At 35.5% G+C, this 288,358-nt stretch overlaps 13 protein-coding genes and 1 long non-coding RNA gene across 23 annotated transcripts; 8 read left to right on the forward strand and 6 right to left on the reverse strand.

Moving 5' to 3' along the window:
• Positions 1-1,213: 1,213 nt before the first annotated feature.
• LOC102806671 (uncharacterized) lies at positions 1,214-45,879 on the reverse strand. Of its 7 annotated transcripts, none has more exons than XM_085497825.1 (14): positions 45,651-45,879; positions 38,022-38,083; positions 16,718-16,930; positions 15,558-15,729; positions 14,925-15,066; positions 14,559-14,726; positions 12,347-12,382; positions 10,679-10,751; positions 8,133-8,260; positions 7,605-7,752; positions 7,301-7,402; positions 6,994-7,095; positions 5,889-6,808; positions 1,214-5,027 (listed from the first exon to the last, which is right to left on the reverse strand). In XM_085497825.1, the coding sequence occupies exons 3-14, from the start codon at positions 16,809-16,811 to the stop codon at positions 4,692-4,694; spliced, it is 2,421 nt and encodes an 806-aa protein (XP_085353951.1). In that variant the 5' UTR covers positions 16,812-16,930; positions 38,022-38,083; positions 45,651-45,879; the 3' UTR covers positions 1,214-4,691. The 7 variants fall into 7 exon arrangements, with proteins under 7 accessions (XP_085353951.1, XP_085353947.1, XP_006818788.3 ...); XM_085497821.1 differs by lacking the exons at positions 38,022-38,083; positions 45,651-45,879 and adding an exon at positions 34,570-34,788 and having other exon boundaries at positions 1,214-2,913; positions 4,649-5,027; XM_006818725.3 differs by lacking the exons at positions 38,022-38,083; positions 45,651-45,879 and adding an exon at positions 34,570-34,788.
• On the forward strand, positions 34,780-49,492 carry LOC100374324 (UPF0462 protein C4orf33 homolog). 4 transcript variants are annotated; one of them, XM_002736555.4, is made up of 8 exons: positions 34,780-35,063; positions 38,780-38,853; positions 46,140-46,235; positions 46,811-47,043; positions 48,277-48,334; positions 48,628-48,679; positions 48,766-48,956; positions 49,233-49,492. In XM_002736555.4, the coding sequence occupies exons 4-8, from the start codon at positions 46,845-46,847 to the stop codon at positions 49,309-49,311; spliced, it is 579 nt and encodes a 192-aa protein (XP_002736601.3). In that variant the 5' UTR covers positions 34,780-35,063; positions 38,780-38,853; positions 46,140-46,235; positions 46,811-46,844; the 3' UTR covers positions 49,312-49,492. The 4 variants fall into 4 exon arrangements, with proteins under 4 accessions (XP_002736601.3, XP_085353956.1, XP_085353954.1 ...); XM_085497830.1 differs by lacking the exons at positions 34,780-35,063; positions 38,780-38,853 and adding an exon at positions 45,401-45,472; XM_085497828.1 differs by lacking the exons at positions 34,780-35,063; positions 38,780-38,853 and adding an exon at positions 45,864-46,014.
• LOC100374176 (uncharacterized) lies at positions 49,142-61,447 on the reverse strand. Its single transcript, XM_085497827.1, has 8 exons — positions 61,301-61,447; positions 59,453-59,513; positions 58,661-58,801; positions 55,698-56,138; positions 54,593-54,851; positions 53,542-53,715; positions 52,486-52,892; positions 49,142-50,656 (listed from the first exon to the last, which is right to left on the reverse strand). The coding sequence occupies exons 1-8, from the start codon at positions 61,356-61,358 to the stop codon at positions 50,416-50,418; spliced, it is 1,782 nt and encodes a 593-aa protein (XP_085353953.1). The 5' UTR covers positions 61,359-61,447; the 3' UTR covers positions 49,142-50,415.
• A 417-nt stretch (positions 61,448-61,864) lies between these two features.
• Positions 61,865-75,427, forward strand: LOC100374024 (HHIP-like protein 2). Its single transcript, XM_085498255.1, has 7 exons — positions 61,865-62,734; positions 64,894-65,039; positions 67,274-67,452; positions 70,582-70,737; positions 71,512-71,665; positions 72,475-72,620; positions 73,534-75,427. The coding sequence occupies exons 1-7, from the start codon at positions 61,865-61,867 to the stop codon at positions 73,761-73,763; spliced, it is 1,881 nt and encodes a 626-aa protein (XP_085354381.1). The 3' UTR covers positions 73,764-75,427.
• A 7,900-nt stretch (positions 75,428-83,327) lies between these two features.
• On the forward strand, positions 83,328-84,823 carry LOC146746637 (uncharacterized). The gene is made up of 2 exons (XM_085498256.1): positions 83,328-83,379; positions 83,538-84,823. Exons 1-2 carry the CDS (start codon positions 83,328-83,330, stop codon positions 84,821-84,823), a joined length of 1,338 nt encoding a protein of 445 aa, XP_085354382.1.
• A 1,632-nt stretch (positions 84,824-86,455) lies between these two features.
• LOC102808568 (protein diaphanous homolog 2-like) lies at positions 86,456-149,420 on the reverse strand. The gene is made up of 22 exons (XM_085497831.1): positions 149,042-149,420; positions 140,385-140,537; positions 116,030-116,143; positions 109,093-109,286; positions 106,220-106,423; positions 105,256-105,368; positions 104,862-104,968; positions 101,984-102,102; positions 101,274-101,390; positions 100,416-100,704; positions 99,642-100,058; positions 99,165-99,276; positions 98,680-98,778; positions 98,274-98,464; positions 96,763-96,849; positions 95,499-95,651; positions 94,703-94,832; positions 94,213-94,337; positions 93,037-93,201; positions 91,569-91,701; positions 91,133-91,237; positions 86,456-87,992 (listed from the first exon to the last, which is right to left on the reverse strand). Exons 1-22 carry the CDS (start codon positions 149,084-149,086, stop codon positions 87,784-87,786), a joined length of 3,381 nt encoding a protein of 1,126 aa, XP_085353957.1. The 5' UTR covers positions 149,087-149,420; the 3' UTR covers positions 86,456-87,783.
• Positions 117,484-118,480, reverse strand: LOC146746638 (uncharacterized). The gene is made up of 2 exons (XR_014929164.1): positions 118,162-118,480; positions 117,484-117,668 (listed from the first exon to the last, which is right to left on the reverse strand). It is a non-coding gene; the product is annotated as an uncharacterized LOC146746638 (long non-coding RNA).
• A 255-nt stretch (positions 149,421-149,675) lies between the features above and the next one.
• On the forward strand, positions 149,676-175,251 carry LOC100373723 (tudor domain-containing protein 3-like). Its single transcript, XM_085497832.1, has 12 exons — positions 149,676-149,738; positions 152,345-152,429; positions 152,907-152,972; positions 162,296-162,456; positions 163,009-163,150; positions 163,826-163,928; positions 167,438-167,733; positions 170,129-170,276; positions 171,197-171,379; positions 172,478-173,259; positions 174,172-174,294; positions 174,701-175,251. The coding sequence occupies exons 1-12, from the start codon at positions 149,707-149,709 to the stop codon at positions 174,911-174,913; spliced, it is 2,334 nt and encodes a 777-aa protein (XP_085353958.1). The 5' UTR covers positions 149,676-149,706; the 3' UTR covers positions 174,914-175,251.
• Positions 175,252-179,907: 4,656 nt separating this feature from the next.
• LOC144355819 (sodium/glucose cotransporter 4-like) lies at positions 179,908-191,429 on the forward strand. The gene is made up of 15 exons (XM_085498501.1): positions 179,908-180,003; positions 181,024-181,095; positions 181,947-182,051; positions 182,348-182,407; positions 182,718-182,822; positions 183,636-183,741; positions 184,298-184,378; positions 184,527-184,732; positions 185,893-186,028; positions 186,535-186,642; positions 187,036-187,186; positions 188,642-188,810; positions 189,868-190,083; positions 190,766-190,982; positions 191,145-191,429. Exons 1-15 carry the CDS (start codon positions 179,908-179,910, stop codon positions 191,360-191,362), a joined length of 2,046 nt encoding a protein of 681 aa, XP_085354627.1. The 3' UTR covers positions 191,363-191,429.
• A 1,174-nt stretch (positions 191,430-192,603) lies between these two features.
• Positions 192,604-213,600, forward strand: LOC100373422 (sodium/glucose cotransporter 4-like). The gene is made up of 15 exons (XM_085498257.1): positions 192,604-192,696; positions 194,726-194,797; positions 195,253-195,357; positions 196,295-196,354; positions 196,642-196,746; positions 197,204-197,309; positions 198,605-198,685; positions 199,086-199,291; positions 199,591-199,726; positions 200,900-201,007; positions 201,558-201,708; positions 209,876-210,044; positions 211,312-211,527; positions 212,295-212,535; positions 212,797-213,600. The coding sequence occupies exons 1-15, from the start codon at positions 192,604-192,606 to the stop codon at positions 213,015-213,017; spliced, it is 2,070 nt and encodes a 689-aa protein (XP_085354383.1). The 3' UTR covers positions 213,018-213,600.
• LOC144355816 (putative defense protein Hdd11) lies at positions 213,106-222,784 on the reverse strand. The gene is made up of 4 exons (XM_078010829.2): positions 222,455-222,784; positions 220,887-221,106; positions 215,056-215,258; positions 213,106-214,294 (listed from the first exon to the last, which is right to left on the reverse strand). Exons 1-4 carry the CDS (start codon positions 222,660-222,662, stop codon positions 214,212-214,214), a joined length of 714 nt encoding a protein of 237 aa, XP_077866955.1. The 5' UTR covers positions 222,663-222,784; the 3' UTR covers positions 213,106-214,211.
• Positions 222,785-226,162: 3,378 nt separating this feature from the next.
• LOC144355815 (uncharacterized) lies at positions 226,163-232,262 on the reverse strand. Its single transcript, XM_085498502.1, has 4 exons — positions 231,984-232,262; positions 229,083-229,302; positions 227,876-228,591; positions 226,163-226,657 (listed from the first exon to the last, which is right to left on the reverse strand). Exons 1-4 carry the CDS (start codon positions 232,189-232,191, stop codon positions 226,566-226,568), a joined length of 1,236 nt encoding a protein of 411 aa, XP_085354628.1. The 5' UTR covers positions 232,192-232,262; the 3' UTR covers positions 226,163-226,565.
• Positions 232,263-238,973: 6,711 nt separating this feature from the next.
• LOC102808099 (sialate:O-sulfotransferase 1-like) lies at positions 238,974-250,018 on the forward strand. The gene is made up of 4 exons (XM_006818736.1): positions 238,974-239,052; positions 246,294-246,473; positions 249,421-249,606; positions 249,759-250,018. Exons 1-4 carry the CDS (start codon positions 238,974-238,976, stop codon positions 250,016-250,018), a joined length of 705 nt encoding a protein of 234 aa, XP_006818799.1.
• Positions 250,019-270,447: 20,429 nt separating this feature from the next.
• Positions 270,448-272,801, forward strand: LOC102807972 (sialate:O-sulfotransferase 1-like). Its single transcript, XM_006818735.2, has 2 exons — positions 270,448-270,515; positions 272,386-272,801. Exons 1-2 carry the CDS (start codon positions 270,482-270,484, stop codon positions 272,748-272,750), a joined length of 399 nt encoding a protein of 132 aa, XP_006818798.2. The 5' UTR covers positions 270,448-270,481; the 3' UTR covers positions 272,751-272,801.
• The last annotated feature ends 15,557 nt before the right edge of the window (positions 272,802-288,358 follow it).

The following is a 288,358-nucleotide window of genomic DNA, read 5'->3' on the forward strand; positions in this document are numbered from 1 at the left end:
TAACTAGATATTTTCTAAGATGATCACGTCAAAGTCTGTATTTAGTGCACATTAAAGCTTGCATTCATGTTTGCCGCTGTTATATATATTGTATTTTAATGATTCTTGAGTATACAACAAATGCAATTTATTTGTTTGTGCTGTGCACTTGTATTGATGATGTGCTTCTAATAGAGCAAATACGATACAAGTTCATATACATGTTCAATTGTCTAATTTGCATATTTAATGGTTTTAGCTCTTTTTTACCTTTTTAAAAAGAATGAGTATTAGACTGGGATTTATAGTTAACAAAATCTAATTTGAATAATTCATACTGTTATAATTTTGCGAGAGATGACTTCCGTTCAATGATAAAAATCTCACTGGGTTCACAAAATTTCATTCTCACAAATCATGAAATTGTGAAGATTGTTAGCTGCCAAAATTACTAATACCCAGTAAGTGGTTTACAGTATTTTCACCTCAAATGCTTTGCTTTTTAGATCAAAGCTTTTAGTTAGATCTATGCAGCAATCTTTACAATAAAATCCAGCACAATAACAGCATTGTACCTTTAGTTATGCGAGGAATTCTGATTATTATGTCATGGTTTAACCTCTGCACCTCTATATCCCCATGTACACCTGTCCTATATCACTGAATTTAATTTATAGATAGGGTTCTCCCAGGGCAAGGTGTAAAAAAAAAATGTACAATACAGAGCATGGCAGGGCAGGGTGCACACTGCCCAGACTTTTTATAGTTTGTAAAGAATGCAGAATTTTGTTAAAAATCAATGGGTGCACTTATGTGATCTATTCAATCTGCTACCAAGAATGAGGTGTTCATACCAAATGAGAGGGTCTATCTCATTTGTTATCAAGTCACCATTGTGTACATCACTATTTAACAAATGGAGAGAAAAATCAATAAATTGGTTGTTTTGTGCTAACCCGGTTTCACCATTTGTACACTGGTAGCAAAGTGGTTAATGATTAGTACACTCAAGTTCAAATCTTACCTTTAGGCTGAACACCAAAACGACTGCAGAATACCCTGCATCACTCGTGAAAATAACTTCCTTTCGCAACGGAAGCCACAAGGAGGGTGTGGGGTTCGGTCATATTGTTACTATCGTGCAGCAAGCTAACACATTACTGTGACAACAGTCTTTCCAGCCAAATTATATTGAACTACCGTAACAATCACACATAAACTTTGCATACAAACATTTTTGCTATTAAATGTCATTTTATTGACAAATTCCAAGCACTAACTTGCACAAAAATGCCACAATGATATTGCAATATACAAAACAGAGTACCTTTAAACTTAGAAAAACTATCCCCATTGCCAGTACTTCCTTGAAATAAATGTGTAGTGCGCCCTCTGTATACAGCAAAATCATTTATTTTCACAGACATTTAATTTCACAATTTTGAACATATTCATTCGTATATTGTTTTTTACATGTTCACACGAGTTTTTTTTATAATGCAAGTAGCAAAATTAAAGCCCAGTGAATAATTAATGTATTTACAGTATACCAAATATTGAAGGGCGCACATGATTGGCTTGAAAAGATACCGAGATTCTGCTTCCAAAATTTCCAAAATGAAAATATCACATTCTGAGTACGGAGACAAAAATATAGAATAACAGACGTAAGTATAAACTTCATAAAATATTCCCATCAGAAAAAACTTTGCCTTTAGCACCTTTTAAATGTTAGCAATCCTTTTTTATTTATTTGTTTCCCCTATTAAATTTGAAATTACTAAAAATTATCATTCCGAAAATTCTAAACAAGTAATAAGGGGACTTGTCATCACACAAATATATATTACAATTTATAATTCCAGTAAGTTTTTGGTTGCTTGGCAACTAGGCTACTGAAGCAGTGTTGATTTTGTATGCAAACATGTATCAGAAAAAAAAATACCCCCCCCCCACATTTTTATTGTTCCTCAGTGGTAATTCAACCAGGTAACTCAAAACTGATTATTCAGAAATATAGACCTTAGAAATACTGTGAAATACTTTATTTTAGCTGGAATTAATTTTCGCTGAAAAGGCATTTTGGGTGTTTTGTATGGAATTTATTTTCACTGATTTTGGATGAGTTGAATGGGAAATATAGGAAAAAAAGGATATTATTTTCACAGAATCATCCCTTCAGCGAAATAGCGAAAATAAATTCCAAGCGAAAATAAAGTATTCTACAGTATATCATATTTGTTTTACTAGATGCACACGAAAACCAAATATTACATTAATCGTACACTGGATTATTGGTGTGAACTGAATACTGCAGAATGTTATTACAGAAAGGTGAAAGTGATGAGAACACGTATATATCACAGATGTTCATATGATACTGTTAATCGGTGTACATTTCTAAACAGAGCAAATATAACATGTCAGATGCTAAAACAAGATTCTACACTCTGCATGTGTCTCGCATGTGCTCTATTAATTATCTTCATTAAAATTAAGCATCATTACATTCCAAAAATATCTAAAGATCTTTTCGTTTCACTAATGGTTCTTGTGCTATATATATAAATTTACCAAACTCAGCACTCTGATGTATTCAGTCGTATAATTAAGTTATTATTATCAGAAAATTACATTTGTTGTATCATTAAAATATTTTGATATTAAAATCATCTCATGTATGCATTTCTAATAGAGCAAATACGGTATATAACACTATAGTCCTACACTGGAATAGCACATATGCTAAAAATGTTGAAACTGGGTGAATCACCAGTACATCAGAAAATAGAAAAATACACAAATCATTTTGAAATAAAAACATTTTTTTAGTTGTCAATGATAATTTTATACTCTCCCCAGTATATTGTAGAAACCATCTTTGTAGTAGAATTGCTTCTCCCATCTCAAAATGACCAAAAAACCAAAGGTTGACTGAATAATACAAACAATACAAACATTAAAATGTGGTGAAGAAAACTGAGCCTGTGGAATACAGTATTTGGTCTTACACTTGCACAAAAACAAGATCAATAGATGATGAGAAAGATTTTACTTATAATGATCTCAGAAGGTGGCATTCAACTTAATTGTCGTGTTTTGTTGACATTTGACACGTGTACACCTCAATAACAAAAATAACTCCTTTTAAGACAAAAATATCAATATTTCTCACAGTACTGAAATATTTATAATCCCCCCTGAATAAACAGTTATCTCACTTATAAATTTAGATATAAATTTGAAAGAACCAATCGTTATTGGATTTACAAAAACTTAATCAACCAATCACATCCACCAATACAAAGTAGAATACTGAGAAGCAATCTGTATGGCTATTAGTCAAGTCAATCTGCAAAACCAGATAAAACTTTAGAAATATGATCGGTTATATTTTGGCAGCATTACTATTAAACATCAGAACCCTGTCATCCTTACTTTTGCACAAATATCATTTTGATGGGAAATGTTACACTTAAGTACAATTATTAATGCGTAGATTCATGTTTGTAATTTCCGACAAATTAATTTATTTTAAAAATGTTATGCTACGTATTATAGAATTAAATATATATTTTGTATAGAAGGAAATTTCATAATTTTTTTTTTAAAGATTATTTCAAATTATGCTTTTAGCAATGTGAGTAACTTTAGAAAAAAACAGAAAGTTGCCCGAGTGTATGTTATTTTATTTTTATTTTATTTTAAAAATATTTAAAAGTGAGCTGAAGGAGCTGCATGAGCTGAAGGAAAAGCAACAGCATTTGGCACACCAAATGTACAATATTTTGGCAAATAACGATAAGAACTAAAAATTTAAAAATAAATTAAGATATCCAACAACATTTTGCTGACTGATTACCAAAACCTATGACATGATGATGTGATTTCTTCCACCTTTAATACCTATATAATACCGGTAATTATAAAAAAAATTCCAGTTATATTTACAGAGATCTGTACCATGTATGGACTAATACAACTTATATTATGAATTTCATTATATGGCAATATACATGTTACATTCACAATTTGGCAACCATTAATTGTAGATGACACACTTGAAATAACGCCCTCTATAGGGGAATAAAGAGAAATAAATGAGGGCGCTCTTTAAATATCAGACATATGAAGTACCAGTATACTGCATGATGGAAGACCATCAAACAGTCGAGTATGTGAAGTGTACTTTGTGATGAGTTAGAATACACTAATCTTTGTGTGATCTGTTTTTTTGTGCGTCTTGATTAAAAAAAAAAAGTTTTACTTAGAATAATTTAGCAAATGTCTACAGAGACAGAAATTACATGACACGATTAAAATGGTTAACGGCTCATCTCATTTACCAAACATGACTACTTAGTACATTTAAGTGTCCAAGCACATGTGTTTTACATTATTCACATTTTAGGTCCAAATTACATGTGACACACTATGTATATTCATAGTTAGGGCCCCAAACTAATAATACATTATTCATGTAGTCAAGGCCCCCAATTACACATTTGCATCACAATTATTGGTTGTCAAGCAAACAGGTATAAACACAAGCTTGCTAAACTGATGTCCAAAACACCATACTGAATTTACACTATTGCATTTATTTAAGCATGTACAAATTTTGTAGTAAAAAAAAAATATATATATATTACAGATTAAAAGGTCTGACCTTTGACTTTACATGGTTACTTTGACCTTTGACACCTGTTCATTCATTCTATTTCTGATCTGATATCTAACTGTTTTGCTTTGATCTCTGCACCATGCATCCTACAGTATATTGAGTTCTGTATCAGAATAAGATTACCTATCATCAGTGTACGATTACATACAGTGCATTTCTGGCAAGATTTGTGGAAAACACGACCCTCTGCTTTCACCATTTCCGTCATGTAAACGCGATTCCCACAAATGATACAGTTTTCAGTCTTTGGTGCAACCCATGTTTTTCGGCCAGCAGTTGGTTTCTTGTTGATTTCATTCTTTTGCTGTTCATGTGTAGATTCCGGTTTGAAAATCTGTAGTCTGTTTGCAACCGTATCTTTAGGCTACAAAATACAAAATTATATTTTAGTTTATTTTAATTAGTAAACGACAATACTTTAATTTATGGTATTTTACATTGTTGTGGCGTGTTTAATGATGGTGGTGGGTAATTCACTTTTCTAAAAATAAAATTCTGAAATTTTACTAAATTATTTCCTGAAATGAACTATTTGAGAATAAATATTTTTTTAAATTGTATTTATTTTATGCAATGCAAAATGGCTGGCCGAGTAAATCTTATGGGGAAATCACTTTTCATGGAAACAAGATTGGTTACCTCAATTGATTTACTTGCTTTTGGTAAGGTACCAGTATCTGCTGTCCCAATGCTGTTTTGTCCCAACAACATGCTGTCTCAACAGCATTTTATTCCAGTGACATTTCGTTCGTTTAAAAACATGTTCAAAATTATTGAGATAAAACGGAATTTAAACGAAATATTACTGGAAAGAAATGTCATTGGAACAAAAAAAACATGAGGACGAAATGGCATAGAGATGAAACGGCAATAGGAAAAAATAGCATTGGGATGAAATCGCATTGAGATGAGAAGAAATATCATTGAAGAGAAATGTCATTAGGAGAAAAACAACGAAATAGCATTGGGAGAAAATGGCAATGGGAGTAAATGGCATTGAAGTGAGTTGAGATGAAACAGTGTAGAGACAAAACAGCTGGGATGAAACAACACCAATTTTGTATAGAAATGACATTGAATAACCACAACTAGATTGTCTTAATCAAACTAATACTGTTCTTTTGTTACTGTGAAAGTTCAAAACTTGTAATGATTAACAAAGCTAACAGCTGCGAAACACTATGACTTACGCAAACTAGCTGAACATTAATTAGCGAAAGCTTACCACTGATTTGTCTGCTTTTATTTCATCTTCTTCTTTAGGTTCATCATCGCCATCTTTTTTACTCTCCTGCGACTGCTCTGTCTCATCCTTACTCTCTCTTTCTTGCTGTTTTTGTTTCGCCATGACAACCCAAGTGGGCACCTTATCTGAAGCCTCTTCAGACGCACGTCTCTCACTGAATGTCCGAATCTTTAGATGTCCCAAATCCCTCTCCCTTTCACTGAATGTTCGAATCTTAATACGAGACTCCACTACAGGAGTGACAATATGTGGCGAAACTGATGTTTTATCAACTTTATTTTCTTTATCTTCACTCACATCAAGAGGTTCAAGGGGTTTTATTTTCGGTGCCCAGACTATCTCCCGCTTTCTTGGAGTCACTACCTCATCATTATCTCCTTTCGAGCTATCATTGGCAGACACAATAATAACTTCTCTTGTCTTTTGTTTTTCCGGATCAACTCTCTCAATTTTCACTTGGTGTTCTTCAACACTGACAAACTTGCTTGTCTCTTGTGTAGCATTATTCAGATTTGAACTATCTTCCATCGAGGTAGAGGACACTGGTTCCAGAGTTAGTGAGCGATTTCTCAGTTCTGGTTTCTCAAAATTTGCAGTTCTGTTTTTAATTTCCTTGGGTTCAAAACTTGCTGAACGGTTTCTTTGTTCGTGCTTCTGGAATAAACTTTCAAGTTCTGATTTCTCTGCTGTTTTAGTTCCCTTGACAACCGTTTCAGTTCTCTTCTCTACTGTTATTTCACGGATGAATGTTTGTCTTTCTTCTTTCTCAGTTTCCTCCTTGATATCTTTAGATTTAGTTTTCGCCAGAAACTCGGATAAAAATTCCTTATCTGGTGAAGCTCTGATTTTCTCTTCCTTATTTTCCTCAGTTGATGAAACTGATTTCAATTCTTTTATTTCTGACAAAAACAAACAATACATTATTGTCTTTTGTGAATCTGTTTATCGTGCAACTCAAATCCCTAACCAATGAGGTAATTTGTTACAACTGCTGAACACATCTAAGTAATATTTTCTGATTGGTCCACATTGCACAACTCCCAGAGTACCCAACCAATTATTTGTTAATTGTAAATGTTTTTACCTTTAGAAATCTCTACTGATGAAGGTCTTTCCATCTTCACTATTTTCTCATTTTCCTTCTTCTGTGTTGATGAAATACTGATTGATTTCACTTCTTTTATTTCTGACAAAAACAAAGAATACGTTATTGTCTTTTGTGAATCTGTTTATCGTGCAAACTCAAATCCCTAACCAATGAGGTAATTTCTTACAACTGCTGAACACATCTAAGTCAGTTACACAAGTAAGTAAAATATTTTTTGATTGGTCTACATTGCACAACTCCCAGAGTACCCAACCAATTATTTGTTAATTGTAAATGTTTATACCTTTAGAAATCTCCACTGACGAAGGTCTTTCCATCTTCACTATTTTCTCATTTTCCTTCTCCTGTGTTGATGAAATACTAATTGATTTCACTTCTTTTATTTCTGACAAAAAAAAAACAATACATCATTGTCTTTCAATAGTGAATCTGTTTATTGTGCAACTCAAAGCAATAACCAATGAGATAATTTGTTACAACCGAACACATGTATATAAGTAACACAAGTATGTAAAATATTTTCTGATTGGTCCACATTGCCCAACTCCCATAGTACCCAACCAATTAAATTGCTTGTTATTCATTACCTCTAGAAATCTCCACTGAAGGAGGTCTGTCCTTTTTCGCTATGTGTTCAGTGCTAACATGAGGTGGTGTTCTTGACTTGGGATTCTCTGCAATATCTTCCAACTTTTCAGAAGTAATTGATAGCCCTGACTGGGACACTACAGATCTCTGTAAAAATAACATATTACTGAGGCATGATGGGCCACACGGGTCACATGGGCCTAGTCAGCCAATGATATGATCTTATTTGTGGTTCATAACATTTATGGTACATAAGGTACATAAGCTGTGTAAGAAGAGGCTGCTGGTTTGTATATTGGCAAAAGCGAAATAATGTTTGTGTGTGGATTTGGCCTGTCAAATCACTCTTTTTTAGTTAATTAAATATACAAAAATGTGTTCCTTTCATTCAATTGGTGGCATTCACCCAAACATTAACTCAGTCACTCTAATGAAAAACTATTCAGAGATTTATGTACTTTTGCCCTCTAGTGTTCAACTAACTCATTTACTTTGTTTTCATAGCGGGTACAATCCCTTATGCTTACCTGTGATAGCCGGCTTCTACTTGATGCGCGACGTGCCTTTGGTGCAACCGATCGTTTATGCAGTGCAGCAGCATTGCTGAGTTGACTGCTGCTTACAATGAGATCTAGATCCAAGTCAGTACTACTTGCTATTAAAAATGAGAGGTGCATATCAGTAACATTGAAAGCTAGGGAGGTGGAAATTTATTAAACAAGCAGCCTGTCGGCTGAGATAGCTCTGCTGTTAGCAATGCACATGACAATTAAAGAACAGAAGATATCATTAGAAAATGAACAAATCTGAGAGAGGTCCATATGTAGTACCTATATATGTAATACATGTATCAAAACAATTGGACTTGCGGTTTTCAACAAGAAGTCAAAACAAGCAGCCTATCGGCTGAGATAGCTCCGCTGTTAGCAATGCACATGGCAATTAAAGAACTGAAGACATCATTAGAAAATGAACAATATGAATAGTATCAAAGCAATCGGACTTACAGTTTTTAACAAGAAGTCGAAAATATCACTTTTTACCAAAAATGACAACAAGCAGCCTATCGGCTGAGATAGCTCCGCTGTTAGCAATGCACATTTCAATTAAAGAACTGAAGACATCATTAGAAAATGAACAATATGAATAGTATCAAAGCAATCGGACTTACAGTTTTTAACAAGAAGTCGAAAATATCACTTTTTACCAAAAATTACAAAAATATTCACCAAAATAAATTAATTAGAGAAATGAAGATATCATCACAAAATGAACAAATCTGAGAGAGTTCCACATGTAGTACCTATATATGTAATATCAAAGCAATCGGACTTACAGTTTTCAACAAGAAGTCGAAAATATCACTTTTTACCAAAAATGGCAAAAATATTCACCAAAATTAGAGAACTGAAGATATCATCACAAAATGAACAAATCTGAGAAAGGTCTACATGTAGTATCTATATATGTAATATCAAAGCAATTGAACTATTGATTTTTAACAATAAGTCGAAAATATCACTTTTTACCAAAAATTACAAAAATATTCACCAAAATTAGAGAATTGAAGATATCATCACAAAATGAACAAATCTGAGAAAGGTCCACGTGTAGTACCTATATATGTAATATCAAAGCAATCGGACTTGCGGTTTTTAACAAGAAGTCGAAAATATCACTTTTTACCAAAAATGACAAAAATATTCACCAAAATTAGAGAATTGAAGATATCATCACGAAATGAACAAATCTGAGAGAGGTCCACATGTAGTACCTATATATGTAGTATCAAAGCAATTGGACTTGCGGTTTTTAACAAGAAGTCGAAAATATCACTTTTTACCAAAAATGATAAAAATATTCACCAAAATTAGAGAATTGAAGATATCAACATGAAATGAACAAACCTAAGAGAGGTCTACCCAAGGTACATATACACCAAGTATCAAAGCATTCAGGCTTGTAGTTTTCAAGAAGAAGTCGAAAAAGTAAAACATTGACACGGACGACGATGACGGACAATCACTCATATGATAAGCTCCGCTCGACAAAGTCGACAGCAGAGCTAAAAATATTCACCAAAATTAGAGAATTAAAGATATCCTTACAAAATGAACAAATCTGAGAGAGGTCCACATGTAGTACCTATATATGTAATATCAAAGCAATCGGACTTACAGTTTTCAACAAGAAGTATCACTTTTTACCAAAAATGACAAAAATATTCACCAAAATTAGAGAATTGAAGATATCATCACAAAATGAACAAATCTGAGAGAGGTCCACATGTAGTACCTATATATGTAATATCAAAGCAATCGGACTTGCGGTTTTTAACAAGAAGTCGAAAATATCACTTTTTACCAAAAATGACAAAAAGATTCACCAAAATTAGAGAATTGAAGATATCATCACAAAATGAACAAATCTGAGAGAGGTCCACATGTAGTACTTATATATGTAATATCAAAGCAATCGGACTTGCGGTTTTTAACAAGAAGTCGAAAATATCACTTTTTACCAAAAATGACAAAAATATTCACCAAAATTAGAGAATTGAAGATATCATCACGAAATAAACAAATCTGAGAGAGGTCCACATGTAGTACCTATATATGTAGTATCAAAGCAATTGGACTTGCGGTTTTTAACAAGAAGTCGAAAATATCACTTTTCACCAAAAAATGACAAAAATATTCACCAAAATTAGAGAATTAAAGATATCCTTACAAAATGAACAAATCTGAGAGAGGTCCACATGTAGTACCTATATATGTAATATCAAAGCAATCGGACTTACAGTTTTCAACAAGAAGTATCACTTTTTACCAAAAATGACAAAAATATTCACCAAAATTAGAGAATTGAAGATATCATCACGAAATGAACAAATCTGAGAGAGGTCCACATGTAGTACCTATATATGTAGTATCAAAGCAATTGGACATGCGGTTTTTAACAAGAAGTCGAAAATATCACTTTTTACCAAAAATGACAAAAATATTCACCAAAATTAGAGAATTAAAGATATCATTACAAAATGAACAAATCTATACAATTTAAGGACACCTACTTGTACTCCTGGATTTCTTCGTCGCAAACATTTTTCTCTTCCTGTCACCAAGCGGTGACGAGTTTAGACTTTTCTATAGAAACAAATGAACAACATATTAATTAATTCGGAGTTATGGAGAATATAACTGCAGGGATAACAACAATAACAACTATAAACCACAGGGTACTAAAAAAAAAATCAATATTGGTGACTTTGTAAAAAAACAAAACAAAAACATTATACATAAAATATTGCCATGTGTCTTAAGATGTGTGTAATATACAGATATGTAAATAGTGCATAAATCATTTGCATAAAGACACACAAATTGCTACAATTACTAGGCTCAGTACAATATTTATTTAAACCTTACAACCCTTGCCAGTTGACAGACGCCTTCTTACTGACTCCCAACCAGACTTCTTCACTATGAATAAATTTGATAAATTTGGCCTTAGCAAATTTTTTTTATATTTCGAACATCAAAGTATTTCAAAACACAACAATCATAGCCAAAGCACAAAGACTTGAATACAGTGACCTCACATTTGTTTTAACTGCCTTTCTGAAAATACTGCCCTCTAGAGGCACTGTAATGATTGATTGCAATATTCCAATTAAAGTGCCTTAAAAGTTATGCCATCGTCAGTGATGGCATTCTTTTTAGTGGCTGTATTTTTATCGCAATACAATAAATGAAAAACTCCTCATACTGTTAATGGGAGTCAGTGAGAATTGCCGACTCCTGTCAGACTTTGCTATTAATAAACCTGGCTGAAAAGAGAGAATACCAAAGCATTAACAACATTAATTTGTGTGTTAGTAACATAAGACGTAGATTTTGTTACAAGTGTGCACACTTTTATTACCCCATTTACGGCCATATCCACTGCCATCTAGGTACAAAGAATCAATTTATGAAGAGGAAAAATACTAATACAGTGAAATTCATAAAGGCATGATTGTTTTACAAATTTCAAATGACGGTTTAAAACAAACTGACCAATTACAAATGTGTTAATGGATATATGGTAGTATTCTATCCACCAATGATTGAAGGAAACCCACAACACATGGGCAATTAGCGATACCAAATGGCTTCTTTAACAACAAAGCACATTCTTTGGATTTGAGTGAAGTTTGGGGTTTTTTTCAGGGTAAATATTTTATAGCTATTTTATATATTTCCAAGATAAACATCCACGTCTTCATGAAAGTCACTGTAAGATATTTCTTCATTCCATAAAGAAATGAAAATGTCAAATTGAAACCAAATTCTACAAGTTTCAAAAGCAATATTTTTTGTTTTTTTTACACATAGTTGTCAAAACCCGAAGTCGAAAAATCACTGAATGGTGATGTGAGTTAATTTAATTCACCCCCCCTAAAATGACAGCAGCTGAGATGACCAACAGGTGTCAATATCAGAAATCAAACATGGCTGACAAACACTCGACAGCAACGCTATAAAATAAGAGAAATAACAGCATTCATATAAATTTAGATTAAAAATAATGTAAAACGTACACGCCTGAACTGACTAAATTCAGTGCAATATATTATTTTTATTCTGTTTATGGATTGGAAGGAGGGTTCAGCCATGTTATCGTTTGTATTGTGACACTTGTACAGAAACACAGACAGATAGACAGACAGGATAACGCAGGACACACAGAAAACATTTACCGTTCTCCTGGCTGAGGGTTTCTGTATAACAAATACCTGCGAGTTTGAAAAGTGATTAAAATGAGATAAAATAAAACCTGGATGTAAGACATGGTGATTGAATGAAAATGAAAAACACTCATAAAGCAACAGAACTGTGTGGTTGCTAAGCAACAGAACTGCGTGGTTGCAATAGTAAGCAACAGAACTGTGCGGTTGCCAAGCAACAGTTATGCAACAGTGTTGAAGACAATGATTGAGATATGTGGAATTTGCATATATTTAGAATCTGTTCAGCTAAGATTGGAAGAATCTTGATCAGAAGAAATGCATTGTTGGACATCTTGATATCCTATTTTCCACAAATATTTCATGTAAAAGTCTCAAGACTCAACAATGACTTTTTGTAGCAATGTTAATTCACTTTTCACAGGAACATCATTCAAAGCATGGATCTCAGCAAAAGCATGGATGTTTCAAGAAAACACAGATCAGATGAAAAACATGGGCATTAATTACAGTAATTCATAAGTTGTGAAATGATACCAGGTGAGGGCGCACAATTCACACATAACGTTACTGACACAAGATGTTTAAATCATGAGTAACTGTGATGGGAAATTACCCAACAACAAATGACTTTATGTTGTTTATACCCAGGATAACTACAGAAATTGATAATGGAGTCCATAATACCGGTACAAGTGAACTCCAACTGAGTCACTAAAAATGTACCTCAATGATACAATGGTTTGAGATCTCTGACTGCTTATACAGACAATGTAATTTTATTGCAAGCCAATCTGATTAAAATAAGATCAGTTGCTTCGAGTATAAATAGTCTTTTTTCTTTGTTTACTTCACTTTTACTGCTTCTTTGTTAGTCTGGTTTATTGTGGAAGTCGCACATAGTTCAGAACTTCCAATCAGAATGCTGGTTTCAAAAAAGTATCACACTCTATGTACACAATATGATGCTAATACATTCTAGAAGTAAAACGTTCTCTGATTGATTAAGTAATTTACTCTGAAGCAATCACACAAACACAAACTCCAAGTGGAGTTGGTCAGATCACCGTCCCGGTGTTGAGGGACAGTGGTCAGATATATGTGAGCGAGTAAGTAACAAAATTTAAAACATTTTTAAATCTAATGTTAATCAGATTGTTTGCAGGCATGTTTTTTGTTACTGTTTTTATAATTGTACAATTATAGACTAATAACAATCAAAATGATGGCACTTTAGCTGAAAAGGTTTCACTAACTTCAACTTTGAATTAAAATTGTTAAAATACTGTAAAAACATTTAATTTCACAATTTTGGATGTTTTGAGCATATTCACCGTGTTTTAATTTCACGAATTTTTCAAGGAAACAATGAGTTTTAGTGTTATTTTATATGTTCATGTAGATTAATTTAGCGGATTTAGCGAAATTAAAACCCAGTGAATAATACATTTACAGTAGCCATATTGGAGTTTAAAAGATTTATTTCTTGATCATATATTCTCACTTTACATCAAAACTTCAAAGCAATCTTTCATAAAAAGAAACTGGAAGAATTTACAGCACTTTATCTACATCAAAATTACTCATCACTAACCATCGACGTTCACATCAATTAATAGAGACAAAATGCAAGTAAAGAGTATCCATGGCAACACAAATACACAGAATGGAGATTGCAGGAAAGAGTATGTGGAATACAAAAGAATATGAAACATAAAGTAGGTCTAATACAAACAAACTGCATTATACAGGAAAGTATTCTCACTTAGAGTAGCCTTGACTTTTTTCATACAAAAGATGAACATTAAATACAGTCTAGTACAAGCCATTCCAGCATCAGAAATATATGCAAATAAAGCTGACATTGAACAGCTTGATCTGAGATCTAAATACTGTATTTGCTCTATGAATTATTAGCGCATATGCTTACGTAAATTACGAAAGTGTTTCCAATGGTCAAAATACATGTAAGTAATATTTCAGTGATTCAGTACTCAACTAATGAGATTTTTGTTTTATGTGCATTTCTATTGGAGATGTGCTTGTAATACCTCAAAACACAAAAGATGGAATAATTGTTAGTGTATCTTGGCTTAACCTAATTCAAATGAATAGATCCACAACAAATGAAATATGTACATTACTTGACCATGAATCTAATGTCAGAAAATACTGAGTATGGAAATGAAAATTAAAATATATATGTTGGTTTATAATTTCTTACCTCATCATCCATGCTTAAAATTCCACTGTCTCTCTTACTGTCAACCCTGGGTTCATTTTTTTCACTCAGTACATCATTGGTTGTCAAGGTAACGTCAGCAGTTGGTCCAAGGCCATCATCTTCGGAACTAGAGCCTGCCCTCAACCTAAGCTTTGCGCTAAGCTCACTCTGATGAAAGCACGAAAGAATTTACATCAACTAAGACTTTACAAACATCATTACGGAAAGTTTCAGAATATTCGTTATCAGAAAACACTTTTTTAACTTTTTGCATATCTTGTGAGTCAGGTAAATTGCAACATTGTGTAGTAGTAAACATTTTATTTAAGATTTTCAAAGACATCAAGTCACTGAATTTAGACTTACAGTAAAACCTGCTGGAATGTTTTCTACGGACACTGTCGTCTCGGGTTTGAAAGCTGGACTGGGAATTTTTTGTTGATCAGGGTTGAACACACTGTCATGTGACAGACTTAATCCAGTGGTTGACGGCGATCCTGGTTTTAACCTTTTGTCAAAAAAAAAAAAAAAAAAATTCTATATTTAGAATTAGTAAACATTTTCTGCTGAAATACATTCCCCCCCTTAAAATCTGTAATCAGATATAACAAGGAATATAACAACTCTTTTATAATTGATATTATAATAATTCTGGACTCATATTAGAATGCCTTTAAAGCTGCACTTGCAGGTCTTTGTTTTTGCTGTATTAAATGATATATTTGATGGTCTGAATATGCATGACTGCATCTTGGATTCATCATGAAATGATTGCTGATTGCCAACATTCAGACATGCCGAAAATCATTGTATTGTGTATACCCCCAAATTCATACATATTCATGGTATACCATCAAATATTTCACATAAAATCATAAGACCCTAATACACTCTAGACATGATCTCAGTGTGCAATTCTAGAAATAGCAAAGTTTAAACTCACACACCGTAGTATTAAGCAAATGAAAATATTGACATAATCACTAACTCTACTCTTACCTGTCTTCTTCCTGTTGCGACAACTCACCACTAGACTTGGATAAATTGCCCGCGACACCCACTTCTAGTTCGGCATCACCTAGTGACTTGGCTTTCCGAGCTCTCCATTTGAATATTTTACGAATAGATTTCAATTTTGGAGTTTTGAATCTTCTTTTCGTTTGCACAACATCTGTGTAGAAAGGATGTTTTCACATAATGGTTGTGTCATTATGTGTAACATATATATAGTGGTAGAGAAACAAAATTTAGGCCTCAAGGGAGATTATTGAATAACACTAAAGGTACATGTACATTACAAGAGAACAAATTACATTAATTTATTTCCCAGTGTTGTGAAAGAATAACTAATAACATCTGTTCAAGTATTACATTCAGAACTAATCTAATAATGGGTTTTTCAGAGTAACACAATTGATATAAAACGCATACACGTGGAAAACACTATCAATCACACAAGTTGAATTTTATGTTTGGATTTACACATTTTGATGTGGCAATTTTTTTGTTAAAAAAGCCATGTATAATATTTCAATAATATTGATTGATAATGTTCTTACATACTTAATAAAGTATTTCCCTTTTTTTGGACTAGAGAGGTTGACACAACAACAAAATATATGCACACGTCCAGTACTTGCTTTATCAAGAGTGCATCTCTAACGAAACGACACAACCAATTAAAATGCTGGATTACTGACTTAGAGTTAATACGAGACTAACCTACAACACCGTGCCTGATTGGCTACCCAACACTAACACCGTGCCTGATTGGCTACCCAACACTAACACCGTGCCTGATTGGCTACCCAACACTAACACCGTGCCTGATTGGCTACCCAACACTAACATCGTGCCTGATTGGCTACCCAACACTAACATCGTGCCTGATTAGCTACCCAACACTAACATCGTGCCTGATTGGCTACCCAACACTAACATCGTGCCTGATTGGCTACCCAACACTAACATCGTGCCTGATTGGCTACCCAACACTAACATCTAACAGTCAGACCAATCAGAGGGGCAACTTGTTTGTTGACAGCTTTTTTGGGGGACGTATCACATTCCTTCGGCTTAACTGTTTGCCTTACACACATATCTGCAATTTACGCACACACGCGATACTAAAAGAGCAAGTACGCTCACTCATTTCTCACCTGTATGTTCAACATCTTCTTCGTCACTAGTTTTTGGAGCGGGATTATCAACTTCTATACTACTGTACCTCTGTGTGGCAACGACTGCAGCCATATTGGATCCTAACGCATCCCCTTGACGACAAGGCAAACTTTTTTGATTATCTTGACCTGAATTTGTAATTGTCTTTTTTCTTTTGCCAGGATGTGTTATTGGCTCATCTGTATCAGAATCTGAAATATAAACATTGTCAATGTCAATGCTCCCTCATCTTACAATATTTACTGTGAAAAATGATGCATTTATGTGTTCAATTAAAAATACCGAACAATGTAAATGGCTGCTAGTTGGCCATCTTAATGGACCATGTGATAACAACACTGCGTACTAAGTCTGGACAAACTTTGTCAAACAAACTGTACGAAAAATTGTACCCCCTCCCACCCCTCTATAGGAAAAAAGGACTATTTATATGAAGATTACGTTAAATCAATAAAGATAACCCTAGAAAAAGTGTTCAATATTGGTTTTAGATTCTGATGGTTCTGGTTTACAAACTGGTCAGTTTAAAAAATTTCCACTTGACACAGAGTCCAGTTTAGACAGGTTTCCAGTTTACACAGGGTTAAGTTTAGACAGGTTTCCAGTTTACACAAGGTTCATTTTCGACAGGTTTCTAGTTTACACAGAGTTCAGTTTACACAAATTTCCAGTTTACACAGGGTTCAATTTACATAGGGTTCCAAGTTTACATAGGGTTTAGTTTAGACAGGTTTCAAGTTTACACAGGGTTCAGTTTAGACAGGGTTCAGTTTACACAGGGTTCCAAGTTTACATAGGGGTCAGTTTAGACAGGTTTCAAGTTTACACAGGGTTCAGTCTATATAGGGTTCAGTTTAGACAGGTTTCAAGTTTACACAGGGTTCAGTTTATATAGGGTTCAGTTTAGACAGGTTTCCAGGTAAGACTCACACTGATTTTACTATACCCCCCCCCCCCCCCCGGTATAAAAATAGGTACATGCTAAAATGCAGCACTCAAGTTTGGGTGTGGCATCAATACCAGTAAAAATGAAAACTTGTTGTAGGAACCATATTTGAAGACTTGAGTCATACCACTATGTAATATTTGTGGACTCAAAATATGTTATAATACATAGAAAGTGGGCTCCTGGTGATATAATGGTAGAAGACAATACATGTGTATATATCACTTTAAACTGTCAAAGGATTAACACAATAATTATTACTATGTACAGTATTTTGTCTTCACACATCTGTCATCATAACACCATAAGTTTGAGCGTGCCGTAATTTTGCGGTATTGCACTGGGTATTTTCATCCTATCATATTAGGAAATGCGAATTCCAAATATGGATTGATTAGGCACGTAAGCGTTCTCTAATAATAAAAACAAACATGGCTGTCCCTAGAATTTGACCGGACCCCGCACAAAGAAGTTCACTAAATCTGTTCTCAACATTTTGGATTTCGGCATTCCCACGATGTATTTCTGGGAAGAAAGATGTATAATAATATGGTTATAACAAGGATACTGAGAAGTATGCACTCAGACAGTATGCGGTCACATCGACCTCCACTGTGCGTCGACCGATACTTCCACTATACTGTCTTTGTGCATACTTTCCAGTATCTTCGTAATAACCTCATATTATTACGTCATTAACATCGCTTGAATTTTACAAAAGACAAATTTTTGTGAATTTTGCTTTAAAACTTCAAAATTTTGTAGCATAGGACATTTTGCTGCAGTCCTGAAAACTTGACCACAATTAATCATCAAATCATGAACATTCCCAGCAATGGAATCTGAATGCTTTGTTATACATTTCAACAATCAGGCCAATATACATGTATAATATTGAACTCAATTTTCTAAACTTCAATTCCAGAAAAAGAAATGACAGTTTACACACCTAGGCAAAATAAAGGTGCCATACTAATGAATGCATTTATGGCAGTTTTATTGACTTGTATATAGCCCAGAAAATATGGAAGCATTTTTATATAACCTGGGTTCTTTGAGGGTAATGTAATGTAGCCTCATAGCACATTTGTGTATGACAAAGTTTCTTTGTCCAGTCATCAAATACTGAAGTGGACTTGGCATTGACAAGGGTGTTTCATTCCATTTTGAAGTGAACAAGGATATTTCCTAGCTGTGTCTGATGACAAACATAAAGTAAAGTATTTGCTGGCATTCCAGACAGGCATGGAAGAGTTAATCATTTCACTGGCAGCCAGTAAATAAACCAATCCATCAAGGTAATAAAACTGACAATGTGTGACTGATATTTATGCAAATGACATTATGAAATAAGCAAGAGAATATCACAAAGTATGCAAGCAAGCAGATGTCAACCCGTACTGCCTGAATGCATACTTTGCGGTACCCTATTATTATACATTTTTATTTGCTTGTTTGCTTATTTATACAATTTGTAAAACTTTTCAAAATTCCACATTTGTCTAACATTTTGACTGCCAACAACTTTCACTATTAAAGTTAGAAATAACTTATTTTTTTTAAATTTCAATCAAGATGTGTAGGCAATACGGAATTATGTTTATTTGGCCCAAAACTTATCTAAAAAATTACAAAAAATACATATAATAAATATTCAAAATGTTGTAATAAAATTTTGATGGAAAAATTAGAGAAAATGCATGTATTAAAGTGTAATAACAAGTACACAATGACCTGGTGTTGAAAAAATTTAAAATACTGAAAATAAAATATAATTCATAATTTGTGTATTTATGCAATAAACCAATAACATACATTGTAGTAATTTGCATACAAAGTACATCATGGTAGTTCTAGGCAAACATGTACTTTACTGATGAACTTTTATCTCCATGGTAACTATTCACATTAGAGCTTGTGTAAACACAAATTCATTTTTTGAAGTCTTATAATTATTAGAAATATCGCTTTTAATCATTTTACACTGGGTACACTTATTTCTTGAAAATGTGAATTTTTCATGAGAAACATGTTTCGCTTAGGTGTCTTGGAATACAAAATGCATGAAATAACATTTATGACAAATCAGGTAGTTTGAACATTAATTAAAAGAATAATTATAAGAAAAGCTTAAACACAGTGTCATAACCAATTTTCTGTTACACTTGCTTTGATTTCATTTGATTGAAAGAATGCGCGGTAAATGTTATTTTCCAGTGGTTGACTTTCTTTCCAAACATGCAAAATATAGCTGGAAACGTCTCTGTAAACAAGTTAATGTAACAGGTATAATATACATATCAATCTTGTTCAGTCCCTACACACCAACACGGTTACAAGGCTGCTCTCAATTTTAGGCAAGATTGTGCTGATAGGGTTCAAAAAAACAAGGACAAACTCAATAATTACTGTAATTTCACTTGGAATATATTTTTGTTATTTTCGCTAAGGGGAAGATTCAGTGAAAATAAAATCCAGCGAATATACTGTTTTCCCTATATTTTACATTCAACTCATCAAAAATCAGTGAAAATAAATTCCTTACAAAACACCCAAAAATTAATTCCAGCTAAAATTAAATATTTTACAGTACTGTACTACCTTCAACAACTTACTGTCATAAGCAACAGTCATCATATAACAAATTATAGACAATTGATTTTTTTTTATATCATCACCATTATTTTAAACATCAAAAACAGAATCTCTAGTTTACTAAACAAAAACAAAAGGTTGGCTAATTATAGACTAATATACCTTCTGTGGAACCATTACAGACAGTCGACATCTGTGTCTGGTATAGCTGTGTACTGACAGACCAACTAAACATGTGCTTTTCTTCTAAAAAGCATGCATAATGAGATGGATTATACTACACAGTATTTACAATTCTATGCTCTATTATATAGCTCTTTTTATACAGTCACAACTTTCCCGCCAATTTCCTCGGTAAATTTTCACGACCTAACCATTTTTTTCCCATCAATTTCACAATTCAGATTTAATACTTTTGTGCTGACGTTCAATTTTGTGAAACATGAAATCGTTTTCTTGTTCGTTTTTTTAAACAAAACAAATTTTAATGAATGGAAATGTTACATTTTATCATAACAGATTAAATGTCTATAGTGAAATAAAATGTCACCTGATACATATTTATAAAGAAACAGCTTTCACTGACAACTGAATTAAACACCCCTGATGATCATACATTTTTTAATTATTATGGAAATTTGTCTTTTTTTAGAAAGCTGTGAATGAATAAATTACTGAATGTTTTTGGGTTTTTTAAAATGAAAACATAACAACAATATTGCAGGTAGCAGCCATGTGTTCCAATCCAAAAATAAAATTGATATGAAAGTGATAGTGACAGGAACACACCCAATGTTTTGATATACAAGATGAATATATCCAGCATTTGAAGAGATCGTGTACAAGAAATAGAACGGCAATGATACTCACTGAACACGAACTACGTTGCAGTTGAAATGTAAATACTGTTATAAGAGTGACATTGTGCGCTTCTGCCACATGCACAGTGCTGACCTAATTAGCATAATACTTTTTATTGATATGTTAATTTTTAATGGGTCATGACAGCTAACTATGAATAACAATTAGATACCTAATTAGCCAAGCAAAGTGCACTCACACCAGAAAAAACACAGCAAATGTGTGACTTTGAAGAACAAATCACATGAAGTTATCAATACCGTAGTAACATTTTGCCAGCCAAAATACTGGTGCCCAATTTTATCTATTTCTATAATTTTTTTTGGATTTTGCGCGAAATAGACCAATATCTGAAAAATTTAGTCTTATTTTGTAAAAGCTGACAAAAAGTTGACTTTCAATTAAATTTTTTTAATTTTTTTTTTTTTTCAACTATGCACGAGTTCAGAGTTTTATAAATTTCCAGTTGAATACTATTTGGAATATTGCTTTTTTTAAAACAAGAACAATTGAGTGATAAAACTTTGTTGTTAAATTTTATTGTTATTAATATCTTCCGCCATTATTGCTGCTTGTCATCCACTATTAAAATATTGATATTATCCTCGTGAAGATTCTTAATATTTTAATAGATTTAAATTTAAAATAAAATTATAAAAGAAAAAGTTGATATGAGGCTTCAACAGTTACATTGTATACTTAACGATGTCATATTTCTCATACTGTAGTACTATCACTTCCAGTCGTTAACCTTTTGAACCCCCCAAGTCACCTTTCATAAACCCGCATAATACGGTATTTGCCATATTCTTTCAAAAATTTTGATAAAACATGTAGCCAATGGTACTAAATTAACAAGGAAATTAATAAGAAAAAAAAAAGCTGCATCACAACAGAGTATTAGGCACAAATTCAAAAGTAACTGTCAAATATATGCTAAAAAGATGATTTTGGACATTATATTTCACAAAATTGTCGAAGGAAAACACAGAAGAAATAATAATAAAAAAATGCCCGTAAACAATTTTTTTTTTTTAAATTGCCTGTCAAATTGACAGATAGCTGTCTAATACACTGCTTCATAATTCAGGTGGTGAAAATGATGGCTAGTTTTCATGAGCGATAATGCTAAAACAAATATTTATTCAGGCCAGATATCGATAAGAGCATGACTAGAAAATAATGATCTTTTTCCACATTAACCATTTGAATGCTGCTGACCTTTTATCACCTGTCATGAAACATTTTTTTTTTCCTTATTTAATTTTTTGTTTACTAGGATCTACACACAATAGAAAATTATATTTGGTTGGTCCAAAATAAACAAAAAAAATCATAGAAAAGTTCATTAGAATGTGAAAAATTTGCATCAAAATTTTGGCGGGAAAACAATTTCGTCACCAAGCAGGGATTACCGTCACTATCACCTTAAATCACCTCTGCAATTGAGTTTATGAAATAATCACTTGTAGTATTTTCACAGCTGTTACAGAATTATCTCCTCTGTTCTAATGTAGAATAAACAACGCTACCAGCATAAGCCATATATTCATAATAAAAATCCAAATTTTGTTTTTCAGTCTATCCATCTAGCAAACTTTTTATGTCAGTGTGACAGTTATGTTCAGCTTGTCACGAAAACCTTAATTTTATTCATAAGTTTTAGCCTTTTATATTATATAATTATATTCATTTTTTTAAAATTTAAATATGAAACAATTAAACATACACATACAAGAGAAAAATCAAACATTTTCTCAAAGTGAATTTTGTAAAATTTTACGCTCACTGAGACCTCACGTTAATAAATGGTTAACGATTCTGGACAGAAGAACCCATGTCAAACAGAACGTGGTGCGACATTTTAACGCAAAGAATTATAATACAGCAAACAAGTGTTTGTGAAGAGAGGTAACTACAGAGGGCTTAGTAACCCTCCACGTCAATATTGTTCAAATTATTCGATTTATCCAAGATGTTGCCAATGTGCTCTGGTGGAGGAATATAAACACAATCAAAATATCAGTGGGGTATGTGTGGACCCAGAAATGTGATCTGAGCAAAAGGCATCCCAGACATGCTTCTTATATCTTATAAGTTTTTAACAAATATAGCATATGCAAGTACCGGTAGGTAGACTAGTAGGTAGGTATGTAGTACTGTAAAATCTGTATTAGAAACCGTGGCTTCTTTTAAAATGGTACAATGCAACAGAGGGGATGCGGCTTCTATTAGAGCATCTACATACGAAAAATGATGAATTTTTAATTCTCAATTATTCAAAAAGAATGGGTGCGACTTCTATTAGGGATGCAGTTTCTAATACTAGTATGGTACATATAGTTGACCTAGATTTGAACATCATTTAAGTGATTAGTCAACTTTCTTGCTCATTAATGGTAATCATTCTAGATTAGCTATTGTCTTTTGAATGTAGTTCATCTTGCCTTGCAATTTATTGTTTATGTTTTGTATAACCAATTTAATTTGTTCTGAGAAAATTTACGTTTTTTCAATGAATGATGTTGTTTTCATTTACAGGTTTGCCCTTACAACTTTAAGAGAAATAAGAGTTCTAATAGTACAATTATCACTGAAAATAAATTTATACAAGACTGAGGACCAGAAAAAAAAAAGCAAGTTTCTGGTCATCTGGTGAAGAGTCACAACATTTTTTTTAAAGGTTTTGAGCCAAAAGTTTAGGAAGAAGATTGAAAGAAAACAAAATTTTCAGTCAAAATAAATGCACAATTTAAACAAGAAGCCTGTCGGCTGAGATAGCTCCGCTGTTAGCAATGCACATGGCAATTAAAGAACAGAAGATATCATTAGAAAATGAACAAATCTGAGAGAGGTCCACATGTAGTACCTATATGTATAATATATCAAAGCAATTGGACTTGCGGTTTTCAACAAGAAGTCGAAAATATCACTTTTTACCAAAAATTACAAAAATATTTATCAAAATTAGAGAATTAAAGATATCATCATGAAATGAACAAATCTGAGAGAGGTCCACATGTAGTACCTATATATAATATCAAAGCAATTGGACTTGCGGTTTTCAACAAGAAGTCGAAAATATCACTTTTTACCAAAAATTACAAAAATATTCACCGAAATTAGAGAATTAAAGATATCATTAGAAAATGAACAAATCTGAGAGAGGTCCACATGTAGTACCTATATATGTAATATCAAAGCAATTGGACTTGCGGTTTTCAACAAGAAGTCAAAAATATCACTTTTTACCAAAAATTACAAAAATATTCACCAAAATTAGAGAATTGAAGATATCATCACAAAATGAACAAATCTGAGAGAGGTCCACATGTAGTACCTATATATGTAATATCAAAGCAATTGGACTTGCAGTTTTCAACAAGAGGTCGAAAATATCACTTTTTACCAAAAATTACAAAAATATTCACCAAAATTAGAGAATTGAAGATATCATTACAAAATGAACAAATCTGAGAGAGGTCGACATGTAGTACCTATATATGTAAATATCAAAGCAATTGGACTTGCGGTTTTCAACAAGAAGTCGAAAATATCACTTTTTACCAAAAATGACAAAAATATTCACCAAAATTAGAGAATTGAAGATATCATCATGAAATGAACAAATCTGAGAGAGGTCTACCCAAGGTACATATACACCAAGTATCAAAGCATTCAGGCTTGTAGTTTTCAAGAAGAAGTCGAAAAAGTAAAACATTGACACGGACGACGACGACGACGACAGACAATCACTCATATGATAAGCTCCGCTCGACAAAGTCGACAGCGGAGCTAAAAAACAACTTATTTGATCTACAAGAACATCTCCAAAATAAAGCACATGTAAAATGCCAATTGTACTTACAAATTAAATGTCAGTGAAAATAAATGGTTTTACAGTATTTATCACCAAGCTACCATGACAGTGGATACAATTATAGCACAATCACAAAACGTATATAGCTCTCCCATTTCTTTTATAATCAATGTTTTCAAATGCCCAATACAAGTGAAACACGCACAGAATTATGTCACATTGTCCCAGTGTATCACATCATACTTAGAATGTCATTGATTTGTGTCACAAAACTCAAGGTAGGAGTACGCTATAATAACTAATTCTCTCACCTACACCTACCTAGAGACCCTACCAATAGCAATTACTGCGATACTGGGCAAGATGTATTTACAGATATTGGAGAAACTGAATAGAGCTTTGAAGTATGGTTGTTGCACAGTAAAAAAACACAGTAGCATCTACTGAAACTACTTAATATCTCTAGACTAGAACCAGTGAACTGTATCCTAATATGGTTCATTGCAGAACGGAACAAATAAAGATCAGCGTCTCTGCAATTACACGTTCAAAAGGGTTGCACAGTAAACACAGACCGAAATGATGTAAACAATAATAAGACTTGTTATTATCGATACAGTTAAAGGGGCACCTTCCAGTTAAGCCTAATCTCGCAACAAATTTATTTTCTGGATTAAAATAACAATGGATAACAAAAGATAGATTAACATTGTAAACAGGATAAACAATAGTGTCCCATGATTCTTTGGTGCAATCCCTGGGCTTGGAAGGTTCCAATTTAAAGATATATGACAGGGTGTGTAACATAGCAAGGTTTTTTGTGTCTACTGTATTCGCTCTTATCAAAAGAAATCTCCAATACATATCTGGTCATTAATGTTTTGTTTACATGTTTCATGTGCAGTTGATTCCATATGGCTAAACAATACAGGTCACTCCCATCCTTCATGAATTACTCTCGTCTTTAATGCTACAGTTGCTACAATACAGGTCATCTTGGTCAACAGACTGGTGTTTTGGTATACATGTAACGTTCTTGTTGCCAATGTGTTGACAAGATTGTGTCAGGCGTTTTTCACTAAGCACTGAGATTAAGATGAAGTAATCATAATATAAATCTGGTTTAGTTTCTTTCTATCATCACGGATGTACACTCGCTATCATTTAAAAATAGGTCAGAATTTAATGATACAGTATATGATATGAATAATTATTGGTTTAACCTTTTCATCACCAGAATTTCTCGTCCAAATTTTCTGCACTTTTTTCTAATATTCTTCAATATTTCTGGAAATGAACTCTAATTTGGGAGCCAATAGACAAAAGTTGAGTCAATTTTCAGTTTTAACTAAAAAAGATTTGGCTATTTTTGTCCCGATCTTCTGAAGAAAAGTGCAGACTATAAACGGGACTATTTCGTGAATTTGTGATGAAAAGAGAGAACTAGTGGTGAAAAGGTTTAATAAAGTGCGGAGGTCTACGCGCAGCGCATGTTCTAATTTCATGTGAATAAACAATTTTGCACGCGTTGTATACGTCGCTATGAGTCCCATATCGAACAGGACGCGGTACGATGACTGCCAATCTTTAAGTGTATTTTTATGAAATATGTGCTTTTAATAGAAAAGCAAATACGGTAGTGGCTGCAAAACTTCTCTAGTCTAGGGTACAAATTTACGTTTGAAACTGAAGTGTAACTGGTTCTTATTGTTCAATACATAATTAATGTCAACAGTTTTAATTTCATGAGAGATGTATTTTTCTTGAAATTCACAAGTCAGGATGAATGACAACATTTTATTTCAGTGAAAAATTCATTGAGACCTTAACCTGAGGAATGCCACATTACTTTCTGTCAACATTTTGCATAATTTCATTGTTGTTTTAGATCAAATTTCCAACATTTTTGAAAAAACATGGAAAAACTATACAGGTTTATGTTATGAAAGGGCGTATAAAAAACTTAAGATGCGAGGTCTCAAGAAATATGTTTATTTCAGGATTAGGAAAAGGTTCTCCTAAATCAAATCTAAACTACTTGGGGAGGTGGCAAATCTGGTGCAGAAACTGACACTGTACAGCATACACGTACCGCAAACCACATAATTTTCACAGCTAGAAATGTTTGCAAATTCAGGAATTCATGGCATTCATGAAAACCAAATTTTACAAAAGTTACTGACAGTCTACTACACAACTTTTCACTACTACATAACAAAAATTTGTCTCATGAAATTAAGCAATTTACAGTATTACCATCAAATAACTGTATCCACTGTTCTTGCCAGAGTTGCTGCCATTCTTCATTGTCAATGAGTAAATCCTCAACAACACACATTGCGTGATCAGTATTTCTTCTTAAAAACATCAAACCAGTGGCTCTCAGAAAAGATTCCAAATCACAAAATGATGTGGGACATTAGCCGCCGAGTACAATTCCATCTATTTAAATCATTATCAAACAGTACCAAACACCACTATAACAATCAGCAAAATATCCCGACATCCGAACATTTCACTTGAAGATGTTCACAGATGGACACGAGCAAGTACAGTACGTTTAACGCTTGGATAACCAAGTAATAATTACTCTTTTCCTGAATCACTATATGATCTTGGTTGCCATGACGATGTAATCCCTTATCTTCTCCTCAGGTACCCAATGAGTTTAATACTTTCAAGATTATGAAAATCGAACTACTCTCAAGGTATAATGCACTGATATATTGTTTATTTCAGCACATCAGTACACCCCTGTCAATTTCATATTCAAGGATCAAAGTGGGCGACTCGTAAAAAACATGAAAATTTTATAAGTACTACAAATTCTTTATTCTGTTGAATAATTCATATGAGATAAAAGAAAAAGAACAAATAAATAAAAATAAATCCAAACTCATAAACAATGACTTAATGGTTTTTTTTTTCATAGCTTTAAAATTTGGTAGCCATTCCACATTAAAAAAATGAGCAAAATATGTTACAACTGTGGTTGAAATTAGTTCAGGTACCGTATCTCAAGTTTCTTCTTCAGAATTTGACACTGTCAATCACGAAGAATAATATTGCACAAAGTTACAGGAAAAATCCTATCCCAAAAGTGTAACAGCCACAACCATTCCTCAAGGAATTTTCAAAACACTAATATACGGACGCATTCATTTCAAGTCCACTGCATGGAAAATGAATTCATTTCATATTTATAGGACAGGATCAGAATCTTAATTATTCAAAAGGTCATGACCAGCCATGTACAATAAATTAATAGTTTTGCAGTCCTTGGCATGGAAAATTTTTCTGTTTTTATAATCACTAGCATTCTACATAATAACAAGATGTTACTAAAAATATAACAGACATAATAGCCATATATTCCTTGCTACATTAATTAAAAGCCACAACAGTTCTATATATTTATTTATTCACATCAAATGACTTCACGAATTATTAATATGATTATGTAATGATTACTGACGTCATTTGTGACGCTACGCTATTCAAGATTTGAGGTTTGACTTTACGAATAATTAATGAGGTTACATAATGATTATGCGTTGTTATTTGTCATGCTACATTATTCATGATTTGAAGAGGTTTGACTTTACGATTAATCAGATTACGTAATGATTACCGTTGTCATTTATGACGCTACGTTATTAAAATTTTGAAAATGTTTGATTTCACGAATAATTAATCAGAGTACGTAATGCTCAGTACAGAGACTGAACAATATTCAAGACATTAGCCTGACATTAGATTAAAAAAAAAATTACACAACAAGCAGCCTTTATGCCGATCAGTATTAAGCAATCAGACTTGCAGTTTTCAAAAAGTTGAAAATATCACTTTGTACCAAAATTACAAAAATATTCACTTTAAATTAAAGAATTGTAAAACTTATGTAAGAAAATGAACAAATCTGATTACCGAGAAAGGTTCCAGTCATAGTACTGTTTTCCATTATCTAAAACAAACTTAACCTGTGACTTTTACTTGAGAATCAGATTTATCAATTAATTGATCAATACTGCTTAATCAGCTGTGATGGCAAAGATAGGTTCCCAGCATGCAACAGATACACATCAAATCATGTTACTTTGTGAATGCTTATGCATATAAATTGTAATTGAAGCTGTATTAATAGGAAGGATAACACAACAAGTCATCTGGAAGTACTTACAATCCTGTATTTATGAGAACACAGTCTACCAAGTATCATTAACATTATGCCTAGAGGGTAGGGGCACTGATTCAAATAGTTCACACAAAGCCTACGGCATAAGATGTGCTATGCATGTATATTGATGAGGAACTTATAGCTTATATCCTAGCGATGTCATTGTATAACGAGCTGCATGCAGGTTTAATCACATATCCTACAGCACAAGGTGTTCTGTCCATAATATCAATAAGGAATTTTAAAAGTGGCAGCCGTGATGGCAGTTCTATAATTCTGAATGTAAAAGACATCTATTGGTACACCATTTTGATCACCTTTCGGTGTTTGAAATTTTACTAGCAAACTACAGACTGTCTGCTCTGTCCACTTTTCAAACACAAACTCTTCAATAGACACAATCTGTTCAATACAACATGTACATTGCTTACGTTCATCATATAGCAATATTCATAACTGTAGAAATGTACCCCCCCCAAAAGCACACGGGGGGGGGGGTGTCTCTTTATTATAATGGGCATGCAATATTTATTCTATTTGTAGAGCCTACATAACTGGCAGCCGCGTAACTAGGAGTTACTGAAATAAGTCATATTTTAATGATCTAGCACGCAATAAAAGAGTTGTTCTTCTAATAAAGCAAATACAGTAACTGCAAAAACCACAGCTTTTTTAACACAGTACCCTAGTAGGAACATGGAGGTTACCTCCATGGGAGGAACAATGTACTCTATTTTGCATATCGTTCAAAATTTCTTAATTAGAGTGAGAGCATGTGTTTGTAACCGATAGTCAAATGACAATCAAAGCAAGATGTAGTAACCATAGAATTATATTGTTATTATATCAATGAACATACTCTCTATTATGAATTAAAATATGTGATCACAGAATACATCAATTTACTCAATAGTTTTCTTCATGCACAGCTCATTAGCATGAATGACAATTATAGCTAGTACAGATATGAGGTAAATCTGACAGTTAGCTCAGGCTAGATGGCCACTGAGATGAAATATGAATACAGAAATACTGAGGAAAGGAATTAGTATTAAGTCCATATTAAACAAGCAGCCTCTCGGCTGAGATAGCTCCGCTGTTGGCAATACACATTTCAATTAAAGAACAGAAGATATCATTATAAAATGAACAATATGCATAGTATCAATGCAATGGGACTTGCTGTTTTCAACAAGAATTCAAAAATATAATTTTTAACCATAAATGATTGTGGTTTTTAACAAGAAGAAAATATCACTTTTTACCAAAAATGACAAAAATATTCATCAAAATTAGAGAATTGAAGATATCATCATGAAATGAACAAATTTGAGAGTGGTCCATATGTAGTATCTATATATGTAATATCAAAGCAATTGGACTTTTCGTTTTTAACAAGAAGTCGAAAATATCACTTTTTACCAAAAATTACAAAAATATTCACCAAAATTAGAGAATTGAAGATATCATTACAAAATGAACAAATCTGAGAGAGATACACATGTAGTACCTATATATGTAATATCAAAGCAATTGGACTTGCGGTTTTTTACAAGAAGTCGAAAATATCACTTTTTACCAAAAATTACAAAAATATTCACCAAAATTAGAGAATTGAAGATATCATTACAAAATGAACAAATCTGAGAGAGATACACATGTAGTACCTATATATGTAATATCAAAGCAATTGGACTTGCGGTTTTTTACAAGAAGTCGAAAATATCACTTTTTACCAAAAATTACAAAAAATATTCACCAAAATTAGAGAATTGAAGATATGATCATGAAAGGAACAAATCTGAGAGAGGTCTACCCAACGTACATATACACCAAGTATCAAAGCATTCAGGCTTGTAGTTTTCAAGAAGAAGTCGAAAAAGTAAAACATTGACACGGACGACGCCGGACAATCACTCATATGATAAGCTCCGCTCGACAAAGTCGACAGCGGAGCTAAAAAGTAAAACATTGACACGGACGACGGACAATCACTCATATGATAAGCTCCGCTCGACAAAGTCGACAGCGGAGCTAAAAAGGTCCCTCTAATACGAATGAACTGGGGGGGGGGGTTATTCCACATCAGACCTGGTACTGATGCAATGGTAGTATAGCTTTTCAAAAAAGCCTATAAACACATACTTATTTTTGTGAAATCATATCCCTTTTTAAAGTGCAGAAACTTAAAATAGATAACCTATATACATACTAAAATCATACCGTTTCCAAGTTGAGGTAACATAAATTCATGAGATTCCTTTTTTCACAGGTTATTACTATATTACTAAGTTACATTCGGTACATGTGTATATGCGTCAGATAACTAAATAACACCCCTTTTAAGCGGGGGGGGGGGGGGGTGAACACAATGGGTCTAGCCAATATGCAAACATATTTGTTTAGCTTTAATCTTAGCCCATATTATAGTGTAGTCTGTACAAAACTAATATACTGGTTTTACAAAATACAATTGATTTCTGCGATACAGTCAACAAAATCTTGAGTGTTATAGCCTCGCCAAAATAATACAAACTATAGAGAAAGATTTGAATATTTGTTTGAAGGAGTGGTTTTAATACCGATAAATAAATACTTAAAAATAAATACATGGTTCTAAAATAATAACTGAACAGCCAGGAAATCAATACGAGACAAATGAAAGTCATCGGTTAGACACTAAAATGAAATACAAAAAAAATTTACTGTAAAATACTTTATTTTATTTTCGCTTGGAATAAATTTTTGATATTTTTGCTGAAGGATTGATTCAGTGAAAATAAAATCCAGCAAATAAACCTTTTTTCTTATATTTTACATTCAATTTGTCAAAAATAAGTGAAAGTATTAAAATTCCATACAAAACACTCAGTGAAAATTAATTTCAGCTAAAATAGAGTATTTTACAGTATTCTATTTTATGATATCAACACTCATCCTAAATTTTGCCCTGAAGGCTTAGAATTGATACTGGTTAAGTAAATGCTGTAACTGCTATGAGAGATAACCTTGTAAAACTTCACCAGTTCCAGGAGAAGCATGAAATTTGAAACTGACAGTTAAAGTTTCACTGGAATCAGTTAGACAGGAAGTCATAGTGAAGTCACAGCGAATGCCCCTGAGGTACAACATGTACATTACTCCACATACTAACTTTCTTTATATCATACAAACAGATATAGAAAAAAAAACACATTTACAATTAACTATTAAGAGCAAGCACCTGACATTGGCATCAATTGCACAGTGTTGACAACGACAACAGGGAACACATGTCAAACATGACAGTCATGGTCATGGTCAAATAGACAGGGTGTCTCTTGTAGTCTTGTCAATACATGCAATTAGAATGGTTCATTTTGTTATCAAATGGCAAATCCAATAGATTACTCATCATTATTAGCTACAATTGAGAACAGGGTTAATAGGTCACATAAAGCAAGTGAGGTAAGTCCACTAAGTTGGCATGGTGGATGTTGCATCAGGAAAAAAAAAATCAGACAGCAATTTAGATAAAAGTAAAAATATTACACTATTTTATCTCGACCTGACAAAAAATTGTGATTAAAAATCAGCTCAATATTGTTTTGTGACTGAACTAGTAAATTTTATAAGTTTTCTCATGTTAATGATATTTACCCGATGATTAAATATGTGTTGTTACATGTGTGTGCAAATGACAGATGCATCTATGGTCAAAATACATTATTTTAATGATTTAGAATGCAATTCAAGTTTATGTGTGCTTCTACATACTAGATGAATAGAGCAAATACAGTACTGGTATGTTAAACAACAAGACATGGTAATTAAGGTTACACTGACATGTGACATAGTCAAACAAGTCCACTTCCTTTTAACAAACCAGTATTGGTCTACCCCTATGACTAATACACTATTTAAAAAAAAAACTCTATACAAAGTTTCACCCAACTGGATTCAATCTAAAGATGTCACCTCTGACCATACAAATATAGGTCATGACCTATTCCAATAACAACTGTAGAGTCCAGAAATAGAGATTCCGTAATTGGCATGAATTCCCTTTTACTGTCAATAAATTATGATATTATAATGCATGTACATGTATAGCCATCCGGTAGTTTATAAGTAAAACAATTCTTGGTAGAACAAGGTGAAAAATGAATTCTGCTCTATTTAATCGGAGTTACAAGATGTGTCACAGGCAAAATAAAAAAAACAAATTTTTTAGGAATTTCTGCATTAAAAAGACAATTTCAGGGACATTGTCTCAATACATGTAATGTAGTCAGGTTTTGTGCTAATTCTGCACCATGTACCACATATACTAATAATTTCTTATTGCCTTCAGGACTTGATCAATTTTTTTTTGAGAAAAAATATCTACAACTTGCCTCTTGACAATTAACAATGTAATTGTGGAGTGAAACCTGAACTGTTTTGTTGACTGGGTTACTTGCATGAACAGGTGAAACAAACAAAAAATATAAATAATCTCCCTTAATTTAATTATGGCATTTGTAATTATTGACAATTTCAAGAGTCAGACACATAATTATTTAATTACAATTTTAATGTAATACTAATTAATGTACTGTACTAGAAAAAATTGTTTTCCCTCAGACTACATTTTTTGTATTAACAATTTTAATTACAAGCAACTCATTAAAGCCTACTCTCTTAAATATTCATTAATTTAAATTGACTGACACTTCTCATTTATACACAGAATTGGGACATCTTCCATGGAATATACAACAAAACAGACTATTGTAGTTTCCATGTACAAGCAGTCTCAACTTTCAAACGACCTTCCTTGGAGGTCAGATGCATTAAAAAATGTGTAATCTGACATGCACTTGGCAAATCAGTCACAAACAAAAGGTGAAAATAACACCAGTAAGATTAAACATATTAAATTCAGGTTACACAAAGCAAGAAAATTAGGGTGGAATGGAAAGTTCAGATATCTTATTCACCGTAACATCCGAGATTCATCTACACAAATTTATAAGTGTAAGAACATTATTTATATACATTGGATACAGTGATCAGAGATGTTTGGGCTGGCTGCAGTAGTCAGAGTAGTACACACATACATCTCACATTACGTCTTTCATACAACATGTGTTTAGACTACAATCTGATGAGTTCATGACACTGGTCAATAAATATCCTAAGAGGAGGACAAGACTGGAGCGAATAAACTTAAAAGTACAAATGCAGTTAATAGGCAAAGATACGGCTGCTGACATGTCTTTCTGTTAAATTAGCGTTGTCAATGTAGAAGCTGAGGCAGCAGCAACCAGTGAAGTCAGTCACTGTCGAGATGTAAACATTGATCTGAGTTGGATGATCATTAACATTCTTCACTGTTTTCTCTGATATGTATATATATGTATCCACACCCAATGTACACATGCAGTAATGCCTAGACTGAAGGACTTACCCGCTCCACGGAGGCACAGTGTACATTTCTTTAGACGCTTGGACATTTTTGGCTGAACTGCGTTTGGTTTTACGTAAGAAGATCACTGAAACTATGTACGCAATTAATATGAAGGGATCATTACATCTATAAAGATATGGGGTCTTCTCAGTAGGAAACTATGTGACACCAACCACAAGTTTGCCATACCCCCAAGTACGGACCCTTTAACTGAATGGCAAATATTCAGATGGCTGCCTGCTTGAGCACATCTGGGTTATGTCTGCATTGAAGTATTCTAAACTATGCATCGACTGCCTGTACATCATTATTCAAGCAGCTCCATTCAAGTGTCCACATCCTGTCAACTGACCACTTCCTGGATGTTGAGGGGTCCGTGTTTCCACCCCATTGATCGCTAAGTTAGGAGGTCCGACTGTCATGAAATATCAAAATACCATATTTGTCTTCATTTGTTTACTTCTTCATATATCAGGAACACCAAAGCCACTTAAGTAAGTAATAACAATTATAGATACACTAGAAGTCTGTAGTTATTTTCTATCTAAAATTTCAGCTCTGTGAATGTTTTAGTTTTTGTACATACGCCATTTTGCAATTGAGCATTTCCAGTGCAAAAATTGATTTATATCTCAGTTTTAAAAACAGTAGACAAGTTGTTGTGTTTTATTAACAGTCCATTAGTCAATTACGATAGTTCGTACTATGTCCATACAACAATTCAAAATCTTTCATCTGATATAGATACAAGTATGAAATTGAATTCTAATTCATAGGTACCAAATTTCAAGACCAAAAATGATAAAATTGCTTTGAAGTTTATGAATGACATTGTAATATCAGGATATTTAAAAAAAAACTGAAGCAAGCAAGTAGGACACACAGACAATTGCTTTTGATGTCTCAAGTCTTTATAATTGAGCTTAACCTGAAGTGTAAATTTGGGGGTGAAAAATTCAATGAATAATTGAAATTAGTTAATTAACGTTGATGAATTGATAGTGGACTTGTATTAGAATAACGATAGACATGTTACATACTTTGTTATGTTTTTTAAAGAATTTGTTGCATGTAAGGTAAAATAAAAGTCAAATATTTTAATAATAAGCATTTGTTATTATATGCATTAATTTATACTTAAAATGAATAAAATTCAATCCGTAAATAAAATTCAATCTGTGAATTTGCACAAAGTGAAGAGCAGTCAGGCTTTTATCAAATACAAGGCTTAAATTATTTTATTGCAATGAATCTGACAATTATTAATTTACTATGTTTCGCATTATCTTGGTATTAAACTGACACGGATTCAATACATTCACCTTTTATGAGGCATATCACTGTGGAAATCTGACGCCCCTTGTTTTGTAAATGCTCCCGGCTACAACATGTCGTCAAAATAAAAATAAAATGTAAGTTACTTTCAACAACAACAATACTCTGATAAATTTTTACAAGCATTATTGTCCAGTTGCCTTAGACGAATAAAGTTCAATATTAAATTTAATTTTCATTTTGATGAATATGATTACAATATATATACATACATATAAAACAAAACAAAATTTGGGTTGAATATAATAACAATATTTACTCTATTAGAAGCACATCTCAAAATTCATAATAAAAAAATGAACAACTCCATTCATTGTATGCTGGATTATTGAAGTTAGAATTATTTTTATTATAGTCACATATGCAACTAACAAATGTAAGCAAATGCAAAGAGTGAAAAGAGTATTAAAGGATGTTTTGACTGTTTTTTTTTTTTATAATTATTTTACATCTTAAAACTGTTTTTTTATAAAGATGCAATAAAATATTCAATTGGCTCAGAGCTCATTTATATACATCGAAAAGAAGGACTGCACAACTCAAGCATACACACGTATTAATTGAGAAGAATACCTCAGGTGTCAATGGGAACCGCCACTCTTTGTGACAAGTACAACTACCACGGTAGATCTTTTACAGATACTAAGTAACAGTACATGGGACTGACAGATTTATGTCCCCATCTGAAAGAACCACATTCTCCCACATATGAATACTACGAGCCTGGCAAGTGGGCAGAATGTACTCTTTTTTTTTTTTTTTTTTTCACTGCTAAGTCCGCAGCCGTCCATGGGAGCCAAACCTACAATCTCCCGGGTTGACATGCTAAAAATTGTGTTGCACACCAGGTTTATGGTACATATATGATACTTACAAGGATTATCTACTTGTACATACAAAATGTATGTACAACTTTGCTAATATTTATTTATTTAATCACTGAACATCTATTGGAATGGATGATAATGAAATGCACACAAAAACAGCTAAGAAAAACAGAAATAAAAAAAAAAAAAATCACATCTAAACTAAATATTTTAAGATCAATGATGTCTTAATGCAGCACTGAAACAATTTTCATCAAAAAAAACAGAACATTTTTTTCACAACTGCACAGAAAAATTACAAACACTACTTCATGTGAGTATACAAAACTCTATTGAACTGAAACCATTGAGACTGGAGATTTTATGGGTTCAATCAAAACCTTGAAAGTAATTGCACTGTCAACAATCCTCACCATTATATTACAGGAAGCAAATTACTGACTACATATATAAATCAAATTAAATTAAATTAAGACATAATATTTGAAATAAAAATGTCATTCTTTGTTGACAGTTATTTTATAAACCTGTCTGTATAAAACTGTGAAAGCATTTAATAGAGATTGAAACTTGAAACAACCCTATTTTGCGAGTTAGTGAAAACAATGCAACTTTATTCACCTGTTCACAGGGACAGGCAATTTTTATTTCATCAGGGAAGTGGGGGGGGGGGGGTATTATTATATCGTCATTGTCGTTATTGCAAAGACTCGACAAGGCTTGAAATCAACATTATTTGGGGAGGGGCAGACAATATGTGTTGTTCAACAATGGTGTAGTACTTGAAGCAGTGCACACATTTGTGAATAAAACATGGAAATAACCAACTCACTTTGTGTAGGATAACCATTACTTGGTTATTTTGGTTTCTTTGTTGAGAGACGTTTTTAATTAAAAATTCCTAATAGTCCACTATGGCTACTAATTTTGGAAAATGGCAGGCCTAGCACAAGTCTCTGTGCATTAGGCTACTGCTAATTTTAACCCTGTATAATAGTTATTATGTTTAGTCAAACTATTATTAAAGCGAGAGGGTCGTCACATGCGCACACGTGGGAATTGACTCCCAAGCGATGATAACAACACATGCTAAAAACGAAAAATGGGTAGACGCGTGTTTATAAACAATGACACGCTATGGCCATTTGACGCATGCGCAGGTGACAACTCCCACGCTTTAAACAACATTTTTCAACCAAACTTCTGTTGAAAAAACTAAAGACTCCTTGACAGAGGTTATGTATGTACAGCCACATAAAAACATAAATATTGACAATAACATGTACATACCTTAATATCACAGAATACAATACAAAAGATACTATATATATTCAGTAACTTGAAATTCAAATCTGCAAATATAAACAAAGGAAATTTATTCAGTGTGATAATAATAATAATCTTGATTGCTTTTTTTCTCCCTGTACATGAAAAGGATTAATTGTATGCTACAACCTATAACACAATACAAAGGCTACATAGACCATATTTGCTTTATTTTAATTATTATAAATAAGTCTTAATTATATGATGATCCAATGTGTAATGCACTTTTAGTAGAACAAATATGGTAATACATGTTTAAGTAGTTTGCTACCGCTGAAAAAATACTTGAAATTCAGCAAAGGGGGGAGGGGTGTGTTACTGTAATGTTTAAAATTCTGAAATAAAATAAATGGTCGCCAAACGTTTTCCACAAAAAGACCTTGAAGATTGATCAAAAATGTGTTTTTTGAATACTGTTGTTTACAACTGGTTTCTATGGCAAAACATTCCGTCATATGTCAAAATTTTGTTTGGTGAGAAAGAAGTGGGAGAATTTTGAATATTAGTATAAGTTATGCAAGGAATGATGTGATTGCATGGAATCCTATGGAAAATGTTCCAAAATGGCCGCTTTGAAAATTATTTTGCATATGTTTTCTTGGAAACAGATTTGTCTTTCCCCGTAAAAACATTAAATATGAATGACGTGCATGTATGTGAACGATCACAACAATTTTTGAATGATTTACTGTGATCATTTTTTTTTCATTTTTTATTGCTAGCGAACTACCTTAATAGTATACAAAGGTTACATGTACAAGAAATCATTAAAGAATATACGAGTTATGACAGGCAGGTAGGTATAAAAAAAAATATAATTGCTTATTAGCGAACAACAGTCAGTGTATTGTGACAATCGTTCAGACGTCTGTTGTAATACATATAAAGTTCAGACGTGCAATTACTGTGAATACAGGTATAGGGAGGTCAAAGAAGCCTGACCTGTCTCTGTGAATGAGTAATCACAATGTAAAAAAAAAAATATAAAGAATGGGGACTTACGAACACATGTACAATACCGTAATAAAATATACTCGGGTTGGGGAAGTGTCCTTAACCTCAAGATTTATACATTTAGCGTTTTACAGTTGTTAACAGTCTTGCCTGTTATACCTTGTTTATGATTCATGAGTACTAATGCCATTTTAACAACAGTCTAAATATAACAATAAATCTTCTTTTGATAAAAAAAAAAAAAACTAAAATAGTATCAATGATTTTTAATAATAATTCATGATAACCATCCTGTATTATATATGATTTAATTTACAGTGCACAATACGCTGCCGAAGGATATTGAAAAGGTATCGTCCCAAGGGTGTTATAAATCGAGTGCCTTTATTTTATTTTTTTAAGTACCGGGTAGCTACACAACACCTGTCATAATGCAAGACAATCTGGATATATACTGACATTAACATGTTTAAAATTGCTGCTCATTAATACACATTTTTCTCTAATTTTTTGCAAGCGTACATTATATGAATCGAGTGTTACACGGCTATACAGAACCATACACCAGTTAACAAAACAATGAAAACAAACATGCTGTGTACAAAAAATTATAGACACACATCAGTATTAATCAGTAATACTGGTAGTAATTAAATGTCATTTACAACTAATTAAATGACATAGTGTTAACGAGGAATTAATTAATAAATAATAAATCATTAATTAACACTCAGCTAATTAATGACCTTCCTATTTGTACTATTTTCAGTTATAATCCTTTATTGTTTCCAATGACTACCGTTATTTGCTCTAATATTATATATTTAGCACACAAGCTACCGGGTAACATGAATTACAGGAGGGGTCTTTACGGTAAAAATAAGTTATATTTTAAAAAAGCTAGTACATTGGCTTATATGCGCTGCTATTGAAGTTCTTCTAATATCCACAGTGTATGTTTTTATTTTAGTAAAATTATAGAAGCTTGTCATGTGTAATAACTATCAATAGTTATTAGTTACCCGGTAGCATCCATGCTCTGATGGTGTTGCATACCGTATTTTCTCTATTAGAAGTGCATCTCCTATAGAAATGCATATAAACCAAAAATTACATTTGTTGTATAGTGAAATCATTAAAATATTACTTATTTTGACCAAAGAAACATTGTAGTTACATTGTACAAAGTGATAATAATACCACGTGTGACATATTTAGTTGGAATAACTAAGTTCCTGATGTTTTTCTCATTGATTGTAGATTTTTTTTTTAGTTTCATTAATTTGTCAAAAAACAAGAACATTTTGCAACTACAGTCATAAAATCATGACGCAATTCAACAAGATATACACACCAAGAACAAATTAATATTCAGTCTTATTTTATAAAATATATTTATTGTAAATTTATTGTAAATTTTCAAAATATTAAAAATACATTTAAAATTGTGTGGGAAAATACTACCCAGTATTTATCGCAGCAATTTGAGACTTTCAGACTGGATACATGAAACAACAATTACACCGTTGGTGCGATTAAAATAACTCATGATAATGATGACTGAAAGTTTATTTTGTCAAAAATATCACGAAAATGGGTAATATTTCTGCTGATTATCGAAAACCACCTGTAGCCGGAACTGCACATAAGTATCCACTGATGCACTACACATCATGCCCAATTAGCGTATGATTCGAAAGATGATTGTTCGTCTGTTGGTCATGTGATAATGGTTATCACAAGAGACCATGAATTCCATTTTATTTTCAAGTCTGTGCCAAACTGATCCAAGTTAGGGGGTCAACTCCTTTTTGGTGTTTTAATGTCTGGACCAAACTGATCCAAGTTAGGGGGTCAACTCCTTTTTGGTGTTTTAATGTCTGGACCAAACTAATCCAAGTTAGGGGGTCAACTCCTTTTTGGTGTTTTAATGTCTGGACCAAACTAATCCAAGTTAGGGGGTCAACTCCTTTTTGGTGTTTTAATGTCTGGACCAAACTAATCCAAGTTAGGGGGTCAACTCCGTTTTGGTGTTTTAATGTCTGGACCAAACTAATCCAAGTTAGGGGGTCAACTCCTTTTTGGTGTTTTAATGTCTGGACCAAACTGATCCAAGTTAGGGGGTCAACTTCTTGTTGGTGTTTTAATGTCTGGACCAAACTAATCCAAGTTAGGGGGTCAACTCCTTTTTGGCGTTTTAATGTCTGGACCAAACTAATCCAAGTTAGGGGGTCAACTCCTTTTTGGTGTTTTAATGTCTGGACCAAACTGATCCAAGTTAGGGGGTCAACTCCGTTTTGGTGTTTTAATGTCTGGACCAAACTAATCCAAGTTAGGGGGTCAACTCCTTTTTGGTGTTTTAATGTCTGTGCCAAACTGATCCAAGTTAGGGGTCAACTCCTTTTTGGTGTTTTAATGTCTGGACCAAACTAATCCAAGTTAGGGGGTCAACTCCTTTTTGGTGTTTTAATGTCTGGACCAAACTGATCCAAGTTAGGGGTTCAACTCCTTTTTGGTGTTTTAATGTCTGGACCAAACTGATCCAAGTTAGGGGGTCAACTCCTTTTTGGTGTTTTAATGTCTGTGCCAAACTGATCCAAGTTAGGGGTCAACTCCTTTTTGGTGTTTTAATGTCTGGACCAAACTAATCCAAGTTAGGGGGTCAACTCCTTTTTGGTGTTTTAATGTCTGGACCAAACTGATCCAAGTTAGGGGTTCAACTCCTTTTTGGTGTTTTAATGTCTGGACCAAACTGATCCAAGTTAGGGGGTCAACTCCTTTTTGGTGTTTCAATGTCTGGACCAAACTAATCCAAGTTAGGGGGTCAACTCCTTTTTGGTGTTTTAATGTCTGGACCAAACTAATCCAAGTTAGGGGGTCAACTCCTTTTTGGTGTTTTAATGTCTGGACCAAACTAATCCAAGTTAGGGGGTCAACTCCTTTTTGGTGTTTTAATGTCTGGACCAAACTAATCCAAGTTAGGGGGTCAACTCCTTTTTGGTGTTTTAATGTATGGACCAAACTGATCCAAGTTAGGGGGTCAACTCCTTTTTGGTGTTTTAATGTCTGGACCAAAAGACCATTATGCTACTGGTTGATAGCGGCGGGTACATGCATCTGAAAGTGATCACCCTTCCCGATCAGTTAAGGGGGGATTATTTTGTTTGTTTATCCTTTGCAAGTTTTATAAAGTAAAAGACTATTTAATAACACTTGAGTAAAAGAAAAACTGTATCATTAGTTGAGGGTACACATGAACCAGGAAGTGAATTCCATTCAAACCCAGGTACAGGTTACACACACATGTTGAGTCAACACTTCAACTATCATTCAATGTAATTTATATAATCTTTAACAGTAGCCAGGTGGAAATTAAATAACAGTTACTTCCCTCTTGGCACGCTACTTACACCCACACAGTTTAAGTAACTTATATTGTTTTTTTCTGTTGTACTAATGTTTAGTGGTAACCTGGATAGTTGTGAATTATTATTCAGCATATTCATCAGCCAAGGTTCATTATTTGGCCATCACCATGACATTTGGGAGGATGTCAAGTTAACGAAACTTGAGATTTGAACGATGGATTTGTTGAGATTTTTATATAAATATAAATTATATATTATAAAAATTAAACAGGCATATTAAAAGTTGGTCAGGACATGGTCATTGGTCGATGGCAAAGTAACGGTCGAAGTTGTTGAATTATGAAGCAAAACAGAATCAAAGAAAGCTTAGAAAGAACTCCCATGTGCTGAGAGTATTGGAGACACATTTAAAATAAATCAAAATTACTTGTATTTGAAATATTGATGAAAAAGGTTTGTACATTGTCCTACAGCATCCATGTACAAAGTTTGATTGAAATGTGATGATTAGTAAATGAGATATCAGTGTGAAAGTTGAAAATTGATTAATTATGCAAATTAGGTTATTAATATGCATAAATATTCACCGAAAACAAATTGGGTCTCTGCATAGTTTTAGATTCATTGAAATGTGATGATTAATACTTGAGATATCAGTGGAAAAGCTGAAAAATAATTAATTGTGCAAATTAGATAATTAATATGCACAATTATTTACCCTAAAACTAATTAGGTCTCTAATAGAAATTCCCACTTTGCATGCAATTTTTTTGATTATTTCTAAAAATGTCGCAAACACGATTCCTATGGGGAGTCAATAAACTCAAAAAAAAAAAAATAAAGTTTATCCAACATTTGATCAACCAGTGTAATTGGATGTCAATATTATTTGTAAATAAATATGATAAGTCAATGTGCATATATTATATATATAGAGTTCTTTTTTTCAATTCAACCTAATTTTCTCTAAGTGGATTGGTATTCAGCGTATCATTGCTAAAATAATACAGCATCAATCAACTACTTGTGAATAGTGTTGCAAGGAATAAAGTAGATGAGTGAACAACATGGCCATATAACAATAACACAAAGAATGGGTCAGTGGTGATTTATGCATTTCATTGAACACTCTCAAGCAAACTGTGACTGTGTAAATTCGTGTCTGTCTTTCATCGGCTATCAGTGGTACATGTTGCGAACACAATAAAGAACATGGTCGTATGCAAGGAGATCAAAATAAGCAACGATGATTCATCACTATGTATTGTTAATGTCAGTATCGGTTCAGTGTCAAAACTCCATCCGATTTTCTACAGTAGACACTGTTACAAGTTACTTTCCAACTTTGTATAATCTGAAGAAAACCTCGTACTGATCGTCACTGATAAGGGCTTTTATACATTTTATGAGAAAACATAATTCAAAAATCAAATTTATAAGACCCTTTTAAGTATGCAAGTGATTACAACAATGAAAATTAGGTTTGAATTAGTGATCAGACACCACAACCTTCAGTGTTGGCTTGCTTCATTGCTCAAATATTTCAGGGTTTGTGGCTATATATACACTACCTTATTTTATCATTTCTTATAGTGATCACACAAATCAGCAGAAGTTATTCTGCATATATAGTATAAAATGGGAATGCATAAAACACTGTACATGTATAATGTATTTATATTAGGATATAGTTGTATTCAACATTGAAATGGGCATGAAACCCCCCCAAGACAGGGAGGGGAAAACCAATATGTCATTGACCTCCTTTTTTATGTTTACTCGAAACTAATTTATGATCGTGCTTAAGGTGGTTTGCTACTATTAAAAAAATACCCTGAAAACTTTGAAATCCAGCAAGGGTTACTCTAATGTTCAAAATTCTAAAATAAAAATATATGGTCACCAAAGTTTTCCACAAAATGGCCTCAAAAATTTATCAAAAGTGCATTTTGTTAATAGTTTACACTTAATTCCTATAGTAGAAACATTCCATTATATCTCAAAACTTTGTTTAGTGACCTATGCTAAAACATGATATGTAGTGTGAATTTTTAATATTACCGGTAGTATAAGTTATCCATGGAATAGTTTTACAAAATTGTGCTTTTCAGATTATTTTGAATTTTTAGACAATGTTTTCTTCAATACACATCCTTCTTTCCCAACAAAAACTTTAAATATGAATCATCACACAACAATTTTTTTGGAAGATTTACTGTGATCATTTTTTTTTTCATATTTAATGGTTGTGAACTACCTTAATATCTGGAAAACACAAAATAAGAATAACCATGGTGGTAAACAACTGCTGATGTCAACCAACTACTGATCATGTCATGCAGCACAAATAAACAGTCAAGGAGTGAAAAAGTGAAACTACTGAAGTAACTACATAGCAATGCTTTCGGCCAAGGTGTTTTTTTTTTGTATTGAATTGTTATACACTGTGTAAAAGAAAACAATTGGCATATCCACTGAAGTATTCACAAACATATGACACATAACCTGTCTATTCAGAAGTTGTGGGTCGTATTATGGATAAATAGTTACGTGTTTTTTGTTGTTTTTTTTTTAAATACAAGATCGGATGAAAACTTGTGTGCTCACAAATATTATAGTCAGTCGTAACATTATTTACAAAGGCATCTGAACAAAAGCATCACGCGAGTTATATAAATTGATTCTGAGTCGAATTGTCAACCCACTGCAGTCATTGTCGGTCAGACTATTTATGCTGACAATTTAAATTTCAAAAAGAAGGCCGCTATGTGCTAATGTAAAACCTGCTGTCCAATAGTGGTATATGATGAACAGATATTTGTTTATTTTCTCTATAAATACCGGTAAGGCACATTATTGAACGCGTTTTTAAAAAAAATTTAGATTTATTTTCCGTGAACAAACGCGCCACTAAATCAAGTCGTCTGCTATGAATATCATACATATTTCAATAGAACACATATTTATTTTTAGAAACAACTATTATTTTAAGGAAAACTAGACTGCTCAACAGAAGGCATCTGCGCCGAATAAAATCGAAGAATTGGTAACACCTGTTTGATTCTCAGACAGAGATTTTGACGGTGATCCACGGTAAACTATGTTTTCTAAATCCGGATCATAATAGACAAGGGCAAATTTTACACACTGGTATTATGTTTCGTTTGTTTACATGGGACTTTTGCGATGGCCCGGCTTGTGATTCGAATAACACAACATAGGTGCTTCTAGTATTGTGGTAAAACAAACACATTTTACAGGTAAAACTTACCGCTACGTCTTTTTTCCCGAGATGGTCAACACAAGCAGAGATCAGACTTGCTTCGAGCGATAGAATATGGTTATATATAAAATGAAATAACAGCAGCGGAGGGGCACTGAATACGAGAGCAATCGCTTGGCTAGCAGCAAAACATGCAAGCAACCTCCCGATATATGCAAATAAAGCCGATGGAAAGCCGCATACATAAAAATGGCCGACACCAGAAAACACGTGACAAGGGTAGATCCATTTTTGGTCATGTGTCAGGTGAGAGATTCTGGAGGTGTGGCAGTGCATGTGGTGCGTCTGCATCCTTGCGAAAAATCAAGATTACGCTGATTACACATCATTGTGGAATTATTACTCCAAGAAAGTGGGTTTATTCACAACTCAGAAACATAATAACAAAACAATCGTCTTCATCGCAGTCATCCATGAAATAAATCCTAACCAACTTTGACCCAAGCATTATCATACTGCTGTCTGGTTTTATTACAGATATCACGTGACTGCGGAAATCCGGCCCATTTGTAAACAAGTACAACCCTTGACTTTGGACATGCATGTATTCAGCACTATAGAAAGAAATTAAAGGTAATTCACTGTACTTGAGAATGAGTGAATATAAATTGCCACTAGAACGATCCTATTCTAAAATGTTTTCATAAAATAATGGAATACCCCGGTAGTAGCTCCATGAACTGGAAATGTTTTTTTTAATAGCATTAGGTTGTTTGACCTACGAATTTAATGATCTGTTGTTGGGGCAATTATAAATTGTTATCAGATATTTTGTTCACTCTTCATCCGATAAAAGTACTACTAGTATATTAAACAATTTTTACCCAAAAGCTTCTCAGGGCTGTCCAAAGGAGTAATTTTGATCTCAAGAGGTTCATCTCACAGAATTTAATCACAGATACACTAGCTATATTTTTAAATTTAGTATTGAAAGACAATAGGATAGTGGCATTAGTTTTACTTTAAAATCAGAATCGATTGAGGTTCCTTTATAAAGGTAAGATAATTCAAGTGGTAATGGTCCACAGTGTCACGTTATTAAATTAGTGATAGCCTTAGATGTAAATGTTTTTAATTTTTCATGTTGCTTTCAATTATACTGTTTTTAGTTTTTACTTCAAACTGTCAAAATGTGATCATTTCCCCAGAATCCAAGAACACTGTCGCCTCAGATCAAGTCCAATGATGACCTGTCTGCAGTTTGAAATCAAACACCAATGGAATTCAACTCCTGTTGACCATCGGCCAATCAACATAAAGCTGTCAAGTGACCATGACAACCAGTGTGTACTAATGGAAGTAGAAGGTCCATTTTTCAATGATCCTTCTGCCCCGAGTGGCATGGAAGGAAAACCATTCCCTAATCTCTGGGATTATGAAGGTGAAAAAATATTAATATTTTTATTATCTACAACTGAGAACATAATAGTATAGTTTGTGGATTCTGGAAATGCATGCTCACTTTGTATTGTTTGTGGAACATTTATTGTTTAAGTGATCGTCATCGTCTTTTAAAATGCATGGCATGGACTTGGTAGATATACATAGATTTTTGAATGATAATGGTCAACCAATCAGTTTGCTCCTTATTCGGAATGCATGGAAAACATAATGACCGAGAGTGTGTTTGTGTCGTAGACGCAGTGACCTGCAGCAAAGTAATGGAGTTATTTACGCAAACATAATCCAGTTATTGCTACTTATATGTAAGCAAAACTGATCATGTAAAATGTATCAAATTTATGTTTAAAAAACAATTTACAAACCTGCATGTAGATTGTAATTTAGCAACCAACTTTGTCCAGCAGATTTTGATATCTTCAATTCTCTAATTTTGGTGAATATTTTTGTCATTTTGTGTAAAAAGTGATATTTTCAACTTCTTGTTAAAAACCGCAAGTCCAATTGCTTTGATAATACATATATAGGTACTACATGTGGACCACTCTCAAATTTGTTCATTTCATGATGATATCTTCAATTCTCTAATTTTGATGAATATTTTTGTCATTTTTGGTAAATAAAAAGTGTTATTTTCGACTTCTTGTTAAAAACCACAATTGCTTTAATATTACATATATAGGTACTACATGTGGACCTCTCTCAGATTTGTTCATTTGATGATGATATCTTTAATTTTTTAATTTTGGTGAATATTTTTGTCATTTTTGGTAAAAACTGATATTTTCGACTTCTTGTTAAAAACCGCAAGTCCAATTGCTTTGATATTACATATATAGGTACTACATGTGGACCACTCTCAAATTTGTTCATTTGTATGATATCTTCAATTCTCCAATTTTGGTGAATATTTTTGTCATTTTTGGTAAAAAGCGATATTTTCGAAGTCTGATTGTTTTGATACTATACATATTGTTCATTTTCTAATGATATCTTCTGTTCTTTAATTGAAACATACATTGTTAACAGCAGAGCCATCTCAGCCGAGAGACTGTTTGTTATTTGGTCCGATGTAAAAATGTGCTCTGGCTCAAGAAACTGCTTGATGAACTGCAGAAATGAAATTTTCAATGATTTTCAAATTTTATTTCCCAGTACTTTTGAATCACATGGTATAATGCCATATTATTAAAAAACTGTCATTTATTTTCAGTTGTAGAAGCTTTTTTTCTTGGTGAGCAAGACCGGTATCTGGAAGTAGAACTCTGTCCGTAAGTACAAGTGTACACCTGATACACCATATAATATGCAAATAGTGTTCAGTCACCCCTAAAACAGCATAATAATAATGCACATACTATACAGTAGCCAAATCCTTGACAACGTTGCAGTCATGGATGCATGTAACATATCTTCTGATTGGTTAATAATGACCTATTACAAATGAAAGGCGATTTGAATATTCATATAATCAGATGTAGTTGAGTGTGCACTGTTGACTTTAATGAGATCAAGTCGCGACAATTGTTGATTTCTATCTGATTACTTCCATACTCTACTGTAGGCATGGTCAGCATCTTTTGTTGCAACTTAATGGCATGAGGAACATGTTGAAGGTAAGAGGTTTTTCACATAACAGATAAAAAAGGCAATTGCCAAACATTGCTTGCTTGTTTTCAAACTGGCTTTCCTTTTCTTTCAGGATGAATTAAGTATTGATTTTAATGCCACAATTGATGGAGATACATGGCATGGTGTTGCTAAGATACCAATGAAATACTTTCCTCCAAAGACAACAAAATTCAACGCGTATGCCATACATGGATCAGGAGATGGCAGAATATATGAAGCGCTGTACCCTACCCCACATGGAAAATATAAAGAGCCTGATTTGTAAGTACGGTACAAGGCAACAATGAAATTTCACCAGTTTTGAATGTGTCCTAAAGAACAGTGATATTTCAATGAATACACTCCCATCCAACTGAAAATTGGCCTGGACAGGTTAGGTATAACCAACCACTCATTTTTTTTCTGATAAAATATAGTTACCAAAGATCATTTCTACATCAACAAAATTATTTCATACAATTATAAATGAATTTATTTTTCACAAAAAAACACAATGTTAAACTGTACATATAAAATATATATTTTTTTTCTATTCAGCCACAGACTGGAATATTTTCAGGAAGACAGTTTTAAAGATATTATTACAGACACTCCTGGCCTTTGGAATACAAGATGAATTTACACGTCTGGTTTCACCGAACATATCAACTTGTACGATAATTCCAGTATGATGGTAGACTATTTACACTGGAATAACAGCATAATAATAATTTGTATAATTGTCTACATGCGTAATTCTATGAAAACCACAGACAAACATGCATAGTTAGTCAAATAAAACAACATCTTTTAAGGTCGGTGTGGCTGTAATGTGTTCTTTTCTCCGGAGGAGAAATAAGTATTAAACGAATAGATTGTTCACAGTAAACATACATCTTGTTATAAGCTGAACTTAACCACAAACATAATGTACACTGGCACTTAATAATTCAATTCTGTAATCCCAGGGATATAGAACATACCCTTTAAAGGATTAAAATGCAAGCATATGGAAGTCTTGCTTATTTGCAAATGTATTATGAAAATATTGATGTAGAAAAATATATAAAAAATGAATTACTATCTTACAAAAGTAAATTGTTATTAGTGCTGTACATTTTGACATGAAATATCTAACAATATACAAGTACCGGTACTTATAGTGTTAATTTATTAATTAGTTGAACTAAGCAAGCCATAGTTTTGTAAACTGACGACTGATTTAAGTGTATATATGTACAATTACAATTTGAAGGAGTAACAGGTTTCCATTGTAGACATGCAACAACAAAAAAAGGGCTTGCTGTGATGTGTACTGGCCTCTATTTTCGGGTTCAACCACAATGGCTTAATTCATAAATGTTTCTTTCTGAAAACTAGAATTGATTTAGATCATTATTTAAAAATTATGCTGGAAAACAAATCACTATTTTTATGTTACTTTTATCCAATTCCTGCATATTTCCCTTTATTTTAATTTATACAATAATTACTCATAAAATAAGGGGGGGGGGGTGTTTGTTTACAATGATTTCCAGCACAGAAAGTAAAACAAATAGGTGATCTGATAACAGGTTTGGTCAACAGAGGGCGCTGTCATGACACTGATTGTTCAATGGATATTGCAAGCAATTTTGCATCTAAATCAGTGATTTGAAAGAAATCTATCATGATAGAATTAAAGCATCAGTAGTTTGAGTACAGGTAGTCCTGACGACATAGATCCAATATATCTATAGTATTACAAATTTTCCAGCTCAAGTGCCTTGTTAAACTCGTTCTGCAGTGCAGTGTTAGGTTTGTAAATGAATTCATCTACGACGTGCAAAGGCAGCTGAGACAAGGAATTTACGCAGACATCGTGGCCTTGAAGTGCGGCGGGTAATGATGAGTTGGGTCGATCAAGTCTTACCGACCGTCGCACTGGTGTGATCACAGCAACAGGAGTGATAGGAACACGCTCACCATAGGCTCTATGGAGTCTGTAATACAAAAAACAATTCAATATGAGAAAACTGATTCCATATACCGTGAGTGATACTAATATAATCAGATATTTCAATTGGCAAACTGAATAGTTAGTCACTTTACTGTTCTGCTTTTTATATTGTTTCCCGGAGCTAGGAAATATCTTGTTATTTCAGACGTTTGCTCAACTTTATTCTAATGTAGTTGAATGGAAACATTAGTTAAAGTTATGAGGCCAGGTTAAAACAGCAAAATTACTGGCAAATTAGGTGGCCAAATCAAAACAGTAAAATGACTGGCAAGTTAGGCAGCCAGGTCAAAACAAAACAAGCAGCCTGTCGGCTGAGATAGCTCCGCTGTTAGCAATGCACATGGCAATTAAAGAACAGAAGACATCATTAGAAAATGAACAAATCTGAGAGAGGTCCACATGTAGTACCTATATGTATAATATATCAAAGCAATTGGACTTGCAGTTTTCAACAAGAAGTCGAAAATATCACTTTTTACCAAAAATTATAAGAATGTTCATCAAAATTAGAGAATTAAAGATATCATCATGAAATGAACAAATCTGAGAGAAGTCCACATGTAGTACCAATATATGTAATACATTTGTATCAAAGCAATTGGACTTGCGGTTTTCAACAAGAAGTCGAAAATATCACTTTTTACCAAAAATTACAAGAATATTCATCAAAATTAGAGAATTAAAGATATCATCATGAAATGAACAAATCTGAGAGAAGTCCACATGTAGTACCAATATATGTATTATCAAAGCAATTGGACTTGCGTTTTTTAACAAGAAGTTGAAAATATCACTTTTTACCAGAAATATTCACCAAAATTAGAGAATTGAAGATATCATTATGAAATGAACAAATCTGAGAGAGGTCCACATGTAGTACCTATATTTGTAATATCAAAGCAATTGGACTTGCGGTTTTCAACAAGAAGTCGAAAATATCACTTTTTACCAAAAATGACAAAAATATTCACCAAAATTAGAGAATTAAAGATATCATTACAAAATGAACAAATCTGAGAGAGGTCCACATGTACTACCTATATATGTATTATCAAAGCAATTGGACTTGTGGTTTTTAACAAGAAGTTGAAAATATCACTTTTTACTAAAAATAACAAAAATATTCACCAAAATTAGAGAATTGAAGATATCATCATGAAATGAACAAATCTGAGAGAGGTCTACCCAAGGTACATATACACCAAGTATCAAAGCATTCAGGCTTGTAGTTTTCAAGAAGAAGTCGAAAAAGTAAAACATTGACACGGACAACGACGAACAATCACTCATATGATAAGCTCCGGTCGACAGCAGAGCTAAAAAGTTACTGGCAAGCTAGGCAGCCAGGTCAAAACAGCAAAATAACTGGAAAGTTAGGTGACCAGATGCGATGAATATGGTACCCTTAAGATACGCTTCTATGACAATTTTCTTATCGCATAGTGGAGAAGTATAGATCACTCAGTTACATGTTTGCTTGGTTTGAGGGATAGTTTACATTCACATACCATTACATTCCAAAACATATTGTAGGAAATGATAGTTGTTTTAAAATGAAATACCCCTGATTAAATCTATGTTGATAAAAAATTCTAGATGAAACTTGTAATGTACAACAAAAATAAGTATTTGTATAAGTATTTGGTGCATACATAATGCCTCCACTGGGAATAGGAAAAGTTTGTCTAAGAGAACAGCTAACTGTCTTGTGTTACACCCATATTGATACAAATATTCTATGCAGAAATATCTTAGGCAGACACTCGACTGAAGGCACCTTTGACTAAATTTAAAGATTGCTGTATATCTCACCTGTTGAACAATGGAGTTTTGCTGATGCAATATTTGACTGTAGATGAGGGTCTCTCCGGGACTGACATGTCCTTGGTTTTGCCAACATTAGTTATCAACTCTGAGGCTGATGCTGGTGGTGTCAACTTTAACATTTTCGGACTTGGACCAGATCCAATATCTGCAGCTGAATCTAACGTATGACCTGCCAAACGAGGTGATAACGGACCAATTAACTCAGGTGACAGAGGGTCTGCTTCCATTGACTGTAACAGTGGGCCTGCTTCTGTCAACTGCGGTGATAGTGGTTGTGTCTTTGCAAAAAGGTCTTCATTCTCTTCTGTATCACTAAGTTGATTCTCCTTATTTTTGTTAGTGTTAGTTCTTAACACAAATTCAGTCAATGCTGTTGTAATGTCCTTGATGGGCTGTAAGTATAGAAAGTCATAGGATGTTAAAGTGCCATTCATCATCATAACATAAGCACTGGCTCTTATACGCATTGTATACATGGCACAGGAAATATATTGAATGGAACAACGACTGTTGTGCTTTATGAAACATTCACAACTATGAAAGTCTCCTTTAAGTGGACACTCGCTGAAAGAATATATTCAATGAATTGAAATTAGTTTCTGTGAGGTTAGTCCTTAATGTAGGTTGTACTGTATTTGTTTTCTTATCATTTTTTGTAATGATAAAACAAATAATAAATACTTGTGACATATATATAAAGAATTATATCATTACTAATCTTCACCTCGTAGTATTTTTCCCAGCTGAACTAAGAAATATTAAGAGTATAATATGTAATTGGCAAAGTTTTGTGGAAAAATAATAACTCAGTTAAGATTTTGGTATTGACATTATTATATTTGTTTTAATCAATGTACATATAACCAAACACTGCAGTTATTGGATGCTGGGACAATTAACATAAGACTCATTTTGACAACAGACACAACGTCATGTATATAGGGATTTGATAATCACAATAAATCACACAATATACCAAAGCGAGATTTAGTTATTGATACAATTTAAGTACGGTAGTACAATAAAGTGAAAGCCATTCACCTCAGCTCCATGTTTGACAGCCATTTCATAGCATTCGATAACATCGTGTATATCATCACTTTCCATCTCTGCAATCTTAGCTCGACATATCCAGTATTTAGCAGACTGTAAAGCCAATGGAATACGACCACAGATACTGGACAACCATTCCTTGACCTTGCTGACTGGACATTCCTATAAGAAACAGGGGGGGGGGGAGTCAAAATGAAATGAACAGCTTAATTTCATAAGAGACAAATTTTCACATATTTATATCAGTGAAAATAAAAGAAATTTAACTGCACTGAAAATTTCTCTGAGGTTCTATGAAAGAGTGTCACTGACTTTTGTGAAAATGTTTCTTCATAAATGCCATAATACTTGTCAAATCATAGAAATTCCAGAATCCTAATAGTGAAAAGTATGCGGTTTACAGTACTCTAAAACTCATCCTGGGAGAAAAATTGCTGCACGATTTCCAATTTGCAATGAAATTCGAGTACAACTTGCTTACATTAAAAAAAAAAAAAATAATTGATAGTGAATTTGCCACACCATGAAATAAATGTGGTAATAAACAAATACATTCCTAATGAAATCTCAAGAGGGCGCTCTCATATTTTCCCACCATAGAACACAATTTGTGATCCCTTGCCACTGGTGTGATCTTTAGGGTTGTACATAGAACCTATTTAAAGGGACATAACTGTATTTCTGTTCTCTGATTGGATGCTATTTACCTACACCTTAAGTTACCCATGGAATTGAAAATTGAGGCGTCCTTTCCTGATACCAGACAAAACTCAACATTATCTACAATGTATATTGCCTCTTTTACTGTACACACATTAATTTGTAATGCTATTTATAATTTCACTATTTTGATAATTTTAGCATATTTAATGAGTTTTATTCACATATTTTTCAGTAAAACAATGACTTTTATCGTAATTTCACATGTCTACATGGATTTAATTTAGCAGATTTTAATCATCAGTGAAAATAGAGAAATTAAAACTCAGTGAATAATTAACAAATTTACAGTACCATCATATGGGATACTTATACATACTGATTCAAGCAGAGTAAAACAATCATCCAAAGTATCTTCAAGAACACAAAGAGCTTCTTTTCTTGCATCATTGCCACCATCAGCCAAGTATACTGCAGTCATACGACTGTCATCAAGGCTGTCAGTTGCCATTGTGCATCCCTGTCTGGTATATGCCTGCCTTCTCTGTACCGCAGTCAACTTGGAATCAAAGCCAATCAGGTTTCTGTATTTAGACGGCGTCTTACCCTTTGCTGCCAACCACAGCTCTAATCTTTTGCTAAGAAAATAATACACACAGGTTTCATTATAGGATATTGTAACTGTTTGTTTGTTTTGATCAAAGACATTAGAAAAGATGTCTTTGTTTTGACTCAGTCGTTCCAAAGTCACACTGCGACTTTGCACCAATGAAGAAATAAGATAAACAAACAGGTCATCTGAATGTTTCATAAAAGATTCAAGTTTGTCACTATGCGCTATCACTACTCTGAACCTCAAACTTAAAGTTAAATTGACCATTTCCTGTTCACTGCAGCAGTGCGAGATCCTGTGTTGTTCATGAAACTGAACGTAAAAACAGGACAAACACAGCGCTGTAATGGTGTAAAAATACTGCAAAATAATAATGTGCTATACATATGCTTCTGGTCAGTTTTGACAAAGTGACGGTATCTCAACACCATATTCCCCTCTAAAAGATAGGCATTTTAATTATTAAAAATTCAATTAAATTCATAACATTTTTGTGGGAGACGTTTATTCTGAGCCATTCGCACATTTCATGAGATCTCACAGTGTACAGAGAATGAACTCTTATTGGACGTATGAGGTATTAAATAAAATACTATCATTACATCATGCACTGAAAACAATATTCACTGTTCTCAAAAAAGTGATTTTTCTGCATTCGCTCAAATTTATTTGCACTTTTTTGAATGTTAAACATTTCCCTTATTTGGGGTAAATTTTGTTTTAACACTGTATTTAAAAGATTGTTCAATTGCCATAAACTGTACGGTAACAGGCTTGAATTTACACACACATTAAAATGACTTAAAGAGCACATGGACCAGAAAGAGTAAACCCGGCCATATTAGATCATACATGTAATACTTTATCTTACCTCATTTCAAGATTTTTATTTCTGTAGTCTTCGCCACCTAAGTTGTGTACAACTGATTCACTTGGTGTCACCAAACTCTGCATTGACTGAATACGTGGGCTTCTCCGAACTGGTGTCATGAATCTCACAAAATTGTGCGCCGCAACAGAAGGAATGTCAACCACATTCAGAGCAGTCTCAGCACAGTGGTCAATAGTATTTGGTTCCCGAGCTGGCCTGTTGGAATTGCTGACAGTCTCTTCTTGAAATAACGATTTTCTAGATTTTTGGGGCTTTGCTGTTGAACTACGGGCCATCTTTGAAGTGCTTGTACTCTTAGTAATGGATGGTGGTTTACATGATGGTGTGGCAATGCCACCACCTTTCCATTCTGGCCTTTTGTTTTTTCTTATAAGTTCCCTTTTCTTATCCCTTTCAGCCTTCCACTTATCAAGCTTCTCACTAATGATAAAAAATATAGAGTAATTAGAGTTTTATAAAAAAAAATCTTCCCCTGATAATCATTCATGTGTCCACCACAACTTATTTTACTTTTTAGGTGAATACATGTAAGATACAGAAAGATAATTTTAATTATTAATATAATTATTACAGTCAAACCTGTGTTAACGACAACCTGTGCAGAGCGGCCACCTGCTCATAGCGACCACCTTAGTACAGTCCCTTCACAATTTACACGTTAAAGACACTGGATATAGCGACCACCTGTCCAACGCGACCAGCGACCACCCTATTGTAGAACTATTCACACTTTAACCTTTGTATAACGACCACCAACATTTCTATCAGACGGTCTCAGCAAAAAGACAATAGCTACCGTATGTACTCTAATTTAGGCGTTCCCCAAAGGTCAAACCTAACAAAAGAATTCTAATTTAGGCGTCACCCAAACCTGAAATTGTACACAATGTATCGAAGTTGTAAATAGCACTAAGCTAAGAACATGTGTTAAATTTCCCGGTCAAATCCAGACAGCTTGACTTCCTGTTAGAAAGGCGCTTTCTTTGTTTCAGACCTAGTACATCAAGTGTGAATTACCAATCCATGCAAACGAAAAACAACTTCACAATTTTGGTTGAGCGATGATCACATGGGCACAGTCATATAACGGTACCGTATTTCGTTCGATCTCCGATGTACATGTACTGCCATAGTTGGTATGATGCAAAGCGACTTATCTAAAAGTCTGATAGCTTCTAACTAAACGACGTCATGGCTAATTAAAACAAGAAAATTTAGTGAACGCAGTACACCAAAGGAGCTTATGGCGTCTGGAGGCAAAAGAAAAACGCACGAGACAAAACAATGCCATTTCAATAAACTACCAATCAAAGGAATTTACATTTATCATTTCTTGTTAATATTCATTCCCAGTTTTATGTTCGTATTATATTTCTTCCAAGTGTTACACAGCAATGATTTTTGTACCTACAAAGCATCAAAGGCATACCGCGTCCGGTGTTTTGCCTAACTTTGATCCTCTTTTTTAATAAAAGTAATATCAATAATTCACAATTGAGAAAATTTGTTTTGTTTGGGCAGTTTTGACGCATCGATGCTTGCAACAAATAACTGTAAAATTGCGTGTACGATCATCGTGTTTCATTTCCGGTTCGTTTGACTTTCTGATTCAACACCGACAGTTGAGGCAGTCGTTATGAGTTTGGTAAATTTTTTTTATTACCAATGCTTCTTCATTTTTAATGCTTGTTTGTTTGTTTGTTTTTTCAAACATGGCAACTTTGCATTTTGTCACAGTGTACAATCGACAATACTAACGATGGGACCGATTACCGCCTGTGATGGAATATATGTAAGAGACTAGGGAATAAGACTGCATGGCGAGAGTGTGAAAGACCGAGCTGAAACGCCAATGCGGCCGATCGTTGACAATCGTTCTTATGCATTAAATACACCAATGAATCCATGGGCAGAATCACTTGGTTTCAGTGAATTTACATGATATAATTTGTAGTAAAAAAGTAAAGCTGTGTAATTATCCAGATGAAAATGAGTGACTTTTATTAAAAAAGACCTATTCATTGTACAATGTGTAGGTTTGTTTTTATGTTTTGCTTATGATCTCCCTTAAAATTCCCGCCCTAATTAATATTCATGATTGAATGAATAAATTAGGCCACCTCCATATAAAGACCACCTGTCCATAGAGAACAGTTTGGCTCAGTCCACTGACTGTCCTTTATAGACAGGTTTGACTGTACTTACAATTCCCATAAACGAATGTAACTTCTCTTCTAACTCCTGAACTTTACATGCATTTTGTGGCAAATAAAACAAACATATTTCTTGTTTGTGACAGGGCTGTGACATTTTCACAACATTATAGTGATATTAGTGCGCTATTCCATCTACCAGAACTGGTTAGACACAAGTATCTGCCACAATTGGTACTAAGGTTTTCTCAAAATACATTCATGAATTAATCTTGGTAGAGTGGATTTAGCCTTCCTATTGAGTCTATGCCACAATCACCATGAAAAGGAATCTGGTTCATTTAGTACTACTGTAAAATCTGTATTAGAAACCACAGTTTCTATTAAATTGGTACAATACAACAGAGGGGATGGGGTTTCTAATAGAGCAGTACACATACATGCATGTATGAGAAATGGTGAATTTTTTGGTATCTCAATTTTTCAATAACAATGGGCAGGGAATGCGTTAACCCCATATTTTTCTTCTCGGACTCCATTGAGTGAAGAGGGACCCAGTTTTTCAGGCAAGCTGGGATCCAATCTCTAATAAAGTTATCCAGGGTCAAATTTCAATTTCTTAGAATTTTGTAAGTGGGACTCGTCCTGTCGAGACACTAGTGCAAACCCTGAATGGGTTCAGCTTTTATTAGGGGTGTGGTTTCAAATACAGATTTTATGATACAGAGGTAATTTTGGATCAGTATACATGGATTAAATATACGGCCATTTAAAGTGTCTCCAACTTACCCAAGACTATCTCCATCAGTTGTATTCTCCTTTTGTTTCTTGGCACTGACTGATCTGGTCACCTTTGTCTTACGCAGCGAGTGTGGTGGTTTTTTCACGTTCAATTGCTGCAATGGCTTAACAGCTTTCTTTTCTGAAGCCCTAAAGCAGGATATACATATACAATAGAATATCACTCCTTCAAAAATAATTTCAAAACTTCTAGATTATCCATGGGAGCTTCAAGATTAGCTATGGGAACTTGTGAAGCATATACAGGGATTTCTATATTATCTATGGAAACTTCTATGGTAGATTAGCTATGAGAAGCTCTACAACATCTATGAGACCTTCTAGTTTAGCTATAGGAACTTGTGAAGCATATACAGGGATTTCTATATTATCGATGGAAACTTCTACATGTATGGTAGATTAGCTATGGGAAGTTCTAGAACATCTATGGGACCTTCTAATTTACCTATGGAAACTTGTAGATTATTTATGAGAACTTCTATGGTAGATACGATAACCGTCCATAGTGTATCTCACCAGTACGTTTGCTGTCAACACATCACCATCCACAAAGACAAACTAATTTTTATTTTTTAGATTTTGATGCAACATTTGTTAATTTATTTTGGATTAGATCAAATTATGGGGACAAAATTTCAAAAAATAGAAATAGTAAAAATATGGGGAAAAAATGATAGTTTTATTTTGTTAAAGGTGACAAAAGTGAACATTGGTGTTTGAAGGATTCAATCAAAATCTGTGTTAAGTGTTGAGATTCGTAAGTAACCTTGCAGTTTTTACCGATTTTTTTTCTCTTCCAGCCATTTTCGCAATTTCACTCTCATAATATCTTCCTCCTCCTCTGTAAATTAAATTAATGTTTATTAAAACAACTTCACTTTATAGATGCAACTCTCGAAAGTACTGTAACACAGTACCAGTATGTTTCTCTGCCAATTTTCTCAAAGATCAAATAAATTAAACAATGCAATTCTAGAAACAATGAAAACAAAAAGAGGGTACCATGTATGTCATATTTTATTTAATGTAATTGTTGTCAACACGATATTGCTGGGCTAATTTAGGTTTAAATTGTTTTTAGAAATAACAAAAACAAAAAGTGAGTACTAGTACATGTACCTGTAGGTATTTTAATTTTAACTACCGTAAAATCTGTATTAGAAGCCGCATCCCTAATAGAAGTCGCACCCATTCTTTTTGAATAATTGAGAACCAAAAATTCGTCATTTCTCATATGTGTAGATGCTCTAATAGAAGCCTCATCCCCTCTATTGCATTGTACCATTTTAATAGAAGCCGCGGTTTCTAATACAGATTTTACAGTAATCTTGTAAATGTTTTCAACACAATAGTGCTAGGCTGATTTCAGTCCATACTGTTATACAAAAGCATTCTACAAATGAAGTATTCATAATACATGAAGATGTACAGTAAGTGTATAGACTGACATGTTAGTGAGAATTTGTACAGCATGCGGGTCAAAACAGTTACTAGGAACACACTTAGTGTTATTTAATTTTTCTGTAGATGACATGTTTTGATACATGAAAACATTGGTAGAGAGAGAGACATAATTTTTTGTAGTCAAAATGAGTTCAATAGACCATTTTTCATTCACTGCGAAATCCTGCGTTATGTGTGAAATCGAGCGTAAAAACAGGACAAAGGTCATAGCATTTGTAAACATCACATGGGATTCAACAATTTCAATTACTGTAAAGGGGTTAATTATTCACTGGGTTTTAATTTAGCTTATTTCGCTGACTGGAAAAACGCGCTAAATTAAAACACAGTGAATATGTAAAATTTAGCATAGAACACATTATCTAAATGATGAAACCGTGAATTTAAAACCCACTGAATATGCCTGAAATGATAAATCAGTGAAATTTAAACCCAGTGAATATTAGTCATTTTACAGTAGTAAGGCTATTCAAATGCAATATTCCCCAATCAAGGATCGGCTTTTCAAAATCAAATCGTTTTATTTTCATGGCAAACATTCGGCAAGCATCTTTCACGCAACTCGCAAGATCTCACAGTTGTACAAAATATCACCTATTGTGAATGAAGAGAGGGACTGTGCCATAAACAAGCCTTAGATTCATGACCAAGATTTTAGTAAAAACTATCAGTTTTAAAATGGCTACCTGACACAATGTTGCAAAGTACCAGTAATGTTTGGTTTGGAATTTCTCTGATGATGATTACAAGAAGATTCTAGTGATAGTAGTATTTGATTTTAAAAAGTACAATGTAATGAGAAGTCACTTTGGGTACTGGAGTCATTGCATGGCTTTAACTTAGTGTAAAATAGCCCTACAACGTTAACACTGTTAAAGGGCCTGGCGATATATTCAGTGTGGTTGGTTGCTTTTAACAGTTAATACATGGACGTCTATAGAACGCCTTATTCTTGCTTAAAATAATAGAAATTATAGCCTGGAAACTTTGAATAGGTCTGCATAAATAATTGTGTTCAATCTACGAAGGTCAGAGTTCACCAATACAGTTTGAGATGCATGATCTCTACTCGCGGTGTCCCACAAAGTTCCTACAGTAATGCTCTGATTTTGGTTCAATAAAAGAGCATTTCAATTCCCAATCAAAGGCTATAAAGTCACTTACCGCTATTGCTTTCATGATTTTTTCTTGGAACAACATCGGTAAACGTAGCACTCGCCATTTTGAGTTTCGCAGATTCTGAGCGTTGGCGAATCAGAAGCGTTGTATAGTTGACGTTACAGCGGGCGCTCTATTCGTGCTTCCAATTGGTTGAATGCAAGAAGCTGTCGATTAAATGTTAGGTAAGACGATTTCTTTAACTCGTATGTATCGGGTGATAACGCGCGCTATTAATTTTTATTTGATTCACAAGATTAAATTTAATATTTTATTCCTTAATTTATTTCGGAATATTTAGAATATGATTGAACGGTTATTTATTGCATTCAGGCGGAATACCCTCACCCCTATCTAATATACCCTCACCCCTATCTAATATTAGAATATTCTTTGGGAGGGCTCATATTTCATGGATAAATCCTATTATTCCAAAAATAATTACGGTCTAAAAGTGTAAGGGTACAATTTCCGCATGTGTATAAAAAGACAACAACAGCAGTGTTGTACCAGTATACCAGTATAGTGCCGTACCTGACTACACGCAGACATAATACCAACTTCAGCAAAATGCAATTCCAGTGTTTCACGGGTTATTTATCGTTATTTATTGTTTTCGCCTGCCAGTTCGGGATCCTTACTTCTGAAATTATTCAACCGAAGTGCCGTGATTCAGAAGCACCTTTCTCACCTGCAGGCGAAATACAATTTTGTGAAGCCTATGCAGACTTCGGCTGCTGTACACACGAACAAGACGAAGCAGTCCGAATATACGTTGAATCTGAGTGGACGAAACTCGAAAGTGTGGACTCGAATTTACTTCCGTATTGTTACGACTATTTAAAGAATTTAACCTGCCTGCAATGCTCTCCGTACAGTTTTGGTATGTTTTTCAACGAAGTCGTTAATGGAGAGATCAAATTTGCAGAGCACCCCAAGTTATGCGATGAACTTGTTACTGATATCACCAACGCTTGTCCCGAAATTGCCAGACACTTTGAAGTCGGAGCAAACACAATCGGTGATGAACGAGCAGACGACAGTGACGGTAGTTGTTACCCTATCATCGAGTCGGAAAAACCTACAGGCGAACTGGACGGCGTTTGTCTGAAAGAACTGGCCGGCGGTCTGCGTAACCCCCTAGCATTAGTTCATGCAGGGGATAAAAGCGATCGTTTGTTCATAGTTGAACACATCGGTGTTATACGAATCATGGAAAAGGGCGGCGAACTGCGTGACGAACCGTTTATTGATCTTCAAGAGAAGGTGTTCACGACTGATACACCTGGGGACGAACGAGGACTGCTTAGTCTAGCCTTTCATCCCAAATTCTCAACAAATGGTTATTTTTACGTTTACTATAGCAGAGTTGCATCAGGTGAATTCGACCATCGTAGCGTAGTATCAAGATTTACAGTGCACGCAACGAATACAAACAAGGTAATTCCAAACAAACTTCCTGTAATATATTGATAGTTCTTACTACTACAAGTTACTTGACCATTTTCCTGGATAATTATACATGTATAAGTATTAAAGTACGTGGAGAAAATGAATTATGTCCATATGAATTAAAACATGGCCATGAGATCCGTTCATTAGTCGGGAGAATGTACTGTGCAGTAATTTCGAAAGGAAAATTAAAAAAAAAATCTCGGGAGCAAAACATTATACCGGTAATCTTACCTCTAACAGCGTATTTGTATCAATACCATGTCTCATATGTTACTTGCAACAAATTGACAATACGCGTTTGTATTGAACTCTTTTTGAGGAAAGGGTTATTTTATCAGGAGGTCCATCAAGAGTTTACCAAACTTCTCAAATCCCATAGAGCGCAGCTATATAAAACAAGATTCACATGGCAAACCAAGCTCAGGATTCCTTTCAAACATGTCTTTCATTGCATCTTCCATTCATTGATGATTCAATCACCAAATCATACATTGGGACCACAAAAAAAATGTTGTGCTTGGTTCAGTTTGAGATGTTTGGTTAGTTAAGGAACGACGTCAAAAGATCGATGTCGGATAAAAAACTTATTTCCTTTAGTTTGGGGGTGGGGGGTTTTGACCTCAAAAAGTTTCCATCCTACAAAAACGATTTTATTTTTTAATGAAGTCAAAAAAATCTTGGAGTACTTGTAGTTCTATCCAATCATGGACAGAAATAACCGAAAATGGGGGAAAAAAACAGAAAAATGTTTTGGTTCGAGTGTAAATCTGTGCGTCAAATGAGGTGCATTTGTAAACTCTTTTTACACCCACCCGACAACCAACTGCTATGCAATACTACTGTCCGATTATCAATTTGTATTTAATGGTGAATGTAGTCTGACGCCAAGACCAATATTTATCAATTAAGTTTCAGTGGGGGGTAGGGGGGTTTGGAAAAAAACTAAAGGAATTAAGTTTTTTATCCGACATCGATCTTTTGACGTCGTCCCTAAATTAGCAACAATGTTGAAAATTAGTTCAGAAATATTTGGGAAGGAGTTGTACTTCTGGACAAGCTTGTGCTGGACTGCAAGGTCTGGAAGTTAACAACTCAACCAGTCTCACATTATAAATTATTGGTGCTGGACTGCAAGGTCTGGAAGTTAACAACTCAACCAGTCTCACATTATAAATTATTGGTTCTTTCCAAATCACAAATTTTACTTCATATTATAAAAACACTTCTCTCATAAATAAATAAATTACATCTTTTCAGACCAGTGTATTTTTTCGCACATGCTTTTCTTGATGTTTGTTGTCTCGAAATCACACCAACATTCATACAATTGTTTCCAAGAAGGTGCGATTGTTTTCATATAAAATAAACATAAACATTTAATCTATTTGTAATGACAATCAAACACCAGTATGCAATCACAATGAATTAACCATTTTTTTTCGAAAAACCATTAATTTGAAATGTTTTATATAAATTTGATGTCATTTATGTAAGTGTCATTTGGTTATGATTGAGGGAAAAACACACAAGTAATATAACTTTATATATAATAGATAATTCCTGCCAGAAAAATTGTCACATTAGTTTAAAGGGTAGTGGTTGTCACGCCACGCATGCACGAGATATGAGTCTCATATAAACAAAGATGGTGACTGTGGCACAGACCAATGTGTACAAACTGAGACATCACCAAGCTTTGATAAGGTAATTTTTTAGGCATCAAAGGAATCACCAGCAGTAATTAGTGCAATTCGTACGCAGGTCAAAACCTGTACTTTGGATTTCATTAGAAAAACGCATTTGATTATTATGAATGCTGCACATGCACGGTGCGATGACCACCACCCTTTAACCTGTTGATTGTATTTTATCCCACAGAGTAAACTGGGATAATTCTTTTGGAGACATTCTCATTAAAAATTGATGTTCAGCTGTCAAAACATCGTTGTCATACTACTTGCTATCAGTCTACTGACTGTACAACACATTGTCTGACTACATCAGATATGGGAAGTACAATGTGCACATTTGATGGTTGCTAGGGATGAGAGTTGATTCATGGTTACAACAAAGTAGGGTAGCTCAACGACATTAATGGTCCATATGTAAAGCATATTTAATGGGTATTGTTTGTTCAATTATAGGCTGATTTGTCTAGTGAAATGGTCATTTTGGAAATAAATCAACCTGGAGCTACAGAGAATGGTGGTCAACTTGTATTTGGTAAAGATGGATATCTTTATATCACTGTGGGATACGGTGGTGCTGATGATGAAATGGCTGCTGATAAGTAAGTTACTATATACATTTTATGTAAATTGTTAAATATTTATAAATATAAATGATACAGTATCAAAAACCGAGAAAACTGTTCTCTTGTACTGTAAAATGATTTATTTTTGCTATTCAAAAGCTGATTCAGTGAAAAAAATCCCATAAATATGTTCCTGTATTTTATGTTCAGCCCATCTAAAATCAGTGAAAATAAACTCTATACAAAATACTAGTATTTTCAGCAAAAATCAATTTTAGCTAAAATAAAGTATTTTGCATTATGGTCTGCTCTATTTATATATCATATAGTTTCCTATTATTATCCATCTGGGAGTAAACATAATTAGAATTTAGCTAAAAACCTGTACAGATGTGTTAGAAAATGTTAGACGTGTTCAAGCAGGATGCCTTTTATCTCATTTGGAAATTTTTGTGTCATACTAGTATTCACAAACCATTTCCTCTCTTTACATTGTGATGGAAATCAAATAAATCCCAGCAGACATTTTTTGTGTGTGTAAGTTAACCTTTTCACCACCAGACTTTCTCGCCCATATCAATCTGCACTTTTTTCTTATATGCTTCAATATTTCTGGAAATTAACCCTAATTTTGGAGCCAACAGACAAAATTTTCAGTTTTTATTTTTAAAAAATTGGCTATTTTTGTCCAAATCTTCCAAAGGAAAGTCCAGACTATATACGGGACAATTTTATGAATTTGTGATGAAAAGCAGAAACTAATGGTGAAAAGTTTATGGGATTGCTTGATAAGTTAATTGACAGTATAATAATGCTTTTGAATGGTATTCACATAAACATCTCATTGTATCTTTACAATGTGTTAAAATGTTGCTATCAACTTAACAAATTCACCTAGTTTTTACAAATGTCAATGGCAGTTCAATCAATCCAGCCAATCAATGAGCATAATGCACAATGATGTCATTTGAAAATGTTTTAATATTATTCCATCATGCATAGTCTCTAGTTTTAGTTTGAATAGTGAAATTTATAAATACATGTACTGTAGAATACTTTATTTTCGCTTGGAATTTATTTTCGCTATTTTCGCTGAAGGGGTGATTTCGTGAAAATAAAATCCAGCGAATATACTTTTTTTCCTATATTTCACATTAAACTCATCAAAAATCAGTGAAAATAAATTCCATACAAAACGCCCAAAAAGCCTTTTCAGCGAAAATTAATTCCAGCGAAAATAAAGTATTTCACAGTATTTATAAAAATGAAGGGAAAGGTTTGTTGATTTGATAAAGTTTTATTAAATAAATAAGGCAAAATCATTTTACTATATCTAAGGTGCATATTCAAAAGACAACAGAATAAATTTTCATCTGGTTTTTACCCGTTTAACAAATGTTCGATATTTAGGCAGAGGTTAAGTTTAAGAACACATAATTTTAAATTTTGTGCAAGAAAACAATTAATTACTTTCTAAGCAATGAGGTAAACCTCTTTGAGGCAAATATTTTGTTTGTTTATAACAAAAAAGGCTTTATATAAGCAGATGGTGTCCTGATCTAATATGGTTACTATGCTCTAAACAAGAGCACTGTACATTCTGTCGAAAACAAACAAAAGTTAATTAAACAGTGATTTTGTGGTTAAAGTATTTTGTTCAGCTGTAACTTTTGAGTGAGATCATGTTGCCATGGTGATATTGCTTTTGTATTAACATCCATATATAAGTATCCTCATGGCATTGAAATATGAAAAGTCATGGCTAAACATGGCTAAAACAATTTTAACAAAGAAATCTTTTGAAACTTTGCTAAGTTATTCTTTGTGTTTGATATTCAGAAGAAAAACCAGTTCTGACTCATTTTCCAATCCAAATTGACCACCAAAGTAGGGTTTAAATGCTTGTGGGTAATCAAAAAGTCAAATCTGTTTTCATGGTTTCTGGTTTCATTTCCTTTTATTTACACTTTGTTTTATTTGATGGAACCTTTCAATCAGAAAAAATGTCCATTTGCTTTTAAATTAAATTTTTTCACTAGCTTGTCACATCCACCCTGTGAATGAGAATGTCTGTTTTTGTTACTACCACAAAATAATCTTTTTTCTTCAAAAATTGTATTCAATATAAAATGTCCATTTGGACCAAAATTAACAAAATAATATTTAAATAAATACAAATTTTTGCAACAAAAGTTTGGCGGGGAAATCTTCCAAGAATAAGTCACAGTACATTATGCTATAATAAGTTATATTTTGTGTGCACTTCTCAGATCCAATCTACTTGGCAGTATACTAAGAATTGATGTTGATACTGAAGATGATGATGAACCTTATCAAATACCCATTGATAATCCATTTGTAAACGTAGTTGGTGCTAGGCCTGAGATATATGCATATGGATTTCACAATCCGTGGAGATGTTCAGTGGATCCTGGTTCACTACCAGATGGTAAGTATCTTTTCAGGAGGTTGGAGCTGAAATCAAATTATGTCATGATCACCATATTTTCATTACTATGGGGTTGTTCCATCAAAATAATGAAAATAAACAAAAAACTATTGGGTTACCAGCATTTTTTTAAGATACAAAAGTTCAAAGTGTCACGAAAAATGGTCAAAATTGTAATTTTTACACTGGTTTTCATGGTGAGATTATTTCTTCATATGTCAAAATTTTGCTGAGTATCATGGGATGAAAACGTCATATATTACTGACGTGAATCCAAATATTGTGGAAATATTTAACAAACTTTACATATAATTTAGTGGGTTTCCAGGGTGATAATATTTCTTCATCGTAAACCGGTACATTGCATATATGTGCAGTAACATGCTCAGTATTGCAAAATTTTAATTTGTTTCCCATAATGCATTGCATATATGTGCAGTAACATGCTCATTAGTGCAGAATTTGAATTTGTCTCCCATAATGCATTGCATATATGTGCAGTAACATGCTCATTAGTGCAGAATTTGAATTTGTTTCCCATAATGCATTGCATATATGTGCAGTAACATGCTCATTAGTGCAAAATTTGAATTTGTTTCCCATAATGCATTGCATATATGTGCAGTAACATGCTCATTAGTGCAAAATTTGAATTTGTTTCCCATAATGCATTGCATATATGTGCAGTAACATGCTCATTAGTGCAAAATTTGACTCTATAGCTGACTTAAGAGATTGCCTTTCACTCTACTTGATTTTTTTATAGATGGTAAGTTTGTGGGCACTCGGAGTGAGTTTTTTTTTTTTTTGGCTTTTCTTACCCAGACAGTCTTGGCTAGATAGTGTTGAAATTTCGGAACATTGTCAATGCTGGAACGTACCCTAAAATAGATTTTAAAATATAGGGAATCGAGACACGCATATGTGATTAAAAGTCCTGAAAGTTTGTTTACGTTGCTCTTTGATTGACAAGTCACTGTTGATGTTATATGCAAATGAGTTGCTGGCCTCAGTTACGGTGCGGCGATGTGTAACTTCCTGTCCGCGACCCTGTTTAACTTACCTCAAGTAATCAACCAACAACTAGTCTTGCAAACTACAAAAAAAAGACAAGATCTAGACATTTCCAGAATGCAAGCAGAATACAAAAAACATACAGTTGTAAATGATAAGTAAACTTTTTCACCCTTATCTTGCAACATGTCGACAACTTCTAGCCTGGCAGCTTTCAGTGGAGTACTGTTAAATATTTTTTATTTCACACATTTTTTTTCTCCGAAGGCATTATAAAACTGACTAATTATACATTTGTCGTTTCGCTGTAACGATCACCGTGCTGATAGCATTGCGATGTAGTAGTGGATAAACACCATTCAGACCATTGCTGTGCTGTCATCGATAACTTTTCAGTGGCAAAATACACAAACGTAAAATGCTGGGTTAATTAAAAAATAAAAAATACCCCGAAAATTACAGAAACATCGGCAACAAGGTATTTCCAGCGGTCAGGGTTCGTTTTAATTTTTATCGACCTGCCTCGTCTGCTCGTAGTTGAATGAAACCTGTTTAGATTTACAATAGTTGTCTTCCATTTGACTTTTTCTCTCCGGCGTTTGAGGGATTAAGTACAAAAACTGTGAATAGCCGTTGTGTAGCAAAATATTACGGCCCATTTCAACCTGGCCCTCTAACTTCGCACGGTCCATTTCACCTGAGATCGTGAAAAACTGCGTCATACAGATTATTTTTTAAAGGTTTGAGGAAACGTAAATATAGACTCAACCCACCCAATGGGGATCGCTATGTTTATATAACTGCATGAATATCTCATTGGCTTTACGTAATCCATTGTGCCCCTCCCTAAGTGGAAAAGATAACACAACGCCATGACAGTCTTCACGCAAGGTTTTGACTCCGTGGACGATTTTACGTTCGTTTCCCTAGTATTCTAAATATTTTTATTTTATTTTTTTATCTGACGATTGAACATCAGCAAGCATCGGTGTATGATGGATTTTGGCATGTCGTTGTGATGCAATAGCCATTTTTGTGGACGATTTAACGTCACTTTCATAAAACGACCATTATCTCCGTTCGTGTTTTCTGGTTGGTCAGTCAGAGAGATTGAAAATTAATTAGGTCCCACAGTTTTTGTCAGTTTGTCTTGACATTTTCACACTATTTTGACAACGTCTCTACAAACAAAAGGACGTCTGGGCTTATTTTTAAAGCTTTGCATTCTCGGACAATGACATTCGAAGTGTGAAATACTGACAGGGATTAACTATACATTCAAAAGAGAGAATGTTTGTACCAGTTTTCTATATTTTAAAATCGTCTTTTGAGTATGTTCCACTATTCACAATGCTGTGAAATTTTACAGTCTATAGCCAAGACTGTTTGGATAATAATAAGCAAAAAAAAAGAAAATTCACTCTCAAGTGCCCACGAACCTGCATCTATACCTTAAATTAAGCTGTATTTTACCATTTTGTATCTTCCTGATCCAACTATTTGGTGTAGAGCTCATAATTGGGGAAAATTTTCAATATTTTTTCAATTTTCTACCAATATATACCGGGGTACCCTTGAATCCTCAAAATCACACAATGGCTTACAGAAAAAAATATATATTATAGTCCTATTTGAATGATTGCATATCTATGTACCTGTGTATAATACATTTACTGGTAAATCCAGTAGGAAGTATATTTTGAAAATATAGCTGTTTAGTTGCTTTTATGTTTACTATATGCTCATACGCTTGAAAAACTGAAAAACAGACCATCAGGTTTAAAGTGGCATTCAGCCTTTGTATTGTTGTTAGAACCATAGAGTAGACCTTAGAAGGTCTATGTTAGAACTCACTATATAGAGTATATTGAGAAGTATTTGGGCTTTTACAAATGTGACGATAGCGAGAAAACAGTCTGTAACCAGCGGTACACAACTAACAACATTCACTGGTATATATGTATAGGGTCTCTCCTCCTCACATGTAGTAAACACAGATTTACCCATGCTATTATTTAGTTTTCATTACTCAATTATATTACAACTGCTCATTATTCATTGTCTAAGTTGAATCTTTATGAAAATTTAACATCGTACTGTAATTTTGATTGCTAGGCAACGATGGAGGTACAATATTCTGTGGTGATGTTGGTGATAACATAGCAGAGGAAATTAATGTAATTCATAAAGGTAGTTACTATGGATGGTATCACCGGGAAGGACATCTTTGTCGATTGAATGATGAAGAGAAAGAAATGTGTGATAATCTTGGTAAGTTGATTAAAATTGTATTATTTGTAGCCTTGGAAGTATGAAGTATTATTATACTTTATGACACTGAAAACAATAGAATTCATTTGACCGTAAAATGATGTTTGGGCATGTCCTAGGCTATTCCTAATCTGTGTTGCATGATGGGGGTGTTAGCCACTGAGCAACAAGTTCAGACGTGTATAACTTTTGAAAGCCATAACTACTGTTTTTGATCTATGATGCACATCCGAAGATTTCAACTATAAAGTATACAAAAGGCATCTATGAAAAAACATACTGTAAAATATTTTATTTTCACTTGGAATTTATCAACAATGAAATGCATGGAAAATATTTTTCTCTCTTATGGTTTATATTTGTAATCATGAGTGACAATAAATTACGTGAGTCAACTCAGTGTGCAGTTTTCAGTGAATATTGAATATTAAAATAAGTAGTGGTTTTGTATTACCAGTATATTAACTTGTTATTGTGTTGGGAAAGAAAATAATACTGTAGATTGCTTTAAATTATTTTCACTTGTAACTTATTGCTGTGGTTAACACTGGAGGGATACTAATTTACCCTATAAATTTGCAAGACAAATCTTTCTGAATTTTGAGTCTGGGAAATCTTTCAACTGTGTACTAAGCACATTTGCAAACAATTGTGTATGTGAATCGATTTTGTAATTTTCTGTAATAATTTATTAATAATAAAAGCAGACATGTCTCATTTGTCTGTGCCTATACACAATACACATTGCTAAACTTATGTCTTTCAATTCTACAGATGATATGCATAATGATGACCAGCTGCCAATTCATTTCTATGAACACACACCTGAGACTGGTAATGTTAATGCCGTTGTTGGTGGCTTTGTTTACAGAGGATGCCAGTCACCAAATCTGAAAGGCTTTTATATATATGCTGATTACATTTTAGGGTAGGTATAATAATAATATGAGGTTATTATGAAGATACCTCAAAAGTATGCACGAAGACAGTACACTGGGAGTATCGACTGACTCGCAGTAGAGGTCAATGCAACAGTGTACTGCCTGAGTGCATACTTTGAGGTATCCTCGTAACAACCTTATTATTATACATCTTTTTTTTCAACATGCTGCTAAAAATTGTTTACACAAATCGACCAAACTTTTATTCATATGGTGATAGATTCTACCAACTGGGTTTTAATTTGGGTTGAAAAAAATGGCAACATAACATATTAAGTCTTTGCAAAACAGGAATTTCCCACATGTTAGTTGCATGCTCTAAAACAACCAATCTATGAATAACTGAGTAAAACTCTTAACTTTGAAAATTCTGTAATATGACAATAATGCCTGTCACACCAAGGGATATTAAAAAAAATGTTTTGATCTCAATATGACAGATTACAAGAATTCTGGGTTTTCTCCATTCTACAGCAGTAATATAATATATAGTCAGGACAGACTATTTGCAGTCCTTCATTTGTTTGGTTTCCGAGAAACCATGTAGCCCCTTCCCACCCAATATAGCCATGTATGGTGGATTTTATGATGGGATCAAGACAGATGCGATACACTCTAACAAACTCAGACAGATGATTTAAATAATTAACAATCACAATATCAGGTTTATGTACAAATTATAAATAATATATTTGATGATCTAAAATTGATTTTAATACAGCAACTTTAAGAAAATGTGTTGACTTACTGGTATTATAAAAGCTACTATTTCATTGAAATTTGTTTTATTTTTCAGTAAACTGTGGTATTTAACACAGAACTCAAGTGGCCAATGGATAAACCATGATCTCAGTTTTGGTAACAAGGATGTCTGTAACTATGGTTACCAAGGCCCATGGGATAAACATCATTTTATTCTGGCATTTGGGGAAGATGAACAAGGTATGTTAAAAAGTAGATTATTAAGAAACAAATCATCATAGATGTACCGTACTTATCTGGGTAAGAACCCATTCCCAAGCAAACGCCCACCCCCCACTCTTGACACAATAAAGAAGTTGAGGTCATATCCACTAGCCCAGGGGGTCTTTTTCTACACAAAAAAATAACAAAAACTATTTTATATCCGTTAACTGTGGTTGTATTAACAGTTAGACTTTCTTGTAGTCGTGATGCTTATAAAACTATTCTTGAAGTATAATTGTTAATTGCGTAAAATAAAGGGTGAATGCGAAATAGCTGTGACAGCAATATAGGTATTTCGCTTTCAGAATCATAACAGTCAGCAAGTCTATAAAAATATATATCAAAGCAGAAACGGTAGTTCTCTTTTTGAAATATGTCATGGCCTGTTTGGGCGAGTTTGTCGGTGGGGAAATCCTAATTCAAATGATTCCTCACTGACGATTTTTATTATTTCTGGTTTATTTGTCACATTATAAGCAATACATTAGTTTTGTTTTACTTCTAGTGTTGCATATTGTTCATTTATTTCTGTTGCATGTTTTCATTTGCCGTTCTATTCCCTGCCGCAGTTCGATATGCGTGTTGTCAATTTTCGTGAATTTTAGTTTTTTTGCTGGGGATATCCTGGCAAACGCCCACCCCTATTTTTTGGCAATTTTCCATGTTCAGGACCCTGGGCGCTTACCCGGATAAATACGGTAGATGCAGTGGGCAGAGTGGTGCTGCAAAAGCTGATTGATTGGACAACTTTTTCACTTTAACTTCAGTGATCAAAATTGATATCCATGTCAAATTGAAATAAAATTCATTGTATTGTCGGTGATTATGTAAATTTTCTTACACTAATGATTCTCTGACCTCTGACCTCTGACCTTTATTTAAATTACAGGAGAGGTATACATGATGACAACCACGAGTGTGAGTAATACTGATCCCACTGGTACTATCTACCAGATTGTTGATCCGGCTCGCCGTACGGATCCATCAACATGTAGCCAGATAGATTCCATCACTATTGGAGAGGAAGAATTCCCGGTGTTGTCGGCAGCCAGCAAATGCACCATGACGTATGCCTTAATGGCCGTTTCTGTTTTCTCTCAATTCTTCTCAAGTTTTTGAGAGTTTGTGAGATATACCTGTACAACAATATAGTATTTATTGTGAGCGTCAACAGAACTATAAAAAATATATATTTTAATATACTAATTCAGTAATGCCTTGATTAATAAAATGATTTTAGGCGAACAGGTATAATTTGGCCAAAATCATGACTTAATAATTCAGAAAAACTACAGCATGAATATCACAACTCACTGCAACTGAAATATTAACTCTTTCCCTAACTCGTGACGTTTGTCTTGTGTGAAGCAAAGCAGTTACATATTTTGCAGTGCAGTTCAGATTGCATGTGTGCACATTAATGTATGTCATTATTTAATAATCACGTCACATGGATCAGTCTATAAATATATTTTTCACAATGTTCTAAAAATATGTAGTAACCTATTTTAGTATTATATATTTGTATCAACAGTTTTTGTTTATATTTTGTATTTAACTGTAATGCCATTTTTTGCTCCATCAGTTGTGTAAATGACAAAGGTTTCTGATCAAATCAACATTTAATGATCTTGTATTATTAAAGATGTACTTCTAATGGTGCAAATACAGTACATGTCTTTATTTTCAGCATTTAGTTTCCCAGTTTATTGTTAACTCTGCCAAACCATAAATTACTGCACACCAAGAAAAGGACTTTTGTTTGCTTTACACTTCAGTCTCATATTTGACCAAATATAGAATTAATCTGTAAATAATTATGCAAATGAGTTTATTAAAAATCTCTAAATGAGTTGAGATCAACACAATGGCACCCTATGGAATGTCAAAAAATACATGTGGGGTTCTGGTCTTGTGAAAGAAAGATTGGACAAGGTGTATGTTTGTTTTTTTAAACAACTGCCTAATATGCAAATGATTTAATTGGTATGCAAAGTTACTTTAATAAAACTCATTATTATAGTATTTGCATACTTTTTGTATACAAATCTGTTCCAAATATAGGGTACTTCTTGTATACAAAAATTATACATAAAATGCACAAATTTATTCAGAATTTGTATACTTTTTGCACACAAAAAGTATACATTTTGTCTAATGAATTTCGGTTAGGGGTATGCCTTTTTTTGAAACAACTGCCTAATATGCAAATGATCTAATTGGTATGCAAAGTTACTTTAATAAAACTCATTCACACTGCAAGCAATTGCCAAAATAAGCTTGAAAATAATTGAGGCAGCTGTCATGAATCTTCAAACATACATGTCCTGCACACGGGTTGCAGAAAACACCCTGGGACAGTGAGGAAGTCTACATTTGGCACAGATCAAAGATGGCTGCTTCCGTAACTACTTTCATATTAAATTCATTGCATGGTTCAGCCTCAATCCCACATGGTCAAAACAATTGTTCGGAGTAAAATTATATATAAAAAACACATTTGCAGCACATACCCATATCTTAAACATTATTAAAGAGATTAACATTTTATTGTTAAAGTCATATTACATCATGTTTATAATGAAGGAATTATATTTGTTATGTTATAAATTGGCATATCTGTATTTTGCATAATTAATTTTTATAATAATTTATACATCATGGAAATGAATTTCATATTTACTTAATGAAATTGTTTATATAAACTGCCACAAGAATTGTATTGCTAGTGTAACTGCCAGAGGTAAAAAAAAATAAAAACCATTCTTTTCACACGTGATAAACTCTTACCTGAATATGCATCAGGGTTTATAAACTCATACCTGAATATGCATCAGGGTTTAGAAACTCGTACCTGAATATGCATCAGGGTTTATAAACCCACACCTGAATATGCATCAGGGTTTAGAAACTCGCACCTGAATATGCATCAGGGTTTATAAACCCACACCTGAATATGCATCAGGGTTTAGAAACTCGCACCTGAATATGCATCAGGGTTTATAAACCTACACCTGAATATGCATCAGGGTTTATAAACTCATACCTGAATATGCATCTGGGTTTATAAACTCATACCTGAATATGCATCTGGGTTCAGAAACTCGTACCTGAATATGCATCAGGGTTTATAAACTCATACCTGAATATGCATCTGGGTTTATAAACTCATACCTGAATATGCATCAGGGTTTAGAAACTCGCACCTGAATATGCATCAGGGTTTAGAAACCTACACCTGAATATGCATCAGGGTTTATAAACTCATACCTGAATATGCATCTGGGTTTATAAACTCATACCTGAATATGCATCTGGGTTTAGAAACTCGTACCTGAATATGCATCAGGATTTATAACTCATACCTGAATATGCATCTGGGTTTATAAACTCATACCTGAATATGCATCAGGGTTTAGAAACTCGCACCTGAATATGCATCTGGGTTTAGAAACTCATACCTGAATATGCATCTGGATTCAGAAACTCATACCTGAATATGCATCAGGGTTTAGAAACTCGCACCTGAATATGCATCAGGGTTTATAAACTCATACCTGAATATGCATCAGGGTTTATAAACTCATACCTGAATATGCATCTGGGCTTATAAACTCATACCTGAATATGCATCTGGGTTTATAAACTCGTACCTGAATATGCATCAGGGTTTAGAAACTCGTACCTGAATATGCATCAGGGTTTATAAACTCACACCTGAATATGCATCAGGGTTTATAAACCCACACCTGAATATGCAACAGGGTTTATAAACTCATACCTGAATATGCATCAGGGTTTATAAACTTACACCTGAATATGCATCAGGGTTTATAAACCCACACCTGAATATGCATCTGGGTTTATAAACTCGTACCTGAATATGCATCAGGGTTTAGAAACTCGTACCTGAATATGCATCAGGGTTTATAAACTCATACCTGAATATGCATCTGGGTTTATAAACTCGTACCTGAATATGCATCAGGGTTTAGAAACTCGTACCTGAATATGCATCAGGGTTTAGAAACTCAACCTGAATATGCATCAGGGTTTAGAAACTTACACCTGAATATGCATTAGGGTTTATAAACCCACACCTGAATATGCATCAGGGTTTATAAACCCACATCTGAATATGCATCAGGGTTTATAAACTCATACCTGAATATGCATCAGGGTTTATAAACCCACACCTGAATATGCAACAGGGTTTATAAACTCGTACCTGAATATGCATCAGGGTTTAGAAACTCGTACCTGAATATGCATCAGGGTTTAGAAACTCAACCTGAATATGCATCAGGGTTTAGAAACTTACACCTGAATATGCATTAGGGTTTATAAACCCACACCTGAATATGCATCAGGGTTTATAAACCCACATCTGAATATGCATCAGGGTTTATAAACTCATACCTGAATATGCATCAGGGTTTATAAACCCACACCTGAATATGCAACAGGGTTTATAAACTCATACCTGAATATGCATCAGGGTTAATAAACCCACACCTGAATATGCATCTGGGTTTATAAACTCATACCTGAATATGCATCTGGGTTTAGAAACTCATACCTGAATATGCATCTGGGTTTAGAAACTCGTACCTGAATATGCATCAGGGTTTAGAAACTCATACCTGAATATGCATCAGGGTTTATAAACTCGTACCTGAATATGCATCAGGGTTTATAAACTCACACCTGAATATGCATCAGGGTGTTTAAACTCATACCTAAAGATGCAATATGGTTTATGAACTCGCACCCGAATATGCATCAGGGTTAATAAACCCACACCTGAATATGCATCAGGGTTTATAAACTCATACCTGAATATGCATCAGTGTTTATAAACTCATACCTGAATATGCATCAGGGTTTATAAACTTGTACCTGAATATGCATCAGGGTTTATAAACCCACACCTGAATATGCATCAGGGTTTATAAACTCATACCTGAATATGCAACAGGGTTTATAAACTTGTACCTGAATATGCATCAGGGTTTATAAACCCACACCTGAATATGCATCAGGGTTTATAAACCAACATCTGAATATGCATCAGGGTTTATAAACCCACATCTGAATATGCATCAGGGTTTATAAACTCGCACCTGAATATGCATCATGGTTTATAAACCCACACCTGAATATGCATCAGGGTTAATAAACCCACATCTGAATATGCATCATGGTTTATAAACCCACACCTGAATATGCATCAGGGTGTTATAAGCTCGCACCTGAATATGCATCAGGGTTTATAAACCCATACCTGAATATGCATCATGGTTTATAAACTCACTCTTGAATATGCATCAGGGTTTTATAAGCTCGCACCTGAATATGCATCAGGGTTTATAAACCCATACCTGAATATGCATCTGGGTTTATAAACTCATACCTGAATAAGCATCAGGGTTTATAAACTCATACCTGAATATGCATCAGGGTTTATAAACTCACACCTGAATATGCATCAGGGTTTATATAAACTCATACCTGAATATGCATCAGGGTTTATAAACCCATACCTGAATATGCATCAGGGTTTATAAACTCCCACCTGAATATGCATCAGGGTTTATAAACTCACACCTAAATGTGCATCAGGGTTTTTAAACTCATACCTAAAGATGCAATATGGTTTATGAACTCGCACCCAAATATGCTTCAGGGTTAATAAACCCATACCTGAATATGCATCAGGGTTTATATAAACCCACACCTGAATATGCATCAGGGTTTATAAACTCACACCTAAATATGCATCAGGGTTTTTAAACTCATACCTAAAGATGCAATATGGTTTATGAACTCGCACCCGAATATGCGTCAGGGTTAATAAACCCACACCTGAATATGCATCAGGGTTTATAAACTCACACCTGAATATGCATCAGGGTTTTATAAACTCACAGCTGAATATGCATCATGGTTTATAAACCCATACCTGAATATGCATCATGGTTTATAAACCCATACCTGAATATGCATCAGGGTTAATAAACCCATACCTGAATATGCATCAGGGTTTATATAAACCCACACCTGAATATGCATCAGGGTTTATAAACTCACACCTAAATATGCATCAGGGTTTTTAAACTCATACCTAAAGATGCAATATGGTTTATGAACTCGCACCCGAATATGCGTCAGGGTTAATAAACCCACACCTGAATATGCATCAGGGTTTATAAACTCACACCTGAATATGCATCAGGGTTTTATAAACTCACAGCTGAATATGCATCATGGTTTATAAACCCATACCTGAATATGCATCATGGTTAATAAACCCACACCTGAATATGCATCAGGGTTTATAAACCCACACCTGAATATGCATCAGGGTTTATAAACTCGCACCTGAATATGCATCATGGTTTATAAACCCACATCTGAATATGCATCAGGGTTAATAAACCCACATCTGAATATGCATCAGGGTTAATAAACCCACATCTGAATATGCATCAGGGTTTATAAACCCACATCCGAAAATGCATCAGGGTTTATAAACTCATACCTGAATATGCATCAGGGTTTATAGACTCACACCTGAATATGCATCAGGGTTTATATAAACTCATACCTGAATATGCATCAGGGTTTATAAACTAGCACCTGAATATGCATCTGGGTTTATAAACCCACATCTGAATATGCATCAGGGTTTATAAACTCACTCTTGAATATGCATCAGGGTTTATAAACCCACATCTGAATATGCATCAGGGTTTATAAACTCACTCTTGAATATGCATCAGGGTTTTATAAACTCACACCTGAATATGCATCAGGGTTTATAAACCCATACCTGAATATGCATCATGGTTTATAAACCCACATCTGAATATGCATCAGGGTTTATAAACCCACATCTGAATATGCATCAGGGTTAATAAACTCACAGCTGAATATGCATCATGGTTTATAAACCCACATCTGAATATGCATCAGGGTTTATAAACCCACATCTGAATATGCATGAGGGTTTATAAACCCACATCTGAATATGCATCAGGGTTTATAAACTCACAGCTGAATATAGATTATGGTTCAATAGACCACAATAGCGAGTAGCATCCTATTTTGGGGGGGGCTATAAGAGGTAACTTGCATTATCTTCCATTCATTGCACACATTACAAACAACCTGTATCCATATTCAATGGTGTCATTACATTATGAGGTATGCAAATTACACATTATTGGATACATGTTGCTACTTTGCAATATTTTTAACAATGCTGTCAGAGTAGCGAAACTCAACATTGTTCAATACCCAACCATTTATGGGTCAAATGTATTATAATTATGAATTCAGGGCTTGAACTACACAGAAACATCAAAGTCAATTGCCTTGATACCGTTCACTATGTGGAGATTTCTTATATATAACTATCAAATGAAACTGTGTTCCTCTCAACTATGAAATTCAAGCCCTGCCAATAACTGTAGAATTGCAAGTGAATTCAGTTTAGAATCTTACAATCCAATGTGGCATTATGGGTAATGTCTAATGATGGAAGATAATTGTGAGGTAACAAACTATTGCACGAGAAATAAAGGCAATCATATAAATGTGTCCAGTATTTTTATTATGCATGAAATATGAAAAATAGAGCAATTTACACCATGCAAAAAGTTAATTTTCAAAATAGCTTTTAAATAGAGTTTGTGATTTCTACTTACAATGTGGTATTGACAGCTGATCTGCAGTTATTTACAGTGATGAATGCAATCGGTTATTTTAACCGGATAGTGATTTCTGATTGGCTAGTGTGACAAACACAGCACATTTTCTAATTTGATAATGGTCAGTCAAATGGAAGAACATCAGCCAATAGACCATTTTCCGTTCACTGCGAGAATCACACGTTATGCGTGAAATCGAACGTAAAAACAGGACAAACAAAGGTCATAGCGTCGTAGTGGCATCAAACATCGCGTGAGATTCGACAAACGCGAAAGTATTTTGGGGGACATTTCCATGTCAATAATGTGCTGTACACATTTGATGGGCAATTTTGATTAAGTGAGGATATTCGAATGCAATATTCTTCCGTCAAAGATCGGCCGGTCGATGTGAGCTACGAAATAAAGAAATTCAAGTTCAAAATCAAATCGTTCAATTTTTGCAGCAGACGTTCGACGCGCGACTTTCATGCATCTCGCGAGATCTCGCAGTTGTACGGAAAATCACCTATAAGTGGGAGGTGGGAGTTTTAAAGACCACTGAATTACTTTCACCAGAAATATTAAAACATTATCACTAATTGGCTATTGTCTAATAAATGACAATGTAGCCAAGATGGAAAAGTTTTAGTGAATGGTAAAAAACAACAGAAATCAACACATCTCTGCCAATATAAAAGTGCTTGAAACAAGATAACAAAACACCATCTCTGATTAGTAGGAATAGGCTAACCAATCAAAAAAAGCGTTTCTGAAAACAAGATCAGTAATAGCAATCATGACAGAAGTAAATGTCTTAATCAATATACAAAGATTTTCCAGAAATGAAAACATGTAAATACGTTAAAAAAAAAATATTTATAAATTTTGATTTGGTCACCACGATTTCATTGCTAGCTTTTACAGAACACTATCTCTATATCATACACTATAACAATCTTTGACCCTGTCATTATTGTAGGCAGTAGTAGCCTTTTGTAAGGAGAATGAAAAGTACAGTCAAACCAGGTTTCAAAGTTAGGAAGAAATTTATACAGAAATAGTATTTATTAATAAGATTTTGATTTATGTCTCATAATGAAGCTGTACACTGAAGTCAACAAAGCCATGCACCTCATAATTTTGGCAAACAGAAGCTAAACTCATCTTGTTTGTATTTGAATGAGGTTGATTTCAACATGGGGTTTGTTAACTGCAGTGTAAAAGAAAAGGACTTCCCTAATTGGTTTGACAGCAGCCAATTGCAGAGAATCTAGTAAATAAAGTCAGTAATGGAAAGTTCAATAGAAATAAAATATACCGGTATATACATTCGGCCTAAAAAAAATTTCATAGGCTAGAAGGAAAAATAATAACCCATGCATGTGTAATGTAGATAATGGCTCCATTAAACAAAATGGCATGTTATTAGTGTCGTCGGGTAATCTGTAGAATCTGAATAGGTTATCAAACATTCCTAAAGCACATTTTAGTCCAATAAGACTGAGTTGCTTATAAAATCATAAAAATGGACTTGCCATCAAAAATTGTGTGCATCTTATCAAATATTGTGTATATGTCATCAAATATTGTGTGCATGTCATTAAATGCAGTGTATATGTCATCAAATGTAGTGTATGTGTCATCAAATATTGTGTACATGTCATCAAATGTTGCATACAATAAGGAATCTATGTGCAATTTAATAGAATCAAACAAGAATGTTGACAGAATATACTAATATGGAATGTATTTGTATCAGAAACATTTTGTGTATGCAGGACTTTTCACAAAATTTTGGCAGCTTGATTTTTAGCTCAATAATATAATAATCCACATTTGTTAAAAATGTTTTTCTACACAAACTAAATAAAACAAAATCATATAATAGTAAATATACATAAAGTGAATATGACAAACAATTTTAAATGTCAAATATAATACAATGTATTTCATTATGGGTTGAGTGTAGGAAACTAATTATTGCATAATGGAGTGGGTATATAGCAGGTGACATTAATTGTAATTTATAGGGATATCTAGAGGCAAAATGTACACAAATCCTTAAATCAATGGTATCTAAAATACATTTGCAGTTGAGCACAGCACTTGATGAAAGCCCCCACCCCCCCCCTGAATAGCAAAAATGAACTGGGGGAGGGATCAGCAGACAATGTGTCAAAGGTTGGGAGCAATGGACATTCAATATGCATCCCATAATAGTATAGCAACATATCTGAATGTCACATACTTCCATATGCTGGGACCTTTACCATGACCATCATAATTATTTTATTGCAGTGTAGCTGTGAAAGTGAAAGAGTGTCATATTAACATATCTGAATGTGACTATCATACTTCCATATGCTGGGACCTTTACCATGACCATCATAATTATTTTATTGCAGTGTAGCTGTGAAAGTGAAAAAGTGTGATATTAACAAATTTGTCAAACTAAGTCTAACCTAAATGTAAAGTCAGTCGTCATTGTGGATATATGTCAACCATTGTCAGGGAAGATGGTTACTGCGTTCTCATGAGAGCAAGTTGTGCTTGGTATAAAAATAAGGATCTAACAATTTTAGTATTTTTATTAGAAGGGGTGTAAATATAGCAGCCACTGGATAATGTGAACAATTTGATCCCCAGATTCCATATCCATGTTCTTTGTGTGCATTCTGAACAAAGCAGCTGATCACGAGTTTTACGCATACTGTAAAAGGGTTGATTATTCACTGGGTTTTAATTTTGCTTATTTCGCCGACTGGAAAAGGCGCTAAATTAAAACCCAGCGAATATGTAAAATTTAGCATAGAACACATTATCAAAATGGTAAAACCGTGAATTTAAAACCCACTGAAAATGATAATCAGCAAAATTTAAACCCAGTGAAAATTAGTCATTTTACAGTATAGGTTTAACAGCCGAAATATTCCACTCAATGTTGTAAGAGACCTACTATGAATTAAGTTAAACATCAATGCAGATGACCATGGCACTCCAATGTAGTTTAGGATCCAAATTATCTTCCGAATGGTGTGATGGTATTTATGTTTTGTGTTGAATATCTTTTTTCTTCTGTCATAAAAGTCAGTTACGCCGGTGCTGATACCCTCTTATAACGGATTGAAGCTACTATTTTTAAGCCCCTTTTACACTGACTTGACATGTCAACACCAGTTTTTTTTTTCTTTTACATAAGTGCTTAAGTGGCTGAAAGGTGATGTCAGTGACGGACCTGTCGTCGTTGAGTTGACTCCAAGTGGCTTTAAGTGTAGACAGTTTCCTCGTCTTACAGGTGCTGGAGGTGGTATCGCCATCGTTCATAAAACTACCGCAAAAGTAAATACATCGTGCTCGCAAACATTTTCATCGTTTGAGTGGTTAGAGATCACTGTTGATTCAAAACATGGACGTATTAGGTACATTCTCATGTACCGCCCGCCTCCCAGTTTTTCTAATAAACTGACATTTAATGGATTTTTATCGGATTTCTCGGATCTTCTAGACATTTACGTTTTGGATACTACACCAATCGTCTACCTTGGAGATTTTAACATTCATTTTAATAAGCCAGACAATCGTGACACCTGCAGATTTCTGGAACTTTTAAAAATGCATGATTTAGTGCAGCTAGTAGACAAACCTACTCATCGTTCTGGTAACATTTTGGATTTAATTATTCGTGAGAATATTGTGTTATCATTGGAAGTGAACCAGGCCGCAGCAATCTCTGATCACTATCCCATTTTCTTTAGTTTGTCAAATCATCATGATAATACATCAAATCGTACCAAAATTACTTATCGCTGCTTCAAGAACTTTGATAGGGATAATTTCGCATCTGATCTACTCGAATCTGGGTGTACTAGAACAGTTGACCAGGTAGATTCTACAGCTAAGTTACGTATTTTCAACACTGCTGTATCGGAAACGCTTGACAAACATGCCCCCATGACTGAGAAGACTGTTCACGTTCGTGTGGCCGAGCCGTGGATAAATGTTGATATTTACCACGCCCGCACTGAACGCCGTAAAGCTGAACGGACGTGGCGGCGAACTGGTTTAACTGTCCATCGCCAAATCTACAAATCTAAACGAAATAAAGTTAATGATCTTATTGATGTATCACGTAGGAGTTATTTCGCTGATAAGATCGCGGATTGTAATGGTGACCAAAGAAAACTGTTTTCCATCGTAAATGGTCTTCTAGGCTCGACAAATAATTTGAATGCGTTGCCGATTCACGATAACAAAATAAATTTAGCGAATCGTTTTAGCATGTTTTTCGTGGATAAGATTAAGAAAATCAATCAAGGACTAAATCTAAATTTATTGAATGGAAACCGTTTTAACGAACTGCACAAGTTCTCTGGTGATGAATTGAAATGTTTTGAACCAGCCACGGAGGATGAAATAATTAAAATTATAAAAAAAAATCGTCGTCGGTTTCGTGCGATTTGGACTGTTTACCCACTAATATATTAAAAGATGAAAAGATCCTTTCTATCCTGCTTTCACCTATAACAGATATCATAAATGAATCACTTCGCACTGGAAGTGTTCCTGAGAAATTGAAATGTGCGCTGATTAAACCTCTGCTCAAGAAAGCATCGTTGGATTCAAACATGCTGAAAAATTATCGACCGATTTCTAATTTGTCTTTTATATCTAAAGTCCTTGAACGTGTCGTTGCATCCAGAGTGAAACAACATTTAGAGAATTATTCGTTGTATGAAGAGTTTCAATCAGCGTATCGGACCGCACATAGCACTGAAACGGCTCTTTTGCGGGTCGCTAACGATGTACTATGCAGTATTGATAATTCTAAGAATTCAGTTGCTCTCGTACTTTTGGATCTTTCAGCCGCTTTTGATACTGTGAATCACAGGATTCTCATCGATAGGTTGAGATCAAATTTTGGTTTAAATGGTCTCATCATCAAATGGTTTGAGTCGTATTTGAGTAACCGCATTCAAAAAGTGAAAATTGGAAATGTATTTTCTGATATGACGTCTATATTAGAAACCGGTGTTCCACAGGGCTCCGTCTTAGGGCCATTATTGTTCTCAATGTACATGCGTCCATTGGGCGAGTTATTGCGACGTCACGGCGTAAAATATCATTTTTACGCCGATGACACACAGATTTATTTATCGGTTTCTGAAGATGATCAAATTCGCGCCCGGGTGATACTTCAGACATGTATTCAAGACGTTAGCGATTGGATGTCTTGTAATTTCCTACTTTTGAATGTGTCGAAAACTGAATTTGTGTGCATGTCGTCTCGGAGATTCTCACAAGACTCGTGTCCTTTGTCTAGTATCGCAATTGGTGAAGAATTGGTTAGTGCTTCGTCAAGTGCTAGAAACTTAGGTGTCTTGTTTGATTCGCAGCTATCTATGGAAACACACATTTCTACTATTTGTAGATCTGGATATTCCCATCTAAGAAATATTAATCGTATTCGTAAATCATTATCCCAATCTGATACTGAAAAGTTGGTACATGCATTCATATCTTCTCGCTTAGACAGCTGTAATTCATTATTGTCTGGTCTCCCTGTAACTAAGATAAAACCTCTTATTCGTGTACAAAATGCAGCAGCCCGCCTTGTCACTCGTGCTCGAAAATATGACCACATTACAGACATTTTTATTAAACTTCATTGGTTACCAGTTGTACAAAGAATCAATTTCAAATTACTTTTACTAGTGTATAAATCTTTGTATGGTTTTGCCCCAAATTATCTATGTGAATTAATCGAATTTTATGTACCTAGTCGTAGTTTAAGATCTGAATCAAAGTTTCTTATTAAAACTCGTCAGGTGTGTAGTAAAAAGTCCAAGGTGTTATACAAAGACCGTGCTTTTGAAAATTTAGGTCCTAAACTTTTTAATGAATTACCTCTGTCTGTTCGTTCTAGTCCTTCAGTAGACATTTTTAAATCCAGACTGAAAACGCACTTATTTAAATGTGCTTTTAATATTTGACTGATTGTTTATTGTATCAGCGCCTTTGATCTTCATATGTTGGAATTGTTGCGCTTAATTAAATAAAGTTATTATTATTTATTATTATTATTTATGTAAATGACACAAAAACAAATAGAAATATCAATTTTTGTGATGTGCCACTAGACAGTGAATCACTTTTGTCTTCACAAAAAATTACAGCAGTCTAAAATACCTAAAACTGGTCATATCACACCTCAATTGCTTTATGACAACATAAGACCAACATAAATTACATCCATCAAACAATTTTGGCCTCTACAACGCAAATCTGTTAAAAGGATGAACATACAACAAAATTTACATTCCAACTAAGAATGCATTATGGATGTCAATATTGTAATATTTACAGTCTGTAATTTGGAGAATCTAAAATTGATAATGGAATCAACAGGACAGGACAGATGAGAGAGAGACAATGGGCATTCAGAAATGATCAGTAACACACATGTAGTGACTTGTATTCAGAGTAAAACCTGTCTCAACCGAACCTGATGCAGACATGAATATTTCATAAATGATCTTCTAACAATTCTCCATAGACATGCTTATATTGGTATAAAGACTGCTAAAAATCAGACACCTTTGAAAATCAAATAATTATCTCACTCCCTCTGGTGTTCAGCTTAAACAAGTTTCACTGAAACGGTCCCTCTGGTGTTCAGCTTAGACCGGTTTCACTAAAACAGTCCCTTTGGTGTTCAGCTTAGACAGGTTTCACTAAAACAGTTCCTTTGGTGTTCAGCTTAGACAGGTTTCACTAAAACAGTCCCTTTGGTGTTCAGCTTAGACAGGTTTCACTAAAACAGTCCCTTTGGTGTTCAGCTTAGACAGGTTTCACTAAAACAGTCCCTTTGGTGTTCAGCTTAGACAGGTTTCACTAAAACAGTCCCTTTGGTGTTCAGCTTAGACAGGTTTCACTAAAACAGTCCCTTTGGTGTTCAGCTTAGACAGGTTTTATGAAACGGTCTCTTTGTTCAGTTTAGACAGGTTTCACTGAAATGGTCCCTTTAGTGTTCAGCTTAGACAGGTTTTACTGAAACGGTCCCTCTGGTGTTCAGTTTAGACAGGTTTCACTGTATCAGTCCCTTGGGTGTTCAGCTTAGACAGGTTTCACTGAAACGGTCCCTCTGATGTTCAGTTTAGACAGGTTTCACTGAAACAGTCTCTTTAGTGTTCAGCTTAGACATCATTGTATTAATCATTTATTTAAAAAAGATGAGAGTCAATCTATTAGCAGACATTTGGCAGACATCTGTAGGCGGAGTCTTCAAGTGCATAATTCATGTATCCTAAATGGCGTAAATCAATTCATTAAGCCAATCCACACAATGCTTTGGCAAGATTTTTCAATCATCATCCACCTGAACGTACTTCCTAATATATTTACACACACTCCGGTATGCTAACAATCTAATCTGTAGGATTATAACCTCACAGTGCTTTCAACCTTTCAAGCAACTGCTGCGCATCAGACGCATCCTCACACCCCTGCATGTTTTCCTTGTCATGGGTTTTCCCTACCCCTCTAGTCCTTGACGATTTGGGTGTGTCACTATTGTTAGTGTCGTTTGCCTGGAAACCTTGAAGTAATTGCCCTCCAACGCGTGATCGCGAGCGCTGCAACTGTTTCCGTCGTTCAGCTAGTTGAGAACAAGAAAAGAAGACAAATTTGAATACTGTGGAATACTTTATTTTCGCTGGAATTAAATTTTCGCTGAAAAGGCTTTTTGGGCGTTTTGTATGGAATTTATTTTTGCTGATTTATGATGAGTTTAATGTGAAATATAGGAAAAAAAGTTTATTCGCTGGATTTTATTTTCACGGAATCATCTCTTCAGCAAAAATAGCGAAAATAAATTCCAAGCGAAAATAAAGTATTCTACAGTATTACAGTTATTAAATCACATATTGCATACACAATAAGATAATTTACCATCACCTATGGATGAAAAAACAACTTTTTTATTATTACATCCCACTGAAAAGTTATCAAAGTTAAGCTGGTGATCGAGACAAATTTACTAGTATGTTAATCAAAAGCAATCAGGCTAAACATGCTACTGTAAAAATAGGATCCATATGGTTGTTGATGAATCCAACTGCTAAACAGTTAGTAGATAACCTGTTGGAGTCAACCGTGATACAACTGATTAAGTTGTAAAGAAGCAAAATGTTCTCAGTACACAACATTTTTTAATGTGCACTGAAAATTTTGTATGATCTATAACTATTACAGTTAACCCAGTAAAATAAAATAAAAATCTAAATCTTTTTTTTTTTTATATTTTCTCCAACAACTAAGTCATTTTATTTCAAAATTTGTCCAAAAAATATAGAAATATTCATAAAAATATAACAAAATGTTGCCAAAAATAAAAATAAAAGTGCTTAAAGGGTTAATGATACTACTAGAAAATTAACAAAAATTGGCCTAACACGTGACAATACCAGCTTAGATTTGATACAAGTATTATAACTAGTTCTAATCTCTAATCAGTAGGAACACTTTGGGAACCAAACCCAATGTAACAAGAGGGCTGGGGAGACAGGAGGTGGTCTAAACTAAGCTACATTGATAGTGTAGAAAGATATTTTTTGAAAAAAAAAATAGAATAAGAAGTTTGAAATAAAATGCGAGAGCTGATGAGATAAAGTATGAAATTTAACAATCAGATAGACATGTTGCAATAGCTGGCATGCAAATGCAGATATAAATAAAGTAATTCATTCGATGGTGAGAGCATGCTAGGATGGTGTTTTACATCAAAGGGGCCGATACGTTGCTTCCATGCTGGACAATGCATGTATACAAACATGCAGCAGACATAGGAACTATGCAGCGCAGGAATTGATGTAGTAATGATGGGAAGAAGTAGGATGGGAAAGCCCTTATTGTGTACATTGATGAGACACCAGCTATTTCATTACTACGTATCTATGAATTAGTATTAATAGCTACCAGCAAAAATATGCCATGCATTTAACAAATCAAGATGTGCTGACGAAAAAGGATGCCAGAGCTAAATGAGAATTGGAAATATAAAAAAAAAAAAAAAAAAATCGCTGTGAATCTGTGCAGATGATGATGACTTACAAATCGTTGTCATGGTAACAAAAGACATGGTGAGCAGAGACAGAAACAAGACATTAGATACTTAGTATGAAAACAAACTTGTTGTTGCAAGTGGAGCATTTGGACATCCATGATTGGTCTATCAAAGACAAGCAATATGATTCCAGGGGTGAGATACATGCTAGTGTACACAAAATCGTTCCTGTCTATAATTTTGTAAATTGTCCCAATAGTCCTAAACACAATGGATTTTAAAATATAGCAAGAAACGCAAAAAAAAAATGTAAAGTATTATCTATTTTTCACAGAAACATGTTTCACAAGATTTATTAACAAAATATATAAATTTTTAAGGGGGATCAAGACAATTTTAAATCTTCACTACTTTATACTAAGCATATGTGCAATGCATAAATGAAATGTATTACCTATTAAGTTAGGTACATTTGTTTTTTTTAAATTTGTAACTATATCACCCAATATGAATGAGACAAACTGGAGAAAATATAATCACTGATTTTTTTTTTTTTTTCATTTTGGTATTGTAGTGGCACGAACCCATAAATATAAAAGACCACATCATCAATTCTGTTTGAACTTCTATGAAGAGTTTACTACAATAGTGACATACATGTACAACTATTTACTGTCACACATTAAAAATTAATAAATGCAAGGCCAAGAATTTTATCTACCAAAACACTGTTAAAACAAATGTTTTAGAAACCATGTCAAAATTTTTTTTTTAGAACCAGTAAGGGCAGCATTACCCTGAAAACACAGATGAAGCGCACTTAATAAATACCACCTCATTTTAAAATCAAAATGATTCATTTACACACCATATAAACAATAAGTAGAAGTACCACATAATTTCCAATAAACCACCCTAACCACTACAACTAATACAGCCACAATTTACCATAGTATCGATGCTCTGAAGAATCAAGGGGACACAGGGAAAGACTATTTACAGTTGGGAATCTAAGAAACGTACTAACAGTTGTAGAATTCAGCCATCAATTCACATGCCCTGCACTTATAGCACCAAATAAAGGCCATCTGTCTAGTCTATTTATACAGAAGAATCCAGAGTCATTACTATGATAGACTAAGAAGTAAATCTGACAGTCCTTTTTTGGGGATATCAGCCAAACTGTTTTATCATAATGAATTACGGGTATTTTTGTTTACGCAACTTTGCCCCCCCCCAAAAAAAATACACGTAATTTTTTACGATAGAAAAGTTTAGCTGAACAAGAGGCTACCCTTAAAAAAAGACCATTCATCGAAGTATGCAGGCAATAGTAGACAGATGGCAAGCATGCATGTGGAAGGTTGGTCATTGTAAGGTTTAATGGTGGTAGAAAGATGACCATGACACATTTACAATTTATCCCATAAGACCAAATCTGGGTGCTCATAGAATTAATATTAGTATCAATAAATGTGACAATTGACAACAATAAACAAAAAATAGCTAACATTTCCCATATACATCATAATACATTACGGGAGGGGGGGGGGTGTAAATTTTGAAAAAAAACCCTAAATTTACTACATTTATTTATGACAGAGGAACATAGCAAATTTATGCGACATCACAACCTGTGTCTTACATGTTAGAAGTGCAGGCTATCCCTTTCAAGTCAATTCTATTCAAGCGGTGAAAGTATCACCCACATGGATGATTACAAGAGTACTTACCGCCGGCAGCTCTAGGCGTACGTTTCCTACCACCAGGTCTGTTGAATGCAGTACCAGTCTGTAGGGCTTGTAACAAATTATCCATTACACCTTCCTGGTCATCATCTGAAAAAAATTAAGTTCATACAAGACTTGAACCAACAATACAATGCTACGCAGTGAACTACAAGAATACTGCAAAGAATGTACTCAGGCAGTAGCCATATCTAAATCCATGCAATATACATTCTCATTTTCTGTTCTGTTATATAATAGTTCCTGAAATTATTTGTTATGTCACGAGTCGTAAAAATGTTGTTTTTTGTGTTACCCCTGTCAATGATTCATTCAGATAAATAAACAGCTTTTTAATTAATACTGCCTGAAACTCTATAATCAACCACGTATAGAGAAAGCTATAATTCAAACCAACACATAAATGTTTGAGTATAGTAACCTGTATTCATATCCACAAGTGCTTTCTTCACATTCCTTTCCTTCTTCTTTCTCTCAGCCTCTTCTTTGGCCTCTTTCAACCTCTGAGTTCTTTCCTCCGCTTCTCTAATCTTAACATTTTCTTTGTGTGCTTTCTGTAGAAAAAGAATATTAGTTGAATGTGAGCTCGGACCGGTTATATTCTCCCTACTGATTTTAATTCACCAAATTGATATTTGACAGTATATTCCTGTTTAACAAGAAGTTTAAAGGATGCTGTAAAATCTGATAAGCTAAATTTAAGTCAATGTCCAATATTTCCCATACTGCATATCTTCAATGTCTTTATGTGAGATAGTGGTAATCAAAATAATAAAACTTATTATAATTTTTATCTCATCGGCTCATTTGGAAATAAAAACAAAGTAACATATTTGGTCACGTTGTTACAGCCTCCAAAAGCACATCGCTTCAGCATAGTGGTTATTGACTTATTAACACCAAATTGTTTAACATTGTGTGTATAATACAAGAAGTATGATAATCCTGTGTAAACAATTCTCTCAGCAATGTTCATACAAACAGGGGAGGGGGTGTCATAAATGCTGAACGCAGAGTCGTGTTTTGTGTGCGTGTTGTGAAAATGAAAGTGGCATAAATCATTATGGGCAAGCCAGAGCTTAAAAAACAAAAGTTGACGGTAGGCATTTCACAGACATTTTAAATTTACAAAACAGCTGCTTCTAGTATTGCTTTTACATGAATGTCATTTTTGGGGAAAACAAGTTGTCAACTATAAAGATCAGCTATTTACATGTATCTTACTTATACCTGGAGACGATCAGACACAGATTGATCAATAAACACAATTATAAAACATTCATGTGTAAATTATACTGAAACTGACAAAAACTATATAGCGCCACCAAGAGTTTAAAAACAAAGTAATTGATTATTTTCAGTGCTTGATGGCTCTCTAAAAATTGTGCACATATCGGTATATTGAAGCATAAAAAAAGCTGCATGTAATAGCATCACCATCAAGAGTTGAAAAACAATGTACAAATGTATTTGATTATTTTGTATGCTTTGCTGCTCTCTAACTTCCAAATAACTTTCATATAAATTGTGCAAATAATGAAACAGAAACAGCATGTACCAGTACCGTTAAATCTGTATTAGAACCCAAACCTGTTCGTTTTAAACAATTGAGACCCCAACAATTCTCCACTTCTCATATGTGTAGATCCCCTCTGTTGCATTGTTTGCTGCAACGTCTATTACAAATTTTACAGTAAAAAAGCCACAATAAGTTGAAGAAAAACAAAGTAATTGATTTTTCAATACTTCGGCGGCGCCATCACAAGTAATTTCTTGGTATTTCAATTTTATTCCAGAACCATTCCAAACCATAGACCCTATAATAGCAAGGTTAAAGTCAAAGCAGACAAGATAGAGAAGGGATTCAAACAATAAGACAAAACACGTACATAGAAGTCCATCCTGAATTGATTAATATCAGCAAAGAACTCTTCCGTTGTCACTTTCTTGACATCAAAAGTATAATACTCTCCTAATTGAGAGTAAAGCTGGTGCATCTTTTTGTACATATTGTTTAGAACCTCGTACTGGTCTTTGGCAGCTGATATGAATTCGTAATACAAGTTAAGGACAATATAAACTGAACACCAAAAAGGAATTGATCCCATATGATTTTTTTGTGATAGACTGACAAGTAAAGACAGGATTCTAGATTCTAGGTTCAATCTGGATTTGACTGTAATGAAACATAATTACAGAATAAAACTTCACCACTCAACAAAAATAAAATAAAACAACAGCATTGTTTACTGCTGTTGTTATTAAATACACATGTTTTAATTACTGGTAAACAACTTGTGAGGAAATGTGTTCACAGCAGATCACAAGCTAATTAGAATAAGTATTAAGCAACATTTGTTATCAGAAATTTGCATACTGGTTGCTAAAAATGTGAACAGTGTAACGGCTTATAGCATGAGTTGTTCTGAGTCAAAACATAAACAATCCTACTCCAGAGAGAATTGACTGATGGCATGGATTGTTGGCTATAAAAAATTAAGGAAACAGCTGTAAAGTCAAACTCATAATCATATCTCAGTATTCACTGTTGATTACAGATGTGCTAAAATGATGCGCAATTCCACTTTTAGATTATACTATATGCAGCGAGTCAGTTAAAATCTGGTATCCAACATTACATCACTGTTTTCCGGTGACTTTAAAGCGTGAGGGTAGCAACATGCGTACACGCAGGAATTGAGTCCCAAGCGATGATAACAACACACACTAAGAACGCAAAGGCTCATGGGTAAACGCTTGTTTGTAAACAATGACACGCTATGGCCACCTGAAGCATACATAGGTGAAGAATCCCCCGCTTTAAGAAGTTGCTTATTTCAATACTTAGTCTAGGTATTGTGGCATTTGACGCAACATTAATATAGACTTACTGAATGAGTTGACACTGTGGACACATTAAGTTTTAACTGTGCATAGTGAATATAATTAAATATCAAAATAGAGAAATGAAATACCAATGACAATTGACAGTGCTTTCACAGTGCCGTTCTACAAACCCTACACAGTGTATAGGTGCTTTTATTTTGCTTTACAGAAAAGGATATTTTCATAACATCACCAAATTTATCATTCCCTTCAGGATTCTGTCGGAATGATTTCAAGTCTGTCTCCACCTGCTTCACTGATTTCCCCATTTCATGAATATTCTTCTGAAGATTTTCGTCTGAAACTGAAACAAAAAGCAATAAACAGTTAATACTACAGTTCACTGAACAAAAAATTCATTTTTCGAAACATATTACATAATTTTAAATGGTCATATTGACCACGCCTAGCTACTTGTCCTTCATAGCTTCCTTGTATGCATTTGGACTACTGAATGGTTTAACTCTGTGATGAAATCATTGTTTTAGCATTGATAAAAAGTCATTATTTAATGAATCACTCAGCCAAACATTTTGTAGGGCTGTTAAATTTCTGCATTTTGACTAGTTAAGAGGCATCCACCTTGAAATCTGTAATGATGACATCATCCATTACTTCATCACATTATGCTAAATTTTGAGTTAAAAATACATATTATGGAATACAGACCTTTAGAGGCTCTTTCAACATGGCTAATTTCTTCACCAAAGTCTAAAAGATGCGGGTGTTTGGTTTCTACAGTCTTTGCTAGGAAATGAAGCAATGTGGTTTTCTGATCTGATGACTTTGTATTAGATAGCTGGAAAAATAAAACATAATCAGTGATACCGTAGTTTCAATCAACTGAAAACTGTCCAAAAGAGAAAACTGCTTTGTTGTAGAGATTATCTATACAAGCAAGTCAAAAAGAGACTGGACTTGAGAACAAAATAATTGCAGTGTTTCTGTCACTGAGATGATTGAAAACAACATCTAAGGACAATAGTTAAATGCATTCATTTTTTTTTTAATAAATGTTTTTGTGCCAGGCGACAGTTCCGAATATTGAATGTCACTGTTGTCTCTCCTGACTTTTTTTTCTATGTGCAAATTGCAAGTGCTAGTGCTGACACATAGTGCATTTTGCCACAGAAGTGATATTCATGTTTTGGACTACATGACAGAGCTGTGTGGCCATCTTCCTATCAAATTTTAATATGCTATCCTGGCGTCAACCAGGCTGGATCCCCAAAGTTGCATTTGTTAGTGAATGAATCTTGGCCAGTGAAATTGGGTCTGTGGAACACTAACCCAGGGTAAGGGGTAAACCCTTTTGATGTTCAGCCCAAGGTAGGATTTGAACTTGGGTCTACCGATCATGTGTCTGATGTGACAACCACTATGCTACCAGTGACCGGTTGCATTAATTATTCACTGGGTTTTAATTTCGTTGTTTTTGCTGATATAGCTGAAATATTTGACTCACCTTTGTAAGATAATTAAGTTGGAAGCCAATAGACTGAGCATTTCTAGAACCTGCATTCATGTAATTACCCAATAATAAAATAAGCTCTAACATTTCACCAAACTTTTTGCTATTTTTCATTTCTTCACATGCTTTTGTTGTTGCAACAATATCCTGTGGGGAAAAAAATTCAATAAGTGAATCTAAGGCAAAGGATAGAATGTCAACAACAATTGTTCACTTGTGCCTGCACAAGTGTGAGTTTGTAAGGACATGGAACCCTTGAGCTTGATATAATTTTAGGATTCAGGGTGCTCTGCTCTCAGTCAATCGCAGCCTGTTTATTTCTACCAATTAGCTCACATCTTTGTCAACCAATCAGCTTATTTTCGCCAGCCAATCATAGACAGCTTGTGCACACGAACTGTAGCGTCCCTACCTCTTTTGTTTTCTTTTGTTCAGCAGTTTCATTCATTATTTTTTATGCGTCACTGCTCAAGCATTGTATTCTCTTCGCTCGTTATCCCACCACCATCCCCTTCCCCCCCTTATTTTTGGCTAACTTTTTCCCACCAGCCTGGGCATTGGATTTCATCCTGACCCCCATTTCAAGGTTGGGCGGCCTCATACAAGTTTTCCTCTCCTTCTTTTGGATCCCAAAATCCATTGCTCAGGGGGGCACGTGCTGTCTTGGTGGGAAGAAGTGGGCCCCCTTCCCAATTTTGTAGTTTAATGAATTGTATCTTATTGAATTGTAATTTTATTACATGTAGTTTTGTGGTTTGTGTCTGTAAGTCAGTTTTTGCTCAATAAACTTGTCTTGCCTTTTACTTGTTTACTGCGTGGAGTGTCTTTACAAATGCAGTTTTTGAAGAAGTTAATACTTGGAGTCTGGCAGAAAGGGGTTGTTTTTCATAAAAACACACTGACAAGACTATTTACCAGTAATATACCGTAGACACATGGTCTCTGCATGCAGCTATTCCAGGTAAATACTAATTTAGCTGGCACAATATTGACAGAGAGTTTCGCATTGAAATTGCAGCCACTTGTACTTTTAAAATTCTCAACACAAATTCAGATGTGAATGTGCACATAGATCTGATTTAATTTTAAGTATAATCTCCATGAAAAGATAATGCATAGAAACTAGGGGAACCAAGAAGTGCTATGGTACAAGAATATTTCATTAAGGATCACATGAATGTTTTTTATTATTATTAAACCAGAATAAAATAAAATTGGTCCACAACACAATGACATTGTTTTACATTTCAGTACTTACAGGTTTAATATCACTGACAACTTCTCCAAACTTCATTTTAAAATTCATAGACTGTAATCTTGGTACCAATCGTTTGATACTTCCAATCTGCAAACAATACGACAATACGTCAATTTCTACCTAAAGTAGGGTAGTACCGTATGTTACATGTTTCAGTGAATTCTTGGCTCTCATAACAACTTTAGAACACAATTTATAATAAATAATAAGTATACAGTTGCATATATGATAATAAATACTAGTTGGAAGGCCTCTCACCAATGAAACAGTGTGAGTTTATATTCTCACAAATGAAACAGTGTGAGTTTATAATCTCACCAATGAAACAGTGTGAGTTTATATTCTCACAAATGAAACAGTGTGAGTTTATATTCTCACCAATGAAACAGTGTGAGTTTATATTCTCACAAATGAAACAGTGTGAGTTTATAATCTCACCAAAGAAACAGTGTGCGTTTATAATCTCACCAATGAAACAGTGTGAGTCTATATTCTCACAAATGCAACAGTGTGAGTTTATATTCTCACAAATGAAACAGTGTGAGTTTATATTCTCACAAATGAAAGTGTGAGTTTATATTCTCACAAATGAAACAGTGTGAGTTTATATTCTCACAAATGAAACAGTGTGAGTTTATATCCTCACAAATGAAACAGTGTGAGTTTATATTCTCACAAATGAAACAGTGTGAGTTTATATTCTCACCAATGAAACAGTGTGAGTTTATATTCTCACCAATGAAACTGTGTGAGTTTATATTCTCACAAATGAAACAGTGTGAGTTTATATCCTCACAAATGAAACAGTGTGAGTTTATATTCTCACAAATGAAACAGTGTGAGTTTATATTCTCACAAATGAAAGTGTGAGTTTATATTCTCACAAATGAAACAGTGTGCGTTTATAATCTCACCAATGAAACAGTGTGAGTTTATATTCTCACCAATGAAACAGTGTGAGTTTATATTCTCACAAATGAAAGTGTGAGTTTATATCCTCACAAATGAAACAGTGTGAGTTTATATTCTCACAAATGAAACAGTGTGAGTTTATATTCTCGCCAATGAAACAGTGTGAGTTTATATTCTCGCCAATGAAACAGTGCGAGTTTATAATCTCACCAATGAAACAGTGTGAGTTTATATTCTCACCAATGAAACAGTGTGAGTTTATATTCTCACAAATGAAAGTGTGAGTTTATATTCTCACTAATGAAACAGTGTGAGTTTATATTCTCACAAATGAAACAGTGTGAGTTTATATTCTCGCCAAATGAGTGTGGGTTGGTATTCTTGCCATTGAAGCAGGGGGGATCTGCATTCTCACCAAAGACATGGTAAGAATACCAACAATTCTTCTCAAAGTGCAAGAAAGTATCAGTTTCTTGCTCTAGTTCACAATTATTACCAATAGTAGTCTTGATTCAGTTAGAATGCCCGACAGCCACTCAAAAGAAAACCCACCAGTGAGTTTTAGTCCATGTGGCCGCTAACATGTCTATATGACTTACCGTAACACAGAACTGTTCTGGATCACTCATGTCGTCATATTTGTCTTTCATTTTCAGCAACATATTTAACTGTTCTGGCTCTGGCATGTTTTTTAAAAGTGCTGTTACCATTTCTTCAGTCACACCATCAACCTCCAATATTCTCCTTTTGATTTCCTCATGGGGTAATTTAGCGGAACCCAGGAAAATAGCTGAAATAAAGGTCAAATAGTTCAGTTTAAAAAAGCAGGGGAACATGATAGTTTGCGGAATCATTTTTTTTTTTTTTTTTGATGAAGATGGAAGAAGATACGCAGATTTTCGCAATATATACATGGTACTAGTCCAGATTTACTAAATCTAGTCAATCACAACAATTCTTTCAAATTAAAGCACTCAACTTTACAGAATAAACCTTAGGGCTTACAAAGATTTTGAGCTGATTTCCCATCCAGGACTTTTAATTCTTTAACTTTCTTCTTTGCCGGTTCTTTCTTAGCTGCGTCAGTTCCGCCAATTTTCTTTGCTGAAAATAAAAAACACATTCTGTACTATCAAATTCTGTTGATTCATATTATGAGAATGGCAGTGAAGGCGAGAGTATGCAAAATAGGCATGTAGCAGGGAATGAACTTCAGAAGGTAAGACTTCCAAAGCTAAATACTAAAATAGTGTCTTGACTGTAACTGTGAAGAACTATCAGACTGCAATCAGCTGGAGCATCCAAGATAAAGGCAGCAGTGAATATAGCCTTGATATTGTGATTGTAGATGTGATTACTGTATAGTTACATACATCCAACTCATGCATCTCCTGATCACAAAGTCACTTTGCAACATCCTTTGCAAGACACTTTTCACTTAGCTTAATTTTTATACCAATTGCTTACAATAAAAATATAAGGGAAATTACGTTTTGCTGTTGTAAATGTCTTTGCCAATGTTTTCAATATTTCATCATCCTCTAAGCGCCCCTCATCCACTTGAGTCCAGAAGGAGTCTTTCTTTAAATTCCTTGCATTGATCTGAAAAACAGAGTGATATAGTTGAATTAATGACACACGAAATCAATTCATCTATAGTACAAAAACCAGCTGATATTGAAATCGACAAGTTATCTATCATGTTGTATTTTCCTTGTAACCAATAAATGGTATAATGAAACATGTAACAGGATTTTATAGTCATCAGGAGAAGGGGGTTGTATTTTGAAAAAAAATATGTTTGAATGCGAGGATACAATATTAAAGCGCGGTGGTCGTCGCGCAGCATGTCTTCGAATTTCATGTAAATAAACAATGTATTTTAAACGCGTTGTGTACATCGCTATGAGTCCCATATCGAACAGGACACGGCGCGACGACTGCCACCCTTTAATGTATGATTGTACCTTATCCCAGTTAGCTCTTTTCATTGGTGTTTCTGGCACATATTGCTTCTTGGCTTGCATTCCGTAAGGCAACTGGTTAACCTGGGGTGACGGAGTGTTTCCCAACAACGGCGCTGCACCCATCACAAATACACCCCCTCCTGGTGGTGGCGGCGGAGGTGCCCCACCCATTCCTGGCATTGGTGGTGGAGGTGGTGGAGGGGGTCCACCCATGCCAGGAGGTGGTGGAGGTGGAGGTGGAGGGGGTGGTGGTCCCCCCATGCCAGGTGGTGGGGGTGGAGGTGGTGGAGGTGGGGGTGGGCCACCCATACCAGGGGGCGGAGGTGGAGGAGGTGGAGGAGGCGGCGGTGGTGCTCCAGTACTCGGTGCTCCTCCAGGATTTTGAATATCTAACATGTTCACTGAACCACTTGCAATCTGAAAATGAAATAATGACCATTTAACTAAATAAATACGAGAAAGAATGTTGAGATGGCTGATAACTGTTTTTGAAAAGTGAATGAAATATATGGAGAAACTGATAGCAGCTGAACACCCTAATATGGTTGGATTGAGAGATGTGGTCGATGGGACATGTCTCCAATTTACTTGATAGTTAGTCCTGGCAGTTTCATAGTTTTGGTATTTTTATAAATAACATCAGAAAATATCTTATTAACACTTTAACACAAGTGCACAACTATAAAGTAAGTTTCAGAAATGTAATTACATGTTTGAGTAAATGACGATTACATACATACAACAGCTAAACATGTTTTGGCATGTGAAACTAACCTTCTGTTTCAAATTGTTCATATCCAACTCCAGTTGTTCAATTTTTGTATTTGCCTGCGTCAATTTGGCCTCAGACTCTTGCCTCGCTGTGCACTCCTCTTCCAAATCTTTCTGCAGCTTGGACACCTTCTCTGCATTTTGTTCGGCGCTAGCTTTTTCCGCCAGTCCTTCTACCAACGGATCAACATCAATAACAAATCGCTTTGTTGACTTGAAATCTGGGTCTATTCCACTTTTATGGAGTATAATTTGAGCAACACACTCTTCTATGAGTTTATAGTACTGTGGCCTGGCAATGCAAGATGCAAGAACACAGGTTATAACAGTTCACAAAGACACTCATTCGATCAACATTAAATTAAAACTAATTACTGCAGTAGTCACAACTGAATATAGTTTTGGATGACGTGATAGCATCAAGCCTATATAAATACTTAATAACACATGTACTGTAAAATCTGTAGTAAAAGCCGCGGCTCCTAATAAAATGATACAATGCAACAGAGGGGATGTGGCTTCTATTAGAGCATCTACACATATAAGAAATGGTGTTTTTTTGGTTCTCAATTGCTCAAAAAGAATGGGTGCGACTTCTATTAGGGATGCAGCTTCTAATACAGATTTTACGGTACTTGTAATGTAATACTTATATACCTTAGTCCTAAAATTTTGTTACAAATAGGCTTTAATAAGTTTCACCCTCCCAAATTTGAAATAATCAACATGACACCAATGTAAAAACATGCTATCTGAAGGTATACACTGTGCAGTACGGCAAAATAGGTGTATTTTATGTTGTCTACAGGATCTATGGAAACTATTAAACTACGAGTATAATAAAATATATGATAGACTAACCTTGCATATGTATCATCTCTGATAGATAGTAAATGTTGTAAAATAGACAGAAAAAAAGGTTCTGCAGCGGTATTCGATGTTGTATTTAAAAGAAGGGTAAATAAATCCTGGGGATCAGTGCAACGAAGTTAAGGTAAAAACAATTCAATACCTAATTATATTTCACAAAGAAGATCATTTGCATAATACCCATCATGCATTGCTAGAACAAATGGTTTAGTGTCCATATCATGGGTGTCATAAGTATGGTAAATAGCAGGTATTTTTGCCATTATTTGAGGATTGGGACTTATTGTATTATAAACAAATGAAATTTGAAGAAAGCCATAGAGGGCATAGTTTCCGACATTAAAAATATGAAAAGGACTTCAAAGATGGTGAAATTGAATAAACACATCATCATCGATTGAACCAAATGCTCCCATAATGTAATGGGTAGTTTAAACATGCAAATGGTAATAATTGAGACTTTGATTTTCTCTAGTCATTTAGTCGCAGTCGATTGCTTTTACTGAAAATACTTTGTTTTGTTAAATATAATTCAGTGATAGAATCATTTGTGGTGATTTGGGAATTGTAGAAACATTGCATAACATTTTTTGAATATAAAATGGTTGACTCTTCTTGTAATAAAACAATAATAAAACTTCAAGCGGAAAAATTGGCATAATAATATTACACAAAATTAAAAATTTTTCTGCAAAGGATATTCTAATTCCATTCTAATATTATTATATCTGTGAGAAAGTTCTTCCAAGTCATCTTCTTTTTGGTCTTCAAAGACCGTTAATTGCGTATTCAAATCATCACTGGGGTCACGACCTAATTCCTAGTAAGAGAAAATAATTTATTTCAATTATTACAGTTTTCCCTTCAGTGTATTAAAACTAAAGACAGTAATATAACAGGAGATCAACAATCTTCCTTCAGTGTTCTCTCCAGAAATTTGAACCCTCGTGGCAATGACAATTTACATATGAATTTGCAAAATATTTGCATATTTATTCCAAACAGTGATGAATATTCTAAGCAATTACACAGTTTACTATTAATTGACTTACAAATGAGTGTTACAACTACACTAACACAAGTTTCAGGTTTTCAGCAACTGATCAATTTGATTTAAAAAATCATCAATGACACAGTGAAAACGACACTGTAGCAGTCAGGATATCGACTATGGCTGAGTCAGACCAGTGTGGCAGTAAAACAAAGCACTGTGGCGGTACCGCTGCTCTGTTTGCATGCTGGGGAGAGCACTGATTCATTTTAAACTTAATAGCTAGTTTTCAAAGTACTACGTTGTGCGATCAGTAAGTGTCCAGTTACATTCTCTAATTGAATCATTGTGATCAACCTGAAAAATGATTAAATCAGTTGGAATGGCAACAAATCATGACGTATTGGAGCACTGATACCATTCTGCACAGATCGCCATGGAGGCTAATACCAAAATGAATGTAAATGTTTTTATAAATCACTCACGGTACTTTTCTTTATATTTAAAGTAATACTTCTAAATTCGATTTCAAAATTTTGTTGGATAAGAATTCTCATGAATAAAATCCAAAGCCATACATTATATAATAATCCCAATAATAAAGCTTCCTGAATGCTCTTAGAGTGCAACTTCAACAGACAGAAAAACTCACTATTTAAACTTTTTTTTTCCAGACATTTTGCTGGTGACTTCAATTATTCAATTTCTTACAGGAATTAGTGCAAGACTTTTTGCAGATCATACAAAGTCAGAATGCATTTTTTATTATTGAAAATTATTTTAACAGCAGATAACAGTTTTGCTTGTCACATACTATTGACACAACAAACCCATTTCTTTCATTTTCATAAATGCTTATCCACTGAATCCAACAAACGAGCACAATGCCTTATGACGTCGTTTAAATGTCATTTATTCCATCAGCCTCTCATTTCAGTTTGAATTGTGAAATTGATAAAAACTAAGGGAATTGGTTAGTTGTGTCAATAATACAATATTCTTAAAACATAAAATCATCACATAATTTTTTTAAGTTCTATCAGTTCAGCCATTGATCACTAATCAAATAAGAAAGTTGCCTTCAATCACACACATGTGTGGTTTAGAAGAAAATAATTTACTTAAATATTATAAATATCACATGGTCATAAAAATTTAATTGAATGATATTGGTCATCATAGCTTGTTGATGCTTTCTTTAGTAAGGGTATGTTGCCATAAATAAGCTGTGGGAAAACAGCAAAACATCACAACATGTGTGGTTTAGAAGAAAATAATTTACTTAAATATTATAAATATCACATGATCATAAACATTTAATTGAATGATATTGGTCATCATAGCTTGTTGATGCTTTCTTCAGTAAGGGTATGTTGCCATAAATAAGCTGTGGGAAAACAGCAAAACATCACAACATGTGTGGTTTAGAAGAAAATAATTTACTTAAATATTATAAATATCACATGGTCATAAACATTTAATTGAATGATATTGGTCATCATAGCTTGTTGATGCTTTCTTCAGTAAGGGTATGTTGCCATAAATAAGCTGTGGGAAAACAGCAAAACATCACAACATGTGTGGTTTAGAAGAAAATAATTTACTTAAATATTATAAATATCACATGGTCATAAACATTTAATTGAATGATATTGGTCATCATAGCTTGTTGATGCTTTCTTTAGTAAGGGTATGTTGCCATAAATAAGCTGTGGGAAAACAGCCAAACATCACAACATGTGTGGTTTAGAAGAAAATAATTTACTTAAATATTATAAATATCACATGGTCATAAAAATTTTATTGAATGATATTGGTCATCATAGCTTGTTGATGCTTTCTTTAGTAAGGGTATGTTGCCATAAATAAGCTGTGGGAAAACAGCAAAACATCACAACATGTGTGGTTTAGAAGAAAATAATTTACTTAAATATTATAAATATCACAGGGTCATACAAATTTAATTGAATGATATTGGTCATCATAGCTTGTTGATGCTTTCTTTAGTAAGGGTATGTTGCCATAAATAAGCTGTGGAAAACAGCACAACAACACAACATGTGTGGTGTTGATTTAAAATTATATAGAACCTAGAAAGAGGGTATGAATAGCATACCTTGTGGGAGCAGGAGAAAAGTAAAAGTTTCATTGTAAGGGAAGCATAAATCTCCATGTAGACATTGGATCACTGGCTTATTCAGAAATACATCCTGGGTTACTGACACACACTAAATTTACATAACAATGTGTGTTATATAACCACTTGACTAGGCAGCACACCTGTTTTATGCAATACCAGCCAGTGTTTTGTAACCTTCTCTTCTATTGGCTGGAATTACTTCTTACCTTATCACTTAGCCAATGAGAAACAACGTCTCATGAGAGGGAGAATATACCTGCTTTCAAATTGGTTGTCAACAGGGATTGGCTGATGACAAATCACATGTCAGTGCAACTTTGAATTACAGGTCATAGTTCTAAAGACAGTTCAGTCTGAGGTCATTCAATACTATGTCTGATATACATTTATGCAAATGAGATATGACAAACATACCACTGATTTCTAAGTGTATGTTTGTTCAACTAACCTCTAGTACATTGTGCAGTCCTGTACGCATGAGTTCATTCCTAATATGTAATCTGAAGTCCAACTCATCAGGCTGAGACACCAGTGCATTAATTAACTGCATACAGACTACCTGTAAAACCATAGAAAAGTATATCAATATATTACATGTCTGTTGAACAATCGGTAGACACAAGCCAGTTGAAGTAGTCGTAATACATGATTACACATAACTGATTTCATTTTTTATAATTGTTTTTTTTATGCCATCATTACATACAGGCCTCAGTTCCAAGATTCCATGATATTCAAGATTTCAAAAATTGAGTTGAAATATGGTTTATGTCTGGCGCCCTCTATAAACAGACAGTAATAATAGATGAGGTTTACCATAGAGGGCATCATTAGGATTTGACCTACCTGTAGTTGTTTATTTGGAGATCTACTTAATGCTTCGACTATCGGCTGAAACCTACTTCTTTTTTCAATTTCACCGTAGACTGTGATGGCTGCCAGTGCTCTATCATGCCTGTTTAAGAGATAAGACATGTATATTAAATATTTAGGCATTTCTTGAAAAGCGACATGCAGCTGAACAATAATTTTTCTACTCAAGTTCAAACAAAATCTATCCATACACAACCAAGATCTGGTTCCAGAATGGCAGAAATGTTTGATTTTGATAAACATCAAAATTGCGGCCATCTTGAATCAGATTGTAAAATCAATGGTCATGTATAAATATCTTCAATATGATGGTCAAATAAATACACCTACATTTGAGTGACAAGAAGTATGATATGTTTGCACATGATTAGTCAAGGCATGTCAGAGATAGAGCTCCAGTACAAATTTCAATAAAACATAATTGACTACCAGTTGGCCATTTTAAATCTGACCCAAAAAACGAAATGACATGTATCAAGGTCTCATAATGTAAAATATATGTAAGTTTGTGCAACATCGATTGATACACGACTGATATCTGGTTCCGGAATGGCATTCAGCTGGCCATAATGAATTAGATCATAAAATCATACGCATATGTATTTCAAGTTATATGATGTGTATGTGAAGCCATCGCATGTCCGAGATACAGATCTGATGTACGGACAAAGGTTCATCCGTAAGTCTCCATTTTCGAATTGTGTCCAAAAGCAGACTAATAACCATACAAATGTTTTTTTGCTACTTTACTTACATATAAATAGCTGGGCTACATGTAACCAACAATCATTAGGCAAAGGGTTAACACATTGCACGCTGATGCCAATTTTGTTCATATTTATTTTATCTGTAGGGGCTTCAGCAGGTGATATGTCCATTGCTGGTCTTATGCTTTTTGTGATTAGCAAACACGCATGACACAGTAATACTCACCCATCAGGTGGAACAAGACATACAGCAGCCATCAGCTTGACAGCATCAATCATGGTTCCTTCATGTGTTGGATCCACCGATCTCGCCAGATTTATCAGACCATCCTCTTCCGCAAACATTGTCTGGATACCAAACTTATTATTCATAAACGCTCTAAGACATCGTATGCATTCATGTTGAATCTCGGGATGCAGCTTACCAGAGCTGTGTGGATAATGGACACCAGGTACAATTTATTATAAACCTCATAACTGAAAATAAGTACTCACATGTAGTAAATTATCATATGTCTAACTTGTGACGAAACACGGCAGATCAAAAACCTATATCACTACTGTGTTACATTACATACTGGCAAACTTTTTTTCATTGTAAACACAGCCAGATAGTTGTTGGGTAATTATGGATTGTCATAACAATGGTTCATTTTGGCAAGCTCATGTGCGTACTATTATTCAGCCGTCCCCCAAAAAACGATTGAAATTTAAAAAAATCCTTTAGGATTTAAAGCAAATATATCAAACGAGTAGAATCTCCACACACCATATGCAAGACATTCGCGGTAATCACTCATATCTGCTGATGTCGATCTACAGGAAAATACTTTGGGATTATATATAAATAGCGCCAACTGGAGACACAATGAGAAGTGATTTAAACAATTTGCGTCATTTTGTGATGGGATGAATCACAGAAAATTAGTAATTTGTGTAGTAGTGTACATTTATGACACATTTCTACAAAATGTTAATATTATTAATGTTACCAAATCATGAAAATTTCAAAACAGTGACGAAAAAAAAATAACAATTTAGACAATGCCCCAAAAGAAAACTTTGATGTTGCTGGAGGTTCATAAAAGTTCACCTTGGCATTAAATCATGGGTAAAACAAGTTAAGACAAATATTGAAATATGACATTAAAATTAAAATTTGTTGAGGGTCCCACGCAGCATTTTCCAAATAAAATTCAATTGTGGCGCTTCAATAAAATTAATTCTTAACTGGCAATAATGTTTTTGGACCATTTGAAAGTTGTGCAATCAAAGGCAGTGTTCAAAAAAGACAACAAACTGGCTCTACTACAACACAGAGAATCTGCCTGAGACAAACCAATAACTCATTTAGGTCTGGTCAAAAATGTCCTATTTTAATGATCCATTGTACTGTAAATGCATTAATTATTCACTGGGTTTTAATTTCCCTGTTTTTGCTGATAAGTAAAATACACTAAATCTACGTGAACATGTACAATAACAATAATACTCATTGTTTTCTCAGCAAATTGGTATAAGTAAAACACAGTGCTTATTGCTCAAAACACCAAAATAGTGAAATTAAATGTCAGGGAAAATAAATGGTTTTACAGTACAAAAACAACACACATTTTTGGTTGACATGCACTTCTATTGGATATGTGGTTCTAATTTATATGGTATATCATTTATTAATTATTAATAATTATTAATAATTAATACTTGTCCATTTAACAAATTGGTTTCCATAACAGCAAAATCCTTATGTTGTCACTGCAAAATTTAGCAGTATTTAGTCAGCAGAGAGTTAATAAACTTTTAAGTGAAATTCATTATTTTTTTTATTCTATGTTTGTACTGAAAACACATCAGTAACTTTAATTTAATTTACTTAATGCATGACTGTCACGTAATGAGTCAAATTGAGAACACAGGAATTGTGGATACTTATAATAAAGACATCATGGATTGAAAAGAATAGGTAAATTGAGGTTAACCGAACCCAAATAACCTCTAGATACAGAATATGTATGGGTAAGATGACTTTTGTGTTTAGAATAATATTACGTTAGTTCACTGGTTAAAAGTTAAACAATGGTGGTATTGTGAGTGATTGAGTGAGTATTAGGTAACCCACTTTCATTCACAACACCATTTCTGCTGTTCCAACAGAGCTAAAATTAAGACAATTTATCCCAGGTGTTGAATGGAAGTATAGGGTTCAAAATCTAAATGTACAGTTATTGCTGGCATGAGAGTGTAAATTGCACATCACTAGGTTGGCTAGGAATAAATATTGTCAGTAAATCTTTAATGAGCAGATTAGTTCATACTATTACGAATACTATACTGTAAATCCGTACGATAAAGTGAGTGCCGAAATAACAGAGGTGTATTTATGACAATGATCCAGCATTATGTACTTTTTGCTTTATGTGCACTTCTCTTAGAGATGCACTTCTAATACAGCAAATACGATAATTTGAGTTTGTACGTGAATGATTTTGCTCTGGAAATATAATTGAAATAGAACTTTACAACTTGTGTCTGGATTTCAAACACACTCCTGTATTCATTCATTGTTCATTTAAATCAATTAATTAAATCCAACCTGCAAGGTGGCAGTCCCATCATAAACCAGTGTTGTCCCAACAGCATTCAAGTAATGGTCACTGTGCATGGATTTTTTGGGAAACAAATAAACATCTCTTGTGTATGCCAATTACACAAACCTTGAGTCTCCCTGTATTTATTATAATTTTAAATCACCACAGAAATGGTTCAAGTTCAATTTCTCTCCTCACAAAATACCTGGTCGAAAATTATGCTCACTGGATCCAAAATTAACAAAGAAATTCTACAATTTACATAGAAATTTTGCACATGAGAAAAATTATGATATCCACCAATTGAACTGTCCTTTGCATTTTGCAAGTATGTTCCCAGGTGCAGAGCGAGAGAGGGACAATTTCTACACAACCTGGTCCAAAAAACATTTCTAGAATCTGTCAGTCTGTGGTAAGTAGGTATGTCGATATTAGTTTTCTGCAGATGACCCTGTGGAACCCTACCTTTACACCACAAGACAGGTATATTCACAAGAAACTTAAGACTTACTATTCATAACAATCTCTGAGTATTTTCAACACAAGTTTTAAACCGGCTCTACCGAACTGCTGTACCCAGCTTATTGTGTTATTAGTCAATGATATCCTCAGTGATTCCAGCATGTGTAGTAAGTGATCTCCTTTAATTCCACTTTTCAGTTCTTGAATATAATCACTAGGTTTCAGTGTTGTGCTGTCTCGTCTCTGTGTAGTCAAGAAAAAAAACAAAAACATGCTGGTTGATAAATTGCTGGGTTTTCTCAAGATTTATTTTGAGTTTTAAAGCGGGAGGGTTGTCACCTGTGCACAGGTGGGAATTGAGTCCCAAGCGACGATAACAACACATGCTTAGAACGCAAAGGCTCATGGGTACACGCTATGACCACCTGACGCATGCATAGGTGACGACTCCCCCGCTTTAAGGAAGATGATAAATGAGACAGGAGTGGCAACACTTTATTCATTTTGAGATATTTATTAAATGGTGAAAACAAATTTCAATTTAGTACACACAGGAGAAGCCAAGCATGATAACAATGTTTGCATTGAACATCTAGAAAAGCAATACATGTATGAGGAATATATGACTGATTCAGGTAGTGCAGTGTTGTAGAAGGAAAAATATCCATGTTAGTCTTAGGAACGCGAGGTAATGATCGAGAGGGACTGATGGGGGCATTCGTATTGCGGCGTTAGAGGTTAAGTTTGAACCTCTGAATGCTACCGGTATATCCATTCCCGACCATTGAGAAGCAAAATTTTACACATTTTTACGTATTTTTCAATACTTTCTTTGGTCTTGATGAAAATCAATGAGTAAATTTGGAAAAAAAATTATTAAGTTTATTTAAGTGGAAGGTGACAAAAGATGACTTTGATATTTATAGGGTTAATCGCAGTGGATTTGTTGCTTTGCACTAATGAATTAAACAATCTACAAATAAGCAGAAATAACACCTAGCTAATAATTAACTTTATACAGAATTATATTAATCCCTTAATCTCAGGCTTGTTCTGGAAAGCTTAATTCCATTGTTTTCAGTGTGAGATGTACATGTATATCCGTGGGTAATAACATATTCCACGTATTACAAATTAAACTTAATTTTCATTTTCTCTAAATACTGAAATACAATTTATAAGTTCTTGACTCTAGAGGGCTATACACAAACATATTTCCACAAATTTTCTTTACAATGCCTGGCAAACAATATGGTGCCACACCCACTTGCTCTGCGCATGTCTCAATTTCATGTAAAACCAGCAATTTATGTAATTTATTTATGATGTATGAGCAGGACTTTTAAACTCATTTGTCCAAAATGTATGTTTCCTATATATTTACTACCGGTATTTTCTCTGCTACATGTATGTGAGTTACTATTCAGTTCTTCAAGTAAAAATTGTACTTGTCCCAAGCTATAGAACTATCGATAATGTCTAGCCGTAATGTCACATGGGACCCATAGCAAACATGACGCTATGTACCTGTGCTCTAATTTATAACATGCTAGCATGCTAGCAAAAAGACAGCCTGACAACGCATGCCCTGCATGTCATTTTAGGTGAGAGAGTTTAATTATCAACTGTCAATATTAAGCAAGAAATGTGACTGTTCTAGATATAATTTTAGGCTTCAATAAACACATCAATTAGAGAAGCAATTCACGACATGACTAATAATCATAACTAATATGTTAATAAATCAAACACATAATATTCTAAGCAACAAAACAGAATATTAATCTCAGTTAATACATCTGTGTTTCCATACATTACCTTTTTCTTAATTCAATAAGGCATTAAATTTGTAGGAAATTAAAGGAAATTCATTCTGAGATGCACTGCGATCCTTCTATTCAAACTACATACTTCCAAAATAAATATATAAATAAATAAATCACTATATTTTCCGCAGTAGTCTAGAAGCAAACAAATCAGGTATTCTGTGTAGCGAACTGGTTTGAGCATATGTGGAGTTATTCAATAGATTTAGTGAAACGAGTTTTTGCAATTTGACAAAATTTATAAGGAAGGAAATAAAGGTCATGTGTCTCCCATGTATAAAAGATACAAAATGATAATGTAAAAAAATTACACCTATTCGAAAAATCTAATTGTTTTGCAGATTTTGGTAATTTAATTACTTCTAAAATTTTGACTGATCACAGAATTTCGTTTATCTCAGATTTTATTTTTTTGGACCAATGATTAGACTGCAATTTAGGCTTTAATTAATGAAAAAAAAAATGTTACATGATTTTAGGGACACATGAGTTTATAATAATTATGCAGAAAGACGGACTGTTGAAATAGCTGTACTGTAAAATGACTAATTTTCACTGGGTTTAAATTTCACTGATTTACCATTTCAGGCATATTCAGTGGGTTTTAAATTCACGGTTTTATCATTTAGATAATATATTTTATGCTAAATTTTACATATTCACTGGGTTTTAATTTAGCGCATTTTCCAGTCAGCGAAATAAGCCAAATTAAAACCCAGTGAATAATTAACCATTTTACAGTATGTCATTTTACCAAGTTTAGATTAATTCTTAATTTTAGCTGTTTATTTATTTACTTGAACAATACCATTGGACAAATTTATAAAGTTATCAAAATATCAATTTGTTTCCAAAATATATGTTTTTTTTTAATTTTAATAAATTGTCATGATAAGAGTTTTTATGAAAATTGTTTTTTTTCTTTTTTTTTAAATTTGTGGCAAAATCTAGATAAGCAACTTAAATATTATTTGTTCAGGACTACTGTAATTGTTAGACAGAACAAAACAATCAAAGAAATAGGGCAATTACTAACAAAGGGCAAATTAATATTATTATTATGTAGTCTGGCTATTTTAGTAATGAAGCTCTGCACAGTTGTAGACCCAGCATTCATGGCCACAGAAATAACATGCTTGAAAACAAATACAGGTTCTTCACATGTTAAGGTAGAGATGCAGTTTATTTGTGAATTTCAATCCAAAATATTTTTTTTCGTTTTTTATATAGATTTTTATCTAAAGAACATTCTGTGAAAATTTGACCAATGAATTCTTATTGGAACACCGTTAAAATTGCTGTTTATTTTCTGGTTAAAAATAAAAAACACTCACACGTGGCAATGTTTATGTCCAATTGCCTAATTTGCATGAGTAACCAAATAACAGGACCTTTGATTGACAATATCCAAATCGAGCTTGTACGGGTCATAGTTCATTCAATTCACGCGCATGTGCAATTATTCTCAATTCAGTTATCGCTCGCTAGCAAACCAAACATTATATTTCCTCAGTGTTTTTTCCTAATTTTTATCATTACATTATGCGTGGTGTGAAAGGAAAGAGAGGTAGAAAGAAGATTCAGATGATTTCTATGTCGGAAGAGGCAAAAGCTACACTGAAGGCATCAGCCCACCGAACGAAAAACAAAATCGATGTGAACGTCCAAACGTGACTTTCCCTGAAGGCGTGAATCCGAGTTTCTGATTGACTGAGAGATTTTATTTTTAAATAATTGTTCTCAAAAAATAAACTGAGCATGTGAAGAATAATTTAACATTGTTTACAGTGATAACTGCTCATTGACAAAACGAAGCTTACCCATTCACGCTAGTCACAATAAACATCATACTCTTGAATAGGAGTCAATGACTACGGTAAAACTTAGACTCTATTTTAGGCATCAGGAATGATTGAAATGTCCGAAAATGACGCCAAAATACACCTTAAAAGTCCCATTTTATTTTTTTCTAAATTCCATCCCGAATTTACGGTAGAATCTGGTCCCTCAAATAAGGGACACGTGAGCTTTGATTCTAACGGATATATTGCACTGGGCCGGGGAGATACAAACTTTCGTGTATCTTTTGTCCAATGGATACCTGTACTTCGATCATTCGCAAGTTTTGCTAGGTGGTGCGAGACAGCTTTGTTTGCAACCAGACGAACTCCGTTTAATTCAATGAAGCAAACAACTGACAAAGCTAAAATAAATTGCCGAGGTACGCTAAAATAAATTGAAAACAAGCAAATAATATTAATGAAAAATAAATCACAGAGAGAGGTAACTTGATACATTAACAACTCTTGACGCGCTGACCGCTTCTCCGCGTCTGATGTTTTGTTTTCCTTGTCATAATACTTACTGATTGATGATTTTGTTTTGATTTTTGAGTTTTTTAGCCTGCAACTCGGCCACGACCTTTGCTTTTTCCGTGAAAAATGGGGAAGTTTACGTCAATTTGACGGACATTCCATTTTTTTAAACTAACGAAGCACACTGTTTAGCACTCCTATTTTTTTCATTTGCCGATTTCTACTCAGAAAAATTCGACCGCTCGAAAATGCACCTTAATTTAGCACTCATAAAACATGTCAGATTTCCAACACAAATTATTTAAAACCGGTCGAAATTTTCGAACTTTTACGTTAGGAGCTGGAGCTCTCTTCTTGCAGGCGACCGTCGCCGGTAGTACAACAGCATGTTTTGTACGTACATCCGTGCGCTTATTGTCTGCGACTGTCTTAGAAAATCCCTGAATAAGGCGTTACAAAAATCGGAAAAAATAAAAAATTGCCTCCTTAAAAAACGAACAGAATTCAAATATTTCTTTTAACAAATATGTTGCAGTGGGAAAAATGGGATTGGAAACGATAAACAAAACTTCTGTGCCTCGCGTTTCGATTCTAGGATTACGCGATTATTCATTATTGTGCGTTCGCTTCCTGGAGTTGGTTCTCAATACTACATAAAAATCATCGAGGATAAATAATTTAATATCCCACTTTGTACTCTTCACGGTAAACCATAGGCTCTGAAATACTCGTAGAATTTTTATTGAAAATACAGCGAAGAGAAGCCATGATGTTTTGATCGTGATAAAAGGTCATCTTCCTAGGACCGCTACCTGTTTAATAATTCATGAGATGACGTCATATTTACTGGGCATTGCCACGTGTTTTTACCGACCCCATCAAAACACTGGTATGAATGACGTGTTTCTGATTTATATATTCAAGAGCAGTTGTTCTGGTCCAACGATTTTACATAAAATGTCTATGTCTATACGTTAACTTTCAATTTCAATAGTCTAGAAAGTATGACAAAGCAGTAATTCCCGGTTTAACGCGCAAATATGCAAATTAGCCTTTTTCTCGTCTTCTATTTTTGGTGAATTCATGGGGTTTAAATTAAAATAGCTGATAGACGCTTTGGCCATTTGCCTCGAAATTTTCACACATTATTGACAAGGTGTTCCCCCTTCAAAATGCGTCCGGATAGTTTATTACGGCGAGTGGAACAAAAATAACAAGTCTGCAATTAACATGGATATATAAATTATGCAAAAATAGAAAAGAGTGAACTTTGAGGTCATGCTGTGCGACTTTGAAAGCCGTTAGAGAGATGAGTGGACGCATTTGAATTAGTAGTATACTAAGGTATCCAGTGATGTAATTTTACCCACAAACGGACTTGAAGTTTTTGAGCTAATTTTTTTTAAACCACTTTTGTCCAAAAAAGCATATTTTTGACCCAAAATCAAAAACGCATTCTGGATATTTAAAATAAAGACAAGTTTTACAAAGTTTGTATAATAAGCTTTCAGAAAATGTATAACATGTTGGATATATAATACCATCTTCATTGTCTAATTACTCAATTAAAAAGCAAGCCAAATAAACTGCATCTCTACCTTAAATATTCGTATTGTATTTGTTGCAAAATAAATATTCAAATGAGACATTATTATGCAAATTAGCTGTTATGTTTTGGCATTTTACTGGAGAAATGTATATTTGATCCTGTAGCTTAACAAACGTTTTCTCTTTTATGACATTATTGACATTTTAGCTAAATCAATTCATGCATCAAGCCTATAATTTTACACAATTTTAGTGTTTTACAGTATTTATACAAGTAAATGTGGGATTGGTATCCCATACAAGTATTACTGCATATTTATATAAGGAGATTCCTGAGGCAAACAAATCAAGGGAATTTGATTTCAAGCCTTGTGAAGCATTTAAATACAAATGTAGTACTGATGTGAGCATACACTGTGGTTAATAGCAGTATCAAATAGAATACAACCAAAACATTGACTGCATGTTCATGTACTTGGTTTTCCACAGAAGAGTTTTATGTGCTTTCACATATCCTGAAAGGTTTAGTACTGTAAAATCTCTATTAGTAGCTGCGGCTTCTATTAAAATGGTACAATTCAACCGAGGGGATGCGGCTTCTATTAGAGCATCTACACATATGACAAATTGTGAATTTTGGTTCTCAATTGTTCAAAAAGAATGGGTGCGGCTTCTATTAGGGATGCGGCTTCTAATACAGATTTTACGGTAGGTCACACAACTATACAATGAATGGTTTGCAATGTCAATGCAGTTATATTTTCAACCTGTTTGCTTTGTGCTACACTTTGCTTTCTTTGAAAGTACCCGGTCACATGTGATCACATTGACAGTTGCAATATCACTATATGCTTTGGAGCATACATGTGATATCTTTTTAAAGCAGAGGAGTTCCATGTTAATGTTGAATAATCTGACAGTGTTTTAGAGTTTGAGACATAACTAGACATCTACATCCACAAAAGTATGAATTTGAATATAAATATAAATAATTTCTCAACATGTGTGCATTATTTGATAGCTTTAAAATGGTTTAAAGGAGTAGAAAACCACCAGACTTTATTGTAAAATCATTGAAGTCTACTGTAAAATACTTTACTTTAGCTGGAATTAATTTTCGCTGAAAAAAAATTTTTGGTATTTTTATTTTCACTGATTTTTGATGAGTTGAATGTAAAATATTCACTGAATTGTCCCTTCAGTGAAAATAGCGAAAATAAATTCCGAGAGGAAATCAAATATTTTACAGTAGTTTGAATAATCACTAGTTTATTTGTCTCTTCTTCATCCCACTTACCCCTCCCCCTTTGGCACCAGATCTTCTAATATACTGTACAACCATTTCTCGTTTAGTAGCCATATCCATACTTTTCAAAGGTTTGGCTTTCTCCTCCGTCAGATTCATATCTATCTGTGAAATAAAATAACATCAGTGTTATTCAGTGCGAGCCTTTTAACAAGTCTTAATTGCCATTGTCAACGTGCAGTTCAAATATAGTGAAAACTATTGAGTGTTGAGTATGTCGCATGGAACGTATTTCGAACAAAACAAGTTGCATAACAGTGGTACTTTAACATACATGTAGAACAAGTATAAAATGGAAACAAACACAAAAAAAAAAAAAAACATTTTCCATGATATTTAGGAATCTTGTAAAATTAACCAGTGATTCAAATTATTTTGAGGTTTTCTTGTAATAATCTCATAAAATATAATCATATGTATTTATTCTGAGGACAATATTCCATTATGATTTGCAGACAAAATATATCTGTTTTAAATTATTCCCATGCCCAGGTCACTGCACCATGAGAATCAATCCTAAAACCATCTCAACTCCATGGGGAGCATACAGCTCACTGAGTGAGCAGCTAAACGTACATATACATGCACGTAGCAATCAATTTCCCACCAGGAACCCATTTACTATTGGGTGATGAGAAGTACACTAGGGATAAAGTCCACATTAACCCTCTGTTTGAGATTGTAGCACCCAGGGCTTGACGTTAACTTTAAAACTGGCTTGTTTGAAATGTACCGGTATGTTGCATATATATTAAGTCTATTAAGACAAGTGAGGTAAAATTCAGTTGTCCAAATGGCAATTCTACTTGTCCTAGGTTATACATAGTAGGACTGCCCTTAGTGTCAAGGCCTAGTACCCCAAGTATTGTAACAAGATGATGTTCCTGATACACACAACTAGCAAGAGCACCAATACTGTATTCGCTCTATTAGCAGCGCATATGCATATAAAAGTAAATAACAGGAGTGTCTATGATCAAAATAAGTTGAATTTTGATGGTTTACTATACAATAAATACAATTATTGATTCATGTTGGCTTTTATTGAAGATATGCAAACACATCATCTTTGTGTAAGTGTAAGGGTAAGTGAGAAACTGTTACAAAGACTGCAACCACCATGGTACCCAATCTGATTAAAATCTGATGTAGTGTACGGGCTTTAATTATTTTGGCTATAAACTTATTTTGATTTTATTTTTTATTACTTTTGTTATTAATGCCTTTTTATTTTATTATTTTACTTTGATTTTGATTTTTTTTAATTCCGCCCTACATACATCTGATCCGACGCCTACGTAAGTCCCGTTCAAATCTCGCATAAGTAACAGCCAATCACAGGCTCCCTTTTATACAGGCTGTCGGTTGCTTACTTTTCAGTGTAGCGATACTCTACGGGCAATCTTTCTGTACATTATATTTTGCCCACTTGAATAAACCATTAATAGAACATTGCTAGTATACTTTTATTTACAAAAGAAATTCCACAGCATTTTACAATTTTTGTCATTACATTGAATATTTTGTTCACTTCCAACAAATGTGTACACTTCCTGATACATCTTCGCCAGCCACGGTTCGTTTATTCAGTCATCGCTTCAATTTTACATCAAACACTGAGCATAATTATCTAGAATGGAAGCAAAAAAGTAAGTAAATCGTAATGATTAGAACACTGTAAACAGCTATAGTAAACAATGCAAATTTTAAATTGTATAACGGTCACCGGCCCACGGCATCGACGCAGACAATTGGAGCAAAAGAATATTTCCTGATCAATTGCGATGTGTTCCAAATAAAAAATATTTTATTCCAGTCCAAATCAGCTCAATTACTTTAATAAAGAGTTATTGTATAATGTACAAAATGTTGATACATTTTGATGATTATTTACAGCTACGGCTTCAATACCGTAGACGGTTTTGACCCGATCGTCAACAAAACATCACCCGTCTCCAGGGCAAGCGACTGGAAAAAGACACCGGTGTTCGGTCGAACCGGTGGAAACAAAATCGTCACTCCCAGAATAACTACGCAAAATAACGATCTAAACTCGAACCATTCGAGCCACAATATAAACATAAAAAAGTGACTTTCGTTGCATTTGACAATGATAAACTTACCGAAAAGCCGTGTTCTTCTCGGTCGCTAACGTCGGTATAATCCGCCATTTTATTTGAGTGTGTTTGCCACCTGACTCTGCCCAGTGACATCATCATGTGCGCTATAGAAGAAGGTCTGTGATTCGTTGACTAAAATCGTCGACAGTGGGTCTCATTGAAATCTCGTTACATAGGCATCGGCTCAGATGTAGGTAGGGCGGAATTTAAAAAAAATCACAAAATCAAAATCAAAGTAAAATAATAAAATAACAAGGCATTAATAACAAAAGTAATAAAACATAAAATTAAAATAAGTTTATAGCCAAAATAATTAAAGCCCGTACACTACATCAGATTTTAATCAGATTGCATGGTACCCAGTCTCTATCTTCCATGTTTGTAACATATTGCATACATTACAGTCCAAGTGTAATTTAGCTCGCTGTCAGTTGGGTTTTGCTTTTTTCACAATAACTTTAAATGTTTAAAATGAGTCATCAATAACTTCAAGTTATTCTTTGTGGTATCTGCTACTAATATTAGATGTGGATGTGTTTAGGCAAATTTACTCTGCTCAATTTCGATATATAGAGTTTTGAAAAAAAGCTAAGCAAGTTTTAAGCCAAGTGAACAAATGGAGTCAACAAGAAATGTGCTATAGCTAGTTAAATTACACTCAGACTATACAGCTACTATAACTGTAGTTTATGGGAACTGCCAGGAACTAGACTACTGTAACATTAACGGTAATTGCATCGTGAACCATCAAGAATCGTACGTGCAGTGGAACTCTCAGAGTTGACAGGTATTGTTTGTGACTGTGATTTAACACATCCTTTTCTACAAGGCTTTAACTGGAAATTAAAATCAGAATTAGACCCCAGTTAACATTAAAAAATAATGAGACAATAATTCCCTGCTATGAACTGGCAAATACATCTGAAGGGGTAAATTGGTTCAATAATGTCGTCATTACGGTAGATATTATACTATGAAAGATCAGCAATGAATACATGTCTGTTGAAGATTGATCAGCAGTCAATGATTCAATGAGTTGATTTGTAAAGACAGCAAAAGTGTTGAAATTGGTTTCAAGTACACAAAGTAAAAAGCCCTTGTAAAGCACGAACTATCACATAAATGAGTGGAAAACTCGCACATTGCCAGTAGTTCATTCTAATTACTATGCAAGTTTCATACCGATAGGTTTATAGTTGAAAATAAAAAACAAGAATTGCATAAATATAAATATCTCAAGATGTATTATCATATGTATGCATGGTGTTTTAAATGTACTTGGCCAATACATATCAGAGAAATGCATGCATTTTGAATAAAATTAAGATTCAATCGGCTATTTTTTATTTACTACGAGATGCCACGATATGTGTAAAATCAAATGTAAAAACACGAAAAAACAAAGTAGCAAAGTCAAAACTTTGTGTGAGATTCAATAAAGGTGAAAGTTTTTTGGGGTATTTGCATGCTTCACAGTATGCTATAGACTTTTTATGATGATCAATTTTGCTGGAGTAAGTGTATCTCAACGTAATACTCCACCATAAAAGATCAGCATTTCAACACTGAACTATAAAAAAAAAATTTAATTTCAAAACCAAATAGTTCGATCCGTGCCTTTCTTACATTATGTAAAATCCTGCAGTGAACAGGAAATCACCTATTCAATTATATTAGAAATAATGAAATTGGTAGACATCTAGATTCAGACCATGAAACAAATGCATGTATGACATGATGTATTAAGAATATTGCATAGTTTGAACATGATTCTGCTCAGCATGTCTGAGATACAGGGATAGACAGACTGATGAATACACAAAAAGGTGAATTCTGTTTTTTTACTTAATCTAAATGGGAACTAACATTAGTTTCACAGACGAGACAGCTGTAACTATATTACAAATACATGATTTCAGATGTACCCAGTGCACTGTACATATACACATTTTCACCTGTATTTCCTTATTTTCTCATCCTTACTGACAAAAAACCTAACTGAGAGCACTGTATGCACTGACATTCTCTGATAGTACAGGAATTCATAACTGAATACTTATTATCAAAATCAGACCTTAAACACAGAAAACAAAACATAACAGGAAGACATTTGTGTATATTAACATTTCTATATTTGACTTTGAAAACAGTGATGTCAGGAAAGGAAATGAGTTTCAATACTGCATTTACCTTCAATATCCAAAGGGGAATTAGAACGACAACATTCATTATACGGAGCAGATGTCCCCTGATGTGTAATCGGATTGTAACATGAGTTATTGCTTAAACTCTGATTGCTGCCAGAGAAGAGCTCTGATGATACAACAAATATATACTAGATACATGTAAGCAAGTAGGCAAATAAGCCTCAACTCCTTGAATGTACTGTGGACATGATCTCAGTTGGCATGTTAAGCTATGGTACTTGGGTTTAATTTTAGTGAAATTTATCTTGCAGGGATACTCTCTACTAAGGATTGTTTGAGAAGAAAACCATACATTCTGGTTAAATTTGCATACCTGTATTTTGTAGGTTTTAATTTAAGTAATTCAAATATCAATGGAATAAGTAAAAAATAAAATCAAGTAAATAATTTATTTCATACATAAGGTTTCATTTTTTTACAGACAATGTAATTTATGTTCTTGTTATGACAGGAAATTGAATTATTTTGTCTGAGCTTCAACACAGACTCAGATAAAGATATGACAACACAGATATAGGTAAACAGTATTTATTTGGCAAAAACAGGGGGGGGCATATATCGATTATTGTAAATACAATAATTATTCACTGGATTTTATTTCATATAGCTAGTCAAGTCTGCTAATTTAAATGCATGTGAACATGTACAATTAATTACAATAGAACTCGTTTCACTAGCAATTCTGTGAATTAAAAACCCTATAATGATCAAATATCAAAATTGGGAAATTAAATACCAGTGAAATTAAAGCATTCACTTTAGTTTAAAGGGCACTAGTTGCCTGAATCTTGAACCTTCATGTATTTAATAATTACATGTCACCAGCTTCATCTCATTTCAATGTTATCATTCTGTTGGTTTGATTTATCTGGTTAATTTTTGACCAAATAAATGGACACAATTTACCACATGTTTGTAAAGTGGCAAAGACCAAAATGTCCACACATAATAAAGATATGAAGGTTTAATTTGATAAATGAAGTGCAAAGGTTAGAACACGGAATGTCATTTATACTACATCACACTGTAGTCTCCTACGGTGGGTGCTATGACAAACAATTCACAAAACATGCAGGCGAATGGAATATTATTACCGGGGGTTAACTGTACAACACACAGTTCAGCTCTAACTAGTAGCACTTTCTCACTAAAAACACATCTTTAATAGAATTGCACATAAGTCAAAGATTGCATTAATTGTGTGCTAGATCGTTGAAATATTTTTTTATTTTTATTTTTGACTAATCTTTGTCATTTATATTTAAGCGCATGTGTTCTAATATAATAGCAAATAAGGCATTATGTTGTCAGTTGTACTTCACAAAACAAACAAATTTGTTTACTGGTTTTTATTTACCATTCACAGAAATAAAAAAGATACGGTACCATGTATTTCTGCATTTGCTCGTTTCAGCTAAAATATGCCAGTCTAAGACAGATGGACAGGCCTTCATTTTAAACTCTGGTGTTTGGTACAAAGCACGAAAGATATTCATGAGCACGTATTTATTTATCCGAAAATGTTTTTTGTAATTAAATGCACATGTTATGTAGATAAGACTTTACTGCCATTGAACTACTAGTACAAGCAACCGGAATTTCCAGTGACAGAATTTATTGTATCGTATGTCAAGCTGGCATTGCTCAAAAATAGTTCGTGTCAATTCCAAGTGAATTTGCTATCAGGTTAAACAAGTAATTGTTAATGACATAGTCCCTGTTGGAATAAGGAGGTATGTAAGGGTGCATAAATACGCCAGTTGCGAGTGGTGAGTAGCAAGTAGCAAAATGTGTCAGTTGCGAGCGCTCGAAAGTGTCAGTTGCTAGTGCTCAAAAATGGCAGTTGCTAGCGCTAAAAATAGCAGTTGCTAGTGGCGATTTGTATGTAGTTGCGAGTGCGAGCTACATCGGCATTGTGTGAAATAAAAATAAGTCCGATGCCCTAGCCACTTGTTTTCAAGTTACACGTGTTGAAATCTAGCGAAATTTTGAATGTCTACGAGGCTACACTAAACCATGGTCGTACTAACGTAGCAGTTGCGAGCGAGTCTGGCCGCTAGATCAATCGGAACTATGTGAAATAATAAAAATAAGTCCTCGCCTCCGATGTCTTAGCGGCATATTTTCTTGTTGCGAGTGTTGACATGTATTGGTATTCTAAATCTCTATCATTGAAATCGCAGATTTCTAGACATCTCGACCCAAACATTTCTCGACCCAAGACACTTCGTCCCAAATTGGTCATCTCGACACAGACACCCTGGACATCTCGACCCTTCGCATTGACGCGACCCTATCTCAATGTGGCGACACAAACCTCTATCTAGTTCAAAGTTGATCGACATCTATTGATTTGAAACACCGGCTACAGAGAGCAATCCAGTGCAATGGATCAATCCAAAAATGTTCAAGGGTTGAGGACTGTGAAATGAATAACGAAAGTACATAACCGCTACAGTCCGCTTCATATCATGTATATCAACATAATTTTACAATGTAATACCTAATAGTTGTTAGTGTTATATCTGTTTTAACATTTTGTTTTATTTTTTATATCTGTATTTCTTGTTATTGTGTTTTTTTGTGTATGATTATTGACCATGGTTAATGTATTTCCAATTCATTAATTTGAGTCAAATAAAATATACTATACTATATAACATTGAATGTTTAGTTTGATGATTGATAAATACACATTCACTGGTAGACTGTTGCTTTCTTGTTGTGTCAATACAAACATGATTTAAACTTGTGATGTCTTTTCCGATGTTTCTTTTCCCTTGCCATCATGAAAATAGCACGTGTGTCTGTGCGTTTGCATGAGCGAAAGAGGCTGGTGAGACTGTGTGTCACAACGTGTTCTATTTATTTCCAACGCGCGTCGTCAGCGCCTTTGATTGCATTTATTTTGTTTTTTTTTTATTCGCGAAATATATCACTGGCAGCGATTGTATTGCCATGTATCACGACTGAATGTTCAAGCTGACTTTGTTTTGGCTATAGGTGTACCTACCTGTCGAGATGTCCAACGAAAATTGGGTCGAGATTTTTGGGGGTTGAGATGTCCAGTACCTGAAATCGCCGATAGCCCCGACATGCTATAAATCGGTCAGGCGACTGTGTTCAGGTTTTCGGCTGTTACATGGAAATTCTGAATTGCGTCTTCAAGTATTAAAGTGAGGGAATTATATGTAATTCCTACTGGAACTGAGTCAATATGTTTCGTCTAAATCACGAGGTCGGTTGGGATGGAGGTAAAGCAGACTCAAGGTGTGAAATCCCGGTGTCTCCATTCATCGAACGCTTGTGTGACACGCATCCGGTTAAACCATGGAGCTAAATGGTTAAACCAACAATGTAAGCGTTTTGATAATTGTAAACTCGCAACAATCTTGAGACAACAAGAAAAAAAACTAACTACAGCGAAGTCAGCAAACGGATGGAGTCTCACGAAAGTGTATAAAACACATCTTGAATGTGTGTCCACGCGCGGTCAATGTGAATGTCTTCACAGAATAGAGATAGCAGTCCCATGACCTGATCGCCAAGTCGTGGCGCCAGTGTCTATAGGACAGAAACAGACAATGAATAATAAATAAATGCGTTTAGTCCGTGCGATTTGCGTCGATGTTGCCAACTGGGTCGTCGGTAGGATGACAGTAATATCAATGAAATAATGCATGTTTTTTCAGTGGTTTAATGGAAACTTTAAAGCATTTAATAAGTGTGTGAGAATACACACATGTTGACAGAAAGCACTTGTCGAATAAATACAATGGGGCGTGGGCGGCTTCAGTTGTTGAAAGAGAATAATTATCGACTGGATACAATGGAGTATGGTAAGTTCAACTCGTTAACAAAAAATAATGTTGTCACAAAAATATGTAGGACCATGATTGAATACGATGACCGGCGAAAAATATATATTGAACGCAATGAAGCGTAATCAAGTAATCCACTGTCGTTGTTTAGAGTATGTCGCTCTTTGACGTTTTACTTCAAGTGTGTCAAAATAATATTCTTTGTTTATATACATAGTACAAATCGAGCCCTGGCAAAACAAAGCATTTCATTACAAAAAGGGCATACATAAAAAAACAACGCAATGCGGTACGATTGTTACCCGTTGTGGTAGGTTCACTCCCAAAAGCAAAATTATGTGTGATAAATATGCATGTATATAAATTGTATTCAAAAACACCTCGCGTTATTTTTACTGCAACAATTGGAGTTTAATGTTTATTCCTAAAGTTTAATGAGTCGGCAGTCACTTCATGCAAAATTTTGCAGGCGAAGCGCGGGCGGAGATTGACAGGACATCGCATTTGTTGTTGTTGTGCTGTTTAGAATTAGCTTTATTCAGCATTTAACCGATTGCCACTTTAATCTTTTGTGAAGGCGTCAACTGTCGACAAACAATAAAGACTGATATAGCGGCTTCATCAATAATGTGCATGCTGGTCCAAGATAAAATGTCGTCGGTCTCGTCGTTTTGCGACCTCAGACCAGGATGCGTTTAATACCACACCAAGGGACTAACATGGGATCAGTTTTATCTGTTATATTTTCCCGAACATGACACCTACCTACGTTCTGAATGTGTAACAGGGCCGCCATAAAATTGCATTCCAATGATTCGTTTCTGACATAAATATGACATTCAACCACTTTAACGCAAAATAAGACTGTTAGTGAGAACATGGATGTACTAACAAATATCACTGTTACTTAAAATCAGAGCATTGTACCGTCCGCTGTACATAAAACTCAAACAAAGGTCAATTTGATATTTCGAGTGAACCGACGATATGACGCTGTTTACAGTGATTTTGTATTTTTCTCGGTTAAAAAACGGCGATTACGGAAACGAGACTACAAAGATCTCGAGTGAAGATTTGTTTTTTCCACAAACAATCTCAGACAAGTCCGCTTTAAATCCTCGCAACAAGAAAATATGCCGCTAAGACATCGGAGGCGAGGACTTATTTTTATTATTCACACGGCCAGACTCGCTCGCAACTGCTACGTTTAGTCACCGCCCCTCAACACATGAGGGACGGTGGTTTAGTGTACGTACCACACACGCACAAATAGCATCGTAGACATTCAGAAATTCGATACATTTCAACACATGTAACTTGAAAACAAGTGGCTAGGACATCGGACTTAATTTTATTTCACACAATGCAGATGTAGCTAGCACTCACAACTACATACAAACGCCACTAGCAACTGCTATTTTTAGCGCTAGCAACTGCCATTTTCGAGCGCTAGCAACTGCCATATTCGAGCATTCGCAACTGACACATTTTGCTACTTGCTACTCGCAACTCACCACTCGCAACTGGCGTATTTATGCACCCTTACATACCTCGAATAAGGGGAAATGTTATTCATGCCAAAAATAAAGTAATATGCACCAAAAGCAGAGTTTATAATTCATAATAAATTGTAATAATTGTAAGTAATAATTGGCTTGTCTAGTATAAACAGGAATTAGATGTATTAAATGACTCTTCCAAAATTGAAATATATCATATAGTCAAAAATTAAAATATCCAAATCAAATTTCATTTGTCAAGGCTCATGTACAGGGATATGAAACACACAACGAATCATCATGGACATGTATCTCAACATGTATAATGCTTGTATCAAAACAACAAATATTGTCCAAGATACCAAATTTTCAACAAAAAAAGATGGATGCCAGTCGGCCATTTTTTCTCTGATTATGGAACAAACTGACATGAACATGTATTCCTATATGTATATGATGTATGTGCTAAATATGAATGGTTCATAAGCCTTGGCTTATAGGCTAGTAGTATGGTCAAAAAGCAAGATGGCCACCAGTCAGCCACCATTGATCTGATTGTAAAACAAATTGTCATGGACATGTAATCTAAAATGTACAATGCATGTACCAAATTTGAACAAGAACTGACAAAACATGCTAAAGATACCACATTTTCAAAAAACAAAATGTGTGCCAGTCAGCCATCTTGGATTGAATCAGTAAACCACTGCATGTGAATATGTCCCAGATAATGTACTAGGCATAATGTTTGTTGTCATGGACATGTAATTTAAAATGTACAATGTATGTACCAAATTTGAACAAGAACTGACAAAACATGCTAAAGATACCACATTTTCAAAAAACAAAATGTGTGCCAGTCAGCCATCTTGGATTGAATCAGTAAACCACTGCATGTGAATATGTCCCAGATAATGTACTAAGCATAATGTTTGCTGTTTTATATCGCATCAGAGCAAGTGCCGATACAGGTGAATACAGGTTTTTAGAGGGAATTCTGTCAAGGTATAATGGTAATGGTCGAATTGAAGAACTTTGGCTTGTGAAGATGCCCTGGTACTGGCAAAAATTGGAAAGGTTGACAAAGCTAGGTACTCCTTCTAAATGTGCAAGTGTTCTATTTAATATTATCCTTCAAAAACTAAAGCTTTGTTTATTCTGGTACCATTATGAGGACAACAGTTGAAAAGCAACTTTCATGCATACAATTTTATTTTTTTCAGAACAGAGGGGATTACACTGGGTTCCTACATGTATAATGTATGTGATCCTGCATTTTGGTACAACTGATAATTGTGGTGTGAGACCTATATTGACTTCTGCTTACTCATTATATTCAAATGGATCAGTAAATACTACCAGTACGCATGTACTGCAGTCAAAGCTGTGTATAGCGACAACCCAAGAACCTTCATTAAAATGGTGTAACATAAAAAATTGTTTTCTAAACAAAATACTAATAATTATTTTATAAATAATAACAAAAGCAAATCTGCACAATTATTGCTGAAAGGTTGTCATATAAGACAGCTGGTCTTTATTAACAGGTTACTCATACGTTATGTTGTGCCTTGGGACTGCCTAAAAAGTGGTCACAATAACACAGGGTTGACTGTAGTAGGTTGACCTTACATACATGTAGTATGAATTTTTAGCAGATACATACAAGTATCAGATATGATCAATATACCCGGTACATGTATGATTGATGTAGTCAAGCAAATCCAGATCTTAGTAAATATACATATCTTTTTTTACATCTGCCTCTTGAACTTACGATAATCAGAGCAAGTGGGTGTGTTGACAGCTCACTGGACTCAAACTTAAAACCAACTCAACCATCAAACAATCTATTATTTTTAAGAGTAGCCACAAAGGAGACACGCCCACAGAAAAAAGGTCATGCACACTTGTCTGCACATAACTAAACACAGCAATGCTAATGCCTGGGGACACGCTGAGACCTTTGATTTTGAGGCGTGACTTTAAACTGAAAGGAACTAAAAAATTCTAACTATGAGCTTAGACTCAACACATGGTGGGTGGAAAACCACTCCTTTTAATACTGTATTTACTTTATTAGTAGTGCATATTTTTAAAGATCTGGCATACAATAAGTTTTTGGTTTGTGTGTGATTCTAATTCATAAATAATTTACAAATTATTAATGAATGTGAATAATTAAGACATGTTCATTTAACCCAATGATAGATGACAACAATTAAAATTCCTGTGTGTTGATCTAAAAGTCTACCTTTGTCATCACAAAATAAATTTGCATGATTTTTTTCATATATTTACAAAGATTTTTAATTAAGATCTGTATCCAAGGAGAAATTAAGTCTATCTGGTACAAAATTAACAATTATATAAAAAATATGCATAAATGAAGGAATTTTGGCGAAAAAAATATGGCATTTAAAAGGTTAAAGCGCGGTAGTCGGACAGGTATTTATAATGCCAAAAAATGACCATGCTCACGTACGTGAGTTAGACCAGAAATCGGCCAAACTCATGCGTGTGCGTGAGAATGGGTGTTTTTACGTGTGTTCTCACGTAACACAGTACACTTCAAGGGTGACAAAGATAAATGCGTGAACGTGCGTGAGAATGATTGCTTTTAAGTGCGTTCTCACGTGAAAAAGAAACATTGCGTGAGATCTCATATAGGGTTTTGCGTCCCAATCTCACGTGCGTGAGAATGATTGCTTTTAAGTGCGTTCTCACGTGAAAAAGAAACATTGCGTGAGATCTCTTATAGGGTTTTGTGTCCCAATCTCACGTGCGTGAGAATGATTGCTTTTAAGTGCGTTCTCACGTGAAAAAGAAACATTGCGTGAGATCCCGATCTCACGTTCGTGAGATTGATTGTTTTTTATTGCGTTCTCACGTGAAAATCGAAAATGCGTGAGATCCCTTATAGGGTTTTGCGTCCCAATTTCACGTGCGTGAGAATGATTGTTTTTTAATAGTGCGTTCTTACGTGAAAATCGAAAATGCGTTAGATCCCGATGTCACGTGCGTGAGAATGATTGTTTTTTTAGTGCGTTCTCACGTAAAGAGAAAATGCGTTAGATCCTTTATAGGTGTTGTGAAACAGGGAAATGCGTGAGAATGATTGTTTTTTAGTGCGTTCTCACGTGAAAAAGAAACATTGCGCGAGATCCCTTATAGGGTTTTGCGTCCCAATCTCACGTGCGTGAGATTGATTGTTTTTTAGTGCGTTCTCACGTGAAAAGAAAAATGCGTGAGAACCCTTATAGGGTTTTGCGTCCCAATCTCACGTGCGTGAGAATGGTTGTTTTTAAAGTGCGTTCTCACGTAAAGAGAAAATGCGTTAGATCCTTTATAGGTGTTGTGAAAAAGGAAAATACGTGAGAATGATTGCTTTTAAGTGCGTTCTCATTTTTCTTTTTCACGTGAGAACGCAATAAAAAACAATCATTCTCACGCACGTGAGATCGGGATCTAACGCATTTTCGATTTTCACGTGAGAACGAACTAAAAAACTACAATTCTCACGCATGTGAGATTGGGTTCTAACGCAATGTTTCTTTTTCACATAGAACGCACTAAAAAACAATCATTCTCACGCATTTTCCTTTTTCACAACACCTATAAAGGATCTAACGCATTTTCTCTTTACGTGAGAACGCACTTAAAAACAACCATTCTTACGCACGTGAGATTGGGACGCAAAACCCTATAAGGGTTCTCATGCATTTTTCTTTTCACGTGAGAACGCACTAAATAACAATCAATCTCACGCACGTGAGATCGGGATCTAACGCATTTTCGTTTTTCACGTGAGAACGCACTTAAAAACAATCATTCTCACGCACGTGAGATTGGGACGCAAAACCCTATAAGGGATCTCACGCATTTTTCTTTTTCACGTGAGAACGCACTAAAAAACAATCATTCTCAGGCACGTGAGTTTGGGACGCAAAACCCTATAAGGGATCTCACGCATTTTTCTTTTTCACGTGAGAACGCACTAAAAAACAATCATTCTCACGCACGTGAGATCGGACTCTAACGCAATGTTTCTTTTCACGTGAGAACGCACTAAAAAACAGCCATTCTCACGCACGTGAGAACTGACCGGAAACTGTCAAACTCCCGCACGAAAAAGTAATTTACGTGACAATGGCTAATTTCCGGCCCAACTCACGTACGTGAGAAAGACGTGAGAATGGTCAAAATTTTGACCTATAAATAACTCAGTCGGGGTAGTATGGGTCTCATATAGACAAAGATGGCGACTTTGACTGTATCGCAGATCAACGAGTATAAAGTGAGACGTTTCCAAGCTTTAATTAGGTCATTTTTATGTTATTGGAAGGTATCAAGGAGTCACCGGCGGTAATCAGTGCAAGTCGCCCCCAGGTCAAACCTCATACTTGTGATTTCCATTTGAAGAGCGCATTGGATTGTGGGAAAATCAATGTTTATCAACACAACAACGACTACCACGCTTTAACCTTTTCACTACCAGTTCTCTCTTTTCATAATAGTCCCTTTTATAGTCTGCAATTTCCTTCAAAAAGTTGGGACTCAAATAGCCAAATTTTTGGAGTAAAAACTGAAAATTGACCCAAATTTTGTCTGTTGGCTCCAAAATCAGGTTTCATATTGAAGAAGATAAAAAAAAAAAGTAAAGAGCAAAAAAATTTGGACGAGAAAGTATGGTGGTGAAAAGGCATTTGGTCAGCAGAGTGTTAATTGCTTTATAGGTTTCATAATAATCAGCTATATTATCTGCGCTTCTATTAAAGACATACATGTACTTCTAATAGAGAAAATACGGTATAAAAAGTTAACAACTGAAAGAAATGATGTCCCCATACACTACAATTTACATCCAGTCTCAACTGTCAAACGGAATAGATGAATCTAGACTAAGTACGCTTTTAATATAATTATCTTATTAGACTGGCATACATTCAGTCACCGGCAATAAACTTACAAACATTTCAAAAATCACATCCATCATACTGTCATCGGCAATAAATATTACTGTCATCTCTTATTGATCACAATGTCACACTGACTAGATGGCAGACAGTACTGTTGAACCAAATTAATCATCATAGCACTCACATTATTCAGGGTTCTGCCCTGCCTGATTTGAGTGCCTGTCGCTAATTAATATTCATGAGGTCATTAATGTTCATGAGATAATTAATATTCATTTTCCCATTCTACTATTTACGATTTAACTACTTTAATTATTTTAACTTTCATTTTACATATTTCAATGTAAAATTAATCTGCTTTGATAAAAGTGAACAAATATATACACTTCATTTTCGCAATCACGTCTAAAATACGTATTTTGAGACATTGACCACTGACCTGGCAGCCATTTTTTTCAAAGCATGTAGTGTGTTTGTTATGGCCAAAGCGGAAACAAGAACTGAATTGTTTTCTTTTCAAATGGAATGCTGGTAAATCATATTAATAGTGAGAAATAAGTATTCCTTTTATCACTGACTAATTATAGCTTATGATTATGTAAATGATTATGTGAATCACACTCTAAAGATGTCAACAAACAGTCACACAAATATTAACAAACTGACTACTTTACAAATGCAAACTTTGATTCTATAGTAACAAATTATTATCCCCCAAGCATAAAAACAAGAAACAATATGGAAAAATAAGATAACATGACTGGCAAACATTAAAAAGAAATGAAAATGTGTTCCATACAATGTATTGTCTGTTACATGTCCATGTTGTATGTTTGAATTATGTGCGTGTGCATTTAAGCACAACACCTCTCTCATCACAGTATGTCGCACTTTAACCAGCAGTTAGTTTAACGATCGTCAAATCACAAAACATGTTTATATCACATTATCCGTCAAAGTTCAGGTATGGCAATAATGAAAATGCAACATTGTAATAGACTTTATTTACAAATGGCGACTGAGATCTCACAAAAGTGAAAAGACTTGTTTATTCCCTTCGAATAGTGTTTCATTCTTTAATGTCATCACATCCAAGATGACAGTATAGACAGTGTAGCTTGCTGTTAAGAATCACCTCAGTTGTTAATTTAGCTATCGATATACTGTAAAATACTTTATTTTAGCTGGAATTCATTTTCACTGAAAAGACGTTTTGGGTGTTTTGTATGGAATTTATTATCACTGATTTTTGATTAGTTGAATGTAAAATATAGGGAAAACAGTATATTCGCTGAATTTTATTTTCACCGAATCTTCCTCTCAGCGAAAATAGCAAACAAAAATTCCAAGCGAAAAAAAGAGTATTTCACATTATTCAGGATATATTGCTCCTCCCCAATGTGTGTATGGCAGTTAATATTACTCCATGTTAAAAACAGATTTATCTCATTATTATTTTCAATAATGAAGAGTTTGAAAGTGAACTTCAATCAGAATTTCATGCATAGTATTTTAGTGGAATGCAGAGAAACAAATTAAAAACACATATCTGTTTCAGTACATGTACAACACACAGCTGTTCCATCCTAGTTTGCAACATAATACAGATGTTGCTCTCCAACCGATGCTATGTGAGAAGCAATGTACATGAATGGCAAATATAACAATTGCTTCAAGTCAAGGCAAACATTATATGACATCAAACACATGAGCAATGTTGCAGTGTTAAATATGCATAATAAATCACATTGGTTACCATTTATACCTAATTTAGTGGGAATTACCGGTAGTATTAATATACAATACCGGTAATAACAAATTTTTATTGTTTGAATAATTATTATAATGAGCCATTCTTCTATTACTGTAGAATATTTTATTTTTACTTGGAATTAATTTTCACTATTTTTGCTGAAAGAATGATTCAGTGAAAATAAAATCCAGCGAATATTTTTCCTATATTTTACAATCAACTTGTCATAAACCAGTGAAAACAAAATCCATACAAAATACCAAAAATGTCTTTTCAGCAAAAATTCATTCCGGTTAAAATAAAGTATTTTACAGTATTAAATAAATCTTAATATTCTTCACCCATGTACGAGTATGGCATAATTGAATGAGTAAATCCAGGCAGCATGTCAACAGGGCACTATACAAACATAGCCCCAGGCAAACTGTACATTTGTAATTACAAAATAATTTAGCATATCAATCTCTGTCAGTATACAGCAGCACATGCAGGTGAGCACAGCACATGCAGGGAATTATCACGATGGTAAGCTTTGAGAGTAACAATTTATTCCTTCATTTATATCATTAGTAATTCATATGTTTAGCCACATATCATCAATGAATCAATACTACAAATTAATGGTCAGCCATCTGGTACAGATACATGAATCATGGCTGATTAACACAGTTCATGATTTATTATGCATTATTTAATACTTTTTTCCATTATGAAGAAAATTACAACGAGACGTAACATTTCCCCCTTCAATATATCCACATGTCCAAATATAGCATATCAATAACCTAAGCACCGATGAATTGTAATATCTCTTAAGATAATCGTTATGGTTTATAAAGGTCAATAATTATCTAACCACATTAATCCACAAGTTCCTCAAAAAAATCTCTATGAACATTCAATAAATGCAATCTGAGCAGAATATAAATGAGGAGACAGCAGGTACACACGTCTGAGATCTCAAGGGTATGGTAATTGAGAACATGAACACACTTACATAAGAGGTAATATTTGATTAAACAATTAAATCTATAAACAATTCCGGCGTACGTGAAGTGTGACTGCATACCCCATTTTGAAAAAAATTGAGAGAAGCCATGCATGGTACAGTTCCTGTTAGTTATCAAATTCAAGATATAAAGTTCTGTTTATAGTAATATAGTTTGAACATAAACATGTGAGAATTATCGATCCAAAAGCTGATGCTTGATTATGATGATTTTTTAACATTAAAATGATTGACATTCAGTCATCTTGTATCTGATCATCAAACGAGTACTTGAGAGATATTGCTCTGAAACAGCATTAAAACAAAATGGCCGACTGGAAACCATTTTGAATCTGATCTGATAAAACAAAATGACGTGCATCAGGGACACATAAAGTTCAATGTACTAGTATGTATTAAGTTTGAGCAAAATCCATCCAAAAACGAACAAGATTTGGTTCAGGAAGGCCAAAAATACATGATTTTTGATGACTTTTTAGTACAAAAATGGCCACTATTCGGCCATTTGAATCAGATAGTCAAACAAATGTATCTGCATCTATAACATAATGTATAATGAATATATAAAATTCGAACATAATCAGTCAAAGCATGTAAGAGAAATGGCACTTGACAAATTTTCATGACTTAATACAAAATGTCATGTTAAATTGTGATATTCGTATTTTATTTTTGTGTTTACTTCTTCATTTGTTTCTATAGAGAAAGTATAATTTCTTCGTATCTGAACATTTTGCTTAGTGATATTTAATTTAGTGAGTTTCCAGTTGGGATATGTTTTCCTATATACATGATTTTTGTTCTTGCTGCATGATATTACTTTTTTTTTATTCAGTGGCATATAAGGGAACCACTGTAAATGAAGATACGGTTTTCAATCCACTGATTATTCTGCTAAGTATACAAATCTAAAAGTTTTCATCTGACTTAAATGTTTAACATGCATGTAATGAGTACATGGTTTCATAACCTGGGGATAGCAATCAACATTCTGTTGCATATTTCAAGAGATACTTGAGTTTAAGCACAAAATGCACAAGTGAATAAATATACAATGTACACATTGTACATGTATATGCATAAAGTAGGACAAAAAGTCATCATAATGTCACACAATATATTTTTCTGGAGATTGAATACTGAATTGAATTTAACTGAGGAGTGGGGTGGTGGTCATGGTCAACATAGTAGTACTTTTCATTGACAGAAAAACATGCTCCTCCAAGCTATGCATTAGCAACATTTCATGTTTAGTTTTTTTCTCTGAGCTTGTGCAGATTTACCTAGTGTTAATTAAAGTAGTTTAAAGTAAACTGCTTTTAAATATTGATCTGAATGATGAAGCTTATATCACACAAAAAATGTAAATTCATTATCAAAGCTCACAAAGGTAATGATACAGGGCTCGAAATTAACTTATATTTTTGGTAGCCCAATTGGACTACCAATTTGTGAAGCTGGTAGTCCCAAAATAAATTCTGGTAGTCCAGTTTTTGATTTTGTAATTTAAGATTATAAAAATATTCTTTAAAAGATCCTGACTACCTATCTGACCTGTACATGCCATGTTGTATAATTTTGTTTTTGGACACAACATTTTTAAATTTACCATTGTTTCTGAACTACACAGAAATAAAACAGATGATAGACATCAACAAAACTACATGTAGGTAGCAGATTGTTGCAATTTCTAGTAGCCATTGTGGGCTGCCAACTTTGAAATGTGGTAGCCCCATCATGAAAACTGGTAGTCTGTGGACACAGGACTAATTTCGAGCCCTGTGATATAGAAGTTACATGCACCATACATGTATGTTGTGAAAGTAGGCCACACTGTGTGCACAGTACAAGTACAAACCATACTGTATCATACCACCATCCAACCCAAATACATTTATTGTATCTATTCATACATGATACTAAGACTATAACATCAGAATAACTCAGTTAATGTGTGGGAAAGGTATTCACGATTTACAAAATTATGAAACATTCTGTGGTATAATGAGAACTACATTGTATAGGGGTGGCATTTTTCCAATACCTGACTGAACATGTTACAAAATCAATTTGGAAAAAAATATGACAGGATTTAAGCAAAGTCAACCCAGCATTACATGTCTTGCAATTTTGCTTTTAATCATCAATAGTAAATTGGAACATTAATCTAGAGGACAATATAGTCAGGATAATATTATAAATAGTTCTATGCAACTAAATTGAATTTAACGAGCGAAAAATAATGTCTCAAATTTTCTAAACACATACCATATTTCCTCCATTAATATTATGTAGCATATTTGCTTATGTAAATTACAGAAGTGTTTCCAATGATCAAAATGAGTTTTATTTTAATGATTTAGTACAATAATTGTGATTTTAGATATATACAGTACAGCAGAAGACGAAGTGACAACACTTACGTGCACAATTGTTCCATATTTAGAATTTCAGTTTTCTAATATGGTAGGATGAAAATACCCAGTACAATACCGCAAAATTACGACACGCTGTAACTTATGGCGCTACAGTGACAGATGTATAATAATATTCAATATGGCCAGATACTAAAAGTCAAACCTGTCCAATATACTTGCAACTTGTATTTATTCTGAAAAGATACTCAACTAATGATAATCATATTGAATGATGCATCAATAAAATATGACTTATTTTGATCATACATGTATTTTTATTACATTACTGTATGCACTATTAATAGAACAAATACGGTATTCATTTGTGTGGAACTATGTATTACCCATCAACCCTCAAAATTTACCCGCTCAAACAGTGAGTGAGTAAATGGTGTGGACGTGATTCGAATACTAGTTTACACAATCAAATTACATGTATTAACTCTGCACGTGCTGTTGACATAATCAATGGTTTCACAGACATCCCCAAGAGAAATCATCCAAAGTGTTTTTAGATAACGGCCACATTAACCCAAAATTGCGCTTCTTGGGCTCAATATCCACACAGAACCCTCATTTTGAGACTAGTCTAGGCCCTTTCAGTGATCAAGATTCTCAATTTCCCAACAGTTTTATATTGGGACAGGTTTTCTCAAAATACTGCAATCTGCATATTAGTACTAATGGATAAAATGGCTGAGACCGAGTAAGGTCAATAAAAGTACAAGTTTCTGACACCAGACAAATGATATATCCAACTCAGCTGGCATAATAGTATTAACTAGTGACATTTGGCATACCAATATTGCATTCTTTATACCTAATTAGCACTACTATATATGCAATACATGTGACAGAGAAAGTTGAAACCATACTGATTTGCATGGAACTATAGGAACAAATACCCCATGTCAATGACCTCCACCTAGATCAGCAACATGCCAGTTTGGTCAAATCTTTCTTGTCGCTATGCCTGCTACTGTTTTTAAAATCATGGCATGTTATTTCTGCTTACTCCTGACATTAGTTATATTAGTTATTAATAAAATTAAACTGGTTGTGGTTAGTTGTTACAGTGTTCTCCCCAGGCCTTTCAAGCACTGCGGGCCCGCGTCGCATAGACAAACAGCCGCGTCGCTTTTGTTTCGCCCGCGATCCTTGAAATCCTGCCCGCGATGCTTATTCACGTTGTATTGTTCACAAGTGTCAGCCTCGTCTAGCACATCTTTAAAACAATAACATGTATTGATCGAAAGGTAATCCCGCCTTTGTACACAGTTAGCCTTACAAAAACAGTGATAAAAACGGAAGTCTACAAGAAGTTACCAAGTCTATCAAGGGTGCGGAGCTGGCAAACCCAAAATACTAGGGCAGTAATAATTTGCCCATTGCATCGGGATGGTCTATCCCGAGTTGCTGCACTGCGGTTAATTGCGTTTTTACTACTTCATAGCCAGTGACACTAATTACCAAGAATTAAAAAAACAAGTGAAATTAAGTAAACTGTAAATAAATCGGAGTTTAAATTATTCAACTGCAGACGAGATGGACGAGGAAAAAACGAACCCTGACCTCTAGAAATACCTCATTCACAGTGCGTCATTACCGAGGAACGCCACCCTAAGGCGACGTAACACATGTAGTGACATCGCAACCGATGCATGCTGGGTTACAACGGAGATTCTGATTGAGGTAACAAAGATGGCGGCGCAGAGTGCACGTTTTTCCGCGATGTTTAAAAACAACATTTCGTTGGCGATTTTGATGTAATTTCTAAGTTAATCATCAATGAATCGTTTTAATTAAGCAAACATTCTAAGTTTGTGTATTTGTAAACAAAAAAGTCAAGGACTGATGATCGCAACAGCAGCGGTGAATACCCGTTCAACCACGGTTACTAGAAGTAACTAGAAGTAACCGGTTACTAAAAGTTACTAGAAGTAACTGGTTACTAGAAGTAACCGTGGTTCAACGCAATGCCGTCAACTGACAATGTTACGTGATCGTAGCGTTACACAAATAATAGACAGATCAATGAAAAATCGCTGACTTTAGTTTTGAAATGCCGTTGTAGAAAAAATGTCATTATTGATTTATTAATTTCTTCATATTTTGATAACCCGCAATCTTGCAGATTTTACAAATTTAACAAACAAATCAACCCCCCCCCCCCTCGTATGAACTGGCAGTAACATTGGCACTAAAACTGACTGTACTTGTACACAAAATAATGACGAACCAGTTACCTCCACGGATAAACAATATATTCACTGACTGGCTATAAGTATTTTCATTTCTTTCCTGTTCTATTTCAAACATTATTTGACTTGATGCACACATAAAACACAATAAATTTAAATGATATAAAATATATGAGATATGTATCTCTTCTTTATTGCAGTTATAATGTTTGTTGGGGAAACTAATTATTATGCAAACAAAATTATGCAAATAAGATGTATTATTATGTAAATTAGCCGCGATGCGTGGCTTAGAGTCTGGGGAGAACGCTGTGTTAATAAGGTCAATGAACTCAGTACAAGTACTTATGTGTATAGATCACCTGTAAAATGTACAGAACTTGGGTGTAGCAAAACACTGGGTTCAACCCCAAGTTAATTATAACCCAATGTTGAAAAACATGTGTAAACTGATTAAACAGATGACCACCAGATTTAGAGTGCTTCTCTTGACCCAAGTTCAGTGTTAAACCCTGAGATACACTGTAACATGTATGTAAAAGTCCCTGGATTAAAACAATACCCTCTAATGTTGACATAATGGTAGGTGAATATCACACAAGTAGGTATGAATTATGTCAAGATAAATCTATAGACCACTGTGACAAACAAACAGAACACAGGTTTACCCCGATGATAAGATCAGTTAACAACATGATCTCAGTACATAAATGGAAAGCAAAACAAAATAGCTACGTTACTATCATTCAGATTGAGCTGGAATGAAAAATGTTTTTGGTTGCCTGGCTACCAATCTGAAAAGCTGATACCCCCATATGATAATAGTTGTGTTCAGATTTAAGCTAATCTCATATATTTGCATATCGGCTAGACCATTTAAGCAAAGAAGAAAACAGTGGTTAGCTTGGGCTAAGGAATACCCAATCTTTAGTCTTTTTATGATTACTCAGTACAGTAACCAGGAAGGTATAGTTAGTTCTGTGGTGTTAAAACAATACAAAAACAAATTCAGGAAGTGCAAATTGCAGAATAACAGAAAGTACCAGTAGTCTCATCGTTATTTAATTTTTTAGATGTTTTCACATTGATTGTCATGTCGGAAATGGCATAACCAAATAAATAATTATGAATATATTATTAAATCTGAATTCAACCTAAGCACTCACACTTTGTTAGCCTGTGCTGAGGAACTGAGCAGGGTCTTATGAACAGATCAGATTTAACCCATATTTAGCATTTCTTAGCCCATACTAAGCTTTCATGCACGTTTTCTTAGCTTGGGCTAAGGTTTTTTTCCAGCTATGGAGCTGCGTATGCCTGCAACTAATGTTGGGTATATAGCCTGTGAGAGTTTTGTTAGTTGAAGTATGGAAATAAACAACTCTTCAAGTGTTGGATACCCATATATCGATGGAGAAAAAAATTGTAATTTATAGTACATTTATAGTAAATTTGGGCTACTACAGTACAGTACAATATCTCAATGTGTGTAGCTTTGAGGCTGTACATGTCTCCTAAGTCGCCCTTGCTGGGTAATGTACTATATCCCATAGTGTCACAGGGTCCTATGTAGTCCTGGTGATGTACATTAAAAAGTCTCAAGAGACTCTTAACTATCTCAATAAAACACTTTTACAGACCTGAAATATTTATGACTGTCATATTCTCTTTAAAATCGTTTAGAAGTGTGAAGGAAAACATAAACATTTCATAGTAACTGGTGGTACATATTTGGTAATTTGTTGTATAACAATTTCAAAATAGCTAGCTAGACATTTTTGGACAATCGACCTTCATGGGTAGCATATAGGAAAAGTTAGTAGAATCAAGGGCAATGGGATATGTTCATATGAATCAAGTGGCAAGGTGACTACGATCTTCCCATCAATGTGCCTGAGTTGATACACGCACCGAAAATGAACATACCCATAATGTTACACCCTCTAGAAATTAAATATAATAAAACTAGATAAACATATTTTTCTTGCCGAGTATATGGTGCAGTAGAAAAAATTCATTACAATGTACATACAATGACAAAACCTATATTTCTAGCAGTTTTATCATTTTACTACTTGTAAGGAAATTATTTACAGTTATATTCATACTTTTAAAACATGTTTGCCGAAGAAATAAACGATTGTGATATTTTTCATGAGTTCCAATGCAGCACTGCATGACGCAATACTTTCATACATACTTTAATAAGCAAACATATAAATTAGTAATTTAAATTTTGCATATGTTTACATCTGCATTTGACTGGTATAGCAGAGAAGGCCATAGGTTAATATAATCCTCCAGCAAAAAATTAGATGTGTTAGACACTGTCAACCATTTCAAAGTAGTCAACTAGTTCAAATGCCCTGCATGCTCCTTAATATAAATATTACCACTCACCAACATTCTCTCAAAAGCAGCCATGACCTCCTGATCTGTCAAATCCTTGTTCATACGTCTCTCAAAATCTTTTTCCACATGATCTGCTTCTGCTGGTGTTGACTTAGAGGAATTCGCTTTCTCCTGCTTTGACTTCATTCGTATATTGGAAAACTGTAATAAGAATATATAATATTAATCAATTATTAGCTATGAGAGTAGGACCTGATGGATTCCATACACTGACAATACCAAATTTAGAGTTGATTATGCAGTATCTTCTACCTGTGATGTCTTTAATATGTACATGTAAATGTTATGTGAACAATGTCCAAAACACATATGCACATTTATACCCACACAATCTGTTAAACATGATTGACCAAAACTGGTTTACAATTCACAGACAATTCATTCCAATTCACATTTGTCCAACACATTCGTCCCAATTTTTTTGGTCAGCATTACAATCTTGGGCAGATTAATGTCTATTTCTGTTTGTGTGCAAGAAGTTAAAATCGACAGTGTGTGCTACATGTATGTCCTGACGGTTTCTGTTGCGAGTTTGCTCAACTGTATATAGTTACTGACACGCTTGCCATATTACGGTACACAAAACATGACTACCCAGCACCACCATACTTACTTGAATGGTATAATGAAAGAGTATGTAGGTGCCCAGGCTATGAGCTGTTGTTAATAGAAGTACATGTACAAGAAACAACATCAACCCACAGTTAAAATTGCGACGTGCTTACAAACATCTCCCCCCCATTTTATTTGGGACAAATAAACTTGTGAGCTGAATAGACTTGCGACAAATGTGATTAGGGACAAATCGACTGTCTCCTGGGTTGACATATTGTAAAGATGATAGCGCACTCCACTCGTACATTATCTATTTACATCTTAGATAACATTTTAGTCATTTAAGCATCATCCCTGATTTAAATGCATTTCAATTAAGTTATAACGTAATCAGACAACCCCGGCAGAAATATAATTTGTTGTGAATCAGCTGCATCTTTGAATACACGTCTTTTTAGCCAGCACATTACTTTAGCTAATTTAAATAATTTTATTAATTCTAAATGTAGATAATTCCACAGAAAATACTGGCTTTAGCTACATTACCAAATTTCCTTTTATTCAAACATCTAGCCAAATTTGACAAAAGAGAATGTACCTATTTAAAGTGTTTTATTATTTACATTGCATGAGGTGCCATTAAAAATGTTCACTTGATTACTTTAGCAGTTATAACTAGGTACGTGTACCTATAACAAATAATTTATGTTCAATGACGTAATAGTATTAAGTATAAAGGTTATAAGGTTAATAGGAAAATAATTGCAGCAAAAGTGTTAGCTTGCGTATGTACAATATACATGTACTTATATATTAGAAAGACTTTGTCTTTCACAACAGGAAGTTAGTAAGTACGATGCATCATGGGAAAATGACTAATTTGTAAGGTTTTATTCATTAATAAAGTCATGATAGCTCCAATGTATACATTTTTTCTTATTTTATAATTCAAATGTACAAACTTATTTCCCATCTATGTATATACATGCACACATACATTCCAGCCAAAAAACAATATCAAGTTCATTATCCGTATTAATACTAACCATCCTAAACATTAAAACTAATTAGACTTGTGACACATGTACACATATCTGAAAGTGTGTTTTGAAGAAAAAAAAACTGTTTTTTTAATTTTTAGTGCATTTATGGAAATTAATCAACAATATCTAATTAGTGCTGTACACTAACTGAAGTTGTATGCAAATTGTGTTTTTCCATGATTAATATTCTTTTAACATTTTATTTTCAATGTCCGACTGTGGTCAAATTAAATTCTATTTAATTGTGTAACCTTTCTTGACCATCCCGCTTGGTGTCAAGGTTTTTATGTATACACCATTATTGACAAATGAGATTTGTAAATGATAGTACACAGGTCAATGAAATGAAAGAGCTGTATTTAACCACCGTCCTTCAACAGGGACAGAGATTTAACATATGTAAAAAAACTGATTTGATGTTTTGAAATGTTCAGCTATAATCAAATTATGCTTACATGTAAATACATCAGGGGTTGAAATTAAAAATAAAATACCCAATCAATTGAACAAATTGGCGAATAACAGAGATGTTCCAAATGATGATGTATCAGTCCCTATTGAGATAAAGTCACTGCCAATGTCAACCTTAGTGCCAAATAATTATTCACACTAATGCGACAGACATGATACAAAGTAGAGCCAGTTTATTTTTAGTGATACATAATGCATTTCTAGCATGGAAATGACGATCAGCTACCTTGAATCCTATTCTAAAACAGATGCATGTACAAATGTGTCTCATGATGTATGTGTAAAGGTTGAAAATGATCAGTCCAGCCATGATAGCAATATCATACATGGAATGTATCCTGGCAGTGGAACTGTCTGTCGGCCATTTTCAATCCAATCTGAAATAAGAAACAACATGCATGAAGAATCATCCATTATGTTCAATTTTGATGATTTTTAGCACTAAAATGACCCCAATTCAGTCATCTTGAATTGGCTCATGAAACAGAGATGTATATGCGTAAGTATGAATTGACATGTGTGAAGATTGAATGAAATTGGCCTAGGCATGTCTGAGATTCAGGTGCACATGGATGCGCCATGGAGTTGATATTATAAGAGGCTGTTTTCATACTACGTCTGAACAGGGACTACGACAGTGGATAATTTATTTTAAACATGATATCTTTATTCACCTACATACAAGGACAGGTAATTTCTACTTCTACCTGTCCTTGGTCAATTTAGCATTCCTCACTCTTATTGATTTTGATCAACCTGTTAAAACCGACCGCTGGATAAACCGACCTACTGTCAGAAAAGACCAATTCATGTAGCCCCGAAATTTCTCCATAGACGCCTATGTTAAAATAACCTGTGAAATCCGACCACTGTCTACTCCGAACACCGACCGCATTGATCGGTCGGTCCCAGGTCCAATATTCACACTGAATACATCGGCCATCCGACCAGTTGCACCGTGTCCGCTGTCTAGTAATCCGGTCTGTCTGACCTAAAAAGTGTGCATTGTGTTTAATTTACCGTGAACGTCACAGAAATAATACCAAATCTCAAACTACAAGTAATGTCCCGAGTAAAACAATGGCAACTGATTAACTTTTTCACACCACACGCCCACAGGGTTTCTGAACAGTATAATGACCCTGGATATAAACAAATGATCGGGGTCATCACTTTCAGTTTGGGTGAAACGTACTACATCACCTTTTCAACGAGCGAAAGACATTGAGTTTTCTTCTTTTCATGACGATTCTGATCGATAATATTGTGCTTTCGAATGTTTCCGTGAAGGGGGCTTCAAGATTAAAATTGATGATGACGAAGAAGCAGACGACAACAAAGAAATTGGAAACCTTATTTAAAAAGTTGCAGACCCTCAATCACAATGTAGCGACATATGATGGCGAGAGAGAGCAACAGATTGTTGAGAATTTTATTGCAGACAAAGAAAACAAGGAATCTACAGACAACGATGACATAAATTGCAACGACAGTCAAATTATCGACCCCACAACGACAGTGATTTGACGCATGGTGATGTGCTAGCCTGGGTGTGCTAGACATGTTGACGAGATTACAGAACTTCGCAATAAACAAAGACTCCAGTTACTTGACAGATATCCAAGATCTCAAAATTCAAACGGAAAACAAAATTGTTGAAAAAAGATATTCTTTAAAGCAGTCAAAACTTGATGATTTTTTTACATCGTAATTTAATTCATTGACTTAACAGCAAAATCAACTGTCTGCATAAATTATGATAATTACATGTAGCTCAAGTGAACTTACGTTGTGATGTCATTCAAAATGGACGCCTCCAGTTACGATACGTGATACTTACCCAGTCTGTTCGAACAGTTATTTTAATATTTATTGATTTCATGTACATATCATAATATTCTTGTCTTGTTTGGTAAATTATTTTATTGAAACAAAACAATAAATGTAAATATAATCACCGGAGGCAAACTCCGGTGTCTTTCATTTGTCCCGTGTTTACAGCACATGTACCGGTAATTGTTGTTTCAATCGAATTGAGTTACCCCCCCTGAATAAACCGACTCCCTCTGAAAACCGACCATAGATCCCAGTCCCAGTCATAGTCGGTTTTGACAGGTTTTACTGTATTCTAAGATGTTTCATTTAAGGAAAAGCAATAGTTTTAGTTTATTAGCGGGTAGGACTGTAAGACTCTGGAAACATAATAAAAAGACAATTTCAAAAATGCCACATTGCAATTCCTATTGTCTGTACTGTATGCACTTGTCCTTCATTGTAAATCCTTATAGTTCACCTGTTTAGTACATGTATTTAATTTCTGAATGACATTGGCCTTTATCTATTTATATGTACGTATGATGGAGTTCTTACTAAAAGCATAGCTTCTTGTTTTGAAAAAAGAATGATTTACTGTAGAATACTTTATTTTCGCTTGGAATTTATTTTCGCTATTTTCGCTGGAGGAATGATTCCGTGAAAATAAAATTCGGCGAATATACTTTTTTCCCCTATATTTCACATTAAACTCATCAAAAATCAGTGAAAATAAATTCCATACAAAATGCCCAAAAAGCCTTTTCAGCGAAAATTAATTCCAGCGAAAATAAAGTATTCCACAGTATACCACCATGAGTGATACACACAGAATGAAGACATCAAAAGAATTATCAGGGATTGAAATAGAATTTTTTCCCTGCATGCATAGTGTGCATGTTGAATTAGAAATTTCCCTGCACTAACTTGTTGTGAAATGCACCACTTTTAAAGTTTAAATATAATTTACGGGTTCTTGATTGATGCGATCACGTAAGAATTTGCTTTTTTTTTGAGTTGTCTTTAGACTTAGTGAATATAATGAGAAAACATTGTGTTAATTTCTACATGCACAGCGTGCACATTATATTTTGAGTTTACTTGTACTAGCTACTAATCTATGTGCATAGTGCAGTGTGCACCAAAGTATTTCGACCTCTGATTATTGTCTAAACAATCTTGAATTTAAGAAGTGAGAAAACTGATTTTCGTTCACATATAGCAAGAGACACCATGGAAATACACCCATTCAGATAGGGCTTCATTCAAGTAAAAAAATTAACCACACACACATGCAGATAAACTTAACTGAAAACCTGCAGTGTTGTTGCAGTATATCAGGGAAAAAAAAAAGAGTATTTAGATCATAGACAATACAAATGTGATTTCTGCCAATGATCACATTATTTTTGCCATGGTGAACAATAGCTGAGTACTGAGTAACTCATTCCACAACGGGAGTACATGGCATTATGAGAAATCAAAAAATGTTCAAATTCATGTCACAAATTGAAATGCCACATTTCCCATAGTAGATGATATAAACCAAGATTTTTATGTACCAGTATTGTATAGTGGATCATTAAACATAATGTTTGGATTGTTTTAAATTCATATTTACTTATAATTTAGTGAAAATACTATGTATACAATTTTAAATTGTAAAAAACAGCTTTTTTTACACTATCTGATACATTCATTATGTGTACATGGTTACCAAATGAACAAACCAGGATAATTCTCTTTATTATGACAGAACTCATAATAATATTCAACAGATGGTACCCTATATATAACAGTGTTTATAGCCATAAACATGTAATTGATATAACAATTATAGTGAAATTTCTAACAATGAACATCCTGGGAGGAACTTGTGAAGTTTATTTTCTTTCAAAAATACTAAAATGTTCTGTCATTGAGTCATCAGGGATTAGCAATGTACATAGTGTAAATCAACTCTATACTGAAGTGACTAAGTACAGATCAAATCACAAAACAGTTCTATTTGTGTAAAATTACTATCACACATAAGAATGACAATCCGGGCAACGAGAAGATTCTGCAAAATGGTTCAACTATATAATATGGCAGTTATTAATTACACAATGTACATTGCATAAGCAACCATACAGAAGTAGTATTAATTCTATAATTAGGCTGTGTCTGTATGATCAATAACTGTACAACAGTAAGTAACAGTGCCATACTGTACACACATTCAAATACATCCATGCGCTGAAGCATGAAATGCTTCCCCTGGGAGGAATGTTTTTTTGTTTTTTTTTTAAAGGAGGTGTGAAAGCATTAACTTCACTCTTCTCTAACCTTCACCAACAATGATTCCTAGCAGCTAAAATATATTACTGTAAAAGGATTAATTATTCACTAGGTTTTAATTTTGCTTATTTCACTGACTGGGAAATGCGCTAAATTAAAACCCAGTGAATATGTAAAATTTAGCATAGAACACATTATCTAAATGATGAAACTGTGAATTTAAAACCCACTGAATATGCCTGAAACGGTAAATCAGCGAAATTTAAACCCAATGAAAATTAGTAATTTTACAGTACTCTTACAAGAGTGGGCATACGATAGTTTGTCCCAACAGTATCCTCACTGAACAAGTCAGGAGAAAAAAATAATTTTCAGAAAGATGACTTTGTTTATTTAATATATTTTATATGATAATATATGGAAGTATTCTTCAACACTTTATTCGAGGAAGGCTTCCATCATTAAAACAACACATATTTTCTTTTCACCCAATTTTACTTCCTGGTTTTAGTTTTCATAGTAGAACATATTTGCTTTTAAACCAGTTACTGAACGAAAGGATATCACATTTCTCTAGACTTTTACCCTTTCAACACTTCTAATCTGCTTGATAAGTTAAGTGAATGCTTTGCATTTTTTTCACAACTTAACAGGGAAGCTAGCTGTCAATCCCAGGAATTGCACCAGGGGTTATTAATAGGCCATTGTTCACACTGCCTTTTGTTTCCATTGTAGTTCTGCTGGGATGACACTTACTGTAGAATACTTTATTTTCGCTTGGAATTTATTTTCGCTATTTTCGCTGAAGGGATGATTCCGTGAAAATAAAATCCAGCGAATATACTTTTTTTCCTATATTTCACATTCAACTCATCCAAAAATCAGTGAAAATAAATTCCACAAAGAACGCCCAAAAAGCCTTTTCAGCGAAAATTAATTCCAGCGAAAATAAAGTATTCCACAGTACTTAGTAACTGGTACCCCTATTAAATTCAAATTCTAACTGTTTTATAGCAGGAATCAAAATATAATTTTTTTTATATTTTATTGAGTTAAAACCCTGAGCGTCATAGTTTATCCTGCCAAGATTGTGGAGCAACATATTGCCTATATTGATATATTTTTCTCTAATTCTTCTGATAATAATTCGCCATTGGCTACAGGGCCAGATCAAAAATTAAAAAAAACAATAATAGGAGTTTTAGTGAGAAAGGTTGATTTTGGCACTCAAAGAAAAAATGTTAAATTAAAATATACTGTGAAATACTTTATTTTAGCTGGAATTAATTTTCGCTGAAAAGACTTTTTGGGTGTTTTGTATGGAATTCATTTTATAGTTGAATGTAAAATATAGGAAAAAAGTAAATTACTGGATTCTATTTTCACTAAATCATTCCTTCAGCAAAAATAGCAAAAATTAATTCCAAGCCAAAATAAAGTATTCTACAGTATGGTAATAATTTAAGGAAAGCGCAAACCACAATCTAACTACCTGATGTTTGATTTTGGCTGAAATTTATTACACAATGTAGTAATAGTATATGAATGACAGCCTGAATTTTGACTTGCTAACAATTAGGCTAATTAAAAGTGATTTGCCATTCACAGCCAACTCTATCGTAATGCGAGAAATGTGTGAATCGAACGTCTGCCACAAAAAATATGTCTGTTGAACCTCACACAACGTTTTGATGCTACTACATCGTTATGTTTATCCTGTTTTTATGTTCGATTTTACACATTACAGAGGATCTCAGAGTGAATAGAAATTAGTGTTTTGTAATTAGTAATTTGATGAATTCAAAATTGTACACATATTCAATACTTTAGTTTACTGAATTATGAATACAGTATGCTGACTATGCAATTGTTTTGTGCATGCTATACATACAGAGTTTGACATGGCAGTATTAACTTCTTTCCTATAGATGTTGTGTAATGTGTTCATATGAAACCTTAAAAAAGCATCACATGGTAATAGTTATTTATTTATTTTAGTTAGTTTATTTGCTTGAATTAATGAAACAAATAAATAAGCATACAAGTAAAAAAAATAACACTACCATGATTTATCCATAGTTGAAAATTATTGAAATGAAAACAGTCAGCTGCTGTCTCTAAATAGATAATTGTAAGGATGATCGGTATGGATACATCAGGTAGAAAGTTCAAACTTTAGTATTATTATATATATATATACGTATACACACACACAATAAACTCGTTATTTCGTTATTAATTAAAGTAATTTAAATAAAACTTTAAATAAATATAGCCATATGCATTTCTCCGTTTATCTTTTTGTCGTAAAAATGAAAGCCTGGCACGTTTTTTGGTCATTTGAAATCGACACGCCCATTATGTATTGCTACAGGGGCGTGCAAAACCTTGGAACCACATTGTCAACAATATTAAATATCACCTGAATTTTAAAAGCATGAATTATAATCAATAAAACGTATTTCAATAAAATATAAAACTTACGAAGCTCATTCGCTTGCTTGGATCCTTGTTGTCTTTAGAAGTCATATTTGCGATTGCTTGTTTACACTGTAAATACCGATATGCAGACTGCAATGTGTTCAGCGACCACAGCTGACAGCCAATTTCCACACGAAACAAGGTTGCTGAACGAACGGTACGGTGATCAACACAGACTGGCCGATAATAGCGATGCACTTTTCAGCGATGACACGACAAACGAAGGCTTCCACGACACAGAATGCAACCACTGAAGTTCCGGTGGTATAATAACTTACTCCCTTATGTTAAAGTAGAAATACTTTTGCACAGATGCGGTAGAAAATGTGGAAACTCGAAGAACGGTCAATCCACCGCCATTTTATTATTCCTACCTGTGATTGAACAATTGAATCGGCCAATCAAAAAGCTCATATTAAATACACTCCCGGAAGTGCAACGCCCGTGTTGACATGTTATTATGTTCCGGTTTATCATAAAATACGGCAATTTTTAGCGTTTAATTTTAGATTTCTGTAATTGCAATTATATTGTAGTAATTTAATCAAAAAAGATTCCAATATTGTAGTTGGAATTTTAAAATATGAAAGGCGGAGTTGCCGAAAAGTCTCAACCAATGAAAAAGTTTGTTAGTGAACTGTTATTTTTCATGCGCATGCGTGGATAAAATGGCGGAGAACTTACTTGAAAAGCAAGGATGGTATGTCAAAACTGTGTTATATTATTCGAAGAAGGTTATTTAGTCGGAGCAGAGCTTATCACATAACATCATTGTGGCTGTCTTAGTAGTGAAATCTGGCCATATTTATAAAGCCGTGTCCCAGACGCGATACATTTGCTAAGATAATAGCTGGGCTCGGGATTATAAAGTGACTAGTGACCAGTTTCAGCAAGACAGACCGAATGAATCATTTTAATGATGTTAATTCCATGCGCCGAATAATATGTATTATATTATTACATTTCGGACAGCATGACTCTAGAAAACAATATCATTTTGAGTTAATATGCTGTGAATATTAGTTACTTATTCTTGTTTCAAAACAGAAACATAATGACGTTGTGCTGATGCGGAAGTTAGACACATGTTAAACATCGTTGAAAGTACAAGTATTCTTTCCTACTCCACATACCTTGTAATATCCCACCATATACCATTCTTTCTGAGGTTATGATTTCGACCAGCTTATATAAAAGTAGTGTGACAATTCTATGTGTGCCAGTATTGTTTTCATGTAATCAGAACCTAGGATAGATGCACAGTCACTTGGGGGCTGAAAATCAATAAATACTAATTTTCAACAAAAAAATCATCCGCTATACGTATATAAATAAACAAGTTGTGAAACGCGGCACCTAGTAAATCGACACCCTGTCGGTTTCAAATGTTGATTTCTTACCTTAAAATGCGAAACAAAAATTTTAGAGGAGATCAGGTGTTACGTTTATAACCATTGTTCATAATCGCTAACTTGGTTTTATTCAAAACTGCACAAATCCTGAGTTTTCTGATGATATCCGACGATTTCATGAACGAAAATGGCCAGCAGCCAGAATCACGGGGGATTCGCACAGAGTTCTGGGTAAATCAAGGAAATACTCGCTGTTACGGCACGCCTGATTGGCTGAAAAAGAGTATGCGCACTTGATTTACCCAGAACTCTGTGCGAATCCCCCGTGATTCTGGCTGCTGGCCATTTTTGTTCATGAAATCGTCGGATATCATCAGAAAACGCAGGATTTGTGCAGTTTTGAATAAAACCAAGTTAGCGATTATGAACAATGGTTATAAACGTAACACCTGATCTCCTCTAAAATTTTTGTTTCGCATTTTAAGGTAAGAAATCAACATTTGAAACCGACAGGGTGTCGATTTACTAGGTGCCGTGTTTCACAACTTGTTTATTTATATACGTATAGGATGATTTTTTTTTGAAAATTAGTATTTATTGATTTTCAGCCCCCAAGTGACTGTGGATAGATGCCCCAAACTCTGACAATGAGGTTTATTAGGAAAGAAGTAGACATACAAATGTACATTTTGTATTCAAGCAACATTAATGCTAAATTATTGGTTGAGTTAGTGGCAGCTTCAGTCACAACAGCTGACTGATTGCCAACCAAATATTTGAACCAATTGTTGAAAGATAATATGCATAGTATTATTTATATATACTTTAATATAGGGGCCAGCAAAGTGAAGCATTTATGGAATGAGTGAAGGTTCCAATGTGTGCTCTCCTCAGCAACATACTGTAAAACGTAATAATTTTGCTGCTGGAAATATTCACGATTTTTTGTTTGCCGAGTTGTTAGTAACGATAAATTTTCACAATTTTAACTTGAGGGACAAATTTTAAAAATGGTGATAGGTGCTTTGTTTTTTGAAATTCAAAGGGACTGTGGCGTGACCAGATGTTGTACGTGCACAGGAAATGGTCCATACTGATACTGAAGAGTCCTAATCAAAGACAACAGACGTGTTTATCACTGTATTTCATACTTTCATTGTAATATTGTGCATTTAAGCCTGGGTTTTGGCAATTGTTGCCTCAGTATTCAAGTTGTTTTCATCGGGTGTACTGACTTCCTTATGTTTCAGGGTGTTGCGTTGTCTCATACGAAATCCCGTTGCTACCACCTTTAGGCCTGGTCTTCCAGATCCAGTGTCAACTGACAATCCCGATGAAACATTTCAAGTTCTCGCAACCTTGGGTTTTCATGGCAGAAAACGAAAGCATGGGCAGTATGAAGTTTATAGTCCAGAACTCCATGCGAAGATTGCCAAATTTCAGGCAGAAAATGACAATTCCAGAGCAGTGCGCCATTTCACTGTCTTTTTTGGTAATCCATAAATGAAAGTATCATTTGATCTGTGACAGAAGCCTACACCAAAGAAGTCCAAAAATCAAGAACTCAACCAGTAACCAGTATTCATCATGCTAAACGGGGTGGACCTCTACTTTTAGGAGAACTAGATTCTCGAGTGAAGCGATATGTAAATAACGTCTCAGAGACTCAGGGGGCATCGTTAACAGAAACAAAACAAAAAAAACGGTGTTGAGTAAAACATGTACAACTTTTATTTAATACACAAATTATAGTAATTACACCAAACACAAAGTAATAAAACATTGTTGCTTTTTACAACTGATTTATTGTCTTTTGTTTATACTTGTATCACCAACTATCGTGGTAGTCACATGTGAAAATAAAGCCCTGCATATGGCATCCTCTAATAGTTACCATACATGTATATTGTTTTGTATTTACTATATTTATTTTTTTTTGTTCAAATAACTCTAGGCACCTTTCCCAAGCAGGAATATCCGAGTGCTCCGATGGAAAAGATGGCAAAAATATTGATGTCATTATTAAGGCAGCCCTTGATGTAAGTGTAATGTTGTCATTTACTAAATAAAGAATGTTGTGATCTAGTATGCATTGTGCCAAAGATGCTGTTTGTAGTGGTCTATCTGTAAACCACTTGCACATGCTTGTAACAAGGTGCCTGATAAAATTTTGTCCTGGGAGTATTCACAATGCTTGAGTAAAAATAACCAAACCTTCACTCAATTTTGAACACTGAGGGCGCTGTATAAATTTTTGTCTTGTCTAAATATCATGTTGAATACTTCATTGGTGTTTGATTGTATCAAAAAACACATACTGGAAAGTAAATTATAACCAAGTTTAGCAACACTTTCTTCGCTGATGACATGACAACAATTCTGTGTCGATTTTAGTACCAGTCCAATGTTATTGGATGCCTAAGCAGGTGTTAACTCATTGTACATGTACATGGTGTTTTCAGTGAACAGTGTAATTTAATTATAAATTTAAAAATCCCACTGTAATTTTTCTGCAGCGTGATCTGAAACACATCAGTGTGCCATTTCTACCAAAAGACATAAACCGTGGCAAACTTGAAAAAGTGAGTATGAACCATGTTTCTTTTCATTTCATCCCAGCTAGACTATGGAAGGGTGAGGGGGCTACTGATGCAGCGAATACAGTACCTTATTACCAGCGTACAGGAGTTCTTTCTCTCTAATCTTTCTTTGATTAGGGTCATTATGAAGAATCTGATCTATTTACTTACTGTCACCACCATATTGTTCTAAACACCAACATTGCCAGCTAAGTTGCTTACTGGTTTGCTAAGCGCATCTCGAGATCATCACATAATTAGAACTCATTAGTTCGAACCACTTTTGCAAGGGTGCATCGTTCGACTAAATACGTTTATTTACAAGACTTATGACATGCACCAATCACACCAGCGACTGTGTCCTGACATTTCATACTGTGTTAGTACATAACTTTGCCATTCATTTGATTATATAGAAAGTTATGTGATTTAATGAAATAAATTGAAAGGCAATCGCATCCTGATCTTCTACATTGTATTTATATTCAACATGTCCGAGTCCCCCACTATTAGATTGACAGGTCCTGGTGAAGTTAATTTGATCCAACTTGTTCTACTTGCGTAGCGATCTCCAGGCGCACATAGCAAACCAGTCAGCAACTTACCTAGCAATGTCGCTGTTTTGGTGTTGGTAAAAATATGGCAATGACAGAAATAGACCATTTTCCGTTCACTGCGAGATCCTGCGTTATGCCTGAAATCAAACGTAAAAGCAGGACAAATAAAGGTCATAGCATTGTAGAGATGTCAAACATCGCGTGGGATTCAACAACCGCGAAAGTATTTAAGGGGATATTTCCATGCTTAATAATGTATCTAAACGCAATATTCCCCATTCAAAGATTGACTTTTGACTTTGAGCTTTAAAAAAAATATTTTGCGTTAAAAATCAAATCGTTCGTTTTTTGCGAACCTTTTGCAGACGTTTGACCCAAGTCTTTCACGCAATACGTGAGATCTCAGGGTTGAACTTAAAATCACCTATTGTGTGCAAATTGTACTTTTGTATAAATATGGGTATAAATTTTCTACCTACCGTACCTACATGTTGGTGGCAACCCCGACTTGTAGGTATAAATATGGTCATATGTTTGTTAGGAAGGTGACAACCCCTACATGTACCAATAGGAAATGCATGTTTGATTGGCATATATCATACCCAGATTCACTACGTTCAATTACCCACCATAGACTCCGGTCAGTCAAAATGACTATTTTGAACTGTAGGCATTAATCAGCGATTCTGCCGGTGACGGAGAGATAGAATCCAGGTCAGGGGAAGCCCCATGACCTCAAGATTCTTTTACCCCTTACGTCACGAACCCACGTGACCGAGGCCACCTGGCAGCGCCACAGGTAGCCGTCCTTCACTTTTAATTTCTCTCCGCCTCGAGTGGAGATGAAATCTAGCGAGCTCTGATGGATCGCCTGCTTTTTTTCCTGTCCGGATTTATAGCTTGGGTTGTTGCCGCTGCTCGGCATCCGACATGGTAGCTGGTAGGATAAGTTTTCCTTGTCTTTTTTTACCCTCGTGTCGTTTTCCCCTTTGTGTGTAGTATTTTTCACAGCAAAGAAATCAAAATCCGGCGCCACTACATAGTCACATGTTGATTTCATGGCGGCACCTTTTACAACTGTAATTCGTTTCCCTCATGCATGTCGTCTTTTATTTTTAATGTATTTAGCAATATATAGGTGTAATGACAGCACCAGGGCTCGCTGCCGTTTTCTTTCCGGTCTCCTCGTGTTTCGAGTCGACCGTGCAGTGGTTATATTCAGAATTTACCAGCATAGAACCTGCATCCGGGATACTTTGTCGTAGCTACGTGCGGGTTTCGGGGTTTTTGCGTGAAAGCGTGTTTTTTTCACTGGAGTTCTGAGGCCTGGGATTTTCTTTCAGAGCCATCAAGATCGCTGAGACTGACCGCGTCACAGCAAGGTCGCGCGTCCAGTAAACAAATCGGTTAAAGTGAGTTGCATGTTTTGCATGAGTGGAAAGTCCTCACGCTCGGCTACCGGTACTTCATGTACCGGGACGTTGAGTAAGAGGCCCGACGGTGGAGGTACCGATATTTTTCTCGGTCTCCCCCGCTGATCGGAGGGCATCCTCACAGTCTGTTTTTTCAGGCGATGGTTTACCCGATTTTACCGGCTGCAGCGAGGCTGTGCCCCTGGAGGCTTTCCTCCTATGGGGCCCGTTGCGGGTCTCTTTGTGGACCCTTCCTCGCACGGCACCGGGTTTGCCTCCGAGTTGAGGGCTTTGGTCAAAGGACTGTCGGGGCAATTGTGTCCCTGGCAGGCCGGGTAGATCAGACGCAGTCGGAGCGAGCTGTCTCCACTGTGTCCCCTCGGTGGGCAAGCAGGAAGAGACACGAAAGCATGTTTGCATTCAAACACGTCTCTTCCGGGGAACCCCCGTTCCCAGTCACGGCTCTCCCACTATTTTGGGGGGTGGCCGAGGCTCAGGCTAATTGCACCGGTCCTTCTCTGGATCCGCGGGCACTGAATGCCAACGGGGTGCTGGCAGCCAAGTCTCCGATCTCCGATCAGGGCAGGGCACGTGTTGACCCCCCCCCCCCCCACTTTCAGCCAGCTAGGGTTCGTCACGCGGTAACGGTACAACGGTAACGAATTTATCCTTGTGTCTGGTCCCCGCTGTGGGTTTTGACTTCTTTCTTACCGACCCACGGGCGTCCCCAGAGGGAACCGACCCTGTCATGAGACGCACAGTCGAACACGCTCCCTCTCACATATTTTAAGTTAAAGGAGACGCAGTTCACTCGCGTTGGATACAGCCGGTACTCCGGGCGGTCCCTCAGAGTCTTCCATCTGTATGACTCGGTGAGCCACGCTTTTGGGGTGAGGCGGAGTATCATCGATCCCAGTGATACGATGTATATACCCCCACCCTTGATCCTAAAGCGACCACCTAAGGTTGCTTCAACGCTTATGGGATCACGGGCGTCGGGATCCAAAGCAACCCCGTCGGCACATCTCTCCCCTGTCCGTCTGAGTGCGGAGTGGGGCGCAGAGCACGCAAACGGTGTTGATGGGCGGCGTTGGTCAGCCGTGGAGGATGTAATGCTTAAGGCCCCCGGGTGGGGATAACGTTAGGCAACATTTCCCACTGGACCAAACGCTACCCGGTCGGTGTGTTTCGGGATCAGACCCCATAGCGTGGGATGAGACCAAAACACCCCCAACCGGATTCCAAAGCTCCTTCCCCAGACCCCGGTACCATGAATTTGGCAAACCGGGCAAAGGGGGATAGCCGCGTTCCATGGGTGTCTTTGCCAATTGAGGACGACCCATCTAGCCCTGAGGGCAGAGTTGCTTGAGCGCATTATTATGCGTACCCAGCACTCTGGTGACCTTGGAGGCAGAACGCACCAGCCTCCTAGACCAGGCGACATTTTTACTTGTGGGCCACCGCACATCTACGTGCGACACCCCCTAGTGTTGCCTGGCTCGCTTGGCCAGGGCCACTACTGTGCTACGAGACGCGGCCTTAGACGCACATGTTTTCGCCGACAAGCTGAGCCGGGGTACGTCCCCACCTCAGTGACGCAGACTGGACACCCTCCACCCTCTTTGTTCAGGGAATGGTGGGTACAGTCTCGGAGCTTCGGAGTGCAATGAATCACAGGGTTCAGATCGAATCCGCTAGCCAGTTGGTTCTGCCATAGGCAAGCGGAGGGCACCCCAAGCACAGAAAACACAACGCCCTAGGGCGTTGTCCGCTAGCCAGAGTCAGCCAGGAGGCAAGCGCCTATACCCTTCCATGGGAGGGAAGGGTAGTGGCGCGCCCCCAGGGAGGTAAGAGCCAGGTGGTGGCTCCTCACCCTCTCTGGGCGGACGTCTTCCCGGCAGCAGGGGAAGCATGTTTGACGCTCACCTCTGCAACGGGGGGGGGGGGGGGGGGGCAAGGCACGTGTTCGGTGAGTGGCCAGGTCACAACTTAGTGACTACTTCAGGCCTTAGGGAACTCATGGGGGAAGGGAGCCCCCCCCCCCCCCTCGCAACTGCCGAACACATGGCCACACATCCCTGTCGTACACAGATTGCGCCGGGGTAGTCCGGTTTGGAGACGGCGGGTGACCGATACCTGGACCTTTCCAGGTGGTGACATCCGTTTACGGCATACCGCTGAAATCTCCATTTCCCCCCGTCACTGTCTCCCCTGTTGGGCACTGCCAGGGGACTCCCGCAAGGCGGAAGCAATCAGACAGGAAGTAGCAGTTTGCTGGGGAAAGACGCCATACACAGGGTACATCAGCCGGAACTAAGTCCAGGCTTCTACCCAAATGTGTTAGTAGTATCAAATCTACAAGTGGCAGGCGTCCAATTTTGGACCTAGACAGACTGAATCAGTACGTGCCCCTCGATCGGTTCCACATGGAGACACCATTCAGGGTTCTTCTCTCCATCCACCGTTTTGACTGGCTAGCCCCGCTAGACTTAAGCAGGGCCTACCTGCACGTACTGATGCACCTAGCGAGTTGCCATCTCCTTCGAATCGCCCAGCTGGGCCAAGTATTCAAACTTCGGTGCCCCCCCCCCCTGTTCGGGTTAGGCACAGCGCATTACGTGTTCACCAGAGGGATGAAACAGGTAGTGCTGCTGCTTCACCAGATGTCGGTACACCTCAATCCGTACCCAGACTACTGGTTACCAACAACCCGGGCAAGGGGTAATAGCCAAACACATCAGGCTAACACAGGATTTACTTCACTAGTTTGGCTTGTTAGTAAATCGTCAAGTCCCACCTCGAGCTAATGCGCAGTTGGTGTCCCTGGGCATGGAGTTTTGACACAGAGGTAAGCTTGGCTTAGCTATTTCAAGCATATTGCTTAGCGCTAAGCAGCCTAGCCGAATGCCTAGTCAGCGTTCCCTCGGTGTCCCTCCGTGAACTAATGTGGATCATCGGAATGATGATCTCGGTTCGAAGGGTCGTTCCCCAGGCCGCACTACGCAGCCACCCGGTATAACGCTTGTTATAACGCCGAGCTCTTCTATGGGAACTAGATAGGCGGGTTTCGATCTCGGACCAAGTGAAGGAAGCCCTGCCCTGGTGGTCGTCACTGACCAACCTCGGGCAGAGGGGCCCCCTTGGACCCGCTCGCCGCAGGTATGACTCTGGTAACAAATGCCTCCCCCCAGGGTTGGGGAGCGCATCTATTGGACGAACAAGCCCAAGGATATGGCTCCCGCATAGTTTTGGGACCACCATATCAACCGGCTCGAACTGTGAGCAGTGTACTTAGCACTACCACGCTTTCTACCCGTAGTTCGAGACCACAGAGTCCTGCTCCGCACAGACAACGCAGCGGTGGTCTCCTTCAAGAAGGAGGGGGGGGACGCATTCCCCATCGTTGTCAGTCCTAGCGGAGCAAAGTCCTCCTTTGGTGCCTGGAATACAATGTGGAGCTAACCGCACACCACCTTCCAGGGGTGAGGAACAGTCTGGCGACGCCCTTTTAGGGCGACTCCGTCTCCAGAACACAGAGTGGCTGATATCCCAGTGGGTAGCCTCCAGGCTGTTTCGGCTGTGGACGGTCCAAGGTTAGACCGTTTGCCGCACCCCGGAACACCAAGCTCCCGACGTACGTAACACTCCTGCTGACTCCAGGAGCCTGGGCCAGGGTCGCTTTGCTACCCCGCGGATCCACTTAGTTGTGTACGCTTTTCCTTTCTTCCCGCTAGTCCACCAAGCACCGGAGAAGACTTCGACAGGTGCACACCTGCATATTATCATTGGTCGCACCCAATTGGCCAAACAGGGCCTAGTTTCCACTTCTGTCGGAAACGATAGTCGAAACACCAGCAGTGCTTCCGGACTTACCGGACATGCCGTCCCAACCAGACGGCGCACTACCACGAGCCCAGCGGGTATCACTTACCCGCATAGAGGCTCTCATTAGACCCGCACATACGAAAGCTTTATCTGAGCGGGCTGCCAACGTCCTGGCCATGCAGCCTACATTTCTAGGCTGCGAGCATACACTGGTTAGTGTAGCGGAAGGGAGATTGATCGATACCATCCCTCTATTGGCCAGGTAGCAGGCTCCTTCGTCCACCTGTTTGACGAAGTGGGTTTGTCCTACGCAGCGATCGTTGGCTACAGGTCGGCCTTGTGCCCAACCATTCAAACGTACGGGAACAAGACTAACCGATTGTCCTATTATTAGGAGACTATTTACTGCTTTCCAGACGCTGAGACCCCATGCAAGGGAACTGCCCAACTGGAACTTGTCGGCTGTGTTGTCCGCTCTAAGCAGACCGCCTTTTGAGCCTCTCCAATCAGCACCACTCAATTTTTTGATGTGGAAAATAGTCTTCCTACTGGCCCTCGCCTCAGGTAGGCGCCGGTCAAAGCTAGGCACGCACTATCCTTTGCGGATGGTTGTGCCGCTTTTATGGGCGATCAAGTTGTACTAAGACACGAATCGGGTTCTCGCCAAGAACCAAATCCCAGGTCACGATCCTCAACCGATCGTCATCCCCCGGCTGGCAAATATTGTCAGTCCGGAAGATCAGGAGGAATTGCTTCTCTGCCCGGTCCGAGCGCTGAGTTGCTACGAGAACCGTACCAGGTTTTCTAGACGGGGAACCAAACACATGTTTTTGTGTTACGGCCCTGACAAGCGGGATAAGCCGGTTTCCCCCGACTTTCATCCCCAGGTGGATTACTGCGACTGTACTGGAGGTCTATAATACACTATCCTCCTCAACACAGACCTTGCAGAGACACCAAGTACAAGAACATGAGGTCCGTGCGATTGCTAACTCACTAGCGCTAGCGTCAGGTGCCCCCCTCAAACACATTCTGAGGGCAGGCTTCTGGAGAACGCAGAACGTCTTCATCAACTATTACCTAGGAGACACCCAATCTATTGAGCAGGGTCTCTTCAGGTTAGGCCCCGTCGTAGCGGGTCAGGCCTTGTTTGCTGACCCAGCCCGAACGACTGCAGGGGCCTCTGCGCATAGGCGATAAGTCAGTCTCTGCATTTTTGCGGGCAGATTGTCTGTTCCACTAGCACTTCCTGGAAGCTCCCAGGTTTCGCTTCTGTCGACCTACGCCCTCATGCGAACTGTTTCGGTCCTACTTCAAGCTTATCACCCCAGAGTTTGGCTTGGGTCTAGCTTTCTTGGGCACACCGAACCCTGTCACCACAGCAGCATTGGCTTCTTGCTTCTGGGACAGCACAGGCAAGGTAAGACACCACCCTTCTTGGGTCTTAACTTAGGTTTTTGGGTTTGTTTTTCATCCCGGACTGGGGGAAAGTCTTTCATCATTCTCCTTTTTTTTCTGTTTGCTCAGAAAAACCCGCCACCTATCGGTGTCTGACTCTGCCTACAGTTCAAAATAGTCATTTTGACTGACCGGAGTCTATGGTGGGTAATTGAACGTAGTGAATTTAGGCGAGGGTTCTCCGAACCCGCCTATTCACATAGTTCATACCCACCATAGACTCCGGGTCCCCCCCAACTTACCCACTCTTTTCGTCGCGTTGGTCTAAGTCCTCGAGGCGGAGAGAAAGGAACCAGAGTGAAGGACGGCTACCTGTGGCGCTGCCAGGTGGCCTCGGTCATGTGGGTTCGTGACGTAAGGGGTAAAAGAATCTTGAGGTCATGGGGCTTCCCCTGACCTGGATTCTATCTCTCCGTCACCGGCAGAATCGCTGATTAATGCCTACAGTTCAAAATAGTCATTTTGACTGACCGGAGTCTATGGTGGGTATGAACTATGTGAATAGGCGGGTTCGGAGAACCCTCGCCTAAATTTGTATCATACTGTAAAGGGCTTAATTGTTAGCTGGGTTTTGCATGTGCTACAATTCAAACGGTTCCTTCACAAATCAGTGTATTTAAATTCCCTGCAACATCAGATTCACATTTAACCCAGTAAATACTACACTTTTACAACATTTTCTTCACTAAAACAATTACCTCTATAACACTTAAACTATATGAAAGAAAATGTCGCCTTTATGTTAATGTTAGAACACGCTGATAATAATAAACTCTGATTTGTTTTATTAGTTCCTGTTCGAACACAGTCCAAAAACGGGGACTTATGTTTTGACCTCTGTGTGTCCGTGTGTGCGTCGTTCATTCGGACCTGTATCTTAGAAATGCCTGGACCAATCACGATCAATCTTCACACATACATCATACATGATATTATACATATGCACGTCAATTTGTTTCATGATCTGATTCAAGATGGCCGAATGGCAGCCATTTTTGTGCTAAAAAAATCATAAAAATCAAGCATTTCTCGGCTGTTTAATGGTGGATTTTGTTCAAACTTGATATATACATTAGACATTATGGGACCTTGATGCAAATAATTTTGTTTTTCAGATAACATTCAAAATGGCCGACTGGTGGCCATTTTGTTTTATTAATGGGCTTCTGGGCCCATACCTCCGGCTTATTTTGACTGATTATGTTCAAATTTTAAATATTCATTATACATCATATCATAGATAGACAGATATATTAGTTTGAGGATCCTATTCAAAATGACCAAATGGTTGTCATTTTTGTGCTAAAAAATAATCAAATATCAAGCATTTCTGACATTTATGAATGGATTTTGTTCAAACTTGGTACATACTTTAGACATTACAGGTTCCTGATGCACGTCATTTTATTTTTCAGATCAGATTCAAAATGGCTGTCTGGCGGCCATTTTTTTTTAATGAATGGGTTTCCAGACCCCTATGTCTGACTTGTTTTGACTGATTTTGTTCAAATTTTTAATATTCATTATACATCATTCACAGATATATGGATATATTGGTTTGACGATCCTTTTCAAAGTGGCCTAATGGTGGCTATTTTTGTGCTAAAAAAAGCCATGAATATCAAGCATTTCTTGCATTTATGGATGGATTTTGTTCAAACTTATAACACACATTAGATATTACAGGTTCCTGATGCGCGTCATTTTATTTTTCAGATTGGATTCAAAATGGCTGACTGGCAGTCATTTTGTTTCAATGATTGGGCTTCTAGAGCCATATCTCTTAAATGCTTTGACTGATTATATTCAAATTTTATATATTCGTTATACATCATGTTGTATATATATACATGTATTCAAAATGGCTGATTTTTAATGCTGTTCCAGAGCAATATCATTAATATGGACAAGTACTTGTTTGACGATCAGATACAAATGTCAATCATTTTAATGTTAAAAAAATCATATTCCTGACATGGTTATATTTCAGCTATATTACTATAAAAACAAAACTATCTATCTTAAATTTGATAACTAACGGGGACTGTGCCATGGCTTGTTGTTTATTACTCAGCTACAAGGTCCATGTGTGCTTCAGATTCAGAAGATAAGAAATGTGTCTGCGCCAAAGTCAAATGAAGAATCCAAAACAGCTCCCAGAGTGTTAAAAATACAGCTGACTGATGGTCATATCAACTGCCAAGCCATTGAATTGAAACACATTGATAAAATCAGGTAAATATAGTTACTAAGCAAAATATTAGCTATGCTAGGAACTAGTCTTTTCACGAGTCTACATCACAGCAACACTTATTATAGATGGCAACTATACTGAAATGGTATATTCATTGTCACTATTTTCCATTAGGAAATGAACAAAAACAGGAATAGGCCCAATACAAAATGATTATGCAAATCATAAATCACATGGATTAATTAATGTTCACAAGTTGTGATCACTACTGAGTGAATGAAATATAGTCTGTGATCAAAAACATCTAAGGCAATTAATCCTTGTGGAGCAGATATTCTTTCCATCATTACAGTGTGTGACGTTTTTGGGACTACTGTATTGCATGCGTCAAAATACATACTTTTGTAATGGCGTTATATGTCATCTGATCACCCCGGTGAATTGATATGTAAAAAGTAGTAATGTTGGCGTAACTGAAAATGGCGGAATAAACAAGAAGTTAAACTTGACAGCTCTCTGGTTTCTTTGATGTTTCGTGTGTTCTTGAGTCAACACATCACACGGTGCTATGTATATTTTCTTTGTTTTTACAGTTTGTCAACGCCTCCTGGAACCAAAATAAAATTGACTGGCACAATATCTTTACAGAATGGTTTCCTTTTGTTAGACACGGAAAATACAACTGTACTTGGGGGGATTGTGGAAAAACTTGTCACCAAGTGGGAAGTTGCACGGGTAAGGATATTAAATAAATTGATTTGTGTTAGAACAAGTATAACATCTGGCTGGGTACTATGTAATGCATGTCACCTATGCATATCTGTTGCGGCATATTTTGCAATTTCAATTATAACCCTATATATACTGTGGAATCTAAGAATTTGATATTAATTTTGAATGAATATCAAGATGCCAAAAACCGAAAGGTTTAGAACATATTTAATGAACTTCTTTGTGTAGGGTCCGGTCAAACCCTCAGGGCTGCCATGTTTGTTTTTATCATTAGAATAAGCTTACACATAATATTGTTTCATATTTAAAATTCACCTTTCCGAATATGGTATAGTACAAATACTTAGTGCAATACCGCAAAATTACGGCATGCTGTAACTTATGGCGTTACGGTGACAGATGTATAATCATTATCATTCATTTTTTTCAGTTCAACTGAACTAAGCAAGGTGATGGAAATCAAGAGCACTTTCTCACTACAGATTTTATTTTGTTTTCTAACGTGCCATCTTGGAAGTACTGTGTAATCGTTATATATTTAGAATTTTCATTCCCTAATATAGTAGGATGCAGATACATTGTGCAAGACGACACAATTATGGCATGCTGGAACTTACGGTGACAGGTTTATAATAGTGTTATTAGGATTGTAATAAATTATGTTTACTTTGCTTTCAGAGTTTAGCACGATTTACAAGGGAGCTAGATGACAGGGAGGGAGCACCACCATGGATACCATTCGGTCAAAAAAGAGGTCCAGTGAGCAAACCAAATATTAGAGGTAAGTTGTGAGATATTCATATAGTGTTTGTCACGATTCCAAGAAAAAAAAATAACTTGCACAATTATAGAGTGTGATACAGCATGTTAAACAGATCGAACAAGAACACTGCATTTAAGACATTTTCAACCCTCAGTTGAATTAATTTGCTGTGCCTTTTCAGTATTTTGTTGTGTATCCCAAAGAAGTTTACTCCCTGAATGAAGTCCTTGTATGACTGTCGCTATTTTAGTTTTTATTTACCCTTTCGTTTATCTGAATTGAACATCTTCATGAAAATCAATGACATGGTGAAATGGTTAGTGACTTCGTTTGAAAACAAACTCATTATTTATTTCCAATTCTTGTTAATCTTAAAATAAAATACATGATATCTACTGAAACCCTTTTAAACACAAAAGTCAACTATGGTCGCCATTCACAAAATTGCACACACAACTTTTTCCATTTTTTTTTTAAATAGTTTTGCCAATGTAAAGTTGTGTTGTTTGGTCCAAAATTAACAAACAACTCTGGAAAACTTAAAACATACATCATACCAGGAATTAGGCAGTTAAACTTTGGTTGTTTCTCTTTTTAGCTCCGCTGTCGACTTTGTCGAGCGGAGCTCATCATATGAGTGATTGTCCGTCGTCGTCCGTGTCAATGTTTTACTTTTTCGACTTCTTCTTGAAAACTACAAGCCTGAATGCTTTGATACTTGGTGTATATGTACCTTGGGTAGACCTCTCTTAGGTTTGTTCATTTCATGTTGATATCTTCAATTCTCTAATTTTAGTGAATATTTTTGTCATTTTTGGTAAAAAGTGATATTTTCGACTTCTTGTTAAAAACCGCAAGTGCAATTGCTTTGATATTACATATATAGGTACTACATGTGGACCTCTCTCAGATTTGTTCATTTCGTGATGATATCTTCAATTCTCTAATTTTGGTGAATATTTTTGTAATTTTTGGTAAAAAGTGATATTTTCGACTTCTTGTTAAAAACCAATAGTTCAATTGCTTTGATATTACATATATAGATACTACATGTAGACCTTTCTCAGATTTGTTCATTTCGTGATGATATCTTTGATTCTTTAATTTTGGTGAATATTTTTGTCATTTTTGGTAAAAAGTGATATTTTCGACTTCTTGTTAAAAACTGTAAGTCCGATTGCTTTGATATTACATATATAGATACTACATGTGAACCTCTCTCAGATTTGTTCATTTTGTGATGATATCTTCAATTCTCTAATTTTGGTGAATATTTTTGTAATTTTTGGTAAAAAGTGATAATTTCGACTTCTTATTAAAAACCAAAGTTCAATTGCTTTGATATTACATATATAGATACTACATGTAGACCTTTCTCAGATTTGTTCATTTCGTGATGATATCTTCAATTCTCTAATTTTGGTGAATATTTTTGTCATTTTTGGTAGAAAGTGATATTTTCGACTTCTTGTTAAAAACTGTAAGTCCGATTGCTTTGATACTATACATATTGTTCATTTTCTAATGATGTCTTCAGTTCTTTAATTGAAATGTGCATTGCTAACAGTGGAGCTATCTCAGCCGATAGGCTGCTTGTTTTTGTATGTATTAATCTAAGCAACAATCAAAGTCACTATCTTTGTTAATTATGAGACCCACAACACCCACAATTCTTCCTTCTGTCACCTATTGTAAAATATTTTATTTTCACTGAAGGGATGATTCAGTGAAAGTAAAACCCAGCGAATATAATACTGTACCTTTTTTCCTATATTTTATATTCAACTCATCAAAAATCTGTGAAAATAAGAAAAATGAATTCCAGCTAAAATAAAGCACGTCTTTTTAGCGAATTTAGCGAGAGAACTGATTCGCTAATTCAAGATGTCGCTAATGACTTTATTATTAATTCAAAATGGCCACCAAACAACGTTTTTTTTCTCCATACACACTTTGTGAACAACACAAAAAAAAACGTACTGACATGATAGATACACTTTATTGAAAAGTAAAACACAAAAAAATAAACGTATTCATTGTGGTCATTATTTCAGTGAAAATAAATCATTATATCACAATTCGCTAAAATTGCATGTCGCTTTTTCAACATGTTTTACAGTAATTTACAGTATTTGTACATGTTGATATCGTGGTATTTATATTTAATTTTTAGCTCCGCTGTCGACTTTGTCGAGCGGAGCTTATCATATGAGTGATTGTCCGTCGTCGTCCGTCGTCGTCGTCCGTCGTCGTCCGTCGTCCGTGTCAATGTTTTACTTTTTCGACTTCTTCTTGAAAACTACAAGCCTGAATGCTTTGATACTTGGTGTATATGTACCTTGGGTAGACCTCTCTCAGATTTGTTCATTTCATGTTGATATCTTCAATTCTCTAATGTTGGTGAATATTTTTGTCATTTTTGGTAAAAAGTGATATTTTCGACTTCTTGTTAAAAACCGCAAGTGCAAATGCTTTGATATTACATATATAGGTACTACATGTGGACCTCTCTCAGATTTGTTCATTTTGTAATGTTATCTTTAATTCTCTAATTTTGGTGAATATTTTTGTCATTTTTGGTAAAAAGTGATATTTTCGACTTCTTATTAAAAACCGCATGTCCAATTGCTTTGATACTACATATATAGGTACTACATGTGGACCTCTCTCAGATTTGTTCATTTCGTGATGATATCTTCAATTCTCTATTTTTGGTGAATATTTTTGTCATTTTTGGTAAAAAGTGATATTTTCGACTTCTTGTTAAAAACCGCAAGTCCGATTGCTTTGATATTACATATATAGGTACTACATGTGGACCTCTCTCAGATTTGTTCATTTTGTGATGATATCTTCAATTCTCTAATTTTGGTGAATATTTTTGTCATTTTTGGTAAAAAGTGATATTTTCGACTTCTTGTTAAAAACCGCAAGTCCGATTGCTTTGATATTACATATATAGGTACTACATGTGGACCTCTCTCAGATTTGTTCATTTTGTAATGATATCTTCAATTCTCTAATTTTGGTGAATATTTTTGTAATTTTTGGTAAAAAGTGATATTTTCGACTTCTTGTTAAAAACCAATAGATCAATTGCTTTGATATTACATATATAGATACTACATGTAGACCTTTCGCAGATTTGTTCATTTTGTGATGATATCTTCAGTTCTCTAATTTTGGTGAATATTTTTGTCATTTTTGGTAAAAAGTGATACTTCTTGTTGAAAACTGTAAGTCCGGTTGCTTTGATATTACATATATAGGTACTACATGTGGACCTCTTTCAGATTTGTTCATTTTGTAATGATATCTTTAATTCTCTAATTTTGGTGAATATTTTTGTCATTTTTGGTAAAAAGTGATATTTTCGACTTCTTGTTAAAAACTGTAAGTCCGATTGCTTTGATACTATTCATATTGTCCATTTTCTAATGATGTCTTCAGTTCTTTAATTGAAATGTGCATTGCTAACAGCGGAGCTATCTCAGCCGATAGGCTGCTTGTTTTTATTATTTGCTTAGGTTTCAAATCGCTTGACAATAAAAAAGAACACAGTGAAACTGACAAACAGTTTGAGGAGACGCGGAAGGCAGCAATCAGGGAGATCACCAAGACTGCCATCACTGAGGGAAAAACAAAGCAGTTTGGTGGTGGCAGTGCCGCTGCACTCAACTTCCAGAAAGAGAAACAAAATCAGAGATATCAGACACCAAGCAGTGGTGGTGTAACAGGTGTGGCTGTGACCAATACGCCAAGTAACAGTAATGTCAGTAGTAATAGTAGTAATACAGGCATTTATCGGCAGTTATCTTCTGGTGTAAGTTGTTTATCTATTCTTTGATGCGCTTGAGTTACCAGGAATTATAAAAGTTCACATCTAGTCTGTTTTTACGTTCGATTTCTTGCATAATAGGAACTCGCAGTGAATGAAAAATGGCCTGATGAAATAAAATACTGTAGAATACTTTATTTTCGCTTAGAATTTATTTTCGCTATTTTCGCTGAAGGGATGATTTCGTGAAAATAAAATCCAGCGAATATACTTTTTTTCTTATATTTCACATCAAACTCAAAAAAAGTCAGTGAAAATAAATTCCATACAAAACGCCCGAAAAGCCTTTTCAGCGAAAATTAATTCCAGCGAAAATAAAGTATTCACAAGGGTTGCATTAGTGTTTGATAATGTGGAGTCCCTGGGACCCACCCCTTATAAAATGTGTGGGTCCCTTAAAAATATGTGGGGTCCCTGCCGCTATCGCACTTTATTTTTTTTAAATATTTTTTTGCACGAACTATTACACAATAAACATAAACAGGCATTAATCACATTTATATTGTACTTTATTCACATGTTCATTCCACCCTATACATGTCAGCAATCAGCATTATTTACATGGTTTTCTTCTATTTTTACAGTTATTAAAATATAATGCTGCTTTTACAAATTTTAAATCATTACTGGGTTTACCGGTCCCTCAAGTTCTTCATAAGCCAAGATAAATGAACTGGTGTCAGACTTAACTTAGACTTAATACAGTTCTGGCAAGAAAAGGCATGGCCTTATAGAACCTGCCGGGGAGGAGATCTTGCAAATAACTAATCGATCCATGGCTTCTAGAAAAGTGATTTTTTTCTCCCATAGTCACTTGTGTTATATAATTAAATAGTTCATTGTTTCGATTAATATTGTCCCCAGAAAACAATACACCCAAAATTTGTACATACTAGTACTAGAACCAGATTCTGCAGTAAATTCGCCTCTGGGCAGTTTGGGTTTTTAAAAAAATAAAATGGGACCAAGAAATCGGCGATTTTTCGGCAGATTTTATTTAATATTTGTTATTTAAATATTTAGGCGTAATTTTTCGAACATTACAATCTCCTGACGCCTAAAAAGAGTTTTTATTCAAGAGTATGTTTTTTGTGACTAGCGAGAGTGCGTAATCTTCGTTTCGGTTCGAGTTGTTATCACTGTAAACGATGTTAAATTAGTCTTCAAATGCGCAGTTTATCTTTTGAAAACAACTATTTTTTGATTTGAAAAAAAAATCATACCGTTTTTCCATGAAAATCCAATCATTCCTGACGGCTAAAATAGTCTAAGTTTTACCGTAAGTCATTGACGTCTACTCAAGAGTATGATTTTTATCGAGACTAGCGTGAACGGGTGAGCTTAGTTTTGACAATGAACTGTTATCACTGTAAACAATGTTAAATTATTCTTCAAATGCTCAGTTTATTTTTTAAAAAGAACTAATTTTTTGATTTAAAAAAAATCATGCCGTTTTCCCATCAAAATCCAAGCCAAAAGATCGTACTACAACATCGGCAAATCTCTTCCGCGTTGCGTTCAATAACATTAACATATTTAAATGAGCTATGGTAATTTGAACACGTTGGCGTCATCCAGCATTTTTATTGGTTAATTAGCGATTTGACCTATTAGGTCAACCATGCAAGACAAGGAACATGACGGATACTCGAAAGCATCGAGCGTTAATTTGCGACCAGAATTATTTGCTTACGACGAAACGAAGTTGAATTTTATTTGCATTTCATAACATTTCAACAAATTTGTTTTTTGTACGTTATTATAATCACTACTGAGTAATACCGGTAATCGACAATCTTGAAACGCAGCATGACTGGATTGCGCAACCGTGATCATTTGTTGCTCGGCAGTTGTGTTCGTTTTTACTTTGTTTAGAATATAATTTCGTTACCAATAAAATTAGGAAAAAAAAGTGTATTTGACGTACCAGGGTCGTTTTTTTTTTGAAAAAAATTACTCTGGGTGACATTGCAAGTTTTAGGCGGATAAATTAGCAGGTCACAGTGCATTCTACTTGTCTCAGTATTGACTGTCTCGCCGTACTTCAGATGGGACTTCAAACATTCCATTGTGAAATGTAGATGCTAATAGGTGTTTTTGAAGACAATGGCACAGTATTTTACGTGATTTTACAAGCTCTATGAACTTTGTATGCGGGACAATGGCATCGCAAACGTACACAATGCCTTTAGACCTATCATAATACGGCCGAGTCGCGTGCTCACCGGATGCGTCCCAGGGACTCACCAGTTAAAAAATTCATGCGTCCCACAGAAAAACTATGCTTCCTGGACACGAAATTCCGCGTTAACGCAATCCCTGAGTATTCCACAGTAAACACCAACCTTAAATTTCCTACTTTCTGGATTTTCATTCTCAGGTAGATGATAACGCACTTCAGCGTTTAGTTGAGATGGGCTTCCCTCGCGAGCAATCTATCACAGCTCTAAAAGAACATTCTGATGATGTTGATGCAGCTCTCAATTCATTACTATCTTCACAAAAACAGAGTACAAATCCAAGGCAAGGTAAGAACTATTTGCATAATGACGATACCAACTGCTTGGATCATAATGTGCATGTGTTTATTTTACCTTATTAGGACGTAGATTATCTAAATAAGGAATTAGTATCCCATTATGCACTTGTCACGTATACTTTTTGAAGTTAATTTCCGCTTTACAACTTAATAGTTAAGGCCGTTCGTACCACATTCAAATTTTGTACTACTAAGAATGTTACTGTATAGATATACAATGCATTATGGGAGATATCCTGCCATTGTGGATGATGGAAAACTATTATCACCCTGGAAACTCGCTACCGGTAAATTATTTGTGAAACCTTTCCACAATATTAAGATTCATGTCAATTATAATATATGAATTTGTTCAGCCCATGTCTTTGAGCAAAATTTTATGATATGAAGAAATTATCCTACCAAAGAAACCAGTGTAAAAATGCTAGTTTTGACCATTTTTTATGGCATTTTGGATTATTTTATCACAAAAAATGACAGGTGATCCTCAATTTTGTTTTCATTCTGGGTTCCTGGTGGCAGGAACCCGTAAAAATGAAAGTATGGTGAACATGAAATATAATCTTCAATTTAAGCAAACCTTAAATTATGAATTTTACTAAATGAGCTTTTCACACAGTATGATGACATGTACATGTAATTGTGTCAATGGTCGTTTTAGTTTTAAGGATTATCATTAATCACCTGTTACTACCGCTTTTACTCCAGACATCACTGGAAATCTGTGTTTTGTATCCTCACATGCCTTACAAATAGCAAATATTGATTTTGTAATTTGCAAGGATACATTTGACAAAAGTCTGAATCGCTGTCGGAAAGATTAAAAATGAAATTTAAGCTGCCACTGAATTTTGCAGTTTTCTCCGCACAGTTTACATTATGTTGTGTGACATTTTGGTTGTTTATCAGATAGAGGTGGAAGTGGGCGCGGAGGCAGTGGAGGCAGAGGACGTGGTAGAGGAAAAGGAAGAGGACGAAATAGAGATGTGGATGATGATGATTATGAGGAAGATGATATGCAAAGTAAACCATCAGGTCGAACGACATTATTTGATTTCTTGGAATCACAACTAGGTCCTGCTAAAACAGCAGGTAAGATGTATTTGAAAACAGGATTTAGAAATAGATGAAGCTTAATTAGAAATGGCTATTTTTATGGCAGTGCAAAACTACATTTAATATGGTGAGGTGCTGTGAATACGTACTCTTATGTCATGCGTGAGTACACTAATAATATGCATGCCATTTTGTTTTTATGGGTACAATCAAATCAAAGATGGTGGTCATTTGTAATTTGGAGTACATATGTCCTGTGTATTGATTAATTAAGATGTGTTGAATACTGGCAATTTGATTATATGTTGACAAATATTTGCAGTCTCAATAAAGATGGCCGTCCAGCAACCATTAGTTCGGCTGTATCTAATAATCTTTATTTCAACAATGAGATCGAAAGTTCAGTGCAGACCTTGTTTTTTTGAAAATGCAAATGGATGATTTCTACCATATTTATCTGAAACATCAACCACCACAAAAGGTTGCCTATGGTAGGATGTTTTAACACCTAGAGGAATTTTTGTTGCTGCTAAAACAATTACCATAAGAAATAACGAGGTAGTAAAAATAATCTTTCTCGAATGCAAATTAATAGAATACAAATCTGTGTTTACAAGTTGAGTGAGAATTCATTCACACAATGACATTGTCATTCCGAGCTATGTCAAAAGTACACAAATCTGCCAACAAATAATGCTGTTACATGTACGATCAAGATGAACATTAAAAAATCTAGGTATTCTTGTTTTTTCCAAAAAATATATAGTGTAAGTTTGTTGTTAGATTAATTTAGACGCAATCAGAAATTCCATCTTTCAGGTAAATTCAAAAATCTAGGTATTCTTGTTTTTCCCCAAAAATATATAGTGTAAGTTTGTTGTTAGATTAATTTAGACGCAATCAGAAATTCCATCTTTCAGGTAAATTCAAAAATCTAGGTATTCTTGTTTTTCCCCAAAAATATATGGTGTAAGTTTGTTGTTAGATTAATTTAGACGCAATCAGAAATTCCATCTTTCAGGTAAAAGTGGTACCATTCATCAAGTTAGAAAATTCATACTTACTGCAATCAGGATTAGAATGACTTGTTCAATTACATCTTACTAACTCCATGTTGGTTTCTCTCCTTAAAAGAAAAAAGTAAGCCTGAGCAAAATATGTCGCAGTTCCGAAATGACACAGGTGGCTACAAACAGCAAGACAGATATGAAAGGGACAATAGAGATTATGATAATAAGGCTCAAAGAGGTAGAAAGCAATATGGACAAAACGATCAACGATCATGTGATAGACAACCACAGTCTGTGAGGGACGCTGGCATTGCATTTGTGCATGGAAAGGGAGAACCTAAACCAAACAGGGAATCTAATGACTATGCAGAAAATAGATCCCGAGGTGGCCGGAGTTCAAACCAGTATCAGCGATACAATGACCAACCTCGAAGGAATAATGATGACTCGCGGCCGCCAAGAGATTATAGTGGTCGGCAGGATAGGTACCACAATGACAGGTATCAACAGAGTAAACAGGAACAGTATTCTGGGAGTACAGACAGCTTTTCTGGAAAACCAAGTAATACGAATCGGCGGCAAAATTCGGCTGAAGGGTATGGGGGTGAGCAGAGGACTAATAACCGACAGGATACACGATATAATAGGTACGATGACAGACACAAATATCAACAACAACAAAATCACTTTAAACAAGATTGGAATCAAGAAAATCGTGAACGAGATAACAGGCGAAGAGACGCGCCAGGAAGTGCCCCCTCTGTGCTCCGCACTCAGCCACCTGTGGTGTCTAACCCTGTTGAGTTGCCTACACAGGTCCCCCTTATGCAACAACCACCTCTTCATCCAACGATGCATTGGAGGAATGGTGATAAGTGCCTTGCAAAGTACTGGGAAGATAAAAAGGTAAGCATGTGTTAATCAGCTGTGTGATTCTGTGTTCTGATAGCAAACTAAAATATCATCAATCAGCTGTGACAGTGCATATTTAGAAAGAAACAAGGAACATTAAAAAAATACCAGGATTCTAATCTGTCGCATTTAATAGTTCATTATATCATGAAACAGCAATTTAGTGTGCATACACAATTTGACGTGCAAACAGTGCATTTTTACTTTGAATTTCCTACACAGTTATATAAAACACTAAGCAAACAGTGTTACAAAAAATGTATTCTATTAACATTTTTGAAAGATACATACTGTGGTTGCATATACAGAGATAAAAATTAATTGACCAGTAAGATTTCCCTGGTTACATACCTAATCAACTTCTATGAAATTAAAATAGATTGCACTATGTGATACACTGTTGAAATGATTTGTGATGCCATTGAATCAATGGAAAACCTTTATGATTTTATGCAGTACAATCCTAATGCATGCACATATGACATTTCCAGCTTTTGATGAGATCTTCCATAACACACATACCATACTCGCATGTCATCGCTGGTGCTGTCATAGTGACCCAGGTTTTTTATTTATTTATTTGGCAGGTCCTTGCATGTGTTGTGTTGTTGTTCAAAATTATTATTAAAAATAAAATCAAGCAAAGTCATTACCCATACCGTATTTGTTCTGTTAGAAGCACATTTCCAATAGAAGCACATGTAAACCTAAAATTTCGTTTGTTGTATTCTGGATCATTAAAGTGTGACTTATTTTGACCATGGCAGCCTTTCTGTAATTTACAAATGCATATGCGCTACTAACAGAGCTGGTTGTATCTTGTATATCAGTACCAATACACTGACCATTGCATTCTCTCATTTCCTTCTGGTCGTCATTTTTATGTCGTATCTCTTTGGATTGCAGTTCTACCCAGCGATAATTCACGCCGTGGACACAAAGTTACCAACTGCAGTTGTCTATTTCACAGAATATGGTAACTATGAAGAGATATTTGCGTCCGATATCAAACCACTTCCTGCATCAGCAGTAAGTTGTCCAATTGTTTCTATTTTGCATATACGTGCCTAGTGTAATTCTTAGGCATATGGACGCAGTCTGAAAATGGGGACTTATGGATTGATCTCTGTGCGTTCATGTGTCCATGTATGCGTTTGGATCTACATCTTGGACATGCCGAGACCGATTACATTCAAACTTCAGACATACATCATACATAATATTATACATATGCTCATCCATTTGTTTCACGATTCTGAATGAAATTGCACATAAAAGTAGGACAAACACAAAGATACACTTAATAACATATGATGATGGTAAATTTTGATGAAGTAAGGATGTTTCAACACCATATTCCTCTCTCGAAGATAGGCATTTTGACATTGAACTATAAAAAGAGAAAGAAATATGTACATTGTTTTTTTTTTTGCAGGTTGATTCCAATGTACCACCTACTATTGGAGGTAAACCAAGGGTATACGAAAACTTTGAAGGTCCCGTGTCAGGAGTACTTGAATTCCGTCACGGTGGAGGTGGAAACTATCGGAGACAGGATCCTGGGCAGTATGCTCCACAAAACAAAGAACGTCGGCCGCCTACGAAACCACAACAGCAGTATTATCAGCCACCAGGGGCCAGAAAATAAAATATTATGTGGACATAGTGAACTTTTATTTTAGGGTAATAATAGTATGATTCATATCAGTATGCACCACAAGAAATTATGTGATCAGCTGATAATCTGGGAATCCTGTTTTGACAAGACTCACCTATGATTATACCAAGTGCAAAGTCAGCGGAAATGTTCCAATGGAGTCGCGCTAAATGTCTATTGGAATTTATTTCTACATCTATCACAGTACATTTTCTTCGCATGTTTTCAGTCCTCTTAGTAGGCATGATCTTTTTACGGCAATATTCATTGCCTCGTCTGTCCTGAATATTTTGCTGACATTTAAGCAATAAAACATGTACATCCCTTTATCACAGTGTCTCTCCAGTTGTCAATCTGCGAGTTTAGCTTGGTGTCAGAAAGGTAATATCTTCACCCTCATTTTCCAGACTCATTAACAATGTAAGCCGTTCACTGATTTGCTGGATTGGGTAGCCAATCAACGACTGTCTTGTACTTCGACCTTCTTTTGTCAAACCTAATAATGATCTAAGCTTTTGAAGTGACAATAGCTGTGATTTTGAACATTTTTTGTTTAAATAGAAACACATAAAAATGACCAAATCATACAAATGCATAGAAAAAGTGAACGTACATGAGGTTAATATCAAGAGGGAAACATATTTAACATTTTGCCCAGGGCCCTAATAAAGTTGTCATCTTGTATCGTACCCTGAGGTTCGCTTGACAAAACTTGATTTTAATAGATGGCGCCCTCTGGAGACGCAGATGCAACCCCACTGCCATCTTTTCCCACTCGCAATTGATTTAATGTACAACATCAGTAACCTATTTTTTTTCATTTTTTCCAGTGAAAACAATTCTCAAGTAAATAATTACTTTAAACTAAATTGTTTGCATTAGTGCCCATTTATTGTCACCTGTAAAATCATTTAACTTGAAATTGTGGTTAGTATTTAAGAAGTGGGAGTTGTTATAACCACTTTCAAATACAACAATTATTTTAATTAAATTATTACCAGCGTGAGTGGATACCAAATTTTATTTTACCTCGCTCATTTCTATGTGAAATTGTGAAGGAATATTGAAGGGCATCTATGTAATCGCCTCCATGAATTTGAAGCTCAAAATTGCTAAACCAAATACTAAAAGGTAAGCACTGAACTTGTACACAAAATGTTTAACATTACAATAACGTACAAGTGATCTACTCGTGAATGCAACACAAGGCTGATAAATATTTGGAATATGCACATTTCGAACAGTATTAATTTGTACTGTTTCTGCTTTCTGTATCAGAGCATATCACTTGTGTTTTCTTGTGTGAAGGGTTTTGCACTGCTATAGATGATGTTGAGAGTCCCACCACCTATAGTACAATCATCAAATAGTAAAGACGTTTCGATAATATATGAATATGAAGACTGTGTGGTGCACTTATGATGTAGACGATGGACCAGGTAGTGGATGACCACTGCTAGAAGATGTTTGGGGAAATTTTTCTGTTAAAATATGTGGGAAATATCCCCTCAAATATTCACAAAAAAATCTTTGATGAGGATCACAGATTGATCTGTCGCCATTATTCATATCCCTGGTAACGGAACCTCAAAAGTACAATGAAGAGCCCACTGACTTGTTTGTCAGGGGAGTGGCACCCACGGGAAGCGAGACTCCACAATACTAAATTATTTCCAGCTGGTGGAGAAAATGCTCTGGTGCAGCGAAAAAGGAATTGATTAAGTAACTCGTCTGATGGTATGGATCAAGAACTGTGTAGCTGATGTGATATCCCAAAGGCACCTGTACTCAAACAACAATTAGCACGCATGCAAGGGACTGGCAAACAGCCTGTTCACCTTGTGGGGCCACTGATGGTTCTGTTTGCTTTGGTCAGTAAGTTCCAACTCTATATGTGACATACACCATGACCCCAATGCATATGCAAGTGACACGATATCAATATCGTAGGCTAATTTGGATGTGTATGCAGTTCCACCATTCCCACTGATTCATGCAGTACTGGAGAAAGTAGCAGCTGCACATGTCATGATGGCATATTATTACCTTAGTATATAGCTAGACAGACTTTCCCCTGTTGCCTGACCCGCATATGCAACATGTCAGAGCACTGGCTAATTCATTGTGCTTCCAGGCTGGTGCAATGATCATTGAATGATGGGTTATGTTCTTTAATAATGCAAGATTCTTGTGATCACCCAACATTTTCATCACACATTCATCCACAGTGATCCATTACCATTAGACATGTCACAGATATCAGCAGGTTCGAACCAGTACCGCCCCACCGGTATCAGGTATTTCAGGATGAACAATAAAACCTCATGATGTATTGATATCCAATTGTAACAATTTATAACAGGGGCCTGGCAGATGCACCGATTCAGCCCACAGTTTTTACTGTATTCTCTATGTTTCAAACACACCGTTGAGGGCAGTATACACAACATGAAGCAATAAGGTGTGGCAGGTCTAGTCTAGTATTCTGAATGTTTTCAGAGATGGCATCTTGGTAGATTTAAGAATGTGTGTCGCTATATATTCATTACCAGTTACTGGAAGTCTAAAGAAAAGAATATTGGGTACCTAAACTAAAATTATGAACCTCAACTGTATGAATTTCGCCCATTTTTTTAAAATCCAAAATGGCCACCAGCAAATATTAACACTATTGAGTAGTGACAAAGTCATGTCTCCATGGATAACATTGTATTTCTCACTTTTTATCTGACTGAATTTTTCAATATCAAGCATTTGTAGTGTTTTTCAATTTTATGACTTTTTAGGAACCCGTTCGGTATTCATCCTTAAATGTTTTCAAAAATAAGGATGGACGACGGTTTCTGGAGCAAATTTCGTTCGACGTGAATTTGTAAAAGATTTTTCTTTTTTACTGGATAACAATTCCGTGTAAATGATGTGTTTTGCATGTAGTGTATACGTTGCATGGGACCCATATTACCTTCACTAACATTACTATGTACAACGTACATGAACTGTCACTGAAATGCGTGAAATGTACATGGGTTAAATCGGGGAGTGGTCACCTGCGCATGCATGCTAACGTTAGCACCTTCCATGGATGGCTGTAGCGTGTCATTATTTACAAACAAGCGTCTACCCATGAGCCTTTGCGTTTTTAGCGTGCGCAGGTGACTACCCTCCCACTTTAATGTGTGCTGTTGGTGACAGCTCAGTCAAGTGAATACGATCATGGACGAATATACACATAGTCGTTGAATAAAGATTGGTATGTGTTTAGGCGATACGTGTAGAATTAGCCATGCATACAATTTGCGTATCTTACTGGCTCATTTTCAGAAGTTCTTCATCACCAAGAGAAGATTTTGCAATGGCGAGATCTACAGAACTTCCTGTTTGTGATTGCAGGTGGTATCGTGAATTTGACTGATAAGCGAAATGTACTAGTAACCGTTTTTATATATATATATTTCCAACAATTCTAATGAAGAAATGTAGATAGTATATGACATGTATATTTGGCTAAACAAAATGTGCGAAATGTCATCCACATTTTGAAAGGGGAATGAAGGGTGTGGGCAATCCCTAAAATTGAGATTCCCCTTAATTCGTACATTAATATTAAAGAGCGGTAGTCGTCGCGCCACGCATGCGCAAGATATATGGGTCTTATATAAACAAATATGGCGACTTTGACTGTTGCGCAGATTAACGAGTACAAACTGAGACGTTACCAAGCTGTAATTAGGTATTTTTAGGTGATTGGAAGGTATCAAAGGAATCACCGGCTGTAATTAGTGTAAGTCACGCCCAGGTCAAACCTTATACTTGTGATTTACATTAGAAGAGCGCATTGGATTGTGGGAAAATCAACGTTTATCAACACAAACCACCGTCCTTTAAAGTCAATTTAAAGAAATGCGTGTCTTCGCATTATGTTTAGAGTTTAGGTTGATATACTGTATGCCTAACCATGGACCCACGTGACCCATTTACCCAATCTGATTAAAGTACGATGTAGGTATACGTTTCATTTTTTATATTTATTTATTGTCGGATTTTAATCAGATTGTCACTTTCCATATTCCAAGACAAATTAAATTGACCAAATTTTAAATCTCAAATATCATTTTATGGATTTGCAATAATATGTGACATTTATTGACGGCTTGTAAAAATTCTTAAATTGGTTGCGCATTTTTTTTCCAAAAATATGTTGTTGTACTATCTGGTTAATATTCAACATGAAAGTTTATTAGATTAATCTGTCTCGTAAATCGTAGTTCGTGATTTGTGTTGCCCTACATATAACTGATCGTTGTGTCGGCGTGTTTCAAAACCTAATTCCCAGATGGAATATCGCGACTTATAAAACGAAGAAGTTTAAAGCGCAACAGACGCCACTCCGCGTCTTGTTTTACATGGGACCCACGCGACGTATATTAACGCGTATAACATGCATTGTTTGTCGATTATACCGCTTCAGCAGGGGCTCAACTTATGGAAAAAATACGCTTTTTAAATTGATTGGTAGTACTCGACCCTCAGGTAATCAGAGGCGGCGGCACGACATTGTGCATGAGGCGAGATTTGCTCACCGTCCCTTGCGCCCCATAGGAGCACATGGTCGCGCAATTTTTTTTGGGGGGGGGGACAATCCAAAAAAATGGCGAAGGTTTACTCTATGCGTGAACGCCCACCTGTCCACATTCCAGCCTGGTTGACTTTTATGACAACTAAATCTGATTTAAAGTTTGTAGTTTGGCAAGTAAATACATATATCATAATTTGTTTGTTTGAACCCAAATGCAATATATAGTCTAATAATTTAAACAATTTGACAGCTCAACTAAAGAGCCATGAATCAGTATGTATTTCATTGGCAAACTGGTACAAGAACCGTTCTTGTTAAGAGACTGTGGTACACGTAATCAACTCAAGCTCCACGGCTTGCGTTCTTTGTTTATATGCTGCTAAATCTACCTCTGTGCATACGGGGCATCATGGCAAGTGAAATAGACTATTTCGAACCAATACACGTCATAGATTATATTGTCATTGCCGTCTTGCTGTTAAGCGTGGTTGTACTAGGATTATGGGTAAGAACTTGAATTTTATTTTGATAAACCGTTTAATGTAGACGGTTTATATTATATACCAAATGGGCATCGGGGCAACAGTATTTATAGAATAAACCCCGAAGACGGCCGAACGTTTCCGCAGAGTATTGTGTGACTTCGGTTTCTTCAAGGCACCCTATCACACGCGGGATTTCTAATAGGGTGTCAAACAATGTGATTTTTTTTCGCTCTGTGACTTGTTCCCCCCCCCCGATATGGCCGTAAATAATCCTCTTCAATCAATTTTTAGAACAACTCTTCTATTCACAGGCACCGCTCATGTTCCAATAAATATGACTGTAAACGACACACGATGATTAGCAATTTAAAATAACTGGCAGTATAAAAGAAAAAGTTGTGATATATGGCACACAATAACGGCCTGATATGTTCGACAACCTCAGCTTACTCCTTTTTTTCTCTGTCTCGCTACCGAAAACAAACAGACAGCTGAGGTAATGTTTAGCGACATGAACAAACTACACTTAAACCAGACTGTTCATATTTTATGATTTAAAACACAAAAACTAGTAACTGGAAATGAAAATTGTAAACATGATGAATGTGCCACAGACAACACATGCCAATACTGCATCAGCGAGATGACCCCGACCTCGCTGCATTCGGAATTATGACTGCACAACAAATTTGGAAGTTAAAGCGAGGGGAGCCGTCACCTGCGCATGCGTCAGATGGCCATAGCGTGTCATTACAAACAAGCGTCTACCCATGAGCCTTTGAGTTTTTAGCGTGTGTTATCATCGCTTGGGACTCAATTCCCGCGCATGCGCAGGTGACGACCCTCCCGCTTTAATGTTCTACATACGCTCCCAACCAATGGTGACTGATAGAACAAGCATCTGTTCATTTCTATGATAATGAAATCGATGTCAAACCTCAGACTAGTAATACAATTGTATTACTAGTCTGAGGTCAAACTAACCAGAATAAAAGATAGTGTTTACCCATTTTTACTATTTATCTATCATTTCTCCGTAGTCAACACGTCGTGCAAATCGTTCAACGTCAAGCGGATATTTTCTAGCTGGGAGATCAATGACGTGGTGGCTGGTGAGTCCAAACTCATTAAGGTGTCGTATCATGATTTCAATTTACATGGCCGTGTCCTGGTGTCGAGTTTTCCAGCCATTAAAAGGGGCAACATGGAACAATTATGGAAATACACATTTCTCAGTAATCGTAATAAATGATGACATAATGGAAAAGGCTAACACTTTCGCACCGGTTTTACGTTCTAGTACATATACCAAAAGTAATTAAAATCATTAGTGCACTAGCTTTTTCAATAATTAATTTAACGAGTACGTCTATGTTATTTGTGACACATTAAATTATGTGACATGCACATTAGAACGAATTACGTATTTGGTATACATGTACATCGTATTATAAATTACTTTGCGGCAAATAATAGTTACGTATCACAAGAAAACTAGCAATGAAATAGCTGTTGCTTCATACCTCTACTCGTACTAATTCTCGTAATTCTCGGCTGTGTCAAAAAAATGGGGGAAATCGTATAAATATCACAGGAAAAAGGGTAACGGGGTGCAAGAATGGACACAAGTAAAACTATTGATTTATAGCTATGGTAAAAAACGCCTACATTGCAGCATTCGATAGCTGTAAATGCACCAATCAGCAAGTCTCTCTTTGCTAGGGGCGACCGATTTACGTTCTAAAACGAGCTCTGATAGGTCATTTGCCTAGATGACGTTTACTCGTGAATATTCGAAATACAGGCCTACATAATATTGATGTATTTTGTTAGAGTATGTTTAGCGGCAAAAAAAAAAAAAAAAAAACTCTGGCGGGCAAGCTACTTTAATCACGATTAATCGACTGGATTTTGATTGTTTGGTGACATCATTTACATACAGTTGTTTCACATCATGTCATAGGTTGGGTTGTCGTTGTACGTCAGTAATATCGGACCTGATAATTTCTTTGGTTTGGCTGGATCTGCTGCGATTGATGGCGTAGCCGTAGTATTCTACGAATTCACGGTAATATAACTATAATATACGCTCACAACATTTAACGTGTTTCTCTCGATCATCGTAGAGATTATTTGACGTTTCTGATTCTTGTGAGCAACAACAAACATTTTTACAAATTTATTTAATGTGTGTCTCTGATTGTAATATACCAAAACATGACCAACATTACGGCGCAGTCCCGAGACCGACCGCTATGAGAGGTACAAATCGAACCGATCGCGGCTTACGTCTGTATATAAGTATAAACTAACGACACATTGTTCTCTATATAAAAACCGTTCTCTGACATACTTCATTGGCAGGCCGTGTCATGTCTATTGCTGTTGGGATATCTCTTCGTTCCTGTTTACGTAGCTTCTGGTGTAAGTACTTTTTTTTCAATGATGGAGACAAAATTGATCGTGGCATTTGGCGGAACAGTTATTATGTTAGCGTTTATCAGTTAAGTGAAACTTGAATACTGGGGAATCGTTATCCCATGACTGTGTTATGATTTGAAGGCATACTTATAGCTGAGACGTCTTATTTTTGTTTTCGAAGTTATCTTTTCATGCGAGTTTCCTTTAAAATCTCTCTTTCCGCACGTATATCTTTGTAAAGCGCAAACGCTAATCGCAGTCTCGGAATATTTAGTAATATGGGAGGCTTTTTTTTTTTTTATCTGCACTCAAGGCGTTCACACTACCGGAATACACTGAGAAAAGATTCGGAGGGAGGCGTTTGCGAGTCTACATGGCAGTGGTGCAGCTTTTCCTCAATATATTTGTCCACACAACAGTAAGTATCGCCATTACTACATGTATGAGATGGTCTTGGGAACTATCGCATCCTTTCATTATCATTGGTTGGTTCTAGCACAGATGATAATAGAGGGACTGTGATTCTAGCAAGACGAACACAGCATGTATACACGGGTGTTTAATTTTCCAATATGATTTTATTAAGCAGAGCACCCATTCCAGCAAATTACATAACATTAAAGCGGGAGGGTCGTCACCTGCGCACGCGCGGGAATTGAGTCCCAAGCGACGATAACAACACACTCTCAAAACGCAAAGACTCATGGGTAGACGCTCGTTTGCAAACAATGACACGCTATGGCAGTCTGGCGCATGCGCAGGTGACGACTTCCCCGCTTTAAAGTGCTACAGTCGTCGTGCTGCGTCGCGTTTAATATGGTACTCATGTGAAGTGACAGCGCGTGTTAAATATATTCTTACTCAAAGATCGATCGCGCGCGGCACGACTACTGTGGCGCTTTATTTCATTCAACACGTGTACAATGCAAGTCAGAAAACTGTGCCTTAGTTTATTAACATGTTTACAACAATTTGTAAATCCCGATCATCATCATCATCAGCATTCATTCAAATTGAAATAATTAATATTTGTGCGCGCGAGCCTTCAAGTCACAAAGCAACCTCGGCCGTCGGATTCGACGACGTTAAAATAACTCATACATTTTTATTAGAACTCGCCATGATATCGCAATCTCGTTTCTGAATTGATAAATTCGATTTAATTTTTTTAATTTTTTTTTTAACATTTCCAGCTTTATGTCTTTCACTGTATTTGTTACTTATTTGCCAGGGAGAAATGTATTCGGGTGTGCTGATTATTCAGCTGGCCTTGGGCTGGAATGTTTATGCATCCACCATTGTGTTGATAACCTTAACAGCCATATATACCATAGCAGGTAGGTCGCTTTCAAGCTCGTCAGTGTCTGTTTCCGCCAGAGCCGAAATAATGTTCGTTTCTTTATACACGTAATACGCATTTACCGTTTACGGGTGTGTGTGTGTGGAGGGGGGGGGGGCATTGAAAGTTTTCACCGACAATTTTAATAGGTGATTTTCCCTTCAACTGCGAGATCTTGCGAGTTGCGTGAAAGACGAGCGCCGAACGCTTGCCGCAAAAATCGAACGATTTTGAACTCGATTTTTTTTATTTCGTAGCTCACACCAAAAGGCCGATCTTAGACAGGGGAATATTGCGTTTGAATACCTATACTTCATCGAAATTGACCATTATCAAATGTGTACAGCACATTATTAAGCATGGAAATATCCCCTAAATAATTTCGCGTTTGTCGAATACTTCGCGATGTTTGTCGCCACTACGATGCTACGACCTGTGTTTTTCATGTTTTTACGTTCGATTTCACGCATAACACGGGATCTCGCAGTGAACGGGAAAATGGTCTACTAGTATTTACCCTATATTGCAATTTCGTCTAACGCAATTTGTTTCAGGTGGCTTGACTGCGGTGATGCATACGGATGCCTTTCAGGCGTTTATCATGTTGTCCGGCGCATGTATCTTGATGGTATTAAGTGAGTAACAACAAATAGTATCATCAGATGGCGCTCTTTCATTGCTTTCTGTCGTATATTATTGCATTTCATTAGAGCAAAGTGAAACAAAACAAAACAAAACAAAACAAAAGTGGACTAAAGAACACTTCATCCGTCTTGTTCACAGGTTGGATAGAAGTTGGTAGCTATTCCACTTTCCAAAACGAGTATATGAACGCTATTCCTAATATGACGTTAGCTGGCAATACCTCGTGTGGTGTGCCCACGGAGGATGCATGGCATATATTCCGTTCTGTTGACAGCAGTATGCCATGGCCAGGCGTGCTGTTTGGTATTCATATTCTTGGGATTTACTTTTGGTGCGTTAACCAGGTAGGCTGTGTCATCAACGAATCTATTAGTGTCGGTGATTCCACGGAACATCGAAACAAATGCAGGGAAGACACAATTTATGGAATAAGGCACATAGTGAACGCACTAAATCATCTGAAAAACTATTAACTCATGAAGAAAAGAGTATAATAGAACATTTTCTGTTCACCGCGAGATCCCGCGTTATGCATGAAATTGAACGTAAAAACAGGATAAACAAAGGTCAAAATATAGCGCAGGATTGGACAAACGCGAAACTATTTTGGAGTATTTCCACGCTTAATAATGTGCTATCACGGTTATCTTTTTTAGTAACCGTGGTGCTATATACACATCATGTTCAATTTTGTAAAGTTATCAACGCTATGTTCCGCTTCGAAAGATAAGAATTTTGCGGCAGACTTTCCAACAACTACGCGAGATCTCACAGTAAACGGAATATTACCTATTATATGGTATTGTCACTCCACCAGAATATAAAGTTATGTCTCTAAAATCGTATGTACCTGAACGTTACCAACTACAGTGGTTCACATCTCGTGCACGACTACGGACATCTGCATAATTACTAACAACTCTCAACCACAGCTTCAAAGTACCTGTTCTGACATTGACTGGCAATGGTGAAGAACCATTCCAAAACATCCGGTTTTCATTGCAACCGGATCCAGATTTCTCCTAACATCCATTCGGTTGGTATTCGGTCTCAAAGGCCCCGGTGAACTTTTTCCTGAACTTGTTGAGTTTGCTGACAAACAAACCAAAGGTGGCAAAAATACAAACCTTCTAAAATCAATAAAATCAAGACTGTATTTTTTTCTAATTTTGCACAGTATCTAATTTGCACAGTGGTTTCATTTTTTTCCCCGCCATCGCTACCATAAAGAGTTACAATCCTTCCTCTGCGTCGTGTTCGATAGGGAATCCACGCAACGTATACATTTGTATTTTGTTTGTTCACACGAAAACGCGCGATGCAACTTGAAGACGAGTGTGGCGCTTTACGTGTGCTGTTTAGAAATTACTTGACTGTGATATCGGTGAATTAATTATTGCCGTGACCAAAATGTAAGAAACGACGTCAAAGTTATCTGAAAAAATATCAGTCTTAGTCAGTGTTTTTTATAACTCTAGGCGTGTTGCAAAAAATACTCCCACAGGTGATGGTGCAGCGGTGTCTTGCAGCCAAGAATATACTCCACGCCAAGGCAGGCACTATATTAGGTGGATACGTAAAACTCACCGCCATGTTCTTAATGGTATGGCCCGGAATGATGGCCAGAATATTTTATACAGGTAAAACTACTATCGTTCTCTGCACGCAATCGTGTGTAAGACCTCAGAGATCTATAAGTCGCCCGAACGTTATAGAGAACAAAAACATGGGCCGTGAAAGTTTGATTCAAGTACCACAGAATTTCTAAAAGATAACTCCTTATATCAGATAATTTAAATCAATATTTTGTAACACGACCACTAATTATAACTACTGGCAATTTTCCCTAGTGAACGAATCTGGTGAAATTAAATCATCTGAAACATACATCGATATTCGCTGTGCATAACATGTACATTCAAAAATAAGGTGCATGATCTATTTCGTGAACTATTTCTGTGGACTTTCACAGGCACATGTAGCCCGGGTTTCTAAACACATGAATGAAACGAACACATGATAATAAACCAACCAACCAACCAATCGACCACTTACCGCCAACCAATGGACAAGCCATGAACTATTTTCGCTCCACACTTTTTTGTCTAGATTGCTTATTGAGGATGGTGTGTTTTCTTCCCCCCAGACACAGTGGCATGTATGGATAGTGAAGTGTGCAAAGAGCGATGCGACAATTCGGGTGGCTGTTCTAACTACGCTTATCCATATCTAATATTGGATCTTATGCCAACAGGTGAGACTACGGCTCTTTTTAGTAACCCTGGTGGGACATACATAATTATATGGCTGACAGGGGCGGAAAGGTGTTTCAGTCATGTTTGGCTGAAATATAACGAATACGTGAATACGCTACAAAACTAGAAGAACCAGCTTGAGAACACCACAGTTTCTTTCAAATATTCATTTACATTTGTATTTTACAAATGTCTCTTTCGATTTAACCACAATAAAAATAACATAGTCTCTTCATTTACATTCATTCATTTACATTTGATAATACATTATGGATCACTCAATAGTGGCCAGTATAGAAGCATATATTAATTGTATGTATCTGTTTTTGATATAAACAACTTAAATATAATCTCAAAAGTTCAAGGTTTACTACATAATGTTCTCACTACAGGATTGAAAGGACTACTACTGGCCGCCATGCTGGCAGGAGTTATGAGTTCACTGACCTCTATCTTCAACAGCGCCAGCACTGTATTCACTCTTGATATATGGAAGAAGATGAGGCCAAATGCGTCCAACAAAGAGGAAATGCTGATTGGAAGGTCAGAGGTTACGAGTTGATTACACACATATGCCCGCGTTTGTTGCATACATAATGTATTAAGCCATGTTGAAAAAAAACACATTCATGTTAAAGGGCGGTAGTCGTCGCGCCACGCGTGCGCAAGATATGTGGGTCTCATATGAACAAAGATGGCGACTTTGACTGTTGCGTAGGTCAACTAGTACAAACTGAGACGTATTTTCGGTGATTGGAAGATATCGAAGGAGTCACCGGCGGTAATCAGTGTAAGTCGCACCCAAGCCGAGTCAAATCTCATACTTGTGATTACCATTACAAGAGCGCATTGGTTTGTGGGAAAATCAATGTTTATCAACACAAATGTCCCTTTAAAACACGCTCTACGAACTTTCATTTCGCCTCCGTGAGCAACGGAGATTTTTGTTAGCTCTATTGCAGTGCTACGTCATGTCACGTCACGCTGAGAAATTATGGGATGTATACTAATCAATTCATAAAGAAACACGCATTCTCATGACACTGGTAATTATTTCTATAAGTCAGTCCGTAGGCCATCATCGAAGCAACAGAGTCTCTTTTACGAATGGATTAAATAATTTCAGCGATTTCTTTACAGAATAATTTTCAACAAAACTTAGAAACATCACACAGAAAAATACAGGCTCTAAAATTATGTCTATTGTAAAACTATTCAACCGACAACCAGTTTGACGCCACAATTTCTTGCTGGAGCCCGAGTTCTACGCGTGATTTTATTGCGTTCAAAACTGTTCCATTTCAAACTGCGCATGCACACACAATGGTATCTCAAAATGCATACTAATTAGGTAACTTGTCACGAATAAAAGTTACTGAAAACATTTTGAGCAATAGTACTAAAGGAAAATATAAACGTGCCTCTGCATTCTCCATGAATTTTGTAACTTGCTATGATCACGGTAAAGAAAAAACTTTTGGTTACTTTCAACAGTTTGTTGGAGTGATCAAAAACGTGTCTCAAAAACATTTTTACATCAGTTTTCGATTATTTTTTCCAGCTCGTAGCGATAGAACCAGTCAATTTAGACTATAATATGTGCTACGGAATGAATGTTGGCACAAGTTTACTGAAAAGACAAAGTTTTCATTGCTCATGAATATTAATTTTGTAAATGGGACGATTATTTCAACCAATTGTGTCATGCAATACCCCACTGCCAATATCTGCGATACGAGAGACAACATGCATACACATTCTTCTTTATTCAGGTTACCTGGCACCCACAATGGTAAATGTTGTTCTACAATGTCTGCATTATAAAAGACTACGTGCGTTCGCATTTTTTTTATTCAGCTTTCCAGGTACCCATGACCTCCTCTATGAGGAGAAAACATGTAAAGTGAAAACTATATTTTATTCAGGTTATGGGCACCTGTCGTTGTTATTATTGCCATACAACGTATATTACATGTAATCGCATATCTTTTTATTCAGATTATGGACGTTGCTTATGGTAACTATTGCCATTCTGTGGTTGCCATATATGGAGACGTATGGAGGCGGGCAGCTGTTCGTCTATCTGCAGAGTGTTAACTCGCACATTTCACCCCCGATGACTGCGTGTTTTATATTGGCTATCTCATGGGGACGGATAAATGAACAGGTGTGTGTCGAGTGACGAGTGACGATGTTCTTCATGAAGGAACATCAACAATATGTTTCCGAGTGTTTCCAATTCAAACTTACTTCAATTGCATTCAAACTTTATACAAATACGACATTACTATATTACGTATGCTCATTATGCTTTTCATCAAGAATTTCTTGACACAATTTAGTAATTTGGTCTTTTCATTCTCAAACTAAATTCATTCATACTTAGGCAACACTCAATGGATTATATCTGTACATAATTTTACTTTCATATATTTGCATAGATTACGTAATCCTATTACGTATACATATTATTCAAATATAAGCAAATTATGCCATTGTGGCTGCACAATGGAATACACATAAAAGTGACATACATTTTATAACATTTTATAGTAAATTGTGTATTTGATCAAACCATGGTCTGCAAATCATCGGCCAGCAGTAAGGTAGAATCAAGTTTAAACATATCGTCTTGCGACTTCATACATTTTGTATATTATGGGGTCTGGATTTGTGCATAATTAGAGTGTAATATCATTGCTGAATTATGTGCGCCATCGTTGCACGTGATGCATTGGATTATGCTAGTTTTGCGTTTATGCTTACCATATATGCTTACCACAATTACCAAATAAATATTGCATTTGAATACATAGCAATGCAATGCATTTTACATTATTCAGACAAATGTCTACTCTGGTTGCAATTGACATTACCATAATTGTTGTTTGAATAAAGAAAACATCGCCTTTATGACCGCCACGTCACAAAGAACAAAACATGTGGGATCAATGCATGATCGCGCCCATTAACGGGCCACACGAAATATTAGTAGCGTGCGGTGAACAGCGCCCGCAGTGACTACTAGTATATGGCCGTGCACAAGCTGGCTCACGTACAGGCGCTAGGGTCAAATACGTTTGGTTATGTACACAAAAGACGAACGCACACGTACAACGACCACCATAATTCATAATTAAACATTATTCTTCAGTTTATAATAATTATTGTAATTTGTCCAGCAGAATGACACGCTTAATAAATACTTCTGAATTTATTTACAGGGAGCATTTTGGGGACTGATGGTTGGTTTGGTCCTAGGTGTCACTCGCATGGTGTTATCGTTTGTGTACCAAGGCCCCAGCTGCGGCGAGCCGGACACACGACCGTTTTATTTGTCCAAGATACATTTTCTACATTTCGCGATTATTTTATTTTTAATAACATTGTTTGTCATAGTGATTGTAAGTTTCCTCACAAAGCCACAGCCAAAAGAACAGGTAGGACCAAACTTCTAACAGTTAAGTAACTTTGATTGAACTATGATTCCAATAATTTTTACCAAAACTGGGGTATGGGGTAAACTGTTATTTTGTAATGAAAAATAAAAGAGCAACTTAACATTCGACAAGCACCTGTTCATCGTTGAGAGAGGGCGGATGATGGACCTCTCTGAGACGAGGACAATTATTGGAGCACTTCTCAAAAATAATGTAGAACACGTTGAAATAACTGCATGCAATTTTAGCGGATTTGACTCTTGGCATGAATTAACAGAATCTTAATTCAGCTAAAGTGTCTTCCCGTGAGAATATACTTTATGTTAAGTTAGCTACATCTTGTATTAGCGAAATTACAGATTAGCTAAATTAGCTAAAATAACATGCTAGCTAAAAAGACATGTTTTACAGTATTCGATGAAGGGGTGAACTGTTATTTTGTTATAATGACAAACATAAGAGCAACTTAACATTCGACAAGCACCTGTTAATCGTTGGGGGAGGACGGATGATGGACCTCTCTGAGACGAGGAAAATTATTGGAGCACTTCTTAAAATACTCTGCACAGACTGCAACTACTAGCATAAACATCATTAGTGTAATGAAAAAAAACACCCCAAAAGCATTTGAACCACAGTTATGTCATCAAATTCATAAATCATTTTGTTTTGTTTTTACTAGTTGATACGTATGACATGGTGGACCAGGCACAGTGTACCAAGTCAAGGTGGGTCACTTGAAGATAAAGATGAAAGTATACAACTGGAGCAGACACGAGATGGCGGTGTTAATTCAACTGCAAGTGCAGCAGATGTCAATGAAGATAATGGGAAATGTGAAAATGTGGACGGTGACGACGCTACAACAGTTACTGATGTCATCGTAGAGAACGATACGGGTGAGAAAATTAATTCAATAATACGTTGGGAGGCAAGGATGAGAAATCAGTAATCGTTTAACAAAATAGTGTTACGTGCACGCGAATTAACCGAATTGAAATGAATAACTGTTGTCACGATTCAAAATAAAATACCTCCATTTTGTTTTTTCTCTCATGCAGACGCCGAAACGCACGAACCGCGCATGTCACTAATGATGAGCATCACGTACTGGTTCTGCGGGTTTACCAAAGTTAGTAAAGACGTCGCTATGGAAGAAGCTAGACGAGAAAACGAAATGATGTCACTGAAGGAAGATGCGAAATGGTCATCTTTCGTGGCAGTAAATGCTGCTATCGTATTGGCTGTTGCTGCATTCTTGAGTGGATATTTCGGCTGATGTTTAATCATTGTAATTTCGTCGTATTTGTTTTTTTATTGGGGAATATTAAATCATGTATAAATCATGTTGTTCAACAGCTGTAACGTATTTGTAGAATGTACTTGTGCGAGTAAAAACAGGACAAACGAAGGTCATTGCGTCGTAGTGGCGTCAAATTTCTTGTGGGATTCGACAAACGCGAACGTATTTTGGGAGATATTTCCATGGTTAATCATGTGCTGTACATTAAATGATGGCCAATTCCGATGAAGTAAGGGTATTCAAACTAAATATTCTCAGGTCAATGATCGACCTTTCGATGTGAGCTACGAAATAAAAAAAATCGAGTTCAAAATTGTTTTTTTCGGCAGGCGTTCGGCGCGCGTCTTTCACGCAACTCTCGCAGTTGAACGGAAAATCACCTCTTAAAATTAATGCTTAATAATGTGCTGTACACATTTGACAATGATCACTCATTATTCCCCTGTCAAAGATCGGCCTTTCGACTTTGAGCTATGAAAAAAAGAAATTGGATTTCAAAATCAAATCGTTTGATTTTTGGGGCAGACGTTCGATCCGTGCCTTCAACGCAATTCGCAGGATCTCGCAGTTGAACGGAAAATCACATATTGTCCCATCATAAAATGAGGTGAAGTGAACTTACTGTAACAAGCAAACCAATATATGGTACAGATTTTCTAATCTGATATTAAAGATGCTGTAAATTAACGTCACAGCATACTATAAAACCCCAAATGGGTTAATACTATCAATGGCGTTCATTCTACAATCCTGCACAATCCAATATCACAACTCCAGTCTGGAAATCACTATATTTTACAAGGTTGTGTGTTAACAAATTGACTACAGATGAGTCGAGCACGTACATATGGACAAATCCTACATTGCGCAGAGAAGCTGGTACAAATAGAAAACTTGTTTTTAAATTTCCTTGTATAAGTACATATACAATTTCTAATTACCTAATGCTTATTCAGTCAGTCATTCTTACTCCTAAGAACGAAAAGGTCGACTTTAAAGTATAATAATAAAACCAAAGGCAGACCATAAAGACCAAAGGTCGACAATATATTTGAAGATATCGATAATGTCTACACCACCATACATAATAGGTGGCAAGGGCAGGGTTATCTTATCAGGTAAACACAGGACCGATCAACCCCAATCATATGCACTATATACACAGTGCAGTGTGAAGTACACATTGTATTTTGCTGCATTCAGACGACGCTGCAAAAATGGCGGACACCGAGTACGATACGTCCGTCCACGTCGTCGACTATATAGTGGTAATTGTCACATTACTGGCTATATTTCTACTGGGATTATGGGTAAGTAAAACGGGCAAGTATTAAGATGATTCAAAGGTTAATTATAGTATGAATGATCGTAAATACCTGAATCTGACATAGTTGCTTACTACAAGTGTATGCTACGGTTTATACAGCGTTCTTTGGAACTGTTAATACTCTCCTAAAATAAGACGCTGTATCACGACGTTGGTGTATGCGTAACGGCACAACATACATACATACATGGATTTCATTGTTAAAAATTCACACACGAAGACGTTTGTTTATATGAAGTTTTGCATTAAGTTTTGAAACATAGTAAGTGAAGTACACTGTATATCGTTATAACATTATGATATTGCACAGATCTCCATTACATACGAACTTCCCTCCAACTTAGCGACTTATCAAAAATGGATTCCAAAAAAAGAAAAGAAATACCGATATGTTAATATTATTATTGACATTTCAAGGTAGTTCGATCAGATTCGATGACGAATGAACATGATAACTTTATGTACTATCTATTGAAGATAACAAATGTCATTAATTGACAAGATAATAATAAGAAAAATTCGAAAATACCTTCTGATAAATAACCAGTCTGTTCCTATTCTGTTTTATAAAATATACATGACAATTCTCATTTGAAATTTTCAACTATAAACGAGCATTACAGAACTGTAATGTAAACAGTTTTTTTTTTATCAAAGTCCAACTCCTTGCGATTGCTCTACAGGTTTATTCATTTATGACCCTCTCATTACCGGTAATCTGAATATATATTCTACATTATGCATAATATCACGTGGTCCCAAGTTCAGAGAAACCCCAATATATCAACTGGAATCACAGTTTAAAAATTACTATGAACTCCGTTGAAGAATATGCCAGGCAATGTAATGTACAAGGGCAGGTGGGGATAGACACATTGTAAGAGTGGACAAAGGCAATAAAATTGAAGTGTGCTATTGACGTGAGACAGATGTGTCAACAGACGACCAAAGTCCCTATTTAAAGCGGGAGGATCGTCACCTGCGCACGCGCGGGAATTGAGTCCCAAGCGACGATAACAACACACGCTAAAAACGCAAAGGCTCATGGGTAGACGCTTGTTTGTAGACAATGGCACGCTTTGGCCATCTGGCGCATGCGCAGATGACGATTCCCGCCTTAAAAATTCCTGATAAACTCAATTTCCTGTCAAAGTTTTGTGGAAGATTTTCTGTTGTGTGTGCAGAAAAAAAGCTTTTAACAATTCAGTATTTGTTGTAAGTCATATTATCACGAGTGCCTTATTAAAGAACTTAGGTTTACTGGGAATAATAATTCTACCTACAAACAACAGCAAAAATGAAATTTATATCAATCATAAATCATTTATGACATGGACTAACATTCCTATCAACAAAGAAACAAATGACTTTCCTCGATTGTGTAGTATAACAATAGTAACATACAAAGCAAGATATAGATAATGAGGAGTCACCTATCACCTTAAAATCTATTTTGTCTACTATAAAAACAAAATATAGAGAAAATTTGATTAAAAACTTTCTAAAGACGAGATTTTATTTACACAAGAGAAAATTAATATGCAGATTAGCTACCTAATGTACATGCACGTGACCCTTAATCTAAAGGTGTCAAAATTGACCATTTTTGAGATTTTGCTTACACAGGATGAAATGAGGTAATTAAAATGCAAATTACCTACTTAATATGCACGGATATGAGCCCAAAACAGATCTGCGCATGATTCTAAGGCACCTATATACCAAATTTTATGAGAATCTCCTGAGAAATGTTTTTGAAATTTTGCATACACAGGCTGAAATTTGCTTAGCACCAAAAATGACAAACCTTAATATTCAGACCTAATGGGTTTGTAATCTTTGACTTGTGAATTTCTCTATATTATATTCAACGGTCTATAATTGGGTACCTTATTTTATTATTCACGATACCCAGTACAGTTCGTTTTGAACAGTCTTACATACAAACAATCACAAATAAAGTTATTCTGTTATTACTGTAAAAATGGCATTTACATTATGTTTTATTGCAGTCATCAAGACGAGCAAACCGTAGCAACACACAGGGATATTTTTTGGCTGGCAGAACCATGAGCTGGTGGCTGGTAGGTACACGATCATGCTCTTACGTATGCAATGTACCCTTACACCATTCTTATTCATGCTACCAATATGGGTTTTACACTCATTATTTGGGTGTATTAATATTTCCTGTGTTTCGACCGGGTTTTATTCCCGTTTTTTTTAGCAAACCGTACACACGTCAATTTCGTCTGGAAAATAAAGTTCATAAAACATTACTGAAAATATGAGGATTTTGCTGGTGCGAACAAATCAGGTAGTTTTTTTTTTTTTTTTTTTGCGTTGCGTGCTATATCATGAAGTGAAATATACCCCATGAATGCGGCGTTAGTTCAGAGTAACTACCGGGAATGCAACATAGACTAAACTAGTAATTCACACAGAGACTACACCAAATATATTGTATCATAGCCCTCATTTATTATTTGTATTCCAGTGATTCCGTTTAATAACGAATATGATGTACTTTCATTATCAGGTTGGCTTATCTCTGTATGTGAGTAACATCGGGAGTGGTACTTTTATCGGCGTGTCGGGCTCAGCATCGGTGGAAGGCATCGCGGTAGTCTTCTATGAATTCTCGGTAAGGTCGCCCTCGTGTCCAATGTTGTTGATGATGCATTCGAGACTAGATGCATCTAAAACCATATAGATTAGAGTGTATGACGTAATTTTAATTACCACACATCGGCCATTACATTAAACACTCATTGCAAGTTGTATTATCTCTAAGACAATATGAAAGCCTGAGAATCCGTTGTCAAACGTCAATTTTCTGTTCACCGTAAGATCACGCGTTATGCGAACTTAAAAACAAGACAAACACACACCATAGTGACGAAGAGACGTCAAAACATCACGTGGGATTCGATAAACATTTTGGGGGTATTTTCACGCTTATTGTTGTGCTATACACATTTGATGTTAATTAATTAGGTATTTTTAGGTGATTGGAAGGAACCGTACTTGCGATTTTCATTAGAAAAGCGCATTGGGTTGTGGGCAAATCAATGTTTAGCAACACAAATGTCGCACATGCGCAGCGCGACGACCACCGCCCTTGAAGATATAGAAAACAATTGAATTCAAAATCAAATCGTTCGGTCCGCGCAAGAATAGTTTTAAAAAGCACAATAGCGAAATTGGTCGTCAGTCAATCCCTTTGACAAACATCGCTATGACGTATGATATATAGGATGTCACAGTAGCATGCTAAGAATTTTTTACAAAATATCACAGACCAATGTTTAACTCGTTTTTCCCCTTGTTGCTAAATCAAAGCACCCGCGCATGCCTCAGATGGCCATAGCATGTCATTGTTTACAAACATGCGTCTACGTGTATTGTTATCGTCGTTTGGGACTCGATTCCCATGCGTATTTATGATGAGGGCCATATGCCAAATTAGGTGGTCTAGGATGTTCTTCCAAACGTAGTTTCTGGCGACACTCCCGAATCTCCTCCGCCTTTCTCGTGGCACTATGCACAATGTGGCTAACATCATTCTATTAACATTGCAGGGTACCAGTTGTGCGGCTCTACTAGGGTTTGTGTTTGTACCCGTCTACATTGCGTCCGGTGTAAGTATAAGAACAAAGCACGTGCTGGTTTTCTATATACAATATATGGGAATGCCGCTGTTGTGTATAGAATACAACACAAACAGTTCAATACAATACAACATCTACAAATCAGAAAATAAAAGTGCCGTCAACGTCAACGTCAGACTGACGAATCTCTGTGACTGTGTACGTTTTATGATTCGTGTAGTGTATTTGTCAAGATCACTGTGGTGTATATATGGTTTCCAGGGTGTATCTATCATGGTGTAAAACATTTATATCACCGTGTATATATTTTATTACAGTGTTATACGATGCCGGATTATTTACAGAAACGATATGGTGGTCAACGCATACGTGCGTATGTAGCGGTGACGCAACTACTTCTAATGATGTTTTGCTACATTGCGGTAAGCTTCTTATGCCCCCCCACCCCACTCAAGCGTACCTATAGAGTCAGGATCTATGGGTACGTCCACTCGAGAGTTGTATATTGCTATTCCGTCTATCTATTAAAATCGTCTAACACTTCAACAGGAACACATCCCTCATGAAGTTAGTGGTCAAGCGTTTGAAATCACTGGGTGGGGGCTAAGAGTGTTTTTTCCGTGATATATTGTCTGTACTTTTTTTTTTATTTTTCTTGAATTTTGCCGCCAAAAATTCTTTCTGTATCACCCTGCGTGCATTTTTTCTTTTGATGTTGATCTTGCAATTTTTTTTTCAACAAATGTTCCAGCCACCCCGCCATGATTCCAAAATGGCCTACAGCTTATAGATATAATGTATTTAGCAGCGGGAACGTTTCTAAGTAAAATCTCCCATAGACACAGTTTGTAAATTAGAAACATTTCATTTGCTCTGCAGGGTGAAATGTATGCGGGAGCGTTAATTATTCAGGTGACCCTTGGATGGAATGTGTACGCGTCGGTAATAGCATTGTTGGTGCTTACAGCAATCTACACCGTAGCAGGTGAGTAACGTGGGTCCATGAGTAACGTGGGTCCATGAGTAACGTGGGTCCATGTTCTACAGTTATAAGTTCATTGAGATTTTTACGATTCTGAATGATACTTACTTTCTGAAGAGTTGAATAACATGCCTTAGACCGGAAATGCCCGTCGAGATCTCGTTGAGAACGAGAGAGCCACGAGAGTTAGTTTGCACCTCAAGTCGTGTGACACTGTTTTGGTTACATAGGTTACGGAAACAGTGAACGCTATGACAGGAGAACATGGAAAACTATTTTAGGAAAAAAAAGCCCCGTGGATCACTCGATCCACAATACCCAAAACTTTGGAAGTACTCTCAGAGTGTAACTTTAATGCATACTTCGTTGGTAGATTTAAGTTCACATATATCTGAGAGTGACTTTGCCTCTCAATAAAACGGAGTATTTGACATTTCGCCCAGGGCCCCCGGTAATTTACCATCTTGTACCGCATTCCCCAAGGTTAGCTGGACAAGTGGCGCCCTCTAGAGATGCGGTCGCAACCCCGTGATTTTCACTTGCAAGTGATTTAATGTGCAATGTCGCTTTCAGTGTCAACATTTCGAAATTGGCAGTAACAAATAACACTAACGACACAGGAAATGTTTCATTAAAATAAAAGTGGGGAAAAAAGATCCATTGGCGCTATAGAAGAACTATAATGTAGTTGATTCGAATGTTTGTTGATTTTCGATAATGGCATATCAATGAACGAATCGAGTAATGTAACTGCACATAATCCTAATTTACTAACAAACTAAAATTAATAAATTAATTCAAAAACAAAAGGAAATTAACTAGTTGACCGGGGGTCACTAGTAAAAACTTACCTAGGACTGAGAAAGCGAGGGGCTCTAAAAATTGTGTTTCAAAATAGGCAAGAGTCTCTTTTTACATTTTCAATGGTAAAAAGATTATTTTTTGACATTTGTCAGGATCTAAAAGTGTCGTATTTTTCTGTATTCATGTAAAGTGTGGCATGTGGCAACGATAGGCTCAATCATCTCAATTTCTGAAGCACAACAACAATCTTTAAACCACTTCAAGTGTGTTCCTGAAAATGTATTTCGCGGGGTATAGGTTATTGATATCACGGACCCTGATTTACAAGTTGGTGCCTCACTTACCCTTATATAAATAATAGAGGTGACTTGCACCGAATTGTGATTCGTCGTAAATTAAATAATAAAACGTTATTTGAGGGTCGATATTTGTATACACTATCGATGAATTCAATACCCATTTTACCCACAATGCCTTTAATAATTACTCCGTAGGCGGACTAACGGCTGTGATGCACACAGATGCTCTTATGGCTGCCATTATACTCGTTGGGGCATTTATTCTGATGGTTATCAGTAAGTAATAACAAGTTATTTGCATGTCAATTATAGCATTAGCATAACGCGTGCGTAGTGTTATATTAATGTTCGATTTCACATGCAAAGAAAATCTACAGAGTCACAAACATCGCGATGCTTGCTAGGTTCTTTGCATATATTAAAGCTGAGGGTCGTCACCTGCGCAAGCGCGGGAATTGAGTCCCAAGCGACGATAATAACACACGCTAAAAACGCTAAGGCTCATGGATAGACACTTGTTTGTAAACAATGACACGCTATGGCCATCTGACGCATGTGCAGATGACGACTCCCCCGCTTTAACCTCCGAGTGTTTATTATTGCACGATGACCAAAGTAATATTGACTTGTAGGTATAATGTGCCACGTTATTGACCTATGTGCCGGTTATTCACAGGTTACGCAGAAATGGGAAGTTATTACATCTTTGAAAGTCTGTACATGGACGCCATTCCCCATACGACGTTAGAGGGCAATACATCATGTGGAATCCCGGGACCGGAAACATGGCATATTATACGTCCCGTTGATTCTTCAATGCCATGGCCAGGAGTCATTTTTGGTATCCACATTTTAAGTATGTATTACTTCTGTGCTAATCAGGTAAGACATGTTTTGCAGGATAGCGAGCTAAACCCTGATTCTTAGATATCAAATGTTTAATTATGACGCCCAGAAAATAGTTTTGAATTTTAAACTTCCCAATACGGTTCTCTTTATAATGTATGGCATGTGCATTCTAATATTATTGGAATACACGTGCGAACTATCCTCCTAACACGCTTTATTATAACATTTACTCGTCTCCAGTTTTACTCTTACATTTCTAAGCTTTCAAATGAAATTTTTTCTTGAAGATTCATGGCTGACATGCAAACACTTTGTTGTGCCTAATTTGTCAGGTATTGGTCCAGCGAGCTCTGGCTGCAAAGAACATCAGTCACGCCAAAGCAGGTTCTATTTTGTTGGGATATCTGAAAATGCTACCCATGTTTTTAATGGTATACCCAGGGATGATCAGCAGAATTCTCCATACAGGTATGGTTGCTGCGCATGCATGGTCTCGAGTTGAAATTGGTCTCCCTATGTTCTTTCGTTTTGAGTGTAAAGTAAAATGTAGTATTGCATCGTACATTTGCACCAACACAGTACTTCCCATGTGTACAGAGTCTCGAGGGATGTGAGATTTCGACGCATGGAGCCGGGAATAGCCACTTGTGGCGCTGTATACAATCGAAACCTATTGAGGCTTGCCTACGCTCATTCAGACTTGAGTCTAAAGGAAAAAAAAAACAGTTGTTAAACTTGGTGACCAATTTAGTATGTTATAAAGCGTGTACAGTCTTCAAATTACCACAATAGATAGGGTGGGGTCGAGACAGAATATACGTGATTCAGGCGTTTCAAATAATATTCATGAGTTATGTCTACGTCATAACCTCGTCAAAGGTCATTAGCATATTGTGTACGCAGTGTGCATGCTTCGGTCCCTTTTCCCGTATTTCACAACCAATGCGTCATCACAGTGAGGTCAATTGAAATTTATTTTTTATGTAAGTGATGTTCATCATCGTCAATGAGGTTTGTCAAACAAACTAATCATTGATGGTGCTGAACACAGTCAACTGGCGCATACGTGATAATAAAATAAATACGATATTTACTATTTGGGGGCCGCCATCTTGAATGCAGCATAAAACTAAATAAGAAAAAAGTTGTGAAACGCGTTTTTCAGATTCCTACAAATCAGGACAAAAATACCAATCTTTCTCAAAAATGCGATCCGTTGGGGTTATATTAAACCAACCAATAACAAAATTCGGCCGAATTTGGCGTTTTTGTGTGGAAAAATCCCTTGCATACGAACACCTAATTACACGAAGAACATAGAACACTTTCCTGGGGTATTTGAAACCGAAATTTTCATCTGACTGTAAGGCCGTCGCTGATTGGCTGCTGAGCTGGAATGTAATTTTTTGGTTACAATGATGGTAACAACACACGCCAAAACTCAAAGGCTCATGGGTAGACACATGACCATCTAACACATGCGCAGGTGACGACATTGTAATGTACCTAATTTTATATAATCTATATGCATATAGTAGTGAAACAATATATCTGCAATTTTTTACAAGTGGAGACAACGGTTTCACAGAGTGTTCTATGCATGGTGATGTGTAATACACGTGTTTTTCTTTCTATGTATAGACATCATCGCCTGTGTTGATCCGGACGTTTGTTACGAAGCATGTGGCAGCTACAACGGCTGTTCTGATGTCGCCTATCCATATCTTATTTTGACGTTGATGCCAACATGTAAGTTCAAACTTGTTTTATGCCATTTGAGAATTGTTGTAAGTTGCTGTCTTTTTTTTTTTACAGATGGTTAGTGTAGTGTGGTGAGATATGCGTCTACTTGCAGCGCTTTTACTCAGCTGTGGATTCATAGCTATTTTTGTGCTGTCCTTTTGTATTTCTAATGTCATTTTAGTCATTTCTGATATATTTGGTATTCTTAAAATTGTTATTTTTGGATTTTATCGACACAGAAGAACTATGGTTCCCCCCACAGACTTGTGTAACACAAACGTGCGACGCCAAATGGCAAAGGATATGAACCCACAGCTAGTTTTACGTCATAAGTATATTATATAATGTAATTTTTATTAAGCTCAATGCACATACTCATTTGAATACACAACTACACTACACTAAACGATGGTCATCGTGTCGTCGCGCCGCATCGGAATGGGTCCATGCGGCGTATACAATACTCGCAATAAGCCGAAAATTCAAGCGCGCTGTACGACCGCGACGCTTTGCGTTTATCGCCACGCATGTTGCAATGTTTTTCATTCTCTCGTAGTTTTGAAAGGTTTAATGCTTGCCGCCATGTTGGCTGGGGTGATGAGCTCTTTTACATCGATATTCAATAGTGCGAGTAGTATATTTACCATCGACATTTGGAAGACGATGAGACCGAAATGTAGCAACAAAGAAGAAATGATTGTTGGCAGGTAATTTAAAGTTGTAATACAATATTTGTCTTTGCATTTCTACTACTTTTCCAGGGATGAGAAAACCATGAATATATTACAGGGCGGGTAGTCGTCGCGCCACGCATGCGCGAGATATATGAGTGTCATATAAAATCAAATTAAAGATGGCGGCTTTGGCTGTTGCGCAGATCAACGATTGCAAACTATGGAAAGCCACAGCTATCTTAAGTCGTACAATATCATATTGTGTAGTGCATTTACCATGTCATGCGGTGCATTTATCATGTTATGTAGTGCATTTACCTTGTTGTGTAGTGCATTTACCATGTCATGCGGTGCATTTATCATGTTATGTAGTGCATTTACCTTGTTGTGTAGTGCATTTACCATGTTATGTAGTGCATTTACCATGTTATGTAGTGCATTTACCATGTTGTGTAGTGCATTTACCATGTTAGGTAGTGCATTTATCATGTTGTGTAGTGCATTTACGATGTTGTGTAGTGCATTTACCATGTTATGTAGTGCATTTATCATGTTGTGTAGTGCATTTATTATGTTGTGTAGTGCATTTACCATGTTATGTAGTGCATTTATCATGTTGTGTAGTGCATTTACCATGTTGTGTAGTGCATTTATCATGTTGTGTAGTGCATTTACCATGTTATATAGTGCATTTGCGATGTTGTGTAGTGCATTTATCATGTTATGTAGTGCATTTATCATGTTGTGTAGTGCATTTATCATGTTGTGTAGTGCATTTACTATGTTATGTAGTGCATTTATCATGTTGTGTAGTGCATTTACCATGTTAGGTAGTGCATTTATCATGTTGTGTAGTGCATTTACGATGTTGTGTAGTGCATTTACCATGTTATGTAGTGCATTTATCATGTTGTGTAGTGCATTTATTATGTTGTGTAGTGCATTTACCATGTTATGTAGTGCATTTATCATGTTGTGTAGTGCATTTACCATGTTGTGTAGTGCATTTATCATGTTGTGTAGTGCATTTACCATGTTATATAGTGCATTTGCGATGTTGTGTAGTGCATTTATCATGTTATGTAGTGCATTTATCATGTTGTGTAGTGCATTTATCATGTTGTGTAGTGCATTTACTATGTTATGTAGTGCATTTATCATGTTGTGTAGTGCATTCATCATGTTGTGTAGTGCATTTATCATGTTGTGTAGTGCATTTACGATGTTGTGTAGTGCATTTACTATGTTATGTAGTGAATTCACTATGTTATGTAGTGCATTTACCATGTTATGTAGTGCATTGACCATGTTATGTAGTGCATTTATCATGTTATGTAGTGCATTTATCATGTTGTGTAGTGCATTTACTATGTTATGTAGTGCATTTATCATGTTATGTAGTGCATTTATCATGTTATGTAGTGCATTTATCATGTTGTGTAGTGCATTCATCATGTTGTGTAGTGCATTCATCATGTTGTGTAGTGCATTTATCATGTTGTGTAGTGCTTTCATCATGTTGTGTAGTGCATTTACGATGTTGTGTAGTGCATTTACTATGTTATGTAGTGAATTCACTATATTATGTAGTGCATTTACCATGTTATGTAGTGCATTTATCATGTTATGTAGTGCATTTACCACGTTATGTAGTGCATCTATCAATTACGGAATTGACATTTACAACACCGCACTCGATAAAATTAAATCGTATTAATTATAAACAAATTTAATTTGGGGTTACCTGTGGTTGCTGTTACTGTATATTTGTATAAACACTTATAAATGCAGTTGTATAGATTCGATACCACACCCTATGTAGGAAACTGATCGGTGGGCTCTCAAATCAACAAATCAATGCGATGTCACATTCAAAGTTTATGTCGTTTGTCGGATGGGTTCCAACCGCTATGTTGAGTTTCTAAATATTTTTTTAAAAAATAACTACAAACAACTTTTTGTTAATCTGAAATGAGTGTAAAATAATGAGAATATATCTGATCGATATCTTGTGTTTTTGTTTTTTCTCTGCGTGAACTCTATATTTATTTTAGTAAACAAGACACTTCGCGGTGGGCGACTTTCGCGGGCAGTAATATTTACGAAAATGTTTCACTGTTCACTATTTTATAAACTGGCTTGGCAATTCCCACCACCAATTAGGCAATCTCACAGCATTTCGGCTACTTTCCCACCAAATCCAAAATCACTCGATAATTTTGTTTACTTTACATTTGTACTATGATTACGTTTAAAGTTTTGATAATATTAATGCATGCATGTACACTCACAAAAATACCCCCAGGATAAGGGAATTTAGTATATAGCCTTGACAAGAAAGCATTTTCCTTGTCTTAATATTGCATTTTTTTCGTTCTGTGTAACTTCATGTCGAAATCCTAATGACATTTTAAGTTCAGCTCACAACTGTGAACTTATCCATAGAGGCTGCAAACTGCAATTTTTTATATATGCATATTGTATTTACTGACATATACTTATTCTGTATTTACATTTGCCATGAGTTCCACAGTATATTTTTCTCACTGGCGTGGCTACAGTGACTGTGTAGTGTTTTTTTGTTTTTTGTTTTGTCGATTGTTGTTAGTTGTTTTGTTTTGTGTTCCTGGAATTTTGTACAAATCAACAACGGTTACATAGGTATAGTATTTCCACTTTGCAGTATATCGTAGACAGTACTTGTATACTTTGTTCTCCAGCATAAATATCGGATTGTTCGGAAGCATGAGATTGTAATGTAAACTATGTCTCGGCCAGTTTACTTACTTGTTGTCAGTGTCTGACTAGTATATAAACAAATACAACCAAGTAAACGTCAGAATATCAAAAGAAAAGAAACCCAAAAATCAATTGCCCAAAAATCAATGAGGGACGGTGCCCATGCCATGCGCAGAACCAAAACATCAGCCGTCGGCGTCCATAGCAGCGATATGATTTTACACATCGAAATTGAGAATCGCAAGTGTAGACATATTGCATAGAAATGAGCACTAAATACATCTATCCCGGCCAGTAATCAAATCATCAATCTTCATGAGTGATGTAACTGTTATTTCCATCCATTCCGCTGAACAGGAAGTCTATTCTGGACTAGTACCATTATTGCCATTTTTTGAAGAGTAGAGAACCATTTATACAGGGGACGCTCCAGTAAGAAATGTTAAAATTGCCCGATTGCCCGATATCAAAATCCTGTATTGAAACAGCACATATTCTGTATTCACTAAAACAACGTTGTTATGTCTCTTGACTTACAACGAACTTGATACAAAACAAAAAGTCCGATCCAAACAACCTGCGTCCTTGAAAATGGAGTCTCATCGCCCTTGCGTTTCCGAGCGAAAATGCGTCCACAAACGACCGATTTTCGCAAAATCTTCTATAATTGTTAGATAATATCATTAATTCAGTCAAGCGGTTAAATAGGTTATTTATTACAGACATTCGGGAACCAAAATTGACGATGTAAATCACTTCGGCGACGAAAAATCGGCGATAATAGCCAAGGGGTGAGGGACTGAATTTCAAAAACATATTTTATATATAGGATTTATAAACATCAACAAAATAAACAAGAGACTGTATGCAAGTCTAAATCATATCGTAAAAATGCATACTATCCGCCATGTTATGCTGTGATTTCATCTTGTTGTGATGTCCTTTCGTCTTGTTGGGTGGTGCGTTTGTCATGTTGTCTTGTGGTACACTGTGTTATGATGTCCATTCGTCTCGTTATGTGGTGCATTCACCATGTTGTGCTGTGAGTCGTAAAATGAAATACGGCAATGAAAATTTTGCGACGCCGTAATACGGTTCTTACGCATGACATCATAATTCTCTCACTTCGCGCGGTCCTTTGCAGCAAACATCGTAAAATCAAGTATGAGCTGGAATTGGATACAGTACTGCAAAATTTCCAGGCAGAAAACAATAGATCCACAAATTATGGAAGGCCAAGTGTTGCAATATTCATTAAAAATATTTATGTGCAAAACTTTGTATTCATATTTTTGAATTACATATTTATATTTGTAAAACCTTTATTTATATTCTTAAAACCGTCATTTGTATTTGTAAAACTTCCATTTGTATTTATAAAATCTCCATTTGTATTTGTGATTCATCTATTTGTATTTGTAAAAAAAAAATGTGATAAGTGAGCATAGAGGGCGCTATGTATACAATACAAATGTATATTTGTATTGGTGAAACTTCCATTTATATTAGTCAACCTCTATTTGCGTTAGTTGCATCATGTTTATATGCGCCGAGTGAACGCAGAGGGCACTCTTTGTCATTGACTTCGATTCAACAGATAGATTGTAACAACAGCATGGCGGCAATTATATATCCATCAATGGCCCCATTAGTCACTATTCTCCATCGTATTAAAGCCCGGGATTAAAGCATGGTGGCCATCAATGTGCCATAAACAATTTGGACCAGGTACAGAATAAATCCTACGTTGTGCCACTAAACCCCATCGAAGAGCAGAATTGGCAGGATCAATTCTGTGCAAAGCTGATCTTACTCTATGACGCTGCACTGCTAAGCCCCTTGATTTTAAATGTCCCAGCATCATAACAACACCAGTATGTGGATGATTGTGATAAATTTCAGCGACAATTTCATCAAGACGACCATCACTCAAAGTAGTATACCGTGTAAACTCTACACCGGCTCGGCAGATATTCCGCCACAGTGTTGTTCTGTTTACAAGTAACATCGCTGAAATAATTGTATATGTAAAACCAGCTGATAAAAGAAACTCTACCTGTTCCAAATCTATATAAACCCTGGGACGTCCAGGCGAGTTTGATTTAATTAACTGCCGTTCCCCAATCAGTGCTGGTATTGTACATCGTTGGGTTGATTAATGCAGAAGACGTTCATTCCAGATGTCTTTTAAGTATCGTAAACAGTAGACGAGAGTGTCAATGCGTGAATGCAAATTAGTGTTATCGATACCACTGTCATATATAAACAAAACTGTTCTCAAACATCGATTTAGACGTTCAATAACATACCGCACAAACACAACGTCCTCATTCTCAAAATGATAGTCGCATAAATTCAGTAAATCGGCAATATGATTAAAGAAAGCGATCCATGCATCTGCGGTCAGTGTCTCGTGATCTTCTGCCGTCTTTATTACAAGCAGTAGTAGCGCCCCCACGCTTACAAGACACAACTAAGTGAATGGCGATTTTACAAGTACAAATGAAAGTTTTACGAATAGAAATGGGCATTTTACAAACACAAATGGAGATTTTGTTAGAAATGAAAAAAAAGCAGTTTCACGAATACAAATAGAGATTTCACGAATACAAATAGAGATTTCACTTACACAAACAGAGATTTTACGAATACAAATGTAGGTTTTATGAACACAAATAAAAATTTCCAGTAGAAATAGAAAATGTAATTTCACGAATACAAATAGAGATTTCACGAATACAAATAGATATTTCAAGAATACAAATAGAGATTTCAAGAATATAAATAAAGGTTTTATGAATACAAATATGTAATTCATAAATATAAATTTAAATTCTCGCACATAAATATTTTTAATGAATATTGCAACACTTGGCCTTCCATAATAAATAGTATCTGGCATGGCTGACCACAGGGAGCCGGCCAGGAACTATAATCAACTGTACACAGTACCTATGAGCGGGGCGGGGGCGGTATCGGCTGGTATCTAGTGTAAGAAATAGACAAGGGATGAAGGGTCCAGTGAGTCCATATTTTTTAAACTCGAAAAACAGACGGAAAGAATAAAAAATAAAATCTATAAAAAATACGAGCTTGAACAATATTAGTTGCTCTTTCAAATTTCGCCAAAGACTTATTTTACCGATATCACTAGAATAAATCAAGAAAACTACAAAAATTGAATCCATTTACGAACAATTAACGGTTACACAGAAAGCACGCACAGGTGGCGTGGCCTGTTCAGGATTTTTCAAGAACCAATCACAAGACTGGTTACGAACCAGTTGAGCGGAGCTAACCAAGTCGTAAACTCGGCGTGGTTCGTAAGCACGCCTCCAACTGTGCCGCGCTTTCGGGGAAATGCAATCTGACAATGCTGTTCAGTGATTCGTTAAAGTCCATGAATGAATCCCAATCATCTGTTAATACTGCAAAAAATATTTTTAGTTTTCAAATCTAAACAGATCTCTGTTCCTGTAACTGATTCTAAAGTTTGATTTTCAATGAAAATAGTATTTTTAATTCAATTGAAAGGAAACTACTATTAAATCATGGAAGTCTGTACAGGCCAAATAATAGACTGATTAAAGTACAGATTTCTTCACAATTATATGATTTAAATTTATTTTTAGCAATTTTTAAAATGGTAGCCTGGTTACAAACTAATTCACACTGGACTAAACTGGAAATAGCCTCATAGGAATCACACTGACGAATATTTAATATATTGAACATTCCATACACAATTCCATATGCCGCATTCCTCAAAACTAATTTATAGGTCATTCCATTATTGGGGCAAAATTCTTTGCTAATTGATGAAGCTGCTCAGTAAACCTGTCATGTGATAAATACACGACACAACAAGGTAAATGCACTACACAACAAGGTAAATGCACTACACAACAAGGTAAATGCACTACATAACAAGGTAAATGCACTACACAACAAGGTAAATGCACTACACAACAAGGTAAATGCACTACATAACATGGTAAATGCACTACACAACAAGGTAAATGCACTACACAACAAGGTAAATGCACTACATAACAAGGTAAATGCACTACATAACATGGTAAATGCACTACATAACAAGGTAAATGCACTACATAACAAGGTAAATGCACCACACAACATGGTAAATGCACTACACAACAAGGTAAATGCACTACATAACAAGGTAAATGCACTACACAACATGGTAAATGCACTACACAACAAGGTAAATGCACTACACAAGGTAAATGCACTACACAACAAGGTAAATGCACTACACAACAAGGTAAATGCACTACACAACAAGGTAAATGCACTACACAACAAGGTAAATGCACTACATAACATGGTAAATGCACTACATAACATGGTAAATGCACTACACAACAAGGTAAATGCACTACACAACATGGTAAATGCACTACATAACATGGTAAATGCACTACACAACAAGGTAAATGCACTACACAACAAGGTAAATGCACTACACAACAAGGTAAATGCACTACACAACAAGGTAAATGCACTACACAACAAGGTAAATGCACTACACAACAAGGTAAATGCACTACACAACATGGTAAATGCACTACATAACATGGTAAATGCACTACATAACATGGTAAATGCACTACATAACATGGTAAATGCATTACACAACATGGTAAATGCACTACACAACAAGGCAAATGCACCACACAACATGGTAAATGCACTACACAACAAGGTAAATGCACTACACAACAAGGTAAATGCACTACATAACATGCTAAATGCACTACACAACAAGGTAAATGCACTACACAACATGGTAAATGCACTACACAACATGGTAAATGCTCTACATGACATAATATGTCACGACTTAAGATAGCTGTGGCTTTCCATAGCAAACCATGCTTTAATTATGTTGATTGGAAGGTATGGCATGAGTCACCGGCGTTAACTAGTGTGAGTCGCGCCCAGGCCAAACCTCATACTTGTTATTTCCATTAGAAGAGCGCATTGGATTGTGGGAAAATCAATGTTTATCAACACAAAATGTCGCACATGCGCGGTGTGACGACTGTCGCCCTTTCAAGTATTTCGATTTTGTATATAGGTTAATTAAAATGTCAAACAATTCGGAAAGTCGCTTGTGATTGTGACATGACAACCATATCATCTGCATTTGTAGTTCAATTTGGGAGTCCTTCTTTGATTCGCCCAAACATGAATAGTCCTAAGACTAGCCCTGAGTACAGTCCTGTAGGTTGGCCTCCTTCCGTTGATCATGTGGGGGCCGAATGATCAACGGAAGGAGGCCAACCTACAGGACTGTACTCAGGGCTATCCTAAGACGTGCTAAAGTGCTCGAAGCGACGACGATAACGACAACTAACAGATGATACATCGGTGTACCTACAATGGGTTTTCACTATAAATACATGATTAAAACCATAATATTTTATTTCTTGCACAGAGTGTTCACTATAATCCTCGTCTGCCTCAGTATATTTTGGCTGCCCCTCATCGAAGCCTTCGGCGCTGGTCAACTTTTCGTTTACCTTCAGTCCATTGCGTCATACCTATCACCGCCGCTGCTGGCTGCATTCATTCTAGCCATCGGATGGGAACGTGCCAACGAACCAGTGAGTATAAACACAGCTGACTACAACGTGCAGTAACCGACAGCTTGAAGTTTATGACATCATACTGTAACGCCCTCAAGTTTCATCACTTTGTTTACTTCGTTTTAGAGTGTTCTCGACCTTATTCTTTTGCGGTTTATGCGTTTTTTTCAACTTGTCGATTCTTTGCAATATACAAAACATTAAATTATAACATTATATCTGCGAGATATTCAAATAAACAAGTTAGACGAGTCATCTATACACCAATGGCAATATTTCACGTACGAAGTCCGCAAATATTCCAATCAGGTGCCGATTATTAAAAACGTGACCGAACTGATAAAATTACAGTAAGTTGTTGTATTATATATATAATATGTGTATATTTAACAAGTGGAAATTACGAACAGTCGGCAATTGCGAACAACGTCATTATTTTATCAAAGGACACGAACGACGGAGGGGTTATTATCAGCCAGTCACTGCGCGTGCGTGCAGAATACATCGTTGTTGATGGAGTGTGGATAGACAGATAATATTAATAAAGCAAATAATTTGTCAAGGATTCGATTCAGTATGTTAGATAATCTCTAATATCGAAATATCAGGTGAGCGCATGACAAGAATCGAATGAACAGCGAATATGGCATGTCCACGTGGAGGGAGGGGCGGGTGTATTTTGTCTTGTCCTTGTAGCTAGTGACTGATAACGACACCGTAGGAATGTGAATTGCCCTTGACGTATAAAAATGTCGCTTTACCCTGGGACTCGTAGCATCGTACCGGTACATACATGTACATATTGTAATGTATTGTAATTGTACACATTGTAATGCATTTACCACACCATCCATGACGTACCTGGGAGCAATCATGATGACGTCATGATAATTCCCAGAACCAATGATATTATATTTATAGTTGACTACCAGTAAAACTAATGATCAGATTTCATTTCCTTTTACAATCTGATTTTATTTTATTCTGTTTTTAAAACCCAGATACATAGAACTCGCACTAAATATAGGTCAATTATCTGTGAACATTGCGACGTATGAGTCATTCGGTACTGATCTCTGTGGTAGAAAGGTCACACCAATTTCAAAATGGCGCTCGGTTACATGTAGGGGAAAATGTTTATCAAGAATTATTAGAAAAATGATGAATACAATTTATGTTTGAATGAAAGTGTGATTTGAATGAATTCAAACAAAATATGTTTGAAAATGTTTATTTCTACATTTTTGACACTTTTAACTCAAAGTATTTTTACTTTACGTTATAGGGTACATTCTGGGCGTCAATGATTGGACTTGTTCTTGGAGTAGCTCGTTTGATAGCTGACTTCATTTTTCCGTCACCTGGTTGTGACGAGGAAGATACCCGACCACCAGTGATAGCAAACTTTCACTATTTACATTATGCGATATTTCTGTTTCTCGTGGTGTTTATTTTCATTATTATTTTCAGTTTACTCACCAAACCACAACCCAAAGATGAGGTAAGTGATGTATTATATTCTCATTCACGTGGTGAAGGTTGACATGGTTTATCGATAGAACAAAAATGCAAATGGCCGCCGCTATGTCAATGAGTGACAGCCACGTGACTTGTTGTTCTCTTCACATGGTAACAGTGATGTAATGACCGACACGACTATAGCTACGTGGAATAAGAAAGGGAGTCCTCACCAAGTGTCGTGATCATGTCTTCGTGAATTTCTTTGGTAGTCATCGCCTTTTTATAGAGATACTTGATCACAGCACGAGCTTCTGTCTGGTCCATTTTGAGATTTTCGTCTCACCTGCTGATTTTAAATGGGCACCGCGTGCTAATTAATGAATACCTAAATTTTCATTTCTATAGGTAATGACTTAAAACATTATAGTATTAAGCTATACCCCAGAATAAGGTAGCGAGGCCGAGAACTTATTGATCACCCCTCTTAGTTGAAGGCATGGGCGATTACGTAAATTTTGAATTCGAGGGAGAGGGATCGATTCACATTTGTTGTTGCTAGAAATACAATCTTCCCCTATGAGATGGTATTGTATTTGCCACTGTGTGTATTGTGTTTTAGCCTATGAACATTTAAGTGTGCTAATCGCTACAGATGTGTTCGCCCTTGATCATTTCCCAGAATGCAACACGACACAGAGTGCAAACATTTGAAAGTCGTACGTGTTCGTATTCGGAATATAGAGAATCGAGGAGGGTAAGGGGAGAGGGAAAGGGGCTTTTTGACAATTTGAAGAATTAATATTGCAGCTCATTGGCTTAACATGGTGGACCAGACATCGTGCCGCAGAAAGAATTGCAAAAGAGGAAGCACAGGCAGCCAGTAAAAAAGAAAATTTCGGTGATGCCTCAAAGGAGGACTTGTCTTTGGAGCCATCAAAATTCATCGATAATGAAACACTCGAGAGGAAAGAAGACGACGTCGAAGAATACAGGATCGGTTCAGATGATGACATTTCTCAAGGAGAAAACGATAACAATAGTTTGGAAGGTATGTACGAGTTTCCGATACTCATTCACAATTATATGTCGTATAATTGTACGTGTTACATTATGCAAATAGAAGTACATCGTAAGTAACAATGATTGGATGGCATTAACAATGTTGATATTGGTAGATGTCTGTGAATAATAATAATAAAAGAAATTATCTAATTGAACATCTTTCACATCATCTACATAAGTGTATCACTAGAAGGCGCGACTTAGTGAAAAAGACCTACTTATATTATACCAACTTTTATTGCTTCAGAAGCGATGCAAACAAGCTGTTGTACCACTGTCAAGCGAGGCTTAGGGAGCTGGTGCTGTGGTGCCACTGAGATTTCAGACGAAGCACAGATCGCAGAGGAACGCGAACACGACATCGAAGTTATGACGCTATCGGAAGATCCGAAGTGGAAGAAAATTATCGAAGTTAACTGCGCCATTATGTTGGTTGTTGGGGCGTTTGTTTGGGGATTTTACGCATAGAGTTTTGAAATCTAGTCTTGTCATTCTATTGCATTGGCATACCAACGCAATTATAAGACTAGGAATAGCAATGAAACGTCACAAAGGCCATGTTTATATAATTGTATAATTACAACAACCATATTATTAACTAACAACTACAATAATTACATAAAATAATGAAGTATTAAAAGCATGCATATTTCAATGTTAAACTCACAGTCCATATAAAGAGAGCCAAATTATAATGCTAGTGTTCGGTAGAAGAGTGTAGAATTGAATTAGATACTGAATGAATTGAACAGACTGCCCAGAAGTATTTCCACGCGTACAGTATATTCACTCCACCGCATCTGACTAAACACAATTGTTAACGACGACGGTGGTATTAAAAGATGTGAACCAGGGTATAAAATATATATTACTTAATGGGAAGTTGTTGTGACTTATAAATCTACTTTTTGAGCTTTACGACCAACCAGAATGCTTCATTGTAGGGTTTTATATACACCAGAAGTTTCACTAATAACTATGAATTTAAATGAAAAATTGGTATTTAGAAAGTTACTATAAATAAAAGTACAGCTTTCTGCCCTTCACTGTAGTACTTAATCTACGTGGAATTCGATGTCGGTCATTGGCTTTCGGGGTTTCTATCTAAAACCCAATTCACAAATGCATTCAAGTTTGAATGTCTGACACCAACTCAAAATGTGTATATTTATGCATGATTGGAGTTGAATATTTTGAGTCACATAGTGCACCTCGTATTCTAGCTCTATGAATTCCCTCCGCGACAAGCAATTATATTCCAGTCTCCACAAGTACTCGCGTACTCGGACTGTACCCTATGCTTAAACTATATAATGTGGAATTACCAAATATAATAACCTAGATCAATATACTAGTGGCCGTATACAAACCTAATATTTGTTGAATTCTTCGATATTATATATATATAGATATATACATATTGCTAATAACATAAATAATAGTTCTATATTATTGTTAATCTAACGTTTGTCGCATTTGGCATATTATTCTTACACACGTTAATTGTATGATAATTTGTTTCCTGAGTGAGCACGTTTGTTATTACCCAAGTCAGTCCTATTATTACTATACTATACTTTATTGTTGTTTTTTCTCAGTTGTTGACATTCATTCTGCCACTAACGATTAATTTTATCTGCCTATGTTCCACGCTCTAAAGTCTTACATAGTTAAGGTTATTATCACGTTTACCACTATAATTATAAATATGTTCTGGTAATGAGCAGAACTCCCAGATCCTGATCCTGTGAAGAAAAGAAAGAAAGCAAAGTGATGTGTATGATAATTGGCGTGATACATTTCACACTTAAGCGCACGCCTGCTTCTAGACTAGCGGACAAGCTAGTAGCGTACAAGCAGTATCTGCAAAGCAACACTACTGTCATCGATCGGAGATAAACCCGGATAAACGGGAAAGAACGTCTTGGACCCCCGATTTTAATATTATTTGTATGTCCTATTGGGGCACATGAATATGCTCTCCCTCCCTCAGAAAAAAATGTGAACATTCTTGATAATACTAGTAGATTATTTGTGAACACACACATCATAGTTGATTTTCAATTTACCACGAGATCTTGCGCATTGCGTATTTCGAATGTTTCGATTTTGATTTTTGTTGTAGATCAATTTCGAGGAAATATGACGTTAAGATAACCTTGCTTCCTAAAAATTGGCCATCATCGAATGTGCATGGCACATTATTAAGTGCAGAAATACATTCGATTTCACGCATAACGCGGTATCTCGCAGTGAACGGGAAATGGTCAGTTGCATAATAATCACATTTAAATTAGCGCATCACATGACGGTTACTAGAAGACCGAAGTAACCGTGATCAGATCTAGATCTATCAAAAGGACAAAGAAGGTTTCCATCACATTTTAAGAATTGACCCCAAAACAAAGTAAGTTTTAATTTCGATAAAGCAATAATCACAAATTTACTGTATAACTGTATAACCTGCTCCTCAGACCTAACCTATTCCTCGTAATTAACCACTCACCATCACTTCCATACGTAATGATGTTTGTATAGACGTCAGTAGCTGCATCCGTTGTCATGTCAATAGTTGTTGCTTCAGCCGTTGTCATAGCAATAGTCGTTGCTGCCTCCGTTGTGAAAACAGCCGTGGTTGGATTGGCGTTGCTTAGAACAGCAGATCTCACACCAACCCAGTAGACATTGTGATTCTGAGCAATGGTGGCGCTGTAACGGGAAACACGTGAATTTGACTTTTATTTCTAATTTAAACTGTGTATCTAAAAGTATGTTTTTTGTTTGTTTACTATTAAGTAACTCAATAATTTTACCGAAAATTAGCAGGATCGATATTGAAATGCAGTTTCTTCTTTCGTCATGCGATCCTTTTGAGGGATTTATTTGGGTTATTTTTAGTCAATCCGGAAAAAAATCCTTGATTCAGTAAGCAGTTAATAACATGAGCATAAACTGGAGATATAATATCAATATAATGAATTTTGTCATGATTAAATGTTTATTTGTTTTGTTTATCTATTCACGCAGGACATAGTATAAGTACATTAAAATAAATAAATAAATAAATAAATAAATGCGAGCAATTAAATATAATAAGGTATGTCCCTTTGTAAATGTTTTTTAGATTTATATAAACATATTATTTGCCATAGAAAATATTACTTGTCAGAGTCGGAGTACAGTTTACTTTGGAATAGAAAATGTATTTCGTCCTCAATTACACATGAACAGAATTACCGTCCCTTCCTTAGTGGCCATTACCATTCACCAGTTTTAAATGGGCTAAAATGGCAGCATTCAAAAGTGATTCGAAAATTAGGGTAACAGCATTTGCAAACGTTTGATAGTGACAATAAAAATATAAATGATATTCTTGTTGCATATTTGTGTCGAAGTGTTTCTATCACGGTTGAATATTTATGTTAAGTGCAACTTGATAAAATACTCGAATTTTTAGATTTCACTGTTTCTAAAGCCGTACAACGTATGAGGCAATTGGTGATTTCGCCATCTCGCATAAGTAATCCCAACTCATTGCACAATCGAATATGCTTCTACTATTCCATTCCCCAATATCTGAATTCAAGGCTTTACAGGGTCATCCTTGGCTTCTGCATACTTTTATGCATCGCAGTGCGAGTGCTTGGTTTGCTGGTCACATGACCAAACTTATCCTTCCTGGCATCTAAATTCGTATTAATTAATCTCGCATTTGAATTCCTGGATCTGTGAATCTGGTAATGTGAAATTTTCTGTACGTAGATTGCAGTGAGTGATCAGACAAGTACGTGTTCAATTGGAGTTCTACCACCTTCGAAAGAATGGCAAATTCGATAAAGGTCTGTTATTTATGAAGTCATTGCAATCAAGTGACGATTTCTTCAATATTTGAAAGAACCCGGTACTAAGACCTGTTGAAGTGAAGCATTGATCAAGTCAGAAATAGGATACAATTACCTTCTGTAAATTCAGCTTCCAAGTCACCATTGCTCAACAGCATAATTTTTTTTTTAGAAACTCTTGGGTTTAATTTCTGTGAGCACAATAATATCAAATTTGTCGAGCTCATCATATTTACTTGCATGTATTTGCAAAAACTTTAAAATAAATAAATAAATAAATAAATAAATAAATAAATAAATAAATAAATAAATAAATCAATGAAATTTATACAGCGCCAGTATCCAATATGACGTAAATTTAAAAGGCGCTGTACAATCAATTGTTGTCAAAGTTTTAAGATTCTTTCTAAAGGTATATATTGTAGGTTTCTGACGCAATTCTAATGGTAAAGTGTTTCATAAGCATGGAGCTGCTCAGGAAAATGCTCGCCCACCATATGATGCAAGTCTGAAGTTGGGAGTATGCAAAAAACATATGGCTGAAGTGTGTGAGGAGTTGATTTGAAGTGAAAAATGTCAGATATACAACTTGGTGAAAGACTATTCAGAGCTTTGTAGGTGGTGCACATAATTTTGAAAACAATTCTGTGCTGTACTGGAAGCCAGTAATGTTCTTTGAGGATAGGTGTTATGTGGTCACGTTTCTTCTTACGAATGTAAAAGGATAGGTATAGCTGGTTATCATCCGTGTATTGGTGGAAGTAAAGGTTATGTCATCTGATAAGCTGTCCTAGTGGAGAAATGTAGTAGATGCAAAAAAGCAAGGGACTAAGAACGGATCCCTGTGGTACAACAGAATTTATAATTTGTGGTGTTGAACGAATGCCTTTAATTGTTACAGACTCATCTCGTTACGTGGATATCAACCATTATAGTGGAATATCAGTGATACCAAGATTGGACAATCTTGAGAGAAGTATACCGTGGTCAATTGTATCGAATGCTGCTGAGAGATCAAGTAGAGCAAGAAGAATGGATTTACCAGAAAGAAGTGACATGTATATATCATTATGGAAGAGCTGTTTCTGTACACCGCGAGTGATCAGACAAGTATGTGTTCAATTGGAGTGCTACCACCTTCGATACAGATCTGTAATTTTCAAAGTCATTGCAATCAAGTGACAGTTTCTTCAGTATTGGAGTAACAACTGCGAGTCCTGTACTAAGCCCCGTTGAAGTGAAGCATTGATCAAGTCAGAAATAGGGTGTGCAAGTGTCTTTATAGAAAGAGAAAAGTTGGAATTGAGTCGATGGATGCATATTTAAAATCTCTTTAGCATTGGTTGTGTGAAATCCATCAAAGGAAGGACTGGTATTGATGATAATGTCATGGTTATTGGTTGCCGAAATTGTTGAATTCAATGCAGTGTGAATGCGTTTGATTTTTTCGATGAAGTAATAACTGAATTGTTCAGCAAGATCCAGGTATGGTGACTTGGAGGCAGTCAGGTTTTTCTGAAGTGATGTACCAGATAGTGTAGAATAAATGTTGAATAACGCTCGTTGGTCATAAGGATTTACAGATGTGATTTCTAAAATTTTTGCACTCCGCTTTGAAGATTTGGTGGTGAAATTTGAGTTTGGTATTTCGCCATTTGCTTTCTGTCAATCCACGTTTCTTCTTGGCCTAGTTGATCTCGGTAGTGCACCATTTAGTGTTTGGTCGAACAGGGATGAAGTGTTTCTTTAATGGAGCATTTTTTTCAAGAAGATTAGATAGCACTAGGATGACAGTCTGTAAGTCAGATACGGGTTGGTGAAGACCTGATAGAAGTGCATCTAAATCTGCAGTAATATGGATAAAGAGTATAAGTATAAAGAGGTGGTTTCTTGAATGCCAAGTTGGTGTGAACTGGGAAGTGGTCAGATAATTGTAGGGGATCGACATTGACAGACTTGATGTCTTCACTAGCATTGGTAAGAATAATATCCAGTGTATGACCTCTGGTGTGGGTAAGATGTTCTACCCATTGTTTATGATTAAAATTTTCAATAATATTGAATTTCTGAGCAGATGATTCATGTGGATCATCCACATAAATAAGTCGTCTACAATGTAAAGATGTCCTGTATATGCAACATATTTCTCAAGTGTGGAACTGAATTTATGGAAAAACTGAGAGACTGTATTTTTATTCTTCCTGGTTGGTGGACGATATAGGATGATGAGCTTGAAGGTTACTCCGTGATAAGAAAGTGTAGCTTCTGTGGCTTCAAATGATATTATGTCACATAATGGTTTCTAGGCTATTAAATTTAGAGATGGTTTGTGGATGATGGCTATACCTCCATGAATAGACAATAGAACAATATACCATGAATAACAAATAGGTAGATGTTGTAACAGGAGAGCAATTCCTTTTTCATTAAATACGTCAGTTTTGATGCTAGAAACTGCTAACTTGACACTAGAATATTCATGGATATTCATAAACAAGGTGCGAGTAGTTGAAAGTAAATAAAACAAATGTAAAAATTGAAAACTATTAAGAGCTTAAGGGGAGCCTGCTACACTAGTACACAGCAAATACATATCTGTCAACGAGTTACTAGAGTCGTGTCCACATACTATGCTTCCAAACCTTTGAATGTTTCCATCATTGTGTTGGGCTGGATTACAAAATGTTTTGTCGGATTTTCCAGGCGAATGGCTGCCAGTTTTTGTATCAAGTGTTTTGACTGTTCGTTCAGGCATCTGGTTAGATCTAGCCAGATAAATATAGGTTTGTGGGCGAGATTAACTGATGTTGTTAACAAGGATCTGGTTATGTCTACTATTGTGCCAAGTCTGCAAGTCATGGCAAAAATTGAAAACTATTAAGAGCTCAAGAGAAATTTGCTACACTAGTACACACCAAATAAATAACTTTCAATGAGTTACTGGAGTCGTGTCCACATACTATGCTTCCAAACCTTTGAATGTTTCCATCATTGTGTTGGGCTGGATTACAAAATGTTTTGTCGGATTTTCCAAGCAAATGGCTGCCAGTTTTTGTATCAAGTGTTTTGACTGTTCGTTCAGGCATCTGGTTAGATCTATCCAGATAAATATAGGTTTGTGGGCGAGATTAACTGATGTTGTTAACAAGGATCTGGTTATGTCTACTATTGTGCCAAGTCTGCAAGTCATGGCAAAAATTGAAAACTATTAAGAGCTCAAGAGAAAGTTGCTACACTAGTACACACCAAATAAATAACTTTCAATGAGTTACTAAAGTCGTGTCCACATACTATGCTTCCAAACCTTTGAATGTTTCCATCATTGTGTTGGGCTGGATTACAAAATGTTTTGTCGGATTTTGACTGTTCTTTCTGGCATCTGGTTAGATCTAGCCATATATATATATTTGTGTGGGTGAGATTAACTGATGTAGTTAACAAAGCTTATGTCTTCTATTGTGCCAATTCCTGCAGTGGTTGTGGGAGAATGTCTAGAATCCATCCACTCAGGCATAAAATTCATTATTTTCATGAGAAATGTTTTCTAGAGCAGTGACTATCAACTTCCGGGTCTCAATTTCTGACTTTTGCTGTACTGTACTATGCCAAAAATGACAAATCTCGCACTGTAGTGCCTTGTCGCTATGATCAGCTGCCTTACTACGTGACTCACACAGGCTGCCAAATTTCGCATGGGCGCCGCCATTTTGAATTGTGGATGCTACATTACATTTTGTTGTTTTGTGACACTCTGCATTGAACTCCTGGTGTTTCTGGAAGTACCTCTACCTGTCATTGCGACAACGCAGATACAACAACTACATTATCCCCGCACAGTTCGGTACTAAGAACCTGGGATATGGTGGAAACAGCAACCAACTCAAAGCTCTACAAAACACGTATTGACACAACGACGCACGATCCCAATTTATTTTTGAACTACTGACAGAATATTTGAAAGAATCTGAATATCTGTACTACAAGAAACAAACATTTTCCTTTTTCATTTTCAAATTTAATTTAATTTAAACTTTATAGATTATTAAAATATTTCTGAGCCAAAAATCGAATTTTTTTATAATAAGTGGATCACTCAAAAATTGCAAATTTTAAATGTGTTTGCCTATGCGAACTTTGTCGCTGGTGCAGTGTGATGACACATCCAGTTATTAACGCATATAAGTAAAAATGCTTTGTAATTATAGGAGTAGATATTGAACATATTGTTTTAACATATTGTTTTAAACGTGATTAACCGTAAAATTAAAATACATTTTTCTTTATAACATTTATAGGGTCAATTTCCTGTTTCATTTTTTTTATCAGGAAATGACATAGCTGTTCACGTGCGTGCATTCGCGTGTTTGTTCAGGACTTGGTGAACCTAATATAATATATATCCTATATTTTTGTAATACTGCTAATAAAGATACATTATAACAATCATAGGCATGGGATTATTGTGCGAGAGGAGCGAAAATAAAATACAACTTACACGAATTCAATGTCACCCACAGCATGACTGGCAGGATTCCACGTAAATGATACATTCTGTCTCAAACTATTGATGGAGTGAGTCAAGCTATCGAATGGATTACTGCAGTTTATGGTTTTAAATCCTTTATGTGGCGACGGAAATGTTCCATAAGGTTGTGTGTGTCGGATTGGCCGTGCTTGTAGTAATATACCTCCATATTGTGGTCCTATAATGGTCACTGTGGACAATTATGAAGAAATAAAATAAAGATGAACCAGATGAAACGACTACAATGTACAAAACGTTATACTCGCGAATATAGTTTTATTAAACCACTGTTTCTCATTACTATATGCCTTCACAATGTGAACACCAAGATTATATTGGTGTATTGACCAGATGGTTGAGGGTACAAAGCAACTATTCAGCACATGGGGAGGGGCAGAATTCCCTAATATAGATCCAAGTTGCTAAATATTTATAATTCTACACCAAAATAAAACAAATTCCGGGTCGTACAAAGATTTCCGAAATCTGTAATTGATTCCATCCTGTTATCCCTCATTATAGTCTCAAGTATTACAACTGTTAATATATTTATTAACATTTATTACTGTTACATCACGTTATTTTAGACAATGAATATTTGAATGTGTCGAAATAATATTCAAATATATCACGAATCGGCTAGAATCAGTTTTCTTTATAGTATATTATTATAATGCTCTTCGTATATTGACATATTAAGGCGAATCAAGCATAATAATAGAACAGAAAATAATCTAGCGCTGGTTCTGAAAATATACCATCTGTTATAACCCAAGTTACTATGAAAATCCTGGTTGAATCAAATGTTTTAATAGTGTCCCTTACAATATATTATTCGTATAGGATAAAGTGAGTCACAGAAATTATCATTTACACTCGCCATGGTCTCTACATCCAATTTGATATTCAAAACCCAGCCAATTAAGCAAATGGCAATTTGTTGGTATGCTATATAGGGCACCTAGGTTGTTGCTGCCCTATTTTAATATTTGAATGTGTGAAAATCATATTCAAATATATTAAGAATAGACTAGAATCAGTTTCTATAACGGCAAAAAATATTCAAAATAAACTTGTGATCCTTTTATGTATGTATGCGGAATTGAAGTCCGAACTAATGCATTAACATTGATTGTCAACACCTACTGTAATATGTTGTAATATTAATTGTTATTCATAGTATCTTCAGTGAAAATAATATATAAAGCACTGTGACCATTTAATTTGCATGTATGCACTACAACGAATTCTCCCCTACTAGTATGTATTTATTATTGATGTAAAAATCTACCATTTAACCCCCCCCTCAAAATAGAGCTAATAATAGGGGTGTAATGTCGGAACGATATCGTCGTCACATTGACTACAATGTAAAGATTCAAATCGAGCACATAATATATTGGATATTCCAAACATTTATGTGATTATTCAGCACCAGGATTTAGAACATTTTAATTAATTAAGCATGTGTATGTAGGTGTATTTTATACGGAAAAAGATGCGATCTATGTAACAATGTAATGTAAAATTGTACACACCCGTCAACGGTTCATCGCGGCTGTACATCGATGACGACAAATGTATGCTGTATGGAGCCAGGCTGGTTTGCGCTGACGTACGCACATGACCTGGTACCATAGTCTCGCACGCCGAAATCGGGGCACCGGTAGGGTATCCATGGACATTCATCAAAGAAAGCACCGTCAACACAGATCCTACAGTGAGTATTGTACACACTGGCGGCATTGTGAATGGATGCACGGCCGAGGTGTGGTTAAATGACCACTATCACTATGGTTTCTCGCGGCAAGCCAATATATCTCGTACATTCGACCCCTGCCGTATCATTGAGGCTTCAACCGATCAACATCTATACTCCATGGGTCATAGGTCACAGCGTAATTTATTCATATACGCCCGATTTTGTATTTATCACAATGCTCTGCGTGTATTGACATATTAAAGCGATTCAAGTATAATAATAGAACGGAAAATAATCTAGCGATGGTTCTGACCATATGTCATCTGTCATAACCCAAGTTACTGTGAAAATCCTGGGTGAATTAAACATTTTCCATGTTTTAATAGTGTCCCTTACAATATATTATTCGTATGAGATAAAGTGAGTCACATAAATTAGCACTTACACTCGCCATGGTCTCTACATCCAATTTGACACTCAAAACCCAGCCAACCAAGCGAATACCAATCTGTTGGTATGCTATATAGGGCACCCAGTTTGCTGCTGCCCTATTTTAATATTGTTAGAATTGAAAGATTACGTAGCTGTGAAATACTGTTTTTTGATGTCAGTACAGTACAGTACAGCACAGTTTAGTCCAGTTGTTCGCAGTATCATTTGCTGCTCATTGCGTATATGACCCATTGATTCGTTTTTCTGAATTATATGGAGACATGTAGATGTGTTATATGGCGCCCTCTATTCCTTTAGTTGCTTGTTAACTGTTGTAGCTAGCTAAAAAAATGTCAATGTAAGAGGCATGTTATAGAAATAAATTAGACCTATCACTCATTTTGTTAAACAATCATTCCTATTATACTGGAATAAATGTCACAATGTCAATTCGTTTTGATATGTGTTTTAACAATGTAGTATTAATGCCCTCCCTGCAGCCACTTAGAAGCAAGCAAGTGAATATTTTTGTTTTTTACGAGCATTTCATGTTTCTAAATATCAATCAAAATATATCCATTTATAGATCAGATTGTAATTGAAGACATTCTACTGAAATCCAGTGACATATTAGAGATTTTAGGAGTGACACTTTATCAATTTAGAATAACTTGTTCTAGCCCTCTGGTGCTCTGTGAAATGTCTTGAAAAATACTGTATACTCCATCTACCACACGTACACAAGAGTTTGTGATAAAGGAGTGGGAAATCCTTTAGTCCTCTGTCAGACATGTGGTTATCCGGATGTTGAGTCAGGGATTGTAAATTATTGTTGAAAGGTAATTATTGTAGTTGTAAACACACCTTGTGTAATATTATAAACTACAATTCTACATGCATATTGTTGATTACTTTCAATGTTGTAATGTGATAATTCAATGGATTTTGTAGAAAAACTGTTAACGACGACGATTTTGATCGTGTCTCAGCTTGTAAAATATAAGCTGTAACTACAATGCTGTCAAAGTTAACGACTGCTCAACAGCCCACGAAGGAGTGTAATTTTTCTGCTCCATCTCGAAAAAAGAACAACAAGGGAGGTTATTCTGGTGGAGTGTGACTCCCTGTCTGATGTGCTCAAGATCAGGGCAGTCTGGAACAGTTGGCATGCCACACTCTAGACCATACTCTAGAGCGTTACTCTAGTGGACCTGAACTAGCATATAGTGCACGCCGCTCCCTAAAGCCTGAAATAGAGAGGCAGCAATTTATCGACCTAAGACCTATTAATCTTAACAACACCAAAAATGAGTTTAAGATGTATAATGACGCTGCGATCATTGGTGGTATAATAACTCTTGCAACAGCTTCAATGAATAACGACATCCTAAAAATCAACTTCTTGTATGAGAAGAATAGAAATACAGGATAACAAATTTGATCCAACGACTAGGAAGAGTGTTGTACGGGGGGGGGTACATCCACAGAAGTGCAATACGGGTATTGCTGCCCGACTGGGGTGTCATTTTACGATTTTTGTTGTTTCGTAATGGGTCATTTATCAATGTTTTGGTTTAGAAGTGTGTAGCCATGTAGGTCATTGAAAATACTTGTGTTTAAAAGTGAGAATATAAATAAAAAAATATTTAGAAGTGAGTATGGTTTACGAGAGGTGGGCCACACACCCCTACCCACTTAAGGTGCAAGTAGCCCCCCCCGGGGGAGTGTTCTAGGGATTAACCAAAACATGTTGCGGTCCTGGCCATTTATGCCACCAGTGACGCCTCCTCCACTTGACGCCAGGCAATCAAACATAAATTAGCTATCGGACCAATATCCCATATATTGGTCGATTGGGAAGCATACAATTATGCTCACTGGATTAAAGGGGCTAGCCCACACAGTTCTAAGAGAATGCTCTGCCCAAAATCAAACAGCTAGCAGATATGCAATGCAAGATCCGCCAGTAACATAGACTATAAATCGTAGTTATTATTATTACACATCTGTAACTGAAATAACACTCGAGATATGAAATATTTCCACATCATGAAATGAGATGTCTCTGCATAAACACCACTGTATAAGCTATCCGTCTCAATCATCCGCACACTTCATGCAACTTCTGTAATGGCAATAGTCGTCACTGTGTTCACTCGTCATAACAAATACATACAATAGAATAACATGCACAGAACAGACAACAAACAATCAATGAGACACGTGACACACTAGTTTATGATGCAGCTCAACTGGAGAAGACGATTGGGGCTTTCATCTTCACTCAGGCCACGCAAAATAAACCACCGTCTGGTTTTGGTAGAAGGTCAGACAATTCAGTATAGACCAGTTCGCTTTTCAGGATGGCCAGATATATCATACAAGGAAGAAGTAGTATGTATTATAAAAGACCCGTGCATACATGAGAGATGAAATCCTGAGAGATGGAATCCTGGTACGATGGCAAAAAAGAAATATAGAAAATAAACCATGTACTTCAAGATGACACTAAAATTACTGTGTGGAGCATGCCAACAGTAGTATGTGGAATTTGCAGTTAGTACAGAAATGTCCCCCAATGTTCTCGATAGTTCTCTTGGGATTCAGGGACTTGGTGCATAGTGTTGACCTCCCATGAAAAGGTACTTTGAAATGTACAGCCTTGGTAGTTAATCTTTGGTAGAGGTAAACTCATCCATAGATACATATTTATATGTCTCCCACTAAACAGGGATTCCACTGCAAAAACCAGAACCACAATCACACCCACGTTCGATGACATCCATAAGCACAATGTTACACCCACAAGTACTCTGATCAATTTAAGCGATGTTTTCAAATACATAAAATAATTCGGACAGAGCAAACAAGACCCAGGCCCAAAAATACTGGGGTCTGTTTCTGCTGGGATTACCAAGGGTTAATCCGTTGTTGTACTCTATATGCCACTGAAGTAGTGACCACTGTACGTCCTCCTGCATCGCGGATTCATCAGACCAAGTCAGATTAATCATGGTAAAAGTATGTCGCTTCAAAGATTTGACTCCTGTCAACTATTGGGAATAAATTGCATGATCTTTATATGACCGTCCTAATTTTATTGAAGCCAATATTTTCATTATCATTATTTTACTGTTTTATTTATCTCGTGCAATGTACACGTGCTTTTTGAATGAGATTCAAATTGTGTTGCGTGATATGTCAAAGTTGCATTTTATAGGAGTTGTAAAACCAAGCAAGTACATTGTCTACCATAACAATTTACCTTTAAATACACTGCATCTCACTGAGACCTTGCCTGTGTTATTCAAGTATATTATACATAAAAACATGCAAGAACCTGCAGGGAGAACAACGTAAGCTTGAAAAACATCTGCTAGTTATTTAAAAAGACCATATACACAAGCGTGTAGATCGATTTCCGCCAATGGTGTTCCGCACTGTAAATATAAGCTTAATATTAAACTTATCGAAATAATATTAAATAATGATTTCATTTAAAAGTCATTTATCTTCTAGTCTTGTTTTGAAAAACATATTGCTATCATTACGTCAACCACGATGATAATAATTATGTCCATATGGCACAGCACAGCACACCCCGATCCTGGGAAGAAATCACAATGAAATCGAGTATGAACATTTTTGTTACAAGGTGCATAATATAACAAGACATATTTCACGTTTTTCACATGGTACAAACCGTGTCTAATAGGACCAACAGCCAATGAGAATCAATCTATCATTCTTAATATTGTCGATAACGAAAAGTCCGTCATTGACCAAACTATCAATCAGTAACACATTAAAGTTGTATACCTTCCACTGATTATTGTGATCAACATATGAAATGATAACATCAGTTGGTTTGGCAACATTAGTGAAATATTAGAGAACTGCAACCAGGCAGGTCACAGTATCCCATCACCAAATCTAGGATGAATACTCAAGACTATGTGAATATATGCAAGAGTCTTTGAAATGAATTACATGATTCTGTTGATAGATTTCCCAGAAATTTACAACACCCATAGCTTTTTTAATGCTTAATACTGGTGTCTGTTCTCTGTTAATCCGTTGTTCTACTTTATATGCCCTGCATCGCGGATTCATCAAGCCAAGTCATGGTAAAAGTATGTCGCTGCAATGAATTTTATGATGCTTGCAGGGATTAGTGAGAGGTTTTCTACAGATGACACGCAGAGCATACTGTAAAGGGGTAATTATTCACTGTCTTTTAATTTAGCTTATTTTAAATTAAAACACAGTGAATATGTAAAATTTAGCATAGAACACATTATCTAAATGACGAAACCGTGAATTTAAAACCCACTGAATATGCCTGAAATGGTAAATCAGTGATATTTAAACCCAGTGAAAATTAGTCATTTTACAGTATACAAAGTGGCAAGGTAACTTCGTAAATTCTACCCGAGTTGAATATTATCATCTTCTTCTTTATTAGGTAATGCCATTGGTATTTTGAAAATAAATTGTTTTGAGGAATAAGTGTTTAAAATGTAATCCCATTTTGAATATCGATATTGTGCACAACATACTGTAGAATGGGGAAAATTTTTGTCCTCTTTTTTTAGAGAATGTTTTATCGATCCAAACTTTAATGCATGGGCTCGAAAGCATTATTAAGTAAATGTTAACAATGGAATGTGTATCTTATTGATATGAAAACATACAACCGCGCCATCGCATTAGTTTTCAAGTTTCTCTAGAACGAGAAGCAAAACCGTATTTGACTTGGTAAAATGTATTATTTATTATTTCGCCATTTTACCATTATCTGATGGAGTTATTTGAAATCACTCACCGTCATTTTGATCATTCGTTGTGCTGGGGTCTAACGTTACTGCGATGTATGTAGGCGTGACGTCAGATGTTTTTACAGCGCTACTTGATGCGCCATAAGTTGTATAGGACGCCGTGGTTTTATTGGCCCTATATTGGGCGTCATAAGTTGTTATTTCTGTTGTTAAGAACGCCGTGGTTCGACCATCGCTACTCGTGGCATCATAGGTTGTTTCTACAGCTGTGGTAACGACATCCGTGGTTGGAATAACGTTACTTGTGATGTCATATGTTGTTTCCGCAGCTGTAGTAATGAGAGCCGTGGTTGGATTAGCGCTACTTGTGATGTCATATGTTGTTTTCGCAGCTGTTGTAACGAGAGCCGTGGTTGGATTAGCGCTACTTGTGATGTCATATGTTGTTTTCGCAGCTGTAGTAACGAGAGCCGTGGTTGGACTAGCGCTACTTGTGATGTCATGTGTTGTTTCCGCGGGTGAAGTAACGGGAACCGTGGTTGGACTTGCGAAGTCATAAGTTGTTGCTGCAGCTGTAGTAACGAGTACCATGGTTGAAATAACGTTACTTGTGACGTCATAAGTTGTTGTTGCAACTTTTGCTGTGGTTTCCTCAGTTGTTGCTTTAGTCACTGTAACGCGAGGCGTGTATGAATCAGCATTACCAACAACGGTAGATTTCACACCAATCCAGTAGACATTATGGTTCTGAGCAATGGTGGCTCTGTAACGGAAACGAAATAAATATGTAAATATAATTATATAAAGGAAACTAGAAAACGCAAATTGAGCATTAACTTTCACAGGAAAGTCTTTCCAGTGTAAGTAATATCAGTTATCTAAATACAACTATGTAAGCATGTGATGAAAAATAATCGTCTCATAAATTCAAAAGACCTAAAACAGAAAACAACTAAAAAGGTATTTAGAAGAAAAAAACATAATCAATAGCCAGTTCAGGAAGTAACATTTATTCTGAAAAACAGTGAAGACACGTTAATGTGTTGATGACTGACATGCTGGACCTCGACGAGTTATACAAACAGGCTTATACATGCAGGCGTAATTTATATTCGCGTTATACGTAACATCTGTGTAGGGAAATATAAAATAAGGTGCCCGGGCACTTCTGGCTACATGTTATATTTTGAGAATGTTTGTGATTACACAAAAAGAGGAAAAAAGGGGTGTTTCATAATATCGAATGCAACTTACACGAATTCAATATCCCCCACATCATTACTGGAAGGAGTCCATGTAAATGAAGTATTCTTTTTAAAAATACTCATCGAGTGAGTCAAACTGTCTAATGGGTTAGTGCAATTGATGCTGTGTAATCCTCTAGGTGGCGTCAGAAAGGTCCCGTAAGGAGTTGTTTGCTGGACTGGTCGTGCTTGTAGTAATATACCTTTATAAAGCTCTCCTGTAATAGTCACTGTGTGTAAATGTAATAACAATCATTAACTTAATACATATAACATATATAGCATGGAGTAATCGTACAGTTCTTCAGTTGTAACGAGTATTACAATTTTAAATTGTGTTGAAACAAATGAAAACTACTATTTCGCAGCTTTTGGAGGTTAAAACACTAAAAGAGTAATTTGTGATAAAATAATGTTATGTATCACTACTGATAAGGCAAAAACATCAGTAGACAATAAAAAAAGCAATGTTACACTACATTCATAACTCGAACTACCCTAGATGCAACTCCACTGACAACGCAATATTATGATATTCAAAGAATCAATGCGTTAACGCATTATTATGTGAGTAATGACACGACTTGCATGATATACGAGTCGGCCAAATAACATGGCAATGTGCTAACAGCATACTTCAATATATGTGTAACACATGATAATAAATGACACCAGAAGATAAAACAAAACCTTATTATATTTGCTGTGATGACTAGACATCTCGTTCAGGAGTATACTAATATTGTTATATGCCTTGATATTGAAATTTGATATATATCAGTGAAGATTAATATTGCGGAAAGCCTCAAAGAAAACTGACAGTGTTAAAAGCTGCAGCGATCAGATGCAATGTTTGCCTTCTTAGCATACACAATTCAAACTTGACGCTTGACTCGTTTGAATTCATCGTTTCGAGTCATGGCATTGTCGGTGTGGTAGACACAGCGTGCGTTATCTCTCCTGTGACTATGTGTCTATTGAGCAGGATCATCATCATTCTGCCATTGCACATGTTTGTATTAGAAGACTTTCAAATGTACAGAATTGTTTAGCCATATTTATCTAACCATGGCGAATAATACACACACGCAATTGATACATTAAATATTAACTCCTTCGTTCTTTCATGCATCTTGTTCAGCATTATATGTTGTAATGTAGGAAGCAACCATGGTGACAATATAGCTATCACTTACCAAACATGTAGACGAAGTTATGAGTACTGTAGATCTACTTGTCAAAAATATAGACAAAGCCACTCAACATTTTATCTACTTAAAGCTTCATCTACAAACTGTTGTCATGTTAATACGGTTCATCTTCGCTATGTCTACTTTTAATCTACTTGTTCATCTTCTTGTGAAAACAAGATTTTATCTATGATTTGTGTGTTTTTCATTTGGTAAAAGAATGTAGATCAAAACATAATTCACTTATATCCCCTTCTATGCATAGTGTAATTTAGTTATTATAAAACACTTCTTGTTATAATTATGTTTTTACATTCCCAGTATTCTCAAGAGACCCCTCATACATATTGCTTCATTCATTAAAGTAAAAAAAAACGAATTCTTCTATCTGAAGACAAAAAACATCTTAGCATCATATTTTGTATTTGAATATCTTTTTAAACATGAATGAGGTTAAGAACAATCGCAGACAACTCTCGATCCGACGTCTCGTAGTTTGAGAAAATGTGCACTTCCTTTAAATTAAATAATCTTGTACTTTTGTTTTTTCAACCAATTTATACTATTTTGCTGAAAATTGATTTCTTTATCTATATAACCTTTATATCAAAGATAAATAGTCAAAGTTGACATCCTTGTGTAAATTTGATGTTGATCCTATTTGCACATTCAGTAAATGTTCAATGTCCAATCAATGTTGAAATATGTTGTTTCAACAGATTGTGTCCACTGGGTATGATAGTGCAACAGTTGATGCTTAACCCACTCTGGTACAGGACCGCAATTACCTCAGACAACTGGATAAATGGCACTTGGTGAAATGCAACTATACCCCTTCATTCATTCCAAGGTCACTTTGAACACCAAGAACACACATCTTCGTGTACATTTCGTATATCCTTTGTCTACATATTATCTATTTTGTCTATTCTTCATCTACATTTCGTCAATGTTTGGTCTACATTTCATCTATTCTTCATCTACATATAATCTATATGCCTCATTGTATATGCACAACCATAAACGAAGCACTTCGTCTAATAAAAACGAAGAATTGTATCTAAACAAATCTAAGTTAGACAAGAGATTAGATATATATATGTTTGGTAAGTGATGTTTTAACACTTGTAACCATCTGTAACAAGCTTATGATTAGATTATGTGGGTATCCAGGTGTTTTATTTACTATAACTTGACATTATATATTATTGACATTCGCGTCGTATAAAAGACTATATATTTCCCCATACTATCATTATGGGTTTAATGCCACCAGCATACAGCGAAAATTAAAAACGAAATTGGGGTTATTAGGCAAGTCTTCTAGATACAAAAGTTCAACATTTGTTAAAATATAATTTTTACAATGGCTTCTGTGTTAAGATTATGTCTTTATATCTTATGATACAATTTCTAGTATTGTAAAATTGATGTGATTTATTTGAAGTCAACCACATTGTGCAAATATTATATCAAACAATGTGGTCCAATAAGAGCGCCTCTATGCTAAACGATATCTTCCTACCAGTATTATTTACCATATGTATATATTTAAATAATCGCACCAGGAATACGCTAATAATAGAGGTGTAACATTATAGTGACACTAAAAAATAGTCAAACACTGTCAAACATGCTTCGCAGATAATATAAAACGACTCAAGTGAATTCATTAATAATGGCTGAGTGTGTGAATTACGTGAGTATTAAACTGTACACACCTATCAATGGTTCATCGAAGCTGTACATCGATGACGACAAATGTATGCTGTAGGGAGCAGGAATGGTTTGTGCTGACGTACGCACATGACCTGGTATCATAGTCTCGCACGCCGAAGTCGGGGCACCGGTAGGGTATCCATGGACATTTATCAAAGGAAGCACCATTTGCAATAAACCTACAACGATTGTTGTACACATTGATGGCATTATGGAAGCAAGTCAAATATGAGAATAATCAAATAATGCGACCACTATGGTTCCTAGGGTATTCATTCTCATCTGTGTTACCAGATGAAAAGTCATTATGCAAATATGACGCCCACATTATTCATTTTAATTTATATTAGCATTTGAAATTGGTATCAATGTCCATATTTTGAGATACATGTAAAGGTGATTACAAGAGATTTTTAAGGGATTTTAAATTCCCTATGATTCAGTTTGCAAATCAATGTCAAAATTTTTTATATGACTCATTGGTTTTATATGCAAATTTAGTTGCAAGAAAACCAATATGTGGGTTGAGACCTCATTATATATTTATAAAGTATGGCGCCACTCGCGTCTAATTCCTGTTTATCTATCCTTTATCTACATGGCGTTGCTTCCTATATCCACCACTTAACATGAAACCAAACTATTTGAGTGACAGACAATGCAAGCGTCAACTACCATTCGTTGTATCCTTTCCGTATTTTAGACAAACATCACCCGAAGAGGTGGTAAAATTGAGGTTCAATTATAGATCAAGGCGGACGTGGAATATGTATAATTTATTTCAAGTGAAACAGAAATGTGTTCGGATAAAGTATTGTTCAGACAATTTCCACCAATGTGCAGGCAACCAATAAACTCAGCAAGTAAAATGAAAATTTACAGAATATGCGCAAATGATTACAACGAATCAAAATAAACTCCGAAAGAGAAAAATATATGTGACAGGTTGATAACAGTGATTTTTTGAAGTGTATACCATTTAAGGTGATGTCCAAAAATACAGCAATTAAAGCGTGAGTCAATGCGGTTGACGAATCAAACAGGATAAGAGAACGGATATTTTGTTTGTTCAATATTTTGAATTGTATGACGCCTTATAAATGTTCATTTTCAGGAAAGCATGTCGCCCTCTAGTGTTCAATGATAATACTTATTTCATAGATGGAAATGAGCGTCTTCTAGTGTTGTATTTTCGTACTTTTGAGTTATTTTGTCTATTATTCAAGCTCAAATTTTTAATTGTGTAGTCAGTATCGGGGAACCTTATTCAGGATGAAAGATTAATCTATAATACAATCAGGTATTAATATTGGTTTAGATGTATGTACAGGGTGGGATTGGAAATTGTGTTTGTATATATATAATTGGACTATTGTTCTGTGTCTATGAGTCATTGTTGTTAATAACCAATATCACCGAAATAACCAAACCAGCAGTATTGAAATAGTGATCACAATTTTGCCAACAACGGACAATTGTGTTGTTTGGAGAGTTTTCGTGTATGACGGAACTGGTTAATGAAAATTTAATATATGCAAGTACATGGCTCATTAACACATTGAAGTTCGTTGTTATTTAAGAGTTTTGTCTCCTTTATATGTCTGCTTCACCATTGTGCTGCTATACAGCACTCAACTATGCCAAAATGTAATGACTGTTTGATCAACAGAGGTGTCAACCTCACACAAGGGGATTTATTGCTGTGCAAGAAATATGAAAAAAAAATCGTTTTCCTGTATTTGACAATCTAACAACTATTGTTATCAGCTAGATAGTAGTACAGACACTAATGATTCAACACCTTGCATCATCCCACCGTTATCGCCATCTGATGTACATACATTGAAGGTGAACAGTTATGATAGAAAGATGTTACTTTCGATTGTCGATGAGGTTGCATCACTGAAAGAAACAATTAAAAAGCAGCTAATGGAGATTGGCCCACTCAAGCTGAAATTATGCAATTCACAGGAAAAGAATTTTAAAAGTATCCCACCACCGATTATCAATGATGGGTCTACTAAAAGAACTTTTATTGTTGGCGATTATATTATTAGATATGTGCAATCAGAAAGACTGGCCAATACGGATGTAATACCCATTAGTTGTGCAATGTTTCCGGACATTGGTATTGCAGTGAACAACATGCAGGATTGCGTCATGAAAGCAGATAATGTAGTTGTGCACTGTGGCACAAATGAGATTAATAATAACATGTGCATTGACACCATAGCTAACGAATGTGCGGCAATAATAGAATCAGTCAAGGCTTGTAACAAGAATGTAAATGTGTATGTGTCCGGCCCACGCCCACGATTAGATGGTAAGCAGGGAGGTATTCTCTGTTGAATGATGCTTTGAGCTAGAAAGCGGATGAAATGATGTGTACGTATATCAACAACCATAACGTAATGCGAGGTGCACGTGGTACTGATGTCACATTATTTTCCGACTCAGTACATCTTAATCGCAGTGGAACATCGAAGCTTGTTCGTAATTTGATGTCAAATGTGCCTGATATTTCAACCCGTGGTAGTGCTAGAGTATTCAATCGAAGCAACAAGCAAAATCGACCAAGTTACAACAATACGGGTCGTCGCCAATACAATTACGAGTACGAACAACGATACTCTAGTTATAATAACAGGCGGAGTTACGTTGGTCAATTCAACAGAGGGCGCAATAATGGTAATGTTCTGCCTCATCAAGAAACCAATTTATATCAACCTGGTTTCCCAGAACTGGCATGAAACCCAAATTATTGTTGCTATAGTAATGAACAAGTCAGGTGTTTTCAGTGCGGAGAAACAGGGCACATTCAAAGAACATGCAGACATACAACAAGGCTGAAATGTTGGTCATGTGGACAGGGTGGACACAAACAGAAAGACTGTCGTGGTATACGTCACTGGGAGAATTGATAGATATTCAGCAAAGAAGTGTCAGCCGACTGTAGCAGCGAACCTATTCCTGTGAGAATTTAACCAGGGCGACTTTCCACCTATAGACCAAGTGCCCCACTCTCCACATCCCGTCTAATTACTTTCAGCATTAATGATAAGTCACACTCTGAGCACTATCATGATAATAAGGTAACATTATGTATTCTTAATGCTCAGTCTGTCAGAAATAAAACTCATTCTTTTGTTGATTTTATTCAAACAGAGCACATTGATATTTTTGCAGAAACAAAAACAGAAACGTGGTTAAAACCTGATGATGTTGTGTTAATGGGTGAAATCACTTCTGAGGGGTACAAATTGAATGTTCATCATAGAACTAATCGTAGTGGTGGGGGTTTGGCTGTGCTGCACAAGAGTCTTCAAAATTAAAGGTTATTGAGTGTGGTACCAAATCGTTTTCATATAATGATTTCATAGAAGTATTTGTTTCCAATGCATCACTATAGGTTAGAATGTTAGGTCTTATTCCACTGTGCACAAAATAACATTTAGTACCTTTTTATCTGAATTCTCTTCACACATAGAATCATTTTGCTTGTGTTCTGATCATTTGTTTATTACAGGTGATTTCAATGTCCATGTTGATGATTGTAACAATACTGATGCAATATGGTTTTCTGGTTTATTAAATGATTTGGATTTAAAACAACATGTGCAGGGTGCCACACACTTGATTTGGTTATCACTAGGATTTCTTAAAATATTATGACTAGTAAGCCAACTATTGGGTCATTCATTTCGAACCATGCGGCAGTGATTTCATACATAAAGTTGAAAAAACCTTTCAATACGGCAAGAAATAAAATATAGAAAACTCAATGACATCAATATGGGAAAGTTTAGTAGGAGGGAGGTCCAAGCTGCTCATTGTTTCCACTGATAATATGGTATCCACTTATAATGAAACAGTGGATAAAATAATATTGCTCCTCTAATTACTAGAAGTGTCCAGTCGCGTGTGCGGCAGCCATGGTTCCATTCAACTATGAAGGATATGAAAATTGAAAAACGCACGTTAAAGAGAAAATGGCGACGCACAGGAGCGCAGTTGGGCTATGATAATTTCAAAGCTATGAAGTCGGACATGAAATGTTTTATGTGGAAATGTAAGCGCGAGTATTTTGCGGGTCTCATTAACGAACATGAAGGTGATCAAAAACAATTTTTCACATAATTGACAGATTATTGCAAAAAAAAGAAATACCATATCCCGATTCTTGTCCACCTTTGTAATTTCATTAACAAGATTAATGTAATAAGGATCAATTTTAGTGACACTACTGTTACTAGTAATGCCTTATTATTGAATGCTTGAAACAGATACGCAAATGACGTTCAAATCAACATGCAAATAATATGCAAATTGGTTTGCAGCGCTATGATTTTATTCCTGGGGAGAACCCTGCATTGGTAATAATGGTTTTGATGACCATTGTAGATTGATATCTCCACAACAGCTGGCTCTCTTCTTTAATCATGGTGATGAAATTGATGCATATGAAAAAGATATCATTTTTTGTAGAACTGTTCGACATATCAGCTGTGAATTCATTATCACCCCAGATGCTGCAACAAGATGTCCTGCTTGCACAACATACAGAGATTGTTTACATGCTACATGCTCTAGAAAGAAGTCCAAAGAATCAGAAAAAAACGAGACCAGAAAACAACAAAAAATGATCGAATGACCAGACAGGAACTTGAAACCATAGCTAAACATCTCCACAAAACATAAATTAGATGGGTTGAAAGACATTCTAAAACTTATTCTACAAAACGGTGAGAAATTAGATACAGATACACAAACACAGATACAGTTCTCGTTTCATTGTCTCCTGACAATCCACAATATATATTTTGGGAACAGCAAAGACAGGTTTTGTCAATACAGAAAAAATCAAAGAAGATGGCACCCATTGGTCCTAAAATGGTGCATTGCGCTTCACAAGAAATCACCTTCGGCGTACAGATTTTAACGTAATTCAAGTGTATTGGTTTTACCACATGAAAACACTCTGCGTGATTACACCCAATTCGCAACAACAGAAGATGGCATTAATGAATATGTATTACAGCGCTTCAAAGAGGACAGTAAATTCAGTCAAATGCCTGACTACAAAAAAATGTGACATTGGTCTTTGATGAGGTCAAGATAAAGAGTGGACTTGCATATAACAAGACATCGGGAAAGCTGGTAGGATTTTGTAATCTGAGTGGTGTCAATGAGGAAATTAACAGTTATGTAGAAGCATTACACTTGTCTGATCTTAATGGTGATGAATTGAACACGCTTGTGGCTACGCATATTCTAACATTCATGGTCAAAGAAATGTTTTCACCTTTAAGAGATGTTTTTGGATGATTTCCATGCTGTAGTTTCACCAGCCAACAGATGTACTGGGCTTTGTGGGTAGGTGTGGGTATTTTGGAATACTCTGGGTTCAAAGTGCGAGCAATTTGTTTCGGATAGCGCAACACCAAACCGAAAGTTTTATCGCTCACATGTGTGTGAAGAAATAACACACTGTACCTTTACATGTGAGTTTTTTAGAATATCATTCACAATATATAGCATACCACATAAAGAAATTGTGTTGGAAAACAAGTTTGTTATTACTTTTGCACGTGGGCGGTAGTGGTGGGATTATTTTCATATATTTCGTTATTCCTAATTTGTTCTCTAATCCATGAGTCAAATAGTCTTTTAATCACATGATGCATTTTTTCACAGTACCAAAACCAATCTATAACATGGCCACAACTGATACAATTGATTGAGGATAATATAGGTACTGGTAATATAACACAACTTCAAAGACGAATAACTGAACACATATACTTGAAACCATGAATAACTGAACACATATACTTGAAACCAGGTAATAGCTCAGAATAATATAATCTTATCCACTGCATAATGTAACGCATATCAGACACAAAGTTTATATCTGTGTTAATCTGCATATTCTAATTTTGGTTTTGTGCCAATCTATACATTTTGTTTTTCCTCACTCCATTGCAAGTGTTAGGTAGCAGTGTTTCAAGTGCATTCAAAGCTAATGGAAGACATGACACAAAATCTACAGAAAATTTCATTTCCTTTATTGATATATTCTTTGATTGGCTCAATCTATCCAAACTTGTACAATGCATTAGATCTCGGAAACCCGTATTTAGATCCATTGTGATATCATAGTAATAAAATAACAATTACTTAAAACCATATCTGAGTATATGTGAATACATTGTAGTTCATTTTCACTTGGTGTACACATGCACATATGTACCTTCCATGGTGTACAGCATTAGATTGTTGCCTAGTTTACAATGAAAAATATTAATATGAAGTTTTATTCTGATTTAGCTAGTGTCAGCTTACCAGTAATAACTGAATACTTGTAAATAAAACGATAGTGATGTTAATTCCAGACAGTTGCTAAGACGTCAGTGGTTTGAGAAAGATTTTATAGGATTTCTAAACAGTTGGGAAGCAGACTGCCTAGCCACATCAAATCTGAGCTTGACAGAAAAAAGGAAGATGTGTTTAAGTCGAGAGACTCTTGAGGGTGTTAGAGTAACTGGTAAGTAGCAATTGTGATATGACTATAATGTTAGCTATTTTGTCTACCAAACAAAACTGATTCTCTTGATGTTAAAACATTGAAAACAGTATTTTCACTACCAGCTCCAGCATTGTTGGGTGCAATTAAAATGATAGGTACCTATCCTAATCAAAAGATGGTTCCAAATTGCAGTTTAGTCCACATATTTCTGTTTTTGTTCCAGTTAAATCTTTTGCGAAGTTAGGAAAAGGAGCTACTAGAACTTGATGGTGTTGACTCTCTCCTTAGTGAGAAATTTAGTCTGGCCCCCTTGGAGGAGTGTTTTTCTAAACAGAGAGGATGTATAGGTAGAAATGATAACCCTACTTCAGCAGAATTTTCCTGAAATGTGTTGTCATTACATATTGCTGGGCAAGTACATTTCAGGCTAGTGCACGTGGAAATTGTAGAAATGTAAATAGAGAAGATGGAGCTCCTTCCAATGCACCAATACCACGACGAAAAAGAAACAATAGCAAGATGTAGGACAGAACATACTGGTCAAGGTTGGTGCATCCAACTTGTTTTTGCTCAGTGTCATCCATCCATAATTTTCTTATTATACTAGTAATTTTACTTTCAACATTCATAGTGTTTTTCATAGTCATTCGTTGCTTTTCCACAATGTAAATGGGGCGAGGGAACATTGTAATCAAATTTGACATTTACTTATGTTCCAAGATATTTATTTCTTTAATTTCATGTGTACATGACAAGTTGTCAGGATCACCACCATTGATGAAAAGGTTGAATACACATTCTCTGAAAACAAATGCAAAAATTACAACAGTATTTATTTTGTTTGACCTATTTTTTTTAGTTGTTTTCTCAAACCTTTTTCACCTTTCCTAGAAACTGTGATATCACGTTTTTTCTCAAGAAACATATAAATAGTGGCATAGGAACGACATCTAATGTCTACATAGCACTCCAAAACTTTAAGAAATAAAGAACCAGCCAATGTTTAATCTAATTCCTGAGAAAGAATGTGCACTAATCACTGATGCCAATTTCCGCAGAGCAATTAAAATTGTCACTTTCTGACTTGCATCTCTGTGTTTTGATGCATTGCCCACATTAAGATAAGACCTTGTAACATGTTCCACCCATCCAAAAAATAAATACACATTGTTATTCACTTGAAATAACCCACTCCTGTTGACTGAATTCATTCCCCCTTGGATAATTCAAAAACGATGTGCTTGAATCACTCCATTCATTGTTAATTCTCCATGTATTTACATAAGCTAGACATGGTTGGGCAGATTTGTTATTTATAAATCTGCTGTAAAACCCAATCAATTTATGGGGTACATAACCAGCAATGTTATTCATCTTGACTCAGACAATCATCAATCTTTTGTTGTAAATCTGTGCAATTCACTCCACTACACAAAGCCTGATGTAAAAGTTTAACAAGTTCAACTGCGACAAATTGAATGAGGAATGTTTTGGCCATATCAGATATAATCAAGTTAGAACTTTATAGAAACTTCTCAAAAATGGCCTAAAACGTATTATCTGAACGCAATAAATGAAAACTTGTACAAATAAATTCAAGTGACTGTGGACTGATATTTTTAACATTAAGGCCTAGTAGCCACAGTCTGTCAATTAAAGAATTAGCAAGTTACTCAGTGTTTTGAGGAGACATTTTTTCTGTCAGTACTGGCTTAATTTCCTCTTCTGCTTTTCTGTTCAGTTTTAATTTTCGGCTACATCTAATATTATCTGCTGCAGTGCAAACCAGCTTTACACTCTCACGTTTACCATCTAATAGTGTGAATGATGAATGAAAATTAGAAATTAGCTGCTGATATATAAAGTTGAATAAATTCAGTAGGTGATATATCAGTCTACATCTTCCAAATAAAATAAAATTAATTTGTCACCATTGTCATTGGATTGCATGAAAATGATGGTCGTTAATTTGATATAATATTAGTACTTAATTATGGCAACAGTAGAAACTAGCATGATATCTTAGCATAAAACATGAAAGGTACCAACTAAATAAAAATCAATAAATGTATTTTTACTTTTAAGTTTCTACACATTTCGTTTGGAGGTATTAGTTTTATCACCAATAATTTGTTGTTTTCCATGATTTTGTTCTACTGCTGCATTTCCTGGTAAGTCTCTTCCTGTAACAATAAAAACAAAATAGCAATTCGTAATAGTTCTTGTAAAGTGGACGACCAAATAATAAACGAAATCAATACAGAAATGCTGATAATGTGTTTTGGAAAGTGTATTCGCCGTGTATCCTAGGAAAGTTTACGTGCCCCTGCTCTGTGGCAACAAATATCCACTACGATTAATACAATGGGCTTCGCATGTTCTTAAAGCTTTAATTTTAACATTTGGGCGCAAAGTACACTACAGTAATTCAAAATACGGCCAGACATGTTTACAATACCGGTCATGTTAGGAGACCAATGCCTTAATAAAAAAAACATACCTGAACATCGTGGACAATTCCAGTTCTCTTTGGGAACAGTATCGGGCGTCAAACCCATGCACTGACAATGGTACCATTGAATAATTTCAGTCTTACACATGCGCAGTTTTTCTATCACTTCCGAACATGCTCCGAATATTACCGAATGCTCGCGATTAGCGTAATCCCATGTAAGGAGGTGCTAATAGCTAACAGGAAGCAATGTTTGTGATCAAACATTGACATGTTTGTGAACAAACATAGACAAACGATCATAGGGTAAAGCTAATACAATAGCGTCGTGGCTCCTTCCGTTAGTACCTTCCATGGTGCATGCTAGTTGATAAGGCGGTTTCCGATTAAGGTAACCAAGATAGCATCGCAGATCTCTTGATTTTCTTGCAGTGTTTAAAAACATCTCGTTGCTGATTTTTCTGTAATTTTCAGTATTTATAATCAACCGAGCATGTGTATTTTGATTATCGATGACAGCAACAGCAGTGGTGTTTATCTATTGCACGGGAATGCTATCAGCACGGCGATCGTTATAGCGAAACGAAAAGTGTTTACTTCAGGTGAAAATTAAATTTGTTTAGTTTCGTCCACAATGCGAAAAAGCTTGAAATCTATGCAAGAGAAATTGTGGACTTGTTTTACTCGAATATTAAATCGCGCTATCGGGCCTTCCTCATCCATGATGAAAATAAATGAAAAATCAAATTATTTAACAGTATACCACTGGAAGCTGCCAGGCTAGAATTTGTCGACATGTTGCCAGATAAAGGTGAAAAGGTTTACTTATTATTTACAGCTTTATGCTTTTTTTTATGCCGATTGCATACTGGAAACGTCTACGTCTTGTCTGTTTTGTAGTTTTCGAGGCTAGTTGATAGCGCTTGAGGTAAGTAAACAGGACCCAGGACAGGAAGCCACAAACCGCCGCACCGTAACTGAGACCAGTATCTCATTTGCATATAACATCAACAGTGTCTAGTCAGTCAAAGAACAACGTAGACAAACTTTTGGGACATTTAATCACATAGACATAAGCTACAAATACATGTTCCACTTATATGCAATCTCACATTGCTTTGTAACAGCATGCAATGGCGTTTGAATGACAAGTACTGAGGAGACAATTCATCTTATTATTTGATCTGTATATAAATTGAGTGCACGTGCCACATAATATTTGTATAGCAAATTATAACTTGTTTATTTAGGGCAGTGATTTAACAGATGTTCGTAAATTTTAACTGCAATTTCGTTCTTATTGTAAGCATATTACGTTCAGTATCTTTAATAAGACATAATAACCTCGCTCAGCAATCGATTATTTTATTGTGCTGTCCTTTCACGACTACCGAAAACTTGCACGATTCTGTGGTACGTCGTAAACTGGCGTGAAGTGTACGTAAACCCGTCATGACTGCGAGTCATATCGGGACGAGAATTTTGAAATGTTTAAAATGTTGGTCACGACAAAATTCAGCGACCGGGTCGTGAACTATGAGCAAACTGTTCGTGAACTCGTCGGGACGATGGTGTCAGTGCGTGACAGTGCGCGCCATGCCACGACTGTCACGAACTGCCACGAATTGTTCAGGAGCAGTTCACGACTACTACCCGACAGTGGTGCTCGCGTTGGTGCAGGGGTATATATAGGGCACCCTAGTCACTGCTCGCCATTCAAGAGATCGCAAGCGAAGAGACAACTTATATCACAGAAACAACATGCCTAAAACAAAGCCAATCGAAAAATGACAATGCTGCCTTATGTGGGTATTCCAAGCATTGGTTAAATGAGAGTGTAAAATATGCTATACATTGGTTGATATGGACATCGCGATTGTTGCTAGGACACGTCTGCCACAATGCTCGGACGCATGTTGATTCTAACAATCTGGTGCTATATCTGTATCTTCAATTATGTACTTCTAATAACGTAATGGCATAAAGTGAAGTATTCATTTCCAAATACAATGACATAGTGAATGCCGCTGTCTAACCCACTGACTGCATACAAATACATGTGTTACCTAATCGTCAAGGAAGAAGTGTGATACAGCTGTCACAATCATTAGGTTACGAAGCTAGACTGATGAACGTTGTTGTTTTCCGAGGTCATAGTTTTAGGGGAGAAGGCACCAACAGCTAGTGAGCGGCTTTTAATGGCCTGGAATTGCTTTGATTGTCTTTGCCTGGTGGACGTTGTTGTTGTTGTTGTTGTTGACTGATGGAGGTTGTTGTTTTAGATTTTAATCAATAAATATTGACGATTTAAATTCGATGCCATGTGGCGATTTGAAAATTTAAAAACGGAGGATATTGGAAATTTTTGCATTGATTACTTTATTCAGTGTTTTTCTGATTTCACACGCGAACAAATGTTATCCTGTCCCGGTTTTCAAAATATTTGTAGTTGTTTATAACTTAATAACTACCTAAAGGATTATTATTTTTAGAAATTAATATATTTCGCTAATTCTGGACAGCCGTTTTATACAGACATTGAACATAACACCACACGGAGGGGTTCATGCTTTGACAATTCAATGCGTGTCATTGAAATTTCTTTTAGTTCCTAATGCACGCAATTTGATTATTGAGTACACATTACATAGCCAGAAGTATCACATCATTATACTGAACTCTTTAAGTCTGGTATATTACACATCAGAAACCCATATGACTCGTTGATCTCGTGCCACATCGTCAGACTTAGTGGATTCATGGGAAACCCATCCCCTGAAATTTTCAGAAACACTATTATAAATTAAGTCATGATTGTTCTTTTGTTGTTGGTTGGTCGATTATGGAATATTATTTTTTATAGAAACATGACTAAATACATAACAACTTTTAGAAGTGTTTTACTGGACGGACGTTTGTTGATCACGACACGTAGACCAGTGTCGCAACCGGGGACATGTTTTAATGAAGTGTTTACTATCACAACTAGACACACATTTTGAAAAGTTTTTTCATCAGACATATGTATTGAAAAACTGTTCATTGCAACACTTTGAAAAGTGCTTTCACGCAAAACACAATATGAATATTGACAAGTGCCTGTAACAAAGACTCATTATAAAATGTATTTCCGCTGATAATATGGTGAGAAAATCATTATTATTATCATTTTGGATGGTTTCAATGCGCAAAATATATCAAATAATTCGTTTATGATCAAGTGCTTTGCACTATCGTACAGTAATCATAACGTACAATAAGCAAATCTTATATAATCGTGTCCTTGACTTACGTGCAGCTGAATAAGTGTGTTTACTGAAATTTAAACCTTTCGTGGAACTGTAGATACAATACACAATAATTGTGAACATTGACATATAAAAACAGATGAGTAATGAACTGATAACAAAACAAAACAATAACATCTTTAAACCTTTTCATCATTGACATGAATGAAAATGCCCAATGACTTTCTATGTGGTATTATTAATGATTAGACCACCGGGAATTAATACCTGTCTAGCGCAGCGTCATCCAGCTTACTAACTCGAACATTGAAAACATCACCGTGCATGTTTAATTCCATCGGTTATTAAACTTGTGACAAGTACATGGTATGCACACTCGCAAAATATATGAATACATAACGCTGTTTAGTATTGAAAACACTAAAATCAATAAAATTATCGCTACATGCACAGTATGACGTGTGTGGGGGATTTTTTTCCCAATAAATATGCTGCATACATTCGATAATAAACATTGTGTCGATTATATATGCATACCGTTGACAGTATACAATAATGGCCTGTCAGGTGTTATAGGTTGAAACATTGCATGTGTATTTGTTTTGAGGGGTGCTTCAAAAGAAATGTTTGGAAGAAAAGTGTCACTCATATGAGCTCGCGTAAATTTCGTTTACATAAACTCTTATGAAACATACACAGTCGGATACTTTACCTTGCATATGAGTTTGTTTTCTGAAGTGCTTCAAAAACAGCTTTGAAAAAAAGTGTTTGTCACTCTCATGAACACAAATGTGCACTTTGCGAAACACTTATAGTCTGGTGTTCAGGGTTGAAACATCGTTGTCGATTTTGCTTTATGAAGTGTTTCAATTGAACAGTTTACAAAACGAGAAAAATGTTTAAATCACATGATTTCTAAATTTAGTGTGGTATGAGTTGACATAATTCTGACTATTTTTGAAAGGAAATTATTACCAACGTATGGGTCAGAAACATGGAGATTTGACAAAACAAAGAATGTGGGAATTAAATTGCACAAGTTTGTATATATAACTTTAAAATCCAATACAATGCTATAAACCTTGTTTAAGGGTCAATCGTGTTTAAAATACTTTAGGCGTGAGAAAGTGGTTGGGCTTAGATACAAAATTATGCTTCACAGTGAACTCTGACAGAGCATCTCTGATATAATTAAGTATGGCAAACAATGTCGCTGAGTTGTAATTTTGGAAGAAAATGCACGTGTCCGGTGTTACTACTGAACAATCTGTGATGCCTAGGAAAAACCTAGTTGTCCCAGAATAGAGGCACGTTACCACTAATACCACACTAGGCAGTAAATATACGGCATTATGCTATACTAAGCACAATCAATATTAACACAACGCAGTAGGACAGGAACAGCTCAAGGGATCCATATGAGCAGCATCAGACTTACTCGGATTAGTGTTATTCCTATTACCTTGACGATTACTACATCACTTGACGTGATTATTGTGTTTTTATGTTGTAATATTTATTTTCTATGTTTGCATGTAAAATCATAATTAATACTATTTTTTATGAAAATTCGCGCTATTTATTTTTATGCTCAGTGGTTCGACACGCATGTATCCAACTTTATCTGCTACAGATGGAATGTATGTTGTGTCACATTGTGTTTATGACTTCATTGGAACAGCATGCCTATGTGAAATCAGAAGTTTTTTGCCAACGAAATATTACTCTATGACAAGCGTTTGTATTTCAAACTACACACTATAGATTATTAGAAGAAAATAATTTCCGATGGCGACTTTTCGTTTTCTTTACTTTCACAGAAATTAAAATTGCCTACTTATGTATACAAAGACGCATTTGTTACTGTAGATGATCTTTGCAATAATGCTGTATCTTAGTCGACAGTTCCACGTGTCTGGACCTAAGAAAATTGAGATGCATTCAATAAACAAAGATGCGACACTGAGAGAGACATGCACATAAGTTAGACCATCGAATATACACTAAAAAGCATTGTAATATAGGGACATTTCACACGCAACAAATTCAAAATTGTATGAAATTGCATTCATGACTTTGATTCTAGAAAAACGTCTTTCCGAAAACTGTTCCATCAATTATGGTAACTGGTCAAAATTGTCAAGACCATTGGTTGGCTTGTTGAGCTTCCCGAGGTATGGAAATACGTGGACTCGACATTTGTTGGAACTTGCAACAGGGACTTACACTGGATCTCTTGGCAATGCTGGTGGTCTATTTCACAAAGGTAATTGTATGTGAGCTAATGAATAATATATATCAGTAACGGTCAGTCTCAAAACATATTATTTAAAAATACATGCACGTTGTTTAGCACCTTGGCGAACCACATCGGTTTTATGGTTTCATTGTTTCATGGCAAAAATATATATAATCAGGCACCACCATTCTCTCCATAGGATAGTTGTCCATGTGTACAACAAGTACAATGCCCTGATGAAAATATGAACAATCACTATTGCAAACAGAAGAAACAATGCTTCAAAGCCTTCCCCCAAATTGTAAATTACTTGCAATTATAACTGCCCTATATGGCAATGGTGAAGAATTCTCCCCAAATTACTAACTTCATAGCAGCCGGTTAGAGATCTTTCCAGTTAATTTGTTCTTATGTGGATAAAACTTCGATCTCACCTTGACCACAGACGAAGAAACACATAATTGGTAATTAAAATGAAAACGTTTTTAAGCTGCCAAGTGTATCTAAGTAAACATATTCTGTCATAGTTAAATGCATTGACGGAAAACCTATATTTAGATGAATACAATGTGTTGCATTTGTAATCCACAGACATGCTGCCTTATATAGGTATCCCCAGAATGAAGAGCACATGTACTAAAAATGTACTCCTGATAGTGTCAAATATGTTATAAATGCTGAAATGGATGGCTTATATGAACATTGCGATTGTTGCTGGAACACGTCCACCCTAACAATTGTACACATGTTGATTCTGTCTATCTAGTGCCACATCTGTATCTTCAACTATTTACTTCTAATATCCTGTTTGCATAAAGTGAAGTAGTCATTTCCGCATACAATGATAATACGAATGCCGCTGTCTCGCACACTGACTGATTGTCTGACTTCATACAAATACATGTGTTACCTAATAATCAAGGAAGAAGTGAGATACAGCTGTCACAATCATTGGGTTACGAAGCTAGGACAACGTTGTTTCTAGAATTTATTAATAAACACATCTCGCTTAGATGTGTGATTCGCATTATTTCCTCATGCCTTATTTCAATCTATGAACTTTATGCTCAAATCTTCTTGAAGTTGTTTGTCCTCGGCCACAGTCTTATGAAGAAGGGACCATTTTCTTAGTATAACAGCCAGCGAACGGCTATTAATGTCTTGGAAATGCTTTGATACGGCTGAAAAATTGTCTTATAATAATATCAATGAAAATAATAAAATAAATCGATTTGATTAGTAATTAGTTTTTTTTTCGTCGTTCATTTTGTGATGCTATCTTTAATTCTCTAATTTTGATGAATATTATTGTAATTTTTGGCAAAAAGTGATATTTTCGACTTCTTGTTAAAAACCACAAGTCGGATTGCTTAGATATTACATATGTAAGTATTACATGTGGACCTCACTCAGATTTGTTCATTTTGTGATGATATCTTTAATTCTCTAATTTTGATGAATGTTTTTTTCTCTTTTGGTAAAAAGTGATATATTCGACTTCTTGTTAAAAACCGAAAGTCCAATTGTTTTGATATTACATATATCTAGGCACTACATGTGGACCTCTCTCAGATTTTTCATTTCGTGATGATATCTTCAATTCTCTAATTTTCATGAATATTTTTGTAATTTTTGGTAAAAAGTGATATTTTCGACTTCTTAAAAACCGCAAGTCTAATTGCTTTGATATTATATATACTACATAGGCATACAGGTAGACCTCTCTCAGATTTGTTCATTTCATGATGATTTTGTTCTTCATTTATCTAATTTTAATGAATATTTTTGATAAAAAATTATAAAAAGTCTGATTGCTTTAATACTATACGTATTGTCCATTTTCGAATGATATCTTCTTTTCTTCAATTGCAATCTGCATTGATAACAGCGGAGCTATCTCAACCGACAGGCTGCTAGTTTGTTTAACTTTGAGAAGTGCGAATACTTCTGTAGCAAATATATCTAATTGAACTCAGAACTCAGAAAAATGGGTTATGTCAGTCAATGAACTCGTTCTGTTGATATTTTCGCATTTGAGAAAAACCCGGATTTGTACCCACGTATGTATTGATAAATATTAATGATTTAAACATACGTCATAATGTCAGTGTATTTTAACAAAACAAACACAAAAAAGCGTAGATATATTGGGTTTATAATGATAGTAATGTCGTCAATAGTTTTTAATTCCATAGTATGTTCACAGTATGAGTTTGTAAGCGTTGACCAAAAACTTAGTATTGGTTAGTAAATATATAAAACAAACATGGATATATAATACAATTTAAATTCAATAAATCAAATTGATAATTTAAAAACAGAAGATATTGGCGATTTATTGCATTGATTACATTTCTCAGTGTTTTTTCTGATTCCGCACACGAACATATATTCTGCTGTATGTTTCCTGAAACTTTTTAATTGTTAATAACCTACTGAAGCATTATTATCTTTAGAAATTAATATATTCCGCCACTTGTAGACAGCTGTCTTGTACAAACACTAAACATAACACCACGGGGAGGACTTTATGTTTTGAACAATTCAATGTGCATCATTAAAATTTTTTTTCGTTCCTAATGCACGTAATTTTATTATTGAGCACAACTATATTATATAGCCAGAAGATGATTTTGAAAATTCAAATTGATTATGCGAGATTTAGAATTCATCGTTCAATTATTAAAGTGAACCATTGGTATGGTGGGTAAATTAAATAACACGTGTTATGTTTAGTGCATTTTGTTATGACAAAGCTTATGTAAATGCTGAATAAACACAATATCTGGTTTAAACGCATGTCACATGAGTTTGCCAATTCTGATACTAAAGCTGGGAGAAAGTCTTGCAGTCAAGTTGTCTACAATTATAGTCAGAACAATAACAATGTTTATAAGAAATTTTCTCATATAAAGGAAAATAAAAAGACAATAATCCAAGATAATAATGATCTGCATGCTGTGTTCTCATACAGGGTTGAAAGCGGAATTCGATGATCCACAGTTGGGACGTGCTTTGGTATACAAATCTCATCATTATACTGAACTCTTTAAGTCTGGTATATTACTCATCAAAAACCCACATGACTCGTTGATCTCGTGGCACATTTTCAAACTTAGCGGATTCATGGGAAATCCATCCCTTGAAGTGTTCAGAAATAGTAAGTAATATACATTATATCAGGATATTTAATTTTTAAAGAAGTAAGAGATGATAGATATTCAGATTTAGTAGTTAGAATGCCATTGGGTATTCAAATGATAGTTGCACTGTTGAGTTCAATGACTTATTATTTTATGGTATTTATTAAAGGCACAGTTTGGATCGATTTTGTAAAACTTAACTACGTAAAATGGTCGAAGCTGATTGCGACTTCTTTGGAATCAGGAATGCCGATTATAATAGTACGTTATGAAGATTTAGTGCACAATTCCTTGCGTCAACTGGACAGGATGTTACAATTTATGAACATGACATTAAAGCCCGAACGTGTTGAGTGCATAAACACGGACTTAGAGGGCGTGTTTCACCGGCGACATCCCGATAAATTTCATTTTGATCCATATCCTTAAGAGTTCCATGATATTATTGATGAAGATATACGAAAAATAAACAACATGTTGAAAAAAAGAAAAGAAGACCCTGTGCCAATGCCAAAGTATGATGACGAACTGTGACAATTAACAATAAACTATAAATCGAGTTGACAGTCATTTCGTTTGCTATGGGTGATGAGAAATACAGGTTTATGAGGATAAATTAGTGAAAAAAAAGACAATTAAGGTATTGATTTGTAGGCAGGTTTGTAGGCATTCGGAGCTCTAAAAATTGTTTTTGAATTTTGTATATGCGGGCGATTCCAATTGTCATGAAAAGTTGAACCTTTTTTCGAATAATCTACATAATTTGCGATTGAAAGATGGAATATATATACCATTGTCAAGAAGGAGCGCATCTGTTTACAGTAGTGAGGGACAGTTGCCGAGTTGAGAGTTTTACTCCCGTATTTCACTTTCATATGTTCGTATATATGCCTGTTATTTCGATGCATGCCATGAAATAGTAATCCGTCTGTTTATTGTAACCACTTTATTATTATACCTATACAAGTTGTAATGGGAGAATTTTTATGCAAATCTTCCCAACTTAACTTTCACATTTAGCCACGGAAGTTCAAACATATAGTTGATATTTTGTTTATCTACAAAGCAACATCTTGTATTGTTGATAGTCGGTTTAATGCTTTTGGTACAGCAGCATTTGTGTCAAACAAGGTGTTCTCCGCGTAATTGAACCAACTCCAGTTCTCACCACTGTTGACATCATTGTTTAGGAATAAGGCAAAACTGTTAGCTTAGTGTTTTTTGTTAATTAAAATCGCTTTTTAACATATTCTACATGACGCAGAGCTCTGAAACATTGTACAATACTGTCTAAATGTAACAAAAGCGAGCACATAATTTTAGAGCTATGAGCACAAATTAACCTGCATTTCTATCTCAAAGGAAAATAATTGTATTTCCCTCAAATAAAATGTATCAAACAATGCACTAGTTTTTTAGGCTGTATTAATTATTATATAATGGATGTGAGTTGTGTGGGTGGTTGGGTTGGTTGCTTTGGTGTTGTGGTGGATGGTTTCGTTGGTAGCGCAAAATGTCAAGTTCCGCTTTGCCTTAAGTCAGCAATAAGCTGATTATCGAATTGCAATACGTCAGCATATGTTCATGAACTGTACATGGAAATATGTCACGTCATATGTGTATGAGGTATTGTTCTTCAATAAATAAGTCACGTCATTAGTGAAAACAACGCCTTCATTGTGTAAATGTTTGATATATTTGCTTATTCAATGGGAACGATGCCATTTTATGTTTGTTTACGTTTCGAGAATTTTATCGGAGACGATTAATTTTATGTTATTATTCATTTTCATGAACGAATGTCGCCCTCGTGTGTTCAACGATAATACTTATCTCATAGATGGAAATTAGCGTCCTCTAGTGATGTAATTCCGAACTTTTGAGTTATTTTGTTTATCATTCAAGCTATTATTGTGTAGTGGGGATTAGAGAATCGTATTCTGGCTGTAAGATTTATCTATAATATAATAAGGTATTACTATATGTAAGCTGGAATTGAAAATTGTATTTGTTTTTATAATATAAAGGCATTTTCCCAAATGACCCTGAGGTCAAATGGTTAACGTTGTCCTTATAAATCGTTGACCATATTTTCTGAACGGTTTAAGAATAACATGTTTGTTACATTGAGTTTAACATTGCTACGGTGGACCAATCGTTTAGATTTTGGAAGAATACAGATGTCATAAGAAACAGTAATATTCGGAAGGATGAAAAGATAAAATTGACTTTGTATTTAAATGGCTTTCATACCACACATTCATGCAGGATTTTATTTTGATGGTTGACCTGTTTTTGTAGCTGTGTACTATATATAATCAACCACCCATTGCTGACACTGTGTAGTTACAAACACAAGTGAAACACAAGTAAATTATGGATGTGAACCGTGCTTGTCAAACCAACTGGGGACAGTAACAGCTTAACGACAATTCGTAAAGATGTGCATGGCGAAACACAGCGAAACGTGGTTTGCTTAACGTCGCTGTGTAATGGAAATAAACATTACGGTAAGTGAGTAGATTATGCATAGATTATATATTAAACGTCCGGGTTACAATATAATATAAAACGGCCAATATCATATATAAGCTATCGGAAAAAGAACCAGTGTTTGACATGGGGTATTCATCCTTCATTGACCGAATGTAACCGCTTATAGCTTGACAAGTGTCGTCAAGTGAGGACATAGAAAAAACTTTGTTTAGACGCTGAAAATTGGGAGAGAGGCCAGAGAGGAAAACATGAAAACTACGAAAACGTGAAAACTCAACGCATTATTTACGCTCTTACATGTAGTATTAGATTTTGAGTCAAAAAAGTACACGAAATGAAAGCATGCGTTAGAGACAGAACCTACAGAATTTGATTTGCCAGTACTTAATCTATTTTTAACACCTTGACATTGGTTGTTTACCCTATTGATTCAGCTCTTGAGCTGACTGGTATCATACTTACAAAACGTTTCATAATTTTCAGTTTCAGGATTAACAAATTGTCATAAGCAGACATTTTCGAATTTATATATGTATCAGCCTAACCAAACAAAGATTCATCGCATTGGTTAGCCATCTTGAGGAGTTAAATGTAAAAACTCGCATGATAACTGTATTCTCTTTCTTTTCGCTATTAATTTTATTCGCTTTGAGCATCTCTATATTTGTAATTGTGAGCACTACCACGAGTTTAGTAATGTCGATTATACACTGTAAAACTCTAGGGAAATTATTCATATGAGTATACGACATGTATAAGAGCAAGAGTAACTCACAAGAGTAACTAAAACACACTTTACAAGAAATTTATTTTTTTATTTTTGAATCACTTCAGAAAATTCATGATATGAATTATAAAGTGTCCATGTACAAGACACTTCAGTATGCAGTCTACGGTACGCATCTATATAGCCACAATGCTTATTATCGACAGCATGCAACATATATTTATTGGAAAAAATGTCCACACATGTCACCATCGTCGAGATACGGCGCATATAGTGATATTGTCTTTAAACAGCGATGCAAACTGTTGACAGTTTATTTATTTTACAAGCAATAATGGAACGTTATTTATTACTTTTTGGGAGAATGTATAGCGTATATACGGATTATGAGAAAGATTTTAATCGCTTTGACCACTATCTATTGTTTTATAAATTAGCCAAAATTGGTATCAGGGGTAAAGCTTTTAATGTTATTAAATCAATGTACCAGAATCCCCAAATCATGTGCTCGTGCTTCCAGTGATTCGCCAAATTATTTCAATGTCTTTGTAGGCTTCAGCAATGCTCAATTATTTCACTGTTGTATATGAAAGAATTACGTGAAAGTTTCGTAAAGAAATATTCGGGTTTTCATATTTGTGTTTTGAGGTTGTTCCACCTACTATTTGCCGATTGTCTGGCTTGTTTAGCAGCAGTGTTGTAGGTTTACATCACATTTTAAACATAATGGAAAATTACCGCAATAAATTTAAATTGTCAGTCAACAAATAATTAAACGAAAGTTATGATTTTCAGGAAAGGGGAAGGATTGGTTAGGTTTTATAAAGAAGAAAGTTTACAAGTTACGTCTCACTACAATTTAGCTCCATTCACTGCATAATTTCAACTGCACCATACAAACAACAATAAACCATGTTACACTAGTAATTTATAATCAATATTATTATCTCATTGTTTTTTGGCGAAGCCTGGATAAATTAAGGAGTTGGTTGTGAATTGACATTCCTTAAATTATTCAATTAAAAATTAAACTATTAAACTAAGACCGAGCGACATAGAATTCTAATGTTGGAATGAACAAATCAACAGGCGATCAAAAATAGTCCAATATAAAAGAATACAATTAATTTATTACATAGAAACGGAAGATACGTTCAACTTGCTGGAACTGAAAGACATTATTCATTTTGTGTAAGTAACTCAGTGAGAACGAATGCCATTTTTGTCTCGTTTATCCCACTTTTAATGAAAGAATAAATGTAGTGTTATTAACCTTCACTTCGGAGGTACCAAGTTCGGGGAATTCTCCACCTTTCTATTGAACAAAAACACACATAGAATCGAATCGTGTCACATTTGGTCTCAGCCGCATTGTTACTCTCCCACGGCCATATCAAGAATCTCTCGAGACTACGTCAAGACGTGTGTCCTCGCCGTGAGCTTGCCACAACTAACTGAGATCGGTTTTATTCACATTCCAACTGTTAACCAATTACAGAGAAGTTAAAAGACTCTAAGGCGTAGCTTTCACACATATAGCCAATCACGCAAAGTACTCAACACGCCATAATGTTAGATTAATTGCCCCCCGATGCCGGACATAACTCTCATACTTATCGGTACCTCGTTGACTTAACCAACTTCCATAGTCGACCATTATATCAGCCAGTTGTTCGAATCACTAATTCCCTAAGATACGAATGAACCTGATCATGACAAGTTACGAGCAGGTGTGGATCATCCAGGGGTCACCATTGAAAGTCGCTATAACTGCGAAAAGCGACCTCACAGAGATTCATGAAAATATAAATCATCACAGAACAGTGTGTCCAGTATATCCAGTTGTTATTCAGGGACATTTATTGATCCCATGTTTTGTGTCCAATTTTCTTTATACGTAATAAAGTTAATTAGTTCAACACGGTTTTGAAAAATTGAGACACGCTTCTCAAAGAGTATCAATATTTTGTATCATAATTATTTTGTATATATGATGCTTCTTCAATCATTGTAAATATAATGAAACAACTATTGTACTGTTGGGCCAGGGCCTACAGTATGAACTAATTTGAGTGGTGTTCTTTTTTTAAGTTCTTGGAGAATACCACTGTTGTTCGTAGAGCTCCATTTGGATATGTTATTTTCACTCTACTCTACCATATTTAAAGCAAGCAGGAGATTGACGTGACGTGAGGATGTATCTCTAAACTTACCTGAAAATGTGCTGTTTGGTTTCTGACGAATGGAGACGAGCTATTTATGTGTTCTCTAGTTTTGCATGACTGTGTACTATCTACATCATACCCTGACTTAAGTCTTCTAATATTGGTATAGTAATATTTACGATTTGTGTTTCTGAACTGTATTGTTTGCAGTGGATATTACTGAATAGTTTATGTCAATTTCTTTTCAGTAATATTTACATTGTGAAAAAATACAATTCCTGTAATCTTTAGTGTTTTTCTTTTGAGTACTATGTGAAATTTAACCTTTATTTATTTATTTATTTATTTATTTATTTATTTATTTATTTATTTATTTATTTATTTATTTATTTATTTATTTATTTATTTATTTATTTATTTATTTATTTATTTATTTATTTATTTATTTATTTATTTATTTATTTATTTATTTATTTATTTATTTATTTATTTATTGTTAGAGCAATGACGTTTGTGGTATAAACCACGAACTGTGAGATCGGAGAGAGCACACATTGATTATCGTATATATCAGACCTTTCTCTCAAACATTATTGTCACGAATAGGTATTTCACCACACATTCAGCAACCAGCTTGCACCAAATTATGCGACACACAACATTGAATATAGTTATTAGTGTAATCTGTATTTCCGTCACTAGCTAACATTACATGGTCTTCATCCACTACAAAGTCTACAACCTGGATAATCTGCAACAAACAGGCCATGGATTGTGTAGCAGGGGCATGTGTGGCATATCGCCAGCTATTCAAGTGTGTATATATACATCACGCAACGTGCAGTCCCGCGAGATTTTAGCAACCAGTCATCATTACACAGTTAGTCCACCATCCGAGCATCTGGAGACCAGCCAACCCTTACCAAACAGCGAGAAATCTAGTTCAATTTCTCTGGTACCTTATATTACAGCAACTGAGCATGGCTGAGTATAAGGACCTGAAATGTTCCTATTTATGCCTACACAAACAGGTTACTGCAGACATGTCCTCACTACAAGAACTGACCCACTACACTTACAGCCCACAGCACACTAAATGTAACTACCAATGCAGTGTCCAGCAAATATATATGTGTCGAGAACGCAAGCGACAGTGACGTCACTTCTCTTCAAGGCAGATACCACAGAAATGTAAGTGTTTTTCCTAGTGTGGTGAATTGTTAGAATAATTTTTATTGATCTCCGCTTCACCTAGTATATTCCTTAACTGTAATACTTCTAAGATTTAAATGAGGGTTCATTTGTGTGGTATATCATTCTTAGGAGCGCTTTGAATTCTGCCACAGGCTCATTTGTTTAATTTGACCTCCATTGTATTATGTGTAAGGTGAGGGGTGTGCGCGGCCAAAAACCAACATGAAGACCCCCAGCAATATAATGTGTCACCAACTTTCAATTTGAGTCAAAAGGATGTTTATTTCCATGGTGTTGGCGGACGAACGGTAACATCACTGGTGACAAATGTTTGGACTCAGTGCAACTCCCATGTAAAATGGCAGACCTCGTTTATCAAATGCATAGGGAATTCAGGGTGAAACAAGTAATTGTCAGTCACTGGGTGAGACCATTTCATAAGTTTCATAGTTGCTATGCTAGGGTGGATATTTTAAATCATGCATTAAAGTCTACCTTAGATGAACTTTCATTTGCCATGTTTTGGAAGCATATTGGATTATGGAATTATTAACTATAATGTTACTAGATGGCATTCACTTAAACAAATTGGGTAATTCATACATCATACATGATATTATACATATGCACGTCAATTTGTTTCACGATCTGATTCAAGATGGCCGAATGGCGGCCATTTTTGTGCTAAAAATCATCAAAATCAAGCATTTTTCGGCTGTTTACAGTTGGATTTTGTTCAAACTTGGTATATACATTAGAAATTATAGGACCTTGATGCACATCATTTTGCTTGACGATCTGATTCAAGATGGTCGAATGGCGGCCATTTTTGTGCTAAGAAATCCAAAAATCAACCATTTCGCGGCTGTTTACAGATGGATTTTGTTCAAACTTGGTATATACATTAGACATTGTGGGAACTTGATGCAAATAATTTTCTTTTTCAGATAAGATTCAAAATGGCCGACTAGCGGCCATTTTGTATTAATGTATGTGGTTCATGTGCCATATCTCTGACTTGCTTTCACTGATTATGTTCAGATTTTAAATATTCATTATAATCATGATATAGATAGACGGATATATTGGTTTGACGATCTTATTCAAAATGGCCAAACTGTGGCCTTTTTTGTGCTAAACAATCATCAAATATCAAGCATTTCTGGCATTTATGGATGGATTTCGTTCAAACTTGGTACATATATTAGACATTACAGGTTTCTGATGCACATCATTTATTTTTCAGATCGGATTGAAAATGGCTGTCTGGCGGCCATTTTGGTTTAATGAATGGGCTTCTAGACCCATATCTCCGACTTGTTCTGACTGATAACATTTTCAAATTTTAAATATTCATTATACATCATATCATAGATAAACAGATATATTGGTTTGACTATCCTATTCAAAATGGCCGAATGGTGGTCATTTTTGTGCTAAAAAATCATCAAATATCAAGCATTCATGGGTGGATTTCGTTCAAACTTGGTACATACATTAGACATTATGGGTTCCTGATGCTCGTCATTTTATTTTTCAGATTGGATTCAAAATGGCTGACTGGCGGCCATTTTCTTTTAATGATTGGGCTTCTAGAGCCATATCTCTTAAATGCTTTGACTTATTATATTTAAATTTTATATATTCGTTATACATCATGTTATATATATAGATGTATTTAAAATGGCTGATTTTGAATGCTGTTAGAGAGCAATATCTCTCAATATGGACAAGTACTTGTTTGACGATCAGATACAAATGTCAATCATTTTAATGTTAAAAAATCACATTCCTGACATATATTCCAGCTATATTACTATAAACAAAACTATATATCTTAAATTTGATAACTAACGGGGACTGTGCCATGCATGGCTTGTTCTACATGATTTGGCAATATTTCAGGGATTTTGGTAAGATTTGTTGCATAGTAGTATGTGAATTTACAGCCAAACATCTGGTTTATTAAATTATAACTGTATCTGTTTATTGTGTATATAGTGCGACGAAGGCTAAGTAGAATGAGGAAACTAATGTTTTAAAATCCTATAGCAATATACAGTATAGACTGTACTGAACATTATTAAGCACATATTGCATGGCCATGAGAGCACTAGTATACGTATATTCCCTGCGGCCTTGTGAAATAGTAGGTATTGTTGGTACCCCACAACCCTGAGGGGAAAATAGACGTATACTAGTGCCCGAACTAGGCCATGCAATATGTGTTTTATAACACATTACACGTTCATACTGTATCATTAATAGTAAACAAATTGCATTCCCAAACTGCAACATAATGGAGTTTATATTTTAACATTAATTTGAAACATCTGCGAAACTATTTGAAGTCCACGGACACATTTTAAAATTGTCCGCAATCATCTGTTGCATCGTTTTCTACTGATTGTGGATATTAACTACACAACTATGAAAGTTATAGTTTATTGTTTTGTTACTACTTTTGATTTCTTGATTGGATAGAACGTTAACAGGCATGATGGGCGAGTTGATAAGATCGTTGAGAATGCGTTTTTCCTGCGATGATGATAAACGGGGCGATGTCGGGGCTTGGACGACGTCGTTATGTATGTCTGTACTTGTTGACGGACGTGGACTACCTTGGATCTGAGTAGAAAGAGCACGATTCATTTCTCTTTTCTTGTCTTCACATACTCTGCTATAACTTCTTAATATACTGGATTAAGATTTGTGACCACTTACTCCCATTATGTGGCGCGCCTCAAATCCATTGCGATCTAGGGTCTTAACGGTTGTAACCCACAGTGATTTGTATATATATGTGAACATTTTGCTGTTAGAGATATTTGCTTCATTTTCTGTGCAAGGGTATTTTTTTCAACCGGCATATTATCGTACCAAGTAGGGTCATTCGGACTTACCGATAATTTCGGTCGTTGCCAGAACGCATCACTGTCTTGATTGAGCTTGAATAAACAATACTCAAACGATTTCACAGGGCAGAGCGGACTTTAACGAGTCGCGTAGATTCTTTCCGTCTGGCTGATTTCGTTGTCGCCAATACTGCCGCGGTTGTTCTTTGTCGGCATCTCTATGCTGAACGATACGTACTTCAATCCCGTGCTATCAATTTGTGCTGAAATGCGATTTGGTCATACTGTGGAGATTCTCTCGACCACGGTTGCACAAATATATCATAATATCCATAAATACATTATTTTGTAGTCCGTTAGCTTTAGATATGATTTTCAGCATATCCTCCTTCGTTATCGGCTCTTTGTGCTGTACGGAGCCCTTTCCCTCGGCCTTCAACTTCACGAGCATAGCAGAAAACGCCGCCGCTGCAAACTATATCTGATCGTCGCCATCGATTTACAGGAGTATACCTGCCAATTACTTTGACGAAGCCCGGCGTAGAATTGCCGGAGGAACGAGCATAGATCGTCGTCTTCTTCTCGACGTCTGCTAGTGGTGTCCAGATTTCTTCACAAAAAGATGTAAAGACTTTTCTAGAAAACCTGATTGCGTCCTTCGTCTTCGGTGCATCTTTATTTTCTACTAGTGTGTCAAGTTCTTTTTCTGAACTAAATCGTCCAGTCGTTCGAGGCGGACCATCGATATCAGAGACCGAACGCAGACCACATATTGGAAATCGCACGTTCAGGTGACGAGTGACGTCATCCCCGGCCACTAGTTGAGGTGCTAGTCTCCCTAGGGAACTAGTAATTTCCCTGGCGCTACTATGGTGATTTAGCCGATAACACGTGATCCTGTTTTGACCAATTACAGTACAGTATTAACGATTGATGTGTTATAATTATATATAGTAGTTGGGCTTAGTTAAAGAAATATTCTTGAGAGTGTTCTCTCATCAAATGGGCGCTTGGATTCCTGGGCAGCTCTGATACAGTCAGTTATGGCAAACATGGCAAACGAGTTGTAATTTTGCACAATACAATGCACGGGTGTTGCAATTAAGACTTTAAAATCTGTGATTCTATAAAATACCTAGTTGCCCCGAGGAAGGTTCGTCACTACTATGTATGAATGTATATGTGTAGTAGTCCACGGGAAATCCACAGAAAAAACAAGTGACACTATTGTTATTTCAACAGGCACTACTACGGCCTATATATACACAGGTCGTCAATGAACTGTACATGGACATATGTCACGTCATATTTGTACGAGGTATTGATCATCAATAAATAAGTCACGTGATTAGTGGAAACAACGCCTTCATTGTGTAAATGTTTGATATCTTTGCTTATTCAATGAAAACGATGCCATTTTGTGTTTGTTTACTTTTCGAGAATTTTATAGTAGACGATTAATTTCATGTTATTATTCATATTTAACAACGAATGTCGTCTTCTTGTGTTCAACGATAATACTTATTTCATAGATGGAAATTAGCGTCCTCTAGTGATGTAATTTCGAATATTTGAGAAATTGTGTCTATGATTCAAGCTATGATTGTGTAGTGGGGATCAGGGAATCGTATTCTGGCTGAAAGATTGATTTATAATATAATAAGGTATTACTATATGTAACTACAAGATGGAATTGGAAAATGTATTTGTTAGTTTTTACAATATAAAGGCATTTTTCCTAATAACCCTGAGGTCAAATGGTTAGCGTTGTCCTTATGAATCGTCTGAACGTTTTAAGAATAACATGTTTGTTACATTGAGTTTAACATTTCTACGGTAGACCAATTGTTTAAATTTTGGAAGAATACAGCTGTCACAGAAAACAGTAATGTTAGGATAAAAAGATGGCTTTCATACACCCTTTCATGCAGGATTTTATTTTGATGGCTGACCTGTTGTAGGGATTTGTAGCTGTTTACTAAATATAATCAACCACCCATTGCTGACACTATGTAGTGACACACACTTTGAATGTCAAGTGAAACACAAGTAAAATAAGGGATTGTATTGTAAATATAATGAAACAACTATTGTACTGTTGGGCCAGGATCTACAGTATGAAATAATTTAAGTGTGTTTTAGCATGTTGCACTTTTGGCAAAGCTTTGAAATTTTGACCGTGGTGACTGTACTATCTGCATCTTACCCTGGCTTGCTAATTGACAGAATAAGTAAGTTGAATCTTCTAATATTGGTATAGCCATATGTACGATTGGTGTAATCTTTAGGGTTTTTCCTTTTGAGTACTATGTGACTTTATTTTATTTATTTATTTATTTATTTATTTATTTATTTATTTATTTATTTATTTATTTATTTATTTATTTATTTATTTATTTATGAAGCTATGACGTTTGTGAAATAAACCACGAATTGTGAGATCGGAGAGAGCACACATTGATTATCAAATAATTACAATAGTTACATAAAATAACTGTAAATAATAGTTCTACTTACTTTTAATTACCTCTTTGGATTTTTTATACCAAATATGGTCGATTTAGAAGTTGTTGAGTGTTGTGTATGTTATGTGCAGGAATAGTTAATCTTTACAGAAATCTCAATTAGCAAAGTTACTTTTATATATTGAACACGTACACAAATAGCTACTTTAGTTTATCAAATTATTATTATCGAATGTATTGAAATAGTATGAAGTTTAAAACAAAACTAATTTAAGTCATTAAATAAAAATAAGTGCAATCAAGCAAAAACACACAGTTATTTCATCAATTACATTTTACTCCTACAATTGAGTGTGTGATATTTTTTTGTATGGATTTCAAATATTGGTTTAGGTCATCTACCGGAAAACACAGATAAGTTGTTTGTCCATGGGAAATTACATGGTGGATGATTATCAAGATTATTTCAGGAAGATAATCGAATGAATTCTCTCAATAAATATTGTCACGAATAGGGATTTCACAGCACATTCAGCAACCAACTTTCCTCAAATCATGCCACACACAACATTGCATATAGTCATTGGTGTGATTTGTATTTCCGCCATAATCATTTAAATTACTTTCACTATAAAAAAAACCCATGTACTATAATTTTAACATGTATTTATGCGCATCCACAATCACAATTGGTCAGTCACAGCCTGTTTCTGCAACAAACAGGCTGTGGCACGTGCGGCATATCGCCAGCCATTCGCTGTATTCAAGTGTCTGTTTATATCACTCAATGCACAGTCACGTGAGGGTGTAGCAGCCAGTCGCCATAACGGAGTTAGTCCACCATCCAAGCGTCTGAAAGCATCAACACGTACGAAACAACCAGAGATCCAGTACAATTTCTCTGGTACCTACTAGTACAGCAATTGAGTATAGGGACCTGAGATGTTCCTATGCATGCCTACACAAACAGGTTACTGCAGACATGTGCTCACTACAAAGACAACTGGATTGACCCACTACACTTCTAGTCCACGGCACACATTTCCAGTATATTCCCATGAACATATACACCGCACAATTCCAACACGCCACTCCACAAGTTATTGCCAACACGCCATGGCTTGCAAAATTTAAATAGTTTTGAACTGCTAATTGTTACTCGTCCAACCTTACGAGATGCATAATATTAGCAATATTTTAGGGATTTTGGTAAGATCTGCTACATTATGTGAATTTGTTGCCAAACGTCTGGTTTATTAAATAATTTTAAAATTAATGTCGGGCAACTCTATCTGTTTATTGTGTATATAGTACATTATTTTCCTACAATATATATAATAGTTGGGCTTAGCTACGAAAATATGCTTGACATACAGTGTACTCTCATCAAATGGGCGCTTAGATGCCCGGGCAGCTCTGATACAGTCAATTATGGCAACAAAGGTCGCAGAGTTGTAATTTTGGAAAGCAATGCACGGGTGCACTCTAAAATATTTGATGTCTAAGTAAGACCTAGTTGCCCCGAGGAAGGCTCGTCACTACTATTTTTGAATGTATATGTGCAGTAATCCTGTTACAACCACGGGGCAATCCACAGACAACATAAATAACACTATTGTTATTCCAACAGGCACTACCACGGCATATATATACACAGGTCGTCATCCACAGAAATTAAAATGGTGAGGTTCCAGCTTGGGGATCTTTCGAAAACTATAAGTATGTCCAGGTTGTATAACTGAATTTTGAACAACGCAACCCAAATAATGCTACATTTTCAACTTATATGTAATCTCACATTGCTTTGTAACAGCACGCAATGGCGTTTGAATGACAAGTACTGAGGAGACAATTCATCTTATTATTTGATCTGTATATACATTGAGTGCACGTGCCACATATATTTGTACAGTCAGGTATATTTAGCAAATGATGACTCGTTTTTTTATGTTAATGTTCATAGATTTTAACTGCAATTTCGTTATCATTATAAGCAGATCAAATGTCTACGACAGTAACAACTACAGTGTCCATAATAGAACATTATTACCTCGCTCAGTCTTTTTATGACTACCGAACTGAAGAAGATTTATTTAGGATTATTTTTGGGGGGATTATGTAGTATTCTTTTTATATCTGTAATTTTATACCTTGACTACATACCTATATACGTCGTTTTTAACGTCCGTGATTCGACTTGTGCATTGACACTCAGTCGCTGTGGAGTTCATTGTCCGTTATTTTCAACTGCGTGTTTTGACGCAGTGAGTGTGGCGCGTCTGCGTGCAGTGTCGATGCTGTTGACGACATCGGAAGTTAGAATCCTGTGTTTCATGTTATAATATTTATTTTCTATGTCGCAACCCTTTCATATTTAATGCTATTGTTCATGGAAATCAGCGCTACTAAAGATTAATGCTCAGTGGTTTGACACCCGTGTATGCGACTTTATCTACTTTATATGTAATATATTATGTGTCATATTGTGCGTGTGACTTCATTGGAATAGGGTGCCTGTGAGAGACCAGATCAAACAGGTCAGTAAATATTTTTCGCAAGCCTACTCCCAATGAAATATTACTCACTCACAAGCGTTTCAAAATATACATGCACATTGTGGCATTGTTAGATGGGAATAATGCTCGATTCTCAGTAACGGTATTCTGTAATCTGGTATCTACATTCTTGTCAGTAATACAAAAACAAAATACCAATTTAAAACTGTTTATTCCTGTCATCTTCAATTTACACGACGTGTTTTTCATACTATGGGGTTATTACCCAATGTCACTTGTTTGAAATTTGATTGAAACAAGTGACACTATGAATTAGGATTGATGTCACTAACATGAGAAAAAAATATATATTTAGTGTTAACCAACCTATCACATGGGAAACTTCAATTGTTGAAACGACTATGTTCGTTAACTATACGTGGATTGAGATGTTGGCTGCATGCAGTTACGTCCGCTGATGTTGTTTAATAGCATATTACCTTTATAACTATATCTTTACGGCGTAAACTTTCAGTTTCATGCGGTGTCATCGCAGCATGCAGGTAATACGTAATTCCTGTTATTTAGTCACAATTCTTTCTTTCCCATACTGTTCGAACATGCATAAAATGATGATGTTTAAAGTTTTGCATACAGTTTTTTTTTATATTTTATTGGCAACATTGAATCATAAAGATTACATTACACAGTTGAATACATTCATTCATTAATTATTTCTAGTATAGTAATCTATTTCCCACAATGCACCTCTAGTTTGTCTTGTTCATTTGCTATCTCATACTCAAGATGATAGTTTGACTTGGCCCAAAATTTAAAAAGTGGAAAATAGGGTTTGTCTTTCTTCATCTTTGTTGAATATATGTGACGTTTAGCAATTAACAGTAGATGGTTATAAATCATTGAGTAAGAAATATTTCCAAATATAACATCTTTCAAGGAAGGTTTTTGGGATAACAGTAAGGCTTGCAATTGTAAAATTCATTCCAGAAAGTCTCAGTGAGTCTACGAGAATAAAGAACATGCTCAATTGTTTCATTTTGTTCATTACAAAATGTACATAATGGAGAGACATCTATATTTCTCTTGGCCAGGTCATAGTTTGTATATCTTATGTAGTAGCTTAAATTGAAAAACCCGAGTTGGTGTGTCAATTGACACTTCAAGGGGCAGTTTGTAAGTTAAATTCCAAAATGCTGTAAAGTTGAATTCCCTTTCATAGTATTGTTCACCGACTGGTTTAATGGGATTGTCACCTTCGATAGCCCTACTAACTCAAATTATTTGAAAGTTTTTCAATATCAATGAAGTTATATAATCAAAGTAATACTTGTGGTTCAGATCCTCTGGAGTATCAATATAGTCAATTTCATCAAGTGTTTTGGGAAGAGACAAAATTATTCCATGAAGTATGAGTATTTCGTTGTTTTGACCGTAAGTCATTCCAAAAAAAAACCTGGTGTTATTGTTATACAATTATGAAACGTATTCAAAACCTTTATTTCTCAACGTTGGGTAGTAAATTGATTTGTTTCCCAAAAGAATGTTTTGATTATTCCAGATAATTTGTCTGGTGTTCCAGGCAGAGTAGTCTTCTTCATTGGGGTGATTTGAATAAGACCATGCTTCCAATGCTTCTTTATAAAACTTAGAAATTACATGCATGAGTTTCTCAACAGCAAAATTACATTTAGTTAGGTATTTGTCACCAAAATTTGAAAAGCGACGGTCGAAGAATATCTTCCAGGGAGGAATAATATCGTCATTTAAATATCTTTTAATGAAATTTATTCTCATCAATTTGTGAGTTAGTTTAATGTCTGGGGGCATTCAGACCACCTTCAGAGACTTTTCTGACCATTACTTTCCGGGCAATCCTGTCTCTCCCCTTCCAGAGAAAGTCAAAAATAATTTGTTCAACCTTGTGGAGAATATAATTAGTAGTATTAAACATTCGGAGTACGTAATTTATTTGTGAGAGAACACATGTTTTCAAAATTACAATTTTCCCAATCAGTCTGGGGCATTCAGACCACCTTCAGAGACTTCTCTGACCATTACTTTCCGGGCAATCCTGTCTCTCCCCTTCCAGAGAAAGTCAAAAATAATTTGTTCAACCTTGTGGAGAATATAATTAGTAGTATTAAACATTCGGAGTACGTAATTTATTTGTGAGAGAACACATGTTTTCAAAATTACAATTTTCCCAATCAGTCTGGGGCATTCAGACCACCTTCAGAGACTTCTCTGACCATTACTTTCCGGGCAATCCTGTCTCTCCCCTTCCAGAGAAAGTCAAAAATAATTTGTTCAACCTTGTGGAGAATATAATTAGTAGTATTAAACATTCGGAGTACGTAATTTATTTGTGAGAGAAAACATGTTTTCAAAATTACAATTTTCCCAATCAGTGTTAAAGATCTATTTTTCCATAGTTTAAGGTTGTTTTGAATTTGTTTAGGAGGGTTTGCAAAGTAATTGTAATTTTAATAGGTTGCTGTGGTCATTTTATTCGAAACGGTTTCTTTTTTGCGTTTTAATCCACTTCCCAAGCCATAATGCTTTGGTTTTCTCTTCATTTATTTGCAAGCCAGACACTAAGTGAAAATCTCCCAACATGGCAAGCACATACTTAGCAGATTGTTCATTACTAACAAAGCAAGAATGATCATCAGCAAAAGCTGCATACTTAAGCTCAATTGTATCAATTTTAATTATTGTTATGCTTTAGTTGCTGTTCATATTAATTAAAAAAATCTCAAGTGCCAGAATAAAAAGATATGGGGACATGGGGGTCACCCTACCTTACACCTCTGGTAACAGGGAAGTATCCAGTGCTATATCCATTGGTCATTACACAACTATTCAAATCTGTCTAGAAAGTAGTAATCCATTTTTGAAAGTTTGTGCCAAAATTATATGTACTTAGACATTTTATCAAATAATCCCATTCAACACAGCCAAGGGCCTTTTCAAAATCTATAGTTAATAGTATGCCAGGCAGAGTATTTTCATCTGTGTATTGTCTCTATCCTTAACAAAGGCACCTTGTTGACTATCGATTAATAAAGACAATAATTCTTTTAAACGATTTGCTAAACATTTAGAACGTATCTTGGCATCGATATTAATCAAAGAAATGGGTCATTAATTCCGAATATACCAAGAGTCCCTCCCCTTTTTTTCAATCAATGGCGTTGTGAGATAGAGCGTCTACCATTTTTGAATGCATAGTTTATTGATTCCACCATCAGATTCCCAATTTTTGACCAGAAGGTTTTGTAAAATTCTGATGGTATTCCACCGTTTCCTGGCGTTTTATTTTTGGCATTGAATTAAGAACATGAAAAGCTAAACATTTAGAACGTATCTTGGCATCGGTATTAATCAAAGAAATGGGCCGCCAATTGCGAATATACCAAGAGTTCCTCCCATTTTTCTCAATCAATGGCGTTGTGAGATAGAGCGTCTACCATTTTTGAATGCATAGTTTATTGATTCCACCATCAGATTCCCAATTTTTGGCCAGAAAGTTTTGTAAAATTCTAATGGTATTCCACCGTTTCCTGGCGTTTTATTTTTGGCATTGAATTAAGAACATGAAAAGCTAAATATTTAGAACGTATCTTGGCATCGGTATTAATCAAAGAAATGGATCGCCAATTGCGAATATACCAAGAGTTCCTCCCATTTTTCTCAATCAATGGCGTTGTGAGATAGAGCGTCTACCATTTTTGAATGCATAGTTTATTGATTCCACCATCAGATTCCCAATTTTTGGCCAGTAAGTTTTGTAAAATTCTGATGGTATTCCATTGTTTCCTGGCGTTTTATTTTTGGCATTGAATTAAGAACATGAAAAGCTAAACATTTAGAACGTATCTTGGCATCGGTATTAATCAAAGAAATGGGTCGCCAATTGCGAATATACCAAGAGTCCCTCCCCTTTTTCTCAATCAATGACACACCCCTTGGCGTTGTGAGATAGAGCGTCTACCATTTTTGAATGCATAGTTTAGTGATTCCACCATCAGATTCCCAATTTTTGGCCAGAAGGTGTTGTAAAATTCTGATGGTGTTCCATCGTTTCCTGGCGTTTTATTTTTGGCATTGAATTAAGGACATGAAAAGCTTCGTTTGATGTTATTTTCGATTCACATGATTTTCTTTCATTTTCAGACAACTTGTCAAAGTACGAGTGATTAGAGATGTCTCGATCCAGTTTGGACGTTGATTTATATAGATTAGAATAAAATATTTTCAATTCATTCAAATATCTTTTTGTTTTGTTTTAAGATAATTATCTTAATAATTCTACTTATGTGAGTCTTTTTTCCATGCCGCTTAGCTAGCCCCTAAAAAATACATGTTACTTTTTTTCTCCTTTCTCATGCCAATTAACTCTCGACCTCACGATAGCTCTTTCCGTTATATAATCATATTCCCTCTCAATTTCCTGTTTTGTTTTTTGTAATTTGAGATGATGTTCAATTTGACATTTTGCATACAGTTTGCCTACTGAAATGTGAGTAATATGAAATATGGTCACGAAATATTACGAGATAACTTTTTCTTTTCTCAAATTTTACAGATGATTGAATTTTCTAATTATGAATAAAAAGGCTAATTTTTTACTGTGGATGATTGTTCCTATAATGCTGTATCTTATTCGACAGTTTCACGTGTCTGGCCTTAAGAAAATTGAGACGCATTCAATAAGCAATGATGTTGGAGAGACAGGTACATACCTTAGACCATCGATATACAATACACCTAAAAAGCAGTGTTGTCACATGCAACACATTCGAAATTGCATGAAATTGCATTCCCTTTGTAATATATGCAAATATTTCTGATTCCAGAAAAGCGCCTTTCCATCAACTGTACCATCAATTACGGTAACTGGTCAAAATTGTCAAGACCATTAGTTGGCTTGTTGAGCTTCCCTAGGTCAGGAAATACGTGGACTCGTCATTTGCTGGAACTTGCAACAGGGATTTACACTGGATCTCTTACTAATGCTGGTGGTCTATATCGCAAAGGTTATTATATTCCATGGTAACTCAATGTCATGGTCTCAAAACTTATTATTTAAGAAATTACTCGCATCTATTTTAGCACATTGGCAAGAACGTTAACACATCATTATATTGTCTTTAAATATATTATGCTGTCATCCGGCTGTATAACATCAGATCAATTGCATCATGTAATCATAAACTTAAGGGTATTTTCTCCTGATCTAATACACCGGGATCTTTCATACTGGCCAAGAATGCCAGGTGCTGTGTTTAAATTAGGATTTAGCGAAATGCAAGCACGTATATAATACCTATTGCCCAGAAAATGGTTCCTATGTCATGGCAACAAATACGTAATTTGACACCATCACTCTCTCCAAGGAGTATGTTTCCATGTGTACAATATTTACAACACTCTGATAGAATTATGAACCATCTTTATTAGAAACATGACAACGAAATCCAAAAGCATAAACCTTCGTATAATGACCTTATATGCAATGGTGAGGGATCCTTCCCCAAATCACCGTATTCGGTCGGTTAGAGATCTTTCCAGTTACTTTGTTCCTGTCTCAAGGATATTTAAATTCGGTCTCATAACAACCAGATGCTGATCTTTCTCCCAAAATCTAATTTATTTGTTGTTGTCGCAAGACTATCATCTAACAATTTAATGATTATTCGTTCATATTTTACATTATTTTGCTGATAGACAGAAAAACACACTAACACGCCGACGGCAGCAAAAAACAAAAAAACAAAAACAAAACGGTCTTGGTGGAGGTAATTAAAATGAAAACGTTGTTGCGATATAGGTGCAAAGTGTTTATAAGAACATATCCAAAAATATACTGTCAATTCAATATATTTATGCAAAGTCTATATTTTGATAATATGTTAAACTTTTTGCCATGGCTGCAAATATAAAGGCAAACTGTACATATATACTCGTGTACAGTACACTGCATGTTGTTTTGCCACTGTTAAATATGTTCATAAAGGTTGATTAATTGTATTTGGAAATGACTACTTCACTCTAGGCATACAAGTTTTTACAAGCAAATAATAAAAGATACAGATATAGCACCAAGTAGATAGTATCAACAGTGATATGTAATAATTATTCATAGTATTGAGGTCACCAATTCTGACCTCCACACTGAATCTGGGAGGAAGTCATGCAGCCAAGTTGTCTACAATTTTAAACAGAACAATAACAATGTTTACAAGAAATTTTCTCATATAACGGGAAATAAAAAGGCAATCCAAGATAATAATGATCTGCATGCTGTGTTCTCATACAGGGTTGAAAGCGGAATTCGATGATCCACAGTTGGGACGTGCTTTGGTATACAAATCTCATCATTATACTGAACTCTTTAAGTCTGGTATATTACTCATCAGAAACCCATATGACTCGTTGATCTCGTGGCACATCTTTAGACTTAGTGGATTCATGGGAAACCCGACCCTTGAAGTTTTCAGAAACAGTGAGTAATATAATATGGTTTTTCATTTTCTAAAGAAGTAAACCTGTGTCATCATTTTGGTTTCGCTGGTTCCAGGCGTCCCTTAGAAATGACAAGTAGGACGCAGGTAACTAGTAATCGCTACATTGTGTCATTGGGTCGGGATTCCGGGCCAAAGTCACGTGACTAAGTGACGTAATTTGAAAATATTCTTCATTACTGTAATAACGTCATGCCCATACAGTCTGCCAGCAAGGACTTAATACTTGACATGGTTCTGCTGTTTCCGTACAAATAACGAAAGAAACAGTTTTTTTATTCTCCCAACTTCCGAAAGTAAACCCCTGAACGGCCACGAGCGTAAGCGCTGTCGTCAGGTAACCAAGGGAAATAGAACAAGCAATAAGAAAGTGATGGACCAATCAGAATGCTGGATCCATTACTAGTTACCGGCCACTCGTGGCTTGGTGCACCATGACACTTGAGGCGGGAACCAGCCAACATCTTGGTCAGTTATGGCATATTATTGCATAGAAACATGAAGAACATTCGTAAAAAACATTTATACCATTTTCCACATATTTTTTATGTGAAACATGAAAATGAATGAAAGTGAAAATGAAGAAAGGATTGATATTCAACTGTCACGAGGTGATTAGAAATGCTGTACAGATGTCAAGATAAGATACATATTATACTTGTGTAATTTAAGTGTCTATTTAAATTATGGGTCATACACCCCTTGTTGGAATTGTATGGTACAGAGAACAGATCGTCTTGTCGGGGAATTTGAATACCAAGTATGTGCACCTGGACATTGATACCTATAAAACTACGCCTTCATCGCATGCTCGGGGCTATTCCATCTGGCGCAACCACGTTAGACATCATTGTCTAAAGCTGGTACACAACTAATGCAGAGGAGTTACAAGTCTCAACGGACCTTTCGTAGAACTGACATTAGGGCGAACTGACTTTAACCATTGCTGGCTGCAAAGCGGCGAAGATTGAGACAACACATTGACGGAACTTACTGTCTGTGTATCTATGAAGGAAGCCAGTGGGTAGTCTTCGCGTAGATAACGTCAACACGTGGTTGAAACGGCCACTGGACTTCGTCGAACACGTTTAATTAATTATTCACGTTCAACTGCAAGTTCGGCTTACAAGACATTGACATTCGTCGTATGATACTGGTCAGTAACACTACGTCAGGGTTACATATTTCATGCGTATTTTGAGCTTATTATTGTATATATTTTGGAGTGCACTTCATTTATTTAATTCATCAAATTATTATATAAATGCTGTAATTTTGTACTGCTTTGCCGTCATTCTATTGACGTGTTTTGCCCAATTAGGCTGGTCAGATGCTGGACATTTGGCAATATTTATTGATTAGAACGGCGTCAGTTCAAACAATTCACTCGTACATTGTTTACACTTGGATCTAAGCTCCATGTTACTGTACGGGCTCTAACTCGTTGAGAATTGGTTAACACGCACAGGGTTCTAGTCGACTTGTATTCCTGATGGGATTTGAGCCTTGTGCGGTGTGACTTAATTAATATTGACCTTTAATCTGTTCCCGTTATACTTAATAAAAACCGTTAACTGCTAGTATATGATTGCGTCTGTTGTATGTTCACATTGATTACACCAAGGTCACCAGTTATTGCTTGTTGGCTGTATACAAATATACAAGTCACAATTAATGCTAAAAAGTAGCAGTGGGGGAAAAGAACCCACAACACAAGGGCAGTCTTGTTTGGTAGCCACACTTGACTCCGCCTTGTGAAATCAACTTTAGTAGTTAGAATGCCGTGGGTAATTCAAATGATAATATTATTGCACTGTTCAATGACTTATTATTTTATGGTATTTATTACAGGTACAGTTTGGATTAATTTTGTAAAACATCATTATGTAAAATGGTTGAAGCTAATTGCGACTTCTTTGGAATCAGGAATGCCGATTATAATAGTACGTTATGAAGATTTAGTGCACAATCCATTGCGTCAACTGGACAGGATGTTACAATTTATGAACATGACATTAACCGCAGAACGTGTTGAGTGCATAAACACGGACTTAGAGGGCGTGTTTCACCGGCGACATCCCGATAAATTTTATTTTGACCCATTTTCTCAAGAGTTGCATGACATTATCGATGAAGATATTCGAATAGTAAACAATATGTTGAAGAAAAGAAAAGAAGACCCTGTGCCAATGCCAAAGTATGATGACGAATTATAACAATAAACCGAGTTGACAAAAAAATCGTTCGTTATGGGCGATGCAAAAATAGTTAAAGTTGTTTGGTCTAAATTCCCGCGCGTTCGCAGGTGACGACCCTCTCGCTTTAACGGGGAACCCACAGCATTAAAGTTTGAATCCTCATCCAACTGTAAAACCAATACAGATCATTTTAAAATATAAACAGCTACGGTTACCTTAGTATTTTGATAATTTAAATCTCGTTTTAAATACATTCTTCTTTGTGTAGAGCTCAGTAATTTTAACATTGTATAGCCAACACTGTCTAAACAAAAGCGAAAACATAATTTTATAAAATTATATTTTCCTCGTATAAAACGTCTTTACTAGGTTGAATTAGATTATCCAATTTTACATCTCTGTATTTTTGAGTTGTCTAGGCGTTATGAATAATTATTGCTATATTCATTTTTGACATTTACTCGTACAAAAACACAGCACAGCTAAATAAATATGTGCGTGCGTGTGAATAGGTGATTTTCCGTACAATTGCGAGATCTCGCGAGATGCATGAAAGACGCGCGTCGAACGTCTGCCGCAAAAATCGAACGATTTGATTTCGAACTAGAATTTCTTTATTTCGTAGCTTACATTGACCGGCCGATCTTCGACAGAGGAATATTGCTTCCGAATACCCTTACTTAATCGAAATTGCCTATCATCAAATGTGTACAGCACATTATTAAGCATGGAAATGTCCCCGAAATGCTTTCGCGTTTGTCGAATCCCACGCGATGTTTGACGCGACTACGACGCTATGACCTTTGTTTGTCCTGTTTTTACGTTCGATTTCACGCATAACTCGTGATTCTCGCAGTGAACGGAAAATGGTCTATTGTAGTGTTTTTTTCTGCTGAACGTTTTCATTTAAATATTTATTAAATTCTTGATGGTATGCCTCTGGTTGTGTTCTGCTTGATGCGATCCATGCTGTACCACATTATTCATTGTAATTTTAATGTAATACTGATGTGTTCCGACGTGCCATTGGAGCTGGTCTGTTCGCGTTACGAAAAACAAGTGAATAAATTACGATATATGTTATCTGACAAGAATTATATATGCAACATCATATTATTTTTCTGATGTCATTAAAAAGAAAAGTCGACGTGTACTGAATGATGTAAATTGTTTGCAATGCGATGTCTTTCTGTCATTGGCAATACATGGGTACTGATAAAATATTAAATTTCCGATCTAAGGGCACGTAGAGTAGTGCTTAAATATGACACGCATACGATTCAAGTTTCGTTTTATTATTGAGCGTTTCAAGCGATAACTGTAATTTAGCAAAACTAAGAAATGTCAAGATTCCCGATGTGTAATGCTCATCTTAAAACCATGTTCATACTACACAACACGTTCCACAACAAGTACGTGTATAACAGTTAGTTCATGCAATGGTATTCCATCTAAGTACTACATGTCATTAAGCGTTATGAATCGTATACTTTGTGGTGAATAGTTTTGAATTTAACATGTTATAAATAATAGTCTACGACAGATCAATGTTTTGTTATTTATTTGCACTATTATGTTGCTTTGTAACAGCATGTCGCGACGTTTACATGACAAATACTGTGTAGACGATTAATCTTTATCATGTCACAAACACTTGTGCCATGTGGCGCACTAACCCCGACACGTGAACAGAAGAATTAATGTCTAGTAATAGAGCGTTCTGATTGGCCGAAAAGCACTACGTGGGCTTTAAGTGAAAGTTAGAACTATATTGTTATCTGTGGCAATTAGTCTCATTTTCAAAAACAAATATAATAAAATAATAATTCATTCAATCATCGACGGCTACAATTGCAACTGTGTATGTCCCACTATCTCATGACGTAACTAGTAAAAACCAGTTCTACGAACTAGGGATATCACCTGATAAATTAACCCGACAAATATTGATACCTCGTAATATTTAATGTACTATCCTATGTGAACATCGAGTTTGTTAGGCTGTTCACTACGATATGATAAAATGTTTTCAAGACTGTATCATCAAATTGAATTTTACCAACAAAAAAGGAAAGTTGTATCTGATAGTAAGCACTTGGTGATGATGACCAACTATTAATTTATATTTATATTATTCAACACATTTTCTGTACTGTGTGTAATGATTTTGTTATGCAGTACACAGAACTGAACAGTCGGATATTCAATGTAAAAAGCTTATAGGCATATATATCTTTCTGAAGTACCTTTTGTTATAATTAATTAGTTAGATATGCTATCTAGATCTGCAAAGTATATTCAAAACAGCTGAACATTGAACTTGGGATGAAATGTTGCACTATATCTAACTCTTATTAAATATGATATGCATTAATAAACACTTTATTTAAAAAAAATAGATGTTATAGAAACCACCTCCCATATATTCCACATGTGTTAGGATGTAAATGTCGTCCTCTGTAGTTCTTTAGTGTAAGTCTGTGTATTACTATGTCACATGACCTGACTGTTTGTCTATTAAAATCATGGAGTATTGTAATTCAAAATAATATATACACATAGTACTGATTGTTTTTTAACGCTTCAAGGTATCCCCTTCGACTCTAGTAGTTGAGAAGACATACCACGCGAACAAATATTTTTATATTTACAAGCACACATATGCTTTAAGCCCTGTATAGAACACACCATGTAAAACTTTATTTTCTATCACTTTCTGTGCTGTACACTAGTTTCTCAAGATTTACTATAGCACTCGCAGCTCTTTTTGTTTTAGTTAGGGTCAGAGGTCATTGCCCAATTGGAAAGTTCCAGACATCAGACACGTATATCAACACATTTATTAGCCTGTCAGAACCTATTGTAGAATCAGCGATTAAATTATTCTCGAATTTACCGTCGTTTTCAATGTATTTGATCTGCTCACATGTAACGCTGTACAAATGTGTGCAGGCTGCCATGTTTATTGACAGCGTATTTTATATCCTTTTCCCTTTTTTGTAGTTTCACCGTTTCTTGATTAAACCAGACCTATACTAAACACTTGAGTGTGGTTAATTGACACCAGTACGGGCATATACCCAGCATAGTCCCCCGAAACACTTTCCTTTTATTTTCTCAAAATGCAGCCACCAATTAATAATATTCACATGCTATTCATTCCGACCAAGCACAGTTTATAATTTGATATTGAATATGTGGTTATACACTCAGTTCACAAGATAATGTGTGCGTAGTTAGTTAGTTACAAATCACGTCGGATATACACTCTCAATTTCTGAGAACGTTATCTTACAAAATAATGATGTTTTGCAGTACAGTATTGTTACCTAGTGATCACGATATGTTTGATATGACGCGCTCATTTACCGTTGCCGCATGTCTTACAGCCGAGAAATCCAGTGTGAATTCTTGTTGAAAATACCTGCAAAGGACGTGTCTAGGTATTGACTAGGGAAGCACATACGACCAACCAGTGGCCTTGATAGGTTTTGGTTATTTACCGTTAGTTATTAGAACAGTTGCTTGGAAGGTGCTGAGTATGACAGTGTGAATGAGGAATACAAGTATGTTGCATGCAATAATAGTATTTATATATATATATATATATATATATATATATATATATATATATATATATATATATATGCTGTTGTCATACTGTGGTACGTACTTTAGACTATTTTAAGAAGGAATAATTTATTATGCAATAGATTCAGTTTTTGTGTGTCCACTGTGTGTAATTCTGTACATGCCAGTTATAATTAGGAAATTTGGAATTTTTTTCAGTAGCTATAGGATTTATTTATCAGTTGATAGATAGTAGTGTCATGAATTTATTTCCATGTGTCTAGAGATCGGTCAATTATACAACTTGAAAACTGGTTTCATGTGAAGTGCTCGCTCGCTCATAGCCTGTTATCATTCGGCTTATACGAAGTACTAGACGAAATTCGAGTCAGTGATTGGAACTAATTACAGATATAAACTTTGCTGACTGACTGTTATTCCTGACAGTTTGGTATGTGCAGTCTTCTAATATGCCAGACAATTAATAAAGTATATATGACGTGTTAAGTACTTCGTGTGATTGGCTACATTGGAGTGGAATGTGTGGAGGCCACGCCTCGAGCTCTTAAACTTCCATGTGATAAGTTTAGGTTTTGAGAGGTGAATAAAGCTTAAATGTCTTGGTCATTCGTGGGGAGTTATCCGCGAGACGAGTCGGTCTTGGCGAACTCTACACGTGGCGCGAAGACTAAAAGTTGACACAAATTCCATCTCTGTGTTTGTCTTTGCTTGGTCGAAAGGTTGGCGAACGTACCGATCCCGGTTACCTGAGATAATGCTTAATAAGACGATAATTAAACCGTTATAGTAGGACATGGCGTCTGAGTGCGTCAGCGGCTACGCTTTTACCGTTTGTAATATGAATAAATCCTGACGAATTGCCACAGATAACTATATATTTTCCAACCCTACCTACTAAATAACCCACTATTCAAATGTTATGACTACAATGACTACACATTCCATAAATTTAACGCCCATGTGAACTGATTCACGCATTACATAATAAACTTATATAGATGAAAATGGGGTGGGTCATAATTACGAGCAGAATAGACATGGCCCACTTAATGGAAATAAACGTTTATAGATGGCATTGAACGGGTGGTTTGGCGTCAGATAAACCCTCGCACTCATACTCGTCTGCGGCGTATACATTTTAACTCGGGTCGGATTTTAGAAAACAGAACGTGCTCGTACGAGGGTTTTGTCTTATACAAATAGATGTGACGTGCACGCTATATGTAGATTATCAAATAATACTATGGAAGTATAACATTCAACTGACGTTAAGTTATAGTAATCCTATCTCGTTCGCAAACAGTAACCAATATTGGCAATTACCGATAAGATGAGATGTTAATATGGGGTTATTTATAATTTTCTATCAAATGACCTAATACATTACCTCGTGTCGGAGTCAGTGCGCCACATGGCACAAATGTCTGGGAGATGATGAATTTGAGTAGTCATGTAAACGTCACGACATGCTGTTACAAGACAACATAATAGTGCAAATAAATAGATAAAACATTGATCTGTCGTAGATGATTATTTAGGTTACCTTGCCAAATCAACAAAACATATGGCGTATGAGGCTTAAGTGGACCACATGGTGTGCTAACACAGAATACCGCTGCACGAACTAACTTTTATACACGTACTACTGGTGGCAATCATTAAAATTTATTACGCCCCTAAAAACAAATTTAGTTAAACTTACAACGCAATAACGTCGATAGGTCGGTGAAGGTGAAGTGAAAAAAAAACATTATTGGATTTCCATGCCAGGCAGTAGTCTGCTGGGCGAAAAAGAGTTAACAACTTTTTATCAGTCTCCTCTTCCCCAGTCCTATTTTTGAAGAAATAGTCTGTGTGACGATTGCAGTTCAGGTCTTCAAAACGTCAATAATGTATTAGTATCTAACCGCTACTCTCCTAGACGCTCTAGCAGTCATCCCCCTGCAGCAGTGAAAATAATTTACCTACCCACACAATCCTCATTCTCTTTCGACAACCATAATCTAAAAGGAGAAGACGTGTTTTGAATGAGCCACAGGAGGCTCGGTACCATCGCCAGAAGAGGGATTTTGCGAGGGTAATTAAATGAGATTAAAAATGAATTCAATATTTACTAATTTGTTCTTAATAACATGTAAAACCAACAAAAAAGCATTACAGATATTGCATTTCCTAAATTGAATTTCGTAAATGAGTAAAAACAAATGTCGAAAAAATCAACAAGTGTATTTGATTGGTTGTTTGTGGTTGGTTGGTTGTTTGTTTTGTCGTTCGTTATCTATAGTAAAGTAAAATCTGTCAAAAATAATTGTCATTGATGGACGACTAAAGATCAAAACGGCCATTGTCGTCATAAATGCACTTGGTTACTTGAAGGCGTGGATAATAGAAAACAATATATAGATTATGTTCTTAAAAAAGTACATGCTGGAACCCGAAAATGTGAAGCACAGATTAGTATTGGAACAATTTTTAAAATGCATTTACGCCGGCAAGCAAATGACCTCCCACGTACGTATGTCAAGAATTTCCAATTGTATGGCTATTTTTCACTACAACATACCACCTAAATATAATACTTGTCATCCACAAATTATAGACATATCAGTTTTATTGTATTGGACGTAAAAACAATACTTCTTTTATTCGGGAAAGACAATCTTTTATGAAAATGTAAACAAAACAAGATTTTTTTAGCATTTTGACATTTAACATATTCTAATTAATACCAAATATAGTGCATTGCTAGGTTTACTCCATCAACAACCAACACTCATCAGAAAATTGTTTGAACTTTGTACGTTTTCCCTGCGACGCAAAAGTTAATTGATTACTGAAATGGTGGTTTGATGTGAAACTGAGAGTCTCTGTTAATGAGTATTAGAGATAATTATCAAACAATAATAAACACTTTCAAATAGAAATTAAAATTTGTTCTTAGTAAATTTTAACTCGAAAAAATGTTGTTTGTTTTCAGCATAGATTGAGCTAATTTAAAACTTTAAACGCGTTGCCACGCATGCGCAATTGGAAGACGAAGCTGCCCATTAAAGGAAGGACGCCGGATACTACCATACTAAAAACGCATCATACTATAACGTTGATTCACATTATGCCATCAATTATAATTCGCGCCTAGTAAAGAAATTATCACATAATGTAAACTACATATTTTTCACTCTTGAGTCACATTCTACGTTGTGACATTTGATATAGTTTACTCTTGATAAGATGGCATTGTTATTTTGTCTTACGGTTCATCTCATTTCATACCGTATTTGCTGCTCATATTCTGTGTTACCAGACGCAGTATGTATATTATTAAACATTAAAGGCCGATAGTCGTCGCGCTGCGCATGTGCGACATTTGTGTTGATAAATATTGATTTTCAGACAATCCAATGCGCTCTTCTAATTGAAATCGCAAATATACCTTAGCGTGACTTGCATTATTTACCTCCGTGACTTCTTCGATGCATTCCAACCACCTAACTATACATAATTAAAGCTTTGTAACGTCTCAGTTTGTAGTCGTTGATTTGCGCAACAGTCAAAGTCGCCATTGTTGTTTATATGAGACCCATATATTTCGTGCATGCGTGGCTGCCGCCCTTTAATCTCAGGAAAAGCAAAGAATCTAACAACATTGGACGTCAACTTTGGATTACCCTACTAAAAATAAACGTCAGATAAAGCCATTTGTAAACGACATTTACAAAACAGCGATATTCGTACGTATTCCTATTCGTTTACAGGCTTTAAGGCATGGCTCCGTAATCGCCACTATCAAACGCAAAGTTTAACTATTTAATCTAATAACATTGCGATAGATATGTTATATGCTGAAATAAAAAAAGACTGGATATCCAACATTAACAAAGACTACATGTATTTTTCAAAATTTATCTTGAGGTCAACTAGACCTGGTCGAATAAATGCTTCAGTGGAACTTAATCCAAGTTCCCTAATATCGCAGTTGAATCACGGCATAGTGCAGGGCCGGCAGAGTTAGATACGACAAACATGATGCTCTAAGATTGGTCTGACTATTACGTAATGGAGTTGAGTAGCGATTCAGGCACAATCTTGTAAGAAGTTTCGTATCAACTTCAATATCTCATCCGTTAGTGAATTTGGTTCTTCCATTAAGTCTATGGCGCACTAACCCGCAGGCAGAGTCAAACTTTGTTGGTGTTCCATCAAGGCACGATTTGAACACGGTTTAGAGTGAATCACGAACAGTGACTACAATATTGGTGATCGGCTCAGCGAATTAGTACAACTTACCATATCTCTATTTTGTGGGTAATCATATTGAGGGTAACATGATACATTGAATGATTTTTTTCCCTGCCGTAGCCGATATTTCAAATATTGACTTCACAAATGCGCTATATAAAATACGGTGCTTCATCATTGTGTTCTACGAGAACCGTCTAAAATAATATTATCAAAGAACAGAATATTAGACCAATATTTAGTACTGGTATTTTTTACTATATACTAATTCAGTCTCTCAGCATCGCCAGCTCATTTTACTGATTAAAAATATCAAGGATTGGTTCTATCAGAAATTAATAGCACAATCATTAATATCACTAAACGCCTCAAGATATCTTGATTATTAACGGTTTATTTTCATCGAGAGCATTGTATTAATAATCGGGATTGAAGACGTAACTAACTCCTTTGCGTCGCGACGCCAATTAGTGTCGTTTGTGTTGTTCATTCGAGCCTATAAAGACAGGAATCGTGGTTTCCATCATTCCCGTATCATTCTCAATGTAATTAATGTAACTTCGCGCATCCCATTATTGCGCACACCCCCGTCCTTGGTCTGTTATAATTGGCAGTGCGTCATCCCCCCCCCTAAATATTGGACAATGGACAACAAAGTCCTTTATTTCAATTACAATGCCCTGAATTGTCGAAAACATTGACGTTTGTGCAGCGGCAAGCTTGGGAATAATAAAATCGACGGTGTTATTAACTCGTCAGAAGTTGACAATGCTGACAAGCAAACAGCTTTCAAATACACGTTGGAAACATTGCAGACTTCTTAACAGGGGGGACCGGGGGCATGTTCCCCCGGTAAAATGTTGAAATCAAGACCCTCTGAAACGCTGTTTCCTGCATTTTGGGGAGCAAAATGTGATGTTACACTTTGGTATATTTCTCGTACAAGTATAGATGAGTGTTTCACCTTATTTTATCGTAGGGGCGACGTCCCCAAGACCTATTTTTCGTGGGCGCGACCGCCCCCACTGTGCCGCCGCCACTGCTTAACATTAACGTGAACGAGTCATTGATATTGAGGTTTCACGCACAATCTTATTCACCCTTTCATGCGTTGTAAATCACTGACCAATTATCGTCTTATAACTTTACATCACGTGGCACTAATCGACGAATGGCTGCGGTATTATAAAAAAAACGTATTCTGAATTTATGTTAAAGACGAATGCATCAACGTCAATGTTTCAAATTCAACAACGTTTGAACGACAAATGTGTCAAAAGCATAAGACGAATATTGTATCATTATATAAATCTGCAGACAGACACGTTAGTTCTCTGACACTTTCCTATACGGATGTGTGTGTGTGTCATTTCATATTTGAAATTCATAATATTGCCTCAGTGACATGTATCTGAATATTTACTTCTAATCAGCAATGTCGTGTATCTGTCTCATAACTGTGATAAACGACACGAGTAGTTGATGTGAGCTAAATTCTTATATGGAAAACAAAATTATATATTGACACAATATTTTCAGGAACATATTTTATAATCGACTGATGTCAGAGTTCGCTGCACTCGGAGCAATCGACAGCGTCTTCGGACAGACAGAAATTCGAACAACGACCACGACGACCACCACCACCCTTTATTACAATATTAAAGTGGGTGGGTGATTGGCAATGTTGTTGTGTTGACAAATCCGCTTTTTAAGACCAGTAATTAAACATTCATGAGTGTAAGTTAATGGTATTCAACATAACATTTGATCTAGTATACAAAAAAATACATTGACCCATGAATGAGTTTATTGTACCTTGCTCATTACATAATATGTTCTATTTCTGTATACATAATTTCGTGGTATATTACTAAGTAGGCGATGGATTAATCGTTCAAATGATAATTGTTATACTAATTTAAAAGAGCACGTGCGCATGGATTAATACGTCTTGCAGTCTTATAACAGTGAACACAAGTACATTTCAGTTTAAATCGACGGAGCAACACGTCTTGCACCCAAGAGAATCAATAATACTATCGCCAATATGAAATTGTTTTTTGAGGCCATTTCAGGGAGTTTGCCAGCGCTAAATAATGTCACATCGGTTGTGTACGATATTGCCACGACGGAGAAGATGCCGTTGATGACAGAAGATGGTAGCAAGGGGACTAGCACAGCGTTAATTGTTTTTGGCGCCACGACGTTAATGTCCATATTAATGCTGATATGTGTCATCCTAATTATCCTTTCAATGGGAACTACAAACGATAAAACAGGCGGCGAGAAATACTCAGTGTCTTATCATGCACAGGTAGGTTAACACATAAATGTTATCACAGTTATATTCCTTTAAAATGAAAGTAAAATATTTTATTAAGTACATGTATGTTACAAATGTTCAATATATGCGCTTTTACTTTAATTTTAATATAATATGACACGAGGAAAGATTAATATTTACACCTTCGACTGTCGACTTTAATTACATATTACTATAGACTAATATTTTTAATAAGTTTGGACCAAATGAATACAATGCCTTTCTGGCTCCAGTTTAAGGGTTTTGCTAATCTATCAAAAGTTTGTGGGTTTTATTTTGTTAAACGTGACGAAACACAACTCCCAATATTGTTGCTGTATGCCATACTTTTACTGATAATCCAGGCTGTTTACACGAGTTGCTGGTCGTGTGGTTGTTACTAATGGATTTCCCAGAGAGTAGGATTGGCTGTCGACCACTTTTGTTTGGTTGCAACGAATGCAAAACCCTCAGGTTACGTAGTTGTCATGTTGGGACTGATTAGTTCGACCTCTGGGTACGTATTACGTAATTTCATTTTACGTCAGAGGTGAAAAATGAATGTCTTGTTAATAATTACTGTAACAGACATATAAGATTTGGGGTGTTTTCTTCGCGGTCATCGTATGTTGTACACATCATGACTGATTGTGAAATATTATTAAATTGCGGAACAAAAACAAATAGTTTTTTACTGTATAACTGAACTACGCCTTCATGGCAGTACTTATTTATGATACGTACTCGTAATTTAACACACATCCCCAGTTTGGCAGTTTTGTATAAATCGACACAGCATAGTACCCGGAACGCGTAGCAACCGTAGCATAGTTTCTGAAATGTGCTCACACGAGCGTGTTTCTATCTACTGTTTTAAAATTTAATAACTCATGTAACTAACAGTGTAATATACACCGGTCTCATTATTTAACAGTTTAAATCTGGAAACGAATATCGAGTTCCCCATATTTATACTTTTTATCTCAGTGCAAATTTACCAAGAAACTTATTAAAACAGCAAAAGCCGAAGTATTTATACATGTATATCCTTCGAAGCTTCAGGCTTAACGTGGATCGTATGAAACGTATACAAAGTGTGTTAAATAAATTACGCACACTGAAAATCAAATATTTACTTCACGAAAAATGTAGCGTTTTATTTTATTTCCATGGTGTAATCCCGGGGATTGGCCGCTACCCCGTTTAATTAAACACTATGTCTTTACTTTCAGGATGAAGACGAAGCTGGAGAGGACCCCTTCGTCATAAATCTACGGGCATATGGAATGATCTAGCGAAGATGAGATGACGCCGCCATACATCAAACATTCACAGTGTCTGGAGCGACTGTTTTCTTGTTGCATCAACGCTGAGTAGTGAAGTTCCATTGTGTGAATGTGTGTCTATGGTCGTCTATAGTATGTTATAATACACCTAACACAGCGAGATCTGAATATGAATGTGACGCACATTTTCAAAATAGGAATTACGTAACACAGCGAGCGTAATTACCACTTTCGAAAACGTCCGTACGAGTTTGTCTATAGTTTATTACGTGATGTATAATGATACAGATTATTATGATAAATTTCTACACTGATATTTATTAATGATTTAAATATTTTTACTATATATAATAGATATATTTACTAAAAATGCCTTTTAGTTATTTACTACGTTCATACGACAGCATTTTATCAGAGCCTCACGGCTCGAGCAAGCAAAAATGGCCATATATACACATTCGGCTTTAGGCTCGTGCCAAGTTCAGCTACACTAAACCCTCGGGGATGAACTCCGATAGGATTGAGCCCCGGCATGGCCCGACCCATTGACACGCAGATCGCCGCAAATCAACCGAATAGCGCCACTTGTGTTGACACAATGGGCCCCGACCGTGTATACGAATCGGGGCCCAACTATCGTGCCGTGGTTTCTGTTTATTCGAGATACTAGTACCTAAATCATAACACCAGTGAATTGTCTTTTCTACCTCCATGTTCAGACTTGTGACTGTTTTCCTTTTTTTTCTCCCAGCTGAACAGCATCGTGCATCATGTAAAGAAAAAACACCAACATCGTTTTCAGCCATGTTTTTTTTCATACTATTATATGACGAGCCTGTAACAACCGTAACTTGTTTTTAATTATCTACTTGATCATACAATATTATTCCGTAAATGCAAATGCACTTTATACTTACTACTCTTTCGGCTAACTGCTCGAGCTAGTCACAGGAATATTAAAGTGGGAAGGTCGTCACCTGCGCACGCATGGGAATTGAGTCCCAAGCGACGATAACAACACACGCTAAAACGCAAAGGCTCATGGGTAGACGCTTGTTTGTAAACAGCGACACGCCATGGCCATCTGACGCATGTATAGGTGACGACTCACCCGCTTTAACATTAAAGATATAGTTTTGAGTGCCCACGTTTCCCCTGATATAATTTAAGGGGTCAGCTATTTTGTTTAAATTAGTTCTTTACACTAAATTTTGTGAATTTTGGCAAGGCTAAACTATTTGTCGGGATGGCAGTTATGGATGTACACTATAAAAACAGTCCATGGACCTAAACCTTCAGGAAATCAGGAAAGGGGCGACTCTCTGAGCAAATATATTCATGTTCTGATGGCACCTGGGTTTTCATCTTCGCTAAGTGCATCCTCGAATTATTATTAGAAAAATTGTTTCACCTTATGGATAAAAATGGTCGAGAAATGAGCTCGACATGATTCCTTTCAACATGTTTTGATTCGCAATTGTTGGCACTGCTTTATAGTTTTGTGAGAAAAAAATTAAAATGAGAGAGATATCAAAATTCGAAACCTATTTATACTAATTGTTCACACAGCGAAGGTTAATTCTGGTAGTGGAATATTAACACTATATATCTCCTGACAAGACTGTGTTGTAAACTTAATTTGCATCGATTTGTTTAGCTTTCGAGTCTATCCATTATACGCATAAATTTTAAGATATCGGTTATTCATGATCAAAATAAATTTGTGGGCATCAATTAACTTCCGCTTCGGAAGAGAGACTACATTTGTAGTTGCAATTATACTATTACTGCCATTGAATAAATAAATCCCAGAAAAATGTTATAATTAAGTAAAATTGGGAAGGTGCTGATTTAGAAATATTGCTCTTCAATTTATTAACTTTCCTGTATAGCGTTAGTTGCTCTAGATATGGTGTTAAATTCTTAAAAGGATTATGTGTTTTACTTCAGACATATCATTACAACGATAGGATAATAAGTCGCAGGGCAAATTGCCGGGGAATTAAACTAATCAATTCAAGAAATTGTAAACTAAATATTTTGGTTATTGATTGTTTATAAAACAAACTATGTTCACACGGCAGCATTCTATCGGAGCCGAACTGATGCTCCTCCCACGGATTAACAGGTTATCTCCAATGCGTTTACACGGACGGGGACCGAACGAGAGCCAGAGTTCAATTCAGTTCGATCAGAGCCGAACGGAACTAGCTACACATCACATGACCACGCTTGCTCTTCTTTATTGCGGTTTTTCTGCAACATTTTTGCATGAGCGGGTTTGCAGAGACTAGTCATTACGTTCATTAGGAAAAGATGCAAAAGTTACTGTAATATTTGGTTGAACTTGAACTGACGATGAGAAAGCACACCACCAATGTCATATTCTAGTATAAATATCACGTAAAGCCGGCGCCAAAATCATATGTTTAAATACCGGCGCCAATGGTCTAAAATCTCTGAACCGAAATAACAGCGTTATTGCAATTAAAAAGTTTGCGACTGCTGGGTTTGTGATGGAAAATAGATTTCCACATAAGCAAACAAACAAAATATAACAGAATAACTGAGAAGCACGCGAACAATTTATTTATTGCTGATGTCTATCATGATATGAAACAAGAATAAATACGTTCGATTGCGTTATCAATTGTTGTTTGCCATGGTAACCAGATTATAAGAGTACAGTATATTTTCTTCTATTGAATTCTACGTCATTCTACATTGATAAACCAACTTTGCTGTAATCTGTCAATATTAATTGTATTATTAAGTACAAAAGTTAGTTATTATGGTATGTATATTTCAACCAATCTCTGTGCACATTGTTTGATATTTCATAACCAGGGAAACATTTAAGAAGCTTTTCATAATGGCGCTGACACCAAGTATTCATTTATATTAATTTGATATATATATTTTCTTGTAATTCATTGTTTTTCATGTGTTTAACGTAAAAATGTTGTGTTGAAAATAAAACAAATCTTTATAAACAAACATTGTTTTCTCATTATTTATCCTTCGATGTATGTTCGGACAATTCGTTCATAGCTGTAAACAAAGTAATCATATACGAGTCTGATTATGTCGACATAAACACAAATCGTACATGATCGTCCACTTATGCATTAAGTGCCTAGTCATTGAGTGATTGATTGACTTCCGCCTCATAAACACATGTCACAGTACTCCATGGCACTAAAGAACCATGAACAAGTTGTCCAGCACATCGTAATGTTAGCTATAGCTTTTAGTACTGATGTGTTTGTAAGAATATAATGTATTGTTTATTCCTACCTCGCGTACTGTAATGTCTCACCCAGCTGACTGCATATAATTACTTTTTGACGACATGCTTTAAATACCAGCTGCGAAGCCAATCGGCCTAATTTAAGCACGGTAGACATCACATTGTATTTTCACTTTTGCTAAAGTATGGCAAATTATTGACGTAGGTTACGGACATCTCCAAACTACAGGTATTTATACCATTATACGGGTTGCTGGTATAATAGTTTTAGTTTAGTTACTAAATATCGGAGTGTGGAGAAGCTGCTTGCTTTTCTCGATCTTTTTTTTTTTTTGTTATAGCACTGGCGGATTCAGAAATTCGGTAAGGGGGTTAAGGGGGAGCGCGTTCCTATTGACGTGGTCTCCGGTGGCCTGGGTTCGTCAATTGATTTGTCTTTTTTTGCGGGCTGAAGGAGGAGCGCGCTTCCCTTAAATCCGCGCGTGTTTAGTAATTACATAATGCGACGTCCATTTTTGGTATGTGTATATGTTTTATGATTCTATATTTCAACATATTAGAACATATATGTTCACACATATGAACTGTATTCAGTACTCAACAATAGTTATTGGTATAGTTATTTAGATATCAAAACCATATCAACAATGGGAACGGCGGACCACGCACAATTAACATTTTCACCACCAGACTTTCTCACCCAATTTGTCTTGCACTTTTTTTCTTATATTTTTCAATATTTCTGGAAATGAATCCTAATTTCGATCCCAACAGACAATATTTTAGTAAATTTTCAGTTTTTACTCAAGAAAATTTGCTATTTTTGTCTCAATCCTTTGAAGGAAAGTGCACGAAAACGATTTGATTTAACGATTTGATCAATGGTGGTAAACCTAACTTTTTCAACGTTCATATTTCAGTTGGCAATAACCTCGAAAAAATTGTTAATAATTTT

The sequence above is a fragment of the Saccoglossus kowalevskii genome, chromosome 4, assembly GCF_978046115.1.
Source record: "Saccoglossus kowalevskii chromosome 4, keSacKowa6.1, whole genome shotgun sequence".
Classification (NCBI taxonomy): Eukaryota; Metazoa; Hemichordata; class Enteropneusta; family Harrimaniidae; genus Saccoglossus; species Saccoglossus kowalevskii.

What these genes read in the sequence shown, in the direction of transcription:
- LOC100373723 (XM_085497832.1), top strand. Translation starts at nt 149,707, where the DNA reads ATGGCGGAGAACTTACTTGAAAAGCAAGGATG. An exon ending in GAGTACAAATCCAAGGCAAG is followed by an intron (nt 170,277 to 171,196) that starts GTAAGAACTATT and finishes GTTGTTTATCAG; the next exon opens with ATAGAGGTGGAAGTGGGCGC. An exon ending in AACCACTTCCTGCATCAGCA is followed by an intron (nt 174,295 to 174,700) that starts GTAAGTTGTCCA and finishes TTTTTTTTGCAG; the next exon opens with GTTGATTCCAATGTACCACC.
- LOC100374176 (XM_085497827.1), bottom strand. Translation starts at nt 61,358, where the DNA reads ATGGCGAGTGCTACGTTTACCGATGTTGTTCCAAGAAAAAATCATGAA. An exon ending in AAATCATGAAAGCAATAGCG is followed by an intron (nt 59,514 to 61,300) that starts GTAAGTGACTTT and finishes TTTAATTTACAG; the next exon opens with AGGAGGAGGAAGATATTATG. An exon ending in AAAACTCCATTGTTCAACAG is followed by an intron (nt 50,657 to 52,485) that starts GTGAGATATACA and finishes TTTGTATTACAG; the next exon opens with ACTCCATAGAGCCTATGGTG.
- LOC144355815 (XM_085498502.1), bottom strand. Translation starts at nt 232,191, where the DNA reads ATGCCATCAATGTGTACAACAATCGTTGTAGGTTTATTGCAAATGGTG. An exon ending in CTTCGATGAACCATTGATAG is followed by an intron (nt 229,303 to 231,983) that starts GTGTGTACAGTT and finishes ATTTACACACAG; the next exon opens with TGACTATTACAGGAGAGCTT. An exon ending in AACGAATGATCAAAATGACG is followed by an intron (nt 226,658 to 227,875) that starts GTGAGTGATTTC and finishes ATTTCTTCCCAG; the next exon opens with GATCGGGGTGTGCTGTGCTG.
- LOC102808099 (XM_006818736.1), top strand. Translation starts at nt 238,974, where the DNA reads ATGGAGCTCCTTCCAATGCACCAATACCACGACGAAAAAGAAACAATA. An exon ending in TGGTGGTCTATTTCACAAAG is followed by an intron (nt 246,474 to 249,420) that starts GTAATTGTATGT and finishes GTTCTCATACAG; the next exon opens with GGTTGAAAGCGGAATTCGAT. An exon ending in CCTTGAAGTGTTCAGAAATA is followed by an intron (nt 249,607 to 249,758) that starts GTAAGTAATATA and finishes TATTTATTAAAG; the next exon opens with GCACAGTTTGGATCGATTTT.
- LOC144355816 (XM_078010829.2), bottom strand. Translation starts at nt 222,662, where the DNA reads ATGCCGCCAGTGTGTACAATACTCACTGTAGGATCTGTGTTGACGGTG. An exon ending in CCGCGATGAACCGTTGACGG is followed by an intron (nt 221,107 to 222,454) that starts GTGTGTACAATT and finishes AATTGTCCACAG; the next exon opens with TGACCATTATAGGACCACAA. An exon ending in GTGGGTGACATTGAATTCGT is followed by an intron (nt 215,259 to 220,886) that starts GTAAGTTGTATT and finishes TTCCCGTTACAG; the next exon opens with CGCCACCATTGCTCAGAATC.
- LOC102808568 (XM_085497831.1), bottom strand. Translation starts at nt 149,086, where the DNA reads ATGACTTCTAAAGACAACAAGGATCCAAGCAAGCGAATGAGCTTC. An exon ending in TGTCTTGTTCCACCTGATGG is followed by an intron (nt 105,369 to 106,219) that starts GTGAGTATTACT and finishes TCTCTTAAACAG; the next exon opens with GCATGATAGAGCACTGGCAG. An exon ending in ACTTGTGGATATGAATACAG is followed by an intron (nt 91,238 to 91,568) that starts GTTACTATACTC and finishes AATTTTTTTCAG; the next exon opens with ATGATGACCAGGAAGGTGTA.
- LOC100374324 (XM_002736555.4), top strand. Translation starts at nt 46,845, where the DNA reads ATGATGACCTGTCTGCAGTTTGAAATCAAACACCAATGGAATTCAACT. An exon ending in TAATCTCTGGGATTATGAAG is followed by an intron (nt 47,044 to 48,276) that starts GTGAAAAAATAT and finishes ATTTATTTTCAG; the next exon opens with TTGTAGAAGCTTTTTTTCTT. An exon ending in AAATATAAAGAGCCTGATTT is followed by an intron (nt 48,957 to 49,232) that starts GTAAGTACGGTA and finishes TTTTCTATTCAG; the next exon opens with CCACAGACTGGAATATTTTC.
- LOC146746637 (XM_085498256.1), top strand. Translation starts at nt 83,328, where the DNA reads ATGGCACTCCAATGTAGTTTAGGATCCAAATTATCTTCCGAATGGTGT. An exon ending in ATCTTCCGAATGGTGTGATG is followed by an intron (nt 83,380 to 83,537) that starts GTATTTATGTTT and finishes CTTTTACATAAG; the next exon opens with TGCTTAAGTGGCTGAAAGGT.
- LOC102806671 (XM_085497821.1), bottom strand. Translation starts at nt 34,615, where the DNA reads ATGTCCAAGCGTCTAAAGAAATGTACACTGTGCCTCCGTGGAGCGG. An exon ending in AGAAGATGTTGAACATACAG is followed by an intron (nt 15,730 to 16,717) that starts GTGAGAAATGAG and finishes CTTTCTACACAG; the next exon opens with ATGTTGTGCAAACGAAAAGA. An exon ending in TCGCAACAGGAAGAAGACAG is followed by an intron (nt 15,067 to 15,557) that starts GTAAGAGTAGAG and finishes TTTTGACAAAAG; the next exon opens with GTTAAAACCAGGATCGCCGT.
- LOC102807972 (XM_006818735.2), top strand. Translation starts at nt 270,482, where the DNA reads ATGGGAAACCCGACCCTTGAAGTTTTCAGAAACA. An exon ending in CCTTGAAGTTTTCAGAAACA is followed by an intron (nt 270,516 to 272,385) that starts GTGAGTAATATA and finishes TATTTATTACAG; the next exon opens with GTACAGTTTGGATTAATTTT.
- LOC100374024 (XM_085498255.1), top strand. Translation starts at nt 61,865, where the DNA reads ATGCAATTCCAGTGTTTCACGGGTTATTTATCGTTATTTATTGTTTTC. An exon ending in ACGCAACGAATACAAACAAG is followed by an intron (nt 62,735 to 64,893) that starts GTAATTCCAAAC and finishes GTTCAATTATAG; the next exon opens with GCTGATTTGTCTAGTGAAAT. An exon ending in TATGCTGATTACATTTTAGG is followed by an intron (nt 71,666 to 72,474) that starts GTAGGTATAATA and finishes TTTATTTTTCAG; the next exon opens with TAAACTGTGGTATTTAACAC.
- LOC144355819 (XM_085498501.1), top strand. Translation starts at nt 179,908, where the DNA reads ATGGCAAGTGAAATAGACTATTTCGAACCAATACACGTCATAGATTAT. An exon ending in ATTGGATCTTATGCCAACAG is followed by an intron (nt 186,643 to 187,035) that starts GTGAGACTACGG and finishes TTCTCACTACAG; the next exon opens with GATTGAAAGGACTACTACTG. An exon ending in GAGGAAATGCTGATTGGAAG is followed by an intron (nt 187,187 to 188,641) that starts GTCAGAGGTTAC and finishes CTTTTTATTCAG; the next exon opens with ATTATGGACGTTGCTTATGG.
- LOC100373422 (XM_085498257.1), top strand. Translation starts at nt 192,604, where the DNA reads ATGGCGGACACCGAGTACGATACGTCCGTCCACGTCGTCGACTATATA. An exon ending in ATTACTTCTGTGCTAATCAG is followed by an intron (nt 199,292 to 199,590) that starts GTAAGACATGTT and finishes CTAATTTGTCAG; the next exon opens with GTATTGGTCCAGCGAGCTCT. An exon ending in TTTGACGTTGATGCCAACAT is followed by an intron (nt 201,008 to 201,557) that starts GTAAGTTCAAAC and finishes ATTCTCTCGTAG; the next exon opens with TTTTGAAAGGTTTAATGCTT.